Genomic DNA, 288,358 nt, shown 5'->3' on the forward strand with positions numbered 1-288,358 from the left:
AGATTGAGGAGCGTTTTAGTAAGATGATTATTTCTAGGGTTTCCCTTTAGTTCTTTGATATAAGGACATGATGCAACATTTGTGAGTGGTTAGTTGGCATGATGAAAAGGAGAGAAAGACACACAAACATATTTATGAGAAGAGGTCAAATGATGTGAACCTAATGGTAATTGAGGATAGGGCTGACTAGGGATGGTGGGTCACATATATTACAAGATAGCCAACATAATGCAAAATAGGATGAAAAGATTATTGTGAAGACCCCTACCTTGCTCATGAGATGAAAAGCAGTCGGCATAGAATGGGGATGGAGAGTAATATGTAGAAGATGATTTGAAAAATAAGGGTAAAAATAAAGTATACAAGGCTTTAAATAAAAGATATGAGTACTAAGTATGGGGTGGCTAAGCTTTTAATAGGGCTGCCAACATGTGTCTCACATTGTCAATGGTCAAATTTTCTCGCATGTGAAAAACGTTTTCACGATCATGAAAAGGCAAAACATATTCATTTTTTATTGATAGATACAAAGCTCTCTCATGTCCTCTGGAGTCCTTTTGTCACCTCATATCATCATTTTAATGTACTTTTTTTGGGTGTGAAAGACTCAAGAAACTCATGGTCGTCAGTATCTCCTAGTTTTTCACGTCAAAAAAATCTTTTGATTTTTATGAAGCATATGACTGCTCATATTACTCTAAGATTTTTGCGTGATTTTTGTTTCTTGTGAAGCAACATTAGTTGGTGTGAAAAACCAAAGAAACTCATGCTCGTGATGAGTATCTTCTAGTTTTTCACGTCAAAATACCTTTTGATTTTTGCTAGTTTGAGCTCAGATCCCGATTCCCTGTGTTATCATGAATTATGGTGTATGCTAACTATTGTCCTTGAGTTAATTTCTTTGAGCATGAAAAACTTGAGTTATTCACCCACGGTCATGAATATCTCCTAGTTTTTCTCGTCGAAAAATATTCATGGTCATGAATATCTCCTGGTTTTTCACATTAAAAAATATTCATGGTCATGAATATCTCCTGGTTTTTCACATTAAAAAATATTCATAGTTGGTAAATCTCTCTTAGTTTTTCACTAGGATTCCAAGACATAGAAAATCACCTTCAAACATGGAAAATATTTTGATTTTCCACATTTGAAGGTGATTTTCTATGTCTTGGAATCCTAGTAGTAGCCTGTTGGGTATGTGTTTCTTGCCTATGTGATGCGTTTTCTTAGGCATGAAAAACTCATGGTCATGAGTTTATCATGGTTTTTCATGCCGTGTGTTTGTTATGGTTTCATAGACCTGGCTTCTCAATTTGTTTTCCTTGACCCTTAACATGAGTTTACTTCACCTCCAATCTAGAATTTCTCTATGCTCTAAGTTTCTCCCCCTCCCCTCTGTGAAAGGCTTTCCTTATCTACTTGTGTGGAGGGATATTGTTACTAGAGATCTTTTAATTCCCTTCCTAAGCTGCATATTTCCTCTTCCAGCCCACCACTGGTAAAACAAATTGTTGGATTAATGACAAAGGCTAGGATAGTTCCCTCTTTAACCTTGCACTTTCCCTTGTTTTGTTTCCTTTGTCAACTCTAGTTCTACCACTTCCTTCTACTTCATAGCTTGCTCATTGATCGAATAAGGCCATTCATGTAGTTTTTTTGTTTCCTCGTCATTACTTGTTTAATGCTAGTGGCATCTCTCCCTTCATTGGCATATCAAATTGTGCACTTCAGTGTTGCTTGACCCCTGATGTTTCAGTGGTTGGTGCCTTAATCCTTTGTACCTAGTTTGGTGTCCAAATTTTAGTAGCACCTTGGTAATACCCTTACACTAATAGTATTTCTCTAGCGGCACCCAAAATCTTTGACTTCTATTAGTTGGCTTCAAAAGGTTTACCATAACCCATTTGCTTCCTTGTGCTCTCAAAAGGTTGACTGGAATCCATTGCTTCCTTGTTTGATAATATGAAACTTTGCTACTTCTTGGGACTGTCGGAGGCTTTGCCTTGTCTTGTCATGTCATGTCTTTTCCAAGTGTTGACATCTTGTCTTATTAGCTCATCCTTGGAGCTTGAATGCCCCAAAGTCATTATCATGGTTAGGTCGTCCTAGTCCAAACTTTGGGACCAACAAGGTACCTCCATGTGGCCATCATGGTCAAATCCTATTCTAGATTTCGGGACCAACTCTGTGGCCATCTTTCATTTGTATTTGGATGGTCCATTCCTTCCATTGTGGCTTATCTCAACCTCTTCCACCTCATCATGTTTTGATACATAGGGCTTGTGAGCAATGGATCCCATGTGCCTAGGATCCTCATGAGTCCAACCCATCACTACCCATGTACCTAGGATCCTCATGAGTCCAATACATCATGAGTCCAACCCATCACTACCCATGTACCTAGGATCCTCATGAGTCCAATACATCACTTGTAAGTTCATCACATGATTAATACAAGATAAATTTTTCTTTATCAATTGGTTTTGTGTTCTATTTTAGTTTTTCTTGGCAAGTTTGATGTTTTGATGTTTTTTTATGTTTTTGACAGCTCCATGTGATGCATTTGGAAGTTTGAGGCATAACACTTATCTTTAAGTAATTGCGAAGTGTGATTCCTCTAGAACTTGTGCAAACTCATTTTCACATGTGCACCTCCATAGAATATCATATTTACCTAGCTTGTACAGTTTTTTGGCTACTATCACTTAATATAGTGCAACTAGCTTAATAAGCCGCATCTTATCTCTATTCATCAATAGTCTCGCTCTTGCAAAAACCATAGGCAAGGTATTTCATCACTCCATGTCAATCTTAAATAGGCATATATCCAGGAGATCATCATCGATTCTTGTCGTAGGCTTGCTATTAGGAATTTTTAACAAATCATTAGCTAATATATGTTATGTTTCCTTTCGTCTTAAGTGCTAGAAAAAAGAACATTCCTTAGAAGCATTAAATTATAGCTTAGATTTTTGTTTTTAAAAAACAACTGTTATAATTTTGATTAGACTTGGAGTTAATGACTTAGATCTCGGCAATTTTAGTTATAATACTCGTTGATGTGTAGAGTTTTGAAAGAAATTTTGTTCCAAGTCATGTGATTGGTTGAAAAATAATGTTTTTTTAAAGCACGAATCATGAGTAGTACATCGCAATTCAGATTTCAAACTTTATGAGATGACCAATCCGATTACAACAATAGAAAACCAATTGATTACGACTATAGAAGCTTATCTAAAGTGAGTCTAAAGTCAAATACATCTCATGCAAGCTAGTACAATTTCACAATTTAGTCTCAATGTTCTCCCTTAGAGACAAGCAGGGCTTTAACACCTCTTCTTCCTCATGGATTTGCACTAAGCTAACCTTTATGATGGGACATATGATGAAGGGTACTCAGGACATTAGCCATATTAGTATATCAATATAATGCATTCACATGAATGCACATATGCATATCCTTTAGCAATGAATACACCGATGATATAAACAATGGTCTTTACTCCAATGAGACCAATGCACATGGCCATGAGACTTGATGACATGATTGCATTGCTTAGCACCCACCTACACACCCCCAAGAGTGCATGCTATGCCAATAGATGGGGAGGAAACTACCATGGGAATTCCCATGACAACGAACCAGTTAGAAGATCTACTCATGATGAAGAGCACCCAACCCATCCTACACCACTTGCAAGGATGGTATGGGTGGTTGCAAGATGAGGTTATCTAGTTTCATGTAGTGGGCACCCTTGGCTTTAGCCGGAAAACAGGCACATACCCAAGGGTAAAGTTTGATGCATCAACATGCACATGGAAGATTATGTCCCAATTATGGGTTCTCAAAATACGTGCACTTGCCAGGGCCTTCTTAAGTTCATTGTATGGTGACATTCCTTGGTCCATTTAAAGACTATAAGTAGTTAATATAACGGCCATGAAATCTCGACATTGAATATAATGAACCTTATGTAGTACATGACATGTTTAATCCTTGTAAGGAAATCATCCATTAAATCTCTCTCATTCATATGCTCAACTCTAACTACTTGTTCAACTAAGCTACTTGTCGTGGCTTGTTACGCACCTACTAAAGTGTAGCAAGCATATCTCAAGCATGCTTCACAGTTTTACATGAGGAATAATGCTCCTTTTCATTAAAAGTGCCACCAATATGATTAATATAAGGAATAATTATCCTTCTCATTAAAAGTTCGACCAATGTATATGCATTCTTGCCATCCCACCTGGCTTGTTTCAGTGTGAGAGGTGTGGAGTTGGATGCCACAATTACATTAGAACTTATATTACCATCTAAAGTATCTATACTACGTTACCACACTGGCAAGTCACAACATCCCTTGTTGAGATATCGAGCTCAACTAGTGCTGTGGACATTTGTGATAGCATCTCCACTTGTGTCACTAACATGGTTGGTGAGATTATGGTTGATATGTTGCTACCAGTATGGATGACAGGCTCTGTGATGACTGCCATATTTGGTGTACTAAAGTTATGGTATAGTTATAGCGCCATCTCTTATAGTCGGGTTCACACTTTGGACTTACCTTTGTAGCCTATAGTCTCCCTATAGTAGGAAAGTACTTTCCCTTATAGTATGTACTCTTACCTCTTTAGTTTGTCCTATCTCTTTAGTTGAGAGAGAGAGAGAGAGAGAAGATGGGGGGGGAGATTTGAGAGAAGGGGTCAAATCTATACTTGTGTGTGTGTGTGTGTGTGTGTGTGTGTGTGTGTGTGTGTGTGAGAGAGAGAGAGAGAGAGAGAGAGAGAGAGAGAGAGAGAAGGTCATGGGTTAAAGGAAGAACCCTTTTTAGAGAACTAGAAAAATAATGTATATCAATAAAAGGTGTGTGTGAGTTGGACATAAAAGGAGACGTTAAGTGTGGGTGGATAGGTAAGAATGTAACCAAGGGACCGTATAAGTGAGTTTAATTATATGTGATGTTGAGAATCAAGGACATTATGCGCATGAACAAGGTTATTAGTGCTAGCTCTCTAGCTTAGAGGTTACTTTTAGAGATGGTCAAGTGTGAGTTATAACAATCATTACCCCCACTGGGTGAGTTTAATTATATGTGATGTTGAGAATCAAGGACATTATGCGCATGAACAAGGTTATTAGTGCTAGCTCTCTAGCTTAGAGGTTACTTTTAGAGATGGTCAAGTGTGAGTTATAACAATCATTACCCCCACTGGGTGCTCAACTAGCTACTCTCAGGTGGTTAAGAAGATACACATAACAAACAAGATGAAATGATAAGATGGGTGTGTACTCATATGGTGACCCCTCTTTAGGGTAGTGGTGGTAGCTTCTTTGTTGCTCATGTTGATGTCGATGTCATGGTAGCCTATTGGTTGCTATGACCTTGACTCCACTTCTTATTCTTCTTGTCGCAACAATGATGTTTCCTTCTTCACTTTGTTGACTGCTTCTTGGCTCTTGGTCTTTGCTCTTTGGCTTGACTCTTGGCTCTTTGAGAGCTTCTTTGGTGTGAAGTCATTCTTCTTATTGCCACTTGAAGCTTGGTTCTTGATTTAATGCTTCCTTTGATGCATGTAGTGTGGATGTCATGATGTGTGTTGTGGTCATCTCATGCACTCGTGCTTTGATCATGTTTAGATTTGATGTAAATGCATCTTTTGTTTGCTTTTGATGTTTATGCACATGTATTTTTCCATGATGAATTTTCCAATGATTTAACCCTTCCCCAAATGATGCTTTAAAATGCAAAATGTTTACCATTTGAGAAGGTCTTACCAACAATGAGCTTGTGTTTTACTTTACTGGAAGTGTCTAATCTCGTACAAGGTTGGCAATGTGCTCTGGATTTTCTTGTAATGATGATTTCAAGCTAACAAAAATGATTACAATGCAAACTATGTGCTACAAATGTAGTACAAAATTACTCAAATTGAGCAATGCAAATAGGTGCAATGGATTTTTATGCAAGAGAGGACTTCCCACAGTATATTGATACTCCAATTATTCAATTTTAACATTAATTTGGCCCAATTTTTGCTAATACTACACTAATGATAGTGATTAGTGCTTAATCATAGTGATTAACACCAGATCATTACTGAAGGCTATTGAGCTTTAGGAAGTTGAATTTTATGGGGATTTTTGCTTTAGCTTCTTGCCCTTGATGAAGGAAAGTGGCACAAGCAAGGGTTTTAGCTCAAATGCACCCAAACTTCCCAGATTTGACCTAAAGTAGTTAACTGTGTTTTTGTTTGCTGTGACTCACACACTAGATGAAATGGCACCAAATTTGAACTTTGGGTAGCTCATACCATTTCTAAACTTCACCTATGATGAATTAGGTCAATTGCAAGCAGACATGGAGAAAGGATCAAAGACCTGCCACCATCATCGGTTTCAGGACGAATTTATGTTACAGCGTGGTGTGTTCGATGAATCCTCCTTGTCAGTAGGTCGCCTAGGGATAGCAGGCAATGTGTGGGTAGAAAGGTTTTTAAAATGGTCAAGAGAATAAGCACATGAAATTTTGGCCACAAAAGAGGTGATTGGATAAGGCTGAGGTTAGTGAGCTTAATAATGAAATTGGGCTTGATTAAGTTAAGGTTAGTGCAATGAGGGGTTAGAGAGGCTCATAAGGAGAAGGAAGGCTCTGATACCATGTTGATAATCATGGTGGCCATCATGATCATGAACAAGGTGATTAGTGCTAATCTTACAGTAATCTAATGTGATTAGATTAGTACTAATCTTACACTAATCTAATGTGATTAGATTGAATTAATCTAAGTGATTAGATTGAATTAATCTAAGTGGATGTAATCTAAGTTTATTCATGATGATGCGTATATGCAATAGACTCAAGCACAATTAGGTTACAAGATTAAGACTTGTACTCAAAAAGAGGCTTGAAATGTGTTCAAATGATATGATTTCATTGCTTGAAATGGCCCCCTTTTATATGAGAAGGTACACCCTTGGGCTTGTACATCAATGTGGGATAAATCCCTTTGCTCATGTGGCTGCTTGCTATGCTTTGCACTTTCTTGGCTACTCATTCTCACTCCCTACCTCTTCCTTGTGCTCTTTGGCACCACATTTCTCAACATGTGAGAAATGGAGTGCTCTTTGGCACCACATTTCTCAACATGTGAGAGTATTTAGGGGTGTTAAGGAACTATTATGTATGTGTGTGTGGGGGGGGGGTATTAGGAACCATTAAGTGTGTGTGAGTGGGTGAGAGTGTGAAAGTATGTGAGAGAATAAGGAAAGGTGTTGTGAGAGTAAGTGTTTTAGAGAATATTTTGAGTGTAAATATAAAGAGGTGTGTGAAAAGAGAGTATGTGGGGGGTGAGTATGAAAAGAGAATGTGTGAAAAGAGAGTATGTGGGATGGTGAGTATGAACAGAATGTGGGGTGTGTGTGTGTGTGTGTGTGTGTGTGTGTGTGTGTGAGAGAGAGAGAGAGAGAGAGAGAGAGAGAGAGTATAGGGTATATGAGAGTATCAAAATAAGTGAAGAGAGAGAGAGAGAGAGAGAGAGAGAGAGAGAGTAGGGTATATGAGACTGTATTGAAATAAGTTAGGAGAGAGAGAGAGAGAGAGAGAGAGAGAGAGAGAGAGAGAGAGAGAGAGAGTATAAGGTATATGGGAGTGTATCAAAATAGTGGAGGAGAGACATCATGATTGAGATCTATTGTTACACTACACCAATTGCTCATCCTCCTTGAGCATCCACACAAACATGAAAGGTTATTAATATCCCACCAATAACTATATCCCTTGCCTGAAAATAATATGGCCCAGTATTTCTCCCTTGTATACACAAAAAATACACATTTATATGGATTTAGGTAGATTCTTATATCCCTCCAGCTTTAAAAAATGACTCTTAGTGCCTTATCATGGCTAAAAATTCAAAAAAAATATCATAAATTTATGCACGTCAGCATTAGCAAAAGATTCCAGCATGCATCTCTCAAAATTTGACGGAGCATTGCACAGCCAAATAGCATCACATTGTACATTTATGTTCCAAGTGAAAATAGCCTTTTCTCCTCTTGTGATGAAATGCCTAGTGAATTATACCCACTAGAGCCATCCATGGAACTACATATTTCATATCCTATTACTTTGTCCAATATGATGTTTATAAAGGGTAGTAAAAAAGGATACTAGATGGTTTATGCATTCGGCTTTCTGTATTCCACATATCCGTAACTTTCCATTCTTCTTTTTGGTACCACCACTATTGGAAATTGCAAGTCTCTACTTGCGACTTGCATGAACCCTATTTTTAAAAATTTGTCAATCTCCTCCTTCACCTTCTTTGCATAATTAGGGTTCATGCAATATATGCATTCTGATGGGTCTTCCATCAAAGGACTAAAGGTGCTTTGTGCTAACAAACTACTAGGTCTAATCCCTTAAGATCATTATGTTCCCAAGCAAACAAATGCTTGAATTGCCAAAGTATTTCTTTTAGTTCTTTGACAAATTCTTCACATAGTTCTACATTTACCTTTATTAGCTTTTGGATCTTCAACAGTGCCTAGATTGATTTTTTGGATTTGTTGGTCCTCCATTTTTTGGCTGCTTTTCTATTTTTGGCCTTTCCTAGGTGACACCTTGCTGGTCTTCACAGTCTTCCTAAAAATTTGCTAGAAGTGCTCTTCTGAGAGTTTCTTTATAATGGGGCAATAGCCTACCTTGGCATGATAGGCAAAACATACTTTGAGTCTGCTTGTGCCTCCCATATAGGGTCTATTTTTGCAAGTTATAGCACCCTTCTCAAGGGCATTTGGCCTTCAAAATAATTGAAGAGAGATTTTGAACCCTCATTTTTTATATAGCCCTTATATAGTCATACTTGATTGATTGACAGACATCCTTCATACATGTTTCATACCCCATTTAGTTTCATACCCCATTAATGTTCTTTTTCTTGAAGTTGTCCTAATTTCTAAAGTATTATTTGGTTCTAAGTTACTTGGATTTTTTCCCTTTCCTACAAAGTTCACCTCTTCTTCACTTTCTCTACAGTCTGAGTAGCCTAGCCATAGCACGTTTCTATGTGCTTTTATGACCTCTTTGTTTTGTAACTATAGCTCCCTAACATGATTACCAAATTTGCAATGTATGGATTTTTCTTTTCTCGGAAAGCATTTCACTGATGAGTGCTTCCTAAAGTCGACTTTCACTTGTAATACTAGATTTCTGGTAACTACTATCTTTCCCAAGAATTATTCATGCAACAAGAATGCTAAGTGAAAAGCGTAATGTTTTGGGTCCAAGATCAAAAAACTATGAATGTTGTCAAAGAAATTAATTGCATTAGGAATTGGTTGCTAAATTTTGATCCTTACCTCTTACTCCTTGCTTAATGGATGATACCAAAGAGAAAGGTTACCTAGGTTCTTGCTTTCTATGAGCTTTCTACTACTAGTTAGTACAGAATAGGCTACACTTTGTAATTAAATTCATTAAAAGCAATTAAAGTTAGTTTAGAATAGACTACACTTTGTAGCTAAAAATTTAGAAATAAGACAAAGTATTTAGAAAGATAAATTGCAAACTATATTTAGAAACATAAAATACAAACTGTATTAATACTATGAAATTTACATCTCTGAAAAATATGAGATAAAACACTCAATCAAGCCTATTGAACTCCAAATGAGTCTCGCACACCCACACAATAATTACAAAATTTTGGTGTTATCGATAATAACTACAACCTACCAATGTGTTTAAAAAAAACCTTCTTTTAGTGTAATGTTCAGGGCTCAAATTGAGAAAAATCAATTGTAGTTTTGCCTGGCCATGGCACCTATTCATAAAAGGAGTAAAATTAAATAATCATGCCACAAAAATAATATGATAGGCAATTACTACATTAATACACAAAATTAATATTATTGGAAAAGACACTATGAAACTCATCATCAACACTTTTGCCAAAAATGAACACAACATAAATTTCTTGAGTAGCTACTGAGATGGACACAACATGGACTAAAGCATTGAAAGACATAGAGTTTATCTCCATTTCAAGGTAAATACTACAATGATCAAGTGGTTATCTTCTATAACTCATCTTTTACTATATTCATAGTAAAGATAACATGGTGTTGCTTGAACACTCAATTGAGAATTCTCCTTGTTCTCCGCATTAACCTTTATCCAAAAGTTGGCTTTGTATGCCAAAGCCTATACTATACTTATTCCAAAACCCCATGACACACAATCCAAAAACTTATGAAGCTACAATTGCTCTACATACATATCAAAATTTTGCTTTCTAAACAAGGAACCAAACAAAAAAAATCACTTCCAAATAGTGTCATAAACTGAGACACACATAATCGAAGACCTACTTAAAGCATAACTACATTTTCTTGCTGCTTCCAATTGCACATCATAAAGGCTAGGGGAGGTGTTGAGGTGCCAAGTTCCAACTACTCCAACCGAGCTGACCTTGCCCATCTGCAAACAAAGCTCATATGTGCTATAAAGTTGTATAAAAGTTGGACCATTGAAAACATTTTGACTCTAAAACTCCCCAATGCACCATATTATCAAACATATGGATCCTTTGATGTGAGAGCCCTTTTTTTAAATCTAAATGTGCTCTTCCTACTGTTGTTTGAGTGTAAATATAAAGAGGTGTGTGAAAAGAGAGTATGTGGGGCGTGAGTGTGAAAAGAGAATGTGTGTGTGTGTGTGTGTGTGTGTGTGTGTGTGTGTGTGTGTGTGTGTGTGTGTGAGAGAGAGAGAGAGAGAGAGAGAGAGAGAGAGAAAGAGAGAGTATAGGGTATATGAGAATGTATCCATATAAATGTATAGTAGTGAGCTTACAAGTGCGTGCATGTGTGCGTGCATGCGGGCGTGTATGTGTGCGTGCACACGTGTGTGTGTGTGTGTGTGTGTGTGTGTGTGTGTGTGTGTGTGTGTGTGTGTGTGTGTGTGTGTGTGTGTGTGAGAGAGAGAGAGAGAGAGAGAGCGCTTGTTCCAATAATCTATGTCCCTTGCCTAAAAATAGTATGGCTGAGTATTTCTCCCTTGTATACACAAAAATACACATTTATATGGATTCAGGTAGATTCTTGTATCCCTCCAGCTTTCAAAAATTACTCTTAGTGCCTTATCATGGCTAAAAATTGCAAAAAATCATTCAAAAATTTGTCATAAATTTATGCAAGTTGTGAGCAAAAGATTCCATCATTCATATCTTGAGATTTTTCAGGAGCATGGCACAGCCCAAATGGCATCGCATTGTACATTTATGCTCCAAATGAAAATAATATTTTTCTCCTCATCTAATTCAATGTCTAGTTAATTATACCCATTAGAGCCATCCATGTAACTAATAAAGGGTACTAAAAAAGGATACTATATGGTTTGTGCATTCATCTTTTTTGTATTCCACATGTCCACAACTTCCCATTCTTCTTTTTCATACCACTGCTTTTAAAAAATTGTCAATCTCCTCCACCATTGCATAGCTAGGATTCATGTGGTATCTCACCGAAGGTGTTTTGTGCTAACAAACTAGTAGGTCTAATCCCTTCAGATCAGTGTGTTCCCAAGCAAACATGCTTTTAGCTCCTTGAAAATTTCTTTGGGTAGTTCTACATTTACCTTTATTAGCTTTGGATCTTCAGTAGTGTACCTAGATTGCCTTTTTTAGATTTGTTGGTCCTCCATTTTTTTTTGTTGGCCGCTTTCCTATTCTGGCCTTTCCAAGAAGGTGACACCTCGTTGCCCTTCACAATCTTCCTCAAAATTTTCCAGAAGTGCTCTTTTGAGAGTTTCTTTATAATTGAGCAGTAGCCTACATTACATTGACATGATAGGCAAAACTTACTTTGAGTCTGCTTGTGCCTTCCATTTATGGTTTGTTTTTGCAAGCTGTGGCACCCTTCTAAGGGACATTTGGCTTTCAAGAGAATTAAAGAGAGATTTTGAACCCTCAATAGAGGGTTAAAGTGAAAAACTAACCCCTCCTAAAGAAAAGGCCAAAAAAATTAAAGAGAGATTTTGAACCCTCAATAGAGGGTTAAAGTAAAAAAACTACCCCCTCCTAAAGAAAAGGCCAAAAAACACTCAATAGAAGGTTAAAGTTAAAAAAAAATAACCCCTCTCAAAGAAAGGGAAAAAAATTTAAAAATAAAGGCCTTTCCCAGGAATTAGTCATGCAACAAGAATGCTAAGTGAAAAGGGCAATGTCTTGGGTCTGGGAGGAATGCTGATGAAGAACTTAATTGGTTGGGAAATGCTGATTCTTACTTCTTGCTTAATGGATGATACCAAAGAGAAAGGTTGCCCAGCCTCTTGCTTTCTACTTAGCACAATTGAAGTTAGTTCAAAATAGGCTATACTTAAATTCATTAAAAGCAATTAAAGCTAGTTCACAATAGACTACACATTGCAATTAAAAAATTAGAAAGAAGACAAAGTATTTGCAAACTATATTTAGAAACATAAACTACAAACTGTTTTATTACTGTGAAATTTATCTCTCTGTAGAATACGAAATAAAAAGCTCAATCAAGTCTATTAAAATTTGAAGTCCAAATGAGTCTCTCTCACACACACAATGATTACAAAATGTCGGCTTTATATAGCCAAGGGTAGCCTGCTCTTAGTAATTCCAATAACTACAACCTACCAGCATCAGAAAAAAACTGTCCTTTAGTGTAATTTTCACGGGTCAAACTGAGAAAAATCGATTGTAATTTTGCCTAGCCTTGCATTTAAAGATTGAAATTTTTTGAAACTTTAGTTTAAACTTACACAAACTTTCTTTCTTTTATCTTGACTTGAATTTGAAAGTACTACTCCACTCACACACACACACTAATGCCATTGCTCGCACAAGGGAGAATCGAACCCCGATCTCTAACAATAAAAACCAATTGAACTTCAAGGATCATCCTTTTTTGCATTATTGGTTAGAAAAAAAAAGTTTATTTCTGACACTGCAACCTACAATTGTCTACCTATTTTTGTTACTACAACTTCTAGTTTATTATATTGATCATCTCGCCCATTTGGGGATGTCTCAACTTTCACAATGTCATGGAAGCTATTTATAAAAAGAGGGAAATCAAATAATCATGCCTCAACAATAATATGATAGGCAATTACTACATTAATACACAAAATTAATATTATTGGAAAAGACACTATGAACACAACACTTTTGCCAAAAATGAGCACAACAGAAATCTCTTAAGTAGCCACTAAGATGGACACAACATGAACTTCATCATTGAAAGACACAGTTTAATTTTCATTTCAAGGCAAATACTACAATGATCAAGTTATTATCTTATATAACTCATCTTTTAACTTTCACAAAAAAGATAATGGTGTGTTGCTTGAACACCCAAAATCTTTGCCAACTAGTCTAAGATATCATCTCCAAGATGCCACTCAATTGAGAATTCTCCTTGTTCTCGGCATTAACCTTTTATCCATTACTTGGCTTTGTATGCCAAAGCCTACTCTACTTACACAATCCAAAAACTTACCAAGCTGCAGCAATTGCTCTGCATGCAGATCAGTAAATTGCTTTCTAAACAAGGAAGCAAACAAAACAAAAAATCACTTCCAAATGGTGTCATAAATCAAGACACATAATCACAGACCTACTTTAAAGCATAACCACATTTTCTTGTTGCTTCCAAGTGCACATTATAGAGGGTAGGGGAGGTGTTGATGTCCCAAGTTCCAACTACTCCACCTTGCCCATCTCCAACAAAGCTCATATGTGCTATGAAGTTATATATAAAAGTTGGACCAACTGAATAGATTTTGACTATAAAACTCCCCAATGCACCATATTATCAAACATATGGATCTTTTGATGTGGAAGCCCTTTTGTTCTATCCAAATGTGCCCTTCCTTCTGCTGTTTGAGTTGGTAGAAAGCCATGTGGAAGCCCTTTTATCCAAATGTGCCCTTCCTTCTGCTGTTTGAGTTGGTAGAAAGCCATGTAGAAAGCCATTTTATCTTCAAAGATCCATGTAAAGCTCACAAGTTTATGACAATTATCTTCCATAAAATGGCAAAGTATATGCATTTGAGCTTGCCATGTGTAAGAACTTCTACAGCTTGACCTACACGAGTGAGGATTGATTTTGAGCTCACAATGTGTAAGAACACAGTTTTGCAGGTCACACTACAAAAACAGGGTCGGATTTCAGGAATATGTACAACAACAAATTATTAACACTCCCTCCCATTCTTGACAAATAAATCAAATCACACAATGTGTAAGAACAGAGTTTTGTGGGTCACACTACACAAAACAGGACCGCATTTCAGGAATATAAACAAGACAGTAAACATATAACAATCCCTCCCATTCTTCTTCAAGAGTAAATCAAATCCCACATTCAGTTTTAAATCCTTCTGCTTTGAAGAATTTTGTAAGAGAAAAGTGGAAGTTCAGCCTATATACCCAAACCTAGTGTTTGCTTACATAGAAATTCCACATATGAAATAAGGAAAAGCTTATTCATCTCCTTGGGAGGACCCAAAAACTGCGCTCCTGACATAGCTTTTGGTCAGAAGGACATGGGTCCTAGTCTACCCGGACCTTTAAAATTTTTGATGGTAATCACAAAAAAGAGTCAAGATTTTATTTTTAAGTATATGCCAAGAAGTAAATTATGTAATCCTTGAAGTATAGAACTCGTTTAAGAGCAGGAACAACCTGCACCAGAAGAATACAAGGAATGATGTGGATGAGGAACAACTGCCTATTCTCACTGTGCCTACTACTCTCTACAATTTCAAAAACACCATGCACCCTTGAACCTTCTTGGGCGAATAATCCTTTGAAATTTGCCTCAAGTACATCAATGGAAGCACTTGAATTTAATGGATTTCTCTCTATACAGACACTTGCCACGCTTTTCCTCCATTCTCTGTGAAGGGGGAAAATATGGGCTGTGGTAAGAAGTCTCGGGAAATTACACTTGAATGATCTCACTGCCTCCAATAGTCATGGAGTGCAGACTATAACAACAATGAGCCGGTGATCCGTGTTCCATGAAGAAGCAATTGCCGAGTTCTGACAGCTCGATCAAGTCAGGGCTCTTCCTGCAGGATGTCTTTGAATGTTACAGCTCTTCCCAAAGATGAAGGGGCTGTAAGTCATGTCCAAAGATGACACGTCTCCCCAAGGGTGAAGCAAGCTGACCAAGAATAAGGCAAAGCATTCCCAAGTAAGCTCTCTTGATCCAAAGCTCTATTGTGAAGGCAGTCATCAAGGTAGCAGGAGTCCAAAGGTAGGCAAACAAAACCATGGTTTCTTCAGGAAGCACTAAACTTGGCTGGCTTCTTGTACACCTTTCAGTGACACGTTGACGTAGAAAAGGGACCTTTTCCCCATAGTAATCAAGTGGTTTCAAGGTTTCTTCCTCCCGTGATTTTGGCTACGACCTCCAGTAGTGCATCCATTGCCAATGGCTTGGTTAGGTAGAAATCCATCCCTGCCTCAATGCATTTCTTCTCGTCTTGGGCCATTGCATGAGCAGTTAGCGCAATGACAGGAGTCCTGATACCATACCTGCTTTCTTCACCCCTGATACGCTGTGTTGCTTCATACCCATTTAAAATGGGCATCTGCAGTCCCAAAATTCCACGATTAGTGGTGAGCATGGGCTGCAAGCAAACGGTTGCAATAGGAATAAACAACAACAAACTGCTATTAAGGTCGCAAATCAAAACATTTTCAAACAAGACTTTTCAAATTATAACAAATTTAAATACAAACTTGACTCTTTTGCATCTGCAAGAAGTATTAAGGATTCCAGGACATCTCTACATTACACGTGCAAGGCCTATGGTGGTTACCTGGTCCCTTGTGAGCCCTTGTCCAGGGACGAGTCAGCCAAGGATCCACTGTAGAGAGTCATGGGCAGGTGTGCAACTCCTATACATGGTCATGGTCAGGAGTGCATGTCCGGCACATGATTTCAGTGCATGTCCCACAAGTATGCATAACCCTCGGGAATGATGTAGAGGTGTTCCGGACACTTATTAGGGCTTGCAATCGAGGGTATGAGCACCAATCTAGGTCTTGAGTCAATGTCCCGGAGCGTGCATGCGTGAACCCATCCCGGGGATGGCAACTAGCAACATGTGGGAAGGGGAAGAGGGCATGCTGAGGGCCATTGTGTGGACAGCCTTTGGCCAAGCCCACTTGTGTGAATCGGACCCATAGGGGCTGCCCAGCCCTGGGTGCCCAGCCTCAGGGGCCCTCACGTGTGAAGAGTGCATCGTATATGATTTTCTTTGTCCTCTTTATGCTGTCAGCCAGATTATATGCAGGTCGGCCAGATATTCAGCATTCCCACCCCTATATAGGGGTCACTCCATGTCATATGCAAGACATGTGCAGGCTGATCCAAGGGCTGACCCTTGAGGGTCAATAGACAAAAGACAGGATTAGAACCAGATTTTGAAGCATATGTTTGGTATGTGCAGGGAAGGACTGGTGGAGGACAAGGGAGGGCTGTCGGCCAGCGCATAAAAGGTTTATGACCAATCGGCTGCAACAATTCGTGGATTATTTGTCTAAGACCTAGCCGACCTAATGTCACATGCAAAGGCTCTGGGAATCTTCTTTCAGCCCTAAACACCATCCTAGAACATGCTTGATGCAAAAGGCATACAGAAGATAGAGAAGATAGAGAGATAGCTGAGTATTCAATATATTTATAATTTACAAAAAGGTGTACAAGATCTTGCAGCCATAGGTTGCCTTTGGAAAAGGTAGAAACCCTAATCTAATTCCTAAATATGTGACCCAGCCTGTTGAAGGGCTGAATGATCAAAACGATGAGCAAACATGCCTTAAATAGGCCTTGGAGTTGCTTAGTGGACTGGTATCAGAGCATCAGGCTCAGCAAGGCTAAACACTGATTCAGTCCTAGATGAAGATGCACAAGTCCAAGGTACAGGAAAGTGCACATATACGAGGCCCAAGGAAAGGAACACAAGGCATGGAAGAAATTCCCAGGAGGTTAGTTGGTGGTGTTCCAAATTCCCAGGAGGTTGGGTGGTGGTGTTCCACAAGACTCAAGGGAATGGCAGTCCTCTGAGTCGGGTGCCACTCGGGGCATAACAGGAAAGGCTTTTAGACAACGGTTCTAAGAGAGGATGATCCCCCAAGGGCTGGAGTGAGAGTGCCAGATTCAATACTCAGGAAAAGAAGACCAGAGAAAGTGTTTAGGGACACGGCATGAAGGGATAGGGGACAAGATGGAACAGATGCATAGATTTTCATCAGAGTTGGAGTAGATTTGGAGACCGGGCCAAGTTTTCAGTGAAAAGCTTGCCAAGAAGGGAAGGATGACAAGTTTGGGACTCCGTGAATAGACAATGGGATGATGACAGTCATCCAAGAATAGAATTCGGAATCCCGTCATCAAGTTTAGCAAAGGGGGATGTCATGTGCAAGACATGTGCACGATGATCCCAAGGCTGACCCTTGAGAGGCAACAGATAAAAGACAGGATTAGAACCAGATTTTGGAGCATATGTTACTGGTATGGGTAGGGAAGGACTGGTGGAAGACAAGGGCAGGCTGTCGGCCAGCGCATAAAAGGTTTATGACCAGTCAACTAAGCAATTCATGGATTATTTGTCCAGGACCTAGCCGACTTGCTATCGGCTAGTCCACTAGGCAACTCCAAGGCCTATTAAGGCATGTTTGCTCATCGTTTTGATCATTCAACCCTTCAACAAGCTGGGTCACAAATTTAGGAATTAGATTAGGGTTTCTACCTTTTCCAAGGCAACCTATCTTGTACACCTTTTTGTACATTATACTGAATACTCAGCTCTCTCTCTCTCTTTCGTAATAGAAGATGTATTACCAAAATTACTTTATAAATGGCCACATGGCCGCCATGTGATGTACTAGCTTTCCCTCACTAATTACTCCGAACCACAAGTGTAGCTCAAAGTACATCACATGGCTGCCATGTGATGAACTAGCTTTCCCTCACTAATTACTCCAAACCACAGGTGTAGCTCAAAGTACCCTCATCCAATATGTAACCGTGTCATTCTCCACCAAATGAGCTCACTACAAGGAAGAGACTTGCCACAATAGTAGCCCTTTTATACGACCTATGTGAGCCGTAATACCAACTTTTGCATCAAATATGAAGGCATTCCTAGTTAACCAGATATGCCACAAACCTGTCCACCTCAAAAAATGAAAGAAAACTGAATGTTTTGGGTTATCTGGCCCATTAGAAATCTTGCCAAAAATCCACTCTTGAACCTTTATGGGCTTATCTGTCAACGGAGTCCATACGCGAGAAAGGAAATCCCACACCTTCTTTGCCACCGGACATGAAAGGAAAAGATGCGAGCATGTTTCCAAGCATGTAGTACAAAACACACAATTACCAAAAGCAATCCACCGCTTTCACAACTGGTCCCCCAATGGTAGGCCTCCAACTAGTATGCGCCATAGGAGGAACACCTCCCTTGATATGGAATCTTAGACCACAAGATTACTTCCTTCCACCAGGCCCTACTCTTCCTGATGTTCCATACTCTATTAGCTTTCTCAGTGATCCAATGCTTATCTTCTACCATTATATGGTACCCTTGATTTGTTGTACGCTGGACAATGTCCTGAGGCTTTCTAAATGCCCAATCTAACCAAGGTTGTTGATCCTCCAACTGAGGAATGTCACCAAACGGTGTAAGTGCTACCCTCACCTTCTCCCATAACTGTACATATCCACGTGGAACCCGAAAATATTGACGGATTTTCCGAAAAGACAATAAGCGATCTCTACGTGGCAACAAAGCATCCAAAATTCTCACTAGTCCCAATCGAGCCATTCTATTGAATTTTGGCCGCTCAACAAGTTTGTCAAGTCACTCCAAAAGTCGTGATGTAACCAACACCTCACTTGCCATAGAATTCAACTGCAACCGATGATCTGAAGGCTTCCATTTAGTGTGTGCCAACACCTCCTTCCATGAGATCATCAAATGAGAAAGGAGAGGTGAAGCCACCACTCCAACCATTCACTACATCCCACCATGTACCATCAATCCTGGTATTACCATGCCCAAGTGTGACCTCCTCTATGAGGGCCTTAGCCATTACCACCATGGCTTTTGAGATACACACATATCTTGCAATAAAGGCATCTCCTAGTGACTATATGTAATCTGACATCTATTAGGGCTGCCCCTCCACTCTTCGGAGTAGTAACATGTTTCCAAGAAATCCACCTCTACCTTGGCTTATTTCCTACTCTTTCCATAGCATAAATCGAATTGACTCTTGTATCTAATGCAAAGCTTTGCCCGTCCATGGCAATAAAGGCAAGAAAAAAGATATCATACTAATCATAATGGATTGTGTCACTTTGAGCCGAACATGCATAGGCCAATCTTGAGATTTCCAATACACAAACTTATCTTTTATCCTGGCAGAAATCCATGCCAACAAAGCCTGTGAATCAACATCAACTCCAATCGGATAACCCAAGTGGCGTGTTATACATCCCCTTTGTATGACGTGCCCATTCCATCCCAAACCAAGCAAATTGTTGTCGGTCTAGCTTATTAGAGCAGATTTCTGCATATTAATGCATAACCCTGAAGCAAGACCAAAAGTATCCCAAATAGCCATAGCCTTCTGAACATTATCTCTTTGAGGCTTAAGGAACATAAAAGAATCATCTGCCAATGCCTGGCCAACCATCTACTCTCTACTTGGAAGTGTAAGCCCTACAACTTCACCGTCCTCCACTAGCTTTTCCAGTCGAGATAAGATTGGATGCGTAACAATTGCAAACAAGAGAGGGCTAAGTGGACATCCCTACCTGACCGACCTCGTCAAATGAATGGGCTCAATCACCCCACCGCATGTTGGCTAATATTATAAATCAAAGCAGACATGCGAGGACCAAATCCCATAGCCTGCATCAGGGTTATTTCCGTACGGCATACGACAGCCTATTGTACGGAATACCAGACATTACGGTACAGTACGGACTCGTACGAATTTTTTCAAAAAAATTAATCTTTTTGAGAGATAATGGTCTTTTTTTTGCTTATCTATGGCTGTTTGAGCTTCCTCTGTACTATAATGCTTCCCTCCTTTTTAAAATACTCCATATCTGGAATTGAAAATACCTAAGTCTATAAGTTTTTTTTAAACATCGTATTTTATCGTATGATAAGAAAAAAATTTATATCGTACCGTATTTTCCCGTACGGTATCGTATCGTACAAACCGTACGGTATCGTACCTGACAACTATGGCCTCCATAAGCTGTGAAAGAAAAGACAAACTAACGTGATCATAAGCCTTTTCAATATCCAGTTGAACCATAACCACCTCTTGCCTCGAAGTCCTTGCATAATCAATTCCAATTTGTATATTCAGTATATTATGCAAAATATTCCGACCTTTATTAAATCCCAATTCATTTGCAGAAACATCTGATACCTGATGACGAACCAAGTGAAACAAAGACTCTCTAGCTGCAATGACATCAGGAGATATGACCTCCTGCAGATCCAACAAATGGCAATAAAAGTCCATACACATCTAGAACACAAGCACGATCAATAATCAATAATCCTTGCCTATCTTGCAACCTGACAATATTCTCACGTGCATGCTTTTGCTGCAAACGAGCAAAGAACATATGTGACTGACAATTTGAATCCATTAGGGCATCCATTCGAGCCATAAGCTTATATCTCACATATTGATTCTCATTCAATGCTGTGAAGGAACAACCAATCAATAGCTATCTCAATGTCAGGGCAAGAACCGTCCTCTTGAACCACCTTGTTCAAATCAACCAATAACGATTCTAGGTTCCACAACTTCTCCCTAAAATATGTGCATTATGAATCCCATACTGGCGAGCAAGCTGTTGAATATTGAACATACAACACTCCCAAGATAACACCCCAACAGAGATTCCATGGCCTCGAAAGTTTTGTAACACCTACAACATAAACTGATGGAAAACAGTATGCTCCAAGAAAGTCTAGTTAACCTTAAGAGGAGCCTTTCCCAATAATGGCCTATAAGCATCCATAGAATGGCTATGCATCTCCAATACCAAAGGGAAATGATCTGACAAAATATGATTATATTCTGCATGGACAATATATTTGGCAAAAACAAATCATGCTGGCAAATATACATTCAGCCCAGACGAGCTCTTATACCCACGTACTGTTGAGAGGCGCATATGTAAATCATCTCTCATGTGGGTGTAGCCATGACCACGTGTCTTGTTTCAAAACTTGATTTGCAAACACATTCCAGCTGAGCCTCTCCGGCCCATCCATAATAGAGTGAGGTGTAGAAGCATGCTCCGGCAATTCACATACATTAAAATCACCCAACACAAAGCCAGGCTTAGTGTTGCACACAAACACAATAAATCGTCCCATAACTGACGACAATGTGTAACACCATTAGGCGCATACAGCCCCACAAGTCATAATGTTTCATCCATAAACTCCACTTCCACAACAATGAACTGTCCCCTAGACATCCTGCATAACCAATGATGGCTTAAACTAAGATTTCACTGCAATCATGACCCCTGATTGTGTAGTGGAGTGCCCACTATAAAACACACGAAATTCCTTGTAATCATATACTTGTCTAGTCATGGAATGTTGTTTATGGTCCACAGCACAAAACATATCCCATTGACCTTGAAACAAAGTACGCCACATGCGATAATTCTTGGACGGTGAACACACACCTTTTACATTCCACAGAGCAATCTTCATAATCCATCAAAACACAAAGCCAATCAATGAGAGGTATCACCATCGGCCTCTCTTTCCTTAAAATATTGCACAAGGTCCTCAATGCCTTCTCTCTCCATCTATTCCCATACTCTTCGTAGCAAAACATCCACCCGTTCCTTCTCACCTAAAGTACAGGCATCACTAGATGATGTATCCTGTCTTCACTCGACATCCGGATACTTCTTGTCCCAGGCTAAGACCATAGCCCCTTTATATCAAATAGAAGAGGAAAATTTACCTGATTTTCTTTCGTAACTCAAGGTCTCAGATTATACAGAGAGTGTGATACTGTGCCTTAGTTATCTTTCTCTTGAGTCCATCTTGTGGCACCAAGGAAATGATAAAGAGGCACCATGACCAGCAACCACATTTTGATTACCACTAGAAGTAGTTGTCTGGCGAGCACCTCTCTTCACCACCACAAGCCAAGGTCTATCTTCTATATCTGCTAAAACTTGTTTACCTTTATCTACCACTTGCTCACTTTGTTTTGCTACTGTTTGCCCTTCTCTATATTCAAACCAGATGGCAAAACAAGCGCTAATGTATCCTTATGAGTCGGACCCTGGGACACATTCGAGCATTCACCTACTCTGGACACTCTGAAATGAAGTAACCCATCTTCCCACAACGGAAGCAATGGCCTGCAAACGATCCCCACTTTAATTCGAAATACAAAGGGTCAAATCCATCCACGCATAACCTCAATTGTCGAGGTCGGGGCTTCCTAGTATCCCACAACATGCAAACCCTGTTTTTATTCTTGGACGACATTCTGGGCTCCACCAACACCTCCCCAATAGTATAGAGCATGCCTAGCGCAACATATCTCTATACTCTGCCATAGGGCGCCAAGGTACAACATGCATTAACTGTCCATCTAGAAATAACGAAACTTTTTGCATAACCAAATCTCGAACTTCTTTGGATGAGAATAGGACCTCATAGAATCCTTTGGGACCATCAAAGATCTTCTCCACAAAATTACCATCTAATAAATCATGTTACTAATCTATAATCCTGTTAAAGAATGGAATTCGCCCAGTAAAAAAGAAAATTGCAACCTTGTTATGAAAGGATTCCACTCGTGCTACAAACCATCATGTTTCCACTCGGGAATCTACCACTTCCTCTATTGGAACCTTGGTAGCCCTAACATGATTTGTCATCACATATGGCTGCAAAATCTGATTAGCTTGTGCAACTCGAAAGTCAAAAGCCACCTCATGGTTCTCTTCTTGAGGTGCATCAAGAAGCAAGGTATCCTGAAGCATACAACTAGCCTTCTCCTCTCCATTATCACCATTGATCAATCTCTTCCTTTTAGCCTGATCTTTAGACTCTAGCTCTGGCTGTCCACCCTCAAATGTCTTTGCATCTTCTGTTGAGACATGTGCCTCTACAAAATCTATATCTATGGTTCTCTGACTCATTTCCACTGCTCAACACCGAAAATCAATGCTTCCACTAGAAGAAGGAGAAGAGTTACGTTTCAGCCTTGCAAACAAAGAGGAGAAGATCCACTGCCCGGATGGAAAATCTCTCTGCACGAGTGGCTCCAAAAGGAAGGTAAAACCCCAACACAGCTAATGGAACCGCTTTAGGCTCACCCACGGAGAAATTAGGACAAACACAAACATTGTGAAGGCTGAAAATCTGCACGTTGTTGCGATCGCAAATTCTCCGCTGCCAGGATGGAAAATCTGTCTGCACGAATGGTTCCGAAGGAGAGTAAAACCCCGAGCACGCCTGATGGAACCGCTTCAGGCTCACCCACAGAGAAATTAGGGAAAACACAAACACTGTGCAGACTGAAACTCTGCGCACAGCCACGGTCGCGAATTCTCCACTACCCAAATGGAAAATCTGTCTACGCGAACGCAGCACATCTGCTGTAACCGCTTCAAGCTCACCCACAGAGAAATTAGGGCAAACACAAACACTGTGCACGCTGAAAATCTGCACGTGGCCATGATCGCCTCTCTCTCTCTCTCTCTCTCTCTTCTCTATCTTCTGTATGCGTTTTGCATCAAGCATGTTCCAGGATGGTGTTTAGGGCTGAAAGAAAACTCCCATAGCTTCCGCATGTGACACTCCAGCCCTCATGCCAGCCATCTAAGATTTCTACAAGTTGGCGAGGCTTGTGCATAGACAAATGCAAGGTAGAGGTCTTGATCCAAGGTGGCCAACCGTCATCTAGACGCTGTTTAAGCCAAACACTCAGCCCTCTACACATTCAGCAATAAAGAAAATACATCATTTGTGGTGGGGTCCTTTAGTATTTGGGATCCAACACCGTGAATTCTCTCTCTCTCTCTCTCTCTCTCTCTCTCTCTCTCTCTCTCTCTCTCTCAAGAGACTTGGCTATCTCCCAGTCAGCCACTCCCGACGAAGATGCTCTACTTCTTCTCGCCACTATGTGGTACATCACCTCTTGCTAGGCCTTTTCTCAGGCTTGCATTGCAGATTCAACAGTTGATCCGCAACTTTCTTTGGGCTGGTAGCGATGGGAAACCTACACAGGCCAAGGTGGCCTAAAGAGTGACCATCTAGTCTCAACACCGCTCTTGAAGGACTTTCTGCTAGCCTACAACTCCCACCGCACCCCCGTTTTGGGAGGTCCCTAGCCCCAGAATACGAGATGGATTTTCACGAAGATGGAAGGCTCGTGTCTTTAGCCTTGCATTTGAGGACAGATTTGCAACCAGCCTCCTACAAGCTTGGGACAACCTCAGGCCAACCCTCCAGCAATGCACTCCAAATTCATCTTAGGAGTGCCTCTGTCAACCCTTGATATGGGACCCCCTGGTCTGTTTACCCAGCGGTCATATGTTGGCCGCCCATCCGCACGTATCGTGGGGAGCTTTGAGTATGGGCCCAACTCCATCACTCAAAGGTTGGCTTCTTTTCAGACTTCTTTCCCCCCATTTGAGGACAGATTTGCAGCCAGCCTCCTACAAGCTTGGGACAACCTCAGGCCAACCCTTCAGCAATGCACTCCAATTTCATCTTAGGAGTGCCTCTGTCAACCCTTGATATGGGACCCCCTTGTCTGTTTACCCAGCGGTCATATGTTGGCGGTCCATCCGCACGTATTGTGGGGAGCTTTGAGTATGGGCCCAACTCCATCACTCAAAGTTTGGCTTCGTTTCAAACTTCTTTCCTCGGAGGCCCAGGAGAGGAGCCTCACTACATGACTTACCTTTGGCCGTCCATGGCGCTGATGAGAGCGCCACCTTCCTCACCTTCTATATTGGGCTTGGGGGGGGGGGGGGGCGGGGGGGGGGGACCCGGCCGGTTGACGGACGTCGTCCGCATGTTGCACCTCCATTCGCTTGGTGCTCCGCGCTCTGCATTCTTTCATGGTATCAAAGCCTCATCGGCTCCTACTTGGCATCGGGCTTCGCATCTGAGCCTTGTCAACTCCTGCTTGGCATCGAGCTTCGCATCCAGGGGGTGTTGGAATGTGCCTCCTACTCCTCGCACTGCCATGTGGCAGTGTAATATCCCACATAGTGGTTTGGGGTCTAATTGACTCCTCTATATAGAGCTAAATAGCCCTTGGTCTCCCCTCATCCCCCACCTTTATTGGTGGTCTCATGGAATGTTCAGCTTGGGGGGAAGGGGGGGGGACCCGGCCGGTTGATGGCCGCCTTCCGGGTGCTGCGCCACCGTTCGCTTGGTGCTCCGCCGCCCCCCCCCCCCCCCCGCCCCCCCCCCCGCGGGCTGCCCCCGCATGTATATGAGGTAGCCTTCTCCCCCCGGAGCGGGCAGCCAGTGAAGAAGAGCACCCCTTCCCCCTTTGTTCTCAGCTTTCTTGATTGTCGCTCCCCTCTATGGAGCTGAGTCTGTACATAGCCAGCATGGCTTGGTAACTAATAGAAGGATCTCTTTCCTGGGGGAAAAAAAAAGTGTGAGACAAAACCCAGGGACCCATGACATAATCAGCTAAACCAGAGGCCCGACCATGTTGAAAGCAATCAAGGCCTCCTGAATTTGGCCACTGTAAATGATCAGTGCACAAGCCTGCATAGATTCCACCACAGTCTGTAATATGTAATATATTGTAGTATTAGAGATGAAGCCCGGGGACCCATGACATAGTCAGCTATACTTGAGCCCCGACCATAAGAGATAGTGCACTGCCACAGGCTGTAATATGTAATGCAATGTCGTATTAGAGATGCAGCCCAGAGACCCATGACATAGTCAGCTATACTAGAGCCCCTACAATGTGGATATCAAGTAAGGCCTCCTGAAGCTGGCCACTGTAAATGACCAATTGCACAAGCCTGCCTAGATTCAACCACAGGCTGTAATATGTAATACTCTTATCTGATGGCATTCTAGCAGTCTCTATTTCAGGATCAAGCTCTGAGTGACTAATATAAACAATGAATTTAACTTGTTGGCTGCAGTCCTAGCAATGAATCTCCTAGCGATATGACAGACCTTACCTCTGAGAAGTCAATAATATCCTGATAAAATGGGATTTAAAGACTATACATAGCAGCTTTTGCAAGGTCCTATGGCCTGACCTCCTCCCACAGCCCCAATACTCAAGGAATAAGGTTCATATTGAAGCACAATCCACAAGAGGAAAGAGAAAAGTGCAAAATGTGGCATGACACAGAAACTAAAGGCTACAACAATGTGCAAAGTTTCATCAGAGCTTTTGCGTTAAAATGCTCTCATACAAGAGCTTGCAAAAGGGTAAAAGCTTGTGTAATAACATCTGGCACACACTACTACAACAAGCATGATGCCCAAAAACAAAGGCCAAGGTGACTGCACCCAAAACAAAATTTACATAACCAAGAACTACAAGTACATGCATAGTTGGGCATGCATTGGTCAAGTGTCATATGCACCCGCCCCTACCGCTACTCAGATGCATGTGCCAAACCACAAACATAGTTAGGGTTCAGGATCCAGCCCATGTTGTAAGCCTTGAAGAACAGAGACTATGAGAGTGTGAATGCAAACACACATAGTACACAGAAGATGCACTGGACTGTAACAGTGTGGGGCAAGCAAAGACAAACGCAAGAAAAGGGGATCAAAAAACTGCAGCCACTAATGGTAGGCAGTTTGGACAGCCAAAGGCCAGGCTTGGGGCAGCCAAATAGGCCAAGACTGTTCGCCCTTCAGTGGTCCAGTGCTGGCAGCCAGGAATAGGTCATAAAGACACAGTCACATGGGGACGCGAAATGGGGACGGGGAACGGGGAACAGGGACGGAAAAGATTGAGAATAGCCATTCCATGTAGAGTGACATGGGACAGGAATGGGAACGGTAAGATGCTCCCATCCCCAGCATTCCCGAGTCTAAAAATGCCCATTCCCTGTGACTATGCATAAAGATCACAAAAAATGACAATTTTTGTCCTGCATTAGTCCCCACAAGTTGAAAACACACACACACATAATCACAACATCCATCCAAACCGTTGCCCCTTCTAAGAACCTAAAGTATATACCTCGCAGTCCATAAGTACCAAGTCAAAAGGTTGGTTCTTCTTCAACTTAATTGCTTCTTGTGGTGCACTTCCATAGACAGCCTCATTCTCCTGAAGTGAAGAAACTTTACTTTTGTACAAATTTTCCAGAACAAATCGGGCAGCTTCAGCACCATTATCCACACACTCAACAATGGCCCCATGACGAACTAACTGTGTTTTTGTCAGGCGCTGAAGAATCGGATTGTCTTCTGCCACAAGTATGTGCATGGCTGATAAAACATGCTGAGGATCTCTAGGCCCATCCTCTCTAGACCTTTTCCTTGAAAGTGACCGATTTTCTGGACTCCTACAGAACTGTGCTTGGTCTGGTGGTGTTGCCGAGGGCAGTTGCCACTCAACATCCACCCTTGCTGATGGCAAGTACCTACTCTCTCCTGCAGTGCAGGCACAATCCACCTCTTGGCCTGCTTGTGATTTTGAAGGTGCTGAGCTTCTGGTGCTAGTAGGCAAGCTGGATAGAGCCTTAAGCTTAGTTTGTGTCATTGGTTTGGACTGTAAAGTGGTCCTTTCCTGGAAAGTGCTCATGCAAGAGAGAGAGGTGTACAGAGAGTTTGCTGTAACGAAGTCCACTTTCTCACCATGTTGTCCAGGAGACAGGTGTAGAGCTTCACCATCACCTTCTTCCTTTACCTTATTGCCAACCAGCTCCTGTAACAACACCCAAATAGAGTGTAACCGAGAAGCATACAGAGGCTTGTGCAAGATGAGATTGCATACACTGGTTCGACTTCTCAAATACTGTATATCAGCACTGGGAGTGTTGGCATTCACCAGCCAGACAACTCTATATGATGCTGGCCGGTCAGCCTCCAGTAAAATGTCCTCCAAATCTGAACATAGAGTCTCCAACAGCACCGTAACCATGGTTATATCCACAATCACGAGAAGGTGATTTCGTGCTTCATGCACATTAAGTTTTTGGGCAGATTCAGAATGGACAGTTGAGCCACCATCAGACATGGGCAGCCCGTGCAAAGAGGCGTCAGTGCTGGTTCTTGTCCTCCCAAGAACGTTTGTATCGAGATCATCCACCCATGAGTCACAAATGTGACTCTCTGGTGATATGAGGTCTAACCTTTCTGAATTGCTGAATCGCACTGAAAAAATCTCTTCTTTGATTCTTTCCACTGTTGGTGCAAACTCTTGCCAGCTGCCAATCATCCAAACCTGCAAGCCTCTCCTCTCCATCCATTTTTTCACTACCTTTTTGCCTCCCTGACCCTGCATTGCAAGCAGAACATGCACACCTTCTATGATAGGAGGTGAGATGAACCCACTTTCTTCTAAACCCTGAGAGAGCACCGGAGTTGCAGTGGGATTCATCTGCCAGCCTGAAGAAGATGATGTACTGTTGACACCAAATGTAGCCTGTAAAGCAACCCTGTCCTGCAAAAGAATGTCTTGACTTTGACCTTTCTTAGGGTCGTACTTGCATTTTTGCTTGCTGCATTTGAAGACAAGATTGAAGCGAAAACGAGTCCCCGGCTCACCAGGTTCATCTTTGTCAATGATACTGATGTCACCTCCCATCAGACGCACCTATACCATAGAAACACAGGAACCCACTTGTAATAGATGCAATAGAAGTCAGCTCAAAACCGGCAACAACTTTATAAAGAAGCTTACCAGGGATCTAACTATGCCAAGGCCAAGGCCTGTTCCATCATAATTCCGAGGCCCAGATGACTCGATTTGGACAAAATTATCAAAGACAGACTTCCATCGCTCTTTCGGTATGCCCCTCCCAGTGTCATCGACCTCAAACTCTACCTGTATGTAGTTGTTATCATCATGATCCTGCTCAGAGAAACCATGAATCAGCTTGCATATCTCCTTGTCTCTTGATGGCGACCTCAAAAGCTGATTCCACGGCCAGCTCAGAAGCCTTCCTCTGTAATTAAACTGTGGTCTCGTGGTGGATATGCCAAGTGGCTTCACCCAAGCTCGCAAGACAATATGCCCCTCCGAGGTAAACTTCACCCCGTTACTGAGAAGGTTAGCCATTATCTGCTTTACACGTCCTACATCCCCTACAACACAAGATGCCTTTTCCACAGAGCCATCTGAAAGGTCCAGAGCAACTTCAACCCCTTTCTTTAGACCCACGACAGAGAAAGTGTCCACAAGTTCCTCCAAAGCACTGACCAAATCAAACTCTGACTCTTGCAGCAACAGCTTTCCTGCCTCTATCTTGCTCATGTCCAGGATTGAGTTCAGAATTCCTGATAAGAGATTCAAAATATCATATGTTTTAAGGAATGAAACATGCAAAGAGCAAGTACTTTGTTAAGGAACAAATTTTGACAAAATCACTCACCAAGCAGGTTGGTGGCACAAGATTTCATCTGTAGCAAGTTGGTTTCCAGTTCGGAACACTCAGAGGCATCAGAAAGGCAAAGGTCAATAAGGCCAAGAATAGCTGCTAGAGGAGTGCGCAGATCATGGCTCATGTTTGCGAATACAAGGCTTTTGTGGCTGCTCTTGGTCTCAGCACTCTTTGTCTCTTCTAGCTGCTGAATTAGTGCTGCTCTTAGCCGCATCTCATTGCTGACACCTTTTGTCAAAAGGATGACAAAGAAACACCCAACTAGCCCCATGCAAGTAGCCAAAGCAACAAGAACCGCTAAGGTCGTGTGACTCCACTTCTCTGTCAGACCCCAGATACTCTTGTAGGGAATGATTACAACACAAACCTGCATGTAAATCATTATCATAAGACCACCAATACAACCAAAAAAGAGTGTCGTAACTTCATTAGTGGAGTTCCAAAATTCAATTGGGCAGTGAGTTCCATCCCACAAACATACCAGTGTTGCTCCAGACAGATGAAGAGGTGCACTGTCAACCATGTAGCGTGTTCCCTGCAAGTGAACATTGCTTGTGAAGGACTGATTTCTTAATGCTAAGATATAAGGAAGATGAGGTGTCAGATAGTCTGCTGCAGCAGCTACAATTGAGTTGTTTGATTGTGTTGCAAAAGGTAGCACTTGAGTGGCATTGTCATTGTAGTATGGCCGGAAACTGGCCCCTGTTTGTGCCACTAACCAGCCATCTGCCATTGCAAGGTAAATTGCACCCCCTTGAAGATCAAACTGGTCAAAAAGACTCTCAAGGTTTGCAAAGGGCACTCCAATTGAGATGGCACCGAAGGGATCTGCAGAAGGGCTTTGCTGGACAGAGGAGAGGAACGAAAATAAGACCTCTCTAGAATCATCTAGAGAAGGACCCCAACTTGTAGCCCCATACTGACCACGCAATGAACTCTTCACAGGCTCAGTGTCCCAATAGGGGAAGGGAGTCAATGATGTGGCCTCTCCAACTGGAAAACCTGTGTTCTCATCGACATTTTGATGGTACCATTTATACCAAGGGCGGCTCACCATCAAATTCTCGCCCTTCTTCCAAGAAATCTCCAGCACATGTGAAATGTTGGCATCAGAAGACGCTGGAGAAAGGTATGATGAGTTTGCATATAAAAGAGAGATCCCTGATGGACCTGCTAGGTAAGAAAGGAATAAGCCACTTTTTCCAAAGAAAGTAACTTGTGCTTTCTTCCCAAGAACTGAAAAGACAAGAAAGAGGGCAGGCCTCACCTGCACGAAGACAAAGGAGCACCTTGTTAACACAACAGCTTTCGTAGACAAAAACACAGCATCGACTTGATAGTGTCCAACACTTCAAGGTAACAACAATCAGATGAGATAAGGGGGTACTCAAGGTGAAGGAAAAACCTGATCTTCTAGACCTTCAAAGGAAGACTGGTTGCCCTGGCCAAGTGAACTCAGAAACCTCGCCAAGGAAACAGCAGATGCATTATTCCCCTGCAGAGTGGTGTCTACTTTATCTTCAGTGCGAAGGAGCAACTCGTGACGAAATTCGGCAGCAACAGATCTCACAGAATGTTGCACATTTGCTGATGTGAAGACCCATGTGAGCACAGTCATCACAATCAATAGTACCGCCAGCAGTCCCTGTAACAATGAGATAAATTTTGATTTTTAAGATGGATGCATTCCTATGCTCAGCATGCTCTAAATGTTGCTGCAGTTATCATATTGAGTTGCCAGTATAGCCATAGTTTAGCACAAGATCAACAAGAAACAACTGTGTTTGGCCTTTGTCATTCGATGAAAGGTTACCATTCACAAAATGATCAAGATTAAAGAGGGCCTTACTGTCAAAGCGAGCCTAGAGGTGAGGAGAGGATTGCATGTGACCCCGCAGAAAGAGCAGGACGAGACACTGCTTTTCCAGTATTTCAAGCTTCCCCATGCATGGCAAAAATGCATGCCTCCTTCACCTTCTTCTTCTTCATCATCATCTGCAATCTTCGTCTCCGAATGGCGGTCTCTCTCCATAGCCTCCGACAAGCTCGGGGCCCCTGGTGTACCCAGCACAGCTTGCCCATGGCGTAGGAGCTTGGGATCATAGCTGAAGATAGAATCTGCAGTAGCAGGTGCTCTTCCAGGGGAGGGGGAGGTGATCAGAAAAGGTACTGGGCAGCATAAATTGGGCGATGCAGATTCGCCGTGTTCCAGAGACTCATCATCCATTATGATGAAATCTTCGATGTGGACAATGGTCACACATCATCCCAATCTCAATCCCTGTACATGGCTCTCAAAACCTGCTCTAATTCAGAGCAAAAGAATGCTCAAATTTGATACAGAAACCACAGCTCGCCTCTGCAACATTGCTATATGTTGCCATATCCCAGGAACCCACAAGCTAAATTACTGGCCTGCTCTGATGACGCATATAGCCTTGACGAATGCACTGCACAGCCATAAGCAAGCAAGCCAACCCTTCACTGCCTAATCTGGTGCAGCATATGGCCATAACCATTGCGATGTACGGCAACTTCCAAGAAACCTAAAAGCAAAATCTGCTGCGTAATGCAGCATATGGCCATATCCACAAAAAATTTTGCCTGTAGGGTCCTATCAGATTTTGAGCCTAATGTGTAACCCTAGCTGCACAGGTTTCTTGTATGGTTGTTTAATAGACTTAAAGCGCAGCCACAATCGTGTTAGGCTGGACCCATAGTGGAGCAATCTCCTCGGGAACTGGTGCTCTGAGATAATGGGAACCCATATCAGGCCATCTAGCCATCCAAATGCTAACTTGAAAGGCCAATGTTCTCGAAGAACACCCAGAATGATGAACAAAAAACTACACGCTTAAAAGGTTGAGCTCACGTCCCAAGAGAGAGGCATGAGTGGAAGGGAGGGGGAGGAGAAGACCTCGAGGTTCGGGACGCAGCGGTCTTCTCAAGAGGCGGCGGGCCACACGGAAGGTGAAAGAAAGGCAAAAGAATGAAAAAATCAATACAAAAAGGGGTTCCAGCTCTCTAGAGCATACAGTGATACTGTAGTTTGGCTGCAGATGATCATGCCCACAGAGAAGAGTCGAGAGGCAAAGAGGGTAACAACGGTGGGAAATTCTACATGCAGAGATGGCTGAGCCCAGAAGAGGGAAATGCTTATGATATTACATGGTGTTGGGTAGGACTGTAGAATGAGGGCCCAGTGGAAAGAAGAAGTGGGTTTTTCGTTGGGCAGTGAGAAAAGAGAGCTGCAAGATCGAGAGAGTTGGGAGTTATGGTGGCAAAAAGGAAGGGAAGGTGGGTGCTGTTTTCAAGAGCAATAGCTAGAAGGGAAAGGGGGGCTTATATTTGAACGCTTCCATGTAGGGCTAGGCGAGAGCTAAAAGGCTCAGTAGGGGAGGGGCAAAAAGGCAGCAGACAACCAGTATAGAGACACTCACTCTCTCTCAGTGCAGGGCCCGGGCAGTGCGCTGGCACGAGAGAGAGGATAGAGCAGGCCCAGCAGCTAGAACCAGCCCACCATTGTATTTTTTTAAAATTTTAATCCCCTTCTGGCAGATTGTGCCATAGTACCACTTGTGAGTTTTCTTGCCTTCTTTCAATGGATGTGTCGTTATGCATTGTTGTTTTTTGACTCGCGTCATGCCCGTTTTTTAACATTTGGTCGTGAAATACTTGTAAATTTTTTAATTTCTCGTAAAAAAATTACACTAAAATTCAAAAACACTTGCTATATTTTACCAAACCCGGCTTGGATGCATGCCTCTCCGTGTGTATGTGTTTGTGAGAGAGACACAGAGAGAGAGAGAGAGAGAGAGAGAGGGGGTTGTGTGTGTGTGTGTGTGTGTGTGTGTGTGTGTGTGTGTGTGTGAAAGAGAGAGAGAGAGTGAGAGAAAGAGAGAGAGAGAGAGTGAGAGTGAGAGAGAGAGAAAGAGAGAGAGAGAGTGAGAGAGAGGGGCGGGGGACCCATTGGCCATGGGCCCACTAGTGCATTTTTTTAAAATTTTAATCCCTTTCTAGCCCCACCATGAGGAGATTGTTACTTGTGCCATGAACTTTGAAGTACAGCAGATGCACAGCACGTAGGTGCTTTTTGATGGCATCACGCCCGTTTTTGAGCATTTTGGTCAGAGAATTTTCAAATGCCCATAGAAAATTACAGTAGTATATAAAAACACTTGCTATATTTTACCAAACCTGTCAAATTTTGAAGGGTAAGGGTGCTCCTCAAAAATCAAGCCTGGATGCGTGCCTCTGTGTGTGTGTGTGTGTGTGTGTGTGTGTGTGTGTGTGTGTGTGTGTGTTAAAGAGAGAGAGAGAGAGAGAGAGAGAGAGAGAAGGGCTTGACACAAAGCAAATGCTAGCATGCCTGTGGAATGAAGATGAAAGCATCCACAAGTTTATGGGGGTGAATTTTACAACACGGAGATGGTGAAAAAAATATTTTTTGTATAGGTAGGAAAATAATATAACCTAGATGTGGGAAAAAATAAGGTCATATTAGTTACAATACAAACATGTGGTAAAGGGATGAAAGGTCGAAGTTTTTCATGAATTTATTTTACATTCTTGTTTTACCTTTTAGAGAAGTTTTTCCCCACTTGAGTTAGACCTTGATTTTTAAATCCATGCCATTGAGGTCCTCCACCTTGAATTTTGAATCCATGCCATTCTTTATTTCTCCTCCTCCTCTTCCCGAACCTCCAAATTCTTGCCACGTGGTAGCTTTGTGAAACTCTTCCTTTATATAATATATATAGAGATAGAGAAGTGAGAAATATTTTCATCATATGGACTTATATTGTTTCAAGCCGAAGGATAGTAAGTAATTATCCACCTTCATGTAGATTGACTTTTAAGTGATACTTCATATTGATGGGTATGGCAAAACAAACTTCAATCTTCTCTTGTTTTTATGCAAACTGGTTAAGAAGAAGAGAGAGATTCACATACATATTGGTGAATATTATGATGTTAGATTTTATTAGTCCTAGAAATGAGTATCAAAAGATTCCTGATGACCCATAAAATTACATTTGTTAGCATGATCAAATCAACCCACCTGCTATGTCAACAATTATATTTGTGCTAACAGAGCAAATTTGTATGTCTAGGTAGTTGCATCCATCAAAATCCATGAAGAGCTATGGAGTCATTTGCTTTGAGATCTTGCTATTTAAATGAAGTATTTAAGTAGAGAATTATCTACAAGAACCTTATTTTTTCTATGGAATGAAAGGCCATTTTCTTGAAGATTTTCCCAAAAGGTAAGGTATCCAAAATGCTAGGGAAAAAAAAGAATCCCCCCTCTCTAGTTCTCCTACTCCAGTCCACAACCAAGAAGAGGGATTCATCATTTGTTACTAGATGTAAAAGAGAAAAGCCCCAAAAGCCTCTCTCTCTCTTGTTAAATAAATTCAATGTCTTGCAACCTTGACTTTTATACTCATGGTAAAGGTGGGGATTTAGACATGGTAGAGGGACAAAATGAAGCAAATGTGGTACCCTATGCCTTTACAAAAGAAAGCCCCTTGTCAATACTAGCACGAAATCCAAGCATTCTAAATCGGAAAAAGAATCTAACTCTCAAGCCCATAACTTTCAAGAACTACTAAAGATAATATTTTTTTGAGGGTTGGGACTGTCTCCCCAGCCACTAGCTCAGAGGTAAGAGAGAAAGCAGCCTCAAAATCTACCTTGACCTACAGCACCCAAGGATTGTCCAGCCCTAACAGAGCTGGTTTCATTTGTTCTTGGCTCAACCACACCAACATGGCCCCTCACTATAGCTCTTTAAGAGCTCAAAATAGATGGAAATAAGCTTCTTCAAAGACTGCAACCCGCCAGAAATAATTTAAACTTTGATCTACACTAACCATTCTAAAGGAAAGGATTCACTCAAGATGCAAAGATTGTATCCAACACTCCCAGATTGATCCTAAAACACATGGGTTTGTCCTGCCTATTGTTACTCCTAAAGGAGTGATTACTCCCATCTTTGTTTATGCATCCGCCTTCCAAGGTTCCAGAGTCCAAAGAGCCAAAGACTCTCTGGAAGCAAGCCCTAGAGGAGCTTTCCTCCCTCACTAATGGAGCAAGACTTGTGGGTCAACAAATGCAAAAGGAAGCAACCACTGCAACAACTTCAACGTCAACAACAAATGTGTGGGATGCCTTCTTCCTCATGTGAGTTGGGGTCCACATGTATATGAGCGGGCCTAAGAGGCTTTAGAGACATCTCCCGCACCCATCAAATGGACAGTTTGAACGAGAGAGTTCTCCCCACAAACCGTCTTTGAGTCTGGAGACGATGAGCTAATGACAAAAGCGTTTCTCTGTTCGAGTCTTAGAATGAGCTTATTGACCCCGGCTCGAAAAACGGAAAAAAATCCCCCCCACCCACGTAGGACGGGTGGGTAAGATTTTGGGATGTGTGTAAAGGCCCAAAGAGACACATGGTAAGCCACGCGTGTGATGTGTGCAACAAAGAGACACACGGTAAGCCACGCGTGTGAACTCAACACCATGTTCCCGTCGACGTACGGCATCAAAACGCGCGAAAACTCCAACTTCCGTCGATGCTATGGCGGGAAATTCCGTCGAAGTCTCTCCTCCAAAAACGGCCCATCAAAGCTCATCATCAATCAGAGTAAAGCCGTCGCATTTTCGCGTGACGAGCTCTGTCGACGGAGTTAATCCTAATCCAAAGTCCGACGTAAATCGCCCAAATTTCATTTATTTGCCGAATCGCCGACCGAATCCGGCGGTCATTTGCTTCCAACGAAACCGCCCACCAACGCAAAATTAACCGCCCATCAAAATCCGTCCTTCACCTTGTTGGGACGTCACCGAGACAGAGAGCCGACGGCTTGCTAACTTAGAGCAAAGATTCCGGCACATTAACGTCACCGTGTCGCCAATTTAAATTAATTTGTATAACCTTCATCTAAGTCAGTAAATATTTTCCTTTGAAAGTAAAGTAACCCATGTGTTTACACCGGTTGTTTTAATTCTCACATTAATCAACGTGTCCTTTTTTTAAAACCAATTTTCTCATTTTTTTTTAAAACACCTGTAGCTATAGATTGTTTTGCCCCCCTAAATTCTCGCATTAATCAACGTGTCATTAAAAAAACCAATTTTCTCTTTTCTTTTTAAAAAAAACACAAAAAACCTTTAAGAGCAAGACCAACAACATAAAATAATGTGTGATTGTTCAAAGTCTCTCAAAAGCGTCTCCTCGAGCTATCTGCTGCTGTGCTGCAAGGGCTAAAATGCATTGCCTTCAATGTTTGATGGTCTTGGATCACATAGAGAAGCCCAACTGCTCATCAAGGGTAGGGATGGGGAAGTTCGAGGCCGTTGCCATTGCTTGTAGGTGGGCCAAGGAGATGTCGAATGTGTTGACCTATGGGAAATTTGCTTAATTCAGTGCTAGTTTTATGTGATCACAAGTTACAGTGAGCACGCTTAGCCTACGCATGCACGCATTTGCAAATAGCAAAGATAAAAATAGTTGCTACGCATGTAATCATCTAATCTTAATCTAACCTTCCAAACCAGTTGCAAATATATTCTTTTGTGGAAAAAAAATAGCCTTCATAAAGCAACCAAGGTTTGATTACACATGGATTCTTTACCCTTTCCACCCATTTGATATTAAACAATATCTTTCACTTCTCAAGTCCTTGAGTTTGAGTGGCCTTTAAAAGCCCCTCTTTGAATTGCCTCTATGGTAAATTTTTTTAAACCCATAAAAGAGGTCAATCAGACCAGTGAGAGCTTGGGACCTTAAAGAAGTTTTAGTAAGGTGTTGGAATATGTGATGTTGTTTAAAGCATCATGAGCATGCATAGCGCCAAAATGAAACCATTCATGAAAAGATGGATTTTAGTGGGAGTTCGCACGAGCACGAGGTGGGCGTGAGGCTTGAGCTACAACAAAGAGGGTATTCCAAATACAATATTTTAGGTGGTGAGGTGAATAGCTTATCTCAAGAGCTATTTTTTCTTCTTATTGTTTTTTTCAAGGCTATGTTTAAAAGCTACCAGGGAAAAGAACTCAAAATATAATCATCCAAGGGGTTGGGGTTTGCTACCTTAGTGAATCTACCAAACTTTGGCAAAAAATGAGCTTATAACTAAGAATATCTTGTCTTCCAAATGCATACCTCTTTCCTCATAATCGTGATTTTTAAGGTATTCAAGCAAGAAATATACGTGTAAGTTTATCATAAATGGTCTACCAATTTCTTCAATTCATAACTTTGCCATTTTCTTTTTTGTATTTATAATGGAGTTCTAGAGTCTACTCTTAGAAAGTCTATTCTCAAAGTGAGATTCATTAGAAAGCCTACTAAAGGTAATGGCTCTAATTCTTTATTATTTCTTGATCTCATGTTGTGCTTGACCACCACTTATGTGTAGGAAGAAGTTCAAAATTTTCCAGTACTTTTAAATATGTTACTGAGGATTTGGATTTAAGGCAAATCGTTATCTAATAACTAAAGCTCATAATCTACTTAGGGATGTAATATTTCATTCTTCATCCACGGAGGTAGCCCAAGAAGAATCAATGTTACTATGCTTTACATCCTTGTTTATGTAACTTTTTACATAACCAAGTGCTTATTCACCTCTTATGTTGTAACAGAGCAGAAAAACAACATAGCACAATTGTAAGGCTAAAACCACCACATCAACATTGTTGTTTTCAAAGTTTGAAAGGCATCCAGGATGCATGGGTAGTGGAGATTGCAAGCTGGGGAAAGGGATGCCAAGTAATCCCACATGAAAAGATAGTGTGGAAGATGAAAGGCTATATATAGTCCATTATGCATGGGTAGCGGGGATTACAAGCTGAGAAAAGGGATGCCAAGTAATCACACATGCAAAAATAGTGTAGAAGATGAAATGTTATGTATAGTCTAAATGGACCCCTCCTATCTTCAACTCTCCTAGGCTTGTCTTTTGACTAGGGGGTTGGTTAGGTAGGGTGGGGACACTTGCCAAAGCCTCCACATACCCATGTGAATGTGTGTGCTCGAGGGGTGCTAGAAATCCTCTCGCGGAAGGGGCATGCTTGGCACATATGTTTTCTAGCCATCTATTTCATTCATGGTGTGGTATCATGACACATCATGGGCGGTGTGGTAACTCTTGGTTTATAAGAATATATATTATATTAGTGCTTGCTAAATACCAAAGTGACCTATGACACCAAAACACTACAACTCGTAAACAATATGTGATAGGAGATGCAAGGGCATCCCCTAAGACTAACAAAGAAAAATTAAAATTAAATTATGAGTTTTTAGTGCAAACATCACATGGCTTTTGAATATATATGTATATCCTACGAATATTATCTACCAAATGTCAAGTTGACAATGCTAAAGGGTGACGTGAGTATTGAAGTTAGCATTGCATCTATCAAGAGGCCATCAAATGCCATCCATCATGTTGCTTTGGCAACATCAATAACCGTCGTTTACCAACTCGGATGCTTACCCACTATGAGGCCAAGTGCATACATAAAATATGACTGCCCACGATATCATTGTTTTCCCTCTATTGTGTCCTTGTGATGTAATGAACTAATTGAGGCCTCTGCATGTTGCGAGAGAGTTGAAAATTCTACTAAAATGATGTGATGCCAAGCGGAGGGTCTGTTAACTGATGATACATGATACATACACGACCTCCAATCTTTCTATCGAGCTCTAGTCAAGAGATTTGAGATTGACTAATGGTGCCTCAAACATGGCTGTACCAATCTAACTAATGATTTTAGAGAAGAGACTTATTTTATACCAAATGGAAATTGAGAAAAGCACACGTAGGGGGGGTGGGGGAGGTTCAACATGGATCCGTAGAGTAGTATATGGTACATCCAATCTAAAAATTGAAGCAAGCTAACCCCAACTTGTCTCCAGGTGAAATATCTTTTCATGTTGCTTTAGCAAATGACTAACAATAGCAATTGTTATTAGGCATGGTGATGAAGCAACCAACCCCAACTTGTCTCCATGTAAAGCATCTTTTCATGTTACTTTAGCAAATGACTAACAATAGCAATCATTATTTATTAGGCAAGATGATTTGCATATACAATTAATCATATAAATTAATTTATAATATTACATTTACTAGTAAGAGGATGATTTACATACATAATTAATCATACAAATTAATTTGCATACATAATTAATCATATAAATTAATTTGCATTCACAATTAATCATATAAATTAATTTGTAATACATTTATCAGCAAGAGGATATGGGAAAGCCATGCTAGTGATTATCTAGACACATATCCTCTTTTGTAGTCGTCACCTAAGTTTATTTGAAAAACAAAGTTATAATCTTGACACATTCATATCTATGAGAATGTGGCGGTAAAAGTAGAAATTGTGTTGAACTAAGAAGACAATTTATTTCTTGATGTTGTTAAAGAACAATCCACATGTGGTTTTCATGATCAAATAGAGATTGTGTTGAACTAAGAAGACAATTTATTTCTTGATGTTGTTAAAGAACAATCCACATGTGGTTTTCATGATCAAATAGAGTTCTCAGCACATTTAATATAAATTTTCATTTTAAGTTTGGTTGTTATCTCTATGTGATTTTACTTAAGCATTATGGTAATTATAAGCTACCTACCTAGTGCCAATTTAATATGTTCTACTATAGAAAGGTGTCATCTTTTCCAATTTACTCCTTTCATAGACCATGCTTATAAGTAAACATGATTTGAGAGCTTTTTGTAGGAGGCATGCAATAACAATAATTGGCACCTCGGTTTTGATCTCTCATTAATAAATGTCCTTTTATTGTTAAAGATTTTGGGTTGTTTCCAAACTTGACTATTTGTATCATCAAAAAGATATATTCAAAGAAGCGATTCATGAGGTGCATAGTGAAGGACACCCACAACCTTATTTGGAAGTCTAGATGGATAGGCTAAATTGTGGAGCCTCCCAATGAAGAAGTGAACTCATTAGCAAACATAAGTGGGATGGGTCTTCTAAGAAGGGGGACTTACCCATGTTTTCCAGTCATCATGAATTCTATTGTGACATGGTTCATGTGGCATGGCATACCTTATGACCATGAACTCGAAACGATCATGAGCATTGGGGACTTACCCATGTTTTCCAACCATCATGTTACAACATGAGTTCTATTATGACATGGTTGATGTAGCATGTCATACCTTAGACTGATCTACGACCGCAAACTCTAGATGACAATGAGCATTGGTGTATGAAAGATTGGGCATTAGGAGGGGTCTTTCAATTAACCCTCTCCATCAAAAGTTAAATTAAAAATGCATTTTGAGTGTTGTAACAAGACTACTTTAATGTTAACAAATGCACAATGAATGATGCAAAGGGGGTTTAAGGACATTCAACGTAACTTTCAAGAGACATTGTAAGATTAGGCATCCAACCTCATGGATAGGTGATAAGGGTCAATTAGGAGGGGTCTCTCTCCTTCAAAACTCCAACTAACCACCTCATGAATAGGTGATAAGGGTCAATTAGGAGGGGTATGTCCCCATTAAAAGCTATATGGAGAAAAAAGCAAGGGTCAATTACGAGGGGTCTCTCTCCATGAAAAGCTATATATGGAGCAATCATCATGGGAGTCTTGTGTGCAATATAAAGCACATGAATTAAAAGTGGATTTGAGTATCGTAGAGCAAGACTATTGTAATGTCAAATGCATAATGTTGCAACATTGTAAATGGTGTAAGTACATTTGACATAACTTTCAAGATATTAGGCATCCAAACTCTTGCTCAGCACCTCATGGATAGGCAATAAGGATCAATTAGGAGGGGTATTTAAGCGAACCCACTCCATTAAAAGTTATATAGAGAAAAAATGAACAAATCATCATGAGAGTTGGGTGTTCAATATAAAACATATGATTTAAAAATGCATTTGAGTGTCATAGCAAGACTTTTATGCAATGCTACAACATGGCATTCAAGGACATCGGATGCAAATTTCAAGAGCCATTGCATGATAAGGCATCAAAATTGATGAAACTGGTGCTAACCACCACATGGACGCGCAATAAGGGTCATTAGGTGGGGTCTTTCATAATCACTTCCCATCTCCTCCAAGGCTCCTTCCCTTTTTCACACACACACACACACACACACTCTCTCTCTTTCATAATCACTTCCCATGTCCTCCAAGGCTCCTTCCCTTTTTCACACACACACATGGGCTAACCTTTCTATCACCCAAGTGTGGTAGATTGGTTAGCTCATTTCCCTCTTGAATCAAAGGTCTTGAGTTCAAATCTTGTCGGATAGATCAATTTGGTCTCTTGGGATAGTTTCCTACGACGTTAAAAAGTTCTCCTCTCTTCTCTTCTCTCTCTCTCTCTCACACACACACACACACTCACACTCTCTCTCTCTCTCACACACACACTCTCTCTCTCTCACTCACACACACACACTCTCACACACACGCGCACACACACACACACACTCTCTCTCTCTCTCTCACACACACACAAGGTGTTCAACTTGATCTATATGAGCGTACTATTAAGTCTCAACGACAGATCCCCCTCTCTCGTGCGGAGGAGATCCGTGTGTCATGTGGAGTTAGGTACCTTACTTCTTGCGCTCTCTCTCTCTCTCAACCGTCAACCGCTTGGATCCTCAACAGCGGATATACTCCTCTCGTCATTTAACCGCTCGATCGCGCAATCTTGGCTGCGTGCCAATACCCAAGATATCCACAACTTAAAAGCTCATGGATTTTGGTCAACCCCAATTCTGCCGTTTCATCAGTTGTGCCCAAATTTCCAATTCTTCGTTAGTGTGATTAAAGTGCGAGTTTCTCTCTCTCTCTCTCTCTCTTCGTTAGTGTGATTAAAGTGCGAGTTACTCTCTCTCTCTCTCTCTCTCTCTCTCTCTCTCTCTCTCTCTCGGGAAGAGCCCTTTTTTACCAAGCCCTTTTACACCCATCCTTTTTACCACCACAAGATTGTCATTTTGATGCTTCACCACACCTTAATTATCACTAAACCTTATCCTCCATACTCTAATTATCAATTAGAACATTGTTATTTTGATGCTTTGCCATACCGCCATACCTTAATTATAACTAAACACTGAACAAGTTCTAGGCTACGTTTAACCTATTCTTTTCCCAAACCATGCTCTCGCCACCCATGTTCAGAAAAGGCCGGCTAAGATACTGAGCCACTCCAACAATAGTGCACCTTTTTATTCAAAAAAGAATGTGGTTTTTTTCCTCTAAATTTTGGCTTTGTGAAAAATGAATAGGAAGCATTTATGTATTGAATTGATGTAGCTTTAACCTTACTTTGTGAGTATTGAATTAATGTACCTTTAACCTTACTTAGTGACTACCATTATCACTCACTCAGTAATGTTAAAAATATTGATTTGATCCAGGTTTAACCTTCCTTATTTAGTGGCTACCATTATAACTCACCTAATAACTTCAAAGTAGACTTGACCTTATTTAGTGGCTACGATTATCTCACTCAGTAATATCAAAGGTTTTGATTTGATGTAGGTTTGATCGTAGTGGCTACCATCATAGCACACCTATTAACTTCAAAGGTATTGAGTTAATGTAGGTTTGATCTTACTTAGTCGCTACCATCATAACTCACCTAGAAATGCCAAACATACTAATGCATGTTCAACCTCACTTATTGGTGCCATGATAACCCACCTAGCAATATCAAATGTATTTAATTAATGTAAATTTGACGAGTGTACGTGTTCCTCCAAGAAAATTATTATCTATGATCTTTGTCTTTTATGTCTTTAATCAAGAACAACCTCTATCAACCTCTTCAACTACTATGGCTGTGTGGAACCCTTCGTCACGTTGCGGTTAACTACTATGGCTATGTGTGGAACCCTTCATGATGTTGTGGTCAACTACTGACTGGGTCAACTTAACGTTCCCCTTTGCCATTCAAGTTTGGGACATTATTTACACACCTACCATAAAAGTTGTTATTACTAAAAGACCTTGGGTCATGATTACGGGGATGTGATAAAGACTGACAAGTCCTGTGAATGACAATATGAAAATAATTTGGATTACAGGGCTAATTAGATTTCGCTTGAGAAGTTGATTATGACTCGGCTTAGGTAACTTGCTAACATTAGCTTATCATATACAATGGTGAAGTAGTTGACTATGGCTTGGCTTAGGCAACTTGCTAATATTAGCTACCATATACAATGGTGAGCCCTTGATGTTCATTAATTTTTTGAGCACAAACTTTATATGCCAAATTGTGACACACCCACATCATGGGCCAAGTCACATTGACAACTCGACCTAGACTTACTTTTCTTTGTGTCCTCTGATACCTTTAAACCCTCACAACACTCAAACCACACAAAGATCCAACCCTATAAACACTCAGCTGGTTGCTACTAACTCGCAACTGACTCTGAATGACCAATCAGCCCACAAATTTGGTTGTTTGACTGCTGCCAGTTGGCCGCTAATTGTAGACTACTATCAGTCTTCTGACTGTTAGAATGGACTCAAAACTACTTCCCTTCTATCTTAAAAGGTCATATCTACCATTATACCTCTCCACCTGATTATCCTTGATGTACAACTGACTGAGCTGATACCTATTTGACTGTATCTGACTAAACCTAATTCAGCTCTATGAGTCAGACGTGATACCTTACTTCTCTCATATACCTAAGTACTCGCATTCCTTACTTTCAATGACTCTCTTGTGGCTTGTTGAAAAACCTGGTTAAAACACCAAAAGCATGCCTCAAACCCCATTCTAGCAAGCATACTCAGTGCAACTACCTAGTCTAACAAGAAATTGGGTTCTTTTTACAGTATGAATTGGTTTCAAGATCTTAATAATTATGATTCAAATTTTAACGTGAGAGGCATAATCAAGCCACAAGCTTGTTAAGGAAGACATAGCTAGCTCACATCTCATGGCTAGTTGGACTCATTAATTTTTTATGAAATAGGCTTACGAGTTTTATTCTTATGATATAAGCACACTTGGGCACAAATTCCAAGTGGTGTGCAGGGCCCCGGCGTGTGCCTGTGTTAAAATAGGTGCATAATTATTGGTAAGGTAAGACTCCTTTGAATCTACCTCAAGCAAGGAGCCGTGGGAAAAAATGAGCTAAATAAACACAAACATGGGTGGAGGAATGACGAAACCCCTAGAAATGAGAGGAGGCATCACGGTCCTCCAAGCCCAAGATTTGCCAATAGGCTCAGTGAATAGTATCATAACTTTTGTGAAAAGACTTGACATTTGCATCTCGAGTTGATTAGGGTGTGTATAAATATATAAGAATCAGCATCTTAGCATAATAGAAAGCAAGAAAGAGTATAATACTAATGACAAAAATGAAGCATAAGGACAAGGATAAAGGTTTAGCTCAAAAGCTTATATGTTTGATCCATTAGAGAGAGTGCCTTTTTATAGGGTTGAGTACATCTCCATTAAACATGGCCCATAAGGTTGATTAATCATCCCCTATTCTTTTATAGATTTGCTCAAGAACCATCTCCCTTGAAGTGAGCACCTATTTGGTATCTTTTCCCACTTCATTTAGGTGAATCCAAGCGAGTATTCATTGCCAAAGATCTCACCCCTAAGCAGAAAGGAGAGTTACTAGCCTTGCTTAAAGAATTTCAAGACGTTTTCTCCTAGAAGTACACATATATAAAGATAATTTCCAAAGGTGGTGAAACACACCATCTCTCTTATCGAAGATGCAAAACTATAAAATAGACAATCCCTTGTATTTAAGTTATTTTTGACACTATAAAATAAATATTCATTCCCTTATAATAGAATACTTGTGAGCTCTTCTCTTCTCTACTTTTGTGAGCTCTTCTCTTCTCTTCTCTTGTATGTGTGCTATTGAATCTTACTTGCTTGATGGATGCATGCTAGATAGGTTTGTTTATAGGTATCCCTGTTCCATTAATTTGTGATAGAGAATCATTGCGAAGGCTATCTCTGTTATAGAGAATCATTGCAAAGGCTATCTCTTTTTTTCTCCATCTAGGCATAGAGAGCTCTTCCTTCACCCCCTTAGCAAAGGGGCATTCTGGTGGTGGTGACAATAGAGTGAGAATGCGATGGGTGAGCTAGTGCACCCATATTGTGAGGAGTTGTATTATGGCTCAAAGGCAAGACTGAATGACACATGATTTGGCAAATGTTAAGATAAGCACTTGACATGAACCTATTTTAGCACCACCGATGGGGACTAGCCTAGGGCTTATAGCTTCGTTCTTTCATCCATTCCAAGCTATCGGGATCACCCAATATTTTCAGATGATTAGGAGGTCATACTCCAAAAAACATAAAATTTTAGAACTTTGGATATGTTTAGGTTGTTATATTCTATATCATATTGGAGCTTGTTGCATCATTAAGGCATTCTAGTTTCATATCTAGGGGAAAGGAAAAAACCTTGGTTTCCAAGTTATTTGCGTGAATTTGGAGACCACAAGGTGGCTTAGATTTCATTGTATTGAATCAAGAAATATCTTACCAATTGTGATTATTAAGGAGTGAAATCCACTCCTCAATAATCTTACAAATTATGATTATTGAGGAGTGAAATCCACTCCAATATAATCTTACCAATTATGATTATTAAGGAGTGGAATCCACTCCAAAAATATAAGCATGGAGCTCCATTTAGGTGTGGATTAGAGTGGGAAAGTCAATTTTTTTTCATGCACTTCACAATTTTTCTTACGTTGTTGGAATTGGTATCTTAGAAACATGCAACATCAGTAAAAATAAACAACACTTAATCACTTACATAACCACCAGTAAGGACCTTAATCACCCCCATCAAGTCTGCAAAACCTCAAAAAACTAAGCCAAACCATTTCTTAGGTTGGAAGACATGGTCCCATAGTCCTACGATAAAAAGGAGTGAGTCTAGCCAAACATAAGCTTAGAGACGTGAGCTATGAGCTTGAATATGAGAGTCGTGAATCTAGACACACGAGTCGTGAGTTTGGATGCGAGAGTCAATAGGGAGTCACCAGACGTGAGTCTAGAGTTAGGTATGCCTAATATAACTTCATCAAAGACTTGTAAGGACATACCCACTCATGTCCTTTAAGGATTTTCCCACCATACAATCTATACTAGCTATAATTTCAAAGGAAAATTCATGTCCTTTACAATTATTTGGACATTATTACCCAATCACCAACCCTGTCTCATAGGCCTATTTCATATAATCTCGTTCATAAAAACCAAATTCATAAGAGTAGTTCATACAAAAAAAGGTTAGAGATTATAAATTCGTGAGAGTAGTACATACAAAAAAGGGTCAAAGCCTACATATGCGAGTTTGTAAGTATAAGCCTATATTTATGAGCCGCCTAGAGACGTGAGTAGAGATATGAACCTAGAGACATGAGCGTATAGGCACGTACCCACCAGGTGTGATGTGAGCCTAGTTCACCAAATCTTCATTGACCTATATTATATAAAAAAGTTGTGAGTCTAGAGACATGAGTCCATAGATGTGAGCCTACATTTGTGTGTTTAGAAATGTGACTCTATAGGTATGAACCCAAAGTGAGCCTAGTAACCCCCCCTCCCCCAAAAGAAAAACTAAAAACTAAAAAAGCCTTATTTTTCATAACTTGAGCAAAATAATCATGTATGAAATTAGTTTTAGACTCACTTCAAGAAACACTGGAGACTATTTCTCACCAATGTGAAACATTTGATTATAAAATCGATCTAGACATAACATAACCTAGTACTAATGTCTACACACACTTGGCTAGTTAGGCACGACCGTTATTGTACACACATTGCTAGCTAACTACTGTCCACACATCTAATGCTATCCACCAACTTATATTCTCAATCGAAGAAACCTCTTCTCTCCATGGGGAGTATCTTCTCCATGGTGAGAAGATGCTCCTTAGGCTTTCTATGTGGTTTTTTCCTTCTAGAATAGGTTTAGGGATACACTCATGTAGGGTTAGCCATTTCTACTCGACCACACCACGTGCTCAAGAATAGGTTGTAATTTAGCCTATACCTTATAAGCTCTTGTGCCTGATTCATTCTCTCTTTCTCCAACACATGGTCAAGATACTCCTTACGCTTTTTGTAATCAATGGGCTTCCTTTCCTTGGGATGAACAGTAGATCGCTTGTTGTCTCTACAACGGAGGCAACTTTGGAGCTCTCATTATTCGAGAGTCACGATGTTGTCATGGACAAGTGATCATGTGTTATGTTTTCGCACAGTATTTGAAATCTTCTTCTTTTAGACCTATTGTAGCCTTTGGGGCTTATGCTCAGGCCCTTCAGTTGCTTACTTTCAAGTTGAAGTCTGAGCTTTTTGCTTATTGGCAGCCTTGGATGTTTCCTTGGCTACTACCCTCATCTTTGCTTGGAGCCTTGTGATCACATTAAGGAGAGCTGTAAGAATAAGTTCGTGTACACCCAACAAGTTAAGGCTCATTGATGAGGTAATTGATTCTTTGCCCCACTAGGACAATTATCACTATGTTGGAGACAATCCTTGTAATAAGCATGGTATGTTGGTGTTTAACACAAGATTTGGTGTTCTTGGAGCTCTTAAGGGATTTGGTGGCCTTTGCATTAAAAGCATTGTATCGGTGACCTATGTACCATATTGTTAAGGTCTCTCGCTCTTTGTTGCATTGTGGCTTTCAACAGAGAGGCATAGTCTATGGTTGAAGCCTATTCAAGATACCCATAGTGATCATATTGATGCTGCCTATAAGGGTGTCTTGCTATTCAGAAGACTCATAGATCTCTTGTTCTTGGGTTTTTGTGTATGCAAGTAGTCATTAAGTGGTATTGTACTAGTATAGTTCTTGGTGGAGAAATCGACTAAGGTGGTAGGTACTGGAGATGGATATGGTAATTAGAAGAGTCTATACATACCTCTCAATAAAGGGTTTTGCGAGGTATGTCAATTAAGGAGCGACTCGTGCACTTGTTATGCCAGCCACAATCCACCCTATCAAGTTTCTTGTCCATAACTCTTAGTAAGGAATTTTGGAAGGCAAAGCATTGGAGCTTATGTCAATTGAGGAGTGACTCATGGAGTTACTGGCAAAGCTAATGGTTGCCTTGGCATGGGTTTATCTATGGTGGTGCTAGAGTCCACCCTATCAAGTTTCCTTGGTACTAACACAATGAGCTATTCCATGGTTCTTGAGTCTAAAATTGTTATTGTCTAAATGGTCTACCAACTTATCTATGCTCATGTTCTTGACTAGGACTCTAGTTGGCGTACTAGATTTTCTACCAACTCATCCATGCTCATGTCCTTGACTAGGTCCTAGTTAGTTACTGTGATTGGATTTCAATTTTTTTGCTAACTCGTCCATACTTATATCCTTGACTAGAAATCTAGCTGGTTGCTCGTTGGAAACCCTTAGTCATCAAAACATCCTTATCTTAGAGATTGTCTACTAGGTCTATTACCTCTTAAAAACATTCATCAAGGATATAGTGTCTAGACATGTTGAGATGGTCATGAAGCCCCTTGCTCTTGAGGCTAATTATAAATCAATTAATGAGTGATAGTCTCTCGCGGATTGCTCTCATATGTAGAGATGGTCATGAAGAATTTTGCTCGAGGTTTTACCTCACAAAAACATTCATCAAAGATAGTGTCTAGACGTGTTGAGATGGTCACGAAGCCCCTTACTCTTGAGGCTAATTATAAATCAATCAATGAGCGATAGTCTCTCACGGATTGCTCTCATATATAGAGATGGTCCATGAAGCCTTTTTCTCTTGAGGTTGATCATAAACTAACTGTGAGCAATAAGTCTAGTCTCTCAACATACGTGCATCTCATATAGAGATACTCAGTTCTAGCAATAGAGTCCCACATTCTCTCTTTTTCCTCATGCTTAAGATTACAAATTTGTGCAATGGGACTCCATTTGACTCCACTTGGGCAAGAATCCCACAATGAATGTGTATGTCTTAGGACCTTACAGCTAGTCTTTTCAAGTGGGTTTAGAGAGACCAAAACTCCTTACAACTAGTCTTTTCATGTGGGTTTAGAGAGACCAAAACTACTGGCTTGCTTTACCTTCAAGGCAAAGTCTAAATAAACAAACTTGGTGGAATCATCGATCCTTCCCATGGCCTCGCAACCATGATTGAACTTCTCTAGGTACCATCATCTTGTACAAGAAGATCAACACAATAATCCCAATAAAATTTCCACTTTCATGACAGATGCCAATGCAAAGCTTAGCATGGCATGAAAGCTTAGTCACTTCTCTTACGAAAATGCATCAAGGTCTTTGTGCTCATTCTACCATAAGTACAAGATTTTTCTAAAGCCGATTAAGCTTCTAGAAAAACCCATAAGCGTTCCCACATATGGTAGTTTCTAGAGCGAGTGTCCATCTTTAGTTTGTTCAATTGAATGCGATGAGAAATTAGAAACACGAGTTCTAGGAGGATTTTTTTGTCTTTGACATGATTATAGTAGAAAATTGGGTATAAACCCTCAAGGAGAAGTCTTAACTTTTTGAGAAGTTTAAAGCATGATTGGTGAAAAGTTCAATATGAGATGGGCACATTGGATCTTAACTTTCAAACGTGACAATTTCACATTCTCAGAGAATTTTTGGTGAATACTAAGCTGATGAAATGTACACACATTTGTTGCCCATCAAGTTTAGAGTAAACCTTTCCTAGTTTAGGATTTGAAAGGTGTGAGCGTTTGGGTTTTCCTCTTTTTTTATTTTTTCTTTTTTAGGGGAGGGAGGGGCGTGTGCATGTGTGCGCGTGCGTGCGTACAATCATTCTTTAGAATCTTTGTAGTGCTTATAAGGTTGCAAAAGAGCAAAATAAACATATGACATCTTAAAGCGCTTACAAAGCATCCCGTCAAGGCCATGCACTAGATTTATCACGTACTATGTAAAGAATGCCCTGAAAGCCACCTGCAAATTGTTACAAAGCTTCAAAAAGAATTACTGAACACATTCTGGTGAATAAGTGATGCCTATGATGAGGACTTAGGCAGCTTGTACTGTTTCTTGAGATAACTGGATGCGTCACTGTCCATCCTGTGGCAGAGGATACGAAGAAGTGTGTCCGCATCATTGGCGGTCTTTGTGTCTTTTTGTGGGCTAGCTCCCGTTACCATCTGCTCACTTGCCCGCTTCAAGCTTTCCACAACAAGACGTGTCTGCAAAAGGAGATTTTCATCACTTTTGTGTTGAAGACAGTGAAACAGGATAATATTTGCCATATTGCCATATGGACATATACATAGGTATGCATGCGCACACACACACACACATGCATGCATGCATATGCGTGCGCATGTGTGCAACTTCCTCCAAGAAAACAAAAGTGACACTTACATCCAGTCTATAAAGATCTACAATCTGCTTCACACGTGCTGACATGTTCTCCACAACTCCTCTTGGAAGGCCATCCCCATCCGCCATAAAGAACTCCTTCACGATTATGCAATAATTAAATTTATTCGTAAAGTTACCATTTCACACCAAACCTTGGCATAGACTTTTCAATACTGAATTTTATCCTCCTCTATAATCTACATAGCTGTTCGTAGCTTTGCACATACCTTCAAAATTCTCAGGTCATCCTCCAGCACATTTGCATCAGCTTGTGAATAAAATCGAGTGGGACCTCCATCCAGCAAAACCCGTACCATGCCATCCTACAGGAAAGCGATTTCTTGGTGTGGGTCCAACACTTTCAGAGTGGTAGATTTCAAGAAAAGAAGTAACTAAATCTTGTATTTGATCTGGTCATAAGGAGAACGACTTACAAGAGAAGCTTGAAGCAGCCCCAACACAACCCGATCCCTCAGTGATTCCACAATAACCTCACATATTTGTCCCAAAACCTGCAGTCGTCATTATATGTGCCGATCTAGAGTAGGCTTTTAGGCAACAATGAACTCTTAAGATACTGACCTAGGCCATAATGGCAAAGAAAAGATAGGCTTGGGGAGGGAGAAGAGGAAGGGAATGGGGGTTGGGACACCCATTTGCACCCATGGCCGACCGACGTAAACAGGGATGCCAGCAGGAATGGGGGGGACCGGTGCACACATTCACTGATGTCGAGGGGGCCAGGAGTCCCCCATGTCAGAAGGACTGGAATAGCCCGGTCCCATCCCATTGATGGTGGTGCTTCTCCATCAACATGTCAGCACAACTGAGAATGTATGGCAGGTCACTGATGGCTTTTGACCTGTAGGCCAAAAATGTAGTAGTTGACCAGCAACCATGGTGTTTCTGGGAGGGGATTACCGTTTCACAACACAGAATGATCCTTTCTATGGTGATTGCTATCATAAAAAGAGCACACTTACCAAATCGAGGCTCCCGACTACTTGATCAATCCGTGCCTCTGCTACTCCACCCTTATACAATCCATCTATGAAAGGCTCTCTCAAATCCCAAAATACAACTTTCATCCCTGTAATAGTGAAAGAAATGAGTTATGTTGACACTCCGGAATATGCTGTATTACACTTGCATAAATTGGTTGATACAAAAAAAAAAAATTACACATAATCAAACCTCTCCCATTTCATTTCCTCCATCGCTACACCTCTCTCCTCCCCTCCCCCTTGCTTGCATCTCCCTCACTGATGTGATGCTTACCTGTCTTGACCACCTTGAAAATGCCATTTTGATTCCCCTTTCCTGTAACTATGATTAGAATTGCCCCTAAAATTTTACCACATAAACTGTGTAGTCACTTACTCTATCCTTACAATGGGTTTTGTTTTCTATATCTTTCCGTGTGTGAACACCTCTTTTTGCAAGTTGTGGGCAGGCCCGACGGCAGTTGAGGAGCCAACCAGCTCCAAGCATGAATGGGGTATTCGGTCAGATATCTCACTTTTTAGAAGCCTTTGAACCAAGGAGTGATTCTCTTCATGGCTGGACTCTAAAAAACAATGTGAACTCATCTCCATAAAAAAAATTCTCTGGCCATTTAACCAAACCAAACAGATTTTACCATACAAATGCATATCAGACTAGAGCACGTAAGCAAACTTCAACTGGCTAGCACACCATTCAGATGGGTATTTTCAATTGTGTAGGTTTGTCCATCTCCATTCAATGTTGCTGCCAAAGAGTGACCGTTTGTGTTTTGTGCACTTTCAGACAAAAAGGGTCTTTTCTGCTTCTAGGAGGGTTTGTGATTTAAAAATGGTAAGAAGCTACAACTCAAGTGTATTCAAGACGCTTGTAAAAAGCAAGATAACTCCCAGCACAAAACATAAACTCAAATTGCACAATAACAAAGATCGAGAACAATTTTGTGATTCTGAGGTTTTGTGAAAACAGATGGCTGTAAGCTCCACTCCCCGTGTGATTCCGTGGAGAGCTTTGCTGGCTGAACTCAAACTGTTGAGACTCAGGCTATATGCTAAAAAGAAGCTAGAGTGACATTCATTATAATGGTAGATAAGCGGTTTATGGATGAGCTAGCCCCATGCTCTACAAGAAGCATCTACAGGAATCGACAACCAGAATTGTGGTGGAAACCTGTCCCCTCAGTTTCGAAGAGCAGAAGGAGCCTTGCTGATTAGAGCAACCCACCCACCCCAAACCCTCCCCCCCGCTCTCTTTGGCAGGATCAGGGTTAGGGTTACATGTTAGCTGATGCTCAGCGATGAAGATGGAGAAAGAAAGTGTGCAAGAGAGAAAGAGAGAGAGATTGAGAGAAAGGGAGATTGCACGACAGATTTGGCACAAACTCACATGCTCTTGATTGAATGAAAGATATATGTACAATGTCTTTTTGTAGGTTCATAATTGAACCTTACCTTTTGACTCATTAGTATCTAGGATGATGTCATAGGTGACATCATAGACTGATGTCATCATGGATGACAACATCATGAATGACACCATTGCTGACATCATCATGGATGGTCATCACACATATATAGCTAAAAGGCTGTACACACACGTGCACACACACACAGATGAGATTACCACATAAATACACAAGCTGGAGGCGGCTCACACGTGAAGCTCCGATCCCAACAAACCTCCCTTTGGAGCAAAGGTGGAGATGTCCCAAGATGGACCTTCAATACGCATGGCACCTTGGGCCCTAGACTGTGTCATGTGATGCAAAAGAACACAATGACACCAACACCTGTACTCGAATGACACGCTTGATATAAGGGCTTGACCACTCATGCATGTGCCTTCATCAATCTACTCCAGATGTGAGTAGAAGATGAAGTTTATGATGACGAGTTGGAAATTCTATTGCCCAATCTGGAGTAGAGACAACCCTCGAAAAGATCGTACAGAGACGAATGAACCAGGACAAGTCTACGAGGACAAGTCTACGAGGCAGTATGGCAGCCATCAGTTGGTATAGAACTGTATTATGGCGTAGTTTCAACAGCCGGCACTCAACTCCGTACAGTCTTAGTCAGCGTAGGTGTACGACAGGTGATCATCTGGTGGCACGCTATTTAGCAGGTAATGCACATCAGACAGTCTGCAATTGGTACACCAGGTAGCGACGGCTCTAGGTTCACGGAACTTTGCACAGTACACACACACTGAACGGGGAACAGGCCCCGCCCCCTTTCAAGAATTTATTCAAGAACAATCCACGGGCTCGCAAGCCACGATCAATACATCAATGAATACAACAGCAAACAAATATGCTGATGTAGAAACCCAAGTCGAGTCGATGTCGAGCCACGAGATTTCTAATGCTGAGGACACCACAAGGATGGCCCACAAGAATCTCTCACCGGGATAGTACCAGATCCAAAACCAAATCCAAATCCAAGTCCAAGGAACCCTGGCTTGTAGATGAAGTACACAAGAGATGAGTAGAAGATAAAGCTTATGATGACCAGCTAAAAATTCTATTGCCCAATCTGGTGTAGAGACAACCCTCAAAAGGGTCGTACAGAGACGAATGAACCAAGACAAGTCTACGAGGCAATATGTCAGCCACCAGTTGGTATAGAACTGTAGTATGGCGTAGTTTCAGCGGCAGGCGCTCAGCTCCATACAGTCTTAGTCAACGTAGGCGTACAGCAGGTGATCAGTTGGTGGTGCCATTTAGCAGGTAATGCATAGCAAACAGTTGGTGGCTAGTACAGCAGGTGGCGACGGCTCTAGGTACTATAGATGGCGCACAAGGGAGAGCACACGGCCACAGTACAGGCTGCAGGCAGTTCAAGCAGTGGCAGCCGGGTGACAAGTGGCGCACAAGTAGGCGGAGGCATTGGCAGCAACTGGCACTGGCAGATGGTAGCAGCAACAGAGCCGGGCGGTGGCAACGTTAGCTCCAGTTGATGGTGGGGGCGTTGAAATAAGCTCCAAGCTTCCACAATGGTCTCCACGCCTTGTTGATGGCGATGAAAATCTCCACACCTTGATCAATGATGATGATGGGCTTTACTCTTCCACGATGATGGCCACATGGTTGTTGGTCATGTCCACTCCCAGCTAGTTCAGGTGTGAACCCAGCTTACTCACATGCATTTTTTCCCTGTGACTGGACACAGGTTTTTTCCCCGTGTGAACACACTTATGTGTGTTGGGCACTTTGCCCTAGGCTACTTTATGTACTCATATATTATTATTGACTACCTCTTTTCCAGCACTCACGTTTCACTATGCTTGAGGTTGTGTGTGTGCGCGCGTGTGTGTGTGTGCAGGCTAGCTGCCCTCCTACCCAACATTGGTATCAAAGCTTGGTTAGGGTTAGGGTTAGGGTTAGGGTTAGGGTTACACATCAGAGTTAGGGTTTGCCCTTATTGCTCAGCTTTGGTCTATGGCACACAAACGAGCAAGACACCTGCTGTGCAGCTGCCGACTTGTTCTGCACGTCGCCTGCCTTTGAAGCTTGTCGATTGAACCTGAGTCGACTCTACCTGCTGCCCAAACTGCTGTGCGCCACCTCTTTAAAGCCCGTTAACTGTACCTGCTGCCCATTGACTGTACCTGCTACCGGTCCACTTACCAACGCTGCCCGACTGTACTAGCACCGCCAAATTGTACCAGGACCGCCTTCCAACCCGCCGCCAATGCTGTGCGCAACGTCAACGCTCTGCAGCCGCCGCCCTGCCTTGTGCGCCCGACTATACCAGCACCGCCTTCCAAGCAACCGCCGCCCTGCCTTGTGCGCCTGTCTGTACCAGCACCTTTTGCCCAATCCGTACTACCTGACTGTACCTGCCAAGCACTGACAGCGTATAGATCTCCGTCCGCCTGCGCACAAAAAAATTTGGGGCATTTGATTTTCTCCGAAAATTTCAGCTCCCACAAATTTACAGATTTACAGGTTTGTGGGATTTGGGAGTTTTTTGACCTGAAATTGCACATTTTGTCTGTTGAAATTTGGGGCTTTTCACCATTGAGCCTGCAATTGAAACATTGGCACACATTGGCATTGATTTCAGCAGATTTGGTGCGTAATTGCACTAGGAATTTGGAGATTTTGCAGAAATTGGCACTATTTGCAAGTCTATAAGAGACATTTGCAAGCATTTTGGTTGTTACAGGGACATTTACGTGGCATTGGGGCATTTCCCAAATTTTTTTTGGGCATTATAGCATTTGGTATAGGTGACAATTGCTTTAGCAGATTTACAAGTGCAAATCCGGTTCAGATTTGGTCTAATTGGCTGCCTAAAAATTGGGGCTTTTCTACATTGAGCCCATTTTTGCAACATTCGACCAATTTACCTTTGATTTTGCTAGGATTTGAGCACTTGCAGCTCTTACAGGTGTCAGCTGATCTTGTTTTTCACGGCACATGTATACATTTGTGGTTTGATGCAGTATATGTACGCCATTGTGGACACTTTGACAGATTTGCATCATTGTGCAGTACACTTGCAGACTTGGGACATGCATATGTATTTCTTGTGGTGAAGGAATTCCCTTCCAGTCCATTGATTTTCCTGCTATTTCTCTCCTGCATTCTTAAGGTTTTGCTGGGCATTGCCTACTCGTGGTGACTTGTGACAGATTTGCCGTGTTGTCATGGCCAACAGTAATAATGGCCTCTTTGGTATGTTATCTCAAGAGGACAAGCTCAATGGGGATAACTACCCTATGTGGGCTTATATGATGCATCATGTATTGGTTGCCAAGAACGTATGGCTATATGTCGATGGCACTAAGGAGCGTCCTCTAGCACCTGCTCTAGCGGAAGGTGAAGTTATTCCCGCTCACCCTCCTCCGGGCCCACCTCCTCGTTCTCCTCCTATGGAGCAGTAGCGTACTTGGGATGCTCAGGCCCATGCGTTGATTGCTCTCTCGTGCTGTAGGCGTATCATTCCGCACATTCGTTCCTGCACCACTGCACAGGGTGCTTGGGATACCTTAGCGGCGTTGTATTCAGGTCACAATGAGGCTCGTGTAGCTTACCTTCGGGGCAAGCTTGAGATTGACCGCATGCTTGAAGGTGACTCTATTGATCAGTACCTTACGCATGTGAAAGACCTACGAGAGCAGCTCATTAACATTGATGAGGTCTTGACAGATGGTTGTCTTGTTCAGACAGTTTTGTGTAATTTGCCCGACTCTTATCAGACATTTGACACCACTCTACGGTTGTTGGCTCGCAATGCACCTAATGCGGTCACTTTTGACAACCTTGTGACTCTCTTGCTTAGTGAAGAGAAATCCTGTTCCAACAAGAACAACATGATGTTTGCTGAGTCAGCAATGGCTGCTCCCTTTCGTGGGAATCGATCTGGGCCTAAACCTAGCCCATCGGATCCTCCCAAGACATACGACAAGCCTGAAAAGAAAAAGCGCTGTAATTATTGCAGGAAAATAGGGCACACTTGCAGGAAAACAGGGCACACTATAGAGCAATGCAGGAAGCGTATTGAGAGTGAAAAAAAGAAGAAGTTGGCATCTTCTTCCATAGGTGCAGATCAGGCCAATTTGGATACACATGTATCTGCCTTGACCATTACATCTTCATCACCTGTAGAGATGTCTTCTGATGCCGTTGCTTTTGATGACTATGCTCTATAGTCCGTACTTTTTGGAATGCATTGTCTAGCAGACGCATTTCAGGGGGGATTTTACTTGCCCACATGCAGTTGGTGATGCCTCATGGTCACTTATGCTTGTTGACCCTTATGCTTGACTATACTAGACGCTTTCTCTTATGTGATGTCTATTGGAGATGTCTTTTATGCTGCTTTCCCTTGCAACGGGGTTGTTTCTACATTGTTGACATTGTCACTTTCTCACATGTGATGTTTACTTGGAGTGCCTTATCACACTTGGCCAGTGTTGGCTTGCCCTCATGGTTTTGACATGTCACATGTATGAGCATTATGAGGATGTAACACAGCCAGAAGATGTACTTGGTAAAGAGGATGATGATGCTCGGTTTAAAGATCGTTTGGCTAGTGTTATGGATGTGTTTATGCATATTATTCATTGTGGGATTATGCATCTTTACACTTGCCATACATGCCACCGATCATGGCATTGCTGAGAATCTACCCATCCTCTCACAGCATTAGCTGATGCCCGCCTCGTGCCCCCACTTTTTCTCCCGATTTTCAGCTTTTCCCATTCCTGAATTTTTACTTTTATTAGCCCTACCATTGCTGATTTTCCTCATCGGATCCTCCATTGATGAGTTTCTATCTTGCAGCTTACATTGCATGTCTCACAGGCATGACTTCTGGATCCTGTTACGTTTACACATGCATATATCTGCTACCTCTTCTTATGCTTACCACTGGTGCAGTTATACAGAGCTATGCTTTGCTCTCTTGTTGTCATTGATGTGGATTACATGCAGTTCAACTTGGCATTTGGATGCTTGCCTTCAGGGGGGTATTATGAGATGTCTCTTGATTTGATGCAGTTGATGTCCACATGATCTTTGACATGCATTTCAGGTGATGCGTTTATGTACTATTGTGCTCTAGCATTAGCACTATGACATTGGGGATTCTCCTTTTCCTCGTCATATAGTGCTCGCTTTTCCCATTGGCACTGCAGTTCATCTTTGCCAACGTGATCTCTCTTGATCACTCTTACTGTGGAGCATAGTGCAGGGCAGCATTCACAGCTTCACACTCCATTGCATCAGGAGCAACCTTATCTTTGTCTGCTAAGTGGTAAAGTTATTGCCTGAAAACCTTTCGAGGGTGATACCCAATCTTTAGGAGTCCATGGTGGTTCAAAGGAGGCCTTTAGCAAGAATATATAGTAGCATAAGAAGCAAGATGTGAGCCATTCTTAATGACTATTGATCGAGACAATGAGGTACGAACCATAGTCGAGGTTTTGGCTACGAGACAGAAAGAAGTGGCTATAATTGTAGAGATTTGGCTACATTAGGGACTAGAATTAATTGCACTTAAGAAAAAATGCTTTAATTAGCATTTGGTGGCTAAACAATGGTAAAAAATCATGAAAACACCGTCTAGAATTACTCCAAACATAAATAAATACTAATACAAGACACACTTGCATTAATTATATGTGAATAACCCGCATCTATCTAATGTCAGCACGTGAAAACATACTTCAACACTAAATAACTCCCGAAAATATTAAATTCTCGAGAAAAAAGTATTATCATGATTTTTTTCCTAATTTTCTCTATTTTTCTAGGACCTCAAAATTTACTAATTTTAAACTCCACCAAATCCTATCTTATGGCACTCCAAATCTAAAATTTCTAGAAAATTTTAGTGATAAAATTCACCAAAATACAATTGGTATACAAAAAATACCAATCTCTAGGATTTCTAAAATATTTTTTAGAAATTTTCCTAAGTTTGGTAATTATGCCTCCCACGACTCCGTGGCTAGCGAATGTTCTTTATGTGGTAGTTGCCAGTGCCACTCTGGTCTTTCCCTCTTTGGAGGACTCCCATGGCATTCCCCAACCGAGGCCGCTCTCAACTGATTTTTTTATAATGTGGACCTCGAGCTTGTCCATGTCCGTAGCCTCTCTGGAATTTTACTAGATCTCTACATAAAACTCAACTTCTGTCTGAATGGAGCAAGAAAGCCTTCTCACAATCTAAAGAATTGTAAGCCTTTGGACTGATTTGCAATAACTGCTAATGTTTAAGCTAAATCTACTATTCTTCACAACTTGATCATTTCTCTCTCCAAGACATTATTCAAGCATCTTTATGAGCCGGGTCTACACCATGGACAGTGGCACATACTATGACCGCGGATGTACGTGGTCATGTTATGGCCACCCTCCGTATACAGGCCTATAAAGATACATGACCAGCCCTTGCTTCATTAGTCATCACCGCCGTGAGTTTACTCCATAGCTTCTACTAGCATACAACTTCCATCTTTGCAGTTCCAGATCACCCATTGAAGCTCCCTTCACAAGAGCACACGGGTGTGGGGCTTCGCCATCTATCGTTTCACACTTCAACAATACAATATTCTTCTCTCTATCTGTTCTTGTCCAATTTGAGTTTTTAAAGTTTTGTTCTGTGAAATATCCTACTTCTTGTGAGTGTTCTCTTGTATACACCACACGTTGTATCCTCTTATACCTCCCACCAAGTGTCGTCTTCTTGACAATTTGGTGCATCCTGCAGCCATGTACTTCATTGATGCACTTTTTTAGCTATTACCTCATGTGTACACATTGGATGCAAATCACCTTCTGCGTTTGGCCCTTGAGTCCTCCATGCAGCTTACCCGGGAGGGACAAAGCAGCTCTTGGTACTCATGGGTGGTCAGCTAGTTTGATCGACGTGGCTTTCCAATGGACACCCTCCCCCCCTTCCAGTACAGCCTTCACTCCTCTTTCTTGGAACTCTACCCGCAAGAGATCAACTGCCTTATGAGTTTTGACCTGACAAGGCTTCACATGAGCCGCACATGGATGTCCCCACTAGAGCTTACTATGAAACTCCAGTTCTAAAAAGAGCACTTACTGTGAGTTTTCAAGTATGGATTCATTTTGAGCCCTAGATACCTTCACACGCCATGTAGATCACCATTGGCCAGTTGAGAGTACCCACAGTCTACGGATTGAGTCTATCTGTCTTCTGAGCAAGAGGGCAATCCTTGAGAGGCATGGGTATGCATGATATGCTCAATGGGGAGGTGGGAACTCAACAACATGATATGTTCATATGCCCACCCAGTTATGAGATTCATAAGAGATTCCATTGTCTTTCAAGATGGATTCGACTCTCCCTGACAGATTATGCATAATGAAGAACAAGGATGCTTGGGTCTGTACTTACTGAGCTTCGCCACCATTGAGAGTTCATGAGGAGACAATACCCAGGGAGTCACAGCCAACGAGATGCTTCTCAGACTTGCACCTGCCAATGCCGAACGATGTCACCTAGGCTCACAAGGATAGACGGATCACATAGGTCACCAACTACATACCCACTCGTGGAAACCTTTGGCCCAATGCACACACAGTCACTAGAGAGAGTGTGATCACTTTTGAGAGCCAGATTCCCCTGCCCCAAGGATCCCAACTTTCCACTCGTCACCTAAAGATCCAAGACTACTTCAACACCATTGAGAGGTCTTACCGCATGAGGGGAACATCATCACAGCTCTGCACTTTGTTATGGAAGGACGAGAATGATACAATTATTGGCAATTATTAGATGGAGAAGGAATGCTATCACAGCCATATACTCCATCCAAGACACATGAGAGTTCATCCAAGACACATGAGAGTTTTGTTTTGACTTACTACATTGTAGGGACCTACGTAGTACGTAGACCCTGGTCTTTTTCTTTCATCTTGTCTTCAGTTTACACATGGATTACATGTAACATCTTTTTGGTCTCATAGACCCTTTGGATCTCTAATAGATGTTAACATTCTCTCGGGTCTAAGGACAGACTTGGAGCAGCTAAAGGTTGTGAGTGATAAGTTCCCAAAATATCTAAAAGTCTTTCTTTTAGACATGAGAGAAACTATACATGTCCCTTTTATAGGGCATTTTGCAACATTTTCTCCAACTGCCACAATGATGTCATCTCCCACGGGCTTTAGAGAAAGAAAGAAAGAAAGAAAGTTGTATTGACGTCTACTAGAGGCCGAACTCGACCTATGAGACAAATCAATGTACAACTAGCAATGTCTTCTGGATGTCCAGAAAAAAAAAAGGACAAAATGAACATGAAATAAACTATGAAAGTACTGAGCTAGTGGGGGGGGGGTGATGGATGGAGCACTACTGCTAGAGGCTCAATATGCAACCTATATGCGCAGGGTATACAAGAATGCAATGCAGATCTGTCTAGCTCCAACCAGTACCATAATGGGGTGTAATATGTGATACAAAGAGAGAGAGAGAAAGCGAGAAAGAAAGAACGATATATTAAGCATCTACTAAAGACCCAATGGCCTATGAGACCAAAGTGATACAATAATGTCCATGGCATATCTCATCATGGAATGGAAAATAAAGCAAAAAGAAAACATAAACATAGCTATCTCACTGCGGTGATACAAAAACTGTCCATGGAAACTCATCGTGGAATACTAAGAACATAGAAACATGAGAGCAACATCAGCTCCGAGTAGATGGTATACCACTCTCCAAAATATCAAGCATGGGAGAGAGAAAAGATATATTAACGTCTGATTGACCTATGAGACAAATCTGTATACAACAAGTCCATGTCCTAAGTATCATGGAAAGAAAAACTGAAATGAAAAACTAATCCTAGTCATATGCAGCTCGCTATGCAGTCACTGTCTAGCATGCTATAGATGTACAATCATGATAGGTGGTATACTGCTAATTCCACCCAAGAGATGGTGGGGTGTAGTATATCAATCCTTGTGACAAGTTCATGTGCCTCGACGCTTCACTATGTATCCACTTGTGATCTGTTATGTGGGACCTGTTCACTGCAGACCTCAAGGACAACTAGGTCAATGGCCATAGCATACTGGACTATTCTTTTGTCATCACAATGCCAGTTCTTCATGCCCTCTTTAGTGATACGCCACATTTTGTTCCAATAGAAATTTAACCCTCTTGACATTAGGAGTTACTTAAATTCTTCCCCTTTGTTGTTGGCACAAAGTTTTTGGTCAAGAAGATTGCAGGCCTTTACCCGTGTCTCCTCCTTCGAAAGCAAAGAGCTAAACTTCTTAAAGGTGAGGAGTTGCCCTAACATGATTGGTCCCCATTGTGACAAGACTATTCAACAATATCTTGAGAAACGGATGAATCGACTCCTCAGAGGTCAAGCTCAACCATGTAGTCATGCATATTATTTATTATGGTAAGAAATTGCTTTGCATGTAACCCATCCCAGGATTTTTGAACACTCTCATGCAATGAGATTAAAAACAAAAAGGCTACAGTCACAACACCAAAATACACAAACATAATATGGTGACATTACAGCTAGAATGCAACCCCCCCCCCCCCCCCCCCCCCCCTTCCGTTGCCCTAACAAGATTGGTCCCCATTGCGACAAGACTATTCAGGAATATCTTGACAAATGGATGAGTTGATTCCTTGGAGGTCAAGCTCACCCATGTACTCATGCATATTATTAATTATGGTAAGAAATTGCTTTGCTTGTAACTGATCCCACGATTTTGGACACTCTCATACGCTATTAATGAGATTAAAAAGCATAAGTCACAACACCAAAATACACAAACATAATATGGTGCCACCATAGACAGAATGCTGCCCCCCAAATAGAAAATCATGCCTAGTCACGGGGGGGGGGGTCGGGATAGGTGTCAGCCACTCTTGAGGAATAGCAGAGTTGATGTTGAGGGTGAGCCTGTCTCTATGCCGTATCCCTGTAGGCCTCGCATCTGAACCTTCGGGGGCAGCTTCCTGTGTGCAAGCCAATCTCCAAGGGACTTGGTAGGTCCTATGCTCAACGCGCTCCATGATACATGAGGTCACCTCGCATTTGAACTTCGGGGGCAGCTTCCTGTTTGCAAGCCAATCTCCAAGGGACTTGGCAGGTCCTATGCTCAACGCGCTCCATGATACATGAGGTCGGGCCCCCAACATATGGCCATTGGGTAAATGGATTAGGGGGTTCCAAATCAGTGGCAGCCGCATATGCTTCTTTGAGGCTACCAGAGCTAGCTGCCTAAGGGCCGGCTTGAGGTGATCCCAAGCTTGGAGTAAGCTGGCTGCAAATCTGTCCTCAAAAGCTGGGGCCCGGGAATGACTCCTCTAACAATCAGCTTGCCTGGCAAGACGCGGCTCTGAATAGTGGGGTCAATAATGCCTATGCCCCCTCTCCATCGGCTGAATGATCACTCTCCATGCCACCTTGGCCCGGGCAGGCCTCCTGTCATTCCACAATAAGTTCTGGATCAACCGCTGTACTGACCAATGCATGCTCGGGAGAAGGCCCAACAAGAAGTAATGTGCCACATGGTGGCAAGAAGGAATTGATTCGCCACCACCACTCGACCAGCTAAGGAGAGTCTCGCAAAACTCCAATACAAAGGCTTCTTCTGAATGCTCAGACAAAGAGAGGCGAGTTGCTGCTCTGGACACATGTCGATGCCAACCTGACATCCAAGATAGCGGATAGGACTGCCCCTCAAGATCCACTGCAAAGCCTCAACTAGGCACGAAGTCTGGGTGGGTGCAGAGCCTACCCAAAAAGCACTTGACTTGTGCTAGTTGATCTGCGCTCCTGATGCACGACAAAAGATCTCGATCACCTCAACGAATCTCTCTAGATTCCCAACATCTCCTGCAAGGTAAGTTGCTATGTCATCTGCAAACTCTTATAGTCTAGCAGCTCCTCTTGAGTACGGAGGGGGAGACGCAATCCTTGGAGACCCCTCTCCTAAGCTGAGAGAAAACTACTCATGGCCTCAGCAACGAATAGGAAAAGGTAAGGTGCCAGAGGACAGCCTTGCCGGACTGAGAAGGAAAGGGGAATCTGTCGTCTCTCGAGCTCCTTGAATGAGTACGTGATTGTGAGAGGCTGAGTACAAAGTCCTGAAACACCACGGATCTACTCTATTGGGAACCCCATCCGTCTCATCATGCCCTCCAAAAAGCTCCAATCAACCCTATCATAAGCTTTGTTAGGAGCACTATGAGGTCGTGTTGTTGCATCCTCGCCGAAGTTGTCGCCTCCCAAAAGGTGAAGATGTTGTCCAGAATGCTCCGATCCTGAACAAAACCTATCTGAGTGTCATGGATCAAATCACGCAGGAAAGGCTAAAGTCTCCGATGACTGACGGCCTTGGCCACGATCTTGTAGGCAGTCAGTCCCAAGAGGAGTGATGGGTCTCCACTGCCGGATCTCCAATATGTCACCACCCTCTTTAGGAACCAAGTGTATCAAACCCTCTGAAAGCCCTCTTGGCATGGCACTTTGGTCATAATCTCATTGAAGGTTGCTTGAAGGCCACCTTCCATGAGGTCCCAATGGCAAAGAAAGAAAGAAACTCGAAACCCGTCTGCCCTCAGGCATTTTCCCTTAGGAAGAGCCGTCAATGCCTCTGCCAGCTCCTCTGCAGTGAAGGGAGTCAATAAGAAGGACCGAAGAGTGGGGGAACCACCTCTCTCGTGTGCCGCCAGACCCTCTCGTGTGTGTCATTACTTGTGGGGATAATGGGCACCCACGAGGAGAGATCGAAAAAAATCTGTGGCAATGTCTCTTAAGAAGGGGGGGGGGGGGAGGGGGGGGGGGGTGTTTTCAGAAACAATAGTTCCATCCTGGCCAGGCAACCTACGAATACCATCTCTCTGCCTATGGGGACCTGCTATCTCAAAGAAGTCCTTGGTGACTCTATTCCCAGCTTGGGTCCAAAAGGAAGCTTTGGCATGGCACCTGTACTCCACCCTCCTCTCCTCGATAGATTTGATCTCCATATGGGTAGCAACAAGCTAACTCTCAATCCACGGGCTGTCGGGAGAACTCTCTTGAGCTGCTTGAGATAAGCAAGACACCTTCTTAGTCTCCTCTCCTGCTCACGCAATCCCTCCAATCTGCTATGCGCTGCCTCCTGCAAAAATATACTAATCTCACCAAGGCCTGCATCCAAGGTGCACGCGGCAGAGCCTGAAATAAAATCCAATCCCACCCATATCTGCTCTATCCTACTGTAGATCTCAGGATCCTGTATAAGGCTGATCGGAATCCTAGTGCTCGTGTGCCTGTCTTGCCTCCAGGAGTCCTCTAAGGAAGAATAACCGGAGAGTGATCAAAAAAAGTAGCGCCCGCCAAGATGCCAATCATGCCCCCACGGCCGCAAGCCCACGCATCCACATAAAACCTGTCAAGTTGAGAGAGGTTGGGGCCAATTCTCCTCTGCGCTCAAACTCTGGGAGATGCCAAGGGTCCTGTCCTCTGAGTGCTAGGATCAACTCCTCCCATGCAGAGTACTTTGCACCTGAGATTGTAGTCGTGCCTCCTCCGAGTGTGTCCTCTGCTACCTCAATCATGTTAAAGTCTCCACCAATGCACCAAAAGTCAGCCTAAGAAAGGGCTTGTCGGACTGTGCTCCAAAAAATGACTCTACCTACTGCGGTGTTCGGGGCATAAACATTGAGGAAGCCCACGCAAAGCAGTCCTCTCCAACCACTGTACTCGCCCAACGACTATGACACCTGAGCCTATCACACTGCCGGCAAGAACAGCTCAGTGACAAAAATATAAACTCGTCCCTCTGTCCCCGATGGGCCGAAAGAGGGAGACCAAAAAGTGTGGCTCCTACCTAGTAAAATCTTCCCGCAACGGTGGGTACGCCCCTCAAAAAGGTGGTGCTGCTCGAGGAAAAGAATGACGATGGGTCCCCCAACTGTAGCTCTGTGAAGATCTCCTCTGAGGACACCTCGCCTCTCTGAAGTCTACACCGCAGACGCACGCGGTCATGTCATGGCCAACCTGTGTATACAGGTCCATAAAGATACATGACCAGTCCTTGTTTCATCAGTCATCACTATAAGTTTACTAGCATACAACCTTCCTCTTTGCAGTTCCAGATCAGCCATTGAAGCTCCCTTCATAGGAGCACATGCGTGTGGGGCTCTCCCATATATCATATCACACTTCAATAATACAATATTCTTATCTCTATCTATTATTGTGCAATTTTAGTTTTTTAAGTTTTGTGCTGTGAAATATCCTACTTGTGAGTGTTTGCTTGTATACACCACACGTTGTATCCTCTTACACCTCGCACCAAGTGTTGTTTTCTTGACAATTTGGTGCACCCCGCAGCCATGTACCTCATTGATGCACTTTTTTAAACTATTACCTCATCTGTATACATTGGATGCAAATCGTCTCCTGTGTTTGGCCCTTGAGTCCTCCATGCAGCTTACCCGGGGGGGACAAAGCACCTCTTGGTACTCATGGGTGGTCAGCTCGTTTGATCGACATGGCTTTCCAATGGACACCCTCCCCCCTTCCAGTGCAGCCTGCACTCCTCTTTTTTGCATCTCTTCTGGCAAGAGATCAACCGCCTTATGAGTTTTGACCTGACAAGGCTTCACATGAGCCGCACATGGATGTCCCCACTAGAGCTTACTACGAAACTCCAGTTCTACAAAGAGCACTTACTGCGAGTTTTCAAGAATGGATTCATTTTGAGCCCTAGATACCCACACGCCATGTCGAACATCATTGGCCAGTTGAGAGTATCAACCCACCGTCTACAGACTGAGTCTGTCTGTCTTAGCGAGAGTGCAATCCTTGAGAGGCATGTGTATGCACGGTATGCTCAATGGGGGAGGTGGAGACTCACGAGCATTATATGTTCATATGCTTATCCAATTATGAGATTCATAAGAGTTTCCATTGTCTTTCAAGATCGATTTGTCTCTCCCTCACAGATTATGCATAATGAAGACCAAGGAAGCTTGGGTCTGTACTTACTGAGCTTCGCCGCCATTGAGAGGTCATGACGAGCCAATACCCAGGGAGTCACAGCCAACAAGATAACTCTCAGACCTGCATTACAAACTTCTTTAGGTTGCACCTGCCAATGTCGAAGGATGTCACCTAGGCTCACAAGGATAGATGGATGACATAGGTCACCAACTACATACCCACTCCTGGGACCCTTTGGCCCAACGCACACACATAGTCACTAGAGAGAGTGTGATCCCTTTTGAGAGCCAGATTCCCCTGCCCCAAGGATCCCAAGCTTCCACTCGTCACCTAAAGATCCAAGACATATTTCGGCACTATAGAGACTCGAGAGGTCTTACCACAAGAGGGGAACATCATCATAGCTCTGAACTCTGTTACGGACGAGAATGATACAATTATTGTATGAAGGAGGAACACTAGCACAGCCATATACTCCATCCAAGACACATGAGAGTTTTGTTTTGACTTACTACATTGCAGGCACCTATGTAGCATGTAGACCTTGGTCTTTTTCTTTCATGTTGTCTTCAGTTTACACATGGATTACAAGTAACATCTTTTTGGTCTCACAGACCCTTTGGATCTAATAGACGTTAACATTCTCTCGGGTCTAAGGATGGACTTGGAGCAGCTAAAGGCTGTGAGTGATAAGTTCCCAAAAATATCTAAAGGTCTTGAGAGAAATTATACATGTCCCTTTTATAAGGCATTTTGCAACATTATCTCCAACTGCCACAATGATGTCATCTCCCACGGGGTTTAGAGAGAGAGGGAGAGATATCAATCCTTGTTATGTGGGACCCGTTCACTGCAGACCTCAAGGACAACTAGGTCAATGGCCATAACATACTGGACTATTCTTTTGTCATCACAATGCCATTTCTTCATGTCCTCTTTAGTGATACGCCACATTTTGTTCTAATAGAAATTAAACCCTCTTGACATTAGGAGTTACTTAAATTCTTCCCCTTTGTTGTTGGCACAAAGTTTTTGGTCAAGAAGATTGCAAGCCTTTAGCCGTGTCTCCTCTTCGAAAGCAAAGAGCTAAACTCCTCAAAGGTCTGAGGAGTTGCCCTAACATGATTGGTCCCCATTTTGACAAGACTATTCAACAATATCTTGAGAAACGGATGAATCGACTCCTCAGAGGTCAAGCTCAACCATGTAGTCATGCATATTATTTATTATGGTAAGAAATTGCTCTGCATGTAACCCATCCCAGGATTTTTGAACACTCTCATGCGGTATTAATGAGATTAAAAACACAAAGGCTACAGTCACAACACCAAAATACATAAACATAATATGGTGACATTATAGCTAGAATGCACCCCCCCCCCCCTCTTGGCCCCTTTTGGGAGTTGCCCTAACAAGATTGGTCCCCATTGCGACAAGACTATTCAAGAAATGGATCAGTTGACTCCTCGAAGGTCAAGCTCAACCATGTATGTACTCATGCATACTTTTTATTATGGCAAGAAATTGCTCTGCCTGTAATAACAGATCCCACGATTTTTACCATAGATAGAGTGCTGCCCACCACCCCCCCTCCCCCCCCTGCGTGGCGGGAAGTAACTGTTCAACTAAGGAGTATTTAAACAATACAAGTAAGCCTGAGGGCCTCTCCTTAGCCAGATTATCCAGATACAAACATATGTTTCATGGTACAAGATGTAGAAATCCATGGGGCTAGGATGATACATGTGCAAGGATAGAGACAGAGGTGCAAGTCAAAGAAATGGTGCAGGATAGTAAGAGGGAGAGAAAGAAAGAAAGAAAGAAAGTTTGTATTAACGTCTATAAAAGGTGTCACCACTTCTCTGGCAGACATCTGGAATGATGTCATGATTGAATGATTGGAACATGTGGAAGGGCTCCATGGAAGGATTGGTATCTTGGTGTGAGTTCCTAGCATTATCTATGAACTCATGGAAGGGTGGTAACCCTGGTGAGTGACTCTGGACTCATGGAAGGGTGGTTACCCTGGTGAGTACGTTTTGGTCCTGTGTGGACGGCGCCTGTGAACGGGCTAGTTGGATGTACAAGATGTAAGTTGGGAGATTTCATCCACTATGTTTGTGCACCAGCATATGTATGTGAGGCATGGATGACTTGTTTTTGATGCCTGGACATTGCTTGGTATTTTGCCTGTGAATGTCCACGGGCACCGGGGACGCTTGGACAACCTGTGGATACGCGTGTGCACACTTGTTTGGGACTCATACGGTTTCCTTATGTGTTTTGCAGGTGGTAAGTGTGCACACTTAACCCAATTTATTCATTATTTCATGTTACTAAGGTTTATTGGGTGTAGGGTTCACATTCACTTAAAGTGTGGGCGGACACACTTATAATTTTATAAGTGAGTTCACATCAAAGTGGACCATTTTTCATGAACCAAGGCCAATTATGAGAGATGGGCACCCGGGCAATCCCAAAAAGCTCCAGGAGTTGCTATTCTGGGAGTGGGAGGGCCAAAGTGGGCAAGCCCTGACTTGTAGAGCACTTATCTGGAAGTCGAGGGCTGCTAGGAGATGTTTTGGACAGGAAAAACAGCAAGTTTACGCATACGCATGAGCTACAGGTGGAATACATGCGAAGCACAAGGGTCCCAGGGCTGGCCGGCTGCCATTTCTCTCTCTACAGGGCAGGCTGACTGCATCTACAGGGCTTCAAGCTGATAGATTTGGTTCCAGAAGCTTGCGCATGGCTGTTGGGACTGTTTTTGGGCTCCTTTGCTGAGAATAGGGCTTGGACGGAGTGGGCAGAGTCTCTACGGGAGCTGACCGACTGTTGTAAGGGCCATTATTGGCTGTTTTTACAGGTTTGCAGGAGGTTTCTCGCGACGAAACTTGAGCAAACATGTCCCTAGACAAGTACCAGGCCTGGGGATGTAATCTAGTGGAACCTGTGGGTGGCCAGTGAGCCAAAACCATGGCTGGTTAATGTTTTGTAGGTTTGGGACAGCACTTTGTTAGAGGGTTGGTGACCACTCTATCAAAGTACAGGAGTGGTTGGTGATCACTCTACCTTGGTTGGTGACCGAGGGTGTTCTGCAGGAGCAGTGATCGCTCAACCTTGGTTGGTGACCGAGGGTGTTGCAACAGGAGTGGTTGGTGACTGCTCGACCTTGGTCGGTGACTGAGGAGTTGCAGGTAATGTGTTTACCTATGTTTTCACAGTTGGATAAATCTGGTGTCGGCTGGATGAGTGTTGTGCTCTCCGGCCACCCGCATCTTGTACGTATAAATACTTCTATTGGTAATAAAGATACCTCGGGGGGGGGGGAGGGGGGGGGGGGGTGGCAACTTCAGCCCCTAGTGCTGTGTCATGTGCAAGTTGGTTTATGTTTGCAAGATGTATATGCTCATGTAATGTTTCACAATGATGGTAATCATGTATATGCTAGGAATGGTTGTTATGTACGCTGTTTTGGTAGTGAATTGGTTCCGTATACACGTGCCCGTTTGTGACAAAAGGCCAAAATGACCTATGAGACCAAAAGGTTACATCATGTCCATGAAATACATCATCATGGGTACTAAAAATAAAAATCAAAGAAAGTAGAGAGCTGAAATGTGAGATCTGATCCCAAAACAGAAAGTGACCAGCTCTCATATCACCTTAAAATATCCCGCATAGTATGCTGCAACATGGCACCCAATGTAGTAAAGCTGGGCCGGCGGGAGAAAGTCTTGTGGTGGTGGGAGATATATACCTAGATGAATCCTAGAACATGCCCAAATTCACCTTATAAGAAAGTGCAATTTATAACCTCATGGTAGTCATCCACAAGACAATAAACCATCAACTCCATCATGCATAGTATGGACAAGTCTTGTGGTGCTGGGAGACGATGGCTTTGATCCTCGTGTAGTGACACGGGCATGGGCAGGGACCACAAGGTGGAGGGCGCCGGGCTCTGCATAGCTCAATGGCTATGTCTAGTGTCACTCCTCTCGGCCGAGCTCCTACATCAGCCTGAAGGTCAAGTGTAGAGGGAGAATATGCCCTCATCGCTCTCGTCTGGAAGAAGTCGGTGAGAGAGCTTTGTACCGGTCCTCTAACGGGTACCGTTCGTCTGGCCCCCAAAAGGGACTCTCTATGTCTGCGAAGATCCAGGAGGAAAAGCCCCAAGCATCTTTGGTATGGGAAATCCATGATCCTAGAAGGTGGTCCAAATCCGTCTCGGAAGAGGCAGTGAAACCTCCCCCTAATCTCATAGTATACTGGGCATCTGCATACATAGCGAGCCTTTGTGTGACAAAGCTGACATATCCTGTCCTCTGGTGCAGCTACCCCTGGACCATATCTGGCTGTCTCATAGGATTTGTCCAATCGCACATCATACCTCAAATGACAAATGTGTGTCCATGTGGCACGTGCGTGTGATGAAGCCATCCTCTGTCAAGCAAAGAAAATGGTCCTTGCAAAAGGCCATCTATGTCCCAAGGGGCTGGACAGGTGGGCGCCATGTCCTTTGAGTATCCAGTCTCACGATGTCCTTCCCGAGGACCTTGTTCAGCTCTGTGCAACTGAGAGCAAAGGAGGACGCCTCTATGTTGTATTGGAATGGAGGGATGTGATAGCAAGCACAAGAAAAATATGTTACACAACTCAAATGATACTCTTATGATTAGACTTTAATAAGGGCTGTCCAAACCCATAGAGGATGTTCACACCTATCACTGAAGCATCAAAATATAGGTTGTTGACATGTAAAAATCAACGCAACAAATAAATATTTAAAAAAGAAATCGTGGCAGTACTGACGTGGCGTTGAAGACATGGCATTGCCACGTGGCAAGATACCAACGCAGGGCAACCTAACAAACTTGGAATGATGCAACCAACTTTTGGAAAGCAAAAGATTAAAATCTTTTTAAATACTAAAAAGAGGAACTTTTATTATTAAAAAGATGCCTTTCGGGCTATAAGTGAGCTTTAAAGTGCTTTTCTCAAGTGTTCTTGGGCAAGAACTATATATTCAGCTATTCTCTCATTGTTGAGACATGTAAAAAGACCAGAGATCTCTCTAGCTCTAAGAACTTGTACTCATTTCTCCAAGAGGTTTTATCAAATATAACTTGGAGGGTGGGAGGAGGGGAGGGCCTAAGGCTATTGCGACCCCTAGTGTGGTGTCTTCTCTCTCTACTCTCTCTTTTTTGTTTATTTTCAGATTTTCTCAAGGTTTTACGCGTGAATTTGTAGTTTTCTTGAAGATACGCTAGGTACCTATGCCACTTATGAGGGCCTGTTACAGTGGTATTAGAGCAAAGGTTATTTCTCTCTCCTACAAGAGATAACGATCTTTACACGTGGTGCTTTTTTGCTTTTTCTTCAAGCAAAGGAAAACACTCACCACCAAGAAGAGGACCAAGCCACCAAAAGTGGAAAGCGAACCCAAGAAGACCCAAGAACCACATGGTCAAAGAAACTATGACTAATTTGGACACTATTCTCCAAGATTCCATCTTGATGAGAATCTTTGAGCAACTATCTAAGAAGATCAAGCAAATGAAGAAAAGAGGATGAGCAACCAACAAAGGAGGATGCGACCCCTAGTGGAGAAGCAATGGGAAGCACTCACCACCAAGAAGAGGAACAAGCCACCAAAAGTGGAAAGCAAACCCAAGAAGACCAAAGAACCCACATGGTCAAAGAAAGTATGACCAATTTGGACACTATTCACCAAGATCCCGGCTTGATGAGAATCTTTAAACAATTATCTAAGAGGATCAAGCAAATGAAGAAAGGGGATGAGCAACCAACAAAGGGGGGAAGGGCCTAAGGCTATTCCAGTGTGGTGTCTTCTCTCTCTACTCTCTCTCTTTTGTTTATTTTCAGATTTTCTCAAGGTTTTACGCGTGAATTTGTTGTTTTCTTGAAGATAAGCTAGGTACCTATGCCACAACCCTTACGAGAGCATGTTACAGTGGTATTAGAGCAAAGGTTATATGTCTCTCCTACAAGGGATAACAATCTTTATACACGGTGGTTTTTTGCTTTTTGTTCAAGCAATGGGAAGCACTCATCACCAAGAAGAGGACCAAGCTGCCAAAAGTGGAAAGCAAACCTAAGAACCCACATGGTCAAAGAAACTATTACCAGTTTGGACACTATTCTCCAAGATCCCGGCTTGATGAGAATCTTTGAGCAACTATCTAAGAAAAAAAAAGAAAATGAAGAAAGGGGATGAGCAACCAACAAAGGAGGATGCGATTGAAAAGCAAAAGTCTTCATCAAAAAGATCTCCCTCAAAGAGATCACCTAGTCCTCCACCTTCTTGTGGAAGCAAGAGGAGCCATTCCAAATCAGCCCACTCTCATCGTTGGAAAAGACGACATCGTCAAAAAAGGGTCCAGGAGCTCAACTTCTTCATCAAGCCTTTCATCTTCCTCATCATCATCTTCTTCTTCTTTTTCTTCTTCTTCTTCCCCTTCTAGGTCACCCTCTCAACGGGCATGGAAAGAAAGGGAAGAAAGGTAAGCGCAAAGCTAAGGAGTTCAAAGGAGGAGGAAGGACAATGCGGTTTACACCATATGATGGAGCTTATGGTTACACGAACAAAGCCCTCACTTTTATCCGCCAATTTGATATTGCTTTTGGTTCTGAAAACTATTCGGAACCATCCAGACTTCAAGAAGTAGTTTTATGATCAATTTTGTATCAATCTCTAAAAATGCTAAAATCTTTTAAGATTCTCTTTTATAAATTGCAATAAAAAAAACAACAAGAAACAATTTCGTAAGCTCACCTCTCTTCTATTGAAATACAGTACCTACAAAATATTATCAGTCTGGTGGAGCTGTGGTGCTCTACACTTGTGTAAGAAAGTTTATATTGTGTCTTGCCCTACAAGGCCCCAGTCCTCATTGTCATTAAACAGCCAAGAACCCGAATACTACTTTGCATGGAATTATCAATGGCAGATTACTCTGAGCGGCTCAATAAGCAAAGCACGGTTCTGCACCACTAAGGCAATGCAGCTGAATGTGTAACAGCCTTGGGCCTTGAGAGAAACATCTGATTAAGTTTGGTGATCCCTCTTGTATGAAATAAGCTGATGTACCTAGAAACTCGCAAATTTTATCAACAGCACCATTGATTACTTTTCGTGTAGTATCAAAAGCAACAGAGATTCCACTGGCAGCTCTATCAACTTTGGCACCCCTTGCGGTGTCAATTAAGGTCCCTACAGTATAACCAGCACACAACAATCAGACAAATTTGTTTCACAAAGCACTTCCATTCAATTCCCAAACTTTCAGGTGAGACCTGCTTTACATGAACAGAAAAGGTAACCTGACCTGGTGAACTTCCAGTTCCGTTACCAAGGTTATCATGGGGTCTCTTCACTGCCCAACGCCTCTTGATGTTGTCTTCCAAAACATTCACTTGATTCAATATGTACTGCGAAGAGTAAAGAGCAGCTTAACTTGGCATACACTCATACAAACTCACCATTTCATTATTCCAAACACCATAAGATGACACGTTTTTACCAGTATAATGTCCTTACATGGAAAGTATTCAAGCGGACACACAGCTTTGAAACTGTCAGCATGTTTAATTGACTACCCCTCTTTTCATCTGGAAGCCTAGGATCAGCAAGCCTTTTCTTAGTAAAGGTTTTGATTGAAGTTTCTTTCCCATAGCGGGTTAACCCTGGTGGTGGAGGCACCAAATCCTCTTTGACTCCTGAAATAACAAACATCAGCTTCAAAAGGACCAGAAAAGGAAAACCCGACTGCATGGTTGTTTCACACACACTTGATGAAATAGAATATAAATGCCTGTGCATGTGTGTCTGAATATAAATGTCTGTGCATGTATGTCTGTTCTGTGTTTCATACATGTGTGCAAGTGTGCACGTGAGCATGCCTGAGTGTGTGTATTCTCCGTGCTTGTGCATGCTGTGTTGTATTGCATACATACATGCCTGTGTACATATGCTTATGCATGTGTGTGTGTACACTTAAGTATGAATTAGCCACTCTGTTGTATTCCACAATTCAAATGATGATAAAGAAAGCCTGATTGCATTTGTCATTCCATGGTATAAACAGTACCTAATGTGGAAAAAGGATTGCGCTTACCAAGTTGGTTGACAGCTTTGTTTGAATAGAGCTGTAGAGCATTGTCCAAGCCACTCATCAAGCTTTTCAGTAATGGAAACCGCATGGGTAATTTTAGGTTGAAAAACTGCTCTATTGTCTGCATAACAACAAGATCTATGTGGTGAAAACACCCATACACATGCACCCACAAATGATTTGAACGTTCGCAAAGGTTGAAAAACTGCTCTATTCTCTGCATAACAACAAGATCTATGTGGTGAAAACACCCGTACACATGCACGCACAAAAAGTCTACCTGGCTGATAAAACCCAAACAGTGCAATGTATAGTATCACATATCCCAAAAGGAATCCCAATGCTATTCTTAGGTATGAGGGTCTTTAGAGACATCGCCCCTGCCCATTGCCATGGGCACAGGTTGGATGAGGAAATCCCCCACCCATGAGGGACGGGCGGGTAAAATCTCCCCTTTTCATCACCAGGGACTGTGTCTGTAGAGATATCAAGTTCAAAAATACCAAAGGAAGTGAAATGCTAACAATTCAAAAAATCAATAATAGACACATTTGCATTTATGCCATGTTGAACTGCTTTAAAGATGAGAGTTAGAATGCCCGTAACTATCCTCCTGTGTTGCGTTTTTGAAGACATTGGTGGCCCCCTTCTGCTTCTTTTGCTACAATACCCTGCCACTAAACCTTGGCACTAGCCTACATGATGCTGTGAAGTCAGTACCTACGGGTAGGTTGATCTGTCTAGCTCATCGTCAACCCTCTATCTGACATCCTGCATGCTACATAGTGTACGTAAGCAAAGAGCTCTCTTTTTATGCAAATCATGACATGTCGTATGAGTATTGTACTTTTGAGTCACTTGTTACATTTTGGGTACATGTGGTAATCTCCTAGTTGTAAGCCCCATCGAGGGACACTTTTTTTGGGACAATGTACCACAGCATCGTAGGAATAGGGTCTAGGAGTGCATAGGATCAAGATTTTGAGTAGAATTCATTGGATGTATATATGTAACTTCAATCAGGTGTAAAAAGGCTTCAAAATTGAGGCAAAAGAATAAGGCATAGGAACACCTCTTACACATGGCATATTAACCTTACCATTCAGGTTATCAAAGGTTAAATATTAAACTTAGCATTCAGGTTATCAAAGGATAAAATATTAATGTAGTGAGATGTGAGCTCCGTAGTGGATTACCTCCCCCCCGCCTTCAGCGCCGTCTCCTCCCCCCCCCCCCCCCCCCCCCCCCCTCCCCCATCATTAGATTCCCTGATGCCACCAGCAGCCAGGCCTTCTAAGACAGGCGGGCTGCCCTAAAGGGCACACAGGTGTACACGGGAGATGATCTCACTCCAGCACAGGTGGCACACCAGTGTGAGGCGATGGTGACTGTTCATGAGGCCTGCAGAGCAAGCAAGTCGGCTATCTACAGAGATGGTAGAGTCATTATCACAGAGCGCCGTCCCAAATAGGGACGTGGGGTCTATGAGACCAAACACCTGGGGTTGGCAGTATGGAACTCCAATGGCATGCTGTGGTCGAATCCAGGAGGCTTGAGCAAGATTCTAACAGGCAGGGATGTCATTTTTTATACAGAGACTCATCAGAGCCCTAAGAGGGGCTTACCATACATAGCCGGGTATGAGTGGCAGTCAGCTTTTCGAGGCAAAACCCGCACATCAGGAGGAGTACGTGGCTCGGGGGGGCGGGGGGGGGGGGGGGGGGGGGGCGTAGCTGTCTTTTTTAGATCCCATCTCCGACAGATTCTCAGCATCGTCCTGAAGGACGAGGATGCACAATATCTTTGGGTGCGGCTACAGCTTAGCAGTGACAGAGTCATCCACATTACTGTGTGTTGTTTTGCACCACGCCACTCCCCTTACGCCGCACAGCATGGCCAGTCACTGTACTTACCATTATATAAGGATATCATGGAGTTCTCACATTTGGGGGAACTCCTCCTCCTTGGGGATTTCAAAGCCAGGACGGGAAGTCAGCAGGTCCCATTACTCGATGTAGACGACCCTATCAGACTACAGGAGCTGGACATCACTCACACAGGGCTACAGCGATCATCACAGGACCGTGAGGAGGTCACAGTGTCCGGGAGATATTTCTTAGAGCTGGGAGCTACACATGGTCTCGTTATCTATAACGGGATATCCCGATGGCCCTCCTCCGACGCCCTCACCTCCTTCCCTCGCTCAGGAGGTACTAGCATTGTAGACTACCTTATGGGATCTCCGGCTTTGGCACACCTTATCCCCAACTTCTCCATTCTGCCACCCCCTTTTGAAGCTGACCATGCCTACCTCTCTTTCACTCTTACCTGCACACACCCCCCCCCCCCCCCCCGGGTCTCACATTACACTCAGGTCCTCTTTGATCACGAGCTTGACCTTGTTTACTCCAACCACATCTACCGCCAACTCTAGGATGTGGAACCTACTGTCCCCCTATCCACCCTCACAACACAACTCACTTCCATACTCCACACATCCGCCACAGCTTCTTTCATCTCCACGCGGCAGTCTACCGCCAAGCCACCTGCGGTTCCATGGCCCAGAACTGTTGGTATGATGACGAATGTCGGGCCACACGCTCCCGTCTTAAGCATGAGGTACGGATTGGGGAAATCACGAAGCGCCAAGCGCAACGGATTTCTCAACGGCTCACCCGACGCAACAAACGTGAGTTCTATGCTCGAAAAGAGGATGAGTTATACCGACTTTTCTTAGGGCCAAACTGCAAAGAGGCATGCAGGAAACTCCGAGAACATCGCCCTCCTACACCTATCACCTGCCCAGACACATGGCACTCCTATGCATCCTCCCTCATATCGCCCATCAGCCACCCCTACCCCCACCACCAAACCCCCGCCCCACTGCCTCCACCTTCTTCACAAAGGGCATGGTCCTCAAGGCCATTCGTAGACTACGCTATGGGCGAGCCCAAGATCATGAGGGACTCACTACCGAGTACATCTCGCATGCCCATGATACCGTAGCGCCCCTACTAGCCTACATGTTCAATAGAGCCCTTTGTGAAGGATCTCCACCCTCTTGGTTCACCAACACCATCACCCCCATCCTCAAAGCCGGAGATCCACTTGATCCTAATAACTACAGGACGATCATGATTCGCCACACATTGGCCAAACTCTATGGATCAGTGCTAGAGGCGGAGCTCAGTTTATTTGCAGAGAGCCAGGGATGCAGAGCCTCAGGATAGGCTGGCTTTCGGAGGAGTTACTCTACCCTTGACCACATCTTCACCCTTCGTGCCATCATGGAGGAGGGTAGAGTACGACACCAGAGGATTTACTGCTGCTTTGTGGATTTCCGCAAAGCTTTTGATATTGTACCCCGAGCCCGCCTCTTACATCGTCAACAGGAGATCGGAGTCCCATCTGACATGGTTTGGAGCATCATCGCCCTCTATGAGTCCATCATCGGATGAGTGACAGCCCCAAGAGGTGCATCACATGAGATTTCCAACACTATTGGGGTGAAACAGGGCTCTGCCCTCTATCACCCGCTCTTTTCGGCCTGTACATTGATGAGATCTCGAGCTTCATTGATGGATTAGGCGGGGCTGATCCCACACTGGCAGGCATATTGATCCCCATACTACTTTATGCAGATGACATCGTCCTCCTCTCAGACTCAGCCGAAGGGCTTCAGTGACAGTTGGATGCCTTACATGACTTTTGCACTCAGCGGGACCTCTGTGTTAACCTTGGTAAAACCAAGGTAATGGTCTTCAATACCTCTCGCCCCGTCACATCTAGATTGAGCTTCACATATAGAGGGGATCCTGTGGAAATTGCCTTATCCTATGTCTACCTTGGTGTCACTTTCACTGGCCCATGCTTTCCGCAGCACATGCCAAAGTGACGCGGGGATATGCAGCCTTGAGCTTACTTGAGCGGCAGGGCTTCCAGGCACATTTCCAGGAGACCAGGACGAAGAGCTAGCTTTTTGAATAGTCGTCACACCAGCCTTGATGTATGGAGCAGCTTTCTGGGAGCCAGATTTATCCGATGAGGATTGGAAGCGAGTTGAGAGGCCCCAGGTCATGATGTTCTCCCGTATGATCTGCAGCAAAGGCAGAGTTTGCTGCAGCCCCGATGGTAGTGGAGGCACTCTTCTAGATTGTCACATACCTCCATCACATCAGTCACATGGATCCATACAAGTACCCGAGGCTTGCCCTGGAGTCTTCTAGACAGCTAGCACTTGAGGGGCATTCTGGAGTATGGTATGCACTAGTTTCCACTTGGTTCTCAGTATATGGGCTCTGCATGGCCCCCCCTTCAGTACAATTTGGACTCCCCTTTTTTCCGACTGTCTCACGAGGATACCATCCAGATTATCCGGTCAGATCTTCTTAGCCTCTACTCACATTGCACATGGATCACACCCCCGGAGCTCCCCACGAAGATGCACTTTTACAGAGACCACTTCCTCTTAGGGTGGCCAAGGTTAGTCATTAGTCATAGCTCTAGTAGGAAGAGGCCCACGCACCGCTGATCTGGGTAATCCATGATCCTGGATAAGGGTCCAAATCCCTCTCTGAAAAGACAGTGGAACCCCCCTCAAATCTCATAATATACAGTGCACCTGCATATGAAGCGCTCCTCTGACTCGACCTCCTACTGGCACATAGTGCATATCCTCTTCTCACAAGGTATCTCCATGGCTCTCCCTGTGTCTATCGCACACGGTTCAATGATACCCGCAACTAGCCCACTACAATCCGCGTTCATGTCACATTGTATATGTCAAGATATCTAGCCCTCAATATGAAACCATCCTCTATAAGCCTCATGAAAGTATCCATGTAGTATTGGAAGTATCGGGATGTGTGCTGCTCATAGGGTGAGAGACTATGGGTAGTTGTGGTAGTCCTGATCGTGGGAGAAAGCTTCTATATGCACGACTCAATGTGTGAGTCTTTTGATTTGGACAATTGCTGGAACTATTTTGTGGATGCCGAGGGAACATGAGGCCATGGTACAGGAACTGGATGTAGGTGAAACTCAATCGGGAAGTGAAAAGAGGAGATGTGTTGAAGACAATAACCCTGGTTTTCCCAAGGTAACTCTGACCTCCTTTTGTGCACAAAAGTTCTATAATGTGTCAAGATGCCTCTCGAGAGTCCTTGGAGAGAGAGAGAGAAAGAAAGAAAGAAAGAAAGATTTTATTAACGTCTTCCAAAAGACCGAACTCGGCCTATGAGACAAATCGGAGTACATGTATGGGGTATCCTCTGTCATCCCAACAAAATGAAAAAGTACTGAATAAAAAAGCTGAATCTGGGTGTGTAGGGGATGGAGCTCTATTACTAGGAGAATGCAAAGCTATATGCATGGAGTATACAATCATGATATGCAACCTAGCTAGCTCCATCCTGTACCATACTGGGGGTATAAAATGGTATACATCAGTGAAGGGGGTGTCCACAGCTCCCTGAAGAACATGCCTGGGTGTGCTCTGAAGCGAGCCAGTCGCTCCGCACCCTCTCTGTGAAACTGAGCTCTGATCTCTGTCATCTCTCTCTGGTATAGGCGTGGTGTCCGAAAGCCAGGTGTCCTCTGTCTCCTGCGGGCTCTAAGTGTCTCTGCTCTCTGGAGAGTAATTCCCTGCCGTATAGGGGCTGGGAGGGGTATGGATCTCTGAAAAAATGTAGTAATCTGTGTCTGTCGCCCCCCCTCTGGAGCTGTCTGAGCCTGTAATAATGTCTCTCTGTGGCGCTGTATGTCTAGAATGTATCTCCCCAGTATGCGCTGGTCTGCTGCCTCAAAGATCTGGCGTAGGGAATGTGGCTCTCTGAATAAAATGGGATATCTCTCTCTGATGGCTGTATATGCTCTGCATCTGCATACATAATGCTCCTCACTCTCCACCTCCTCTCTGCACAATCTGCATACCCTCTCCTCTCGGGGGATCCGTGCTGCTCTGCCAGTCTCAATCTCCAATCGGTGTGATGAAACTCTGAGCTGACCAATAGCCACTCGGGAGCCGTGTGGTAAAAAGCCCTCCATGTATCTAGGCCTCTCTATAAATCCATCATCAGTGATACTCATGAAGTGATCTCTGTAGTATAGCATCTTCGGTGGAAGAGGCTGTGTAGGCGAAATCCATGTCTCTCGTGTATAGAGCTGCCATAGATCCTGTCTCAATACTCTGTTCCTCTCACTATGAGAGAGACGGATATGTGGTGCATCCCTGTCATACTGGAATGGTGGTAGATGATCCATGTCTAGGCCATGCTGTGAGAACCAATGTGTGACCTGTGCATACCATGATCCTCTGTCTCCTGCCTCAGCCAACTGTCTAGATGCCTGAAAAGCTCTGTATGATAATCTGTCCTGTGGCATCTCTCTGAATCTGTCTAGCAGGCATATAGTCTGAAATATGGCCTCTACCATCATAGGAGGCGCAGCAAACTCTGCTCGGATAATGTCATGAGGTACTGACGGTTTGCTGCGTATCATGCGTGCCATCATGAGGGCCTGTGGTCTCTCTATCTGTGTCCACCAATGGGTAGCAAGGCCTGGCGCCCATACTGCTGCTCCATACATCAATGCCGGTGTGACTAATGTGTCAAATAGCCACCCCTTCGTCCGGGGCTCCTGAAAATGCGCCTGGTGGCACTGTCTCTCTAGCATAGCCAATGCTGCATATCCCCGTGTCAATCTAGCTCTGGCTGCTGAACCCATGGTAAAGCGTGTGGCTGCTGCAGAGAAGGTAACCCCTAGGTACACGTATGATGTCACCACCTCCACCTGGCATCCTGCGAGAGTGAATGTCAGATGACTCCTGCCCTGTCTCGATGTATGAAAGACCATAACCTTGGTTTTCCCAAGGTTCACAGTAAGACCCCTCTGTGTGCAGAAATCATGGAGTGCATGTAGATGCTGCTGTAGACCCCCTGGGGACTCAGACACTAATACAATATCATCAGCATAGAGCATAATATGTACTGAGGTACCTGCTAAATCAACTCCATCTCCGCCTCCCTGTGTAATGAAGTCAGCCACCTCATCAATGTATAACCCAAATAGCGTGGGGGAAAGTGGGCATCCTTGCTTCACACCAATGGTGCTAGCAATAGTCTCGGACATACCTCCTGGACATCTGACTCGCCCAAAAACCTGCTCATATAATGCATAGATGCCCCATGTCATATCTGCTGGTATGCCAAGAGACTGCAGGCGCTGAAAGAGCCTCTCTCGTGGTACTGTGTCAAATGCCTTGCGGAAATCCACAAAGCAGCAATAGAGCTTTCTCTTCCTCACTCTGGCCTGATCAATCATACATCTCAAAGTGAATACATGGTCAGTGGTAGAGAAAGCTCTCCTGAAGCCTGCCTGCCCTGAAGAGCGTAAACCTGCTCGCTCAGCATATAAGCTAAGCTCCTGCTCCAGCACTGCACCATAGAGTTTGGCCAGCACGTGGCCAACCATAACCGTCCTGTAGTTGCTCGGATCGAGCATATCCCCTGTTTTGTGAATCGGCACAATGGTGTGCATCGTCCACTCCGCAGGCAAACCCTCTGCTAGTGCCCTGTTAAACAGGTGTGCAAGAAAAGGAGCTAAAGAATCTACTGCATATATGAGATGCTCACCCTGCAGGCCCATATGGTCGGCGGCCCGTCCATGCTGTAGGCGGCGGATAGCTTCCTGTACCATCGAGTGGGTAAAGAAGCTAGCTGTGGTAGGTCGAGGCTCCTGTGGCTGAGGTATAGGTGGCTGCTGTGGGGCATGGTATAGACCCTCTGCATATGTGTGCCATGTCTGTGGGTCTGCAATAGGTGTCGGGGTCCGGGGCTCTCTGAAGTGCCGCCATGAGACAGGGCTATCTCTACTCATGAAGAAATGAAAGATCTCTAGCTCCTGCATCTCTGCGAAGGCCCGCCTTTTGCGGCGAGTAAGTCTCCTCATCTCTCTCCTCGACTCCTGCTCTGTGATGGCTCCCAAGGCTCTCTGTATGCGGAGTCGTGAGTATAGGGCTCTGCACTCGTCATCATACCATCTGTTCTGGGGCATAGTCCCAGGTCTCGCAGGCTCTCCTGAGTGTACACGATGTGGGAAGCTCTGTAATGCAGCCGTGTGTAGGAGTGATGCGAGCTGGGCTGTAATGGTATCCATAGATGCCAGGGGATCCATGAGTAGGAGCCCATCCTCTACTCTGCCAGTGTATATGTCTGCCATGTCATGTGTGAAGTAGATGGTAGTGTGTGGCGTCGGTATGTGGGGGGCTGGTGATACTGGTGATCCGGCTAGTGAAAATGCCAAGTATGTATGATCTGCCCCAATAGGACGAGGTGGAATGGAGAATGAGGTGACAAGCTGTGATGCCTCCAAAGACCCCATAATGTAGTCTACCACCGTGCCTCCGGTCCGTGTATGACCCCCATGTGGGAAGCATGTCAGTCCTCCTGATCCCGGCCACTGTAGCATCCCGTTATAAATAACGAGACGATGCCTGGCTCCCAACTCTAGTAAGTGGTCTCCATAATGTCCTCTGTCTGGTCCAGTGTCCTCTGATGCCCGACTAGCCCCTATCTCCTCTGGATCCACAGGGTGGAGGATCTCCATGTCATCATAGTCATACACCTCACACTGTCTGCTCTGTGTGTGGGCATTGAAGTCGCCCGTAAGAAATACTTCCCCTAGTGTAGAATAATGCATAATCTCCTCTGACAGACAAGTGTATGGCGAGGCTCCTATCTCCTCCTCCTGTGGCATGTCCTCTGTAATGACATAGGAGGATCCTGATGGAGAAAAGTAACATAGAGCTATGTATATAACCCTGTCCTGTGAGAGCTGTAAGCTGATCCACATGTATCTGGCCTCTGGATCCTGTGCTACCACTCTCAGTCTCCCCTGTAGCTCTCGTCTGAATAGGACTGCTACTCCCCCCGACCCTCTCGAGGTACCCTGGCGTGTGGTCCTCCTGTATGCTGACTCCCACTGGAATCCCTCTACTCGAGGTAGCCCTCTCTCTGGGCTCTGATGTGTCTCTGTCAGAAGTATGATGTCTCTCCCCACCATAACATGCTCCAGTCGTCCAGGCTGCACCCATAGTGAACCATTACAGTTCCATACTGCTATGTGTATCTCTGTCAGTGGCCTGGTCTGTGTCCCATAGGCCCCAAACCGCTAATCCATGGGCCGGCCATCAATGATGACCCGACCATCTCGATAGAAGGCCTTCTTGCCTTCTCTCCTCGCGTGTAAGACTCGTGGCATGCAAGTTCTCCTATGCTCAAGCTGAGAGAGAGAGAGAGAGAGAGAGAGAGAGAGAGAGAGAGAGAGAGAGAAAAGAAAGAAAGAAAGAAAGATATATTAAGCGTCTACTAAAGACCCAATGGGCCTATGAGACCAAAGTGGTACAATAATGTCCATGGCATATCTCATCATGGAATGGAAAATAAAACAGAATGAAAACATAAATATAGCTATCTCACTGGGGTGATACAAAACTGTCCATGGAAACTCATGATGGAAAACTAAGAAAGCAAGAAGAGGCCCAAGCAATGCTGGTCCTGGAAGTCAATCATCCTGGAGAGTGGACCGCATCCCTCATGAAATAGACAGTGAAATCTCCCGCAAATCTCATAGTATACTGGGCAGCGGCATATGTAATTCTCCTCCGTCTCAACCTCTGTGTGGCATAGTCGGCAGATCCTCTCCTCTCTAGGTGTCCGTACGAGCTTCCCGGCTCTGAAGATGCGCTCAGATCTACCTGTCTCCACTCTGAGGCGATGGGAAGAAACCCGTATCTAACCAATCGCAATCCGCATCGCATGGGACATGTGAACACTCAAGTAGCCCGGCTGCTGGATGAATCCATCCTCAGTGAGTGTGAGGAAGTGGTCTCAGTAAAAGTGCATCTTCGTGGGGAGCTCCGGGGGTGTCATCCATGTGCAATGTGTGTAGAGGCTAAGAAGATCTGACCGGATAACCCGGTTGGTATCCTTGTGAGACAGCCGACAAAAAGGGGAGTCCAAATTGTACTGAAGGGGGGGTAGGCGGTCCAAGCAGAGCCCATATACTGAGAACCAAGTGGAAACTAGTGCATACCATACTCCAGAGTGCCCCTCAACCCTGTAGACGATGTAAGAGGCGGGCTCGGGATACAGTATCAAAAGCTTTGTGGAAATCCACAAAGCAGCAGTAAACCCTCTGGTGTCGTGCTCTACCCTCCTCGATGATGGCACCGAGGGTGAAGATGTGGTCAAGGGTAGAGTAGCTCCTCCGAAAGCCAGCCTGTCCTGAGGCTCTACATCCCTGGCTCTCTGCAAATGAACTGAGCACCGCCTCTAGCACTGATCCATAGAGCTTGGCCAATGTGTGGCCAATCATGATCGTCCTGTAGTTATTAGGATCAAGTGGATCTCCGGCTTTGAGGATGGGGGTGATGGTGTTGGTGGACCAAGAGGGTGGAAATCCTTCACAAAGGGCTCTATTGAACATGTAGGCTAGTAGGGGCGCTACGGTATCATGGGCATGCGAGATGTACTCAGCAGTGAGTCCCTCATGATCTTGGGCTTGCCCATTGCGTAGTCTACGAATGGCCTTGAGGACCATGCCCTTTGTGAAGAGGGTGGAGGTAGTGGGGCGGGGGTCTGGTGGTGGGGGTAGGGGTGGCTGATGGGGGATATGAGGGAGGGTGCATAGGAGTGCCATGTGTCTGGGCATGTGATAGGTGTGGGAGGGCGATGTTCTCGCAGTTTCCTACATGCCTCTTTGCAGTTTGGCCCTAAGAAAAGTCGATATAACTCATCCTCTTTTCGAGCACAGAACTCCCATTTGTTGCGTCGGGTGAGCCGTTGAGAAATCCGTTGTGCTTGGCGCTTCGTGATTTGCCCAATCCGTACCTCATGCTTAAGATAGGAGCGTGTGGCCCGACATTCATCATCATACCAATAGTTCTGGGGCATGGAACCGCAAGGTGGCTTGGCGGTAGACTGCCGCATGCAGATGAAAGAAGTTGTGGCGGATGTGTGGAGTATGGAAGTGAGTTGTGTTGTGAGGGTGGATAGGGGGACAGCTGGTTCCACATTCTGGAGTTGGCGGTAGATGTGGTTGGAGTAGCTCGTGATCAAAGAGGACCTGAGTGTAATGTGAGATGGGGGGGGCGGGGAGGGGGGGGGGTGGTGTGCAGGTAAGAGTGAAAGAGAGGTAGGCATGGCGGAATGGAGAAGTCGGGGATAAGGTGTGCCAAAGCCGGAGATCCCATAAGGTAGTCCACAATGCTAGTATCTCCTGAGCGAGGGAAGGAGGTGAGGGCGTCGGAGGAGGGCCATCGGGACATCCCGTTATAGATAACGAGACCATATATTCACACAATAATATGATAAGTGACAAGTATATGATAATAATAAACCTAGTCTAGGTGTCCTTTCATGCCAAATGTCTAGGGGGAAAAACTGGTAGGACAAAAGTGCCCCTAGAGTTAGTGTCTATTCACATGTATCACTTTCATATAAGCATATGACCTCAAATCTCCCCTATAGTGGTAATGTGAACATGTACAAGGATGCAGACCACGATCTGTAAGAGAGTAAGGATATTAAAGATCAACTTGCAACTGTGGACAAGACTATTGACGCTCCATCAATTGCCTTGCAGTTGAATACCTTCTCCAACCTTTCGCTTCCCCCTTCCTTCCACTCCTCCCAATCCTCTTCTTCGTCTCCCTCGTCAAGCACTGTCAGCTTTCGGATAGTTCTCTTTTAGGCAAGATTCGGCAACTGCTGGTCTTCAAACCTCTAGGAGGACTCCATGGCAGCCACTCCGTCTCATCCTTCACCGAGGCCGTCGTCCCTTGCCTTTCTTTCTCAGAAAACGGACCTCCAGCTCCTCACTTTATCCCGTCTATGGAGGCCTCCACCTTGGTCTGCAAGATTGTGGGTAGCCGCCCGACGCATGGACAGCTTAGAGAACTGTTATAGGCGAGCTTGAAAAGATCATTGATATTCACCCTTGGAGCGTGGTTACTACTAGGTTGAGTTTGCTTCGCCTGCAGCATCGAATAGAGTCATGCAGCTAAGCCCCATCGCACTGCTGCTACAGCCCAAGCCTTCTTTGTGAGGTGGCAACACGGCTTCGACCTAGCGTTTGACCCTTTGGCTGGAATCTCAGGCTTTCCCTCAGACTTTCCCATGACACTTTAGTCTTAGGAAGGAATACCTTCCTCTCCTCCCAGTGATAGGTGGTGTTATTGGGAGAGATTGAATCACTCCTTCCATTTGCTCCAACGCACTCTCCCATAACTCAAATTTGAGTCGGAGATACACTCTAAAGGAATCCCCACGCTGGCAAGAGGTTACTTTTATTTACCCCTATACGCTATAGGATGATTTTGATTATTTAGATAGATAGATAGATAGATAGATAGATATTACTTCTCCCATTATGCTATAGCCTTATATCTAAAATAAGTGCAAGATCCATACAAAGCATAGATGATATAGTTTATAAAACGCACCTATATAGATTTACTAACTATATATGATACATAGTTTTGCATCCTGATATTATATAGTTTTAAAGTTAGTTGAAGATGGGACCAAAAAGAGTGAAGAGAGTTATAACTGACGGTAAGATTTTAGTAATTTCTTTTAATGTTATGTTTGTTTCCGAAAACCCATTTTCCTTATGCCTCTATGCTTCCAGGGTCGAAGACAACCACTGAACTCCGGCCCTTGATGATTTTGAAGCGCTTAAGGACCTCTTTCATGGAGAACCTCCTTACCACCTATACCCAGTATTCTTCTTTTTGTCTTTTCCCTCTGTACCAAGGCCACCCCTCGGGTTCTGCTGATAATTGGTTCAGAGATCTGATGGCTTAATCTTACTCAACATCAAATACAATAATGTTTGCCATCTTTGAATTTCACTTCATGGCAGCTCCACTCTCTTTAAGCGAAATGGCACTTCTGGCTTATCCTGCCTCTAGCATATGCCATAGAGATCATGTCTGGCAATCTATGATCGGACCTACTTACACATCAAGATAAATTTACCTACTCATCCCTGGTGCATGGCATCAACTCATATACTGTGTCTCCCTAACATGCTCGTTGTAGCAAAATAAACTGACTAGATTATTGAAACTCAAAGGAAAAAGAAAAAAGAAACTTTGACAATGTTTTGGGGTCTTTAGAAAGGATCAACTCACCTCCTCCATGATTCGAAAGACCTCAACAATAGACCCACAATGACGTTGCTGGTTTGATAATGGTTCCCACTTCTGCGTTAAAAAAACAAAAGAGAATTTTCACAAACTACACAAACGGACTTGCCTTACAGAGTAATCCTGGTGATTTACCTCTAAATTTTGCTCAAATGAACAAAAATACTGCAGCATTCCTGAAAACTTGAATGCTGAAAACTTAACTCATTAAGCACAACTTAGTTTATAATAACAGGTCTGAAACTTGCTTGAACTTTCAAGAGAAGAATTTATGTTTAAAGAAACATAAGAGCAAGATGCCCATAGTCATCCATGAGGTAAAAGATGGAAGTAGATTGCAGCCTCCTTTCTCCAAAATTCAGAACAGACTTATCTACCACATTCTCACACCAAACAAAGATGAAAGAAAGAAAGGAAAAAAGAAAGATTTATTTAACATCCCACAGAGAGACAAGATTAGTTCTTCTTTCTGCCTTCGAAACATAATTGTTTTCTTTGTGAGTCAAAAAAAATGGTTCCCAGATTCTGAAGAGGGGGTCTCAAGCTTCACACCAGATTGGATCTTGACTTAACCTCCACGATGATATTTTTAAAGAGATTCTGATTCAAGAGAAGAGGGGAGGTGTTGCTGGAGTGGTGTACCACTGCACTCCATAAATGATCCAACACTTGCAATACAAAGGGTGGTGATGAACACTTTTGGAGTGTAATTGTAAGGCATCCAATGTTAAATGGCTAAATTGCAAGGTAATGAATTAATCACCAAGACCTAGCACACACAACAGTGTATCTAGTGCACACAACAGTGTATCTAGCGCACACAACAATGTAAGCGTATTTTTGCTAGACAGAGAAGTTGTAAAAGGTCTAAGAATTAAAACTTGCCCTATATGAAACTAGCCAAGTGACTGCAGCCCCTCTTACAAGATACCCTTTTGATCAGTCAATGGTCATCCACATGGCTAAGCCAAACATAGCCCAATAAGGTGCAACATTCTCCTCAAAAATATCGTAGACGTGTGCTGACTAGGCATGTGCACTGAATGTAGTCCCATCCCTCTATTAATTGACGCATTTTAGTGATTAATCTAATGGCAAAATGCCATTTGGAGAAAGAAAGTGTTACTCTAAGAGCTGGTCCTCCCCCTAGTTAAAACTCGATCGATTTGGTTATTATGCATGGCTCAATTGCCTTTTATACATGTTCACAAAAAGTAAATTGTTTTTTTTTAATCTAAAGCATGCTTTCCTATTTTAAAATTGCTATCAAAAATAACTAGCTAAGGGCTTGTAGCCTTGTTGTCATGAAATTCATGTCTTCAACTCCGAGTAGTCTTTGAAATTTTTCGAACTTCTCTCTTGCCAATGCTTTGGTGAAGATATCTACAATTTGGCCTTCAGTCTTTACAAATCTTAGATCCACTTGACCTTGTAGTACTTTTTCTCTCACAAAGTGATAATGTACCTCAATGTGTTTCGTACGAACATGGACATTGGATTCTTCGCCAACTGAATGGAACTTATGTTGTCACTATATATAGGCATTGGCTCTGTCAAGGTTATTTCTAAGTTTGCTAAGAGTTGTTGCATCCATGCAACTTCACATGCTACTTGTGCTGAAGCAATAGTCTTCTTCGGTAGTGCTTAAGGCTATTGTAGATTGTTTCTTTGATGTCCGAGAAACAAAACCATTTCCAATTGAGCAACACATGCTTGTGGTGCTTCTCCTTGTTGATAGATCACCTGCCCAATATGCATCACAAAATGTATAAAGTTTAAACTCATCTTTACACCGATAGTGAAGTCAATGATTCATTGTGCCTTCGGCATATCTCAAGATTCTTCTCACTGCATCCTGGGCCTTGCATAAAATGGCTTACCACTCCAACTACATGAGCAATATTTGGCAGCTCTACCTATCTACACTCTGAGGCAATGGGATGAAACCCGTATTTGGCCAATCACAATCCACATGGCATGGGACATGTGAACACTCAAGTAGCCCGGCTGCTGGAAGAATCCATCCTCAGTGAGCATGAGGAAGTGCATCTTCGTTGGGAGCTCTGTCCTTTCACATACACATCCATATCCATTCTTCCACATACACATCCACATCCATTCTTCCACATACACATCCGCATTCATTCTTCCACATTCATTCTCATTACATCACATCTTATCACATCCTATTTTCATCTTATCACATCCTATCACATCCCATACACATCCATTCACATTCTGAGAGAGCCGGAGAAAAGGGGAGTCCAAACTGTCCTAAAGGGGTGGTACGCTGTGTAACTTGGTTGAACACAATGCTAATCAATACACTTAAATACACCAAGATTTAATGGACAACATGCTAAATACAAGAAGTAATTTGCTGAATTTTACAAGAGACACACAATGAGCCGGAACGGCCGGCCCCTCCCTCAAATAAAGTGTATTGATCTTGGGAGAATCAAGTAAATAGTGTCATGGGCACTTGAGAGGGTAGTGTGGGTTGCAAGCCTACGCTGACAACCAGATTGCACACCCAGATTCAACTTTTTAGTTTAGTACTTTTTCATTTTGTTGGGATGACAGAGGATACCCCACATAGGTACACTGATTTGTCTCATAGGCCGAGTTCGGTCTTTTGGAAGACGTTAATAAAATCTTTCTTTCTTTCTTTCTTTCCATTGTTTCACACACACATGGTAACAACAATCTACCAAAGAGCACGTAGGACAAGAGAATACTACACAGGGTATGTGAACATGAAGTCCCTACTCCTCCCTACTGCTACTTGCTTCCATATTTCAGCATCAAAGCTTACCAATTGCAAGTATAGTCGATGATAGCGAAAGTCTTCGCAATGCAAGCATTTGGGCTGTGGAAATCTTCGGTCTGTCGCAATCCTTCGCAAACAAAAGTCTTCAAAAGGATGAAGGGAACCCTGGGAAAGCTTCCCGTATGGTTCAACTTGAGGAAGGAAGGTTGAAATTAGGGTTTTCAGCAAAAAGACCAAAAATCATAGCAAATATAAGAGCTGTTTTGCTGAATTTCAGTCATTGGGAGTGTGTGGGAGAGTGAACACCACCTGGAAACACTCTTGGAAGCTTGGAAAATACACTAGCAAGCTTGGATATGGAGTTGAGAAGGAGAAAGTGCAAAAAATACAGCCAAAATGCCTCGTGAAGGAGACGCCAACTTCTAGAGAGAGAGGGAAGAGAGATATGATGAGATGTCCACCCTAGGTGTTAGGTAGAGTGGACAAGTGACTTGTGGTGCAAGCTGGAATGGACACATGGCAGGTTGCTCCCTTTGTACAAAGGGAATAAGGTCTGGGCAGTGGACTTTGAGTTTTATCCACCTCGGGACATCAATGTGTGCAAACACAAGACTGGTCATAATTTATAAGTGAGTTTTGGTCGCCCAAAACTTAATGAAGTATATACATACTCACTTATAAATTAATGCTAGGTTTATAACCAATACTTACCACCTTTCACATGCCACATAACCATATCAACAAACAATTTTACACGCACGGTTCACGGGCGGATGTCCCCTTACTCGGAACTACACATTGGTCAGGTAATCTCAAACGGAGCCTTTCTCGTAGATACATACACCGTGTTGTTGTATGCAAATTCCACAAGTAGTAAGTACTTCTTCCAAGAAGGCTTCTGATCCGCCATATAACATTTCAAGAGCTCCAACACGGTTGAATTTGCAGCCTCACTTTGCCCATCCATTTGAGGGTGATAAGCTGATGAAAAGTCCAATTTAGTGACCATATTATTAAATAAGGCCCGCCAAAACAGACTTTAGTCCTAGGATCTCTATCCCACTTCGGCATTCCATGATGCTTGAACACTTGTGTAAGATATATTTTAACCATATGCTTAGCTTTGATGGTCTTTTTGACCAACAAGAAGTGAGCTTGCTTGCTAATCCTGTCCACAATTGTCCAAATAGCATCATTACCTTGTTAGGTCCGTAGCAAGTCCATAATGAAATCCATTGTCATACTTTCCCATTTTTACGTGGGAATAAGCAATGGCTAAAGCAAACCTGGTGCCATTTGCCTATCAAATTTCACCTATTGACAGGTGATACATGCACGTATATGTGTCTCTATGTCCTTCCGCATACCTGGCCAGAAGAAATACCGCTCAATCATGTGCATAGTAGACATTATGCCTCTATGACCAGCATATGGAGGAGCATGGCACTCATCCAAAACCTTTTGCCTCATGTCAAACACCACACATGGCAATTATCTTTCATGAGATAACTCTCTTTGATCACATATGAGGCATGTGCATGACCAACCATCAAATCAGCCCAAACAGTAGCAAAATCAGCATCCATATAATACAAATCATACATGGTAGACAAGTCTCCATGAGAGGCAACCGAGATAGCTATTGAATGTAGCCGGGGCATTCCTAAGACCAAAAGGCATAACAAGATACTCATAAAGCCCAAATGTTGTCCTGAAAGCAATTTTATGTACATCCTCAGACACCAAACGCACTTGATGATACCCACTCTTAAGATCAATTCGGCTAAAGCGTGCCGATCCATGCAACTTGTCAAGGATGTCGTCTATGGGTGGAATCAGAAACCGATTCTTGATGGTAAGCTTATTCAAGGTCTTCATCTCCCCATCAGATCTCAAAGGAGCTTCTAGACTCAGAGCTTGTGGATGATACAGCCATTTATCTCTCAGAAGAGGAGGGGAATCTTGCACACACAATCGAGGACTCTTGTTTGGCCTCGGGCGCTCAAATCATTTGGCACAAGTCCTAAGAGGTTCTTGGGGTAAGGAGGTCAGGACGTAAACGTTTCTTGCGGTAAGGAGATGTGACATATCCTGTATTGGTGGGATTTCCCTAGGGACGGGGACATAATTGGGAATTTAGAGGGCTTAACCAACATTTGAGGTGGCCAATGCGACGATGAGAGGTTTAGAGAATGCTCAAAGGCATCAATTGAACATTTAATTATGAAAGGCCAAGAGAGGGGTTTTAGCCTTAGTGTAATATATGGCCTTACTCTTATGGCCACATAGCAAGTGCTAAGCAAGGGGGTGTGTCACCAAGCATGTGAAGGAAGGCATGACTGGGGCTTCAAGAAAGTGTTGTGAAACCAAGAGCTACACTATGCTTCAGTGGATAGATTGAAGAAAGCTCTGTGAATTTAGGGATTTTCCCCATAGTCACAGGGAATGGGAATTTTTAGACTCAGGAACGTTGGGGATGGCAGCATCTTCCCGTTCCCATTCCCGTCCCATGTCACTCTATAGTCACAAGGAATGGCCATTCTCAATCTTTTCCGTCCCCGTTCCCCGTCCCCATTCCGCATCCCATGTGACTATGATTTTCCCCCTTTCTGTGATTCTGTTAAGTTTTGAAAATTAGAGTTTTGAGACATCATACCTAGCAGAGATGACAGGCAATTTTTTAGCACCATGCTACAGATGGGTCTCTCAGCCTCTAGATCAGGGGGGACTCAGCCCTCTACTCATCGGCATACAATCAAATCCTCATACAAAGAGCACACATGGATCTTTTTCCTATTTCCTACTCGATGCTCCAGGGCTGCCCCCGGCTCCTTTCCTCTTCCTCTTTGTCATAGAGGTCAAGAGTAGTTTCCTCAATGCGCAAGACATGGGTCTTTAGGGCCACAACCTGCTCATCAACATCCTGGAGGGGCTTTTAGATGCAATGTTCACGGATGACACTACAGCTTACGTTTCCAGCTCCAAAGGGGATCTCCAAAGGTTTGCCGATGCCTTTTGCCTCACCTCCAACGATTGGATCAACTGGCACGAATCATGTGGTTTTCGGCGGTCCCCCTTCGTCTCTTACTTGAGACCAGTTGATGATTTTCAGCCGATACATAGAGGTGCCACAACACAATATCTTAGATGCCAGATGGGCATTGACATTACTCCTGAGCAGCAGACTGCTCCCCTCCTCCTGACCATTCGGAGGAAGCTGCTTTATAGCAGTTCTGCTCAGTTTTCCCTGGTGAGCTGTGTTGTGGGCAACCAGGTTTTGTTGGCCACCATAGGGTGAGAGCCATAGACTCTCCCAATGAGAGTAGTCTTTCATTCTCAATGTCACTTTGAAGATCTTGTAGATAATGAAGCCCTTTTTGAGTTTCAGAACCACCTAGTATTCCACATGAGCCTGAAAAAAATCCTGATATAAGAACCAGACGTACTCAACATAGAGTGTAAAGAATATTTAGTTAAGTGGAAGCATAGGCTAAAAGAAAGCTCAACTTGGAGGCCTTGTATGAGAAAGAACATTGAGTTATAGCTGCTCTCCCCCTCCTGTTCGTCGGTCCCCCCCTCCTCCCCCTTCGCCACCCTGTTAGCACCTGCACCCCCTCCGTTTGCCTTGCATCCCCCACACCGACACCCCCGCCCCCAAAGTCCTGCGCGGCTGACCCGCCCTCGCCTCCCTGCTCTCCCCTAACTCCCGCTTGTCAAATCCCTATAGGATCACCTCGTAGAACATTTCTGGTACAAGACTCGAAACCTGCAAAACAACCAAGCAAAGTGAAGGGAGTGCAGCCCTGACTCACCTCCCAACCTTGACAGCCGTGGGCAAGCTCACAAGTCTTGGCTGTCCCCACCGAGCCACGAGCTGAGCTAACTAGTTGGATGTGCCGACCAATCTCTACCTCGTGACGTCCCATACCGCCACGAAGCTACCCTCGCGGGCCTCGAGACTGCCGCCTTCACCATCTCTCCCTTCGCCTTGACCCCCATGCCCGTCTAAGCATCTGCGCCCTGCTCCCCCCTACCCCCGCCTTTGCCCTCCTCTGCCCCCCTTGCCGCCATCTTTGCACCCCCTTCTCTCATCACCACCATGTTAGTTAGGGGGTTGTTTGAAACGGGTTTCCTAAAAGTTTCAAACGGGTTTCATAAAATCAGCCCAAAGTTTCCTACCTACACGTTTTTGCATGTACAAAGTTTCAAATATATACTGTATAAAATATGTAAAAATAACATTAAATGCATAGAATACATGGAAACATCAATTTGAAGCCTACAGTCTTTGAATCACAAATAACAAAAACCATATAATCATGCATCATCAATGTCAAATGATCATGATTCAAAGACCATGGTCCGCTATTCATGATCCATGATCCAATCATCCATCATTCCATGCCACACAAATAAAAAAACCATACATGACACTACATAGGTTATAACTTATGTGTGTGTGTGTGTGTGTGTGTGTGTGTGTGTGTGTGTGAGAGAGAGCGTATCTTGATACAGAGTTCGACACCCACTATTGGGCACTGATGCCGTTAGTGGGGATGTCGTAGTATCTAGTCCATACTATGCATAATGCAGTTGATAATTATATAGTCTTGTGGGTTCACTACCATGAGTATATAACATGCACGTTCCTAAAAGGTGAATTTGGGCATGTTCCTAGATTCATCTAGGTATATAATTCAGCCGTATCAGCGGACATGCAGATTTCACATTGTGGAGTTTTTGTCCGAGTTGCGGCCAGTTGATATTGTGCTAATTCTTTCTATCTTTAGCAATGCATTTGTTCTATCAACTACTTATTTGTTGTACTAATTCTTTCTATTTTCTACTTCCCTTAGTGCTAGGCTTCAGTATGGCTGAGTCTACCCTATATCTCCAGAGGTTTGACAGAAACTCAGTTCGAAGGGCTTTGTGTGAATATATGCTCTTATGTGTGTGTGTGTGTATGTGTGTGTGTGTGGAGTGCGTGTGTGAGAGCATATCTTGATACGGAGTTCTACACCCACTATTGGGCACTGATGACGTTAGTGGGGATGTCATAGTGTCTAGTCCATACTATGCATAATGTAGTTGATAGTTATATAGTCTTGTGGGTTGACTACGATGAGTATATAACAAGCACGTTCCTAAAAGGTGAATTTGGGCTTGTTCATGGATTCATCTAGGTATATAAAACTTTTAAGTTTGAAGTGTTCATGTCACATGAATCATGATGAATCAACAGTCATGGCCCAATGCCCATAAACAATACAAAATAAATCAGCGAGGGAAAGCGGCACATGGAAACTAGAAAAAACTTTATCAAAAAGAGTCGCACAAATTTCAACGTTAGATTTGGGCCCAAAAAAAAAAATTGCTTGAAAAAAATGCATTTCCTACAAGGAAACTTTTCCTCATTTCCTTCCCTCCTGTAGGAAACGCGTTTCCTAACTACTATGGTCAACACCACCCCCCCCCCCCCCCCGGTTGTTCTTTCGCTCCCCTTTCTTGCTTTGCCGTCGACAGCACCCTCAACTTGTGGGCTTTTCCTAACTACTATGGTCAACACCCCCCCCCCCCCGGTTGTTCTTTCGCTCCCCTTTCTTGCTTTGCCGTCGACAGCACCCTCAACTTGTGGGCTTTTCCTCTAATTTCGGCAAGTTTCGGCCTATTCTGGTCTTCACCCCCAGGAGGACTCCATGGCAACCGCTCCGTCTCCCCCGATCGAGCCTATCGTTACCTACCTTCGTTTTCTAAAGCGGACCTATAGCTTCTTGCTACAATTGTCGCATCCCTAGAGGCCTCCACTCTGGTTTGCAAGATTGTCAGTAGCTGTCCCGTGCATGGCCAACTCAAGGATCTTCTTCAGGCTAGCCTCCTAGGTGCGCCTACAAAAATCGAAGACATTCATCCTTTGGGGTGTGTTGAGTTAAACTCGCCAATGGCATCTGATCTTGCCATGCAGTTGAGCCCCGTTGCATTGCGTACGGCGCAGGCCTTCTTTGCAAGGTGGCAACACGGCTTCGACCCGGCATCCGGCCCTCTCGCTTGAGTTTCAGGCTTTCCCGTGACTGTTTGCTTTCTAGGCCTCAAGAAGGAATACCTTCCTCTTCTCCCAGTGATAGGTGGTGCCATCCGGAGAGTGATGGACCCCCCCCCCCCCAACCGCTACCTCGGCCTTGACACGAGCAGCCATGATTCCATCTCTCCGCATCTCTGTTACCTCACCAGATTCTGTGCCTCACACTATATCGATTCCCAGCCTTCGGGGCAACCCCATTTTACACAGAGTGGAGTATTCCGGCCTTCCAGGCCAATGTTGCATTTGCAGGCTCAAGGGGCGGGGGGGGGAGGGACAACCCTCTCCATGAGACTGGAGGAGGCCCGCCGTCTGCGGGCGGGTGCTGTGATAAGTGCTCGAAACGGTTCTTTGACAGAACCGAATCCTCCTACATGCTGCCAGCATGGCACGCACTGCAACGTTGCTTAGCTTTGGTGCTCGGCCGGCGACTGGGGCGGGGCCAACCATTCGCCACTCTCCGGCCGACGGGTCATCCATGGTCAGAACCTAGTGCTCCGCAACCTGGGAACCTCCTCCTCCCTGGCCCCGTGGTGAGGATCTGAGTGGGAAGTAGGAGGGGGAAGCATCGGGGGCGATCTCCTAGTCTGACGTCGAGGGCAAGTTAAGCCTTCCTCCTTGATGGATACCTCTGAGCAGCGTCCCTCTCCGCCTTCCCGCTCCTCCTCCCCTCCTCCCCCCCTGCCCCACCCTCGCCTCCGACTCTACCCGCAGTCGCTCCATTTGCCCCTTCCTCTTCCTCCGTGCCTACCACCCCCCCCCCCATCCCCCCCCCGCGCGCGCCTCTCCAAAGCATTCCCGTCGGCCCCTAAAGCCCCTGATTCGGAGAGGAGACAACCGACGAATTCCATTCGTCGTCTGAATCATCGTTTCTCAGAGCCGGTGGAGATGACCATTGCGGCCTCACCAGTGAGGGCTCTCCCACCTGAGTCTCTAGGCGAGGCCCCCAAGATCTTGGGGCAGCCTGTGGATTATAGGTGTTTTTAGGAGCACTCACATCTATGTTTACTTTTGAATCATATAAACTTTTGTCCAACCTACGAGAATGAATCTTTGAACTTGGAAAATTAAAACCGCATCATATAATGCACATTAAAATGCAGCTGGGCATTCAATGTGACGAAAACAACCCAAAGCAATACAAGAAGCTTCGACAGAAATCGTAACAATGAGCACTACATAAAAACCTCTTGGTGAAGCGTACGGTCAACCCACTCCGAGACCCTGTTGAGCTGCATATTGACCCATCGCATGATCAACGTGCCTGAAATCTCCTCAACCTACAAAATTCCAGTTACATGTGTTATATGCCAATGGAAACTTCAGATTTCCCGACCTCAACACAAAGCAAAGTGTGATCTTAACTCGGTGAGAGTCTACAAACCGTCAACTTTATTACACATAGCATAGAGACTACATTCTATGGCATCCCTACTCATGTCATCAGCACTGCAGGTTCAAAATAAGAAAGGTCCACATTGGTGACAAATCTTTGTAGATAAACTACTATAGTGAGTTTCTATCATTTATTTAGGATGAAGGGCAGACTCATCCATGATGAAGGCTAGCTCTATACAGAAAACACACACCTGCACACACTCACAATATGTGTAGCTGGCCAGGGAAATGCAGTCATAAGGGTTGCCTAAATGTCACATAATCAAATGGAAGAGAACAAGAAACAAAGTTGCTTTCAAAAAATCCCTCACCCTTTCCCTTCCAAACAAACAGTATCTCAAGCTTCCTTCAGACGTATCATACCTGAAAAGGTTTCATCTGCTCCTTGTAATAGTTAATCTCACTCTCCGTGCTGGCAGACATGATAAGTCCCATGAGGTATTGTTCTAGGCTATCAGCTGCCGGAAGCACTGATGCCACATCATCCGTAAGAACAGAAACTCCGTCAAGAAAGGGTTTCTAGCTAGCGCACACACACACATTAGAATCAGAATATAGTTTTGGCAAGTTGAAAGAAGCATGCATCATCAAAGTGCTACTAATTGTGTACAAAACCCACCAGCTCCTTTTGGTAAAGATTGTGAAAGAGAGAGGCAGAGAAAGGAACTGCATGAGGGTGCCATCGAGAGAGAATAGGAGCAAACACAGAAGCATCCTTTCTGGCAAGACCTTGAACATCCTCTGCAAGCAGTGCCAAGGGGTGTTCATGCTCAGCTTCACATTTCATGTCCACTGCCTTCAATGCCTGATACCACAAGATGTGCTCCTTTCAGAGCTTCTATAGCATCACGATACAAATGCAAAGCACGCACACCGAGTAGAAACATGCACTAACTCTTTCAAACGCAGCCTTTGCAGACGACATGATATAATCTTCTGCTTGTTTTGCAACTGCAGCCATCTCTGCCGCTGATGTCATCCTGGTGATCTGCATACAAGAAATTAGCTGTTGAGCCAAACTTTTTGCAAGCAAAAGATCCCCACTACAAACAACATGCCACTGAGCACATATAGAAACCAAAACTGGATTTAGAAATTTAGTAACTCCAAGCTGACGGCACTCACCCCAGTTTGGTCCTTTTCATCGGCCAAAAGCCTACCAGCCACCATTGCCAATGTCATGAGAGCTTCCATCTTCAAGGCCTGCCAGAGAGAGCAGCAGCAACCAGATCAGATTCATCAACATTTGAATTCGCACTTATATGCAGCACCATGCAAAATGAGGTCAATCTCCGTCTCTAGTGGCAGCCTTTCATGTGACAGGGGCTTCTGATTTCAAACATATCAAAGTCAGGTATGATATACATTACATCAGCAAAGTGCAAGTGATAATCTTCCATGCGCTTGTCCACCCACTGTCTGATAGGACCAAGGACCGACTCTACAAATGTCAGCTCTTGAGCACCATCCATGCCCTCTCTATAGGACCGCAAGCTTTTCATGTAAAACCTTTCCTGAGGACTTCGTTGCCCATCAGCAGCTATTCTCTTCATTTGTAGTGCTGCATGTTGCAAAAGTCCCTCTTCTCCTGTAAGTACAAACTGCAAATCAAGGCATTCACCTGTCAGGACAAACTTCAAATCAAGGCAATTTTACCTATTGCATTGTCATAAGAGGACACCTAACAGCCTACAAAAACATTAATGCAGTACATTGAATAAGAGGCATATGTAGCACGTTCATGAAAGCTTGTAGAAGCTTCCATGATTATGTTTACTTGCCAATATGTGCATTTCTACTTTACAAAACAAAAGTATGCCTTTTTGAGCCTGACTGTATCTGGCGATCCTGGTAGGAGCGCCTCTACAAGAAGACGAACCCAATTATTTCCGGTTGTCGATGAAGAGTTGCAGCTAATTATACAATCAATTGGACCAAGATCTCCTACACTTGACGATCATGCATGCCATAAGTTCATGCCCTTTTGTTGAAGCAAAATGAAAGTTAGTTGTCAGTGGAAACCAGTCAATGTCTACGCTTGTACACTGGCTTCAATCCCAACATTTGAAGGCGTTCTCTATAATGGTTGCCTACTCCAGAATCCTAGATGACTTGAGATGTCAGCTGACTAAAGCTAGACTTTTTCTTCTTTTTGTCCTTGCCATTGGAGGCCAAGCCTCCTCACTGGACCACTTAGAGGCTTGCATGCTTCTTTTGCTGAAACCAAGCTTATGGCGTATCTATGTAGATGAAGAGCACACTCACTAAGAAAAATTTCCTTCTTGAATCACACTCTTAATGTGCTTTTCCTCAAATTTCGTCTTCCCGAAGAGTCCAACCAGCCTCACTTCTCAACAAAGCGCTTATCCTCTTTCTCGCTTTGGCTGCCATAGAGAATTCACGTCGTCGTTCTCCCCACTTTATGAAGACTAAAAACTGATACACACCAAAAGGCCATTAAACCCACATTCCAATTTCATAATCTTTATGAACATAACCATCCACAGAAAAGAACGAGAGATGGAGCAACCGCTTGGTGGTTCAATTTGCCACAAAGAGAGGCCATGCTGTTGACAATGTTCATGCTGAGGTAACACTAAAATCTGGAATTAGATGAACACTTCATCACCAAGGGCATTATATCAGCTCGATAGATGGCTCACTTGCTTCCTTTCTTTGTCACTCCAATCCCTTCATTCGATGAAAAGCACTTTGATGATTACCTTTACACGTGACCTAAAGGCATTAGAGAGTGAGATGCACCACTATGATAACTATGCTCACTAGGGAGCTTTCTTTGCATTCACTTAGGCCAGTGGTAAACACAAATGATGAAGCCAAGCTGAAATTCACCTCCTAAGTCAGTGAATGGCCGGATCTGGGCACCAGGGTGCTTATCCAGAGAGAGTGTGGCACGATTGCGGTTGAAAATGGGTGCTGAGATTTCAAATTTCATTTATAGGATGAGAGGCATGGGCTCACGGCTAGCCCATACAATAGTGGCCATTCTCTTGTATGTGGATGGCATAGTTCTATAAAACTGACACCTAAGTAATGTGCGAAGTGATGATATCACAACAAGCTCACTTCTGTATGTAGATGCTGCTTCCTGATGTGTAACATTGAAGATCATCACCTTGGTAAAACCAAGGTTCACAGTGAGGTCCCTCTGGTCACAAAAGGTTTGAAGTTACTAGAAATGTTCTACAATTCCTCTGCTGAATTGGAGATGACGACCGATCTTCCACGTGACACCAGCAGCATAAGGGGGTGGACCGCTCTTGCATGCGTTGAGATAGAATGTTCTCAGGTGCATTTTCAACACACAGAAACTGGGAACCAAGAACCAAAAACCAGCAAGGCCTGCAACGATGTATGGAGCTTCATTCTGAGACCTGACTTAGGTGAGGAGGATTGTCGCGTGCATCCCACACTTGGATGCCATGGAGAGATGACTGTACAGGACAAGTGCATACCTGCATCGTGCATGTCCCACACCATCTTGTCATGCCCTTCCAGCACCGTCTTTGTAACCCACTGGCAGTATGAAATGATGTACGAGTTACCCGAACGTTTATTAGACGCATGTTGGTTGTCCTGGGCAATTCAAGCCTCCTCTAGGTGTGCAAGCTCCTGGTCCAAGGTACTAGCAGCAATCGGGAAGACATACGAGAAGCATAGACCTTTGTAAAGGCTATGTAAAGCCATATGGGAAAAGCTTGGATGGACCAAATCCATGGGCAAAAACAGGACTGTTGACATCCCACACTTGCCCAAGACCAACGCCCAAGGGCATGGAGGCCCATGAATCCCAGTCAACCAGCCCAGAGGGGCAAAATCCCACAACTCTTAAAGTCAGCCAGCTCTATACCAATCCACCAGCACAACTGTAAACCCAGTCAAAATATATGGCACAATCAAATCCTTGTTCCCTCATTTTCAAGTCTAGCAAGTGCTCATCTCTCGCAGCCCACAAGGAGATTCACACAACATAGAAAGTCATCAAAACCGCAACCCTCATGCATATGCTCTCTGGCCAGCGCCCTGCGGCCTGTAAGGAGAAAAAAGCAGCTCTTTTGGGTAACACAGTTTAATCCAGTTTTAGAGCAGATTCAGACTATTTTTGTACTCATTCTTCACTTCAGCAATCAATGCAAATACTCCTTCGAGAGGGAGCCCTTCAATGGGTATTTTAAGACCCCATCCAATGTACAGAGTTTTTCCCATTCCAGACTTTTTTCAGTTTTTTTTTCATGGATTAGCATTATCCTGGGACTAATGTATCACTTTTTGGTCTCATAAACCCTTTGGGTGTTTTGAGGATGTTGAAGGCAAGGCCCAAGCTCCAAGTGTGGAACAGTCGTGCCTATGTGCTAGGATTTAGAGAGAGAAATAGCAATGGAATAAATACACACGGCACACAAAAGAGTCCTAAACTACTGTCTGTATTATGAGAAGTGTACAACTGTACTTCAAGCACAGGTGACGGCTGTGAATGAACATCAATACAAAGCCAAACTCTGCTCTAGAACCTCCTTGGCCAGCCCTTACGCCAAAGAAACTCTCTGTAGGCCCCAATCACTGGATCTCGCAGAAATTATCATGGGCAGCATCTTTGTTACAAAAAATCTTTCATACAAAATAATTGGGCTAAATTAGGTACTCAAATTTAATTCAAGAATTCACAAATTTCTGAATTTTTAACTAATTTTCTCAAATAAATACAACATAGTGCAAGATTTAGAGTAGTCAAAGACTTCAAATTTGAGGGTTATGAATGACACTATGGTGGATTTGGTGTAGTCATCCATGAATTCTAAAAAATGTTTCCCTTGCAGATGATTTTGACGATTTAACAAGGCATGTATATTTATGCATCTTTAATGCTGGTCGGTCAGCTTCATTACCATCACCCTGTTATAAATGCCCATGACCAGCCATAAAAGTTTGGAGATAGGAGTGGCCGAGAAGATCCATCTGGTGCCGAAGGGCCACAAGTCACTGTGGGAAGGGATGTCGGCCAAAATGCAGGCAAGCTGAAAATCCTTCCATGGGTCTCTCCCTGGCTGGAGGCCGCAGACAATAAGCTTGCCCAACAAGGCTCAATTCTGAATCAACGGAGTGATGATGCCCAGTCCCCCCTTTTGTGAAGAGGGTGGACAATAACTCTCAAGGCCACCTTGGCCCAGGCTGCTCGTCATTGCTGCAGGCCCACAAGAAGTTGTGGATGAGGCACTAAACCTGACCAATGCACGATCAGGAGAATGCCCAGCAAGGGGATGTACCAAATGGTGGCCAATAGGCATGCATTCTCTACTCCTCTTGCTTAGTTTTCTCTTTTGGTGGCCTTGCCGCTGCTCAAATCGAGATGCTCATTAATTCTCTATAATTGCTCGCCACTGCACTCTAACTGGAAGCTTAAGTTAAGCATAGAACACCTAGCTTATCATTCTCCCATCATCAGCATTGCCCTTGGTCTCTGCGTTAGCTTAGACATTTGAAGTGCTTGGCTTGATAGGTGCTGATTTAGTTCTTGATTTGTCTCAATGAGTGGCTCCTCGATGATGCGGCTAAGATCCCAGCATTTTGAACACTTATCTTTTGGCAATGGGTCTTTTTTACATATATATCAGCATCCTGTGCATCCTTATCCAACACCACTGGTATCCCCATTACAGCCCATAGTAGCTCTTTCATCCTTCCCTTACCTGTCTTTTCTTGTCCTTCTTTTTCACCGTGCTACAACTTCTAGTCCTAAGTAGGGAAATCAGGCTTTCACTTTGTGCACAAACACTTGAATCAGTAGAAAGGATCCCCAAAAGCCAATTTCTACTCCAATGGAAAAAGGGATGAAGTTGAAACTTCTCAAACGTGAGCCAGGCATGGACAAGACTTTGTATTGCATTTCAGTTGGGAAATAGATCCACACATTTATCATATGTTATAGGTGCAATGAGTAAGTCCACGGCTCACCCTAAGGTAGTCCATTGGTGGGCAGCAAAGAGGATTATGAGATGCGTCAAATCAACTCATCATTTGAGATGTTTCATTAGCATGCCTCTTAGCTTCAGTTATAGGGATTTTGTGACAGTGGTTAAGCAGGTAGCCATGATAAACACGGCACTACAGGATGTTGCTTTTCACTTGTAATTGGGACTACTACTTGGAAAAGTAGCCTGCTGTGGCTACCACTGCAGTAGAATATGGCTGCAGTGCATGTGCTTTGGCTTTAGCAGTTGCTTGATAATCTTGGCCTTTCCTTTCAATCACTTCCAAAGATTGGTTGTGATAAAAACCAATCATGCATTGCATAGGCCATGAATTGAGTTGATTGCCTGAGTTAAATGCATAATAATACCAAGTTTCAATTCATTCAAGAGGGAAATGAAGCACCTGAAGTGAAGGTGATATATTTTACAGAAGGCAATTTAAGAAACCTCTTTTACGAAGGCACTTTCATATGATAAATTCAGCTAAGTGCAGACATCACACGGGGATTAAATAAATCGAGAGAAAATATCATCATAATATGAAAATAGAACTATCTAAAAAGAAACTAACACGTGCACATGCACATGCACAGAAGCCACAAGGCATTCATTGAGTTCCTATTGGCAAGTGTTTAAAGAAAAACTCATTATTTATCTCGCATAAGAAATACCTCACAAAAACCCCAAAAGGCTATGAAATTCAAAAACTGGACTCGTGCTTAAATTGGATTGAGTGCATGTATAGAGTAACATTTTCCTATGAATCGTCCAAATAAAGGAATAAAGTTTACACTTGAACAGTTCCTACCTGACGAAATAACACCCAAGTATAGCATAAATCATGGATCGTTTGAGTGATCCCCAGGATCCGCCAAGTAGATTTCAACAGCTCCATTATCTCATCAACTTCCTACAAGTTTTGACGTCTATTACTACTAAGTACTTAAAAACATAATACATGAATTTAATTGCTGAGATAAGCTTGAAGTTTTCCAAAAGAGCTTCAAAATTTAGTATTACCTCAACAAGCTTGCCCTCGTCCAATATGTCAAAGACACTACACAACAATCTCTCATAGAGACGAACATTCAGATGATATCCATCCGCCCAATGGCAAACCTCCCCAGTCTGGTCTCCTCTGGAAGCCCTTTCAGCAAGACCAAGAGTCGCACCTCTCATAGCCTTTAAAGCCTCCGCATGTTGAGCTGGGCCTGCTGGAGAAGGAAGACCCTTCAAATCCAAATCGAATCAGGTATTGGTTGTTACCAATCAGAAGGTAATGGAACATAAAGTCCTCTCACAGGCAACATGGCTACTTCTTTACCTCAGCTTCCTCAAGTTTCGCAATCAATGTCCTCAGTTCTGACACTTTATGATCTGTGGGTTCCAGGTGTATGGATGGATAATTAAGGAGGCCTTCCTCCAGCATGTTCACCTGGAAAATAAGACCTTTATGAGACTGAAGGCTCTTGACAAAACAAATATTGCCGCCTTGATTATATGCACATCGAGACACCCATAAAAAGTAACTACTCTTTGAATCAGCATCCTCATAACCACCTGGCGCTTTTCCCATCTCAAGTAAGCTTTTCGATCCGGAAAATCCACCCGTGAAACTGTGCACAGCAACTCTAAAGGTACTAGTAGTGCATCCATTCTTTTGCCCACTCTTCCAGCAGAAGCATTGAGGAGACCACCTCTGGTGAGTCGATCCATACCTTCAGAAATCTGTTGCGACCCAAATCAAATCAATCTTGTGAAGGAAAAAAAAACAGTAACAATTTCAGGAATGCAATAACCTCTTCATTTTCTTCTTTAGCAGAATCTACTTCATAAGAAATGCTATAAATCTGAAGAAGCTCTTTACCTATTGAAAACAAGGTAGTTGACGTTCTTGGAAACAACCGTTCTTTAGACTTGTCCTAGTGTGTGTGTGTGTGTGTGTGTGTGTGTTTTGTTGGACCAGCAGCAACCCTGGACTCTCATGGTGTCCCATTTGTGTCGGCATATTGTCACGCCATTCTATGGTCATTGGCAACCCACATACTGGGATCTTATATGTGGAAAACTTGAAGGACACATTCCGGGATGTCCTTTCACCTCTTCTCTCATTATTGATTGGAAGGAAGTTACTTCACATATGATATGGCATGGTTCCCGATCTTTGATGGGCAATTCCCTACGGCTAGAGAGTTTGCATTGGAGTCGTGTATTTTCTTCCACTTTGGTTGACCGTTCACCTCGTCAGGCATATTTTCTATCTCAAAAAGGAATATGTCAGATACATCAGGTGGTGGATGACACTGGTCAGGTTCTTTCCTTCTCTGTTGCGGCGAATCGTTTTCAATTGGGATCCCATTATTCTCATCTTTGGACAGAAATTCAGCGGATGATTGCTGATATTTCTCCTTTACCTCGCTTGAATGTGGATTCCCGTCTATCTGATTGGAATCTTGGAACCACTGCTATGAAATGTATTTCAGCTGGGACAGTTTATGCCCTCTTGCAATCGGATGCATGGATAGTCAGACATGGTAATCAGCTATGGTCTCTCTCCAAATCTTCAATGTGGTGGAAACGTACATTGTTTCGCATTTGGAAAAGTCATCTGCCTCTCAAAGAACGCCTGTTCTTGTGGCGCTGTTTGGTTGGTGCTCTTCCTGTTGGTAGCTTGTTACATGCACGTCATATTGCGCCTTCACATTGTGTCCGATGTAAAGCCACTGAGGAGACTGTCCCACATTTACTATGGGGTTGCGTATGCTCCAGATCGTTCATTCGCCGGGTCTCGACTGCTCTTCGCCTTCGTTTCCCTTCGGACATTTTTCATAGACGGTTTTGGCTTTTTGGGGTGTTACAAGCATCACAGTCTCAGTTTGCTGTATTTTTCAGCTGGGTCCGATTCTGGGTCTTTTGGACCATATGGCATGTTCGGAACAACCTCATGTTCCAAGCCAATGACATTGATCCCCTCCATTACTTCAAGTTCTCGCTTGGTCACGCGCTTCATTTTGCTTATGATGCTGGGGACATCACTCTTGATGCTTATAGGATTTACTTTGATTGCTTCTAGGTAGTGAAGCCTATAGTTACTCTTCTTTTTCTGGGTTTTCCTCGCTTAGAGGTTTCCCACTTGTAAATAAATCAAGGATTTACAAAAAAAAGTGTGTGTGTGTGTGTGTGTGTGTGTGTGTGTGTGAGTTGAAAACCATAATGACATGAGTGACCAGAATTCAGGCTTTCAAGCTTCTCACATTGTGTTTGAACACTGTTTTTCATGATCCTTATCATTTCCAACCCAAACATTTCAAAAAGAACAAGGACAATTATTCAGCACTAAACTAACCTTTTTAAAATCTTCTTACAATTGCAACCAGTATGAGGAAGTTAAATAACTATACAATTAAAAAGGTATTTTCATTCACAAAAATACTTGAAATTGAGAAGTTAGTACTCCATACTTCAAATGTTGAGGCAAAGGGAGCCATCTTTGTTATGTACATGGATACATTAATTATGGGTGTCTCTAGCCCTTATTGAGGCTTGAGAAGAAAGAAGAATCTCCACTTGAGGTGAGAATGAGCTGACAAAATTCACAAAAACAAATCCCTCACGCTAACAATGTAAAATCTTCATATATGAACCCAAAAAAATCTTGAATTACGCACACAAAGTAAGTCATCTATACACCTCTCACTTATGAAGAAAAATCCAGACGAGTGCTTAACATACACTCAAATATAATCAAAGACCTCGAAACACACTCGAGACTTACTCATGCCTGTTACCTCACTATCACGGCAAGAGATTCTGGATTTAAAAGCTTTTTCAGTTCAGCCATTTTAATCGCTCTAAATTGTCAAGACTAACCTCCATTTGTGTGCGAATGTTTTCCAATAGACCAGCAAGGCCTGGTTCACGACTAGGTTGAGGCTTGTACTTCTCGCTTTTGCGTCCTGTCAACTTTCTCACAATTTTGGACTTCTTTTCTTCTTTCTTTTCTTTCACTGCTGGCAATAGGAGTCCACTACACAAGGCAGAACAGAACACTTCAATAGGCTTGTGCTTGAAGTTATTCTTTCTCTATATAAGAAGTTAATCAAAAAGCATCTTTCAGTCGATATCTGTGGCTTGCGCATACAACTAGAGGTAAGTACATTAACACTAGAATTGGAACACTCGATAAAATAAGCAATAAGGACAATTACCCAGCAGCACCAACAGAAGCAAGCAAGATTTCATATGCAGTCTCACGGAGATCATCCTCTGATATTCCTGTCATAAGCATCATAGAATACAGCCAAAGCAATCAGACCAATGGTCATAAATCTCTGCTAGATATAATCTTCTTTGACTACACAACTTCACTAGTGTTACACATCAACATGCAGTGCCTCGGTATATACCAATAGAAAGTCCAGCTTATTTCCCAAACTTAACAAAAACCATAGTGCAATCTTAACTACATGAGGCTCTACTCTCACGAAGCTTCAAACCGTTAACTCCATCATACATTTATGGCAACCAACAACATTTGGCAGCCATGGGCACATCCTTTGCACAAGTGCTTGACCACCAAGACCAAGTGCTTAACCACAATCCCAACAATCATACATTGGGCTAGCCATTTTGTTTTGTTTTGATACACACGCACGCGTGCGAGCGTGCGCACACGCACACACATCTATATCTTGAGCACACTGCAAGTCGTTTGTTGCACATATCCCACAGACCACATTTTGGTCAAGACTAAGAAACACGCCATCCTTTGATGCCCAGCATACTATGAGATTAGACACCACTTTCATTGCCTATCAGAGAAAAATTTGGTCCCCTTCCATGAGTCATAGTAAGGAAGAAAGGTGTGTATCTAAACTTAAGTATCTGCCTTATCTGATATTAATTAAAGGCTGGACATTTAAATAAAATATTTCCAGACACAAGGTAGTCTCAGCTGATTGGGAATGCACCTGTTTTAAAAGAGGGAAGATCTAAGACCAAATCACTCGCATCATTAAGCTGACGGCGTACTAAATTAGGGGCTGCATCACCGTCTTCTTCATCTTCAAAATCGTCTATCAAGTCATCAACAGATAACTGTCTTGATGGTGTAGAAATTGTTGAGAGAGATTTTTGGAGTCGTCCCGCTGGAGGAGTTACAACTGACAAGGGAGGTGGTATGCGGGAAGGAGGCGGCCCAGACGAATCCAAATTTGTGATAAGAAAAAATGTTTGCGCTAACCCTGACCCAGCCTGTTTCCAAAAGAGTGATCATTAGCAGGAACCAAATTAATGAGGGCTTCACCTCAGAATTCAAACGGAGACCAAATAAACACCACTCATTCCAATGGTTGCATTATCAATCTAAGAATTAGATTATAATTATAATGCACTTGAGTACCTTAGAACATGTATTTATTCAAAGAACACCTGCATTAGCTTTCTAATGATATTGTGAGGGTGATAAGGTCTCAAAAAATATCAACAAACTACTACAGCTTATGCGTTTAACCTCACTCAATCATGCATTCAGATCCACACACATATCAGAGTCCAGCAAGACCAGTCTCAAAATAATGGGCATGAATAGCTTTTCCTTGGAATGTCCAATGGTGATTGTGTGAGTGGGTGCATGCGCGTGCACTTGTTTTATTTTTCGTTGACAGGGTTTGTGTGTGGGAAATAGCACATTCCACAAGTTTCATCTGCTTCCCCTTTACCATTTTGACCAATGAAAAAAGCCTGGCTCTACAAACCCCCCCTTTTCAAGTTCAGTGTTTCTCTCTTCTCACCTCTCCTCCTCCTTTGGCTTGCTTCTCTTCCATTTCCTTCAACTCCCTTCTACCTTCGGCCTCCATCCATCTTCTCTTTTCTTCTCCTTGGCTTCCTGGTGCTGTGTTTCCCATTTTTAGTCCCCTCAAGATTGACATTTGTGTTTCCCTGTGATCCATCACCATCGAGGCTCATCAGATGCTTCTGTCAAGGAGTCCTGGCTCCAAATGCAAAGGAAGGCTGCCTTGTGCTCTTGAATAGAACCAAGAATTACCTTGAATGTGCTCCTAACGACCTTCAAGTATGACACACTAAGGCTCATATACAGTTGAGTCTCCGCTGGGGCTCCCTCCAATATGCTCGCCAAATGTCTAAGTTGTGAGGCTACTGATATCTTTCCCCTGAAGTCTCATCGTGTAGAGAGATCGCATGGTATCAATGGACCCTGGGGAGCCTCTGCTAAAGTAAACCCTACTGGTCCACGCACAACACCACACGCTTTACATCCTCGTAGTACGAAGGGAAAAACTCTGTCCATGGCCCAAGTGATTGAGCCCCAAACAATGAAGCTGATGCCAAGGCCAGTCTCAGCTATCAAGCATGCATTCCTAGACAGGTAGTCCCACAAACAAAGTCACTAGGACTCACTCAATGCCTCACAGCGTCAACATGGCTAGTCAACCTATAATACCTATCCATCATTCCACTGCAAGGATCTCTCTGTCAAACCAACTCCCTTATTCCAGAGGAACCATTGCTTTTCAAAAGCATATGCTGTGTGTCTGATGGGTCCCATAGGGCACATTTCCCTATGCCGGAGAGGACCAATTGAAGGCCCCCGTTTTAGTTTTCATGTGTATACTCCCCACAACTTCCTCCATTCAGCTTGTGGGAAAGTGGGAAGGCCTTCTCAAATGTTTGATTGGGTATTCACTTTTTCTCTTCCTGCCTAGCAGAGCTCTTCAGGGTGAATTGACAATCAGCATGAGAGTGACTGGTCGAATTTTCCCATCAGTTAAGGGTCGAGCAACCTTCCATGCATGCTCAAACACCAACCCTGCTAAATACAACTCCTCCCAAAGCATTTCTTTATGTTTTGGGAGAATGTTGCAGCTTCATTTGCCACTTCTAGCAGCACTTGTGATACCATCCTTTCTTGCAAAAGTGTGCAATGGTTTTGTGGGTTGAGGTTCCTAGAGTTCAGACCACAGATTGTCCAGCTATGTCCAGACTCTGAGTTGCCATCCAGCTCACTTGTTTCATTTTATTGCAGTAATTTTGTGTTTCCGTTTAGAGCTGTTTTAGGCATACCAAGTTCCCCTTTGCATTTCAAGTACTGTCTACACAGCTGACAAATTCCATCAGATCAGGGATCTCACAATTTGTTACACCTTCCCTTCTTGCACCATGGCTATCATGTTGTCACTTATACCAAAAATCCTCTCCTATACGGCTATAAGTATCATGTGCAGATCCCCATTATGTTCCGATGCTGCAAAATTCATGATGACAAATGTGTTTGTATCATGCAGCGCCACGGACAAACTCAGGAGAGCAGAAACTCCTGCAAGGGGAGACAAGCCTGATGCTACCCAGTGTTGTCATTGACTTCTAGAGTCTTATGGCTTTCACTTGCCAATAGAAACATAGTTATACAAAGCACAACCATGCGCTAGTGGCGATGCATGACAAGACCAAAATACACAAATAAGGAACAAGAGTCCAAAAAGTGTCCTTACCATTGGGGGCAAGTTCATCTCATCATGGTATTTTTTAATTGCCTCAGACAACTCTAACACTCCATCTGACCTCGCACATACAAATAAGACCCAATGTATTAGATTTTGCAAATGTTTCCAGCAGTTACGAAACTTGAGAACTATCCACAGACTAGTTCTAATAAATGGCTTACTTTTCCGGGCACAGTCCAGAACATAGTCCACGCTAACTTGGTCTAGGTCAACATCCTCAAGAGAGACTGCACCAGGAGGCATCACCACCTTTCTCAAAATACTGGCAGAAAGAAGGAAGTTCAAAAGCTGGCCTCTATCTCGACGATAACGCTGAAGCATCTCCAGCTCTGTAGTTCTGCAAAAGAAAGAGGGCAAACAACTTGACTAACATATCATGATGCCAATCAAAAGCAGATAAAGAATACCAATCAGATTTGAACCAACCACAACCATGACACTAATAAAGATGTGTTCAGAGCAGACACAATGTGTACGCATGTGGTCACAGGAAAAAACAGTATCAGGTTCCTCTGCTGGTTTTGGTAGTGAGGCATCAAAGGTGTGTAAAGGACCAAAGCAGACATCAGATATCAAAGAAAGCACAGTAATCCAGATTAACCTGGTTAAAATGAGAAGATCCCCGACATCATTCCATTGGAGGAAAGCTGGTACATTGGTCAAATGAAGAGCATAAACACGTGTCACAAATTCACACCTCTAAAAAAACTCTTCAAAATACCAGCTTTTACCATCTGCATGTGATTGTACCCACTCTTTGTTTTGAAGATATTTGCATGCCATACTAGTTAGACACTTCAAAATAAGTTTGATACTAGGCATTAGAAAATTTGCTCTTCACACTGACTTTGATCTGCACAAAGTTGAGTGGTCCCTCCTTGGGAAAACGTATAGGGACTGCTAAGGACGATTAACTTGAACAAATGAAGCTCACTCACACTCCTCCAGTATTTCACTTAACTCGCCTTCTGCCTACTTCCTAATAAGGCAGGCAGAAAACTTCTCAGAGCATCCAACCCCAGCACAAGCTCATCACAATTATTCTATGGCTTGGATGGGGATAAACTATAGGCAAACTAGACGGTAGGAATATCCCACCAGTCGCCAAAGTGTTGCAAAAATGGAGAGCTACTTACTAGGGGCTTAAGCACCATCTTCTTCTGTTGAGATAAATGAACAAACATTCAGTGCAATTGAGCACCTACTCAGTCTCGCTTCAGCTGAATGAAGGAGACCAACAAAGTGTTGGGAGCCTGAGTGTGGCTACCAACTACCATACTAGTGAACCCTGCAGAAACTAAGTAACAATAACTGTCCCAAGTCAATTACACCCATGAAATTCCATTTCTATAGTGATTATGGTCCCATGAAATGTCTCCACCCAAAAAAAATCCTGAACTCCTAATTTTGCCTCTCACTTCATAGTGATTATGGTGATTATAGTCCCATGAAATGTCTCCACTCCCAAAAAAAAAAATCCTAAACTCCTAATTTTTCCCCTCACACATCATATATCACCTAGACTTGTGTGCTTTGAAATGTTCCCCCGAGACCAGTTTACATAGTTAAAGAGAATGCGGGGAAGAGGGAGAGCTTGAGTTCCTTGCAAGCAAACACACACACACAAGAGACCAAGACACAAGAAAGAGATGAATGGCTGAATTTTCTTCTATCTTCTTCTCTTCTCTACCAGCATATAACTAAAAGATAAGAGTACATACTCTAAGGGAAAGTACTTTCCTACAATAACATACAATAACATACAATAACATATAACTACAATAACTCTTCTCTACCACCATATAACTAGAAGATAAGAGTACATACTATAAAGGAAAGTACTCTCCTACAATAACATACAATGGTCGGTCCATAGTGTGAACTTGACTATATGAGCTGGCGCTATAACTATGCCATAGGTCTAATACTCCAAAGTGGCTGGTTGTCATCCCCACTGGCGGCATATCAATCATAATCTCACCAACCATGCCAATGACATAAGTGTGGAAGCTATCACCCAAGTGGGTCATCATATGTCCGTAGCACTAGTTGAGCTCAATATCTCCATACTCCCCCTCGAGCTCAACTCCACACACTGCACTCTAAGTAAGCTCCTAAACCTGTGGAGCTTCTCTGTGCCCAATGCCTTCGTGAAGATGTCAGCCACCTGATCCTCTGTGCTAACATATCCAGATCTACATCACCTACTAGAACCTTCTCCCTCACAAAGTGATAATGCCCCTCAATGTGCTTCCTTCTAGCATGGTATACTAGGTTACTGGCCAACTATATGCTACTCATATTGTCACAATAAATGACAACTGCCCTATCCACGATGTCACCCAGATCACCACTAAGTAGCTTCTAAAACCAAGCTACCTCACAAGTTGCCATAGCAGCACCCCTGTACTCTGTCTTTGTACTCGACAAAGCAATTATTGACTGTTTCTTCCTGCTCCAACTCAAAACAACACTCCCAAACAAAAACATAAAACCACTGGTAGATTTCCTGTCTGCGACACTACCAGCCTAATTAGCATCTGTGTACACATGTAGCTATATCTCTGATACCAGCCTCATAGAAAAGTTCATAATCAAGTGTGGACTTTGTGTACCTAAGTATCTGTCTAGCCATATCCAAGTGTGGCTTCCTAGGGACTTGCATGTAGGGTTTGAGCTGTTAGGGTTAGGGTTTGGAAGGCACTTCAACAGGAGGCGTGAGAGTCAGAGAGAGGAACACGACTGCTCATGTATATGATTGTGATAAAATGAAGTACAATAGCCACATAAAAGGATGTGACCTAATAGTGCGCTCACATGGTCTGGCCATAAATAGTGCCAGGTGAACCAAATCACTTATAAACCTTTATAAGTGAAACTAAGCTAAAACTGGGGAAAAAAACCTCCACTAACTGAAGTAAAAAGTGCCCCAGTAACCTACTGATGATCACTAGCACTCCCCTAGGTGCATACACAGCATAAAACCCAACAAACCCCCCTGGAGTGATATGTAATCACTGTGCATCATCCACCAAAAGGAAACAAATTCAAAGCAGTGCGGAATGCTTCGAATTTCGGACGTGGTAGTGCCTTGGTGAAGATGTCTGCCACATTCTGATTTGTAGGGCAGTAAATCAGACTGATATCACCTGCCTGGAGTCTCTCCTGAACAAAGTGATAGTGAATCTCAATGTGTTTCGTGCGAGCATGAAACACAGGATTCCTGGCCACGGCAATGGTACTCTGACTATCAGTATAGATAGGTGTAGGCTCCTCCACTGAAATATCCATATCAGTCATAAGATGACGCAGCCAGACACACTCAACGGTAGTAGTGTAGACTGCTCTGTACTCTACCTCACAAGACGAAGTGGCCATTGTGGTCTGTTTCTTGCTTAGCCAAGAAATACATGAAGAGCCAAGAAAGAAACAATTTCCACTAGTGGAATGTCTGGTATCAAAATCACCAGCCCAATCTGAATCGCTGTAAGCATATAGCTGCATGTCACCCCCCTCAGGATAAAGCAATCCAAGAGACAAGGTACCCTGCAAATACCGAAATACACGCTTCACAGCTTGCCAATGTGACAATCGCGAGCTGTGCATGAATCTGCTCAACTGAGATATGGCATACTGAATATCTGGCCGTGTAGTACACAAGTAAATAAGGCACCCAACAGCCTGAGCATATGTAGTGGCATCAAATAAAATACTATCATCTTGTAGTGACAGTTTCATCCCAGGCTCCATAGGAGTGCTAATAGGCTTGCAATCCTGAAATTTAAACTTCTCCAGAAGTTTAGCAACATACCGAGATTGCAACAACCCAATGCCTCTGTTATCCTGCACAAACTGTATGCCCAAATAGTAGTGTACGAGCCCCAAATCAGACATGTCAAATGTCTGTTGCAGTATCTCTTTAAAAGCTGCAATTTTGTCATCATTTGATCCCATGAGCAAAAGATCATCTACATAAAGACTGATGATCAACAGATCTTTCTCTTCTTTCTTTACATACAAAGTGGCTTCTGATGGACTGTTCACAAAGCTTTGAGTGAGCAGGAAAGCATCTATCTTTGCATACCAAGCTCGTGGAGCTTATGAGGCAATGTGCATTGGAACAAAGCCATGCAGGATGAACTTGATTCTATTAAAAAGAATCAAACATGGGATTCGGTTGATCTGCCCAAAGGCAAGAAAGCCATTGGTACTAAGTAGGTCTATAAGTTGAAAAGACATGCAGATGGATCCATTGACAGGTACAAAGCCCGTCTAGTTGCAAAGGGCTATGCACAGAAGAAGGGCATTGATTATGAGGAGACATTTGCTCCTACATCCCGTATGTCGACACTTACGAGTGTCATTGCATTGGCTTTACATCGTGGTTGGGTTGTTCATCAGTTGGACATCAAGACTGCTTTCCTACATGGGGACCTCGAGGAGGAAGTTTATGTACATCTGTGCAGAGAATCCATCTCTGACTTCATAGCACGCTCCCAAAGAGCCTTGTCTGCCCTCTGTAAAGCCTCCTTATAACATGAGGGCTCCCCACAGTCAATAAGCATCAAGTAGTCAACCCCTGGAACAAACCTGTCAGGGGCTCTGGAGGGTCTTGTGGACCTCCGTACCCAATGACCATCATTTGCAGGTTGCTGTCCAGCCTGCATATCACCTATTGGTGGCTCCTGTTCCATGGCATAAGGTTGAAAAATCATGCCCGGTATCTCCTCTAACTATGGGATATCCATAGGGATATCTTCTGCCATCTCTGGCTGTCCATTTGGACCATTTTCAGCACCATTTAAGGGCTGGTTTTGATGCTGTAATGGCTGATTTACAGCCCTTGGTTGTTGTCCATGATGTCCATCATCATCAAAGATGACTCTGCCAGGCTCCTGTTGCCTTGCAGGCTCCTTATACATGCATGTTTCATCAAAAATGACATCATTGCTGCGTATAATCTTTCTATTCACTGGATCCCAAAGTCTATACCCCATTTCACCTCTGTCACCATATCCTAGGAATATGCATTTGTGAGACTTAGGATCAAGTTTGGTGCGCATTTCCCTGCGTATGTGCACGTACGCAACGCAACCAAACACTCTCAAGTGCTTGTAGGACGGAGGCTTTCCTGTCCATACTTCCTCTGGCACTTTCCCACCAAGCCTCGTGTTAGGTGACCTGTTTATAAGATGAACGGCTGTCATAACAGCTTCAGCCCAAAAACCATGAGGTAACGCAGCATGTGACAACATAGAACGGACCTTCTCCTGAATGGTCCTGTTCGTCCTCTCTGCTGTCCCGTTTTGTGGAGGATCATAAGGAGTAGAGAGCTCCCTCTTGATGCCTTTAGCATCACAAAAGTCCTGAAACTGTTTGGACATATACTCTCCACCATTGTCGGAACGCAAAGCCTTCAGTGTTTTGCCAGTTTGATTTTCAACACGAGCAACAAACTTCTGAAACACTGAGAATGTATCACTCTTCAAACGAAGAGGATAAACCCACACCTTGCGTGTGGCATCATCAATAAAAGACACAAAATATTTTGCCCCTCCCAAAGAAAGCTGAGGCATCTCACATACATCTGTATGCACAAGCTCTAACTGAGCATCTTTCTGTCCAAGAGCTTTCTTGTGGGGGCACTGGAGTTGCCTGCCATATATACAATGCTCACAAAACTGAAAACTTGAGAACTTTAGAGAAGGCAAGTAACCAAAACGAGACAATTGCTCCATTCCTTTGACACTCATGTGTCCCAACCGGCTATGCCACATAGAGATTTCCGGCAGCTCGGTTGCATTTACATTAACATGGTGACAAACACCAGCATGCATGAAGTAAAGAGTGTCCACCTTAGAGCCTCTGGCAACAACCAGTGAGCCCTTACTAATCTTCCACTTTCCACGACCAAATGTGGTAACATAATCAGCATCATCAAGCTGTCCAGTAGAAAGCAGGTTCTTCTTGATCTCAGGCACATGCCTGACATCATGGAGCATAAGCTGTGAGCCATCTGAAAACACAAGCCTCACATCACCTCTGCCAAGAATCTTGCATGCATGGTTGTCACCCAAATAAACTACTCCTTCATTGCCAGCAGTATACCTGACAAACAAGTCTCTGCAACCTGTGACATGAAAGGAGGCACCTGAATCAATGATCCATGAGTGCATACCATGACCATCTCCTGCAAGAAGTGAATGGGCATCAAGTGAAATCGTGAATAGGACTTCACCCTCACTGTCACCTGCATGTGACACATTGACTTCTTCAATCTTGACTCCACTTTTGCCCTTTGGCTTTGCATCTTTGGCTTCATCTTTGTCTTTGTCTTTGCCTTTTCCCTTTTCCTTTTGATCATTTTTCCATTTGTAGCATTGCGTTTTGATATGTCCCTTCTTGCCACAATAATGGCATTTCAAATCCTTTTTGGAGCGGGACTTGCTCCTTCCCCGTTCTTGGCTTTTACCCCTTTGCTGGGATCTCCCACGTGCATTCATTGCATTGGACTTTCCAACAGAGTTGTTCTTCCTGTTCATCTCCTCTTGAAGGAGAGCACCCTCAACATTTGCATATGACAGCATAGCATGTGAATTGCTAGTGGCTATCCTGAATGTGTCCCAACTCTCTGGCAAAGTGCATAAGAGAAAGGTGGCTTTGAACTCATCGTCCATTGCCAACTTTTGATTGATTACCTGGCTGACAACACCATTAAACTCATTTAGATGGGCTGTCATAGACGCCCCTTCCTTCATTTGAAGACCTATGAGTTTCTTCAACCAATACACTTTGCTTGAGGCACTTTGCTGGGCATACAAGTCCTGTAATCTTTGCCACATTCCCCAAGCTGTCTTCTCTTCACGAATGCTGAAAAGTAAAGAGTCTGACACAGACAACATGATAGTAGGCAACCTTTGACACAGTCAATGCCTGACTCCCTGCAAGATGTGCAAACACTGCACCAAAGCACACAAAGTGCTCACAGTTGTTCTCCCAAAGTTTATCTCCCACTGCGGAAGCACGAATGCAACTCTACTCCCACTGTATGTGATAAAATCACCAAAATCTGGTTGCTGCAGATTTAGGACAGCACCTTAAATGTGCTCTGTTCCCCTTCCAAAGTACTGTACAACAGTACCAAGTGCTCACCAATGATGTACCAAATCTGTACCGGCAAGTACAGCAGCTGAAATTGAGCCTTTTCCTCACTCAAATCAATGTGCAGCCATGCCAAAACTTGTAGAAGGTTGTACCAAATCTGTACCAGTAGGTACAGTAACAATAAATGCTCTCCTGGCTGTCCAAATGAGTGAAAATCAGACTTTTACAGTCCTCACCACTGCATACAACAATCCCGGACAGAAATTAAGCAAAAGCCCCTTGATTCAAGATCAATTTCTGATCATACATGGTACATTAACGCACATGAAGGCATCCAGAGTCTTCACAATGCTTCCCCCTGGCCACATATACATCCAATACATAAAAGCCCCTTGATTTACAGGCACATTGAGTGCTTGACAGGCATCAACACATTGCCCAAAGCATCAAATGCCAGTGCCTGCATGCAAATCAACCCAATCGGCACAAAAGCCCTTTGATCTGCACTCCAATTTCTTGCAATTTTGCCCCAAATGTGAGATTGCTCACATCATACAACATGTATGAATGCCCAATGGCACAATTACATCAAAAGCCCCAAATTTTGACATCCAATTTCCTGCAAATTGACTCTGAATGTGACCAATGTCACCCAATTTTGCCAATTTTGCTCAAAATTTGAGCAATTTGGCACCTGTACCTGCTCAATTGATGATTGTACATGCTCAATTGCAAATCCCAAAAAAAATTTGAAGCATGTACCTCTGAAATTTCTGATTTTTTTTTTTTGTTTCAGAAAAGGGGCATTGAATTTGCTGCTGCTATATTGATGCTGCTGCTGAAAAACTGTGCAGATGGAGGGCTCTTCAGGCGTGCTGCAGAAGTCTGACTCGACTCAGGTCAGCAACAAAGGGTTGCAGGAAGGTGCGCATGCCTATAGGCGAGAGCTTATCTCTCAAGCGCAGGTTGAGGCAGAGATGGAGGCGTTGTGTGAGTTTTTGCTGATGACGACAATATGCGTAGATGTAGGCGAGGTCATTGTACTTCGCGTGCCAGGAGCCCGCGTAAGGCGAGTTGCACTATCGAGTCGGCGACGATGGAAACGAAGCCTCTCCCGCACGTCGCCCACGTTTACGCTCGCAAACAGTCTACGCTAACAACTCCGCTCGTCGTCGCCCACGTTTGCCTCCTGGCAGGGCGACGCTAGTGCTGAGAGAACTGCCGCAGTTTTGCTCCCAGTTCTATTGGCTGGCGCCTTCTCGCTTTCTCTTCCAGCGGCTGCAGATCTCATCCGACAGCTCCTCGTGCTCAGGGCATATCCACCTGCCTGCATGCACGTATCCGCCCAACAGCTGATGGGCACTGCGTAGTCTGCTGCTGACGTAGGGGCTGCAGGAGGCGTTAGATGGCTTGCTGGTCGGGCTTCTACAGTCAATTTCCAGCTTTACACCCTTGAGAACAAAACCCTAAAACCAGGGCTCTGATACCAGTTGAAGGGGAATTAGAGTTAGGGTTTCAGTTTCATGTGTGGGAGACATACACAGAGAAGAAGGGAGAGAGAGAGAGAGAGAGAGAGAGAGTGTTGTGGGGATAAGTCAACTCAAGAGTATGAGTGTGTGACTCCCCTATCACACATGTATATTTGCACTAGTACACATAGTGCACGTAGTACATTAAAAGTACTAAGTGTACTATGTACTATAAAACTTATGGGCTAGTACACACTATAAGGGTGGGCATAATGCCTTCACCCCAACAGACAACAGATTCTTCTTTATCCCTGGTACATATAAGGCATCTGTAAGGCGAAGAATAGAGCCATCAATGACTGTGAGCTGAATCTCCCCAATGCCACGAACTGGATATGAAGCATTATTGGCACACTAAACGGTCTTGCCAACACGGGCAGGGCATACATTACAAAACAAATCCCTGCGAGATGTAATATGCTTTGAAGCACCACTATCAAAATACCAAGCACATGCTCAGTCACACTGAGTGCCTGTGAAGACCAAGAGGCATCATAACTGCATGTGTAGAAACAGTAATCCCTGTCTTCAACAAAAGAAGCAATCTCCGGAGGAGCTTTAGAGGCATCGTTTACAGACATCCCAGATTCCTTTGCCTTCTCTTTGGCAATCCTCTTCCTACACTCTGTGATGTAGTGACCTGGCTTCTTACAGTAATGGCATTTGCCCTTCTTCTTGGGCTGTCCATCACCTTTCTTGGTATCCTGAGATGAACCACCATCACCTAAATTCTGATTTGAACTCTTTGGCTGAACTTTGCCTTTCCCTTGTTGACTTGTCGTAAATGCTTGTTCAGCACTTGTGTTCATGTTCATGTTCTTCCTGATTTGCTCTTCCGGTAACAAGAGAGCAACAAGTTCCTGATACTTTAGAGGCTCAATAGCATTCCTCATGCTGAGGTTCAAAGAGGTATGAAAAGCCAAGCAGGATCTTGGCAAAGAGTTTAAGATGGTGGACACAAGCTGTGTCTCAGGAATAATCTCATCCACATTGATGAATTGCTCTCTCAAATCCTGCAGCTTGTTCAAGTGGCTAGACATATCATCTCCTTCATGCATTTCTGATTTTCCAGCTCTCTTTTCAAAAATGAGATCCGTGCCTCATTACGAGCAGCATACATCTGCTCCAAAGTCACCCATGCATTCCGTGAAGAGCCAGCTGAACGAATACGAGGTATAATAGACCTTTGTACTGACAATGCAATAAGTGATAAGGCTTGTGCATCTTTGGCATCCCATGTCTTCTGAGCATTTGTTCTTTGAACAGGCAGTGGCTGACCTGGTGCCTGTGCCTCTTGTCCTCTTCCACGAGCACTGCCTGCGCATCAGTCTAGCTCTAGGCACTGTGTCAAAGGCCTTGCGGAAATCCACAAAGCCACAGTAGATCCTCCTCCCATGTGCTCTGCCCTCCTCAATGATAGCCCTGAGGGTAAAGATATGATCCAAAGTAGAGAATCTCCTCCTGAAACTGGCCTGTCCCTGAGCTCGGACCCCTTGTCTCTCTGCCCATCTGCTCTCAACTCCTGCTCAAGAATAGAGGCATATAGCTTGGCCAGCGAGTGACCAATCATAATGGTGCGGTAGTTAGTCGGCACGCTCGGATCTCCAGACTTGAGTACCAGAACAATCGTGGAAGTACTCAAAGTCCCAGGAAACCCCTCACACATGGCTCTATTAAACATGAGAGCTAGCAAGTCTACAATCATATCTCCAGCATGTATGAAATGCTCGGCTACAATGCCCTCATGATCCTGTGCCCTCCCTGTATGCAATCTGTTGATGGCCCTCCTCACCATCTCTACTGTGAAGAAGGTAGAAGTGGGTGGACAAGGCTCTGGAGGGTTCGGTAGTGGTGGCTGCTCTGGTACTATGTAGAGGGAGGCTGCATACTCGCCCCATGTATTTGGAGAGAGAGAGAAAGAAAGAAAGAAAGAAAGAAAGATTTTATTAATGTCTTCCAAAAGACCGAACTCGCCCCATGTATCTGGAGAGAGAGAGAGGCCTAGAGGCTTGGAAGTTGGATGACTCAAGAGGCTTGGGGGAGAGGTGAGAGAAAGAACGAAAGAAAGAAAGAAAGATTTATTAATGTCTTCCAAAAGACCGAACTCGACCTATGAGACAAATCAGTGTACCTATGTAAGGTATCCTCTGTCATCCCAACAAAATGAAAAAGTACTGAACTAATAAAGAAGCTGAATCTGGGTGTGCAATAAGTACAATGAGTGGGGGGGAGGGGATGGAGCTCTACTACTAGGAGAATGCAAAGCTATATGCATGCAGTATACAATCATGATATGCAACCTAGCTACCTCCATCCTATACCATACTGGGGGTATAAAATGGTATACATCAATGAAGGGGGTGTCCACAGCTCCTTGAAGAACATGCCTAGGTCTGCTCTGAAGCGAGCCAATCGCTCCGCACCCTCTCTGTGACACTGAGCTCTGATCTCTGTCATCTCTCTCTGGTATAGGCGTGGTGTCCGAAAGCCAGGTGTCCTCTGTCTCCTGTGGGCTCTAAGTGTCTCTGCTCTCTGGAGAGTAATTCCCTGCTGTGTAGGGGCTGGGAGTGGGATGGATCTCTGAAAAAATGTAGTAATCTGTGTCTGTCGTCCCCCCTCTGGAGCTGTCTGAGACTATAATGATGTCTCTCTGTGACGCTGTATGTCTAGAATGAATCTCCCCAGTATGCGCTGGTCTGCTGCCTCAAAGATCTGGCGTAGGAAATGTGGCTCTCTAAATAAAATGGGATATCTCTCTCTGATGGCTGTATATGCTCTGCATCTGCATACATAATGCTCCTCACTCTCCACCTCCTCTCTACACAATTTGCATACCCTCTCCTCTCGGGGGATCCGTGCTGCTCTGCCAATCTCGATCTCCAATCGATGTGATGAAACTCTAAGCTAACCGATAGCCACTCTAGAGCCGTGTGGTAAAAAGCCCTCCATGTATCTAGGCCTCTCTATAAATCCATCATCAGTGATACTCATGAAGTGATCTCTGCAGTATAGCATCTTTGGTGGAAGAGGCTGTGTAGGCGATATCCATGTCTCTCGTGTATAGAGCTGCCATAGGTCCTGTCTCAATACTTTGTTCCTCTCACTATAAGAGAGACGGATATGTGGTGCATCCCTGTCATACTCGAATGGTGGTAGATGATCTATGTCTAGGCCATGCTGTGAGAACCAATGTGTGACCTGTGCATACCATGATCCTCTGTCTCCTGTGGTCTCTCTATCTGTGTCCACCAATGGGTAGCAAGGCCTGGCGCCCATACCGCTGCTCCATACATCAGTGCCGGTGTGACTAATGTGTCAAATAGCCACCCCTTCGTCCGGGGCTCCTGAAAATGCGCCTGGTGGCACTGTCTCTCTAGGATAGCCAATGCTGCATATCCCCGTGTCAATCTAGCTCTGGCTGCTGAACCCATGGTGAAGCGCGTGGCTGCTGCAGAGAAGGTAACCCCTAGGTACACGTATGATGTCACCACCTCCACCTGGCATCCTGCGAGAGTGAATGTCAGCTGACTCCTGCCCTGTCTCGATGTATGAAAGACCATAACCTTGGTTTTCCCAAGGTTCACAGTAAGACCCCTCTGTGTGCAGAAATCATCGAGTGCATGTAGATGCTGCTGTAGACCACCTGGGGACTCAGACACTAATACAATATCATCAGCATAGAGCATAATATGTACTGAGGTACCTGCTAAATCAACTCCATCTCCGCCTCCCCGTGTAATGAAGTCAGCCACCTCATCAATGTATAACCCAAATAGCGTGGGGGAAAGTGGGCATCCTTGCTTCACACCAATGGTGCTAGCAATAGTCTCGGACATACCTCCTGGACATCTGACTCGCCCAAAAACCTGCTCATATAATGCATAGATGCCCCATGTCATATCTGCTGGTATGCCAAGAGACTGCAGGCGCTGAAAGAGCCTCTCTCGTGGTACTGTGTCAAATGCCTTGCGGAAATCCACAAAGCAGCAATAGAGCTTTCTCTTCCTCACTCTGGCCTGATCAATCATACATCTCAAAGTGAATACATGGTCAGTGGTAGAGAAAGCTCTCCTAAAGCCTGCCTGCCCTGATGAGCGTAAACCTGCTCGCTCAGCATATAAGCTAAGCTCTTGCTCCAGCACTGCACCAGAGTTTGGCCAGCACGTGGCCAACCATAACCGTCCTATAGTTGCTCGGATCGAGCATATCCCCTGTTTTGTGAATCGGCACAATGGTGTGCATCGTCCACTCCGCAGGCAAACCCTCTGCTAGTGCCCTATTAAACAGGTGTGCAAGAAAAGGAGCTAAAGAATCTACTGCATATATGAGATGCTCACCCTGCAGGCCCATATGGTCAGCGGCCCGTCCATGCTGTAGGCGGCGGATAGCTTCCTGTACCATCGAGTGGGTTAAAGAAGCTAGCTGTGGTAGGTCGAGGGTCCTGTGGCTGAGGTATAGGTGGCTGCTGTGGGGCATGGTATAGACCCTCTGCATATGTGTGCCATGTCTATGGGTCTGCAATAGGTGTCGGGGTCCGGGGCTCTCTGAAGTGCTGCCATGAGACAGGGCTATCTCTACTCATGAAGAAATGAAAGATCTCTAGCTCCTGTGTCTCTGCGAAGGCCCGCCTTTTGCGGCGAGTAAGTCTCCTCATCTCTCTCCTCGACTCCTGCTCTGTGATGGCTCCCAAGGCTCTCTGTATGCGGAGCCGTGAGTATAGGGCTCTGCACTCGTCATCATACCATCTGTTCTGGGGCATAGTCCCAGGTCTCGCAGGCTCTCCTGAGTGTACACGATGTGTGAAGCTCTGTAATGCAGCCGTGTGTAGGAGTGATGCGAGCTGGGCTGTAATGGTATCCATAGATGCTAGGGGATCCATGAGTAGGAGCCCATCCTCTACTCTGCCAGTGTATATGTCTGCCATGTCATGTGTGAAGTAGATGGTAGTGTGTGGCGTCGGTATGTGGGGGGCTGGTGATACTGGTGATCCGGCTAGTGAAAATGCCAAGTATGTATGATCTGCCCCAATAGGACGAGGTGGGATGGAGAATGAGGTGACAAGCTGTGATGCCTCCAAAGACCCCATAATGTAATCTACCACTATGCCTCCGGTCTGTGTATGACCCCCATGTGGAAAGCATGTCAGCCCTCCTGATCCCGGCCACTGTAGCACCCCGTTATAAATAACGAGACCATGCCTGGCTCCCAACTCTAGTAAGTGGTCCCCATAATGTCCTCTGTCTGGTCTAGTGTCCTCTGATGCCCGACTAGCCCCTATCTCCTCTGGATCCACAGGGTGGAGGATCTCCATGTCATCATAGTCATACACCTCACACTGTCTGCTCTGTGTGTGGGCATTGAAGTCACCTGTAAGAAATACTTCCCCTAGTGTAGAATAATGCATAATCTCCTGACAGACAAGTCTATGGCGAGGCTCCTGTCTCCTCCTCCTGTGGCATGTCCTCTGTAATGACATATGAGGATCCTGATGGAGAAAAGTAACATAGGGCTATGTATATAACCCTGTCCTGTGAGAGCTGTAAGCTAATCCACATGTATTTGACCTCTGGATCCTTTGCTACCACTCTCAGTCTCCCCTGTAGCTCCCGTCTGAATAGAACTGCTACCCCCCCCGCCGACCCTCTCGAGATACCCTAGCGTGTGGTCCTTCTGTATGCTGACTCCCACTGGAATCCCTCTACTCGAGGTAGCCCTCTCTCTGGGCTCTGATGTGTCTCTGTCAGAAGTATGATGTCTCTCCCCACCATAACATGCTCCAGTCGTCTAGGCTGCACCCATAGTGAACCATTACAGCTCCATACTGCCATGTGTATCTCTGTCAGTGGCTAGGTCTGTCCCATAGGCCCCAAACCGCTAATCCATGGGCCGGCCATCAATGATGACCCGACCATCTCGATAGAAGGCCTTCTTGCCTTCTCTCCTCGCGTGTAAGACTCGTGGCATGCAAGATCTCCTATGCTCTAGCTGCATCCTCATGAGATCATCATCCAAGAAAATAGGAGCTCCCTCTAAGCCTCGTAGTATGACCCTCTTCCTCATGAAGGTGACCCTCTCCGTCTCTCCTGCAAACTGTAGGATGAGGGCTCGCTTGCATGTTGAGTCTTTCCCGGCTCTCCATGCTTTGGTGAAGGGGAGAGGGTCCTCTTCCCTATAGCCTAGCTTCATGCATAGAAGCTGTCCATCTTTCTTGGGAGTGGAGTTGGGTGTCTCGGCTATACCTGTGACTCGAATGTTGAGGCGGCGGGCATGCCTCATCTTCTCCTCCTCAATGGTGGTGTGAATGATTTGATGTTCTTCCCTTTGAGTCTCCTCCCTCACTTCTTTGCGAATGTTCTTCTTCACCACCTCAACCCATCCTGACTGCTTGGCTTCGAGTTTTCCCTCCATGTCCTTTGTGATCTCCTTGGAGATCTCTTCTTTGATGGCCGTGAGAGTGTTCTCATTGATCTCCCCTTCTTCCTTCTCGGTGTTCTTCACGGCTACCAGTTCCACTTTCAATGCACTCACCTCCTCCTTGAGTGCTGTGTTCTCTTGTTCAAGGCCTGTGACCCGTGCTTCGAGGGCCATGATGTGCCGATGTAGTTTGTTCTCCACCTCATTGAGGTTGGAATCGGATGTCTTCTTGTTCTCCTTGATTAGTGCTTCATTGCCGTCTCGAGGGCCTCGAGTTTCTCTTGGAGACTCGGGGCCATTCCTCGAGATTACTCTGCAGCCCTTCCCACAAGCAAGGAGGAGAGAGAGAGAGAGAGAGAGAGAGAGAGAGAGAGAGTTATGTTGCTGCCTTGGGGGCCTCAGCAAGGGTGGGTGGGAAAAGGGCGCCACACGGCATACCGGACAAGCAGGCGGGCCAGCATAGCGCCAGCGAGGCAGAAGGGCTACTAGGCGGCAGTAGCGAACAGGGAACAGAAGCGGCGAAGCGGGCGGCAGTGGGCGGCTACGCACAAAGGCGCGAAGCGAACAGGGAGCAGGGAAGAGAAGCGGCAAAGCGGGGGCGAAACAGCGAACAGGGAGAGGGCGGCGAAGCGAACAGGGAGCAGGGAACAAAAGCGGCGAAGCGGGGGCGAAAGAGAGAGAGAGTCTAGATAGTACAGAGTAGGGCCTTGTGTGAGAGGCTTGGAACTTGGAAGTTGGAAGCTAGAAGAAGTTTGAAAGTTGAGGGACAGAGACTAGAGCGAGTAGATACACTCAAGTCTCATAAGAGTGTGGCTTGAGGCTTGAAAGTTGAGAGAGAGAGTTGCTTGAACTTTGAAGCCTTGAAGCCTTGAAAGTTGAAGGGGTGTGTGTGTGCTTGTAGCCTTGTAGAGGCTTGTTCTTATATAGATATTAGATAGGCAAGAGAGAGAGAGAGAGAGAGAGAGGCACCAAATGGCTAGAAACGGGCAAAAAAAGTGGCAGACTGCGCGCAACGGCTCCCTGCTGTCCCCCACAGCCGTCCCCGTTCCTGAAGGCGTACCCGTCCCCGTCCCTTGTGAGTAACGCTTCCAGGGGGACGTCCGTCCGTCCCCTGCCGTCCCCGTCGATGGTCCGTCCCGTTTCAGCGTCCCTCGGTTCCAAGCCCTCGTCCCTTCCGTCCCCTGTGACTATGCACAACACTCTACAGGAGCTCATATACTCGGCCACTATTTCTGAGGAGTTGCATATTAAGGGGCGTCAAAAAGACAAAAATTCAGCTCATACAAGGGAAAATTCAGAGCTGGAAATGAGTAGAAAAAGGGTGGACAGCCACCTAAGTTTATGCCTAATGAGTCCAAGGATGCAAAAGGGAGCTCGGAAAAGAAGCTAGGGGATAAAAAGGATGACCCTAAGCTGTCCAAACAGCATATTTTTGATTGCATGAGAGGGGAAAAGTGCTGATCGTGAAAACTTTCGGCACCACTTACGGGATGTGATGTGATTCTTGGGATGCCTTGGCATTATCATTTGGATCCCAAGATTTTGCACAAGGAAAAGAAATCAAGTGCATGCAATGACTACTGCTTATCGTCAAGACTTGTCAGCGATGCGGAATATGTATGGTTTGGATATAGATTTTCACTTTATATGGGCTGATTTGAATGATGGTACTCCTATCCCATCTTATTCGATTCGAGATGGGTTTCTGATGATGCGAAACCGTATTTGTGTAGTGCATGAATTGCACCAAAAGGTTATGGAAGAGTGTCATGCTCCTCCATATGCAGGTCATCGTGGTATTCTGGCGACTACACAAGCTTTGGAAAGATATTTCTTTTGGCCAGCTGTACGCAGGGATATTGACGCTTCTATTCGCGAGTGCCTAGTGTGTCAGAAAGTCAAGTTTAACAGGCACAAGACACCTGGTTTGCTTCAGCCCTTACCCATTCCGCAGGAACCATGGGAAAGCATTGCCATGGATTTCATTATGGATCTGCCGAGATCGGCACATGGTCATGATGCTATATGGACCATCATAGATCGCTTTAGTAAACAAGCACATTTTATTGCTCTGCGAAAAACAATCAAGCCAGAGCACATGGCAAAGTTGTTCTTGGCAAACATCATGGCATGCCCAAGTCTATTGTGGGGGATAGAGATCCTCGGACAACCAGTTTATTCTGGAGGGCATTGTTTGATAACATGGGCACAAAGCTGAGTTTTTCATCATCTTATCATCCTCAAATGGATGGTCAGAGTGAAATTGCAAATTCAACTGTACTTGATTTGCTCAAGTGTTATGTATCTGAGTAGAAGTCAGATTGGGAAAAGTATTTGCCATTGATTGAGTTTGCATACAATAACACAGTGCATTCTTCAACTAATAAGGCTCCGTTTGAGATAGTCTATGGCAAGGTGGTGCTTCCATCCATCTTACGAACAAAAGATGAAATCTTTGCAGCAAATGAGTATGTCCGGGATTTGGATACTGTGTTTGCACAGGTTCGAACAGCCATAGAAAGATCTCAAGCTAAGCAGAAAAAGGCAGCTAACAAGCACAGGCGAGAGGTTATTTTCAAGAAAGGTGATTGGGTATTACTTAAGTTTGAGAAAGCACGTCTTCACAAGCGGCCAGGCAAAGAAGGCAGGTTTCCTAAGCTTTCAAACAGGTATTATGGACCATTCCAGATCTTGCAGAAGATAAACAAAGTGGCTTATAGATTGGTATTGTCCGATCACTGGAAAATACATAATGCGTTTCATGTCAGCTTGTTGAGGCCCTATGTGGGACCACCTCCTATGGAACCAGTTTTGGAAGATCCACCAAGAGTGGATGAACTTGAGGTATTGCAACCTGAGCAGATAGTTTTTCGTAAAGAGTGCAAGACAGGTAGCAATCTAGGGCGCAGGTATCTTGTGAAGTTTAAAAACTATTCAGCTATGGATGCAAAATGGATGGACGAGGATTATTTTGTGGATTATCCGGAGCTGCTGAAGACCTGCTTGGAAGCTTTTTAGTTGCGGTCAACTGCTTAGAAGCCAGGAGGAATGTCACAAAATTCCTCACAGCTTCTGTTTTTATACTATTCATGTGTGGCATGTGGAGCCTGGCATGACATACATGTATGGCTGGTGGAGCCTGACATGGTGTGTCTGTGTGGCATATGGAACCTGACATGACAGTACATGTGTGGCTCATGGAGCCTGACATGATGGATCATGGAACATATGTGGCTTGTGGGGCCTGAAATGGTATACATCTATGGCTCATGGAGCATAACATGATGTGATTCCCTAGGACTAGCTATCCTGGAGATTTTCACTATTTATGTTCTGGGAAGGTTCCAAAAGGATCATGAATCTTGGACAGTATAGCTGATACAACTCAGCAGATGGGTGTTTCTTCCAATCTAGCTGCACTCATGTGTTTGCATGACTTTGATTTTACCTTTGGATGACTTGTCTTGTTTGCCTGGACAATGCTTGAGATTTCTGCCTGCGTTGTCCATGGGGCCGGGGATGCCTAGGCACCCTATGGACGTGTATGTGCACACCTGTTTGGGACTAACAGGTGGTCTACATGTGTTTTGCAGCCTACAGGTGATAAGTGTCCCCAAAAACCCAATTTACAGCTTTATGGTTTCAAATACTAATAATTATGGGTGCAGGTTCACACACTTATAAGTGACCGGACAACTTATAAGTTGTACAGACTGGAAAGGACTTATTTAATACATGTGGCAGCCATAAGGCGGGCACCAGACCAGATTTGTACCAACCACATGTAGGCTCCCCCTTCTAGACCAATAAAACACACAATTCAGCTATTTCTGGCAAGGAAATTCTATTATTGAGGAAAAAAACTCCAGTTTTGGGGATGCGCATGATTTTCAATGTGCATGAGGGCTGGTAATGGGTTTTCAGCCTCTTGACAGCCAACCACAGCCATCTACTGTCATCTACCACGACTAAAGTGATCCAAGTGTGTGGCCAAGGCTGGTCGACTGCCTCTGGTTGCTGTTTTGAAGCTGGCCGACTGCTTTACAGCTAAAGAAAAGCTGCTGGTCAGAGGCAAGGGAGACACAAAGGCTGGCCAATTTGAGGGAGAGTCATCCGGTGCAAGCTAGTGGAGAATCCCTGGGCACCCATGAAGTTGTATTTGGACGCAAACTCCTTTTTGGTAATCTAACCATAAAAGGGGGGGGGAGGGGGGGTCAGCCCATCTTCTGGCCCCTAGTGTGGTGCCCCGTGCAGAGTTATCTTATTTTATCTGGCATACTTATGTGTATTTTCAGTTTTCATGATTGATTAGATTTCCATGTTACAGTTGCCCTTCCGTTTACACCTAGAGCTCTCATACCAATGTAACATGCAAAAGCTCTGGGTAGTCTTCTTTCAGCCCTTCGTACTGCATAGCAACTCTTGATGCAAGAACAATGAACATAGACAGAGAATAGAGAGAGAGATGGCTATATATTTAGTATATTCATGTAGTACAAAAAGTGTAGCATGCAATAGGTTGATTGTCGTAACGCAAACAAAGCCTTCTTTAAATCTAGGAGTTTATGCAATCCACTTTACTTTGAGAAGAGAGAGAGAGAGAGAGAGAGAGAGAGAGAGAGAGAAATAAAGATATATTAAGCGTCTACTAAAGACCCAATGGGCCTATGAGACCAAAGTGGTACAATAATGTCCATGGATCTCATCATGGAATGGAAAATAAAACAGAATGAAAACAAAAATATAGCTCTCACTGGGGTGATACAAAACTGTCCATGGAAACTCGTCATGGAATACTAAAAACATAAAACATGGGAGCAACATCAGCTCTGAGTAGATGGTATACCACTATCCAAAATGTCAAGCATGGGGTTGACCAGTATGGCCGAGAGGTCTCCCTTAGCTATGTCACGTGGAAAGGTAGCTCGATGGCGGTGGAGCATGTCCTGGATCTAGAGCTGATGAGGTGATCGTGGCCGACAGGGGGGGGAGGCTCGGTCCGAGGTAACTCCTCTCTGGCGAGGTAGGTCCAAAGCAGCTCGTGGAGGGTCCACAAGATCCACTATGTCGGTGTCCTCCACCTCCTGGGTCCGGAAGAAACTAGTGATGGTTGGCTGCCGAGGGAGGGGGCAGGGTGGTTGGGGCCTGTCTCAAGAAGGTGTCCCTGTGTCTGCAGAGCTCAAGCAGGAAGAGGCCTAGGCAACGCTGGTCCTAGAAGTCAATGATCCTGGAGAGTGGACCGAATCCCTCACGAAATAGACAGTGAAACCTCCCGCGGATCTCATAGTATATTGGCAACGGCATATGTAATGCTCCTCCGTCTCAACCTCTGTGTGGCATAGTCGGCAAGTCCTCTCTTCTTTGGGTGTCCGTACGAGCTTCCCGGCTCTAAAGATGTGCTCAGCTCTACCTGTCTCCACTCTGAGAGGCAGTGGGAAGAAACCCGTATCTAACCAATCGCAATCCGCATGGCATGGGACATGTGAACACTCAAGTAGCCCGACTGCAGGATGAATTCATCCTCAGTGAGTGTGAGGAACTGGTCTTTGTAAAAGTGCATCTTCGTGGGGAGCTCCGAGGGTGTCATCCATGTGCAATGTGTGTAGAGGCTAAGAAGATCTGACCGGATAACCCGATTGGTATCCTCGTGAGACAGAAGAAAAAAAGGGGAGTCCAAACTGTACTAAAGGGTGGGTAGGCGGTCCATGCATAGCTCATATACTAAGAACCAAGTGGAAACTAGTGCATACCATACTCCAGAGTGCCCCTCAAGTGCTAGCTGTCTGGAGGACTCCAGCGCAAGCCTCGGGTACCTGTGGGGATCCATGTTGTTGGAGGAGAATGACTCAAACACAAGAGCTTTAGCCAAGGAAGTGCAGAGGAGATAGAGAAGAGTGAGAGTGAGAGAGAGAGAGAGAGAACTCACACAATGCTCAAGAATATCTTGAATGTCTTATTGAGGCTCAAGGGAGACCTCGTATTTATAGTGATACAAGGGTATGGGCGGGCGCCCAACTTATGGGGCGCCCGACGGACCAAATACAAAGAATGCCGTTACAAGGCCCAAATGGGGGCCAAATGTACAAGTAAATATATGGCCGCGAAGCTCTCGAAAAGAGCTACGCGATGATCAAGGTCCGGAGGCGAAACTGGGACTTTATACCCAACAACCTCCCACTTAAAGGGCCAGTGAAGCTCCTCTAAGCTATGTAACTCCCACCTGCTGTAGACACATATCAAGCTGTGCTTTTGGCAAACTTTTGGTGAGAGCATCTGCAGGGTTCTCATGAGTGCCAATCTTGACCAAACTGACCAAACCATCATCTAGCACCTGTCTGATGAAGTGGTACCGTACATCAATGTGTTTGGTACGAGCATGAAACATGGCATTCTTAGCCAGGTATATGGCACTCTGGTTATCACAACCAAGGACCGGAGCCCTCTCTGGCAATCCAAACTCCGTGACAAGGCGTGCTAACCAAATGGCCTCCTTAGAAGCCTCTGTGACGGAGATGTACTCGGCCTCAGTAGTAGAAAGTGCTACTATCCTCTGGAGTCTAGAGCACCAAGAAACAGCACCACCTGCAAGAGTATAGATGTACCCACTAGTAGACTTGCGGGTATCAGAATCACCTGCCATGTCTGAATCACAATAACCCTGCACCTCAAGTGGACCTTTACCATACATAAGGCATTTCTTCTGTGTCCCCTTCAAGTACCTCAAAATAGACTTTATAGCATCCCAATGTGCTTTGCCAGGGTTGGACATAAAACGACTGACTACTCCCACTGAATGAGCAATGTCTGGCCGTGTAGCAACCATAGCATACATAAGAGATCCACAAGCAAAAGCATAAGGGATCCCACGCATAGTACTGGCTGCATCATCATCTTTTGGGCAATCATCCTTGGATAGTTTAACATAGGGCTGCAATGGAGCACCCAAAGGCTTAGAATCAGCCATGTTAAATCTATCAAGGACTTTCTGGATATACTTCTCCTGTGAGAGGAAAAGCAACTTCTGTGCTCTGTCCCGTCTAATCCGAAGACCCAAAATATGTTCAGCTGAACCCAAGTCCTTCATAGCAAAAGCTGACTTCAGCTGGTCCTTAAGAGCTTCCAAAATGCTCTTATTCTTCCCTGCAAGAAGCATGTCATCAACATACAGCACAAGTATCACTGGGCTGCCATCTGCATCAGTTTTAGTATACAAGCAATGATCTGCATGGCTACGATTAAACTTTTGGTTAAGCATGAAAGCATCAAACTTTTTGTACCACTGCCTCGGGGCTTGTTTCAGCCCATAGAGACTACGCTTCAGCTTACAAACCAGATTTTCTTTGCCCGGAATGACAAAGCCTTCAGGCTGCTTCATATACAGCTCTTCATCTAAATCACCATGTAAGAAAGCTGTCTTTACATCCATCTGATACAGTTCTAAATCCAAAACAGCAGTGAGAGCAAACAAAACACGAAGGGTGGTCATTTTGACCACAGGAGAGAAGACCTCCTGAAAATCAATCCCTTCCTTCTGAGCATAGCCCTTAGCAACAAGGCGGGCTTTATACTTAGGCTGGCCGTCAACTGTCTTGACTTTGTACACCCACTTGTTAGGAATAGACTTCCTTCCTTTGGGCAACTCAACCAAGTCCCAAGTGTCATTTGCATGTAGAGACTTAATCTCCTCCTGCATAGCATGCTCCCACTTGTTTCGGAGTTCACAAGACTTAGCCTCTTTGAAAGTAAGAGGCTCACCCTCATCTGTAAGCAAAACATGTTGCAAAGAGGGATCAAAACGCTGAGGTTCCCTCCGAAAGCGAGTAGACCTCCGTACCCAATGATCATTGGCTGGTTGGGGGTCAATATCGGGAGGAATCATAATTTCAGCATCAAAAGGCTGCGGGTTTTCACGAACAGCCTGATTTTCAGCATATAGGGGTTGCTGCCCTACACCTCCAGGAGCATGAAGCGGCTGTCCAACCTCTTCTGGCTCAAATATCACGGACTCATTATCTTCAGCCCTTTGTGAAGCATCCTGGGGCTCATTTTCAGCATCAATGGGTGGCTGCCCTTGCTGAAATTTGACCTTTTTCTGATCACCATGAGAGGCACAAACATTACGGAGCAGCTTTGCCTCATAAAATACAACATCCCGGCTGCGAACCACTTTGTTGGTTGATGGCAACCACACACGGTAGCCCATCTCACCTTCATCACCGTAGCCAACGAAGGTGCCCTTCTCGGACTTAGCATCAAGCTTGTTCCGGTCTTCCTTGCGGATATGCACATATGCATCACAACCAAAGATGCGTAAGTGGGCATATGAGGACGGTTTGCCAGACCAAACCTCCTCAGGGATTCCACCTTTCAAAGCTGTGTGTGGAGATCGATTGCAAACATGAACTGCAGTTTTCAAGGCTTCTCCCCAAAAATCCTGAGAGAGATTAGCTGTGGACAGCATGCATCGAATTCTTTCACACAGTGTACGATTATACCTTTCAGCCACACCATTTGAAGAGGGGCTATAGGGGGGTGTAAGTTCCCTCTTAATGCCATTATCATCACAAAATTTCTGAAATTTAGTACTAACAAACTCACCCCCATGGTCAGTGCCATTTAATCTTCACTCCTGTTTGAGTATGAACAAATGCATAAAACTTTTGAAATGCAGCAAAAGCATCATCCTTAGATTTCAACAAAGTGATCCATACTTTTCGTGAGTGATCATCCACAAAAGACACAAAGTACTTTGAACCACCTTTAGATTTAATGGGCATGCTGCACACATCAGAGTGGACCAAGTCCAACTTTTCAGCCTTGCGAGAGGCACGAGAGGAGTAAGAACTCCTATTCTGTTTCCCATACAAGCAATCATTACAAAAATCAAGCTTGCTTCCTTTTGCATCAAATTTGTTCAAAGAGGACAAAATGGAGAGACCCTTTTGGCTCATGTGGCCAAGTCTCTTATGCCAAAGCTCCATGTGGGAGCGTACCTCTGCAAAAGCAATAAACTTACCAGACAAAGCCTGACCATGAAGGCTATATAATGTTCCTTTCTTGCATCCTTTTGAAATCAGCCTTGTGCCTTTGGTCAATTTCTATGTGCCATTTCCAAATATGGCCGTGTATCCCAAGGCATCAAGCTGGCCCACAGACAGGAGACTGGTTTTCAAACCAGGCACATACCTCACATTTGGCAGCACAAACTCACTACCATCCTGCAAAGTCAAATTCACGGTGCCCATACCTTCAATATTGCAAGCATGATCATTCCCCAAGAACACCTTTCCTCGGGAGCCTGCAGTGAAAGTTGCAAAACACTCCTTGATAGGAGTTACATGAAAAGAGGCACCCGTGTCAATAATCCAAGTCTGTGAAAGCACATCAGATTCATACATCAAGGCATGAATAACATCTGGTTCTGTGACATGCAAGTTATGAACATCAAGTGCATTAGCAGAAAAAACACATAGCACATCATCTGAGTCAGACAGTTCCTCTATGACAACACCAGAGGCCACATTGGCCTTGCTCTTGTCCTTTTCGAACTCTTCTGCTTTGCTGGAATTACTCTCTTTTTCCTTCTTTTTGTCATTTGAATGACTGGATTTCTTCTTCCGGTCTTGCTCCATCTTGTAAAACTTGCAATCTGGCTTCTTGTGGCCTTTACGACCACACTGGTAGCATGTAACATCAGATTGCTGGCCCTTGCTCTTGCTTCTACCCTTTGAATTGGTAGTAGTATTTCCCCGCTTGGTCGTCCTCCCTCGTGAGACATTTGCAGAACCGCTAGTCTCTGAGGTCTTCCTCCGGATATCTTCATTGAGAATAGCACCCCTGACTCCATCAAAAGTTAGGTTGGGATTTGTCCCAAGTGACACCACAAGTGTTTCCCAAGAGTCAGGCAAAGTAGTGAGCAAAAAGATAGCTTTCAACTTATCATCAAAAGCAGGCAATCCAGAATCCTGCATCTGATTAAGCACCCCTGTGAAAGTAGTAATATGCTCTACTGCATTCTTAGAATCATCAAGTTGCATATTCATGAGTTTCCTGATGAGATGTACCTGGTTCACTGGCGTGGTGATCTCATAGGTGCTTCTCAGCTTCTCCCAAACGGCATAGGCTGTTGTCAGCCCTTTGAGGTCTACAAGAACCTCATCAGCAACAGCCATCTGGAGATAGGCAACGGCCTTTCTGTTCAGGATTCCCCATTCATCATCTGTCATAGCAGCGGGTTTGAGCTGCTCAAGTGCAGTATCACATTCCCGCAGATAGAGGATATTCTGAATCCTCACCTTCCAAAGATCAAACCCAGTGCCTGCAAACTTCTTAATCTCTAGTAGACCCTTAAGATCACTTGTAGACGCCATGACTTATCAAACTGACACTTCAGAAAGTAAGCAATAGCAAGATGTTATGTACCAAATATGGGTTGAATGTAGGATGCTCGTAGATTGATGAAACAACTTCAAGTGAAGGAGACGGCGGAAGAGTATCACCGAATGTCGATGTAAACCCGAGGGGCAGTATGTTGCTGTCTTTTGAGGGTTGCTCGAAGATCCTGGCTGCTGGAGGCGACGACGGCTGCTGCTAGTGGCCGTGGGGCTGCTGGCTGCAGCCCGGACTGCTTGTTGGTGGCCTTGGGGCTGCTGGCTGCAGCGTTGGCTGCTGCTGGTGGTCGTGGGGCTGCTGGCTGCAGCCCTAGCTGCTGCTGGTGGTCGTGGGGCTGCTGGCAGCAGTGTTGGCTGCTGCTGATGGCAGCCGTACAGCAAGGAGAGGATAGAACAGCAAACGCAGCAAAGAGGGGCAGCAGAAACGCAGCAAAGGGGGGAAGCAAGGGAGAGGAAAAACGCAGCAGAAGGGCAGCAGGGGTGGAGCAGAAAACGCAGGAGAGGGAAGAGCAAGAAAAAACAGCAAAAACAGTCTCCTGCGTTAAAAAAAAGAAGAGCAGCACTCTAAAAAAAAACGCACCATCTTGATGATAGAAGGGAGGTGTTTGACGATCCCGTAGTCAAGTGGTGGAAGACACCTCTAACTCCATAGCTTCTGCATACAGCTTCCCTCCATAGCTCTGATACCAGTTGTTGGAGGAGAATGACTCAAACACAAGAGCTTTAGCCAAGGAAGTGCAGAGGAGATAGAGAAGAGTGAGAGTGAGAGAGAGAGAGAGAGAACTCACACAATGCTCAAGAATATCTTGAATGTCTTATTGAGGCTCAAGGAAGACCTCGTATTTATAGTGATACAAGGGTATGGGCGGGCGCCCAACTTATGGGGCGCCCGGCGGACCAAATACAAAGAATGCCGTTACAAGGCCCAAATGGGGGCCAAATGTACAAGTAAATATATGGCCGCGAAGCTCTCGAAAAGAGCTACGCGATGATCAAGGTCCGGAGGCGAAACTGGGACTTTATACCCAACATCCATGTGACTGATGCCATAAAGGTATGTGACTGTCTGGAAGAGTGCCTCCACTACCATCGGGGCTGCAGCAAACTCTACCTGGATAATCTGGTGTGGGACTGATGGTTTGCTGCGGATCATACAAGAGAACATCATGACCTGGGGCCTCTCAACTCGCTGCCAATCCTCATCGGATAAATTTGGCCCCCAGAAAGCTACTCCATACATCAAGGCTGGTGTGACGAGGGTGTCAAAAAGCCAGCCCTTCGTCCTGGGCTCTTGGAAATGTGCCTGAAAGCACTGCCGCTCAAGTAAGCTCAAGGCTGTATATCCCTGCGTCACTCTGGCATGTGCTGCGGGAAGCATGGTAAAGCGTGGGCCACTGAAAGTGACACCAAGGTAGACATAGGATGAGACAATCTCCACAGGATCCCCTCTATATGTGAAGCTCAATCTGGATGTGATGGGGCGAGAGGTATTGAAGACCATTACCTTGGTTTTACCAAGGTTAACAGAGAGGTTCCGGTGAGTAAAGTCATGTAAGGCATCCAACTGTCTCTACCCTCCTCGATGATGGCACGGAGGGTGAAGATGTGGTCAAGGGTAGAGTATCTCCTCCAAAAGGCTCTGCATCCCTGGCTCTCTGCAAATGAACTGAGCACCGCCTCTAGCACTGATCCATAGAGTTTGGCCAATGTGTGGCCAAGCATGATCGTCCTGTAGCTATTAGGATCAAGTGGATCTCCGGCTTTGAGGATGGGGGTGATGGTGTTGGTGTTCGTGGACCAAGAGGGTGGAAATCCTTCACAAAGGGCTCTATTGAACATGTAGGCTAGTAGGGGCGCTAGGGTATCATAAGCATGCGAGATGTACTCGGCAGTGAGTCCCTCATGATCTTGGGCTCGCCCATTGCGTAGCCTACGATTGGCCTTGAGGACCATGCCCTTTGTAAAGAAGGTGGAGGTGGTGGAGCGGGGGTAGGGGCGGCTGATGGGGGATATGATAAGAGCATGCATAGGAGTGCCATGTGTCTGGGCAGGTGATAGGTGTGGGAGGGCGATGTTCTCGGAGTTTCCTCCACGTCTCTTTGCAGTTGAGAAATCCGTTGCGCTTGGCGCTTCGTGATTTGCCCAATCCGTACCTCATGCTTAAGACGGGATTGTGTGGCCCGACATTCGTCATCATACCAACAATTCTGGGACATGGAACCGGAAGGTGGCTTGGCAGTAGACCGCCGCGTGCAGATGAAAGAAGCTGTGGCGGATGTGTGGAGTATGGAAGTGAGTTGTGTTGTGAGGGTGGACAGGGGGACAGTAGGTTCCACATCCTGGAGTTGGCGGTAGATGTGGTTGGAGTAAACAGGTCAAGCTCGATCAAAGAGGACCTGAGTGTAATGTGGGATGGGGGCGGGGGGCGGGGGGGGGGGGGGGGTTGGGGGGTGCAGGTAAGAGTGAAAGAGAGGTAGGCATGGTCAGCTTCAAAAGGGGGTGGCGGAATGGAGCAGTCAGGGATAAGGTGTGCCAAAGCCGGAGATCCCATAAGGTAGTCCACAGTGCTAGTACCTCCTGAGCGAGGGAAGAAAGTGAGGGCGCCAGAGGAGGGCCATCAGTACATCCCGTTATAGATAACGAGACCATGTGCAGCTCCCAGCTCTAAGAAATATCTCCCGGACACTGTGACCTCCTCACGGTCCTGTTATGATCGCTGTAGCCCTGTGTCAGTGATGTCCAGCTCCTGTAGTCTAATAGGGTAGTCTAGATCGAGTAGTGGGCCCTGCTGACGTCCCGTCCTGGCGTTGAAATCCCCGAGCAGGAGGACTTCCCCCAGCTCTGAGAACTCCATGATATGCTCATATAATGGTAAGTACGGTGACTGGCCATGCTGTGCAGCGTAAGGGGAGTGGCGTGGTGCAAAATAACACACAACAATGTGGATGACTCTGTCACTCCTAAGCTGTAGCCGCACCCAAAGATATCGTGCATCCTCGTCCTTCCGGACGATGCTCAGAATCTGTTGGAGATGGGATCTACAAAGGACAGCTACCCCCCCCAGAGCCACCTACTCCTCCTGATGTGCGGGTCTCGCCTCGAAAAGCTGACTCCCACTCATACCCGGCTATGTATGGTAAGCCCCTCTCAGGACTCTGATGAGTGTCTGTATAAAAAATGACATCCCTGCCTGTGAGAATCTCGCTCAAGCCTCCTGGTTTCGACCACAGCATGCCATTGCAATTCCATACTGCCAACCCCAGGTGTTTGGTCTCATAGACCCCGCGTCCCTATTTGGGACGGCCCACTTGCCTGCTCTGCAAGCCTCATGAACAGTCATCATCGCCTCACGCCGGTGCGCCGCCGGTGCTCGAGTGAGATCATCTCCCATGTACACCTGTGTCCCTTGAGGGCAGCCCGCCTGTCTAAGAAGGCTTGTCTGTTGGTGGCATCAGGGAATCTAATGATGAGGGGTCGCTCTAATGTCATATCCTTTCCTGCCCTCCATATGTCTGCAAAGGGGGGGGGGCGATCCCGTCCACTACTAGCATCTAGCAAAGTGTCATGGCATCCTTCTTTGGGGAAGCCCCTGCCTGTAGCCCCCGTACTCGCACATGGAGGGCCCTATCCTTCTGCGTTTCTCCTCCTCGAGAGTCTCATGTATGATGCTCTGCGGGGGTTTGTGCTTCTTCACCACCTCCACCCAATCTTTCTTAGTGGTCTGCAGTTCTTCCCGCAGCTTATCTGAAACCGGCCTCTGATAGAAACCAGAGTGCAGTAGACTAGCAGTCACCCGTCCACTTGTAGTCTAGATGTGAAAACAAAACAGATTGGAGCTAGAGTGCCCAAATCTGAAAACAAAGCGACACCTGTTGGCCCCAAAGCTTGGCGCCCCTTGCGGTATTTCTTTATTCAATTCCAAAAATATGAATGGCTGAGTACAACCAAAAATCAGCCAAGAGATTACACCTGTATGTCCAATCTGACGGCCCACAATACCTCTTAGCACAGAGGATCTATGCACACAGATCTGTGTCTCAAAATAACACACTGTGTCTCCCTCTGATCAGCCAAGAGCACTAAGCAGGGCAGCCATGAGCATACATCTGGCATAACTCAAGTACATGATTCAACATCTCAGCTCATACATACATGTACTGTCCAAACTCTGTCTCAACCCTTGTCAATCTGCCATACCCCTCCTCTCACAAGGGGCCAGATAACTCATATCTGCAACAGACATCAAGCAGTAGAAAGAGAGATAGATGAACAGATGAGGAGCTTACCAAAATCAGCTCGTGAATCAGCACTGGAGGAAACAACGGTACCAATCTGTACTTGCAAGCACTTGTTTCCACAACCCTGCTTCACACGCATGCACGTACTTGTCTGTACCCTCCTCCTTGTGTTCACTTCTGTCACCAATTGGCCGACCATTTGGTCCATTCCTAGTTTTTGCGTCTCGTTCACTTGAGGCCAGGCCAGTGTCTCGTGTGAAGAGGCCAGTATTTTGCTGACATGGACGGGAGCCAGACTGGTGCCACCCGTGTGTTAGCAGGATGGTGTCGTATGGACGGGAGCCAGATCAGTGCCACCCGTGTATGACCTGGACTGTGTTCGATCCATGGGACTGTCACGCCATGGAAGAGCCAGTATTCGTGCCGTGTTTTACCTATGGGACTGTCACACCTAGGGAAACTCGTGCCTGGAACTGTGTCTTACCTATGGGACTGTCACTCCATAGGAAGACCAGGTTTTTATGTTTTATGTCGTGCCAGTTCTGTGCCGACAGATATTTTGTACATGTTCCATGAACGGGAGATATGTCCATGTTACTATTTGCACATGCACACATGATTTGCTTGTTTGAAACTGTTTTCGCATGACATGTATTCGTGTGTTTGCCTGCCTGACGTGTTACTTACTGAGCGGGGACGCCTGCCAGTGAGTCGTGAAGTCTGCTCTGTATTCTGACGAGTTTCAGTGCATGTGAACAGGTGGTAAGTATATGGTACATGTTGTTTTAAATGTTTTAAATACTAACCCTTTGATTTATAAGGTGAAGTGTTCACATTCATTTAAATGTGGGCACCACTTTGGGCACCCACTTTGGGGCCAAGGTGGGGAGCCCCATTTAAGTGAGTGTGGGGGTGGGCAAAGGCACCTACCCAAACTCCCCCACCCTCATGCAAGCGTGGAGTTAAACTCCACATTAATTTTATTAAAAAAGTTTACCCCTTCAAGCGTAGCATACATCGCTTCTTCCTGGCGTTGCTGGATCACCTTTCGTAAGCTTCCTGGCGGCTGGAGTTGGCTGACTTCCTGCACATCGACTGCTCCTGTGTGCTGCGCCTGCCCCTCTATAGGCGACTGAATCTACAGCAGGCGGCTGCCAACTTTTCCCTGTACTGCTGCGCCTACTGCTCCTCTCCCAGGCGGCTGCCCCCACTTCAGGCGCATCTCTGTTTTTCCTCTGCTGGCGACTGCACCTCTACGCTGCTGCTCTTCACAGGCGGCTGAGTGCATCTCTGCTGGCGACCACCTCCTACTCGGCTGCTCCTACAGTAACCAGGCGGCTGCACCTCTACGCTGCTGCTCTTCACAGGCGGCTGACCATCTCTGCTGGCGACTGCACAATAGGCTGACGGCTGCCTACCCTACAGGCGGTTGTGCGCCTACCCCCCTTCCCAAGCAGGCGATCCCTTCTCCATACAGGAGGCTGTGCATTCTATAAGGTGGCTGTGGTTTTCTTTTACGGAGGTATCTGCCTTGGTGGTTCACCACGAGGCAACTGCTTCTTCAACAAGGGTGGTTTCATCCTCAGCAAACCACAAGCTTTGGTCTTTTATCAACCAATTACAAGTAAGTGATTTTCAGATTTGAGTAAAGCATTTAATGTTTAAATCTGGTAAAAGATTCGTCCTGCTCGGCCTACACCCGTTCGGTGCCGGGTTGTCCAAGCTATATGGGCGAACCTCGGTCCAAAGGTGCTGAGATCGGGAGAGCCAGGCGTTAGTACGAGAGCGCCTGTCTGTGCGTGGTCTCGGAACACCAGTGTGGTGCTCTCCGCGGAGTCCAGTGAAAGCACAGGACCGTAGCGATTGGACCACACCAGTGGTCGATCTGATTCGAGTTTTCTACATCGAAATTCGAGCTATTTGTTTAAGTACTGTTTTCATATGTACATGGACATTATCTGGTTCTCAGAACCCATGGAGCATTGTATTCATTAAATACTCCCAATAAATATATCATATATTGAGGGGGGGGTCGGCCCGTTCCGGCCCCAGTGCTGGTGTCCATCTTTCCATTTCTGTTCATTTAAATTTCAAGTTGTTTTAAGTTGTCCATTTCATATTTGTGGTTTTAAAGTTGTGCTATTAATCGTGTAGGTGTCCAATTGAGTCTTTCCCACTTGACGTGATCGGTTTCAACTTCTATGCTGTCTTTGATTGTACAGTCCTGAAAAACAGCCCCGTACCCGTCTGTACTACCTCGGGATACGTGCCAGAAGCTATCCTTGCCTGCAGCCAGCACTTGTACACACCTGTACCTGCGCAGCCAGTAGTAGCCGCCTGCTGATTTGCTGCTGGTCGCCTGCACCGCCTGCAACAGTGCTGCCCAGCACCTGTACTTGCACCAGATCTGGCCGTACAGTGTACCTACATAAGTACAGAACTGTACTTGCAATCATACAGCCTGTACAGCCTGAATTCAGCAGCTGCAGCCGCCTGTCTCTGTCCCACAGCTCTGCGCCGTCTCTGTCCACAGCAGTACCTGCTGTCGTGCAGCACTGTACGGCTGCTGTACGGCCTGCTCCAGCACACAGAAGTCAGCAACAGCCGCCCTTAATCAACAGTCGACCAGAGTTTCTCCTCAGCTTTTCCACGCATAAGCACAAGCTTTTGCTCAACGACTCCTTTTTCCCAAAAAGATGAGAGAGAGGGAGGAGAGAGAAGCACACACTCCAAAAGTGGAGTGGCCTCCTCCCCATAAAAATCCTAGGGCCCCAAACTTTAAAAGTCCCTAGGGGCCACTAAGGCCTAGGGGCAACTTTAATAAACATTAAAAGTTTAATGTTCTAGTTCCCCCCTTCACACCTAGGGATGTCCACACATCTTTAACTGTGTCTGGGCACCCCCCATGTGAATCATTCAATATTCTGACTCAGCAACCACCATGCCCACACTTGTGCTGTTCCATTTTCACAGGGCCATGACAAACCCCCCTCTTGAAAAATGGCAAGCGTCCTCGATTGCATTCTGGTGATACAGCAAAATATCCAAAGTGAAATATACAATATGGCAAGATCAGCGTCCCAATCTCTCTAAGCCATACACATGTATCAACATTCACTGCAAAACAATGGCATAGTAATAGTCCAAGTTGTATACCACTGTGAACCATACATATCCACAAAATTCCATGTGACTAGTACACATATATCATAGAAGTCCCATAAACAGATGTACTGTCAGCCTCAGTACCTTCGGGTGAGATAAAAACTGCACCAAGCGACCTCTAGATGTCATCTGAGCCTGTCTGTATCAAGGGAGTGGAGGTGCTACCCCCCTCTTGAGCATCAGGTAATGCTCCAGACCCATGCTCTGCTGAACCTGAATGAGCCACAACAAGAGTCGGCTCTAACTCAAAGGCATCGAGATAAAGCTGCAAAACCTGAGGTGAATCTGTTAAGTCACCTTCCTCCATCCACTTCGCATCCATCGGTGAATAGTTCTTGAACTTCACAAGATAGCGACGGGAAACTTTACCTCGTACCTTCCTGTCTTTATGTGCCAGTATCTGCTCTGGAATCAGAACCTCATCAAGTTCGTCAACTTCCGACTGAGCCTCATCTGATACATCCTCAAGCACACCCCCACGGAAAGGTCTAAGAAGACTCACGTGAAAAGCATTGTGAATCCTCCAGTGATCTGGTAACTTCAAACGATAGGTTACCTCACCAATCTTTTTCAAAACCTGAAAAGGCCCATAATATGCATGCTCAACTTAGGGAATAAGCGCTCTTTACCCTTCATCTTCTTGAGTCTAGCCTTTTCAAAACGCAAAAGAACCCAATCACCCAATGCAAACTGTAAATCACGTCTGTGACGGTCTGCGGCTTTCTTTCAAAGATCTTATCCTTTGTATGCAAAATGGATGGTACCTTCTTCCCTCCTACAATCTCAAAAGGCGCCTTGCCTGTCGAGGTATGTACAATGTTGTTATATGCAAACTCCACCAAAGGAAGATACTTTTCCCATTGTTGCTTGTGCTCTGACACATAACACTTGAGAAGATCCAACACTGTAAAGTTAGCCTCTTCTGACTGACCATCTGTCTGTGGATGAAATGACGATGAAAACTTGAGAGTTGTACCCATGTTGTCAAACAACCCTCTCCAGAACAAACTCGTCATCCATGGATCACGGTCACTAATGATAGACGTAGGCAATCCATGATACTTGAAGATGTTCGCCATGAACAACTTCACCATATGATCCACTTTGATCGTCTTACGCACGGGAATGAAATGAGCCTGCTTACTGAACCTGCATATGATAGTCCAGATGCCATCATTTCCCGTTTGTGTCCGTGGAAGATCAAATACAAAATCCATGGCAATGCTCTCCCAAGGTCTATCAGGAATAGGTAAAGGCTGTAATAACCCTGGTGTCTTCTGACGGTCAAACTTTACCTTCTGACACACGATGCATTGCCTCACAAAGGCATCAACATCTCTTCTCAAGGTTGGCCAATAAAAGAAAGTCTCCACTGCTTTGACCGTTGCGTCAATACCTCTATGACCTGCATACGGTGGAGCATGACTTTCAATCATAACCTTGAGTCGCAATGGCTTGGTAACACACAGTCTGCCATGCATCAATAAAAACCCATCTCTGAGAGTATAGTGCTCATGCCGCTGACCCTCAGACATCTGATCATACAACCTTTCAAAGTCCTCATCATGGGCATACTGCTCTTTCATTTCATCAAGCTCATGATGATAAGCAAGTGAAACTGCAGAGACCTGTGGCTTGCGTGACAAAGCATCTGCCACTACATTCTTTTTGCCTTCCACATGCACAATCTGGAAGTAAAACATTGACAAAAAGTTTGCCCAACGCATATGCTTCTCTAAAAGCTTAGTCTGCGTGAGGAAATAACGCAAGGTCTGATAATCTGTCTGCACAGTGAAATCAGTCCCAAGCAAGTAATGTTTCCATGTAGAAAGAGCGTGAATTACAGCCAACATCTCTTTCTCATAAACCTGTAAATGCTTCTCAGCATCTTGCAATATTCTACTCTCATAGGCTATCACATGTCTCTCTTGCATGAGAACTGCACCAATGCTACTTCCACATGCATCACACTGGACAACAAAAGCCTTTCGAAGATCCGGTAACACCAATACTGGGTCCGAAGTAAGCTTTTCTTTGAGCTTTTTGAATGCTGTAATTTCCCGATCAGCCCATCTAAACGGAGTTGCCTTCTTCGTCAAAGCATGAAGAGGCGAAGCAATTTCAGCAAAGTGCCGTATGTAACGCCTGTAATAGGAACACAATCCTAGAAAACTGCGTACATCATGCACGGTCTTCAAAGCTGGCCAATTAAGTATTGCTTCCACTTTTGCTGGATCCATACGGACTCCATGCGCAGACACAATATGCCCCAAGAAATGTATCTCTTGCAAAAAGAACTCACTCTTCTTGCCATTAACCACCAACCTATGGTTTCTGAGTTCTGCAAACACAATGGCCAAATGCCTTCTATGCTCTTCCTCAGTCTGTGAATGCACAATCATATCATCAAAGAATGTGCCCACAAACTCTCTATGAGGCCTGAAAATCCTGTCCATCATTCTGTTAAATGTGGCAGGCGCATTTGTCAAACCAAAGGGCATAACCAAGAACTCATACAACCCAAACGTGGTTCGGAATGCCGTCTTATGCACATCCTCGGGTCTAATGCGTATCTGATGATACCCGCTTTTCAAGTCAATACGACTAAAGACTGTGGAGCCCTGTAAGCGGTCCAAGATGTCATCGATCCTCGGTATGGGGAATCGATTCTTGATGGTATTCTTGTTCAGCGCCCTGTAATCAATACACATGCGCCAAGAACCATCCTTCTTCTTCACTAAGAGCACAGGTGAGCAAAAGGGTGATGAGCTAGGCTGTATCAACCCTTTATTCAATAGCTCCTGTACTTGACTCATAATCTCTTCCTATTGGGCTGCACTAACACGGTACGGCGGTCTATTCAGTGGAGTACTACCAGGAATCAGATCAATGGCATGATCTTCTGGCCTCTCAGGAGGAAGTTCTCCTGGCAATGACTCGGAAAAACAGTCTTGAAACCCACATAAGAAATCAGTCCTGTCCTTATCTAACATAGACAAATTAGACTTAGACTCATCATCGTGTGCATCCTTTACATAAATCAAGTACGCGGAAAGATGCTTTTTCATTACTGATGAAATCGCCGAAGCGGATACAATAGAAACAGATTCCCCTTTGAGTTTTACATCCAATACATGTTCTTTCCCTCTATGAGTCAGAGTGATTTTCCTATTGTAAGTATCCACCACCGCATGTACCCTGTGGCACCATGGCATCCCCAACAAAACATCACAGCCATCCAAAGGCATGATGAAGAACTCTTCGCTGTCCACATAACCCTGCAAATGAAGCGGAAGCTTCCCAATGATAGGAGTAACGGGTTCTGCATACCCTGGACAAGCCATATTAGCCTCATGTAACGGCCCCATCTCCTCTGCGCGAATCCCCAATCGGCCAGCCAAATCTGGTGAAATGAAGTTGGCTCTAGCACCTGTGTCAAAGAAGATCAAGGCATTCTGATCTCTCACTTTGCCCCATGCCCTGCACAACTCTGTGGCTTCACCACCTGGCTGTTCCCCCACAAGATCAGGAACTAAGCCTGCAGAAGGTTTTTGTTTCTTTGGCTTGGGCTCTCCTTTATTGTCAGAGTCTTTTTGGGACTTTCTTTTGGGACAATTGAATGACATATGCCCCTCTTCAGTACAGTAAAAACACTTATGAGCATCTCTCAAAACCTATCTTTCCTCAGAAGTCCTCTTGGGCATTGGCAACTTCTCATACTTCGTCTCTGAAGACCCTTTAGCATCACGAGAAGCATGCCCAAATTTTTCAGCTTTCTTGCCCAATTTCTTACTGCCTTTAAACCCAAATGATCCACCAGTGAGTAACGCATTAGCTGTCATAGCATTTTCAATCATCTGTGACATGTTCGTTACTCTTGTCTTTATACAATAATCTCGTACCTCTTTGGGCAGCCCACAACAATACTTCTCTACCTGCTCAGATAATGGCACCACACGATAAGAAGTCACTGGGAGTAATGCTTCCCAAAACTTCTTGTTATAATCCTCCAAACTATCACACTTTGAAGCATCCAATTTGTGCCATGCGGTCATAACATCCACCTCGAATGTAGATGTGAGCCATACGGAAGAGAAAACCTGTTTAAATTGGACCCATGTAGTAGGTGCTATGCCCTGCAAAAGAAGAGTAGACCACCACTGCAAAGCATTGCCCTTGAGAAAAGTGGCAGCTTTCCTCACCTTAGAGGACTCTGTGTAATTCCCACCAGAAAAAGCAACATCAAACTGCTGTAAAAAGGTAAGTGCTTTCAATTTATCCTTGGCCCCACTGAATGTATCAAACTTCACTGCAGCTCCCCCTTCCTTGTAATCCTTCGCCTTTCCCATAGGCGTTAGATTATCATATGGAAGTGGTTTCGCAAGATTGCTGCCCCCAACATTCATGCCCATCATTGGGTCAACATTTCCCATTCCCACACCAAGCATACCATACATTCCAGCCATGTTTCCAAACATTCCATTATACATGCCTGGCTGCATACCACCAAACATATTGCCTGCGCCCCTTGCGGTATTTCTTTATTCAATTCCAAAAATATGAATGGCTAAGTACAACCAAAAATCAGCCAAGAGATTACACCTGTATGTCCAATCTGACGGCCCACAATACCTCTTAGCACAGAGGATCTATGCACACAGATCTGTGTCTCAAAATAACACACTGTGCCTCCCTCTGATCAGCCAAGACCACTAAGCAGGGCAGCCATGAGCATACATTTGGCATAACTCAAGTACATGATTCAACATCTCAGCTCATACATACATGTACTGTCCAAACTCTGTCTCAACCCTTGTCAATCTGCCATACCCCTCCTCTCACAAGGGGCTAGATAACTCATATCTGCAACAGACATCAAGCAGTAGAAAGAGAGATAGATGAACAGATGAGGAGCTTACCAAAATCAGCTTGTGAATCAGCACTGGAGGAAACAACGGTACCAATCTGTACTTGCAGGCACTTGTTTCCACAACCCTGCTTCACACGCATGCACGTACTTGTCTGTACCCTCCTCCTTGTGTTCACTTCTATGCTGTCTTTGATTGTACAGTCTTGAAAAACAGCCCCGTACCCGTCTGTACTACCTCGGGATACGTGCCAGAAGCTATCCTTGCCTGCAGCCAGCACTTGTACACACCTGTACCTGCGCAGCCAGTAGTAGCCGCCTGCTGATTTGCTGCTGGTCGCCTGCGCCGCCTGCAACAATGCTGCCCAGCACCTGTACTTGCACCAGATCTGGCCGTACAGTGTACCTGCAGAAGTACATAACTGTACTTGCAGTCGTACAGCCTGTACAGCCTGAATTCAGCAGCTGCAGCCGCCTGTCTCTGTCCCACAGCTCTGCGCCGTCTCTGTCCACAGCAGTACCTGCTGTCGTACAGCACTGTACGGCTGCTGTACGGCCTGCTCCAGCACACAGAAGTCAGCAGCAGCCGCCCTTAATCAGCAGTCGACCAGAGTTTCTCCTCAGCTTTTTCACGCATAAGCACAAGCTTTTGCTCCACGACTCCTTTTTCCCAAAAAGATGAGAGAGAGGGAGGAGAGAGAAGCACACACTCCAAAAGTGGAGTGGCCTCCTCCCCATAAAAACTGCATGCTCAAGCAATTGCACCTCTTAGTTGACCTCAACCTGCGGATCCGCCACGGTTTCTCAGCATAGACATCATAATCAACATGTCGGCCAGCATATAAACAACATGGACAGCATATAACATCAGTTAACCAGCATAAATAGGCACCCCACAATAGAATTATAGCATTTAATGCTATTTTCAGCAAGTCGTGGAACATTTAGACCTGGTCGACTATAGCATAAATGGACCGACTTGCAACAAAGTTGCATATAAAATCAGCATAAATCAATTCATTTATCAGAATTTCAGCACAGCAGTTCAAGAGAGCATGTGTGCTTGAGATCCCCCCGGGTTCTTGGAGCGTACAAACAGCTTCAAGCACTCCGTGCTTCAGTCCAAGGTAGCATAGAAGATCCTTTCATCTTCAGCCAGCATATGTGCATATCCTCATCAATTCTAGATTTGCATAAGTGGCTTCATAGAGTCTACAACATATGGTTCAGCCTGCCTTCGGTCTTCCTTGTCTTGCATTGGGCAGCCCTCAGTCATTATTCATTATCATTGTACAAAGTTCTCCACAGAAATACAAGCAAATACTCTTGGTTGCGAGGGCGCTGGACACCCCGCGGGGGGCCGCGGGGGGGGGGGGGGGGGGGGGGGCTGCTTGAACCCAATCTAGTGTCAACTCTCATCTTCTCTCTTAAAGTTAAGTGGATTGCATAAACTCACAAGTTTAAAGAAGGCTTTGTTGTGCATTACAACGGTCAACCTATTGCATGCTACAACATGTCAACCAGTGTGCCACCACCAGAATGTTAGGGTCGTGTTTACAAGTCCCACACAAGTCAAGTCGTACATGTTCCGCACATCGATGTAACCCTCTTGAATGATGTATTGATGTTCTGAGCACTTGTTAGGCTTGTGGGCACGTCCAGGAAGCACCATTATGGCTACCAAAACAAACCCAAACAAACCATATCCTACCACTTATCTTGCCAACACACTACCTGCAATTGCAACAAGACACCGTGTGGCACTCACTCATATGATTCACATGACATCTCCCCTCTTGCTAAACTTGACTCCATACACCTTTAATCCGATTCCGCTCCGGTCCATCCGTAGGCTTCGCTCCATGTCCCAGCTAATCTGTTGAATCACATGTAGCCTCATCCTTCTCCTCATCGGATTTCAGAGAGACTCTCTTGCAGCTCCTCGAAAACTATTAAACTGACCTCATCCTCCTCCAAACAGGATTTGGAGAGATCATCTCCTCGAGAACTGTCGGACAGCAATAATCCAAGCAGTTTCCAATAGCAACCTCACAATTATGTGACCCATTCTTGCTTTTTCTTTGACCTTCAAGTTTCAACCGAGCTAAGGAAGGTGATCAACAAGTTTGGCTTTCACGGTTCACTTGGCTATTAAGCCCGGGCCGAAAGACCAACAGGCAATGCACCTGCCCATGCCACAAACTCACCTGCAAAATTCCACTCAGCACACGGATCTACCCAAATGCAACTGAATTATACACTACTTTGAGAAAAGAAAGACTTGAGGGATAAATTTGTGGCACCTGCACAACTGCTGATCACCTTGCGCAACTAGGATAGAAATCTTGGCATGTGACACTCTTCAAAAGCCTACGCAAACCGTAGTCAAACCCCTTAAAATGTATTCCCAGCTTCGCTTTTTTCCCCAGAAAACTCAGGTTCGCTTTTAAGCAATGAAGTCGGGGGCATAGATTAAGGGCAAATAGCCATTTGATAATACATAAGAACCTCGTAAAGGAAGGCCCATTGTCAAGCCTAACAGTAGGTGACTGCCATGTCTAATTCTATGGCACAGAGACGCCCTCAAAAGTCTGTATCGGTAAAGGTCACCACTCCAAGCATTCCCTATGTTGAATCTAGCGCGAGAAACGCATGAGCAAGGGCAAATCAAACCACCAAAGATGGTTAACTCTCTTTAGTTAATTACACTCCCAAGTTCTTACCGTGTTGATTCTAGCTAGGAAGGCGAGAATTTGGTATCCAAAAGAATGCACTAGAAACCATCTTCGCTTCCGTGTATGCTTAAGAGAGTTCATGAGTAGTTTGCGCTTACCGATCCGCCATGGTTCTGTGAGGGGCAGAGAGATGGGTTTCCACAGAGACAAGCAAGGTAACTGTGCAGAGATCTCCACTTAGGATTTCCTGATGATCTCCGCTTAGGGTTTCGTTCCAAGCTAACCTGTGCAGTGATGATCTGCGATTCTAAGGTACTGCATTGGAGCTTATACACAGAGCTGAAAAATTAGGGTTTTCTTCCTGTTTTAGAGCGGGTTTTCTGCACGAAAGGGGGGGGGCAGGTGAAGCCGGAATGAGACGGTTTGTTGGGAGAGCTTTACGCGATGCCAGTCGCCTTTCTAGACATTTGCACGTGGGGACCTCAGCATGTGGGCCCGCGGGCCTCTCTGTTCTCCCCTTCTGTTGAAACGCAGCTCTCTCTCTGTCTCGCATCTCCCTCTACGGATAGAAGACTTATTAAATTTTGTATGCACTTCACAAAAATGACACATGCAAATTGCAATCTTTCTTGTATAAAAATGTGGGTGTGTCTCTCCCTATATCCTTCACATACTTGACATAGTCAAAGTATGTGGGTGTGTCTCTCCCTATATCCTTCACATACTTGACATAGTCAAAGCCCAAGGAAATTTATACACATTTTTCAAAATTTTCTAGAACATTTCTTAAAATTGCACGTGGGCGGGACAACTGAGGGGTGGTGACAACTGGTCCCCAAGCCTGGGCAAGGGAGATCTCCTTCAAAAAGTGGGATTTTTGCACTTTTTCCAGGGCGTAAGCTTGCTCAATAATATTTTTGTATACTGTGTGTGTGTTCTCCTTCTGTGTGTGTATGTCTGTGTGTTCTCCTTCAATAATATTTCAGTATACTCTGTGCGAGTGTGTGTGCACGTGTTCTCCTTTTGTGGATTCTTAACATAGTTAACATAGTCGAGCCTCAATATGATGAAGGGAATTGATCCATTAAGAAAGTATTGATCCCCTTGTATGTTTCCACACCTTTTCTCCATTTGTCATGTTCATCGATTGGTGGAGCATCTATTGCAACCATTGTGGATCTAACAAAAAATGCCCCATACCTCAACTCTCAATCCATTCGCTTGCAGCTTATGTGTCAACACCTCTTGGCTTTCACTATGTGGAATCCTTGTGGTGTTGTGATTTCTAATAGAGATTGGCAAAACCCTCCGCTTTCAACAAACCATCATGACCAAGAATGAATATGAGTATGTAATTCCTACCTCTGAAATGGGCCAGTGCCAGAATGAATATGAGTATGCAATTCCTACCTCTAAAATGGGTCCAATGCTAATGAAAACTCCCTGTTTTTTTGGGAGAGGTCCCTTCCTCATATACATTCCCTACTCCATCTATGTAGTTCCCAACATTGGATTCCCTCCAAAGTCTCCGTCCTTCCACGAGATTAGTTTTTACATGCCAAGCAAGCACCCTTGATAATTGGGAAGAGTGGGCCAGTCACACAAGGGGATTATGCCCATCATCTACTAGCTATCACTCCTCTGCAAATAATAATAATCTTCCTTTTGTCCCTACTGGGAAGACTTGAAATATGTTTGCATTTCCCCTAATCTTTCCTACCCAACACTTTAAGCAAGGGGTGGTGGGGTAGGGAAAAGATGTGTGAAATACATGAGGGACCCCTTGCCTGTAAAAATCATTTGCCTATCCCTCATGGGTGACTTATATCACCCATCCAACCCCCTTCCATCTAATGGATAGGTATCTCTCTCTCTGAGACCGTAAGCCACCTTCTCGATAAAATTAAGACTTTTTCTCCAGGTCCTTGACATGATTACCAATAACATTAACAATTTTTGCATGACAGAACTAAACTACTCGCACCAATTAGTCTTTGGAAAAAAAAGTTGATTTTTTTCAAGAGCATTCAGATTGCACTTTTTTTCTTGAGTGCTGTAATGTTTTGAAATTGAAAATTTCCTACTTGTTGTAAGATAAGTTTCTCCTCCTTTTTGTTTTTTAAGCATTAACACCGCTCTTGCTTAGAGACTCTCTTTTTTTAAAGGCAATTTGGAACATGTGAGCCTAGAATGGAACCCTTACCCTTCAAGATTAATTGAAGTACAAATCTCTTTTGTTTGAATTTTAAAGATAATTCTTGGGGTTAATTTTGAGTGACACCGTCTCTCATTAACAGAGAAGAAGAAGCCCCTCGCAAAGGCCCTAGCAATTGACCAAGAGATTCTATCCCCTCCTACTATTCTCTCACAAACAAAGTTATTTATCCAATTAGAGTCTGGTACTACTAAGGAAACAAAGAGACTCCAAATGGCATTGTGTGGCTTGTCTCCACCTCATTCTTTGGTCAAAGGGTGACAAAGGTGCCATTGTGGGGTTTTTATTAATGTGTAAATTGTTTTCTTTTATGTGTATATGAGTGAGCAAAGGATTAGAATATATTGTCTTAAATGAAGTATGCACTTTAGATTAAAGGTTGATTTTTATTTTTATGGTATAAGTGAGAGATAAGCTAGGTAGCTATGCAACTTCTTTTAGATATATTTTTTGCTTTGTATTTATATTAAAGGATGTGGCTAGATGCCCTTGCCACATGGGGTAAGGATTACATGTATGGGCCATGTGTGTGCACCTTTGGTTTAAGGTAATTACACATGGCATTTCTAACATGTGTACCAACTCAACCCCATGTGGACTTCTCTTCTTCTTCTTCTAACTCCTAAGTCGTGTCCTTCTTCATCCACCACCACCACTACCTTATATCTTTTACCCTCCTCACATAAGACCACTCAACTTCTCCTTGTCTTACACCCCCTCCCCAACATCAACCGTCATGTTACCTCCAAAATATCATTTTCCCTTGGAAAGAGAAATATTATGTCACCCTAATAACTCTAGAGTGTCGAGCTCCTCTCTCTCTCTCTCTCTCTCTCTCTCTCTCTCTCTCTCTCTCTCTCTCTCTCTCTCTCTCTCAATCGAGGAGCTTCAGAGACATTTGGATGCCTTACAAGACTTTTGCACCTAGTGGGACCTCACTGTTAACCTCAGTAAAACCAAGGAAATGGTCTTCAATACCTCCCGCCCCTTCACATCATCTAGATTGAGCTTCACATACAAAGGGATTCTTTGTGGATATTGTCTCATCCTATGTCTACCTTGGTGTCACTTTCGGTGGCCCATGCTTCTAGCACCACATGCTAGAGTGACACGGGGATATGTAGTGCTTCTAAGCACATTTCCAAGAGCCCGTGATGAAGGATTAGCTTTTTTATTATTTCATTTATAACATTTCCCCATGCTTCTCGCACCGCATGCTAGATTGACACGGGGATATGTACTGCGTACTTCCATGCATTTCCAGGAGCCCATGATAAAGGGTTGACTTTTGACACCCTCGTTACACCATCCCTGATGTATGGAGCAGCCTTCTCGGGGCCAGATTTATCCCTACCGTAGGTCATGATGTTCTCTCGTATGATCCGCAAAATAAACCATTAGTCGCACACCAGATTATCTAGGTAGAGTTTGTTGCAACCCTAATGGTAGTGGATGCACTCTTCAATCACATACCTCCATCGCATCAGTAACACAGATCTCCATAGGTACCCGAGTCTTACCATGTAGTCCTCGAGACAACTAGCACTCGAGGGCCACCTTGGAGTATGGTATGCCTGAGTTTCCACTTGGTTCTTAGGATATAAGCTCCACATGGACTACCTCCCACCCCTTCAGTACAATTTGGACTTCCCTTTTCTCTAGCTCTCTCATGAGGACACCAACCTGATTATCCAGTTAGATCTTCTCAATCTCCACACTACACATGGATCACACCTTCGGAGCTTCCAGAAGATACACTTCTACAGAGATCACTTCCTCATGCTCATTGAGGATGGATTCATCCAGCAGAGCAGCTACCTAAGTGTTCACAGCTTCTACACCCATTGCACATGGATCACACCTTCGGAGCTCCCACCAAAGGTGCACTTCTACAGAGAACACTTCCTCATGCTCTTTGAGGATGGATTCATCATGCAACCAAGCCACCTGAGTGTTACATGACCCATGCCATGCAGATTGTGATTGGCTAGATACGGGTTTCATCCCACTGCCTTAGAGTGGATATAGGAAGTCAAGGAGCTCATATAGGAGACCTAGGGGGGAGAGGATCTACCAATTATGCCACATAGAGGTTGAGATAGAGGAGAGGATATGCCAATTATGCCACATAGAGGTTGAGATAGACGAGCATTACATATGCCACTGTGCCTAGTATACTATGAGATCTGCGAGAGGTTTCACTATTTGTTTCATAAGGGATTTGGCCCACTCTCCACAATCATTGACTTCCTGGGACTAATGTTACATAGGGCTCTTCCTACTCGAGCTCTGCAGAGACACAATGGAACTTTCTTGAGAGAGCTCGGCCCTAGCCACCGCAACCCCAACCAACCATTACTAGATCCTTCCGAAATCCAGGAGGAGGACACCCATACAATGGATCCCATGGACGCACCTGGCCACAAGCTACCTTTCCATGTGTTGTAGCTCAGCAACAAGGAGACCTAAGCCTTTCGGAGGCTGTTGAGATGTCAAGCTTAAAACTAGCTGACACTTATGATATGCCTGAATGACCGTTTTTGCCACTTACATCACTGGCATGTTTGGTAGGATGCTAACATGATTAATTTTTGCCAGTGATTCTACAACTGGACTACACGATCTACTGTTATATTTCTCTTAGTTGAACCTTTTTATTTGTGAAGTAAGCAAAGATGTTGTGTTTGATGAAATGAATAGCTGGTATGCTGCTAAAGAAAGATGCCATTTGGGGTTGATGTAACTAGAAATGTGATTGCACAGAATGCAAGTCAGCAATCACAGTCATTGAGTGGACCTGGAGAGTTCTCTTGTGTTGGATCTGTGTTGATAGAGCAGGGAGTGGCAGGCTGCGTCAAAATACTAGTCCTGAAAATGTAGTTGGTACATCACGTAAAGCCAAAGAGAAGGTTGGTGAGTCTCTTGGTATGCCCGACATTTTTGCAGGGCATTCTTTTGTTGATGAAGAGTCTAGTGGCTTGGAGCAGAGCCTTGATGATGAGCTTGGGATTCCAGCTATTAGAACACTTGGTGTAAGAAAGGCAAGAGATGTTGTAAAATGCTAGGTAGTGATCATGGACAATGTAGGTAGTGAAATTTAGAAAACTTGTTGATATTCTAGCTATCAGAACACTTGGTGTAAGAAAGGCAAGAGACATTGTAAAAATTATAGGTAGTGATCTCATGGACAATGTAGGTTGGGGAGATTTAGAAAACCTGTTGATAGGTTGACATATGATGGTTATGTGGCTCATCATTATACATATATGGCTAAAGTTGTGCAAGATGTTGAACCCACATGCCTTGAAGAAGCTGTTGGGAATGTAGATTGGGAGAAAGCCATGGATGAGGACATTGAATGAGACTCGAGACACTGGTGCCATTGCTTGAGGATAAGAAGGCTATTGGATGTAAGTGGGTGTACAAAATAAAGCACAACTAGATGGAAGAATTAGCGGGTATAAAGCAAGTTTGGTTGCCAAAGGTTATGCTCAAGCTTATGGCATTGATTATGAGGAGACGTTCAGCCCCATTGCCAAGATGGCAACTGTGAGAGCTATTATTGTGGTTTGCTGCATCAAAAGGATGGGTTTTACATCATCAAATGGATGTTAAGAATACGTTCTTGCATGGTGAATTGCAAGAAGAAGTGTATATCGATCAGCCAACTAAGTTATAAAGATGTGGGTCCCCCTGATTTTGTATGCAAGTTGCGTAAAGCCTTATATGGCTTGAAACTAGCACTGAGAGCATGGCATGATAAGATAGCACAATATCTTATCACCAATTGGCTTTCATGTGGCAGATACTGATCACTCACTTTGTGTGTAGAGGAGTGATAAGGGCCTAGTGGTCATATCACAATCTATGTGGATGACTTGATTATTGGGGGTGATAGTAGTGAAGAGAAAGTTGAGAGTGTGAAATGTCTTCTCAAGCAAAAAATTGACATGAGGGATTTGGGTGAGCTGAGATACTTTCTTGGCATTTAGGTTATTAGGATGGCCAAGGCCATATGGCTATCACAGAGGTAGTATGCATTGGACATATTGTCGAAATATGGTATGGCTAGTTGTAAGCCAATTTCTATGCCATTAGATTCAATGGCAAGTTGAGTGCAGTTGCGGGTGAGATTTTGGAGAAACCCACTATGTACAGGAAGATAGTGGGTAGCTTAATCTATATGACGATCTCTAGGCCAGATTTGAACTATATAGTTGGATTGGAGAGTCAGTTTATGCAAGTTCCTTGTTAGAAGCCACACTTGGATGGTGTGAGGCACATATTGTACTATGTGAAGTCTACATTAGACTATGGTCTCTTTTATGAGGCTGGTATGGAGTTGCAAGTGTGTGGATAAACCGATACAGATTGGGTTGGTAGTATCACACACATAGGAGATCTACTAGTGGATTTATGTTCTCCTTTGGGAGTGGTGCTATGACATAGAGTAGCAAGAAGCAGCCAATAGTTGCATTATCGAGTACAGAGGCAAAGTATAGGGGTCCTGCAATGGCAGCATGTGAGGTAGCTTGGTTGTGTAAGCTACTTGATGATTTGGGGTTGTAGGTTGACAGGCAAGTTGTCATCTATTGTGATAACCTTAGCAGTATACAATTGGCGAGGAACCCAATTTTTCATGCAGGGACCAAACACATAAAGGTCCACTATCACTTCATCAAAGAGATGGTCTTAGCAGGAGACATTGATCTCGTATATGTTAGCACAAACATGTTGTCATCACAACCTTAGCAATATACAGTTGGTAAGGAAGCCAATTTTTCATGTGTGGACCAAACACATAGAGGTCCACTATCACTTCATCAGAGAGAGAGTCTTAGCAGGAGACATTGATCTCGTGTATGTTAGCATAGAGGAGCAAGTAGCTGACATCTTCACAAAAGCATTGGGAGCAGAGAAGCTTCACAGATTTTGGACTATGCTTGGAGTCCTAGAGATGGGGTTGAGCTTGAGGGGGGGAGTGTTGAGATGTTAAGCTCAACGAGCTAACACTTATGATGTGCTTGGGTGATTGTTTTTGCCACTTACATCACTGCATTTTTGGTAGGATGCTGACGTGATAGACCTTTGCCAGTGATTCTATAGCTGAACTACACTAGCTACTAGTCCACCACCGAGTTATGGCATACTTATCTTGCCAGCTCACTCACTTATCGTGTTCACATTATGGATCACATGTACATAGTACTTTAGTACTATGTTGTATTTCTCTTATCTCTTTGGTATAACCTTTTTGTTGTGAAGAAGAAGAACAACATAATTTGAGCCTTTCTTGTGTTATCTTCTAGGGTTTGTGTGAGAGTGTGTGCTTGCAAGAGCTTAATCTCTCTTCCTCCTTGCATCTTTTCAAAAGCTTCCAATATCCAAGGTGCCGTCTAGTTTATCTCTTTAGCTCGTATTGATGCTTAAACCACAATGAAAATTCTATTTTTTGATGCCTAGTGCTTTGCAATGAAAGCACTAGAAAACAAAACATTCTCCCTTCTACCTTTGGGAAGTAGTACTTTGATCATTCCAACTTAATTAATAGAACAACACTTAATTATGACCTATATACATTATTATGTTTTATTTTTAACATATAAACATATTCATCCTTTGAATGATTTTGTGGTTGCCATGCAAACAACACATTGCTTGACCCTTCTTTGTATGCTTGATTACAAAGTGATATTTGTTAGAGCTGAACCACTCTTGAACTTGCTCCTCAAGCCCATTGAAAATTAGATGGTGGTTTGGGGATATTATGCCCACATGTCACAACATGATGCTTAGAGATTGGGCTTCTTTGTGGCTGATACACCAGCTCTGGGTGAGGTGTTGTTGTGTTAAATTGGAGGAAAAGTAGAGGTTATTGCATGTATTGAAGCTCCTTGGAGGTACCTACAAGGTCAATGGTCATCTATTCGATGGGTCATATAACATATAATTGGTAGTCTTGGCACCCATTTCACCAATCAGAGGGTGCGACTTCTACCCGCCCGCCGCCATTAATATGAATGTAGATAGTCCAAAGCATTTAAGCATATTCCACTACCAACTTTGACTTATTTTGTGGACTTGTTTGAAACTTGTGTAACAATTAAAACTAAAGTTATAAATTATTCCAAAAAGGCATTTCTCAAAACATTATAAGTTTAAAAAAATGAGCTCTCCCAAATTGCACAAACCATTCCACATCTATTCCTTTCAAACTACAAGGAAATATATTTATTACTTCTCTATTAGTAAAAATGCCAAACAAACTCTCAAATTGTATCATATGAGTGTATGGATCCTCCTTCCTCTTCTCCTTAAAATGAGGCAAGGGGACCTTCAAAGACTCCTTAAGGGGACCTTCAAAGACTCCGTAAGTCATTCTTATACCTAGTGGGACAATGTGTGCAAATCCAGGCAAGTATCACTAGGCTTATACCTAATAGGACAATGTGTGTACATCCAGGTAAGTATCACCAATTGGCTTATCAAAGTTTATGAAGAGGTTAATGGCCAAACCCTAAAATGCTACTTGTTATAATTCTACCACTCAAAGATCAAAGGGGATATTTGAGGAGACATAATCCATGAGCTATTTTCCTTCCCTCTACATGATGGCAATGTCATTTTGAAATGAAATCATGACAAGAATGTACATCTTCCGCCTTTAAAGATGTGGGGGCTCCCTACCCAAATGTAACACTTTAAAGCCTTACTCATGCATACTATAAAACCATGTTACCAGAGGTGGCCTCTTTCATCATTCCAAATCTTCCTATTGGTGTTTGATTTGGGGAAAGACAAAAGCTCAACGCACTAGCAAAGCCAGCGGTAGTGATGTAAAGGCTTTCATTATAGATGGGTAAGAAACTCTTCACCTTTACTTCGTGAGGTCACACAGTAAGCTAAAACTTTCAAAACCTGTTGTACATATGTAATATTAATTGTATATACACATATACCTGGGAATTGTTAAAAACTTGAAACCTAAAATAAAATAAAAAATGACTAAAAATTAAAAACACGTACATGCACCTACATGCGTATAACACATATGCACACCCATGTCCTCAAGTGTACACTCTCTTCTTATGGTAACGCACATGCAACACTTACACGCATCCATGCCCTCACGTGTGCACTCTCTTCTTATGGTAATATAAAATACTATTTTTTTTATTTAAAAAGATCATTAAAAAAAGAAATGAGAAAAAAAGTGCCATGTGTTGGGGTGACATAGGCTCATGTGTGCCACATGGTAACATAGGTAGGCTTACATGTGTCATGTGGCAACGTAGGCTCATGGGTGCCACATCATTTAAAAAACATATAAAGTTTTTTCTTTAAAAAAAGTGCCACGTGGCAACATAGGCTCACATGTGCCATGTGGTAGTGTAGGCTCACGGTGCCACATCATCACCCCAAAAAACTTTGCAACTTGGCAACATAAGGTCACGTGTGGCATGTGGCAATGTAGGCTTAAGGGTGCCACATCATCATTAAAAAAACTTACGAACATTTTTTCAGAAAAAAAAGTACGTGGCGACGTAGGTTCACGTGTGCCACATGCCAATGTAGGCTCACATGTGCCATATGGTAGTAAGGCTCACAGTGCTATGTCATCACCCAAAAAAAAGTGCCACGTGGTGACATGGACTGACATGTGCCACATGCCAACATAGGCTCACATGTGACGTATGGTGTAGTAAGGCTCACGGTGCTATATTATCACCAAAAAAAAAGTGCCATGTGGTGATGTAGACTGACATGTGCCATGTGGTAGTGTAGGCTCACGTGTGCCATGTGTCAAATACACACACACGCATGAGAGAAAGAGAGAGAGAGAGAGAGAGAGAGAGAGAGAGAGAGAGAGAGAGAGAGGAAGAAGAAGAAGATAAGAAAAGAGAAAGAGAAAGAGAGAATGAGAAAAGAAGAGAAATAACAAGAAAGATAAACACACACACAGAGAGAGAGAGAGAGAGAGAGAGAGAGAGAGAGAGAGAGAGAGAGAGAGAGAGAGAGAAAGAAAGAAAGATTTTATTAACGTCTTCCAAAAGACCGAACTCGGCCTATGAGACAAATCGGAGTACCTGTATGGGGTATCCTCTGTCATCCCAACAAAATGAAAAAGTACTGAATAAAAAAGCTGAATCTAGGTGTGCAGGGGATGGAGCTCTACTACTAGGAGAATGCAAAGCTATATGCATGGAGTATACAATCATGATATGCAACCTAGCTAGCTCCATCCTGTACCATACTGGGGGTATAAAATGGTATACATCAGTGAAGGGGGTGTCCACAGCTCCCTAAAGAACATGCCTGGGTGTGCTCTGAAGCGAGCCAGTCGCTCCGCACCCTCTCTGTGAAACTGAGCTCTGATCTCTGTCATCTCTCTCTGGTATAGGCGTGGTGTCCGAAAGCCAGGTGTCCTCTGTCTCCTGCGGGCTCTAAGTGTCTCTGCTCTCTGGAGAGTAATTCCCTGCCGTGTAGGGGCTGGGAGGGGTATGGATCTCTGAAAAAATGTAGTAATCTGTGTCTGTCGCCCCCCCTCTGGAGTTGTCTGAGCCTGTAATAATGTCTCGCTGTGGCGCTGTATGTCTAGAATGTATCTCCCCAGTATGCACTGGTCTGCTGCCTACATAATGTGGCTCTCTGAATAAAATGGGATATCTCTCTCTGATGGCTGTATATGCTCTGCATCTGCATACATAATGCTCCTCACTCTCCACCTCCTCTCTGCACAATCTGCATACCCTCTCCTCTCGGCGGGGGATCCGTGCTGCTCTGCCAGTCTCAATCTCCAATCGGTGTGATGAAACTTTGAGCTGACCAATAGCCACTCGGGAGCCGTGTGGTAAAAAGCCCTCCATGTATCTAGGCCTCTCTATAAATCCATCATCAGTGATACTCATGAAGTGATCTCTGTAGTATAGCATCTTCGGTGGAAGAGGCTGTGTAGGCGATATCCATGTCTCTCGTGTATAGAGCTGCCATAGATCCTGTCTCAATACTATGTTCCTCTCACTATGAGAGAGACGGATATGTGGTGCATCCCTGTCATACTGGAACGGTGGTAGATGATCCATGTCTAGGCCATGCTGTGAGAACCAATGTGTGACCTGTGCATACCATGATCCTCTGTCTCCTGCCTCAGCCAACTGTCTAGATGCTTGAAAAGCTCTGTATGATAATCTGTCCTGTGGCATCTCTCTGAATCTGTCTAGCAGGCATATAGTCTGAAATATGGCCTCTACCATCATAGGAGGCGCAGTAAACTCTGCTCGGATAATGTCATGAGGTACTGACGGTTTGCTGCGTATCATGCATGCCATCATGAGGGCCTGTGGTCTCTCTATCTATGTCCACCAATGGGTAGCAAGGCCTGGCGCCCATACTGCTGCTCCATACATCAATGCCAGTGTGACTAATGTGTCAAATAGCCACCCCTTCGTCCGGGGCTCTTGAAAATGCGCCTGGTGGCACTGTCTCTCTAGCATAGCCAATGCTGCTGCATATCCCCGTGTCAATCTAGCTCTGAACCCATGGTAAAGCGTGTGGCTGCTGCAGAGAAGGTAACCCCTAGGTACACGTATGATGTCACCACCTCCACCTGGCATCCTACGAGAGTGAATGTCAGCTGACTCCTGCACTGTCTCGATGTATGAAAGACCATAACCTTGGTTTTCCCAAGGTTCACAGTAAGACCCCTCTGTGTGCAGAAATCATCGAGTGCATGTAGATGCTACTGTAGACCACCTGGGGACTCAGACACTAATACAATATCATCAGCATAGAGCATAATATGTACTGAGGTACCTACTAAATCAACTCCATCTCCGCCTCCCCGTGTAATGAAGTCAGCCACCTCATCAATGTATAACCCAAATAGCGTGGGGGAAAGTGGGCATCCTTGCTTCACACCAATGGTGCTAGCAATAGTCTCGGACAACCCTCCTGGACATCTGACTCGCCCAAAAACCTGCTCATATAATGCATAGATGCCCCATGTCATATCTGCTGGTATGCTAAGAGACTGCAGGCGCTGAAAGAGCCTCTCTCGTGGTACTGTGTCAAATGCCTTGCGGAAATCCACAAAGCAGCAATAGAGCTTTCTCTTCCTCACTCTGGCCTGATCAATCATACATCTCAAAGTGAATACATGGTCAGTGGTAGAGAAAGCTCTCCTGAAGCCTGCCTGCCCTGATGAGCGTAAACCTGCTCGCTCAGCATATAAGCTAAGCTCTTGCTCCAGCACTGCACCATAGAGTTTGGCCAGCACGTGGCCAACCATAACCGTCCTGTAGTTGCTCGGATCGAGCATATCCCCTGTTTTGTGAATCGGCACAATAGTGTGCATCGTCCACTCCGCAGGCAAACCCTCTGCTAGTGCCCTATTAAACAGGTGTGCAAGAAAAGGAGCTAAAGAATCTACTGCATATATGAGATGCTCACCCTGCAGGCCCATATGGTCAGCGGCCCGTCCATGCTGTAGGCGGCAGATAGCTTCCTGTACCATCGAGTGGGTTAAAGAAGCTAGCTGTGGTAGGTCGAGGCTCCTGTGGTGGCTGAGGTATAGGTGGCTGCTGTGGGGCATGGTATAGACCCTCTGCATATGTGTGCCATGTCTGTGGGTCTGCAATAGGTGTCGGGGTCCGGGGCTCTCTGAAGTGCCGCCATGAGACAGGGCTATCTCTACTCATGAAGAAATGAAAGATATCTAGCTCCTGTGTCTCTGCGAAGGCCCGCCTTTTGCGGCGAGTAAGTCTCCTCATCTCTCTCCTCGACTCCTGCTCTGTGATGGCTCCCAAGGCTCTCTGTATGCAGAGCCGTGAGTATAGGGCTCTGCACTCGTCATCATACCATCTGTTCTGGGGCATAGTCCCAGGTCTCGCAGGCTCTCCTGAGTGTACACGATGTGTGAAGCTCTGTAATGCAGCCGTGTGTAGGAGTGATGCGAGCTGGGCTGTAATGGTATCCATAGATGCTAGGGGATCCATGAGTAGGAGCCCATCCTCTACTCTGCCAATATGTCTGCCATGTCATGTGTGAAGTAGATGGTAGTGTGTGACGTCGGTATGTGGGGGGCTAGTGATACTGGTGATCCGGCTAGTGAAAATGCCAAGTATGTATGATCTGCCCCAATAGGACGAGGTGGAATGGAGAATGAGGTGACAAGCTGTGATGCCTCCAAAGACCCCATAATGTAGTCTACCACCGTGCCTCTGGTCCGTGTATGACCCCCATGTGGGAAGCATGTCAGCCCTCCTGATCCCGGCCACTGTAGCATCCCATTATAAATAACGAGACGATGCCTGGTTACCAACTCTAGTAAGTGGTCCCCATAATGTCCTCTGTCTGGTCCAGTGTCCTCTAATGTCCGACTAGCCCCTATCTCCTCTGGATCCACAGGGTGGAGGATCTCCATGTCATCATAGTCATACACCTCACACTGTCTGCTCTGTGTGTGGGCATTGAAGTCGCCCGTAAGAAATACTTCCCCTAGTGTAGAATAATGCATAATCTCCTCTGACAGACAAGTGTATGGCGAGGCTCCTGTCTCCTCCTCCTGTGGCATATCCTCTGTAATGACATAGGAGGATCCTGATGGAGAAAAGTAACATAGAGCTATGTATATAACCCTGTCCTGTGAGAGCTGTAAGCTGATCCACATGTATCTGGCCTCTGGATCCTGTGCTACCACTCTCAGTCTCCCCTGTAGCTCCCGTCTGAATAGGACTGCTACTCCGCCCGACCCTCTCGAGGTACCCTGGCGTGTGGTCCTCCTGTATGCTGACTCCCACTGGAATCCCTCTACTCGAGGTAGCCCTCTCTCTGGGCTCTGATGTGTCTCTGTCAGAAGTATGATGTCTCTCCCCACCATAACATGCTCCAGTCGTCCAGGCTGCACCCATAGTGAACCATTACAGTTCCATACTGCTATGTGTATCGCTGTCAATGGCCTGGTCTGTGTCCCATAGGCCCCAAACCGCTAATCCATGGGCCGGCCATCAATGATGACCCGACCATCTCGATAGAAGGCCTTCTTGCCTTCTCTCCTCGCGTGTAAGACTCGTGGCATGCAAGTTCTCCTATGCTCAAGCTGCATCCTCGTGAGATCATCATCCAAGAAAATGGGAGCTCCCTCTAAACCCCGTAGTATGACCCTCTTCCTCATGAAGGTGACCCTCTCCGTCTCTCCTGCAAACTGTAGGATGAGGGCTCGCTTGCGTGTTGAGTCTTTCCCGGCTCTCCATGCTTTGGTGAAGGGGAGAGGGTGCTCTTCCTTGTAGCAAAGCTTCATGCATAGAAGCTGTCCATCTTTCTCGGGAGTGGAGTCAGGTGTCTCGGCTATACCTGTGACCCGAATGTTGAGGCGGCGAGCATGCCTCATCTTCTCCTCCTCAATGGTGGTGTGAATGATTTGGTTTTCTTCCCTTTGAGTCTCCTCCCTCACTTCTTTACGGATGTTCTTCTTCACCACCACGACCCATCCTGACTGCTTGGCTTCGAGCTTTCCCTCCATGTCCTTTGTGATCTCCTTGGAGATCTCTTCTTTGATGGCCGTGAGAGTGTTGTCGTTGATCTCCCCTTCTTCCTTCTCAACACTCTTGATGGCTACCATTTCCACTTTCAATGCACTCACCTCCTCCTTGAGTGCCGTGTTCTCTTGTTTGAGGTTCGTGACATGAAAATTTCCCCCAAGAAGAGAACCTAAATGGGAAGAAGAACTAGAAACGCAACCAAAGCTAACAAAATTCCAAGACTCAATTGAGCTCCACCTCTCCCTCTACAAGGTGCAAAACATGTCCATCCACAACCATGCTCATTAAATGAGGTAGAGATGCCTAGGTCATTGCAAAGCCATATCTCACACGGTCGGCATTATCTGGCTGTGGGTGGCTTATCAACATTATCTGATAAGGTTTCCACCTCGACATCAACCTCACCACATTAGGTGACACAAGGATATGATCACCATTAGCACTTCACCATGTGACCCACTCGAACGGGCACTTATCTTTTGTAACACGAAACTGGAACATATAAAGTGGCCTTACCTTGTGCTTTATGTCGGATAGGAAAAGTTTAAGAAATTCATGTATATACTTGCTTAAGACTAGTAATAGATGCTAGGTCATTTTTAAGTTTTGTCAACCTAGTGTGAAAACTAGTCACTTGTATATAAGTCATTTTTTATAATAAGAAATACACAATCATTCTCTTGCAAATAGAATACTTGTTAGCTCTTAACTTCCCTCTTTTTGCTTGCATGTATGCTATTGAATCTTGCTTGCTTATTACTACTCTTGTATTAGCTTCCTCTTCTTCCCTCGCCTTTTGTGAGGGAGAACCGCCATGAAGGACCATCTCTATTTGCCTCCATCTAGACAAAGAGAGCTTTTACTCCATTGGCAAGGTGTATTCTATTGGTAATGGAGTGAGGATGTGATGGCAGACGAGCTAGCACACCGACATTAGGATGTTGCATTTGTGGCTCGAAGGTAAGGCCCAATGTCACACGCTTTGGCAAAGCTAAAGTAAGCTCTTAACTTGAGCACATGCCTAGTAAATAAGGAAAAATGCATTGATAGAAACATGCCTGCTCATAATGGGGAGGATCTTCCTAACAATGATATCTTGCTTCTTATAAAAAAGAGAGATTTTTGAGATTCAATAAATGACAATAATTCAATAAAATATCTAACATGATTAACAAAATACACAAAGACAAAGATTACGTAGCATTAATAGAAAAGACTTTTAAAGAGAGAACAATGATTAGTGTATTACATACTATTGCTACACATTTACAAAATTGCTCAAGATATGTAATTGCCATTGTAGTGAGTATCTTAGTATATTCTCTAACTGTTTTTTCTCTAACACTAATTTAACAAGAGTTAGCCTAAGCACATCCTTGTATATTCTCTAACTATTTATTCTATAACACTAATTTAACAAGAATTAGCCTAGACACATCATTGGATGTTAACCCATTTTGGGATTAACATATGCTACCACTAATATTCTATATCGAAGAACACACCAAAAGGATGCATGATTAAGCTATGAAACCACGGTGTCCATATCTACAACTTGGACATGTGTCCATAATGGTCCGACGGAATACTTATAGCGTGGGGTGGCAAGCTAGAATGAATTCCCTAACGATGTAATTCATGGATGTATTATGAGATTAAGCATTGCATAAGAAATAGGCCACTTAGAAGCCATGGGCGCTTAGTCAATTGCTCTTTATATGTACCTCTTTGACCATCCACACCTTTGTGGAATCGACATCTTTACTACTCTAGCTTAGTGATGCTAGGCAGTCACATTTAGAAATGGGAGTCAACTTTTGAAAGCGGGTATGTTATTGCTAACCACTTTGTTAACATGGTCTCGCCTGCTCGTCGTGTAATGTGTTTCATTGTTTTACTTTTCCATAGCAGAAGCTTATCTTTTGTAAGATGATGCTAGATATTATATTATGAAGGAACCTTGCTATGTGTTTAACACTAAATGAGAAAGGCTAGACTTCATGTATATACTTTATTAAGGCTAGGCAAAGTGAGGGCATAGTGGCCATGGATTATTTTTAGGTTATGGCCAACCAAGTGTGAACAATAGCTATTCATATATAACGTAATTTTGACATTAAGCAATATACAAGAATTCCCCTTGTACTAGAATTCTTTGAGCTCTCTGCCCTCTTACCTTTACTCTCTTTCTTGTGATCTTTGAATCCTTGCATATCTAGATGGATGCATGCTTAGGTAGGAATGTTTGTAGGATCTCCCTCTCATGAGCCTCTCTCCTTTATCCACCTCTTGCAAGATTGATCCATAGCGTAGGAATCTTATTCTTTTACCCCCATGTAGGCGGATAAAGCATTTCCTCTATAGAAGTTACATATTCATGGTTCCAAGGCAAAGATCCCACAACAACACATGTTTCGTCCAACTCTAGGTAAGCTTTTTGCTTGAACAAGGACATGACGATCTCACTGAGTAATTGCTTACATAGTCTTATTAAGGAGGTCTTATACTGAGCAATTACTCGATCTAATCAAAGATTTTGACAAGGCAATAACAAGTATTATAGTGAACAAATTAGGAGAGTATTATGAGAGTGATGATACTAATGCCACCCTACTAGTTATGGACCTTAGTAGAATAGTAGAAGATATCCCACTCAAGCCAGTTCTTAACAAGGGGAAGGAACCCATTCAATATTCCAACCTTCCCAAAGAAACTAAGAGAGTAACCCAACCTTGCATTGGACAAGGAAAGAGTGAAACAAGCTCAACAACAATAGGTATGGAAGGTATCAGTGAGCAAGTGGTCTATCATGGACCACTGACCTTGCTTGAGCATATTTCAAACACCATATTCCTAAAAAATGCATGAGAAAGATCCAACTTTGAAGTACCATAGCTCTAGAATCAAACCAACCACAATCCGAACACTACTATAAGCACTCAGAGTAGCCTACCTAAAATTTTATATCCAATGGGTCAACCTACCATATTCTTTGAGGACTTTATATCATCTCCTTTAGAGGCACTGCAATCTTCTAGATAAATCTTAGTGCTTATCACAGGTCCTAGCCCACCTCTGAGTGTGAGGTCAAATACCACCTATGTTGGGACATAGCAAGCCTTATAACCTTCTTATCCTTGGAAGTTTGAGTCTTGATATGTTGTTTTTTACAAGGAAATTCTCAATCTTGGGAGAGACTTATTTGACTAGATGAATGAGAACTAAAGGAGCTAGAGGAGGAAGAGCACATAGAGAGGAGTTGGAGGAGGAAGAGCAATGCCCAATTCTCTACTTTCCTTTAGAGCACACAACAAAGCAAGGATTGTCAAAAGTGCAGCAAGGACACTATAGTGATAAAATGAATGTCACCGTATTATCATTTACAAAGAAAAGCATTATTGCAACCTTGTATAGTGGTTTTGGTGTTATCATAATCACTAAGAGTTACCCTAGGGAAGCCCATCGCTTATAGAGTCTCATGGCAAATCTTGCCAAGACAAACATAACCAAACAATTGGGTACCTTTAAGATGTAAAAATCAAGAACTTTGGATTGAGTTACCACCACTTATTCTTGGCGATTGGGAAACCAATCATACCCACATTAGTCTCGTGGGGGGTGGTAAATCTTGCCAACATAAACATAGCTAAACCAATGGACATCCTTCAAGATGTAAAAATCAAGAACTTCGGATTGAGTTACCACCACTCATTCATGGTCACAGACTTCCAACAAAGAGGATTGTACATTACACTATGATCCTTAGAATTCCTTACATGAGAGACGCAATGCTAGTTCATGATTGGGAAACCGATCATATATACATATGCAAGGGTGACAAGACCTTGAAAGTAAACTTAAAATACGAGAATGGGTCGAGATCAAACTATGTCGGTGGTCAACTCTATAGGTTGGTTGGTGAAGATGATGATCCCAGACTACGAGCCGCTCCTACCAAAGGATTGGATTCACATTTTAGTAGCCACCATGGACACTCTCCACTAAAGCTTTTGGGACAAGATTTGCTAGATTGCATGGGAACATCCCTATACATGACAACATCTCTTATGAGAGCTCATAGGGACCTAGAACTAGGGAATGCTAGTGATGACTTGACAATCCTTGTACAAAAGCATTAACTTCCATAATTGGCTCAGAAAGAGGAAACCATGCAAAAAGTCTGCATTGGCTCCGCTACTACATCAATGACGTAGATGCACATGGGACATACACCAAATAGTGGGAAATTGACATGAATAAAATTACCCTTTTAGCCAAGATAATAGGCATAAAAGGTGACAAGGAGCCAAGTAGCTCTAAAGCAAGCCAATCTCTAGAGATAAGCTAAATGTAAGGCATGCGTTGATGTGTGACCACCCAACAAAAAGGAACCAACAAGTTTGTATGGTCGAGAGTTTAAGATGTATATATAAAGCTGACTTTCAAGGTGCATACATAAAGCCGACTTTCAAGGTGCATACACAAAGCCAACCTTCAAGGTGTAGAAAAAATAAATACCATACTAAAACCATCTAGTTCTGCATGGGGAGAAACATATATAATAATGAAGCTATCTTACCTCAAGATAGTTGTCTGGTCATGGTTGATATTGAAGCTAATAATTATCTTAGGAGATGTGGATCTCACTATGCCACACCCACCCTAACTCCTTCAAATATCTACCATTACTATAATAACAATTATCAACCCATAATTGTTGATTATTTTGAAATGGAGTTTTGCATTTTTTATTGCAAGTTTTATGTGACCAACTAGCACAATGGAAAAAATCATCATCCTTGGAAGGGGATAGATTATGTCCACCACTGATTGTATCATCTAGTTAGACAAATGAGATCCACAATGCTTAGAAGGGGATAGATTATGGCCATAATATATCCTTGGAAGGGGATAAATTGTGGCCACTGATTGTATCATCTAGGTAAATGAAAAAGATCCACAATGATTGATCTCTATAGATAAGACCATTATTGTGTCCTTGGTGAAGTATATCCCAAACCACTTAACATCCCAAGACTTATCTTTCAAATCCATTCCGACAACTTAGGTCACTCCTAAAACTCAATAATCTTCTCTCGCCTCACCGTGTCAACTACCCCCTCAAGCCAGTTTTGTGATACAAAACGTTAATAGGAAAGATGAAGGTCACCTCCCACCTGCCAAGCTTCACAACCCCCAAGAGAGGCCAACCATATAAGAGTGCTCAAGAGCACCTTAATCTAGGCAAGTAAACTATGATGGTGGCTAATGATGCCAAAATCTAGCGACCACCAACTACCATGTACCCTATCCACAAGCAAAGGCATGACAAGAAGTCCCCCACACACCAAAGCTTCACCTATAAGTTGAACTCCATTGGATCCCAACAAAGCTATTAGTAGCCATGTTAGTAGCCCAAGACTATTATGAAGGGATCCCTACATGTTAGTAGCCATGGCTACTATGAAGGGAGCCCCCACATTTGCATCTCAAAATAGAAGTCACCCTTACCACAAGCCTCCTCTTATTTGAATGCTTTTAAATCATCTTAAAGAGACCTATTTAAAGAGCATAAAGCGACATTATATATTAAGGGTTACATGTTCCCACATTACCCATTTATCATTGTATGAGAATTTTTTTCTCTAATTGCTCTAGGGTCTCTCAACTTAACCGTAAAGTTTCAAGAATGTATACTTTTATGAGGAGAATAACCTACCATAAGACCTCTTTCTCACATCTCTAACCATAAAGTTTAAAGAATGCATGCTTTTATGAGGAGAATAACCTACCATCAAAATTCTTGCTTACACCTCCAAATTAGCTTGCAAGCATTGCTTTATGGAGGAAAAGTACACTTCTAAAGATAAGAGGGATCCCTAATCTTCCACTTCTAAAGATAAGAGGGATCCCTAACCTTCCATTCACACAAGTTAGAGAAATTGATAAACATTAATCCAACCCAACAAGTAAGAGCCCACTTCTTAAAGAAAGGAGTTTTAACTACACTATCTTCTTAAGTGTATTCAATGTAAGACATTCTTTTTGTCAACACATTGTAATCAATGGATGAGCTATGTCATCACACACCAATGACTCTCAACTCATTCTAACCAATATGCAAGCCATGCCATCATACTAATGTCTTTCTCATATTGTAACCAATTGGTAAGCCATATCATCACACCAATGTCTCACAACACATTGCATCCAATGGATAAACCATGTCATCAAACCAATGACTCGCAACACATTGCATTCAATCGATAAGCCATGTCATCACACCAATGACTCGACACATTACATCTAATGTATAATCCATGTCATCACCATAGCCCTCAACCCATCATGATGATCCATCTCATCACCATAACTCTCAACACATCATAACCACACCATTGGATATTAACACATCGTTTCCAATAGGAAAAACCATGCTAACACATCGTACCCAATGAGTAAGCCATGTTGTTACACCAATTGTTCTTAATGCATTGTAACCAAATAGATAAACCTCATCATCACAATAATGAATCGCTTTGAGCAATTTCATCTATATGAGATAACCTCATCTTGGTTGAGCTTTGTAAACCCTAAAATTCAACACTCCTCTTACCCCTGCCGCATTAACCTCCCCTCAAACCATTATGGTGGAGATCCAAAATCACATCGCAGCAGAGACAAAAGCCACCCCCTAAATGTCACCCTCAATAGCCCTTCAGGGGAGTAATAAGGTGAGAGTAGATACCCAAGAACATATGATGCCCTAGAAAGCTTTCATGGATGGGAAAGAGGTTTTCCGCCTTCACTCACTCGACTCACAAGAAGGTAAGCCGGAAACCTTAAACCCTATATGTATATATGTAACAAAATGCCTCCTATCAATTGTACTACAGACACATTATCTTGGGAATGATTAAAAACTTAAATTATAAAATAACAAACCCTCCCTCCCCTTTTTATTCCCACACACATGAAACACCCGCCTTATGCATACTCTATCCACACACAAAGCACTCACACACGTACACTTTATATCTATACACACAAAATACACCTACACATACAACCTTAAAAACCCCCCCCTCTCACTCTGATTTTTTATTCCCCCTAACTTTTACCCTCGTCACGCTCCCCTATTTTCCATTACCCGCCCCCCCTTCTAATTTGTTAAAAACCCCCTCTTACGTGATGTTTCCAAGCACTAGCCCTAATCCCCACCATTTTCCAACCCCTCTTCTTTTTAAAGCCTCACTCTCTACATTAACCACACCCTCCCCCACCTCCTTGCCCTTTTTCTCTATTAATCACCCTTGCCTTTTTCTTTATCAACCCATCCTATATCTATTTTTAGACTGTTCAAATAACCCCACCCCATCTAGTTCGCTTCAAGCTCCCTTTTACAACACCTGAGCAACACCTCCAATGTAAAAAACATCCACCATCACTACCCCCCTCCCCCCCCCTACAACCCTAGCTTGTTTTCTAACCCCCTCAAGGCCCTTCATTTTACCCCTCCACCCTTTTAAAAAAATATTTTTACCTTACAAAAATAAGCACCCCTCTGTTTAGAAAAAAAACCTCTGTCTTTGTTTTTCCAACAAAACTCCCCCCCTTAAAAAGTAACCCCCCTCTCTATTTTTCCCCAAAAAAGCAATAAAATATTAATAAATTAGGAATAAAATAATAAAATAGTGTAACAAATTTTATAAAGAAAGACCACATGAGCTTGGAGCAGCTCGACCCATAGGTAAGCATATTCACATGGCCCATGCAAGCTAGGGTGGACCCATCATGACATGGAAGAGGTGGGGATCCATGAGCCATGCAAGCTTAGGTGTAGGCATGGCTCCATGGTTCCCCCGATCCTGGCTCCTCACAGAGGCGAGCAGTGCACGTGTAGGTGGGGCTCCATGATAGGCACAACTTTGTTCCAGCGGCCCTTTTTTAAGTTTTGTTTGGCCCAATGTGAAGGTTTATAAGTCATTTTTAACATTAAGCAATACACATTGATTCCTTGCAATAGAATACAAGTGATCTCTCCCTCTTCTCTTCTCTATCTTTCTTGCTTGCATTTGGTTGAATCTTTGAATAGCTTGATTATTTACTTCTTAGATAGGATTGAGTGTAGGTGTCTCCCTTGCTTGATCTTCATCTTTACCCTCTCGTGAGAGAGAACCAATGTGACACAAAGGCTATCCTCTTTATGTCTCCATCTCTCTCTTTCTTTCTCTCTCTCTCTCTCTCTCCACATCCCAAGAGGGGGCTGTTGTTATCATAGGCTTGCTAACATGGTGGAAAACACATGCTTCGACATGTAAAACTTCTCAAGAGCTATTTCACATCTAAAATTGTAAATTCACATTTAATTTTTAGCTTTAATTCATTGGTGGCTTTGACACAATACTGATGCAAAATGAGGATAGCTCACATGAGACAAATCACATGTTATGAGAATGTATTTAAGCTCTTTTAAAAATATTATTCTACACTCTTAGGCAATTTGGGGATGCCTGGATTGTGTTTGTATCATGTCAAATTATGTTAATATCGTGGGTGATGCCATGTCAAATATTAATACATTTGGTGCACATTGACATATGCTTGTGGCTTCCTATGTTTGTTACAGTTGGTTTGTACGGCATGGTGAGTAATTACGCTTGATGAATATGTGTGTGTTGATGGTTTTTATGCTTATAGATATTCTATAGGTGAAGAGGACTCAATACATTGAGGCGAAAGCACACAAATTATTATTTTTTGAAGGTATTCATAATTTTGGACAAGCTTTGTACATACGTGCTAGCTTCTGCACATCCATTTTTTTATTTTCACAAGCTTAGACTTGAAGCATAGACTTATAAATATTTATTTTGTAAAGCTTAAAAGCTTTCCCCTAGCCCCAAGTAATTTAATAATTAAGAGCTTTCTATTTTGGGTAAAGAGAGTGTTGTACAAGAAAAATCACAACTTACATATTTTTGGAGGCTATGGTCTATTATTGGCAATTGAATGCTCAAAATCCTCATGTATGGGGAATAGGCCACACATGTGAGGGGGGAAGATTACACCTAATGTTTGTGTCATGCAAGAGCTAAGTATTTTCATGTGTTAATTTTTAAAGCTTGATTTATGTTGAATTTGTTGTAATAGCTTGAGTTAAATGGTTGAATAATTACTTTTCTTGAGAAATTATTTTTGTAAATTCCTAGATGGGGATCCTTGTGTCAGTGGTATCAGAGCACGGGCTAGGTCAATTTATGGAAGAGATTGAAAAAGATGGAAGCAATTAAAGGCTTGAGGCAATTGAAAAAGATGGAAGCAATTGAAGGCTTAAGGCAAAGGTTGAAGGCTATAGATGCTTGTGACCATTGGGCAAAAACCAAAGGGAAAAAGGAAGGTGGAAAACCACTTTTGTGTTTTCAAAACCACTTCAAAAGATAAAACCATTTTTCTTCCCTCTTTCCCTCTTCTTAATTGGGTAACATAGATGTGTTTAGCAAGTAAATGAGGCATCAATACTATTCTTATCATCATCCACAATGATTCAAGGGTGGGAGTCGACTTTCAATAAGCTCTCCTTCTTCAAGAATGCCCCTACTTTTAGCCTAGATGGTTTTTGATTAATTGGGATTAAGCCTAATAAGCTTTTAAGCTTGAAAAAGGGCTACAAATGCACATATTTCAAGCTTTTCAGGAGTTTTTGGTTTACTATAATTTTTTTGAGGTTATACACAGGTTTCAAAACACTTTCTATATTTTTTTAAAAGAAAATTATAGATTTTTCAGTAAATGTTTGAGCCCCAGATAGGTATTTTGGCCTACTTTGAGCATAAAAATAGCAAAAAAAAAGAGTTAAAATTTTGGGACCAGAATTGACCTTCTCAAGCAATGAGTAAAGTGTAAAAAATAATTTTGACCATATTTTGACCTACACTCAAGCTCGTATACCCATACAAACTGTAAGAATTATTGCATGTGAAGCAAAACTTGAGCTCGACATTCAACAAAAAGTTTTTATTCAGCTTTTCAACACAAATTCAAGCCATCTCGGGAGTATTGAGAGCTAAGTCATTTGTGTGGTTTATTTAATTATCTATAAATTATTTACTACACTTGTCAATGGGACCCTTTTTGTACTTCTTGAAGGAATAATTAAAAACTCATAAAATATATCAAAAATTAAAACAAAGACTTGAATTAAATCGAAATCAAATCACATAGCATAACATAAGGCAAGAGAGAAAGAATAACATCACCATGACAAGATTGGGAGCAAACTCCCCCCCCATGCCATGTAGCTCCACTTCCATGACATGAGTATTTAGAGAATTTTATTTCATAAAAAATAGCCCAAGGAGCTAAGAATAGATGAGCATACAAATTGGGCTTCCTTTTCTCACTTTTGGGGTATTGCTTTTCACATTTTTAACCATATGAAGTCTCATAAGGTTTATACATATAAAAACCTTTGCCCAAATAAACTTGCTAGTGGGCCTTGTTACATAAAATGACTTTGTGCACATTTACACCTATACATTAATCTTGTGCCCACTTGCACATTCCATTAAGCTGAATCTTGCACAAATTAAATTAAACATATTTTTATATGATTATTAATTCATAAAAAATATGATAAAATGTATACCTGTTGCTATCCCGGGCAGGAGGGATGTCACGGTTTGTTTGTCCATCTTTCTGTGGTTAATTAGGGACACCTAATTACCACTATGTTCATAGCATGGCACTTGGGTGATTCTGAATATTCCATGTAGGACATTTGAAATTAGGGATAATTGGAACTAAGTATCGGATTTATTACTTATGTGTTATCGTGGACTTTTAGCATGTGTTGCTAACTTATAGTGTGTTTGAATGGACAACCTTGTGTAGGTTGGTGCGATTGACGGGCTTTGTGCTCGTAAGTTGGAATGGCTGGGATGTGATGGTGGTGATATGGTGTGAGTAATTACCGAGAAGGGTTTTATCAGCCACATGACGACAGTTGTTTTCTCAGGAAAGAGGCACTGATCTGAAGTGTTTGATCACCCTCTGGGGTCATTGGGGATACCTATGGCTTAGAGAAAACTGGACTTGAGTACGAGTTAGTACTTGTGATTGCTATCGGTGTTAGTAGTTGTGAGCTGCTGACATTGTTGTGTGATGATGGACAACTAGTATGGTTGGAGAGAGTGTGAGCATGTGTTGCTCATTAGCCATGGTGAATATGGCATGAATATAAGAGAATGGATCGATATGGTTGATATCTTAATAACAATATCGAGCTTTTGGTATGACGGGTATGCTTCTTATTAACTGTTATTATTTTTTTGAAGAAAAAAAGAAATATATTTAACAACATGCATACTTTGTTATTGATGGTTTTGGTAGGACTTGCCAAACACATTTTATTGGTAATGTATGATCTAATGTACCATGTGTACTACCCTGTTGGTTTGTTTTACTTTTCTTTTATCAAATTTCTAGGCCAGGTTTTGCAAGCTATGCAACTGAGGACAATTGCTTTCTTAACCGGGAGGACTGTTATGTGAGTGAACTTTCTTGAGAATTTAATTATATTTATTCAATAAATATTATAGTTAGAGATGAGAGTATATGAGAAAATAGATTTATGATAAAAATAGTATATTTATGATAAAGATCCCCAAAAGTAGATTGGCTTTTGCATACAATTGAATTTAGCGAAACGGCCCATGTGAAGTTGTAGACTAGGCCTATTCCTATAATTTTAAGTATAGTGGCTGCAAGCTGCAGGCCTGTACTTGTATACATGGAGTCAAGACAGGTTGAGACAAGCAAACGTCTACAAGGAGTATTAATTTTCTTATTGTTTTCCTTATATGGTTTAATTATTTCATGAGTGAGAGAGAGAGAGAGAGAGAGAGAGAGAGAGAGAGAGAGAGAGAGATTAAACATGGTTTGTAAGAATTGCAAGTTCATTGGATGAAGCTCTCTTTTCTTTGGATGAAGCTCTCTTTTCTTTCTATGTTCTCTTTTCTCCTCTGATGAGAAGATATATGATTGTATCAAATTACTTCATACCTTAATAAATCATTGAAATACTCATATGTGAGACCACGAATCTTACATATTGGGACAAATTAGACCCAATGCTTTTGTCTTGTGTTCATAAATATTTTTTTCGTTTAAGTTTTCCATTTAATTCTTCTTCTAAGGTTGATGTATTAACTTAATTAAAGTAATTTGTAAAATTTGTTGAAATCTTGTACTTGGAGAAAAGGTCATGTAATAACACTTGCTTGCTTTATTTATCTATTTGCATAAAATGGTCAATTTACTTGCACAACCCACAATGCAAGAGCAAATTGTTGCACTTCAAGAGCAAATAGCAAATGAGTGTGATCATAGGCATGAGTTAGAGCTCCATTTTATAAGTGTTCTAAGCGCAAACATGATTTTTTTTTTTATTTTGATGAAGAGAAAAGTAATCATGTTAGATGCACTGTTAAGGCTATATTGCATGCCCATAGTTCTCAGAAAGACTCATGGATTAGTTGAAAGGCTTCACTTTCCTGAATTATGATGGAAAGAAAGACAATGGTATGCTTATTACATGGCAAAATCAGTTAGATGATTACTTTTCAAGCGAAAAATTCTCAAAAAAAAGACAAGATTAAATGTGCCTACAACCATTTGATTGAAAGTGTCACCTTATGGTAGAATGTGATTAAGCAGGGCAAGCATTGACCTAGTACATGGAAAGAATACCAGAAGCTTTTGAAGAAACATTTCCTTCCTTCATAATAGATGGTCAAATATTGTCAATGATGGGATACTTTATGCCAAGTAGAGAAAGGGAATGTTGGCAAATTTCAGGATATTCTATTCTAGTGATTGAGAAGGTTAAAGAAAGAGAGCAAAGAAGGAAATTTATTATCAGTCTCAAGCCAACCGTTAGGGTAGATGTTAATATGTTTCATCCTCGTGATCTTAGTTTTGCTGTGGATCTTGCTCTCAATTTTGAACGTAAAATTTTTATTTCTAGAGATTCTTAAATGCAGGATAATTCTTATGCAAAGTATTCTAAACCTTATTTTCCTTTGAGAAATCTTAATAAATCCAAGATGTACAAGGGTAAAGATTGGCCAAAGGAGATATTGGGAAAGAACTCAACAAAAAACCCTAAAATAACAAGTCGAAGAATCATATCGTTAAGTGTTTCAAATGGTCACAAGAAGGGATACATTGCACCAGACTATCCAGAAAAGAAAAATAACTCCGCACCTTTGGTTCCTCATGTTAACATGGTTGAAGATGACGATGACAATTCACTCAAGCAAGAGGGTAATTCTGATCTTGATTATTACAAATGAAGGTAAGGTTCCTATTTATGTTTTTATTGAGAATTAAAGGAAAAATAAAAGGAAAGCAAATCTCCATTTTGTATGATGTAGGTAGTTTTCATGAGATGATGGCAATTTTGATGCAAATTTCTATTTTGAATGATGTTGGCAGTTTTCACGATTTCAATTCCAAAAAGGCATTAAAAGAACTTAGCGTAGATGTTGGCAGTTTTCACGATCTCAATTCCAAAAGGCATTAAAAGAACTTAACCTAGATGTATCACAATCTAGTGAAAGAGATTAATCTAGATGCATTGCACTCTAATTATAAAGTGAAAGTAGTATTTCAAGATACTAAGTACAATCGCATTAAACAGTTAAGGATCTAGAATTAGAAAATAGTTGCTCTGTTTACAAGGTGTTGATGTCATATTAGGAATACCATGGAGACATAACTCTCAAGTTGATTATGACACTCGTACAATGGGGTTAATGAAATATGATAAAGAAATTTGTCCCCGGTGTTAGACTAAGGGTGATCTAGGTCATTTTATAACTCATACTCGAGCTAAAAGAGCTATAAGAAAGAAGAAGAAGATATTTTTTATTCTTGTCAACCTGTTTTTAGTGCTTAGGCTAAAAGAACTATAAGAAGGCATTTTTTATTCTTGTCAAACTAGCTTAGTGCTCATGCTGACTCTTAACCAAACGTGTCTCATGATCCTTTTACCCAAACGTGTCTCGTGATCCTTTTATTTCTAAGCTCTCTAATTATTTTATGGGTGACCTACCTTCTCGTTTACCTAAATCCCGTCCAAAAGATCATAAAATTGAGATAATCCCTCAAAGCTCTCCACCATGCAAAGCTCCTTATGGAGTTAATTTATGCTCGAGAAAAAAGATATTTGGAAACAAGTAGAAGAATTGTTAGAGAAAGGACTAATTAGACCTAGTAGTTCTCCATGTGGTGCTCCAGTTCTTCTCGTCAAAACGGGACATATCAAATGTGTAACGATTATCGTGCTTTAAACAAGATTACTATGAAGAACCGATATGTGATAGCACGAGTGGACGACTTGCTAGACAAGCTAAAGAAAGTACAAGTCTTTATCAAAATTGACCTCAAGTCCAATTATACCATGAGATTCGTATGGATGAACGAAACATTTTCAAGATTGCTTTTAGAACCCAAACTAACCACTATGAGTTTTTAGTAATGCCCTTTGGTTTGACTAATGCTTCGACTACTTTTAATAGAACGATGAATCGAATATTCTTAAAACATCAAAAATTTACTAGAGTGTTTTTTAATGATATTTTAGTTTTTTCATAAGAATCGTCAAGAGTACAAACATCATTTAGTAAAAGCGTTCTCACTTCTTTGAGAGAATCAGCTCTATGTCAATCCGAATAAAATATTCTGAGAGAATCAGCTCTATGTCAATCAGAAGAAAATATTCTTACTTCGTCAAGAGCATGTAGTAAAAGTGTTCTCACTTCTTCGAGAGAATAAGCTCTATGTTAATCTGAATAGAATAATCTTAAAACAAGAGCATGAACATCATTTAGTAAAAGTGTTCTCACTTATTCGAGAGAATCAGCTCTATGTTAATCCATATAAGAGTAGACCCTTCAAAACTCTCACATATTGTATTTGCTGTGTTGATATGGTATTCAAGTAGACCTAAAAAGATCGAAAGCATGGTTAATTGGGCCAAACCGCGTGATATTTACAAACTTGGATCTTTTCTTGGCTTATATAGCTACTATAGGGAGTTCGTTATAAATTTTGCATATATTGCACATTCTTTAACTTAACATCTTAAGAAAGCTAAACACTTTGACTGGACTAGTAGATTGGATAATTCCTTTTCTAATTTGTTTCATGTACTTGTTCTTACATTATCGGACTTTTAACGATTGTTCTTTGTAGTAGTTACTAATGTAAGTGGTAAAGGTTTTGGTGTTGTTCTGCAGGATGGACATCTCCCTGTATACGAGAGTTGTAAGCTTAAAGTAGCATAAAGAAATTATAGTACATATGACAAGGAATTAGCTGTTGTTGTTCATGCTTTAAGACTTTGGAAACATTCTTTAATAGGATATGGATTTTTAATCAAAACTGACCAACTAAGCATTCATCGTTTACTAACCCAATCCTTGATTTTTTATCAGTATATCAAATAAACTTCGTGTATCTAGAGTCTCCAACCCATGATCTAATATTAACTAGGGAGACATTGTGGCACATGTTTTATGTAGACATCCTAGTGTTCACATCTATGTGATTAAGAGTAAACACTTGAGTCTTATGTGCATGACTCTAATTTCTCTGAAGTTTGGATCAAGCTTAGAGACAATAATTGGAACCCTATTGGTGATTACTCATTTCATGATGGTTACCTCTTTTTTCAAAAGAGATTGTGTGTTAAGAAAGTTTGTATTAGAGGAAATGCATCAACCACCATATATGGGTCATAGAGGTGTTTCTACTCTTTGAGATTAGTGTCTAGAGAATTCTTATGGTTTTATCTTAAAACAAGATATAGCAAAATTTGTGGCTAAAAGTTCTATTATTAGAAAATTAAAAGCTATAAAGGTAATAGCCAAGGACTTCTCACACCACTCCTAATCCCTAATGATACTTGGGAACATATATCAATGGGCTTTATTACTGGTCTACTTACTACATCGAGTGATAATGACATGATTTGGATTATAGTGGACCGTCTAAGTAAACAAGCCTATTTCTTACGTTATAAGAAAACATAGACTTCTCAACTAGCAACATAAGCTATATGTTTTGAAATTGGAGATTATACTTATGAGAATTGAGAAACACAAGAGTGTTGAGAAATTCCCAAGCTCATCCTAAGATTTTATGGACCTTTTTAGGTGATTCACAAAATTAATGACGTTGCTTATAGATTAGAATTACCTTCTCATTGGTAGATTCATAATTCGTTTCATGTTAGTTTGTTTGAACCTTTCAGGGGATCCACCTCTTATTGAGAGTGAGGAAGAGTTTTTGATTCTAGATACTATCATTGACCCATACTGGTAATCAATATGTCAAATATTTGTTGACTTTCAAAAATCATTCTGGTGAAGATGCGAGGGTGCTTGAGAAATATTTCCATACCTTCTGCAAGATCCTCCGTTCTTATCAACAAACCCATAATTGAGGGCAATTGCAAACTCAAGCAAGAGGGAATGTTATGAGAATGTATTTTAAGCTCTCTTAAAAATATTCCACCCTCTTAAATAATTCAGGGATACCTGGATTGTCTTTGCGTCATGCCAAATTATGTTAAATCATGGGTGATGCCATTTTAAATATTAGTACATTTGGTTTACATTGGATGTATGCTTGCGGCTTCCTATGTTTATTGTGTGTGTGGTGATGGTTTGTATGCCTTGTTTACCAATTTATGATTGGATTTTCTTCTTCTATATCTTATTTGGGAGATGCCACGTGGTGGCTCCTAGCTGCCCAAGTGGCCGCTTCTCCTTTCTTCTCTTCTTTACACTATACTACTACATATATATCTCTTATTTGATATACGTATATACATATATATCTCTTATGTGAGAGAGAGAGAGAGAGAGAGAGAGAGAGAGAGAGAGAGAGAGAGAGAGAGAGAGAGAGAGAGCATTAGAGAGTTACAGAAAGGTAAAGAGAGTGAGTTAGAGAGAAACAATGAGTGTTGAAGAGAGAGAGAGAGAGAGAGAGAGAGAGAGAGAGAGAGAGAGGGTTAGAGAGAGAAAGTGATAGTTAGAGAGAGTTAGAGAAAGGTAGAGAGTCTATTAGAGAGAGTGTGTGTTAGAGAAAGTTAGCCAAAGAGAGAGAGAGAGAGAGTTTAAGAGTTTGAGAAGGTTAGATATATATATATATATATATATATATATATAGAGAGAGAGAGAGAGAGAGAGAGAGAGAGAGAGAGAGAGAGAGAGAGAGAGTTTAAGAGTTTGAGAAGGTTAGAGAGATATAGAGAGAGAGAGAATTAGAGGGTTAGAGGAGAGAGTTAAAGAAAGGTAAAGAGAGTGAGTTAGAGAGAGAGAGAGAGAGAGAGAGAGAGAGAGAGAGAGAGAGAGAGTAAGAGAGAGGTAAAGAGACTTAGAGAGAAAGTGTTAAAGAGTGAGTTAGAGAGAGAGAGAGAGAGTGTTAGAGAAAGGTAAAGAGAATTAGAGAGAGAGAGTTAGAGGGTAAGAGAGTTAGAGAGAGAAAGAGAGTTACACGATTAGAGAGAGAGAGTTACACGGTTAGAGAGTTAAAGAGAGAGAGAGAATTACACGATTAGAGAGTTAGAGAGAGAGGGTTAGAAAGAGAGAGAGAGACATAGATAGGTAAAGAAAGAGAGAGTGTTAGAGAGAAACAAAGAGAGAGAGAGAGAGATAGATAGGGAGGGAGAGAGAGAGAGAGAGAGAGAGAGAGAGAGAGAGAGAGGTATTAACGTCGGTAGAATGCAACGCGAGGGCATATACGACCAACGGTGGGAGAGTGAGTGAGTGAGTGTGCGAGAGAAAAAGTGAGAGTGAGTGAGTGTGTGAGAGAAAGAGTGAGAGTTAGAGGGTTAGAGAGAGAGAGGGATTTAGAAAGAGAAAGAAAGAGAGTTAGAGAGAGAGTGGATTAGAGAGAGAAAAAGAGAGTGTTAGAGATAGAGAGAGAGAGAGAGTTAGAGAGAGGGGAGATTGGAAAGAGAGATAAAGTTAGGGTTAGAGAGAGTGAGGGGGCTAGAAAGAGAAAGAAAGAAAGTTATAGAGAGTGACATAGAGAGGGTTAGAGAAAGATAAAGAGAGTTAGAGAGAGACAAAAAGGGGGGGAGAGAGAGAGAGAGAGAGAGAGAGAGAGAGAGAGAGAGAGAGAGAGAGAGTTGGCCAGGTCGACAGTGTTAGAGAAAGGTAAAGAAAGTGAGTTAGAAAGAGAGAGTACATATTAGAGAGAGAGAGAGAGAGAGAGAGAGAGAGAGAGAGAGAGAGAGAGAGAGTTGGCCAGGTCGACAGTGTTAGAGAAAGGTAAAGAAAGCGAGTTAGAAAGAGAGAGTGCATATTAGAGAGAGAGAGAGAGAGAGAGAGAGAGAGAGAGAGAGAGAGAGAAAGTGAGTTAGAAAGAGAGAGTACATATTAGAGAGAGAGAGAGAGAGAGAGAGAGAGAGAGAGAGTTGGCCAGGTCAACGGTGTTAGAGAAAGGTAAAGAAAGTGAGTTAGAAAGAGAGAGTGCATATGAGAGAGAGAGAGAGAGAGAGAGAGAGAGAGAGAGAGAGAGAGAGAGAGAGTTTAAGAGTTTGAGAAGGTTAGAGAGATATATAGAGAGAGAATTAGAGGGTTAGAGAGAGTTAAAGAAAGGTAAAGAGAGTGAGTTAGAGAGAGAGAGGGAGAGAGAGAGAGAGAGAGAGAGAGAAAGGGGGAGAGAGAGAGAGAGAGAGAGAGAGAGAGTTTAAGAGTTTGTGAAAGGTTAGAGAGATATAGAGAGAGAGAATTAGAGGGTTAGAGAGAGTTAAAGAAAGGTAAAGAGAGTGAGTTAGAGAGAGAGAGAGAGAGAGAGAGAGAGAGAGAGAGAGAGGTAAAGAGACTTAGAGAGAAAGTGTTAAAGAGTGAGCTAGAGAGAGAGTGTGTTAGAGAAAGGTAAAGAGAATTAGAGAGAGAGAGAGTTAGAGGGTAAGAGAGTTAGAGAGAGAGAGTTACACGGTTAGAGAGTTAGAGAGAGAGAGAGAGTTACACAGTTAGAGAGTTAGAGAGAGAGGAGGGTTAGAAAGAGAGAGAGAGACATAGATAGGTAAAGATAGAGAAAGAGTGAGTGTTAGAGAGAAACAAAGAGAGAGAGAGAGAGAGAGAGAGAGAGAGAGAGAGGTATTAATGTCGGTAGAATGCAACACGAGGGCATATACGACCAACGGTGGGAGAGTGAGTGAGTGAGTGTGTGAGAGAAAGAGTGAGAGTGAGTGAGTGTGTCAGAGAAAGAGTGAGAGTTAGAGGGTTAGAGAGAGAGAGAGGGATTTAGAAAGAGAGTTAGAGAGAGAGAGAGAGAGAGAGGGGTTAGAGAGAGAAAAAGAGAGAGTGTTAGAGAGAGATAGTAAGAGATAGAGAGAGAGAGAGTTAGAGAGAGGGGAGATTGGGAAGGGAGATAAAGTTAGGGTTAGAGAGAGTGAGGGGGTTAGAAAGAGAAAGAAAGAAAGTTATAGAGAGTGACATAGAGAGGGTTAGAGAAAGATAAAGAGAGTTAGAGAGAGACAGAGAGAGAGAGAGAGAGAGAGAGAGAGAGAGATGGCTAGGTCGAGAGTGTTAGAGAAAGGTAAAGAAAGTGAGTTAGAAAGAGCGAGTGCATATTAGAGAGAGAGAGAGAGAGAGAGAGAGAGAGAGAGAGAGAGAGTTGGCCAACTTGAGAGAATTAGAGAGAGTAAGAGAGTTTTAGTAGAGAGCTAAAGAGAGAATTAGAGAGAGAGAGAGAGAGAGAGAGAGAGAGAGAGAGAGCTAATTCAAGAGAAATAGAGAGAGTTAGAGAGAGAGAGAGTTAGAGACAATTAGAGAGAGAGAGAGAGAGAGAGAGAGAGAGAGAGAGAGTTGGTCAATTCGAGAGAAATAGATAGAGTTAGAGAAAGTAAGAGAGATTGAGATAGTTAAAGAGAGTTAAAAAGAGAGGATGAGAGAGAGAGAGAGAGAGAGAGAGAGAGAGAGAGAGAGAGTTGAAGAGAGTATGTGAGAGTGAGGTAGAGAGACTATGAGTGAGGTAGAGAGAGTTATAGAGAGAGAGATTTAGAGAGAAATCGAGAGAGAGAGAAAGAGTTAGAGAGGTGGAGAGAGTTTTAGAGAGAGAGAGAGAGAGAGAGAGAGAGAGAGAGAGAGAGAGAGTTTTTTTTAAAAGTTGTATTGTTTTATTAATGAGCCTTTTTAAAGGGGCAAAAAGAGAGGAGAATGACTTACTTGACAAGGTTGACTCTCACTCTCTCTAAAGATAATAATAGAGCTATAAAGGCCTAAAAAGCAAAAGTGCAACATCCTTCAATGTCCCTCTGAGAAAACCATGAAATTGTATTAAATGGAAAATCTAGGAGTAGGGTTTCAACATCAGCATAATTACCTTGATTTTTGAAGGTATTCATTGAAAATTAACTTAATGTGGCATCGATGAAGACCTTGGATGACCTATTGAATTAGCCATAAAATCATCAAAAACTCAACATTGCCATTTGCAAAGAACCTACATGACCATGGACGAGAACATGACGCGGTGCATGTGCATTCAAGATCACGTGTCGAGTACCCATAACAACATGCCACGTTGGAATGCTCTTACCATGAGGGAATATGACTTCAATTGGCCACTTTGTTGGGTGGCCAAGACCCGAAGTCCTTGATTTACTTGGCCAAAATGCGTTGGCCACTATGATACAGTGTGAACAGGCCAACTCTGAAGTTCAAGGGGCGATTCATATGGCCTTTGGATGTAGCTGTGTACGCGCATTTTCCTTTATTGTTGGTACTCAAGTGTATGCAGCTTTGTCTTCGTCTGTTGAGACACAGAGAGAGAGAGAGAGAGAGAGAGAGACAGAAAGGCCCATGGCCGCCCCATCTCCGGGCTCACCCTCGACAACAACGGCCGGATCAAGCCCTTCTTGGGATCGCCGCGAAAACAAGCTCTTCGAGACTGTGCTGGCCGCCCACGATTTGGGCGCCCCCGATTGCTGGGACCAAATTGCTGCCGCGGTGCTGCTGCCCGGGAGAGACGCAGCCTCCCTCCAACGCCACTTCCAAACCCTTTTGGAGGACATTCAATCCATCGACGCAGACCTCATACCGCTACCCGCTTACAGCAACCCTCCGGAAGAAGAAAATGAAGTCTTTGTGCGGCCTCCTTTGCCTCCGCCCAGCGAGAGTCTTCGGTCGAAGAAAGACGGCCGCTCAGGCAAGGCATTGGAAATAGAGCGGCGGAAAGGGATTCCCTGGACTGAAGAGGAGCACAAGTAAGAAATCTTTTCAACTTCTCTGTGTCTTTTTTTAAATTCTTGCATTAATTAACATTATCTATTGTTTTTTTTTCTTAGTTTTTTGTATTAAGCTATATATTTTTCATAACTCTCTCTCTCTCTCTCTCACACACACACACACACACACACACACACACACACATTTATACATTTTTTTGTGAAACAAATAGTTTATCTTATATTGGAGAACCCTCAAAATGAGAGGCTGTTTTTATAGTACATCTAAAAACAGTGGAAAAACACTTCGTAGTTTTGTTGATCAATCTACTGCAGCTCAAAACTATCATGCAATGATTGACGGAAGTAAATATACTTGTCGATTGGAGGTTGTGCAAACACCTCATAATTAAGATCGAGCCATATTGTCCATATAGTCCAATATCTCGTCCAGCCAAAGAAAAGAGTGTATTCCTGTAATCTGGAAGGATATCTTCCAAACATGCAATCCCACATGTCACTCTAGGGAATCTTATTCTCATATCCGAAGATAGACGATTCAAAAACTCCCTTGTGTCAATGCAAGCCCATAGCAAATGAAAAGTACTCTCCATTTGATGATGGCACTGCAAACAACTTGGAGCCGCAATTTTCTGCGTTGCCATACATTCTCCTACTAGGAGACTTCCTGAGAGGCATCTCCACAGAAAAACCTTTTGTTTTGAAGGCAATTTGCTTTGCCATATCTCTCCCAAATTACCTTTCCACAGCTTAAGGACTTATTCATATGCCACACATAATCCACATGTCTCTTTATCCATGGCTGTAAAAGCAATACTCTATATGCCCTTGTCGCTGTTAGTTCATAAAGAGGAAACTGTGTGATATAATGTCAAATCCCCACGGATCCGTGATCGATCTTGGTTCGAAACTCGAATCCTGCAAACAAACGAACAAACAACAAGCAAGGGGGTGCAGGCCTGACTCACCTCCCAACCATGACAGCCGTGGGCGAGCCCACAGTCTTGGCTGTCCCCACCGAGCCACGAGCTGAGCTAACTAGGATGACGTACCGACCAATCTCCTCCTCGCGACGTCCCATACCGCCACGAAGTTGCCCTCGCGGGCCTCGAGATTGCTGCCGGCCTCGGCTGCATAAAGCAGGTGCACGTCTGCACTAGATCCAGGCTCCAAGACCATAGAGCTCTCACAAACTCGCGAGACTCTCTATATCCAATAACTAACCTTGGCCACCCTTTTATAGGCTCTTGGCCGGTCATCGGGCGTCCACACTTGGCCGCCCGCCCGTCCATACTTGGGTGCCGGCCCGTTAGTATATCCCTAACTCAGTTCGTCAATCAGCTTGCCTAGTTCCAAGCTTCCCCAAGCCTCGAAACTAGTCTTGCATGCGTATAGCACACGGTAGATACCCACTGTGCACATGACATACTCCCCTTCCTCTAAGAGCTCACTTCTGAGCTCACTAAAAAGCCAGGGTAATCTCTCTGAAGAGAAGTCAATGTCTCCCATGTAGCGTCCTCCTCAACACGATCCTTCCACTTGATCTTGTATTCCGTGATAAGCGTATGACGCAATCTTCGTTCACGAAAGCCAAGAATCTTTTCAGGTTCGTGCGGAATAAATGTCATGTCCTGGACATCTATGATTTCTTGAGGAGTAACTAACTGATCTGCTCCACCCAGTACTTCCTTAAGTCTACTGACATGAAATACAGGATGAACTTTCACATGAGAAGGCAAATCCAATTCATATGCAACTGAACCAATCCGTCGTGAAACACGAAATGGTCCACAGTATCTAGGGGATAATTTCGGAGATCTACCTGTCCGTAAAGTCTCGGAATCTTTCGGAACTCGCAAATACACCATCGTTCCTTCAGAGAACTCTCTGGGTGAACGATGTCTATTAGAATAAAACCTATCGCGGTCTTGAGCACTTCTAATAGATTCCTTCGCAACTTGTAACATTTCCTGCATATCTTGCAAAAAATTACGTGCTGCATCATGCTGAAGTCCTGAGAATCCTACTGTAACAGGTGATCTTGGTTGAAAACCGTACATAAGCATGAAAGGACTAAACCCTGTACTCGTATGCTTAGTACTGTTATATGCAAATTCTAACATAGGAAGATAATCCTCCCATGAACTTTGTCTTTTGGATACATATGCTCGAAGCATATCCTCCAAAATCTGATTCACTCTTTCAGTCTGGCCATTAGATTGAGGATGATCAGAGGAACTCAAATTTAAAGTTGTTTCCAACTTCTCAAAAACAAGTTTCCAAAAATCACTCGTAAACTTAGAGTCCCTGTCACTGACTATGTCCTGCGGTAACCCGTACAGTCTAAACAATTGCTCGATAAACTGCCGAGCTAATTGCGTAGCTGTAATAGTCTTCCGGGTCGGTAAAAATCTAGCCATCTTTGTCAAGCGATCTACCACAACCCAAATAGAATCGTGGCCTTGATGTGTTCTTGGCAATCCGGTAATAAAATCCATGGAAATACTTTTCCACTTATTACCTGGGATTTGCAAAGGATGCAACAACCCAGCCTGTCTAAAGCGTTCAGCTTTATTTGCTTGACAAATCTGACACTTGAGAATATAATCTTCTACATACCCTTTTATCTTCGGCCAATAAAAAGTGTGTTTCGCTAATGATAGTGTCCTGTGTATGAAACCGATCCCGTCAAGTGGGAAAGACTCCGTTGGACACCCACACGCTTAATAGCACAACTTTAAAACCACAAATTTGAAATGGACAACTTTAAAACAACTTGAATTTAAATGAAATGAAATGGAAAGATGGACACCAGCACTGGGGCCGGAACGGGCCGACCCCCCCCTCAATATATGATATATTTATTGGGAGTATTTAATGAATACAATGCTCCATGGGTTCCAAGAACCAGATAATGTCCATGTACATATGAAAACAGTACCAAACAAGTAGGCTCGGATTTCGATGAAGAAAACTCGAAGCAGAACGACCACTAGTGTGGTCCAATCTCTACGGTCCTGTGCTTTCACTGGACTCCGCGGAGAGCGCCTCACTGGTGTTCCGAGACCACGCACAAACAGGCGCTCTCGTACTAACGCCTGGCTCTCCCGATCTCAGCACCTTTGGACCGAGGTTCGCCAATACAGCTTGGACAACCCGGCACCGAACGGGTGTGGCCGTAGAAGGATGAATCCCTTCTCAGATTTAAACATAAAATGCTTTACTCAAATCTGAAAATCACTTACTTGTAGTTGGTTGATAGAAAACCCATACTCGTAGTATGATGAAATCACCCAGGTGATGCGAAGTCTCCTTGTAAAACACCAGTGGAGAGGATGTACCACCATTTTCAAGGTAGAAAAACCAAGAGATAGCTGTAGGAAGCCGCCTGCTGGAGCACAGCCTGATGGTGATGGATACACAGCCGCCTGGGGAAGCAATTTGGAAGTCGCCTCAGTGTGTAGTCCAATAACGCTTGGCTGCAGTGCACAGCCGTCTGGCTGTAGCCTGAAGAGGAGATGGCCTGGAGGAGCAGCCGGCTGGAGCAGAGCTGAGGCGTAGCCTTCAGGTGGTGGCAGCCGCCTCTATGTAGGCAGAGCAGCCTGCTGGAAAACAGGCGCAGCCACCAGTATGGAGGAAAAAGCAGCCGCTGTGCTGGGGAGGCAGCCGCCTGTTGGAGGAAACAGTCACCTGCAGGAGGGGTAGGAACATGCGCCTGGTTATTCAGAGAGACAGCCAGCAGCCTGAGATGCAGTCGCCAGCAGTAGAGGTAAAAGCATGCGCCTGGTTGCTGTAGGAGCAGAAGCGTAGGTGACGATTTCTTGGTCTTCACGTGGAAGGAGAATCGGGTGATGAACAAACGCCAGATAGAAGCGATGGCCTTATGCTTGAAGAAGGGAGTCTCTTTTAATAAAATTAAAGTGAAGATACAACTAGAGATTTCCCACGCATGCATGAAGGGGGACTAGTGGGGGTAGGTGACCATGCCCACCCCCACACTCACTTAAAAGTGGGGCTCCCCACCTTGGCCCCAAAGTGGGTGCCCACTTTTAAATAAGTGTGAACACCTAACCTTATAAAATAAAGGGTTAGAATAAAAAAACATTAAAACAACATGTGTAACATACTTACCACCTGTTCACATGCACTAAAACTCGTCAGAATACAGGGCAGACTTCACGACTCACTGGCAGGCGTCCCCGCTCAGTAAGTAACACGTCAAGCAGGCAAACACACAAATACATATCATGCGAAAACAGTTTCAAGCATGCAAATCATGTGTGCATGTGCAAATAGTAACATGGACATATCTCCCGTTCATGGAACAAGTACAAAATATCTGTCGGCACAAAACTGGCACGACATAAATGTTAGAAGTCATCTCCTGTCTAGATTTATACACCAGGGCCTTTGTTGTGGGTGTGCCCGCCCTTATGAGGTGTTTTCCCATTTTTCCCCACTCTCCGTATTTTTCCCCTATTTTTTCCCATTTTTCTGAGGCTTGGGAGGGCTGCCAGAGGGTGCCAAGAGCAGTACAGTGCTGGCCGACTGGATGTTTATCAGTCGTGGGCACTCTTGCTGCTGGCCGACTGGTTTTGATCAGGTTTTGGCACCAGATAGCTGGCCGACTGCATTTATGCAGTCGTGGACTTCTTTTATCAGTCGTGGGCTTCTCTTATGCTGGCCGACTGCCCTCTAGGGGAGTATATATAGGTCCTCAGCCCCCATACCTCATTTGTATCATTCCCCGGGATCTTCTTGTGTATATAGAGCAGAGTTACACGCCTACATCTGTCTCTCTCTTGTGCTGTTTTTCTGCCTGCGTTTTTTGCTCGTGTGTTCCCAGATTTGGTCATCATCTCCGCTGCATATTCTGACATGGTATCAGAGCCCTAGGCTCTAGATAGTTCTTGGGATTTGTGTGAGCAAGAGGGGGACTGTTTTGTGGCTGATTGGTGGACTGTTTTGGGCTGATCGGGAAGAGGAGAAGCAAGAGGAAGGCGGGCTGATTTGCTGGACAGCCACTTGCAGGTATCAGTTCTTCTTTGTTCCCACCCACCCACCCTTTTCAGAGTACATCCCCACGATGGCAGATCTGTATGAGATGGCCGAGAGACATGTGAAGATCCCGACACTCCCCACGTTCCCGGTGGACCGTCAGTTGGACGGGAGCAACTACGGCATATGGAAGGTGATGATGGAATCCGTTCTGGAGTCCTACGATCTCGCCGATTTCGTCGTTGTTGGTGTTCCACGGCCGGAAGTAGAGGAAGGGGAGTTACCGTCGATCCGGAAGGACCGGGAGGCCCAGACACAGATGTGGGATCGTGTCAACGCCAGGGTCCGTTCGTTTATTTTCCTCAACTGCACACCGCAAGTAATCAATCATGTAAAGCATATGACGCTGGCCAGAGGTATATGGCAGCATTTGGCCTCACTTTACAACAGGGTATCGCCCATGAAGAGGATTTCCTTGGAAGTACAGATGCGGGTTATGAGCCCTGCAAAGTCGGCGACGATGCGGGAGCATATTAACAAGCTGCAGGCTCTTCAGCAGGAAGTTCTCCAGGCTGGGAAGGAGATATCGTCAGAGGACATGGCCATAACGTTGCTGTCACATTTGCCCTCTTCGTACTCAGCATTCTACTCGTCGTTGATTACCAGTGGCAGGCTCAGCACCATCACGTGGGAGGAGCTTGTGCCCATGGTCCTGGACCAGGAGGAACGATTCACGAACCCTCCTCAGGGTGGAGGTTCGGAGGCCTTTACTGGCCAACGGTCGAAAGGCCGTAACACGGGCAAGGGGAAGGCTTCGTCGGAGAAGTCTTCTGAGAAGATGTCCGTTAGTGACCGCGAGAAACTGAAGGCAGAGAGGACCTGTAATGATTGTGGCAAGAAAGGCCACTACTGGAGGCAGTGTCCCAAGCGGAAGACCGAGAAGGGTGAAGACTCCTCAGCAGCAATCATGAAGACTCCGGCTTTTGTGCACCTGGAGGTGATGGACACCGATGTTCCATTTTCTTCAGCCAGGGAGGAGATTGGAGGACTCTCCTGTCAGATTGGTGCATGCGGAAGCCACACTCATACACACGTAGAGAGAGAAGTTGGCGCAGAGAGAAAGAGAGCGAGAGAGAGAAAAGTTGACGAACAACGCTTGACCTTGATTAGCAATGAATAGATTGATTAATACAATGGGTGGGCATGGGTATATATACCCTCACAAGTGAAAATGGCCGACTACCACCCCACTTTGAGATACGACTTTTAACACCCTCTCTGTAGCTCATAGTGGACATAGATGAAGAAACCAAGTTGATGTAGATGCAACCATGGACACCTCAGTACCGGCCGGATACCGAATACACCTCGGAAAATGCACCAAAAAACCTGTCTCCTCAAAGAATGCCATCTTGAGCTTCAGCTGCCACATAGAATAATGAATTGCAGACAACTCCACATTCATGATCCCCCATTCGTTGAACTGAGAACACACACGTCCAAAAGATCTCCTGAACATTGAACTATCGACACATGACGTCCAAAATTCTCTGACAATGAACTAGGAACTCATCCCGTCCATAATGTTACCACAATGAACTGCGAACACATCACGTCCATAGATTTGTCAAGCTGTTCCATGCCAGATGCATGTGCCTTGAACTCCGACACACGGGTCCAAATCACCAAAAACGGGAGCACAGACTGCCCCTCTCTGCCACTCACATGCCTCTCTCTGGCTGAAGCACGTGGTAGCATCCATCCACCAAGCTAGAATGCTGGAGTATGTGCCAGTGAAGTCCTCGCCACACCGGCAGACGCCGTAGCATCCCTCTTAGAATCACTGTCACTGTCATCCTCGTCAGCTTTGCCTTTGCCTTTGTCATTTGTCGAGCCTTGAGCTTTAGCTTTGGATTTGCAATCCCGAGCCAAATGCCCTCGCTTTCCGCACTTATAACAACGGCTCCTGGACTTCTTATTAGATTCCGATGCAGCATGTGCCGATTCTACATCCTTCGGAACCCGAATCTTGCCTTGGGAAATGAGCACAGCTTCCTCCTCAATGAGAAAAGAGCTGAGATCATCAAATTCCAGCTTTTCCTTCGTGACTTGTAAGCGTAATGCCCTCGAGACCATCTCGTACTCCTCAGGCAACTTCGTAAGAACCAAGGCAGCTAACTGGGTACTAGTTAATGCACTATTCATAGCCGATAACTGATCATGGATAACCTTTGCCTTCATTAGAAGTGACTGCATAGAGGTCCCGGTTTCAAACTTGATGGAAAACAACTGGCCGAGAAGGGTTACTGCTCGCATTGTTGAGTCTCGATCAAACATTCCTGCAGGCTTTGACCACATTTCCTTGGCAGTCTTTAAAGTCTGAATGGCAGGGGAAATTTCCTTGGTGAGAGATTCTGCAATCGCCGACATCGCCTTCGCATTGTGAGCATCCCAATCCACAAGAGATTTGAGAAACTCCTCCTCCTGAAGACGTGTGAACCGATTGCTATCCCTTCGGGGACGTTCCTCCGAGCCATCAACAATGTCCCATAAGCCTTTTCTGCTAAACCATAGCCTCATGATCAAATTCCAATGCGCATAGTTGTCGCCATTCAGTTTGTCGTCCTTGCTTGAACACGGGAGACCCATCTCATAAACTCCGTCCAAGATCTCAGTCGAACCAAACCTCCTCTCCGTAGCCGACACACTTCTCGTTCCTCCTCTTGTAACAGTCAAAATTTTAACGCTACACTTGATCGCTTGCTCCTACAAATTCCCTTTGTGCCTTGTTAAATAGAAGTGTGCCAGGCTGCAAGGCCGCATTGGACCAGCAGAGGCATGACAATGATCAGCTGCACTTGTAGTGGGGGATTAGTGAGACACGTAGTGCTCCTCGCCCCTCGCCACATATGCTCGCACGGCCGCTTTGCTCCTCACAGTGCTGCCCCAGCCCCTCCTCGCCTTGTCTGCAGCAAAGCCGAAGCACAGCACACACGAGCGGCTGTCTCGCCTCGTTGCTCCACTTGGTGCAGTCGGGGTCCGCGCCAAGGCTGGTGGCGTTAGTCCAGCTGGTGGGCGTCAAAAAGGTAAAGCCGCAGGCGCTCGGGGGTCGGCAACAAACGGACTGGATGGAGGACAGATCGGCACCATAGAAATCTTTCAACTACGGCCACGCGACACCAGTCGTGCTTCACGTTCTGCAGCACCCCGGCCTTGCAAGAGTCGCAATCGTAGCAGACAAGCCAACGCAACTCTTGTTCTCAACTGCTCCTACCTGCGCTTGAGGATCATTGAGCCAGAAGCTCTGATACCATGTCAGATTGGTGCATGCGGAAGCCACACTCATACACACGTAGAGAGAGAAGTTGGCGCAGAGAGAAAGAGAGCGAGAGAGAGAAAAGTTGACGAACAACGCTTGACCTTGATTAGCAATGAATAGATTGATTAATACAATGGGTGGGCATGGGTATATATACCCTCACAAGTGAAAATGGCCGACTACCACCCCACTTTGAGATACGACTTTTAACATCTCCGCAACGGATACTCGGGAGTGGATTCTCGATAGTGGTGCTTCCAGGCACATGACTCCTTCCCGTTCTGGTTTACAGGATCTCTGCAGGCTTTCTGGTCATATTTTTACTGGGGATATGTCCACTATCCCAGTTCACAATGAGGGCAGGATGGAGATAATTCCCGATGGCAGAGGGGGGAAGCATTCCTCCCAGGTGTTGTATGTTCCGGCACTTGGTTTTCATCTGTTGTCAGTGCATCAGGTTTGCAAGACTGGCGTACGGGTGGAGTTTGATGAGCATTTTGTTGCTCTCCGGGACAAAGCAACAGGCCAAGTGGTTTGGGAAGGTGGAGTGGAGAATGGAGTCTACAGGCTTTCAGCACTCTCTCTCCCAGGTCCTCAAGATTGTGATGAGTGGCAGTGTGGTAATAGCTACTCAGGTGTGGATACGCTGCAGGTGCGGGCTTTCCGGGACCAGATGGTGGATAGCTTGCCGGTAGATGGCAGCAGTTGGCAGGAACTTTCCAGTACTGAGGTTGGTAGTTCTTGTGTTCGTGAGTCAGAGGAAGCTGAACAGGTCACTTATGCTCTGATGTCTCATAGTGTTCGGGACATAGAACTTCCAGTAGTTGAGGATGTTCTTTCCACGGGGACCTTTCGGAAAGCCAGGCAGGTGACAGGTGATTACTTGCAGAAGGAGGTGGTTTCTCCAGGCTTTGTGGTTCCGGATTCAGAGGGGGTGGTTGACAGGTTTCAGAAGGCCTTGCGTGGTCTTCAGAAGGTTTCCAGGACTTGTTTGTGCACCGTAACAGGTGTTGATCCTTGTGAGCAGTGTGATGTCTCTGTGACTCAGAAGCTGGATGGTTCATTGATCTGGTTGATGGACACCGGATTGGACGGGAGCTTCCTGATGAGGCAGTTGAGCTCTTGGTTGCAGATGTCTCCTCGGGAGGCAGGATTGCGTTTCCTGTGGTTTCTGCGACATGCGAAGGATCATGGACTCTTGTACACAGGAGGGGGATTGTTGGATGGAGTTCGACTCCGCGGTTGGAGTGACTCGGTTTGGGGAGGAGATCCGGACACGAGGAGATCTACTTATGGCCCAGGAGCAGTTTTACGGAGCAGGAGGAGGTTGCATGGCAGGTTTGGGCTTCCACTGGAGGAACCCATGGTCATCCAGAGGCACTTTGTTCGTGAACAGATTGTTGCTGATGACATCTTGCTGGAGTTCTGTTCGACGGAGGACAGTACGGTGGACCTCTTCACGAAGTCGCTCTCAGGATTTGCTCAGGCGGCACCCCAGCTCCCAGTGGTTGGTCACACAGCCAGGAGCTGAGAGGGGGTGTTAGAAGTCATCTCCTGTCTAGATTTATACACCAGGGCCTTTGTTGTGGGTGTGCCCGCCCTTATGAGGTGTTTTCCCATTTTTCCCCACTCTCCGTATTTTTCCCCTATTTTTTCCCATTTTTCTGAGGCTTGGGAGGGCTGCCAGAGGGTGCCAAGAGCAGTACAGTGCTGGCCGACTGGATGTTTATCAGTCGTGGGCACTCTTGCTGCTGGCCGACTGGTTTTGATCAGGTTTTGGCACCAGATAGCTGGCCGACTGCATTTATGCAGTCGTGGACTTCTTTTATCAGTCGTGGGCTTCTCTTATGCTGGCCGACTGCCCTCTAGGGGAGTATATATAGGTCCTCAGCCCCCATACCTCATTGGTATCATTCCCCGGGATCTTCTTGTGTATATAGAGCAGAGTTACACGCCTACATCTGTCTCTCTCTTGTGCTGTTTTTCTGCCTGCGTTTTTTGCTCTTGTGTTCCCAGATTTGGTCATCATCTCCGCTGCATATTCTGACAATAAAAACATAAAAACCTGGTCTTCCTATGGAGTGACAGTCCCATAGGTAAGACGCAGTTCCAGGCACGAGTTTCCCTATGGTGTGACAGTCCCATAGGTAAAACACGGCACGAATACTGGCTCTTCCATGGCGTGACAGTCCCATGGATCGAACACAGTCCAGGTCATACACGGGTGGCACTGGTCTGGCTCCCGTCCATACGACACCATCCTGCTAACACACGGGTGGCACCAGTCTGGCTCCCGTCCATGTCAGCAAAATACTGGCCTCTTCACATGAGACACCGGCCTGGCCTCAAGTGAACGAGACGCAAAAACTAGGAATGGACCAAATGGTCGGCCAATTGGTGACAGTGTACCCCAGGGTGTCCAGCAGAAGGGGCGTCGTGACACTCCTTAAGAATCTTGGACCTAATGTCCGGGATCTGTGGTACACAAATTTTGTCATTACGGAACAGTAAACCATTCCGAATCATCCACTGACCTCCTGCAGCCTGAATGGTAGACTGCGCAGTCACCGAGTCTTGGTCAATCAATGGGCTCCCGTCCTGGATCTTCTGCCAAAATGGACCAAAATAACTATCAGTCCTGCAAAGCCCTCTTAATGACTGAAATAAGTCAGTAGAAATCTCGGTAAACGACAAAGTATTCACCTCTCTAATCCGACTAAGCGGATCTGCAATATTATTCATGGACCCTTTCCGATAACGGATCTCAAAATCAAAATCTTGCATTAACTCTGCCCAACGAGCTTTCCTGCCTCTCAAATCATCCGCATCACACACATACTTGATTGACTGATGATCAGTCAATACCACAAACTTGGAGCCATATAAATAATGTCTCCAAACCTTGAGAGCATGAATCACAGCATAAAGCTCCTTCTCAAGGGTTGGCCAACGAGATTGAGTGTCGTCTAGCTTTTTACTTTCAAAAGCAACCGGTCTACCATCTTGAAATAAAGCAGCCCCGATAGCATAGTCACTGGCATCAGTTTCAAGAACATAAGGCCGACTAGGATCAGGCAATGCTAAGATAGGTGCTTCCTTGACTTTATCTTTCAAAAGTCTGAAGGCCATATCCAAATCGTTATTCCAAGTGATAGGCTGATTGGACTTACGTCCACGACCTTTCAATAAGTCGGTCATCGGTAGTGTGAGCTGAGAGTACTCCCGTACAGATTTCCGAAGAAAGACAACAAAACTGAGAAAAGAACGAAGTTGTTTCACTGTTCGCGGTATAGGCCAGTCCAAAACCTTCTGAACTCGGTCATAGTCAATGCTCAATCCATCTCTAGTGATCTTGTGTCCCAAGTAAATGATGTCGGTCATAAAGAACTCACATTTACTCAATTTAGCATATAGTCGATTCTGTCTTAAAATAGATAAGACAATCGTGAGGTGTCTGACATGATCCTCAATTGTACGGCTATATATCAAAATATCATCCAGGAACACCACCACAAATTTCCCCAAATGTTCACGAAAAAGATCGTTCATCATTTGCTGGAAAGTGGCTGGAGCATTGGTTAACCCAAAAGGTAATACGAGAAACTCGTAATGGCCATACCTAGTCCGAAAGGCGGTTCTTTCGACATGCCTTTCATGAATACGTATCTGGTGATAGCCAGTACGTAAATCTATCTTCGTGAAATATTTCGCTCTTGCTAACCGGTCAATTAGGTCATCTGATCTAGGGAGAGGATAACGGTTCTTAATAGTCAGCTTGTTCAATCTTTTGTAATCTATACACATTTTCTAAGTATTGTCCTTCTTTCTCCTAAGCAACACAGGTGCACCCCAAGGTGATTTACTTGGACGGATCTGGCCCATCCTCAAATAATCTTCGAGTTGTTTAGCCAACTCATCTTCCTCAGCTTGGCTCATCCTATAAGGTGGAATACTCACAGGATGAGCACCAGGGATCAAGTCAATATGATGATCTACTGCCCGTTCAGGTGGTAAACCTGATGGCAATTCCTTAGGAAATACATCTTGAAACGAATCAAGTATCTTCTGTAATTCTTTGCTTTCAAACACACTTAATTCATTCACATCCAACGAAGGAATGAGAAAAGAAGAAAGTGGAATCAAGACACAATGGAAAGCGGTGTACAAAGAAGAATTCATTATATTTCCAAAATCAATTGTATTTACAAGAGGTCCCTGAGAGGGATGAATACAATCACTTAAAATACTATACTTGGTGTCCCTATGCTGAAAAGAAAAAATATGACTAGACCAATCTATCTGGACATCAAGAGTCTTAAACCACTCAATCCCTAATAACAAGTCTACATTTTCCAGATGCATAACATAGCATTCCAGAGTATCTTTGTAGTCCTGAATCTAGATTGGAAGCATCTCCACCTTGCGATCCCAAACTTGTCTGCCCGCAGGTAGACGTACCTCATAGGTATGGTCGCTGAGTGTCGTATCAAGACTCAATTTCTGCACAAGTTTGTAGTTAACAAAGTTATGCGAACTGCCAGGGTCTAAAAGAATGTGAATTTTATGGCCATTCACTTCTCCATAAACTCGGAGAAGATCATGCATGCCAAATACCTTAGAATTGAACAGACAATCAGAACAAGTACTAGGGCGAGAAAGTACAGTAATTGACGTACCTGTCAAAGACAACTGGTTAGCTGCCTTTGGCTTGGGTCCTGCGTTTGACTTGGTACCCTTTTTCTTCGGGCACTCATTACGCATGTGTCCTTTTTCTTCGCAGATAAAACAACGTCCTTCCTTCTTAAGCTTCAAAGCCCGAAGGAGTCGTTTCTTCTTCGCTGGTGTCGAACTTGTATTCTTCGAAGGTTGGTCCGAAGACTTGCCTTCAGTCGTGTTAGCCATAGGTGCGGAGAACTTTCTTTTATGCTTGTTCCCTTGCTCGGTAACGGGTTTCGACTTGGAAGAGACCATCGTATCATCATAGATACGAGCTGAATGAATGGCCTCGTCAAAGTTTTACATTTGTTATTTTTAACCTGTAATCGGTACGAGTCGGGTAAACCAGCTACGAAAAACCCCAAAAGAGTAGTGGGATCCATCTTTGTAGCTTTCATCTGCAAGTCACGGAACTTCTGGAGGTAGACCTCATAAGTGAGGTGCTGCGAGGTCATGGTCAAAGTTGAAAACCGGGCAACAATATCATAATCATCCTCTTTCTTGAGGAATTCTTTCTTGAAGATATCTTCGAATTGTGCCCAAGTCGTTGGCTTTGGGTTCAGTTCCTTCCACCAAAGCAAAGCTTTGCCGGCGGACAGGAAACCTGCTGCTAACTGTATCTTCTTTCCATCATCATATGGATGAAACTGAAAGTGAACTTGCCACTTGTGTAGCCAAGTGTCCACGATCTCCTTGGTTCTCTGCTTTTGCTCGCCCCTGAACAGTTCCGGAGTAATATTGGGGCCTAAAGCAGAAGCCAAGGTATCCATTCCCGAGAAAGTAGAGAGGGTAGTGGTCAATAGAGCGATGGAGTTCTGCAAAGCCTGCATCTGGGCTACGATTTGTGCCTGACGTTCCGTCGAAGAAGCTTCGAGAGCTACTTTGAACTCTTGGGAATCTGATTTTGACACAAACTTGTCAAAAAGATCGGCATCAGTGCCTTCCGTAGCTGGCAAGCCTTCACGTTCCACGAGGGGCTCCAACTCTGATTCTTGGGTCGACATCGTGAAGAGGGTACGTGGAGAGAAAATTTGGTCTTTGCACAACAAAAGTGCGTGCGAACTTGAGAGCTTGAGAGCTTGAAAACTTGAGAACTTGAGAACTCGAGAACTTGAGAGATGTGTGGCAAGAAGCCCACTAGAGGGGTTTATAAAGGTTTCCCAAAAGCCAAAAAAAATCTCGAAAAGCTAGGCTTAGCTTTTGCTTTAGCTTTTGTGTTTTTTTTTGGTGAATAAATAAATAAATAAATAAATATATATATATATATTTTAATATATATATATATATATGGATATATATATGGATATATATATTCTAAAGTCTTAAAAAAAATAAAAACCTTGGAAACCTTAAAGAGGAGAGAACTTTTAAACTTAAAAAAAAAAAAAACTAAAAAAAACCGAAAGCTAAAAAAAAACGTAGCTTTTCTTGTTTTTTTTTTTCCCTCAACCTCCTGGATTAGCCTAACGATGAGCTGCCGGCGCATGCTTTTCTGTCGGCTGATGCTGACGTCTAGCTGATGGGCTGCCGGTGCCTTCACGGCAGGATGCGCCTACGCCAGCCGCTACCTGCACTGGGCCGCCTACGGCCGCCTGCCTGGTTGGAACTCTTGCGTAGACCTGGGCTGGCCTGGGTTGGTTGCGCAGGCCTGGCCTGGGCACTGCCTGGCTGGCTGCGCTGCCTGGCTGGAGCGCCTGCGAAGGCCTGGGCCTGGGCGCCGGCCCGCCTGGCCTAGGCGCCTACATGGGCCTAGCCGCCTGGCCACGTAGGCCTATGCGCCCGCCTGCATACGCACCTGCTCGCCTGCCACGTCAACAGAACTCGCCAGCAAACCCACTCGCCAACGATTAAGTGATCCAGCAGTTCTCTTGCTCTCTCTCTCTCGTTCAATCAACGAAAAGCAAACTTGCTTTTTCGTTTTTCAGTTTCTCTCACTGCAGGTTATGCGACTGCACACAAGGCCTCTTCTAAAACATTCAACCCTACCAAAACTACCATCTCCCATCAACATGGGGTTCTTTGATGAAGAAAAAACACATACAAAATCTGAAAACTGCAGTATGCACAGAAAAAACAGCAAGCTTTTTTAACACATACCGAACTTCGACCTCTTCTTCTCTACCTACCGACTCGCTCGTTCACGAGGTATGCTCTGATACCACTGTCAAATCCCCACGGATCCCCTCGTGATCAATCTTGGTTCGAAACTCGAATCCTGCAAACAAACGAACAAACAACAAGCAAGGGGGTGCAGGCTTGACTCACCTCCCAACCATGACAGCCGTGGGCGAGCCCACAGTTCCCCACCGAGCCACGAGTTGAGCTAACTAGGATGACGTACCGACCAATCTCCTCCTCGCGACGTCCCATACCGCCACGAAGCTGCCCTCGGGGGCCTCGAGATTGCTGCCGGCCTCGGCTGCATAAAGCAGGTGCACGTCTGCACTAGATCCAGGCTCCAAGACCATAGAGCTCTCACAAACTCGCGAGACTCTCTATATCCAATAACTAACCTTGGCCACTGTAATAAAGTAGGAACTTTATTCAATAGGGTTAATAATGGGACAAGTCCATGTATAAAAGAGGGGACTTGGACCATGGTTGTAACTTTTGATGATCATTTTTAGAAATGGAAACTTATGTTTCTTGGAGCTCATGGCTTCTCTCTTGGCTTGTGGAAGGCTATTTCCATTCTCTTGGTGAGAGACTAAACACACTTAGGCATCATGTTTACATGGTGATTACTCATATTTTTCATGCATTACATCCCTTTATTCCAATTGGTATCAGAGCTCTTGATTTTGATCATGGGCATGCATGGGTTGTTGGGAAAATTTGCTTGAAAATTTGAGTTTCTTTCATTTTTTTTCTCATTTTCTTGTAATCCTTGAGTGATTCTTGACAAATCTTCTCTAATCTTGCTTAATCTCATGGAGATGGTGAGCATTTCATGGAAATTGCTTGAATTTTGAGTGATTTTGGCCAATTTTGCCATTTTTGGACCAAATTTTGGGCCTCTGGACCAAGAATTTGGGGCAGTCGGGCCAAAACTTAGGGCAAGTGACTAATTGCAATTAACTTTTTTGCTAATCACGTTTAGTAATCATCTTCTTCTTCCTCAAGCTTTCCATAGCCATGGGATGCTCTTCCTTTACCCGTTTTGATGCCAAACCTTAGGGTTTTTGTAGAGCTTCTTGAGATCTTTCATTTGAGCCTCTTTCTTGCAAATTTTTTCTCAAGATTTGGGAGCTTGTGAACCTTTCTCCATGGCTGATTTTGAGCTTTCATTGCCAAGTTCTACTCAACATAGATGGCTGCAAGCATCATATTATGGTGATTTCTTCTCTCAATGAGCATGGAGACTAGCAATGGGGCTGAATTTTCACTTCCACGTTGAATTTTGGGGCTGATTTTCGTTGATTTTCATCGTCTCTTCCATGCCTCCTCCAAGCTATGAAGCTTAGCCACAAGCTTCATGAAGGATTGCTAAGTGTTTTAGCCCTTTTTGGTGAGATTTTGGGGAGCATTTCATGGCCAATGGAGAGGGAGAAATGGTGTTCTTTGGCTGCAAATCAGGGAGCAAAAAGAGGCTACGTTTTTCTTCAACAAGAGGCTTCTTCAACATTTTCTACCATTGAAGCTTTCCGGATGACATTGGTGAGTGGTTTGATCAATTTCTTGCAAGTTTGAAGCATTTGGTGGAGCTTGGGAATGGATTAGGGTTGGACACATTCAAACTTCCCTAATTTTCAGAAATTAACCATTAAAGCTTGACCATTCACATGCCAATATTGCTTTTCCATGCATTATTGATGGCAATGGTGAAAGGAATTGATTCCACATGAGCTTGGCCAATTCATAGATCACATTTTGGGGGATTTTCTTCATTATGTCTCATTTGGCATGCCATTGATGGAATAGCAAGCTTATGCAATGTTTTTGGAGTCCCTCATGCTCATCTTGATGCCATATGGACACTATGGATGCTATACATAGCCATGCCAATGCTATGTTTTACACATGGGCATAAGAGAGCATAAGTTTTGGAAGCATGCATTTGTCAATATGATGTGAAAGGGATTGTTGGAATGCAATTGCAAATGCCTTGATTGTGGTTAACAAATGCTTATGCAAATGCCATGGTGAGGGCATTGTGAATTGTTGGTTTGTGTTGGAGCTTTTGGATGATGGATTGAGGCATGAGTCCATGCTTTATTGATGAGTTCTAAATTGTAAAAGGGCATGAGTCATGCTCAATACTTGTAAGCCAACAAACTTGTTCTATCATTTGATATTATCCACATCATTTTGTACCTACACTCACCATTGCTACCACTTCAAGTTTCTATAGAATCTAGCAATGTGTGAGGGTACCTTGGCATTGGTTGGAGAGGCCAAGGGGAGAATGGCTTGAACTCTTTGTGCCGTGATTGCTTGGTAAAGCGGTACAAAGGGGGATTAGGTACACCGGTGTGAAGAAATGGCCTCAACCTTCACCTTGGAGGAAAACTCGGTGAAGGGGTGAGAAGAGCTTGGCCGAGAGATCGGCAAGCTTCAACGCGCGTCCTCAATAATCCTCACCATCGACTTTGTGGATGCATTTGGGCAATGGGGTCCCTTTTCCGTCATATTGTGTGGATATTGCAAATGCTTTGATGGACAAAGAGTGCATATGATCTTTCATGACATTGTGGGATACAAAGAGTATTGCATTGTGATTTGAGAAGTTGCATTTTCATTTGAGATTTGGTTCCAATTACAAAGGAGACTCTGGCGGAATTTTTCCAACAAGGGAGCCAAACAAGCTTATTGATTGGAGATTTACCCCATGGATACACTTGAAGAGTTATTCACAACTACCAAGGGGAGAAACACCAATCATTTGTAGCCGGATTGAGCTTTGGGACCGAATTTTGAGAATTTCTGGGATTTTACAAAACCCTAATTCAGTCCTAGGGTTTTTGGGATTAGGTCCGAGTGATTACACGACTCTATTCTACTCCTTGAGAGTTTTCAAATGAGCCATAGAACCCCTTAATCGGATATCACAATCTCGGTCAAAGTAGTCATGTTGACTTTCTGGTCAAAGTCAAACAGAATATACTTCCACTTTGACTGAATCAAAATGCTTTTAGGGGTAGGTTCTATCTTCCGTTAGCTTTCTATAGAGCTGTCAAAATCCTAATTCCGACATATATTTTGCGTTTTAGAGCCAAATTACTACTTTCAGCTGTTCCGCACAAACCCTAAAACAGAGAGTACTTGCCCACACCTAATTCTTACTGTGTTCATTTGGGAGGATAGTAGACACCATTACCTACCCATAGAACCTTCTTTTGTCCAATTCCGACATCATTTGGGCATTCTACCAACATCTTGCATTTCTTCACTATGCCGAAGGGAAGACCACGCAAGGGTGGGGATGTTGTGCAAGAAATGATCATTGGTGATGAGGACATGGAAGGTAATATGGATGCAAGGGATGCATTCATCAATGAAGACAATGGGGGCAATGTACATAATCAAGTTTCTCAAGGGACACAAGCGGCGGTTAACCATGACACCCTCATGCAAATGCTTGTACAACGGTTGGAGACCTTAGACTCCAAGCTTGATTCTGATTTTGAAACATTATCCTCACGGATTGGTGTGATGGAGGACAAGTTTGGGAAGTCTCAAGCACAAGAAAAGCATGGGAATTATGGTGACTATGAGCAAAGAAAAGGCAAGGGCATCTTGAATGAGGATTCCATGAAGGCCGTACAAGAGGATCCATTGGGAGCATCCACTCGGGGATTCATGGCGGATGCACGGAGACCTCTTGTCAAGGACATGTTTCCTCCTTCTTTTCATTTGGGTTTGTCTCACCTCAATGCATCAAAGGGTCCTACCTTTTCTAGGGCAATGCATTCAAGGGAAGAGGATGAGGTGTTTGTGAATGATGAGGAGATTGCACTCGATTGGAATCAAATGTCCTTTGCCCAAAGACAAAGGGATGCTCACGAGAAGTGGATGGAATTGTCGAATATCATCAAGAGGGATTACAAAGACTTTGCACAATTTATGGAGTCATACTCGAAGATGCAAAGATTCAAGCCCTCTACCCAACATGATAACCCATCCCACATATCTTCCAAGGATGTCAAAGACAAAATCTCACTATCAAAGTTCAAAGGTGACGGGTCATCTCCGCAAGAGTTGGAGGAGTGGGCTACCAAGCTTGACATCTATTTCCAACTTTACCCAAAAAGTGAGCGTGATATGGTACAATTTTCCTCCTTACATCTTGAAGATTATGCTCATCAATGGTGGAGGCACTTGGTCAAACAAGGGAACACGCCATCAACTTGGGAAGGATTGAAGCGGGAGATGAACTTGGCCTTCATTTCACCCTTAGTGCTCGACCGATACCATGAAGAATGGTATGAGCTTTCTCAAAAGGGGATGATGGTGAGAGGTTACATCAAGAGATTTTTGAAGCTTTCAATGTACGTGGAAGGCTTGAGTGAAGACATGAAGATGAAAAAGTTTGTGCATGGGCTTGAACACTTCATCAAGGCGGATGTGTCGGCTCAAAGGCCTAGCTCTCTCAAAGAAGCTATGAGGTTAGCCGAACTCTATGAGCCAAAGTACAAGAGGTCTCAGCCCATGACCTTCACCAAAGACACACTTAAACCAACCACTACTTCTTACAATTTTGGGAAAGGTCCTACCTCTACATTACCATCCTCTAATCCAAGAACTCCTACATCATTTGGGGGTGGACAGCCAAAGAATGAGATACATCAATTTGATGCCAAAAAGGGTAGTGACTTCATGAAGAAGAAGCCCTTTCAACCCTTCAAGAAGACTCAAAGAATGGATGATCCAAAGATTGAGGAGTTGAGAAGCAAAGGGCTATGTTTCAAGTGCAAAGAGAGGTGGTCACCCGGGCATGTGTGCAAATCAAAGAAGATTGTGGCCACTATGATCCTCATGGATGAGGAAGAGAACAAGGATGACTCTCATGACATTGAGGAATGGGAGGATTGCAATGAAAGCACATGAGGAGTCACTTGAAGACCATTCTTTCATCACGGAGGATGGTGAGTTTCCGTTTGATCCGGGAGGTGGAGTTAAGGAAAGCCTTGTGGACGGAGACATGCCTACAAATGCAGAAATTTCAGCTTGCATATGCTCTATCTCACAAGAGTTGTTGGCGGGTTGCAAGAACCCAAGCACACTAAGGTTGGTGGGGACCATCAATGGGAGGGTTGCACATATTCTTGTGGATTCCGGGAGCACTCATAGCTTCATCAACTCTAAATCCATCAACTCTCTCAAACTCAACACAAAGAAGACACCTACAACGTTCCAAGTGCAAGTGGCAAATGGGGAAAGTGAGAAGACTAGCTTGGTTTGCCCTTCTACAAAAGTGGTTTTATCCTCTTCATACACTTGGGAAGGTGATTTGGTGGTTTTGGATATGGGTCCCATCGACATTATCATGGGGTGTGATTGGTTGGCTTCACTTGGTGACATTCACATGAACCTTCAACAAGGTTTCATGAGCTTTCTACATCATGGGCAACAAGTGGTACTTGCTGCAAATGCACCTAAGAAGCTCTCTTTGATCACTCCAAGGCGACTAAAGAAAGAGATTAAGGCTTTTGGCACTATCTATGTGTTACATGTTACCCAAGAGGGGATGGAAGGCAGTGGACAGCACATAGATGAGGAAATGGCAACTCTTCTTAAGAAGTATACATGCTGTAATTTCTGGACAGCTTTGGGAAGGTCTACTATTGGGCCTATTTTTCTACTCCAACAAGCTTCATGGCGTATCCTAATGAAAGATTATGATGTGGGCTACATATGGCTGAGTGTACATATCATTTTCAGCCCAATATATGGAGTCTAAATGAAGGATTTTCAAGGGTCTTCATCGACTAGAAGGGCTGTCATAACAGTCCCACTCATACACTTTGGGCTTGAAGCTTTGTGGACTTGTATACATCCGGATTTTCATTGTATATGTGCTTTGGATGTACTTGAGAACTCTTAACCACTTCCCATTGATTACATTAGAGTCTCATACTTTGAGATTGTACATGTTATTGATTTTGAGGACAAAATCTTTGGGAAGGGATGGTTTGTAATAAAGTAGGAACTTTATTCAATAGGGTTAATAATGGGACAAGTCCATGTATAAAAGAGGGGACTTGGACCATGGTTGTAACTTTTGATGATCATTTTTAGAAATGGAAACTTATGTTTCTTGGAGCTCATGGCTTCTCTCTTGGCTTGTGGAAGGCTATTTCCATTCTCTTGGTGAGAGACTAAACACACTTAGGCATCATGTTTACATGGTGATTACTCATATTTTTCATGCATTACATCCCTTCATTCCAGCCACCCTTTTATAGGCTCTTGGCCGGTCATCGGGCGTCCACACTTGGCCGCCCGCCCGTCCATACTTGGGTGCCCACCCGTTAGTATATCCCTAACTCAGCTCGTCAATCAGCCTGCCTAGTTCCAAGCTTCCCCAAGCCTCGAAACTAGTCTTGCATGCGTATAGCACACGGTAGATACCCACTGTGCACATGACATATAACCTGATCGATAGTTTTTAGTAGATATGTGGCAACATTCAGGGCATGTTTCGAGGGGCCAAAAAGGCACTAGTTTCAGCTGGCAAATTATATTTGGAATGCCCATCATATGAACCTCGGTAGAGTTCGCCGACTAGACCAGCAGCTTGAAGCCATATAAAAGCAGTCGCATCATTCTCCATTAAGCCAATTTAGTAAGCATTCATTGTGGTGCTCTCTCCTCAGCTTGAAGTGTTCTAGCCCACAGAGTCCATGGAGCATGTGCGTTTCAACACCAAATGCAACATCAACCAAAGGGGCTCGGCTGTGTGTTTCTATCATTGGAGGTTCTGCAGTAGTAGATCTTCATCATCTGCATCAAGGCAGTGTTTACAGCACCTAGGCATGGCCTTCAGTTAGCAGCATCAACATTCATCATCATAACGCATCTCCATCACATGGCAGATAGTCTACATTAGCCGCATCATCATAATCAACAGGCATATTAGATTTGTGCATAGATCTCATTGAGATCTCAGTTGTACTTCCGCATTCATTTAATTTAGCTGGATTGCATTGCATTTATATCTCTCTAAGTCAGATCCACTTCTCTCATCTCTCTACTCCCTACTCTCTTGTCATCTACCTTGTGAGTAATTGAGTACTAAGTGCAGTCATTCAGTAGGCTAATTTGTGGTTACAATGATCAACAATCTTAACATGTAACAGAAGATATGACTTATACTTCGCCTCGGTAGATGATGTAGCAAGAAGTCTTTGTTTCTTAGACTTCCAAGAAACCATTCCAGATCCAAGCAGAAAACAATATCCAGAAGTAGATCGCTGAGAATCAACACAACCAGTCCAATCAGCAGCCGTGAATCCCACCAAATGGAATAAATGATACCATAATTGGATGTGCGACGAAGATATCAAAGAACCCGCAAAGTAGCTTGCTAGTGAGATCATCGAGCCGCAGAGGAGAACTGACTAAGAATACTCAATGCATAAGAGATATTTGGACGAGTGTTGTTGAGGTAGAGGAGTACAATTAGTCAAACCATAAGGAGAAAGCAATTTGCGCACATACTTCTCCTGAGAAATAAAAATGCAATCATCGCACAACCATACTTCAAGACCAAGAAAGTAATGAAGTAATCCAAGATCAGTCATCTCAAATTGCTGTGTGAGCTGAGACTGAACATGAGTGACCAATTGAGAAGCAGATCCTAAAAGGATGAGATCATCCACATATAGCACAATGATACAAATATCACCATTACAGAGAAAGACAAAGGTTTGAATCTGGATAAGCTCTCTCAAAGCCAAGTGAAATCAAGAAGGCATCAATCTTTTGATACCAAGCATAGGGTGTCTGTTTGAAACCATATAGAGCCTTCCGCAATAAATAAACATGATCTGTGTGTCCCTGAATCTCAAATCTTGGAGGTTGCTCAACATATACCTCCTCTAAATCTCCGTTCAGAAAAGCAGATTTAACATCCGTCTGAAAGACAGGCCATCCAAAATGAGCAGCCAAGGCTAAAACAATTTGAATGGTGGTATACAAGGTTGTCTGTGCAAATGTCTCATCAAAGTCCTCGTTGGCTTTTTGAGCATAACCACGAGTAACAAGGCAAGCTTTGTACTTATCCAAAGTACCATCAGAATGAAACTCGACTTTAAAAATCCATTCGACACTAATGACCTTCCGATGTAATGGGCATGGAACTAACTCCCAAGTTTTGTTCTGCTTGTAGAAGACATCTCTGTGTCCATAGCTTGTCGCCACTGTGGCAAAGCAAGGGCCTCCTTAGGAGTCTTGGGCTCATCAATATCGTGTAAGGTACTCATAAGAGCATAATTCATGGTATGATCGGAAGAAGCAAGCCGAGAAGATCTCCGAGGTCCAGAAGACGAAGCAGATGTTTGAGAATGAAATTGGCTATCAGAAAGGCCAGACTCCTATAATAATTTCTTGGACCCACAGGGGTGGACCGGACCTCCTTTCAAATATGAAAGAAGAAGAAGGTAATGCTTCAGAAGTGGATGCATCCGGGACAGCAGTGGATGGAGAAGAAGCAGCCAAATGTGGAGAAGATAATGGAGAGACTGCAGATATTGGCGGAGAAGATACAAGAGGCAATCCAGTTCTATGTAAGGGGCTGGACACATAAGATACAAGGGTTGAAACTGAGGGTACAACGGGCTGAATTGGTGCTAAAGACACCGGAGTCACTCCTCTTCAGGCCAGGAAGGAGATATCTTCAGAGGACATGGCCATCACGTTGTTGTCTCATTTTCACTCTCAGTACTCAGCATTTTACTCCTCTTTGATCACCAGTGGCAGGCTCAGCACCATCACATGGGAGGAGCTTGTGCCTATGGTCTTGGTCCAGGAAGAGCGTTTTATGAACCCTCCACAGGGCAGAGGTTCTGAGGCCTTGACTGGCCAGCAGTCGAGAGGCCGTAACAACAACAATAAGGGCAAAGGGAAGTCTTCATCGGAGAAGTCTTATGAGAAGAAGCTTGATTCAGACCGTGGGAAATTGAAGGCCGAGTGGACCTGTAATGATTGTGTCGAGAAAGGCCAATATGGGAGAAAGTGTCCTAAGCAGAATACCGGGAAGAGTGCTGATTCTTTAGCTTCAGCTTCAGCTGCTGCAAAGACTCCAGCCTTAGTGCACTTGGAGATTTTGGACACAGATGCTTCATCTTCTTCGAGCGAGGAGGCAGTTGGCTTCACCACCAGGGATACTCGGGAGTGGATTCTTGATAGTGGTGCTTCCAGGCACATGACTCCTTCTTGTGAGTTCTTATAGGATCTTAAACGGCAGTCAGGTCGCATTTTCATTGGGGACAATTCCACTATACTGATTCATAGTGAGGGCAGGATAGAGATTATTCCCGATGGTAAAGGGGGAAGCATTCCTCCTGTTTTTTACGTCCCAGCACTTGGTTTTCATCTACTGTCAGCGCATGAGGTTTGCAAGAATGGCTTCCGGGTGGAGTTTGAGGAGCATTCTGTTGCTCTACTACGGGACATAGAAACAGGCCAGGTTGTATGGGAAGGCGGAGTGGAGAACGGTATCTACAAACTATCAGCACTCTCTTCTCTGATAGGCACTTAGATTGGTGACTTGTGGCACTTCCGTTTTGGCCACTTGAATGTGGATGCACTGTGTAGATGCTGGCGCTTGCCAGATGTTGGCAGTAGGCAGGGACGCTGTAGTTCTTGTATTTGTGGTAAGTAGCACAGGGAATCTTTTCTGAAGCAGGCTTCTAGGTGGGCTTCGAAACCTTTGGAGTTGGCACACACTGACTTGTGTGGACCTATGCAGACCCCATCCTTGGGTGGTTCTTTGTATTTTATGTTGCTTGTTGACGATTGTAGCAGATTCACATGGGTTTATTTCCTTTCCTAGAAGGACCAAGCTTTTGCTCAGTTCAAGGAGTGGAATGTTATGGTGAAAAAGGAGTTTGGACTGCAGCTAAAGACTCTTCGGGCTGACAAAGGAGGAGAGTTCCCTTCTAATGCATTTGTGCAGTATTGTGCGGAACATGGCATCAAGCGGGAGCTGGCCAATATAGGTTCGCCTTCAGAGAATGGGGTGGTTGAGCGAAAGAATCGGACTGTGGTGGAGATGGCGAGGGTGACGCTGGAGCATCGTGATCTTCCTCGTCCACTTTGGGGGGAGGTTGTGGCTACGACTGCCCATATCCTCAAGGGATCTCCGATGACTTCAGTCCCAAAGATGACTCCATTTGTGGCTTATTTTGGTAGGAAACCGGATGTCTCCCATTTCCGCGTGTTTGGGAGTGATGCCTATGTGCACATTCCAAAGAAGCAGATGGGGAAGCTTGACTCCAAGTCCTAGAAGCTTGTATTTGTGGGATATAACTCTCTTTGCAAAGGATACATGTTGTATGACTCGGAGCGGAAGGAGGTTGTTGTTAGCAGAGATGTTGTCTTTGATGAGCATTTTCTAGCTTCCACTATTGATGATCCGCCACTTCTTGGAGACCCAGATGAGTCTGAGGATGATTCCCAGTCTATTGTTCCAGCTGGCTAGCCTCAGTCAATTGTAGAGGTTGAGTCCCCGCAACAGTAGGAGGCTTCGCGTTTTGTTGGAGTACCCAAGTGGTTGACAAGTTAGACACCCTTTGGGAGTCGGGTGTTACGGACATAGTCACATGGGTCGGGGGACGGGGAAGGGTTTGGGGATGGGGAACGTCTGGAGGCAGGGAACGGGGACGGGGGGTGGGATGATAAAACTGCATCAATATATCCATCAAATGTTAAGTATTTATATTACATTTGAGTACTCTGAAAGAAAGCACACAAAATGACACAATTCATGATTCATATTACAAAAATAGTGTACTGCTAACTGTGTACACAAAACACAATACAACTATCGAGACTCACGGCTGAAGCATAGTGCCATAGTCTATTGTCTCTAGAATACAGATACTAGAAAATAAAGCTGTCATGTGCATGAAAGATGCCATGGACATTCTCAGATGCTGGTCCAGAAGAGGCAGCGAGATAAAGAGTATGAGAACCAGACAGAACCAGGATGATGGAGCACAGAGCACTATTGGCAGTATGGACTTGGAGATGGATGGAAGGAAGTCCTGTTAGCTGCGTTAGATACAAGGAGGACAGTCGGCTGCAGAAGGGCTGTTGGTTGTACCTGATCAGAGGCGGCGACTGCACTACAGGAGCAGATGCATAGATCTTATTCTGAGACAGAGTGGTTTTGGAGACCGGGCCGGGCTGTCAGAGAAAAGGGTTTGCCAGGGATGGAAGGATGACAGAGGGACTTCGGGAAAAGATTGGGATGATGATAGTCATCCAAGAAAAGGTTGGAATCCCGTCATCAAGTTTAGCAGAGGGGGATGCCATGTGCATGAAAGATGCCATGGACATTCTCAGATGCTGGTCCAGAAGAGGCAGCCAGATAAAGAGTATGAGAACCAGACAGAACCAGGATGATGGAGCTGTTAGCACATTCATCCCTAGATTTTGCTCTTTTATGGTGCCCATTTGGTCCCTTTTGCATGGCCCTTGCTTGTGGGCTGGCCACCCCTTTTTCTAGTATTTTTCTGGGATTTTTCCCAGCTTTTCTGGCATTTTCCAGTCGGCCTGTCCAGTACCTCCAGTCAGCCTGTTTTGCAGCTCCAGTCGGCCAGGTTACCCCTACTATAAATAGTGGGTGCTGGCCTCTCATTGTTCATTCAGTCTTGTACATATTTTGCTCCCTCACTTATGAGACTTGTAGTGTCTCTTGCTTGGGACTGTTTTGCTTCAGTATATTCAGCATAGTTTTCTCCATATCCCTCTCTCTCTTGCACTCTCTGTTCAGCACATTCTAGTGCCACTTTGCTTCCGCTCTGTGCACTCTGTCGTGGTGTCAGAGCTCCCGGTTCAGCAACCTCTTTGCTGTCCCAGATTCAGCACTGTTTTCAGCACCCTCTCCTCTGCGTTTTATCTCAGATTTGCAGGCCTTTTCTGCTGCGTTTTCTGGACAGCACCTGCTGGTCTTTTCGCCTACAGTTTGGCTTCACCAACACAGCCATCAGGTACTTGTTGACCAGCGTTTTCTTTTCCACGTGGAGATCGGACATAGGCGGCCTGTTTTTTCAGGACAGCAGCCTTCTGTGTGCTGCGTTTTCCTCTCCAGTGGGCTTTCCCCTTTGCAGAGGGGGTTGTAAGAATGCGCAGCGGAAGACTAACGCACGTAGGAGACGCATCACCATCGAGCTCCACGAACACCCCCAACGGGCACTGCAACGTCCCTCCACCGGGCTCCCATCTCCCGGTGAGCTGCCTCCCAAAACACCGGCCAGAGGAGATGATTATGACAAGGTGCCACTCTAGCCTATATATGGCTCTTCAACTTCCCATGCTTCCACTTATGGAATAATCCAAGGCACGCTCTAGCCATAGATCACAAGCTCGAAATCGCCAACCTTCCAACACCCTCCCTTGATTTCGAGCTCCGCAAGCCACCGAGGCGCGAGGGGGTCGCCCAGGACCACACACACTTGAGCCGGCCAGGACCACACGCGCCCGGGCTCTGATACCATGTCAGAATGCGCAGCGGAAGACTAACGCACGTAGGAGACACATCACCATCGAGCTCCACGAACACCCCCAACGGGCACTACAGCATCCCTCCACCGGGCTCCCATCTCCCGGTAATCTGCCTCCCAAAACACCGGCCGGAGGAGATGATTATGACAAGGTGCCACTCTAGCCTATATATGGCTCTTCAACTTCCCATGCTTCCACTTATGGGATAATCCAAGGCACGCTCTAGCCATAGATCACAAGCTCGAAATCGCCAACCTTCCAACAAGGGTCTGTGGTGTTTCAGGCTTGCTTCCAGTGGTGTGACTCAGGCACAGCTTAATATTTGGTAGTCGAATGATCGACGCGTTTTCTCCTTTCTGATGTTGAACTGTCAGGATTCTGTTCTCTCTCATGTGCGTACAGCAGATGCTGCACATGAAGTTTGGAAGGGTTTTGTAGATCTCTATGAGATTAAGTCTCCGGGTCGGATTTTGGTGTTGAAAAAGCAACTTATGAACTTATCAGTTTCTGCCTTTCCGTCTTTATCTGCTTTCATCTCGAAGATGAAAGACCTCCGGGATGAGCTTGCTGTTTGTGGCAAGGACATCTCCACAGAGGACATGGCTATTCGGCTGCTCTCCAAACTTCCAGAGAGGTTTGATGCATACTTTCAGTCTCTTGTTTCTTCTCCTCGTCCTGTTCCAGTTACTTGGAAGGAAGTTCTTCCCTCCGTTATGCAAATTGAGTCTCGCTTTGAGGAGCGGACTGGCACCTCTGGTGGCCCTGATGGAGCTTTGGCAGCACGAGATAAAGGGAAGAATCAACAAAAGAAAGGAAAAGGGGGTTCTGACAAGAACTCCAAGGATTCTGACAAGGATAAAGACAACAAATCTTCAAAGAATAAGGACATTGAATGTCATTATTGTGGCAAGAAGGGTCACAAGTCACCCCAATGTCACAAGAAGAAGCGTGATGAAGCAGCAAAGAACTCTTCCTCAACGGCAGTGTCTCAACCCAAGAAGGATGATGGCATTCTTCTCGTAGCAGGTACTTGGCATATACTTGCTCTTGTGACTTCTCAGTCACGGTGTTGGATTGTTGATAGCGGTGCTACTGCTCATATGACACCCCATCGAGATTGGTTCGAGGACTTCATTGCCAGATTAGGCAAGATCACTCTGGGTGATTCTTCTTCTGTGCCAGTGCATGGACATGGCACTATCTCCATCTTCCGTTCTGACGAGGACAAGAGGTACTTCTCTGACGTTCAGTATATTCTAGACTTGGCTTTTAACCTTTTGTCAGTGAGTGCTCTTACAGCTCAGGGTGCGGAGGTGATCTTTTCTCGTTATGAGATTACCATTCGTGATAAGGTGATTGGTAGCATCTTGGCTGAGGGAGTCCAAGATAGTGGTCTCTACAAGTTGACCGCTCTGGAGATAGATGGAAGGAAGTCCTGTCAGCTACGTTAGATACAAAGGAGGACAATCGGTTGCAGATGGGCTGTCGGCTGTACCTGATCAGAGGCGGCGGCTGCACTACAGGAGGCTATCGGCTGCTGCAGGCGCTACATATATTATGAGCTAGACCAGTCGGACAAGCATTAATGGGAATTCATGAACTGTGGATTGGCCGACCAGCAGTCGGCCGCCCGGTTGGCCAAGTCTTTACAAAGGCCTATAAATAGGGATGAAGGCTTCTCATCGTAACTCATTCATTCCTTTATGGAGTGGATCCTTAGGGTCCAAGTAGGGACTAGACTTTTGGGTGTTTATCACCTTTTTACAAGGCAGCCCCAGGGCTGTGGACTGAGTACCTTTTTGTACCATATTAATATACTGAATTTTCCATCTCTCTCTCTCTCTCTCTCTCTCTCTCTCTCTCTCTCTCTCTCTATATTGTTGCTTTGTAGATTTCCGCAAGAAGGCATTTGATACTGTGCCCAGAGAGCGCCTCTTTTGGCGACTACAGACACTAGGCATACCTTCAGACATGATGTGGGGCATATACAGGCTATATGAGCAGGTCTTTGGGAGAGTCCGATGCCTAGGAGGCTTGTCCGACACAATTGCTAGCACCATTGGTGTGAAGCAGGGGTGCCCGCTCTCCCCCACGCACTTTGGGCTCTATATTGATGAGGTGGTTGATTACATCACACAGGGAGGAGGCTCTGGGGTTGAGCTATCAGGTATTACTGTCCATGCTATGCTTTATGCTGATGACATCGTCATGGTATCCGACACGCAGGTTGGGCTTCAGAGACACCTTGTGGCTCTTGATGACTTCTGCGCACAGCAGGGTCTCACAGTGAACCTTGGGAAAACCAAGGTTATGATCTTCCACACCTCACCCACAGTCAGGAGCCACACTACTCTCACATTAGCAGGAGGGCGGGTCGAGGTGGTGAGCTCTTATGTTTACCTTGGCATCACATTTACTAGCTCAGCTGGACGCTTCTCCATGGCTCAGGCAGTCCGAGACAGAGTGACCCGGGGGTATGCAGCTCTTGCTGGCCTTGAGCGTCAGTGTCATCAGGCACATTTTTAGGAACCCCGCACAAAGGGGTGGCTCTTTGATACATTAGTGACACCAGCCTTGATGTATGCAGCAGCGGTTTGGGCACCAGTGCTTGCAACCTCCACATGGGTACAGCTGGAGAGACCACAGATCTTGATGCTCTCGAGGATGATACGCAACAGACCATCCGTCCCGCACGACATTGTTCGAGCTGAGTTTGCTGCACCACCTATGGTAGTGGAGGCATTGTTCCAGACGATCTCCTTTATATACAGGATGAGGGAGATGCTCACGGAGAGATTATCCCGCCGAGCTTTTGAGGCATCCAGACAGCTGGCTGAGGCTGGACACACTGGATCTTGGTATGCACAGATGCTACAGTGGTTCTCACATCATGGGATAGACATTGAGCGGTTGCCACCTTTTCAGTATGATCAGTCTGCTCCACGGGGTTACCTCTCTCTCAATGAGAGGAACAGAGTGATGAGACAGGACATATGGCAACGCTACATACAGGAGACATGGACAGCACCAGAGAGCCCACTACCACCGAAGATGCTGTATTACAGAGACCACTTTATGAGCATCTCAGGGGATGGGGTTTATACAGTGACCACGGTATATGGATGTATACATGCCACACAGCTCTCGCGTTGCTATTGGACAGCTACGAGTCTCATCACATCAGCTAGAGATAGAGGCTGGGAGAGCAGCACGGGTTCCCAGAGCTGAGCGGATATGCAGATTGTGCCACGAGGAGGTGCAGACCGAGGATCACTTTGTATGTAGATGTAGAGCCCACCAGGGGGTCAGAGATAGATATGCAGGATTGTTTGAGGAGCACTCTTTACTACATCAGTTGATGGAGGCCTCGGACCAGCGATAGCTTGGCAGACTACTATTAGAGCTTCATAGTTCTCGAGAGAGAGACTCCTCCAGACACCCGCTCCCACTAGACAGTCCCAGCTCACAGATTTCTTCCAGAAAGCTATGCCAGTGCCAGCTGATGTACCACGTGGGGTGACCGCACAGAGAGCAGAGGAATTGAGAGCCAGGAGGAGACCTAGACAGACTGGACACGGAGCACCCCGACTCCGTCACCGAGAGATAGTAGCTATCCAAATGAGACACCAGATGGAGACACAGGAGAGGCTAGCTCGCTTTCATTCAGACTCAGGGTACATGTTCACGCCATTCACAGCCTCAGCATCGGCGATGTATGATATCTTATATCCCTCTTATGGCATTGGATGGAGTTAGACATAGATCTGCATAGCATGCTTGTACTACCCCTTCAGCATATAGAGATGCATCTTGCCTTAGCACTCCATCCACATCCCCACCCCCCTTTATATTGTTTGTATATGGGCTCCACCGATCCATGAAGATTCACAGTTGTATCCAGACACAGGCACACTTTTTCTTTTCTTTCTTTTCTTCCGATGACCAAAGGAACACAATTGTATTATTTTTTGTCTCATAGGTCGACTTTGGCCTCTCGTAGACGTTAATATATCTTTCTTTCTTCTTCTTCTCTCTCTCTCTCTCTCTCTCTCTCTCTCTCTCTCTCTCTCTCACTGCGCCCCCACAAGCTCTTCGCTTCTCTATGTTCGCCCGCTTCTCCCCCCACAAGCTCTTCGCTTCTCTCTGTTCGCCCGCTTCTCTTTGTTCGCTTTGCTTCTCTCTGTTCGCTTCGCTTCTCTCACTGTGCCCCCACAAGCTCTTCGCTTCTCTTTGCTCGCCCCAATAGGACTCGGCCATTTCTCTCTCCTCGTAGCCGCCGCCTTCACCCCTACTCGCCGCCCTTTGTCCCGCCTGGGCTGGCTCGCTATGCTGGGCCGTCTGCCTTTTCGCTAGCCCCTCCGCCACCCTTTTCCCACCCACGCTTCCTTAGGCCCCCAAGGCAGCAACATAACTCTCTCTCTCTCTCTCTCTCGTCCTTGCCTGTGGGAAGCGCTGCAGAGTAAGCTCGAGGAATGGCTCCGAGTCTCCGAGAGAAGCTCGAGGCCCTCGAGACGGCAATGAAGGCACTAATCAAGGAGAACAAGAAGACATCCGATTCCAACCTCAATGAGGTGGAGAACAAACTACACCGGCACATCATCATGGCCCTCGAAGCACGGGTCACGGACCTTGAACAAGAGAACACAGCACTCAAGGAGGAGGTGAGTGCATTGAAAGTGGAACTAGTAGCCGTCAAGAACACCGGGAAGGAAGAAGGGGAGATCAATGACAACACTCTCACGGCCATCAAAGAAGAGATCTCCAAGGAGATGACAAAGGACATGGAGGGAAAACTCGAAGCCAAGCAGTTAACTGTGGATGGCATGCTAAAGGACGCATGTGGTGTGGAGGATGTATGGCTAGCTGATGTTGATGCAGAAGCTCTAGAGGCTCTACTACATGCCTCTGATACAGGTGCCCTGACAAATGCTGTGGGGTCAATTGCCACAGGACGTGCCGCCCTCCTTGCTGTAAAGAGAGACGCTTGTGCACTTTGATCCACTTTCTAACAAGTGTGAGGCCACTTGTCTCACTTTGGTCCACTTTCTTGCCACATGTCTCAATCTAAGAGATGGGTCCTTCCATAAACTTTATCTCTAAAAATATCCCAACTGGTAGACATTCTGTCATAGGCACTTTGCCAACTCTTGGTATCTGCTCAATTCCAGATGTAATGACGCGAACAGAATTTCCATCAGAGTCGGGCCCAACTCTTCTAAATTTTAGGAGTGTGGTCCGTTGTATTCTAGGATAATCCCCCATTCCCAAAGCTTGTACTTTCCAAATATTTAGACATCCTGGAGTCCACCAGACCCCTTTCATACTGGGAAATGTCCAGGCTGGTGACATCCTCCCCAGCTTCTTAAAAGTTGTCTGCAACTTTAATCTTCAAGCCATATATTCAAGATATAATCATGTCCCATTAAGTGGGCGAGACGAGACAGTCTCAAAAATCCAATATAACTGAAGAATCCATGTCCCAAAGAAATGGGCGAGACTAAATAAGTCTCTATAATAGCAATATTAAAATCATGTCCCAAAATAAATAGGCGAGAATTCCGTGAAAGATATGCTAGACACAGGCACAAGAGCCAATTGTGTCTCAATCACCAATATCAATGAGATAATCATATGCCAATGAAAATCACCAACCAGGTGCTAAGACACTTAAATAAGTGCCATGCACAAGAAATTAGTGCCTCGCACAGAAACATGTGCTATGCACACAAACTGGTGCCATTCAAGAGCACAAACCATGGTGACGGAAAAGCTGGTTCTCCATAGTTCTAGCAATCCTTTCTCCCAATCCCAACAGTTTCCATGTTCTCCCATACAATCCCAACTCTGATCAACAAGCATGGTGTGGAAACAATGAAACACTCACTCCACAATCGCAACACGAATCCATGTGTATGGTGGAGTGTTCATTGAATTGCCTTTCACAATCCCAACATGAATCCACATGCATGGTGGGATGGACAATGAACCTCCTGGCCTCTGTATGGGGAGATGGTGATTCTAATATGGCATAAAGATAAATAAATCCATGTCTCAAATAAATGGGCGAGACAAAACAATCCCATAAGTCGAGATATCATAATCCATGTCCCAAGTAAATGGGCGAGACAAAATAAGTCTCCTGCCAATAAGGCATCGGTCCACATGACCCTTGGCATAGATATAAGTTCCGTGCCAACCAGGCGTCATGTCCACTTTACCACTTGCACTCCGTGTTGGTACTCTGACCACACACCTTGGATGAGAGGTGGGTTCAAGTAACAAGATAAAACAATCACTCGTAGGCATAGATAACTTGGTGTTCCATAAGCATTTCTGCTACACATAGTTTATAGGCATTTCGGCCACCAATTCACACTACCCTCTCAAGTGCCCATGTTCCCTTCCATCTGCTCTCTATTGTTCCACCCACACATGGTAGAAACAATCTTCAAGAGAGCACGTAGGACAAGAGAACACTACACAGGGTATGTTGTGCTTGTCACTACCCTTTGAAGTGCCCATGTTCCCTTCCATCTGCTCTCTATTGTTCCACCCACACATGGTAGAAACAATCTTCAAGAGAGCATCCAAAGATTTCTTCTCTAAAAACTCGGACAGATTCGTCCATAGAAATTGCTTGTGAAGCCCAATATCTATATAAATCTCGTCCAAGAAAGAAATCTCCATAGATATAATCCATCCCAATAAAGAGAGCCATGAATAGAATTCATCCCATTAAAGGGAGCCATAAACAATGTTTCCCTGAAACCATCTCAAGGCAAACAACAACACCTTTCTCCTTGCATAGCTATACAAGGGTTAGTGAACATCAAAAACGCTTCATAGTAAATAGCAAAAGCACCAACTTTGCAAACTCAAAGTATACTTAGCTTTTCTTTGCCAGGTTGGTCATGAAGCCAAAAGAAATATCTCGTCACCATATCCTTAAGATATCCTGAGATATATCTCCATATAGCTTGCCTGTAAGCTTGATAATATAATCCACAATATCCATATGGAAAGAGTGCTAAACGTGTGCACATAAAGCCAACTCCACACTTCCAAGATAAAATTTTGTGAATTCATAAATCCTTAGATCAACAAGCTGTCTACTGCTCATGCTCTTGCTTTATAGGCTCTGAAGTGGATGGCCATGCTTAATAGCAATGATGGTAAGTGTGGTCCCCACTTGAGATCTTTTCTCTTCCTTATTGATAGAAGGAAGCCTCCGCTTCCAAGAAGAAAGCCTATGCTCTGATACCAATGTAACTCGCGGCGGTGCCATCAATACATATTAAAACATTTAAACATAAAAGCTAGACAAAAACATCCACAAATGCTGAAAATGAAGCTTGCCCGTGTGACACCGCATAGAGGCTGGAATGGGCCGACCCCCCCCCTTGGAGTATTTTATTTCCCAAGGAGAATAATATCATGTACAAGCTTTGAGGGCCTTACTCTCCCCACGGGAGATGCCGGATTATCCATATACAAATGCCATAACACAGCCCAACACGAGGCTACCAAGCCGGAACATAGGCTGTAGAAATGCCGAGCCAACAACATAATCCATATACCTCCGTGTGGGTACTGATTCTTCCCCAAAAACCACGGGTCTTCATGCAATAGAGTTGGTACAGCAAGTACAACTCTCCATTCAGCCGGTACAGCAAGTACAATGGTTGGTATAGTAGGTACAATGGTTGGTACAATCGGTACGGTGGTTGGTATAGTAGGTACATCAAGTACAAATGTTGGTATAGCATGTATAGTGACTAGTACAGTAGGTACAGTGGTTGGTACGGCAAATACAGAAGTGGGTACAGTCGGTACAATGGGTGGTACAGCAAGTACAACAAGTACAAGGACTGGTACAGCCAGTACAATGGCTGGTACAACAGGTACAAAGGCTGGTACAACAAGTACAATGGCTAGAAATCATAATAAATGATTAAATACCCTTGCCTTCAGTATTTCTTCGCGATGGAAGCCTCCAAAAGAGTCCCCAACAGCCGGTATTCTTCATGGGCAGCCTTCAACAAGAGTGAGAGAAAGAGAGAAGCCATCATTAGGGCAGCCTGTAACGGTGGTAGAGGCTAGTGTGCAGCAAGAGAGCCTCTATTAATGAATATAGAGGGCTCCAATTTATAGATTTGGGCCTCCCATGAGCTAAAATGGCAAGAGAAGGCTACAATGACAAGTGGAGGGCCACACAATAGCTGAAGTGACAAGTGTGGGGCCACTTGTCTCACTTTGATCCACTTTCTAATAAGTGTGAGGCCACTTGTCTCACTTTGGTCCACCTTCTTGCCATATGTCAAAATCTAAGAGATGGGTCCTTCCATAAACTTTATCTCTAAAAATATCCCAACTGGTAGACATTGTGTCATAGGCACTTTGCCAACTCTTGGTATCTGCTCAATTCCAGATGTAATAACGCGAACAGAATTTCCATCGGAGTCGGGCCAAAAATAGCCACTCTCCTAAATTTTAGGAGTGTGGTCCTTTGTATTCTAGGATAATCCCCCATTCCCAAAGCTTGTACTTTCCAAATATTTAGACATCCTGGAGTCCACCAGACCCCTTTCATACTGGGAAATGTCCAGGCTGGTGACATAACCCAAGGTCATGGGTTTGATCCACGGCTGCCTACATTGCATGGTGTTACCTTGTACCTCCTAAACCCGTAGGGGTGTGTGTGTTTGTAAGAAGGGTATGCGGAACCCTCGTGTAATAAAAATCGTCCAACTTTTGAAAAAAAAAAGAAGAGATATTAGTTGCCTTGTAATTCTTAGAGACATGGGTTTCAAAATTCATTTTGAGAGGATGCTTCTGTTTTATTTAATCATTGTAGATGTGATACTTATATATATGGAAATAAGATATAAATGTGCTATTGTAAAAAACTTCACTTGTAAAATTGCGATATGGAAGGTTAGATTGTGATACCAAATGTAAGACTGCTGGGGTGCAATGCAACTGTGAATAGAGGTAGAAAGGAGAGCGGAAGACTTCAACACACAAGCATCACAAGTAACTTCACTCCTTATATCTGAATGTTTTCTGTGCATAAGGTAACGGAAAGGTAGATCTCCCGGATCTCAGCCCAATGTTGCTGTAGACAGAAGTTCTCAGGCCAATGATGACAGCAGATCAATTTCTAGCTTCTCCTCAGTTGCCTTGGCCTTGTGCTTTCCGATGGGTAAGCACCAGAAAATATGAGAAATTCAGCAAGTAATCCAAACGTCATTAAAGTGGGGTATGAGGGGCTGGTGAGCCTGGCCAGCTTCTTGACTAGATTATTTCCATGGTTTCACACCTGTGGCTGCTTTCCTGACACGTGGCCTGTCTGGCTAACCATCCACACCTGGGCACCCTGATCTGGTCATTCTGGCCGCCTATAGAACACTGCCAAACTGGTTGACCATATCTGTAGCGGTGGTAGGTGTGCTGCACTTTAAGACATGTAGCTACAAATGCGCTGACATATTCAACGATGGAGTCTATATGTCACTTGGTGGCATGGACCAGTGTAGAAAGACGAATGGGTGTGCTTGCTCATAATCAGGGATTTCCACGGGAGGAACAGCGACCAAGCGTGGCCCGTGGGCTTTGCTGATATGGGACACTAGGATTTGGGTGAATGACATGGTCTAGCCTCAGGCGCAGTGTTGCCTTGGACAGAGCTATGGTTTAGTGGTGAGCTTGCCAGCCCCAACTATGATGGTCTTTATTCTTAGTGTGTGTTTGGGTGAACGGTGTTGGACTAGCCTTAGGGTGGCTCTGGACAGGTCACAGAGCTGTGGTTGGGTGGTCAGCATGTCAGCCCCAACTTGGTCTTTGTACTGTGTTTGCAGGTGCTGGATGGGAGTAGGGGTCTGTTTCATTCTTGATGCATGCGTTATGGTTAGCTGGAATCTTTATAATGGAGATGGCATGTAAAAGCAATTTTCATTGCTCACAGAGAGTACCCAAGAAAGCTTCAAAATATAAGAGTCTCAAGGCTCACTAGGCCTTATGATCACTTCACTTTCTATTTTTAAGAGAATTGCTCATTGCCTATTGGGGTTGTTTTTGTGGCACCTTATCAGAAATGTTCTTTGCATCTAGGTTTCAGTTTTTTGCTTTTCTTGTGAGACGTCTTGTTTCTTGGAAGAGATTAGGGGCTAAGATTGAGTCACATGCTTATCTTTGTATGTTCTTAGTGCCATTTTTTGCCTTATCTTAGCGGTAACGCTGACTTTCTTCTGTCTTGGAGCTTGTGCAGGTCATTTTTACTGGGGTTAGCCAAGTTTGGGAAGGGTGACTGGAGAAGTATATCTAGGAATTTTGTGAGGACAAGAACACCTACACAGGTGGCTAGCCATGCACAAAAGTACTTCATCCGTCTGAACTCAATGAAAAAGGACAGGAGGAGGTCCAGCATTCATGATATCACGAGTGTTAATGGAGACACAGCTCAGTCCGAGAGCCCTATTTCAGGTGGGATACAAGGTTATATGTCTTCTACTTCAACAGCAGGTGCTATTGAAGGTCCTGCATATAGTGCAGCTGTTGGGCAGCCGATCGTGGGTCCTACAGTTGGTACTCCAGTGATGATTCCATTAGAAGGGTTTGATGGCCCTTTTGTTGCACGGGATCCCATGACTAGGCCTATGATGCCTGGTGCTCCAGTGGGTGTTATGCCAGTCTCGTATCCATTAGCAAAGCCAGTTTCTCATTCCCCTTCGCAACAGGTTGGGCATTCGTAGGGTAGGTGCAGCCTCTCCCTGGTGAGGTTGTGGACCAGATAATTTTGGAGGGTTTGCAGACCAGGAGCGATCTCTAATAGGTGGTTTGTCTGTGAAAGTGCCTGAGGGATTGGCTGCCAAATTGCTGTGTACATTAGTTGAGATGGAAGTGTGCATATATTCTTTCTCCTTTTTATGTAAGGGAAGGGGGCTGTATCAAGGAATAAGATTTATTGGAGTGTATGCTGTACATAAAATGATCAGATTTTGGACTCCTTGTATTGTTGGGGGCAAGACTTGTATTACATATTTTTCTTTTTTGGAGACTTGTAAAGGTTCGCATTTTGTGAGGTGTATTTACTTTGACAAAAACAGGGATTTTCAAGTATGAGGGTGGTGTTGGTTCACTCATTGTATCTACTTGTGTCATTTGGCATCCATGTAAGTATATTACATATTTTTCTTTTTTTAGAGACTTGTAAAAGGTTGGCATTTTGTGAGGTGTATTTACTTTGGAAAAAACAGGGAGTTTCAAGTAAGGGTGGTGTCGGTTCACTCATTGTAGCTTCATTGTATCTGCATGTGTCCTTTGGCATCCATGTTAAGTATAAGGTACTAGGTCTTATGTGTGGATTGGTTACTAGGCCTCGTCCTTTCTATCCCTATACCTTTTCTTCAAAGGTTTTCATGTGTAGCTACCCCTTCCATTCCAGTTCCTTTATTTAGCATTAAACTGGGTGGTACTCATACATTGTCGTCATGTACATGATTATAGCTGCACACCCTTTCACAGCTGCCAACAAATGGAATCCACCCGTGCCAATCATAATTTTCTTTTTGTACGTCACAATCTGAGCAATTATGTGAATGCCTTGGCCACGTTCAATAGGATGATGCATAGCATTGTCTGTGAACATCGGGAAGTGTGTTTTTTGGTGATATCGTGGTATTTTCCAAAAATGAGCAGGAACACCACTAGCATTTGGCCAACATTTGGCCATTGTTTCGGAAGAACTTCGTAACCACAAGCAGTTCTAATGTGAAAAAGAGTGAATTTTTCCTTTCCAAGATCCACTATTTTGGGCATATTGTATCAAAGAACGGCATCAGGATGGATCTTGCAAAGATTGAAGCCATCGGAATCGGCAGAGTAATCTTCCGTTCATGAAGTACGAAGCTTTTTGGGTCTATGCTCATATAACAGGCGTTTTATCAGACACTTTGCATGGATTGCTTCATGATTGCATGAGCTCACTAAGAAGAAGGGAGTCTTCAAATGGACAATTGATGAGAAAGAGGCTTTCATTCGCCTCAAGGATACTGTTATGATTGGGCCTGTGCTAGTCATTCTTGACTTGCAGAAACCTTTTTGTATGCATCCAGAAGTTGCATTGGGACTGTCATAAATAAAAAGGGCATGCCATAGCTTATGAAAGCCGTCCTTTGCATGATGCAGAACTTTTTTTGGGCATTTATGAGGAGGAGTTGTTGGTTGTGATTCATGCCTTGACTATTTGAAAACACTACCTTCTTGGGACTGATTTTATGGTAAAGACACATCATCAAAGCCTAGGGTACTTCTTGATGCAAACAAAGCTTTCGGAGAAGCATATGAGCATGGCAAACTTCTTATCTATGTTTCAATTTCAGGTTATGTACACTCCAGTAAAGAAAAATGTGGTGGCAAATGCATTGTCTAGAAAACCAAGTGGTTGCAATGTCAATTGCTTGGACCTGTCTGCCATGCGTGAATTGTACCATACAGATGTTGATTTTGGGCATGTATGGATTGATTTAGTGGCTGGACGTGCACACGTCTCTTATGTGATCAAAGAGGGGTAGGATAACTACCTATGTGTTGTGTCAAACATGAGGCAAAAGGTCATTGATGAGTGCCATGCTCTTCAGGAAACAGAGGTATAATGTCTACTACATGCATGATTGAGCGTTACTTGTTTTGGCTAGTAATGCACAAAAATATAGAGGCGTACGTACGTGCATGTATCACTTGCCAGAAAGTCAAGTTTGCCTCGTACTCAGCAAGGCAATGATGCTATTTGGACCATTGTTGAGAAGTTTAGCAAGTAAGCACACTTTTACCGGTTAGGAAGACCATTAAGCTTGAGCATATAGTCAAAATATTTGTGGCACAAGTGTTCAAACACCATGGTATGCCTAAATCCATTGTGGGGGACAGAGATCATAGGACTACAAGCCTCTTTTGGAGAGCTATGTTTGACAATATGGGCACTAAGTTGAACTTCTTGCGGCTTTTCACCCCCGGCAAAGTGAGGTTGCAAATTCAGGTGTGTTGGATCTTCTCAAATACTATGTTGCAAACTTGAAAACAGCTTGGGAAAAGTATCTATCATTGGTAGAGTTTGTATACAATACCACAATGCAGGAAAGGTCCCGTTTGAAATTGTTTATGGCAAAGTGATATTGTCGCCCATCCTATGCACTAAGGATGAGATCTTTGTAGTTGATGAGTATGTTAGAGATCTTGATGTTGCCTTTGCAGAAGTGCGGATAGTCATTGCTCGTTCACAAGATAAGCATAAGAGGGTTGCCGACAAGCATAGAAGAGAGGTAGACAACAAGGAAAATGATTGGATATTGTTGAAATTTGAGAAAGCAAGACTCCGTAAGAGGGCAAGAAAGGAGGGAGCATGTCCTAAGCTCTCTACTAGGTATTACGAACCTTTTAAGGTGATCAAGTAGATCAATGAGGTTGCTTTTCGGCTTGCATTTCCTAATCATTGGAAGATTCACAATGCCTTTCATGTGAGTCTATTGGGCAAGTGTGTGGGGACAGAGCCAGAAGAGATTGTCACACAAGAGCCGCCAGAGGGTTGATGAGCTAGAGGAAGTTCTTCAACTGAACAGATTGTGTTTCACAAGGAGAGAAAGCTACCTGCCAGTAATCTTTCGAGGAGATACCTTGTGAAGTTCAAGGACTATTTGCCTATCAATGCAAAATGGGTTGATAAAGACTACTTCAAAGATTACCCACAACTTCTTCAGGTATATTTGGAGGCTTTTTAGCTGAGGTGAACTGTTTAGAAGCTGAGGGCGATGTCACCATTTGGCTGCCCAAGTGGTCGTTCTTTATTTTCGTGCCAAGGTACGGGAGGCCATGGAGCTTCATGTTGTCCGTACTGAGGCCAGGACTCGTGTCACCTGTAGTGTGGCCAAGACTTGCACCCACTGTCAGGGATCCCAGTTTAGGCTTCCCATTGAGCCAGTTCCCTGCTTGGAAAGACTTGCTATTTATAGGTTCTAGGAACGGGAGATATTTCCTTTGCATAATGCATATGCATGCATCTTTGTCTATTTGAAATTGTTTTCACGTGACTTGTTTTCGTGTGAATGCTTGCTATGATGTGTATAGTTCACGAGCATGGGATACCCATCGGGGAGCCGTGTGAATGCCCTGTATTCTGACATGGTTTGTGGCATGGTAAGTATTCATTTAACCCTTGTTAATTATTGTAAGTGTTTCTTGGCATGAGAACTACACCCATGCTTAGATTTATGTGGTTTATGTGAAGTGTTATGTAATTTGGCTTAGAAAATCTCCATGCTTCAATATTTCTATACAAATACCATCTTTGTCAGTTTTTACTATGCACTTTATCCACCCATTATGGGATCTTTGAAGCATAAGATGAATAACCTTGTGTAGGAGTTAAAATCTTAATATTCAAAGAAATTGATTGATACTCGGAGGTATGATCATAAATTTCAAACTAGCAAGGATCGAGACAAAGAAAATGTGTTGTACTGAGATTTCACATGTTAAAGCTCATCTTTGAGAGAGGCCTGCAGTTCCTCCTTAATTCATGTCTACCCACGACTGCTCCACGACCTTCCAATATATTCTCTGGTCCATTGTTATAGACTGTCCTTACTTCCCTCCAGTTGGCTCTAGCCTCATTGTCGGCCATGAAGCCAAAAAAATTTGGTTTGGGAAAGCCTTTGTGTACCACAACATTGTTAATCATCTCCTAGAATAGAACTTGTGCCATTGTGTCTTCCTCTTGCATTTCGCAAGAAGAAATTGTCATAAGCTCTTGCAAGCTGCATGCCATCATATAATAGTTGTAAAACAACTGAAAAGAAGTTTAATTTTTAATCATCTCCTAGAATAGAACTTGTGCCATTGTGTCTTCCTCTTGCATTTCGCAAGAAGAAATTGTCATAAGCTCTTGCAAGCTGCATGCCATCATATAATAGTTGTAAAACAACTGAAAAGAAGTTTAATTTTTTTTAAGAATTATACAAGACCAAACTGTACCTTGGATCATATACATATGCAGCCATTGTTGTCCATCCCTGCACATGCCTAACGTGATCAAAACATAAATCATTATCTCTTGTTTGACGTCGGTTCACTAGGTCTAAACCCGATGCGAGCCTTGTGGTTGACATTTTAAACACATAACACCGCGCTGAGTCGTTCAAAGCTTACCCAGGAAAATGACTACCATAGAAGATCTCAAAAGCGCATTGTCTCTTCAAATCTAGAATACTGGACTTTGCACCTTGCACTGTACCATTGATTCTAAAAGCACGTACCATCCTCTTGAATCCACAAGAGAATTGGACAACTTAACAATCTATGTACAAATAATTTGATAAGAACAATAAAAAAAATTAAAACCAATATGGAGTTAAATTACCTTTGACATTGAATTAGGGAAAAAGTGCCATGAACAAGTTGGGACACTATTTTGAGAGCAACAAAATGAATGTTGTGCTGCATATCATGTTTATAAAGGAATGATAGACTATCTTGGATGGTGGTGCTGTTGGGGTCGATATAATCACCAAGGGCTTCTTGGAGTGGCCTAGGGAGGTCCACCGCCACCTATAGGCACAAGCCTCATGGGCAAGCTTTCCCACGGGAAAGCTAAACCATTGGATGTCCTTTAGGATGTAAATAATCAGACCTTCGATCTTGAAGCTTTTACCACACATTCGTAGAGAAGCTAAACCATTGGGTGTAAATATTCAGACCTTCGAGCTAAGCTTCGAGCTTAAGCTTCCACCACACATTCGTGGTGATAAATTTCTAGAGAAGAGGTTCATACAACAACATTATCCTCGAAAGGCCTTACATGTGAGAAGGTTGGTTCATGATTAGAAAACTAATCACATTTATATATGCAAAGGAAACCGGTCCAAAAAAAAACCTAAAAACAAGGAGGACTCATCCTATGCGTCGAGGAATTCTCGTTAATGAGTATGAAACAACCATTTAGATTGGTTCAAGATCTACAGAGCATGCAACCCAATAGCTAAACCACATCAATAGATACTTATAGACCAATTAGTTTAATCAGCACAACAACTTCAATGCACACAACCTCCCATTCTCACCACAAACACCACCTCCCCTTGGCCGACGTTTTAGCCTCAAAGATGCCCAATCTCTAAGTATCATGCTATGAGGTCTAGGCATAATATCATGGATTCTGTGGGGGTGTCATGTTGTAAGGGAAGTGTCTTTAGGAACTTGGGTTGCCCTATTGGTGTGGATGTTATAGATAAGAAACTTGTTGATTGACTTATTAATTGGGTCATTAGAAGGGTGGAAGGTAAAGGGTGCAAGGTAAAATGAATAATGGGTTGACTCTCTTCTTCCATTTCATGTGAGGCTTGTAGTGGTCAAGATAATCATGAAATATCAAGATAATCATGAAAGCCCACATACTGGATGTGAAGGGGTGGGAAGTATTGAACACCATTACCTTGGTTTTACCAATGTTAACAGAGAGATCCCACTAAGTGCAAAAGTCTTTTAAGGCATCTATCCGTTGCGCTTGGCGCTTCGTGACTTGCCCAATCCATACCTCATGCTTAAGAGAGGAGCATGTGGCTTGGCATTCATCTCATCATACCATTAGTTTTGGGGCATGGAATCGCAAGGTGGCTTGGCGCTATACCACTACGTGCAGATGAAAGAAATGGGCGGATGTCTGGAGTATGGTGGTGAGTTGTGATGTGAGGGTGGGTAGGGGGACAATAGGTTCCATATCCTGGATTTGGTGGTAGATGTGGTTGGAGTAAACAAGGTCAAGCTCATGATCAAAATGGTTCTAGGTGTGATGTGAGATGGGGGGTGGCGGAGGGACAGGTGGTGTGCAGGTAAGAGTGAAAGAGAGGTAGGTGGGAAGACTAACCACTCTCATAAAGCACCTCTTGGGAAGACTAAATGCTCTCACAAAGCACCTCTCTTAGGCAATGATGATCTATCAAAAGAAAACTCAATGAAAACTTACACCAAGGTAGACGTGGATACAATGTTGAGAACCCCAGAGTTCCAAGAGTATATGAGACACAAGTTGTTATAGGAAGGGAGCCTGGGAGAAGTAGTTTTGAATGAGAATTTTAACAAAAATGTGCGGGCTATTCCAATACCACCTAACCCAAGGATACATGTAAACCAATATGTTGGAGCCACGAGAGGGTGAGGTAGGGATGGTACATCCATATAGGAAGGATGGCACACGAGGCCCCACCAACAAGGGAGCCAATCAAGGTGAGTAAAATGAGAGAAGATTCTACATGGCCCACCTTACCTTTTATCCAATATGCCCCCATGCATGACACCTACGACATATACACCAGCTCACGAGACATATCCAAATCTGACGAGGAATCAGCAAGATGGAAGTTGACGTAAAATTAGCAAGTCTGATGCTAAAGTAGAGACAATAGATCCGAAGCTGACATGACATCAGCAGATTCGAAGCTAACATGGCATCAACTGATCCAAAGCTAACGTGGAGTCAACAAGTCTAATGCTAATGTGAAGATAGCAGTTCCAAGGTTGATGTTGGCGTGATCGGATTTCGAAGCTGACATGGAGTCAACAGGAGTGATGCTGATGTGGCATCAGCAGATCTGAAGCTGACATGGAATCAGCAGATCTGATGCTGACATGGTGATAGCAGATCCGAGTCGGTAGGCATGTAATCTGATGATGACGTGGTGATAGCAGATCAGAGTCGGTAGGCATGTAATCTGACTGCGTGCTGAAAGTAAACCCAGCCAGAAAAGTAAACCTAGCAAAGAAAGTAAACCCAATCAACTGCTGAATCCGAAATTCGAAGCGCTAAATGCTGAAGATAGAAAGCCGAAGATTAACAAAAATGGGATTCTTAAGGTAGAGCAAAGTGGTGAATGCTGAAAGCCGAGAGCCACACGCTTAAGGAGGAGAGCAAAGCATTGAATGTTGAAGACTAAAAGCCAGACACTAAATGCAAAAAGCAAAGGGTTGAAGACTAAAAGCCAAACACTAAATGCAAAAAGCAAAGGGTTAAGCTACACACAAGGCAATATTGACTGACGCAGTTAAAGAAGCTGACCAAGAAAATCATCTGATGCAAAAGTCAAATGCTCAAGAGGAATGCTGAGAAGCTAACAAGTCAAAGCTGATGGATGCATAAGTCCAATGTTAAAAGAAAGCTGAATGACTAAACAACAGCAACAAGAGTAGTACTAGCTGAAAAACTCTGATAAAAGCTGAGTAAAGAGCTAGTATGGGGGTGAGCCTTGAATGTATGGCCGTATTAACAAAAATAACACCTATGTATAAAAGAAGGCAAAACCCTAGATCTGAGTGAAAGTGCGTAGAACAAGACCTTACCTAGAATGTGTGGCGGCGCTAATGAGATGAAGACCAGTAGGAGCACCAAGAGAATGAGAGCTCTAAAATGCTCACTCTGAAACTTGCATTGTGACAATGTTGGTAACGAAGAGCTATTATCTAAGAAGACAAACTTTAAACCTGCCCCTGAATCATATCAGGGATTTGCCATCACACTCCAAGAGGAATTCAGAGTTGTATACCTTTGATGAGTTGGTGGCTCTCCTACTTTAGGAAGAGAAATCTCGTTCCAATAGGAAACATTTGCTTGCTTCCGATCAAGCATTTGATGCCTCCCATCATGGCAAAGGCAAATATGGGGCTCCATCTCGTGCTAAGTGTAAGGAAAAAGCACCAGCCTAGTTAGATAACCCTAAAACCAAAGAGCAGACAGCTGAGAAGAAGAAGAGATGCAACTACCGTCCAAAACCAGGTCATATTTTAGAGGACTATCGGAAGCGGAAGGAGAGTGAGAAGAAGAAGAAGCAACAAGGACTTGCTCTGCCACTACAAGTGACAATGCAGAGAAATAAAATTTTGCATAGGATGGCTATGCACTGATAGTAACATGCAGTGATCTACCTGGCTCTTGCCTGTCCTTGTCAGATTTTGACTGGTACTTTGATTCAAGTGCCACTATAAGCACATTACTTCATGTAAGCAGCTATTTAATACCTTGAGAGATGCTCTGTCAAGTGGAAAAATTTTGTGTGCTAACAATGCATCCTATGCCATCAAAGGCACTGGCAATGTGGAGTTGACTTCATGCTCTGGGAATCCTTATACTCTTGCTGACACCTTGTATGTAGCTGGAATCTACAAGAATCTCATTTCTGTTGGCTTGAAGATCTAGTTTTTTGATCAATGTTGTTCCATTGATGATAGATTTGATTCTGATGCGCTTCTCTTGTCTAGTACATTGCGTAATGGCCTGTACAGGCTTGACATGTATGACGAGAGTACCGGTCCTCATGCAGATGCCTTGATTGTTTCCATGCCACAGATTCAGTGTGACATTGAGCTTTGGCATGCTTAGTTTGGGCACGTGAATTTTCCATCTCTTCTGCGGTTACAACATCACGGTATGGTTCATGAGTTGTCACCTATGTAGCAGCCCCACAAGCATCTATGTGAGGGATGCTGGGAAAGATGCATCATCATTCCTTTCTGAAAAATGGCACTGCCCGTGCTACTCACCCATTGCAACTAGTGCACAGTGATCTCTATGGTCCTATGTGGGCTCCCTCTTTCGGTGGACATCTATACAAGTCATGAATTTCATTGATGACTACACACGCTTCTGTTGGGTGTATGGCTTGAAGGTCAAGTCGATTGCCTTTTCAACTTTCTGTTAGTTTCTTCCTCTTGCTGAAAACGCTTGCAATCATAAGATGTTGACATTGCGTACTGATAGAGGGGAGGAATATTTGTCAAATGAGTTTACTGCTTTCATGTTGTCCAATGGGATTTCTCATTAGTGTAATACTCCTTATACACCATAGCAAAATGGTGTGGCCAAAAGTCGAAATTGGACACTCATGGGAAATGGCTAGATATATGCTCAAAAGCAAGGATCTGCCTTCTAGATTTTGGCTTGAAGTGGTCATGTGTGCCAATTATATACTGAACCGTAGTCCAATTAAGGCTTTGAAATCTATGACAGCTTATTATGCTTGGAATGGCAAAATTCCAATCATTACTCACACGCGTGCATTTGGTTGTCTAGCTTATGTGCATGTACCAACACAACATAGACATAAGCTTGAAGCAAAGGCTTTGAAATGTATCTTTGTGGGGTATAGTAGTAAAAGCAAAGGACATTGATTAAGCCGATTGTATCCAGAGACGTTGTCTTTGATGAATATGCATTTCAACCCATGCTTTCCTGTCGGGTACAACCATCCATTGATGCTCCGGATGTATTTGATACATTGTTGCCTTTGTTTGGTATTGGTGTTGACTCCTTTGAGCCCGGCCTTGGCTTCGACTTAGCCTTCTGCTGCAACCCATCAACAAATTCAGTAGTTCAACAATATCCCTATTGCTCTGAATGAGCAACCCTTTCATTTGGATGCCTTGGGTGATGCATTAATTGAAGAGGATGTAATTATTTGTGATTCTCAGCGGATTCTGCACTGGCTCCGAGCTACCTTGCGTAATAGCAAGCTGTCTAAACCTCTGCCAGAATGGCCACGAGCTAACTCTAGACACACATCTCATTTTGTAGACACAACCCTTGTCGCTACCGCACTGAATGAGGAACCGCTTTCTCACTTTGATGCCTTGGGTTTCAACCATGCGTTCGGAGTTGGAATCCATTGCTAGAAATGATACATGGGAGTTATGTGATCTACTTGTTGCCACCAGTCAAGCGTGCTATAGGCACTAAGTAGGTGTTTAAGCTGAAATGGAAGCATGACGGCTCTGTTGATTGGTATAATTCTCGATTAGTCGGCCAAGGGCTATGACCAGAGGGAAGGCATTGACTATGATGAGACTTTTGCACCCACATCATGTATGACGACCATTCGGATCAAGTTGCATTGGCTACACATAAAAGTTGGAACGTGCATCAGTTGGATGTCAAAACTGCATTTTTGAATGGTGATTTGCAGGAAGAGGTTTATGTCACACAACCTCCACGATTTGTTCAGCAGGGTTGAAAGCATCAAGTATGTAGATTACACAAAGCACTATATGGCCTTAAATAGGCTCCTTATGCTTGGTATCAGAAGATACATGCATACCTGATCTCTTGCCTATTTCAGAATAGCCCCATTGAAAGAACTCTTTATGTCCATAAACAAGGGGATAATCTTCTTATCCTCAACCTTTATGTGGATGATCATGAGACAGCCCTTGATGAGAGCCGCACATTGTAGATTTCATCGTCTTGCTAACTTGCACAATACATTTGATGTTTCCGACATGTGTCTTCTACATTATTATTTCGGTATCTACTTTGTTCCAACTTATAGGGGCATCATGTTATCTAAAAGAATATATATTCAATAGCTCTTGGAACAATTTCAAATAACAGATTGCAAACCTATTTCTATTCCTGTGGAACCCAGTCTCCGTCGACGTTCAATTAAGGACTCTCCTGAGCCCTTTGATGTAGCCACTAATCAACAAGTTTTTAGATGCCTTATATATCTGTGCAATACCCATCTGGATGTTCAATATGTAGTGTCACAATTGAGTAGGTTTATGCATTGTCCCGGCACTCGGCATTGGCAAGCAGTGAAGCGTGTCTTTTGCTACCTTCAAGGCACTCAGCACTATGCATTGTTTTATAGGAGTGTGTCTTCTATAATGCTAAGCAGTCTCGATAGTAGCCACGTCTAGTTGTGAAGCTAAATACAGGGAAGCCTCACAGCTACTGTGGAGTGTGTCTGGCTCTGTCATCTTTTGGGGCTGATCTTTGTATCGGTACATCAATCTGCTATCACTAGTCAGAGTGCATTAGCAGCTGTGCGGAATCTAGTTTTCCATGCGTGAACGAAGCACATTGAGGTGTATTATAATTATGTCAGGGAATGGCTCCATGATGGAGAGATAGCCTTGACCTATGTGTCGATGTATGCAGAGGCCAATGTGGCAGATAGATTTACCAATCCCCTTTCCAAGCAGAAGTTTGAAGCTTTTCGACAAGCTCTGAACTTATTACCTCTACTAGGGTAGTCTGCTACACCTTGTATCTGTTAATGCCATTCACTTTAGTGGGGTTTGTTAGCCTTCTGCCTCTGGGATGTTCAGGTGTGAACAACGCTGATCACTCTCACGAACACTTTTTAACCTGTGCTGGTAGGGTTTTCCCCCTGAGAACACACCCTTAGTGTGTCAACCATGTTAGCCCTAGTGCTAAGGCTACTAGAGCTGTACACCACTCGCTCATTACCTCAATTGAGTACATTCTAGCTATCGCTATCATCTCTGTCGCTCTTTGAGCTTGTGTACGTGTTTTGTCTGTGAGTCTGTGCAGAGTATTTCCAACAATATTTAGTTCCCCTTCCTTGACTATATGGTTCTTGACCGTAGCCTTTAGGCCTTTCATGTTTTCTTGGAGTTCCCCTATCATTGGGGCAATATTTAGCATTTCCTGTTTTTGCATCTGGGTCTCTTTCAACATTTGAATCTCCTCCTGTCATGGTGGTTCACCTTTATTTCCAATTCTTCAATCTTGTTATTCTTGCCCTGTATCTCCTTGGTGGGGGCCTTCCAACTTTTTTTCATGTTGGTTCAGGACCCTTTTCAACACCTTCTTCTGTTCACCTACCAGTGCCGTCTTGGTGGTTGTTAACCCATTCTTAGGGTTAACAAGAGCTACTACCATTATCTTATATCAAGGAGTCAAGGAAGATACACAAAAAGGTCATACATTTAAGATATGAAGCAATGGTGTCCAAATCTACAACTTGGATAGGCGCCCGTAATGGTCCTATGTAATACTTATGTGGCGATTTTTGCTTCAAGAGCGTGTGGTAGTAGGTTAGGATGAAGTCCCAAGTGATATACTTCATGGATATATTATGAGAGTAGTCATTGTAATAGAATTAGGCCACTTATGAGCCTAAAGTTCCCGACCGGCCACTATTTAAGTGATTGTGAACACTTATGGCCATGTATAGAAGTGAATATCTCTCATAATACAGAGAACTCTCCCATTGTGCAATAGAGTTTGTCTCTTGCTAATCCTCTTGCCAATCTCTCTTTGTAATGCATGCTAGTGAGTGTGTGTGAGTGAAGTGAGGTGAGAGGAGAGACGAGTACATGTAGTGTAACGCGATGGTGTGACCGCTTGCAGCAGGTGGCGCACTGGAATTGCTTCTTAAGGAGTTGTAGGGCTTGGAGACTTCAAGCGTTTGGAAAGATCCTCACGATAGTTATGGTTCACCAGGTAATCTCTTGCTAGATGTGTTTCAAGGGGGGGTGGGGTGAGCCATAGCATTTTTGGCATGCGAGGAAATCATCCCTTGGCTTTTTCCATCATTTTCCTCTAATCCACGCATTACCCATTGCCCATTATCTTGATTAATGGTTTCCCATAAAAAAGATGTCGTTTTGATGGTGATTTGTGTGATTTGGTGTAGAATAGCTCTCTTTTTTGTTTTATAAAGAATGTTTTTAAATTTAATTTTTAGGTTAAATAATTGTTTTTATTGTTGTTAATTTGGTTTTTAATGTTTCTAGGGCTTGCACATAGAGTGTAATAGGCTTTGTTTGCTTCCATTGCATCAAAAAATGCAATAGAATGTAAACAAAAAATAAATAAATTTTAGCTTTCTTTAGAGTTAAACATAGAGCTAGAATCATTAATTTTTGTTTGATTTGTATGCATTAGAGTGTTAGCAAGCATTAGGAGTCACTTAATCATTTAAAACATTTCTCAAAAACTCTTGAAATCGACTAATCTTTCTTAATTGACTGGTTTTTATCATTAAAGGTGATTAATCCAGTTCCAGAGGAAAAAATTTGAGAAAATGTATTTTTTGGGTCAAATTTGATCCTGTAAGAAGTCAAAATTAGTGTTTTCAAGTGTTTTTAGAGAATTTAGATGCATCAAAACACCTAATTACATCAATTGGATGAATTTTCCTCTCTTTTGCTTAATTTTACATAAAGAGAAGCGACTAAAATTAAGAGTTTAATTAATCTCCAATTATAGATTAATTTACACATTAGTTGATGCACATAGCTGAGCAATTTCATGCTCTATTCAATGATGTACTCAATGGTGTGAATTAATTTATGATTAGTGGGTAATTGGAGTCTTTGATTAGTTTAAAAGGGAGAAAGATTAGTGAAAGGATTAATCTTTGATTAATTTCTAAGCACTTTTTTACATAACTCATTAAGGCTAATGAGCATTGAATGAAAAGATGCCAATGAGTTGTCAACTTGTCCATTTTGGGACTCATTTATGAAGGGTGTAAGGGGGTGTCATAAAAGTGTTGAATTTTTTGATTCCCACTTGCCTTTTTAGGAAAATGTCCATATCTCCCTAATTTAAAATTCAGAAAATATTCTCCCTAAGCAAGGAAATTGGAATTTCCCTCTAGACGCCGAAAACAAATTCAAAAAAATTCGTGAGACATGTGTCTCATGTCGTGAACCGTACCTGCTGTTTCACGCCGATAAATACCCCCCCGCCAAAAAAATAATTTAAAAAATCAAACATTTCACGTGTTAAGGTCTCACACCTTAAGCGGTTCACACCTTAAGCAGTTCATGTCCAATTTATATATATATATATATATATATATATATATATATATATATATATATAAAATTAAAAAAATCAGACGTTTCACGCGTTAAGGTTTCACATAACGGTTCATGTCTTAAGGTCTCATGCCAATAATAATCATAATAATAAATAAAAATCGTATGTTTCATGCATTAAGGCTCACACCTTAAGTGGTTCACGCCTCAAGGCCTCACGCCCAAAAAATAAAAAAAAAAAAAAAATCAAACATTTCACGCCTTAAGGTCACGCCTTAAGCGGTTCACGTCTTAAGCGGTTCAGGCCTTAAGGTCTCACGCCAAATAAATAAATAAATATAAATATAAAAGATAAAAGTTGGACGTTTCACCCGTTAAGGTCTCACACCTTAAGTGGTCTCACGCCTTTAGGTCTCACACCTTAAGTCCTCACGTCCAAATAAATAAATTGGACGTTTCACGCGTTGAGGTCTCATGGCAAAAAAAATAAAAATAAAAATCAAACGTTTCACGTGTTAAGGTCTTACGTCTTAAACGATTCACGCCTTAAGCAGTTCATACCTTAAGGTCTCACGCCAAAAAAATAAAAAAAAATCCGTGGGACACATGTCTCATGTTGTAAACTGCACCTACTGTTTTATCTCATGAAACAGCCCCCGAAAAAAAAAAATTTCGTGAGACACGTGTCTCACGTCGTGAAACAGCTCCCGCAAAAAAATAATTTCAGATGTTTCACGTGTTAAGGGTCTCATGCCTTAAGCGGTTAACACCTTAAGACCTCACGTCTTAAAAAAATCAAATTTAATAAACTCTGTGAAGTCCATTTCACGTCATGAACCACACCCTACTAGTTCACGTCGAAAGGGGATCCGTCGAAAAAAAAAAGTCTCGAAAGCAGCCTTGTTTGGAGACTCATATCTCGTAAACTGTGAATTTGATGAACGCGCTCTAGTGCTCATCGAAAAGTTGACATTGAGCTCTTCGAAATTGGTCTTGAGAGTACGAGGGCAAAATCCATTATTTTGGCCTTCGACCAACAGCCTCAAAATTTGACTCGGAAATTGAGGCAAAAAATGGCCCTTAAAGCACTAAAAATCGCCCAAAACAGCTTGAAAACGATTGCGAACCATATTTGGGCTACTTTTTAAGTGTCTAAACGATAAAATCATGAACAAGTCAGAGAGACAAAGTTGTAGTACTCCAAACATACTACAACTCTCTCATACAGAGTTTTTCCAAATTCCATTTAGAACACATTAAAAAATGGGCTGCGAAACAGGAAAAATCTTTATGGAAAAAAAATCATCTTGAGAGTGATGGAAAATAGGTTTTGAGACCTCCTCTTCATTTGGGATGCTACTGGTATGTACTTTTTTCGAAAAAATATCTGTAAGGTCGTTCACGTGCGTGTAGCGCCTAAGCTAATTAGGGAAAACAGAAACTTGTTTGACCCAACAAAGGGAACTCTAGGCCTCCTGAGGCTATAAAACAGGCTATGAGAAAACCTAAAAATTAAAAAAAAAAACACCTATGCTTGCTTAATAAGGAGCTATTGAACAACGTCAAAGATATGGCAACAATAGAGGGATTACGTGGGCTCACACCTAAACTGAACCCAATGGCTGATATCTTAAGCCACTGAGGTCCATGCCCCAAATGCATCTTCCCATTCCTTTTGTCATGCCTACAACAAGTGTGTCATCGGGTTTTACACCCCCTGTCACATCAATCCCTCCATGATTTGGTCCCTTGCCTAGCATTATCACAAGTTCTAAGCCTATAAACATGCTTGGCACCAACCCTTTGGCAACCCCTAGATACCCACACCTTGGACGTATTGACTAATCTAGGAAGGGGGATTGCCCAAGGTCTAAGTGAGTACCTACCCACATTAGCACTCCCAGGCGACCTCAGTGACATACAAAAACACGGCCGTACAGATTTCCAAAGTCATGGGCAAATATGATGCAACGGCTGATCATGTTCAATTTATACAAATGCTTGAACAACGATGTGAAGCCTTTGGAAATCCAAACTGCTCCACCAAGGTACATACGTTGAACCTATACTTAGTAGGAAAGGCTAGTCGATGGCTCATCACATTAATGCTAGCGATTAAAACGAATTTTAGGACCTTGAGAACAACCTTTATCCAGGGCTCTTCAAGACAAGGTGATCGGTGAAGTACAGCGAAAGAACTCTATTCAATTGAGCGTAAACAAAAAGAAACCATTAGAGACTTTATTATTTAGATAAAACTCTTGGACTCACGATGTGAGCCATGGGAGAAACTAAATGATGCTCAATTGAAGAGATGTTTCATGACGGGCATAAAGAATAACAGCTTACACAACTTGATCATTGTATCCAATCTAGAAACATTTGATTAATGTTGTAAAGAAGCAATACATTTAGATGACAACATGATGGAGGATGATCACGATACGAGATGTTCTTCATCTAAACTAAACCAAGTGAAGAAATGGCTAAAGAAAAATTGATCTCGAAATTATCATTCCTTGAATTCTACGTAGCCTTGCTTAAACGTTTTGAACCACAATTTCCAAGAGAGGATGAGCTCCCTTGAAACCAACCATCCTTAATGCCTCTCCAAGTGATGGGCAAGATGCCTTGTGTTTAGTGCAATCACTACATCCATCCCAATCCCCATTGTGCGCACAAGGCACTTATCTTTCTGTACTGCATATATTGCAAAACCTTTGGTCATGACACACCACAGTGTCCCAATTCACCTACAATTAACTCAAAACCTCCATCTCCTGTGTCCCAACCAAACACAATTCAAAGGGTCAAAACTGCTCAAGAAGCAGTTAAGCAAACACTTCAGTGTTTCTATTGTCATGGACCACACAAGGTGGCAGAATGCATAGTTTGGAATACTTCCATGCCCACAGTCATCACTGACACTTTGCAACCCATATGTGAATGATGTGGAATCGATCACATATTCCCAGATTGCCTAAGGCGAGTTGCTTCCCTCCAACCTATCTCTCACAAAATATAACTCTTAACATCTTGAGTGTATAAAACAAGCAATTGTCCACGGTACCCTTGAATGTGATTACACGCTTACAAGCCAAGGCACAGTATACAATTAAAAAGAATGCAAAAGAAAATACTTTAAAATGGGTAGAAGAGAATGTTTTAAAACAGAAACCAAAAGAGGTAACAAACCCTTCTAAACCCAAGAAAAACAAGGGCAACCAAACTGTCAAAACCAAGGTTAAAATTAAGGACAAGGAAAAGGAGCATGTAGAGGACCTACCCCAATAGAGCAAAAAGCTACACATGATGCAGAAGCATCCACCTTAAAGGCTACCACTCAAACCACAAAACCCACGGGTGTGACAGAAAACAAAAAAACAAATAAGAAATTTTGTTCTTATTGCATGGGCAAACATAATGAAAACCTGGCGATCCAAAGAAATTCAAAAGATGATACAAGTTCTAGTACGTCACTTAGAAAGTCAGAAGATGAACCAAGTTCTGATCCGTCATCTAGGTGCACCTCCTCATAGACCAATCAAGAAACTAGAACCCGCCCAACCACCCCAAACTGAAAATCTTGATCACATGACATATGCGGAATGCAAAAAGCAAGCTCAGGAGAGCATGCTTAGCATTGTTGAGTGTCATACAGGATCACTGGTTGTGATTGAACACCTCATAATACCAATCTTAAAAAAGCAACCAAAATACAAAAATGGTAGGAGTATCGCTTTCCCTTTCAAAGGAAGACGTACTCTCTACAGAAGAGTCATTAGAGACAGATTGCACGAATTATGTGGTTGAAAAAGCACGTGAGGAATTCGTTGAATCCCTTACGAAATTAAAGCAATCTCTCAAATCCTCATTTGGAGGAGTGCTCTTCTCTCTTGGTGAAGCCAGCATAGCATCAACACTCGCACCATTAAAGGCTAAACATGAGTTATACCAAGGCATAAAGAGCTACATAGAATAGGATTGTAAGGATGCGCAAGTTTCCAAACAGGGCTCAGTTAAAGTTGTCAGAGGACTGAGTGTGCCATTGTACACATTGGGTACTATTGAAAAAGCTAAAAGCCAAGAAGAGATGAAAGTGAATGGGAATATGAAACTGAAATGGGATTTGAAGTTGAAACAGAAACTAAAATATCCATGGTTCCTCTTGAAGATTCTATCATGGCATGCTCAAAAGCTTTAACATTGCAAGCCCCTCCACATGAGACTCAAGCCTCATCAACAACAACAACGCCCATGAGCCTCAAAACCACAACCTCAATGCCACCGAATGTGAAGGAGGGCCCCAAACCTTCCACTGTAACAAAAAAGAAAACTCCACCACGACAGACGAAATCAAGGTATCTTAATGGTGTCAAAATGTGGGTGGAAAAGCAGTTACTTGTAGCTCAAGGCTACTATGTGGGTGGAAAAGCAGTTACTTGTAGCTCAAGGCTACTATGAAGGTGCCAATCCAATTTGGGTGCCTTGATCATCAAAGCCTTTTCCTCAACACATTACTTAGAGGCTAAGAAAGAATAAAAGTACTACAGAACACCTTCCACAAAAGCCTATGCGAGTTCCTAAAAAAACTCCAACATCTCAACAAGTGTGGATACCAAAAAGATTACTGCAAGCACAAGGGTACTACCAAGGAAATACCAAAGTTTGGATTCCCAAGCACATCAAGAAGTCACCCGAGCCTGCACAAAGAAAGAAACCTCAACACCAAAGGCATCAACCATTAACTCCTAATGTTCATCAAAGATGGGTGCCTATGAACATGCTTCAACAATAAGGGTATTATGATGGTAATACCTTCATATGGTTGCCAAAATTGAACAAAGTGAAGAAAGCCTCACCACCGACTTCAACCCCAACAGCTTCACCTAAAGTTCGAGAAGAATAGGGACCTAATCAACACCAAGAAAGCCACTTAACCTCTCTCGTATATATAACACATACACAAGAGCTTGTGTGTTTAGTCAACCCCAATGATGGTAACCAACCAAAAGCTGTACCTACTGCCTTGACAACAATTGAGCCACAAATTCAAGAATCAATTCCCATGTCTGTCAGCAAAGACTTATGAGCGTATCAAGGACAAACTAACAATGCACTTTTCACCCCTCTAGGATGAGAAGCATGAGTGTAGAAGCTACGTGGTAGACATAAGAACCTATTCTCTAAAATAGGGAGTAGATACAAGAACGTGTTGCTCGCTAGGTGGTAACAAAAAAAAAAAGGAGAGACACACACACACAAGGGAGTCACATATATGGCCTACCTAAAAATAGTAGAATCTCATAAGCCATTGCCAATGATCTTCATTAGCCATTTCATTTTTGTTAAGCTTATAACTTACTATTCTTTTGGCTAAGTTAATGTAGCAGCTACTCCATGAGTACATATCCATACTCATGCACTGGAGGACATTTGCACCAAGGCCTTATCATCGACAACCTTCCAGGTACATCTCTGGATGGGGGGGGACATGGTGGGCGAAAGCCTGGTCAATGGTACAACCCATCACCTAGAACTTTCCTTCAAATTGCAAACATCTCCAAACGAAGCTAAAATCTTCACAACATAGTGATATCTAATCCTTTGAGAAGATATCTATCTAGGCCTCACAAGTAGATGTAATTCTTTCAAGCCTCACCAACAAGTGGCTACTTCAACAAGAGCAGCTCAATAAGAGTCTATGTGACTCAATTATTGTACTCATGTAAATTTACTTCATAAGAGCACTTAAATATACATAAAAGCATAAAAAGAACATGGGAAGAAGCATATGGGAACATGTTCTACTCAACAACATTTGACAAGAATCTTGCCACAAAAAGAGACATTATCGAAGGCCAAATTCTTCAAATGATGAATGTCGCTTCAATGAATCAGATGAGAAACTGAGCATCACAATCTTGTTATGATGATTTTGTCTATGTTCCTTCAGATCCTTCCTTCCCTCCTCCCCCATTATTAACATCTCTTAGTTTCCCCACTAACACATGTAACTTTGTTTATGAATGCCAAAAAACAAAGTGAGCAAAAAATATTAACAAAAAAAGACTCACAAAAATATAAAAATGCAAACCCTCACCCCCCACCCCATTAGGAATTTTCGCTAATTTCTAACCTTTTCATTAACTAACTGGCCTTTGTTATTCCTTGTGGAGGAACAAGTACCATTGAACGTCACTTAACATCAAAAGCCATCACCAAAGCTTATCAATTCTCCCCACACAAAGGTCAATGCAACTATGAGGATGTGATTGGCATCAGGAAAGGGGGAATGTTAACCCATTCTTAGGGTTAACAAGAGCTACTACCATTATCTTATATCAAGGAGTCAAGGAAGATACGCTAAAAGGTCATACATTCAAGATATAAAGCAATGGTGTCCAAATCTATAACTTGGACGGGCGCTCGTAATGGTCCTATGTAATACTTATGGCAATTTCCACTTCAAGAGCGTGTGGTAGTAGGTTAGGATGAAATCCCAAGTGATGTACTTCATGGATATATTATGAGAGTAGTCATTGTACTTTATGGATATATTATGAGAGTAGTCATTGTGATAGCAGTAGGCCTCTTAGGAGCCTAGAGTGCCCGACCGACCACTGTTTAAGTGAGTGTGAACACTTATGGTCATGTATATCTCTCATAATACATAGAACTCTCCCATTGTGCAATAGAGTCTGGCTCTTTCTAATCTATCTATGTAATGCATGCTAGTGAGTGTGTGTGAGTGAAGTGAGGCGAGAGGAAGGACGAGTACATGTAGTGTAATACGGCGGTGTGACAACGCTCGCAGGAGGCATGGTGGGATTGCTTCTCAACAAGGAGTTGTAGGGCTTAGAGACCTCAAGGGTTACGAGCTCGGCCATTGGAAAGATCCTGATGACAGTTGCAGTTCACCAGGTAATCTCTTGTTGGTGTTTCAAGGGAGGTTGGGATGAGCCATAACATTGGTGTTGTCCTCCACTATCTTGATGTATGCCTCGAGCTCCTGTAGATTCATTTTTGCTATTCTCCCCTAGTTGTTGCCTTGGGGACTTGAGTAAGGGTGGGTGGGATAAGGGAGGTGGAGGGGCAAAGAACAGCACAGCTGGGATAGGGCACGCGCGTAGCGCAGACAATAAAGCGGACATCTAAGACTAGCGTAACAGGTGGCACAGGGAGGGCATAACAGGGCGGGGCCTGTGTGCACAACAAGTGAGCAGGCCAAGCTAGGGTGGCATGGGCAGAGTGGGGCAAGGCAGAACAGGGAGGGGCCTGTACACACAACAAGTAGGCACAAGCCAGGGTAGGGCGGCGCGAGTAGAGCATGCGGGTAGGCCAAGGTGGCAGGGCGCGGTGCATGGGGCTAGGGCTAGGAGCGGAGGCTCAGGCCATGAGAGAGAGAGAGAGAGAGAGAGAGAGAGAGAGAGAGAAATTTCATGTGTTATGTTAAGAGAGATAGAGATTTATATCTCCTCTATATTTGTTGAAGCTTCTTTCAAAAGATTTATATCTTCCTAATCTATTTAAAACCATATGATTTTTTCTCTTCCCATTCAGAATGGTTTGATTGAAATCATAGCTTCCTTGGATGCCCCATCTATGTGGACATCCCCAATAAAAAGAGATTTGAATGGTCCCATGAGAAACTACAAAAGAAGTTAACCTATTGGAATACAACTCACTCTAGTAGGGAGAGCCACAGTCAGTAAAGATGTGTTGACTACCTCAATTGTTTTTGTAGCATCAAGAGAATCATGCTTTTGGCTCTAGCGGTAGACTAAAACTACTTTTATCTGATGTGACTGTAAATATATACTTTTATTTTTGTTTCACTCAATATAACAATTAAGTTTCTAGTGATAAATAAATAAACCGCAACAGCTTCCTTTGAGTGCTAGTTATTATGTCGCAAAGGGAGCCATTAGGGGTAGTCTAGGGACGAATAGCTCCCTTGACTACCCCTAGGTACTATATTATTTGTTGTTTTTTAAGGGTTTCCTCCCTCCCTCCCTCCCTCCCCCCCCCCCCCCCCCTCTCTCTCTCTCTCTCTCTCTCTCTCTCTCTCTCTCGTGTCAATCTCACCTCAACCAGCGGCTATGGTTCGGTCTACATGGGATCTTGATGGATAGATTGCCACCGTTTTAGCACTCTTTAGACGCCCCTTCTCTGCCTTTGCACCACTTAGAGGTGAACACAATCATCAAGCATGATATTATCAGATTAGACACTGAGAGGACATGGGTATCACCAACGGGCCCTTTAGGGACAAAGATGAGTTTTTACAGAGATCACCTGCTTCGCCTCACAGAGGATGGTTTTATCACTTGTCCGAGATACATGAACATACATTTGTCACATGGCATCAGATGCACTATTGGCCAGATCTTCACTTCCTCTCATCAGCTGAGGATTGAGACATGTAGATATGGACCACAGAGAGTATTGGCAGAGTAGCGTATATGTCAGCTAGAGCCAAAGACGGAGGAGCACTACATCTGTCGATGTGCCATGTACTATGAGATTAGAGAGAGGTTCCATTGCCTTTTCAGAGAGGGGTTCGACCCCCTTGCTAGAGTGATGCACTACAGATGCCTATGACTTTTTCTACCAGAGATACACCGGCATAGAGAGACTCTCATATGTGGAGGAGTAGCACACACACGTCCACACAGGTCCTGTGTAGAGACAGCTTACTGATTTCTTTGGGAGCACCACTTCAACACAGCAGAGGCAGGGTCAAGACGCAACTGCATCCACATCCAGAGGGGTCACTCTTTAGCGTTCCTCTCAGCTATGTCGGGACAGACGCCCTAGACCTCGGGGTATCCGTATAGCAGATCCAAATGGCATGGGAGGATTAGAGAGATCATCGGAAATCACTAGCAGATACCCTCCATGTAGTTCACTCCGAAGGAGCTTGTCTTCATGCTTTAGCAACCTATGAGGGATTTCATCCACTGAGGGCCCGTCTATACCCTCACACATTCATGAGCCTCACGTGCCCAGAGCTGTCTCTATGTGGACACTTTCGTCCCCTCTTAGTAGCTTCCCAGGTTTCCCATGCTACTCTTGATCTCTAGATCTATAGATCTTTTTTTACTTTTTTCTGTTACACACCATTGACATTTGTAATTCATCTGACCAAATTATTGTAACTTTTGGTCTCATAGGTCATTTTGGCCTTTCAAAGACGTTAATACAGATTTCATTTTCATTTCGGTAGTGCATGATTAATGGTTCCCTGGACTACTCCTACGTAATGCATACGTAATGCATTATATGTTAAGGGTTTCTCTTCTTTCTCTCTCCCTCTGTCTGTCTGTCTTCTGGAACACGCGGAAGATCGGCAAGGGTTTGATTAGAAGGAAGAACTAAGTGGTGGTTTGTGGGCTGTGTCTGGTGGATGGTGGGTATTTCTGCCCTTAGGCCCTCGATGCCTCTGCGACGGAAGAAGTGGACAGAAGAGGAGGAGGAAACCCTAATCTCCAAGTATGGGGAGCTGCTGCAGTCAGGATTTCTGTCCAAGATGAAGTCCAGGGAGCGCAAGTTCGAGCCCATCGCCGCCCACGTGAATGCCCTCTTCCACGCCCAGAACCCTGTGGCCTACCCTTGGCAGTGGACCTGGAAGGACGCCTCCACCAAGGTCCAGAACATGCGTCACCAGTACCTCGGCGTCAAACAGAAAATCAGAAAAATGGTGGTCGCCTCCATCGACTCAGGTGAGCATGAAGATTTTGAATGGGAAGATGGTCTCTCCCACTGGTCTAATTTTCTCAAATACAAAGAAGTTTTTGGTGATCAGGAGCTTGATGTCAACGATTTCTTCACACATCCTCCCCCTAACCCTAGGGTTATACCCCACCGACATCATCGCCCACACCCGCTCCCACAACAGCAGCATCATCCGACTCATTCTCCACTGCCACCATTTCGCCCCACAGGTAGCAATGGCGTCCACTCGCTTTCAAAGGATTTTATTGATAATGCTGTGGGCATGGTGAATCAAAATGGGGGTTTGCTGCTAGCATCTGTGAAAGACCCAGCTGCCACGGCAGTGGATCATGTTGTCCTGGATGGGGACCCTGGTGATCTCTCTACTGGATTAGGCTTTGAGTATGATGGTGATGAGCATGGCATGAAGGATGGGGACGAGGAATATGAAGATGATGACAACACCATGGAGTACAGTAGGCGGAAACGGAGAAGGCAATGGGGTAAGCCAGGCACAGGACTGGAGAACAATTTGAGCGAGTCCCGGATTCTAGCATTCATTGCAGGCCAGTTTGCGGAGCTTCGTGAGAGGGAAGCCAGAAGGGAGGAGAGAGACCTGGAAAGGGAGAAAGAAAGGGAAAAGAGGCAGGCCTTTGCTGAAGCAGATAGGATAAAGGAGAAGGAAGAGTGGGAAAGAGAGAGAAGGGAGATGGAAGAGATGTGGCAGAGGGAGTCTGAGAGGCGGGATGCGAAGCGACAGGAACACGAGCTAAAACACGATTTGATGAAACAGCAAAGGTGGGAGATCGAAAGAGAAAGGGACAGGGCAAGGGATGAGAAGATGGAGCGTGACAAGATGGAGTGGAGGGAAAAAATGGAAACCCAAACCATGCAGCACCAAGCCGCCATGATGCAGATCCAGCTACAGATTGCTCAGAGCCAGCAGAATTCAATAGCTATGTTGAGTGGGGCTCTGTTGCAGATGGCTGGTCAAGGGAATGATCTTCCAGGACAAGGTAGCTCCGTCAGCGCGTTTGTCTCTCAACTTCTGCAAAACTTGCAGACGCATGGTAACGGGATGGTCCAATGTGGCATCAGAAGAGGTGCTGGTGAAAGTAGTGACAGTCAGTTTGATGTTGATGGATAGTTCAGGCATTCTTCCTCGTGGTTGAGAAGCATTGGCATCAGCTGTATCACATTCTTCAGAAGATGTTCAGGCATTCTACAGCAATTTGAAGAGGAGGAATTCTGTATGTAAGGGATTTGTTATTGCCTGATTGATAGGCTTTTTTGCTGTGCATATGGTAACAACATTCAAGGCCTTGTATGTGTCTTGTGCAAGTGCCAAGAAAAGCATGCCTGCTGTTATTTTACTTTTGATGCTCTTTTGAAGACAAAATTGGCCCATGTTTGGTTTGGGAATCAAGCTGAACTTCCCACATTGATTTATATGTATTTCTATGACATATGCCTCTACTTGCATTCATTTCATGACTTGGCTGGGTTTTTTCTGTTGTTTTCTGTCTTTTTTAGTTGGTTGTGCTGGGGGGTTTGGGGCTGTGGTTATTGACTTGTGTGTGGGAACTGGCTTACGAACACCTTCCTGCCCAAACAGTAGCTGAAGGAAATAGAGACCTGCACGTGGAGGACTTCCCAGTGCTTACACGTGTGAGTACTCAATCTTCACAAGCTGCCAGGACTCTCTGTTAGTGGCACTTGCTTAGCAAATTAAAAACTATAGCATCAGTTACTGTCAGGGGTTTGTCACGATCAAACCCTCTCCAACATCCTAAACACAAAAGTTAAAACACATGTTAATGCAAATTAGACTCAGCAGGCTCTAGCTCACCACCCAATCATAGATCCAGTAAACCCGGATCACCCCCGAGCGTAGGAGTCGAGGCTCCCATCCATCCATACAGACCATACCAATAAGCTTTGGTGTCCCATACCACCAGGACCTGCTTGTGGCCATTGGGAGATTGCTTGCATCACTATGGGCTGGTGGTAGAAGTGGGTTAGAGCTCTCATGGCCCTAGTACTGACCATCATAGCACAAGGCTACAATAATACAATAACCCATTCCAGTCATAACCCTCACTAAATAGCTTTTTTCCAATAAAAGCCATCTATACTTGTGGGATTATTTGCTTTTAACTTGCTTATGAGTTATTTAATCAGCTTGCTTTGTTAATTTCTGGGCCCACATTTCTGAGGACATATGTCTGAGGAAAGGAAGTATTTCATGTACTTGATGGTAACCATAGGGTTAGCTGACCTAATATGGGGGCTAGGGAGCCCGGGGATTAGGAAAGCAGGCTAATTATAAGGATCAAGGCTTATAAATAACTCATAAGTGAGTTATAAGTATTAATCCCATAAGTATAGCTTTTATTGGAAAAAGCTATATTAATCTCTTTAGTATAGCTTTCATGGGAAAAAGCTGCGAGGGTTATGAGTGCAGTGGGTTATCGAATTGTTGTAGCCTTGTGCTATAATGGTCAGTACTTGGGCCATGAGAGTGCAATAGCTTTGGGAGGGAAAGTGCGATTTTTCCACCCCTTTCCTAGTTGCAGTGCAACATTGCTGCGCATCTTGGGCAGACCCTCTCTGCCATGTTGGTTGTTAGTTTTGATGCTACAGGTGAGCCTTCCATTGCATATAGTTCCACCAGTTTTTTCATAAGCGCCCATGTCTTACTGAATTGCCACTTCTTCACAGTCGAGCAGTGTAAGTAGATCCCTTGTTATATACTGCTTAAGGCAATTACAAGGTACATCGACTCCTAGCCACCCTTGCTGGGCTAACCCCAGGGTCTCCTTTCAAGGACCTCCTTTAATTTGTAAATAATGGGCAAATTTTATGCAGTGAGGGGTAAATGTTGTACCTTGAAGCCTTCAACCAATAGTATAAGCATCTAAGAGTATCATGTGGACTTGGACCTTCTTTTTCTTTGTCCATGTCTGCTGTTACCTGATGGTGTTATGGTGTCGGGTTTGTGCCCTCCACAAGAGTGTGGATGTTGGTTCTTGTGATGAAGTGTGCAATGTCGTGTACTGCAGTATGGGAGTAGTGATGTCATGGACTGTACATCATATTACTAGTTGATCTGTTTCATGATGAGTTGCGTTGGGCTTACCATCTAGTTGGATGTGTTTCATCCAACGTTTTGTGGGATGTGGGTATGGGTGTCGGGTTTGTGTCCTGTGGATGTTGTTTCTTGTGATGTCGTGTACAGCAGTATGGAAGTAGTGATGTCATGGACTGTACATCATAGCACTAGTTTGATCTGTTTCATGATGAGTTGCGTTGGGCTTACCACATCTAAGATGTATAGATCAGAAGCTTGATCTTTTGCTTGCTAGTCAACCAATTTTTAGGCAAGGTGGCCAAGCTGTTGCAAGAGTATGTTGACTTATGATGCACTCTAGAGAGTGCTTATCCGCTTGAGAGGGGAGAGGATAGTATTTTGCAAAGAGAAACAAGCTATAGCTGCCATTATCATGAGATGAGGAGGCGGCCGCCACTGCTGGGATTCAGAGTTGGATATAGGCGCCAAGTGTTAAAATAGGTTTCTGCACTGCTTAAACTATCAAATCTTGAGAGAGTTAAGAGTTGGATATTGGTACCAATGCATTTTTTGCACTACTCAAACCATCAAACCTTGACAGAGATGATGCCAGTAATGAAGATAGTGGTGTGGTGGCTTTTTTTTTTCTTTGACAAGATACTGTAGAACAGTAGCTTTTGAAAACACAAACACTAGGAAATATTACACAGAAGAGAAGGATTTTTAAATTCATGGAGTAATAAAACCAAATTATTGATAGATTATGCAAGCATCTAAGTGAAATCATGTATATGCTTGGTTCTAAGAAAGCTGAGGCATATCTCTAAACTAGATATGGGAGGTTGTCATTTGTTAGTCCACATACTGAAGTAGTGGATGCATTGCTTCTTTAATGTATTCTTGCAAGGAGCCAGAGAAGTGGCAAGGTGGCAAGAGATTATGTTTTGAATTTGACTTCAAAATTAAGTAAATACCTAGATCTATGAGATGGGTCAATGTGGTGCCATTCAGCAATACAGTAAAATATCAATATGGATTTTTATCTCCAAGGGCTTTACATGCCCAATAACTATTCTGGTCAGATTTGGCAAAAACTCCACACACGAATCTCCACACTTACTACAGCTCATGCATAGGGTTAGATTTAATAGAGGAGAAAGAACATGATTTTATCACCATTCAATTTCATTAATTTGTAATGGTTGAAGCTGAGAATATTGCAGAAGTTCACAAGGATCCTTACATACGGCCACCTTTGCTTTTGTGTAGGTTTCTCTGAGGGTGAGCGCTCACGTGGAGGCTTATGTTGAGCACCATTATTAATGCCTAGACAACAAGGCTAGGTACTTTGGATTTTTGCATTCATTGGAGATGCCTAACAAGAAGCAAGAAAGTGTCACAATGGGTTTGAAACTAGGGAACAATTGACACAGGAATCATGATTCCACTTGAACTATTGTAGATGAACTCAACTTTTCTACATCTAAAAGTTGCAACACCTAAGATTTGGTTGAGGTCTTTGTTGAACAATTGTTTTAGCAATTTATAGTTAGTGGTCATGATCGAAGGTTTGCAGAGATTTGTAGTGAGTACTTGCTTCAAAGAACGAAGAGAATAAACTAACCAAACAATAGAAATGTTACTCAGAGGCTAGACTAACTAAACCATGGAGACAATGTTTGGATACATGATTTAGTATCTACCTTTTATTGAGCTGGCTCGTAATAGTGAGACACAACTACTTTTGTTACATGCAAGTTATGTTTATGTGTGGTTTTGAATTTGGTGACCTCTCATGGTTGTGAGGAAAAGTCATAGAAGGTTGTTACTTTTCTCAATAGTCATACTAAATTCTGTTAGAGAGAATGTCAAAAAAGGGGAAAGATTGTATGTGTACGAGAAGCTTAGGCCTTGGAACTTTCAAGGCAGGTCAACGAGTTGATGTTGCAAGGAAGGTATAATGGAGCTTTTTCAAACCATTGAGGTGATCCATGATGCAGCTTTTAGCTAAGAGCTCTAAGGATGATGTAGCTTATACCTAAGAGCTCTAAGATGGAGTTGAAGTCAAGTCATTCTTTCATGTAATAAGCTAATTGAAAGCTACTTTGCATGAAGGAGATACTTGTGTTTCACTATTTTGGTGGAGTAATGGTTTGAATGGAGGATTTCATCAGAAAGACCCCTCTCAACAACTTCATACAATTCTAGATCCACACAAGAGTCAATTGCAAAACAAGATTTTCTACGACTCTTTGGTTTGCTAGAAATATGAGTGTGAGGATTGTTCAAGTCAAGAGCTTATCTTAGCCTTGCCAAAGCATGTGTTGTTGGGCCTTGCCTTTGAGCCGCAAATGCAACTTCCCGACGTGGGTGTGCTAGCTCGTTTGACGTGTCCTCACTATATTGTCACACCGGAATGCTCCTTGTTGATGAGGTGAAGGAAGAACTCTCTTCACCTAGATGGTGGCAAATACACATGGTCCTTCACGATGGTTCTCTTTCACAAAAGGTGGGGAAAGAAAAAGCTAATGGAAGAGGGAAACCTACAAGCAAACCTATTCAAGCAGGCATCCATCTAGCATGCATGCATCCAATAGCATACAAGCAAGCAAGAGTAGAGTAAAGAAGAGCTCAGAAGTATTCTATTGCAAGGAAGTAGCATACAAGCAAGCAAGAGTAGAGTGCTATTGGTATAATTAACATTTACATGCTCCCCTCCCATGCTTAGCTAGAGGTTACATGCCTCTTACATGTTCAAGCAAGGAAGTGCATATACATAATGATTTCTTAATCTAAGACAAAAGACACTAATAAATTATCCTAATTAATCCATTATGATAACAAAGGTAGAATCATTATTCAAGCTATTAATCACCTCCTTGACTCCTCGAGTCTTCCTAGTTTTCCTTAGCTCTTAGATTTTAATTGTAATTTTTAATTTTTTGTTGAATCCCCTCTTGCATGTATTGTGGTATGTAAGTCCCCCAATCCCTCCATGCACTGAGGTGTTTTATGTATAAACTCCCCCCCTCCCCCTCTTGCATGTATGCAGTATGTAAGTTCCCCAAACCCTCCATGCACTTAGGTGCTATATGTAATTTTTAAACTTTTGTTGAATCCCCTCTTGCATGTATGCGGTAGGTAAGTCCCCTAATCCCTCCATGTACTTGGGTGCTATATTTTTAAACTCACCCCCCCCCCCCCCCCCCCCGGCGCCCCCGCCCCCAAAACCTTGGCTCCACCTCAGCTCCACCCCCACCCGAGGTGCTAAAGCTCCTGTTGAGAGCCTTGAGCTATGAATATCATTCTATTCATGTAAGATGGTTGTTGGTTTAAGCTCTCTCCTCTCCTCTAAATGTAGACTATTTGTTAAAAAATATATGCTTTAAAATCTTGACGATGCTTATTGGGATTTCTATGCCACACATTGAGGTCTCACACTCCTTATGGACTTCACACCTACATTGGACAAATAATGTACACATGAGTGCTCCATTGGGTTTCACCAAACATATAATAACCCTAATTTTACCAATCTCAATTCCTTTGCATAACACTAATTCCAATCCAATCACTTGTCAACCCCCTAATTTTGCCAATCTCAAGTCCTTTACATAACACTAATTCCAATCCAATCACTTCTCAACCCCCTTTATCCTTTAGTGAACAAACTCTTTCCATGTTAAACATTTTAAGAAAAGGATCGCACATGGGTTAAAAGATGTCCTAATATACAAAGGATCTTTCTGCACATAGCTCAAGGGATGTCCTTAAACCTATTGCCTAGGAAATATCCAAATATATGAATAAATTCGATGTCTCCATGGACCCATGTGAGTTCATGCAAGTGTTTGAACAATGCTGTAATGCTTTTGGAGCTATTGATTAACCGTCTAAGGTCCAAGCTTTCACATTATTCTTAACAAGAAAGGCCAGTTGATGGTTTACCACACTACAACCCAAAATCAAAGTGAACTTCAAAACTTTGAAGGCCACTTTCATCTATGGGTTCTCAAGGTAGGGTCACTACTGGTGGTGTGCATCACGTGAAATTTACTCAATTGAATGAAAAATTGATGAAACCATACAAGATTTTGTCCTTCGGATGAAAACTATGGATTCATGGTGTGAACCATGGGAAGAGTTAAGTAACATTCAATTGAAACGATGTTTTATGATGGCGCTTAAAAAAAAGGCTTTCATGATTTGATCCTTGTATCAAATCCTAATACCTTTGACCAATGTTACAAAGAAGCTATCCGATTGGATGAAAACATGTTGGATGATGACCTAGAAGTGGGGAATCCCTCAACCAAACAAGGGGTTGTAAAACAAATTGATTTCGGAGCCCACCACTCAACAAATTTTCACCACTTTTATGGTGGGGAGAGAAATCCGAGATGAAAAAGGAGCTAAATATCAATAAAATCTAAAACCTCTTCCACCTGAGGCCATAAAGCTAATGATTTTATATTGTAATCATTGTGCAAACAAGTCCATGAAACCACACTTTGTCCTAAAGTTTGCACAACCGAACCAAATCAATCACAAACCCAAGTCATGTACTAGCCTTGTTTGATTGGTACACCATCTTTAACTCAACAAAATATTATACAAATGAATCAGCACAAGACATAAAACCCTCAAAACTTGCAAATCCAATAACTCATATTAGAGTCTGGTGCCATCCACCCAAAATGAGACCAAACAAAGAGGAGAGGTTGTTAAGGATGTGACAAGACTATCACTCTAGTGTTTTTACTATCGTGGACTACACAAGATTGTAGATTACCCTATCTAGAACACCTTGTCTGGTGCCCTCCACCCAGAATGAGACCAAACAAAGGGGAGAGGTTGTCAAGGATGTGACAAGACCATCACTCTAGTGCTTTTACTATCGTGGACTACAAAAGATTGTAGATTACCCTATCTGGAACACCTCGTCTCTAGTAGCTACCAATACTTTGAAACCCCTATATGTGAGCAATGTGTGTTACACCACTTGTTCAAAGATTGTCCGAAACTAAACACAACAATACTAAACATGATAGAAATTGCACCATTCAACATTGTTAGTGTGCATAATGGATGGTCACCGTACCATTAAATGTGTTAACATGGCTGCAAGCCAAGGTGCACCCCAAAACAAAATTTGCCACGCCGAAACTTCAAAATGGTTTGTAACAAATTAGATCAGCAAGGATCTAAAGATGAAGAATGAATCCCAAAAATCAAAACAAAGACCCAATGAATACAAACAAGCCTTGAACCAAACAAAAGCTCAACCACAAAAAAAGGATCTCGAACCTATGAGACCAAACAAAACCAAGGACAAGAAATAGGTAGAGGTCAAAACAAGCTCAAATGAGGATAGGAAAATGAAAACAGACTCACCAAAGGAACTCAAGTTTAGCTCTTGATGCGGGGACATCTTCTCCAAACATCAAAACTTGCATGTGAAACTATCGATGTTGATAGCAAAAAACACGTTTTTTTTAAAACTAGCAGACAAAGATAGTAGGATGCAAGTACTACATGGAGGGACAAAATAGAAACCTAAAACAAAACCTTGTCTAGTGCCACACCACATGGGAAAACAAGGGATTAGAAGAAGGATTGACGCTAACGTGGGGGGAGAGCATGGTGGACCGAGTCACCTGCCCCATTGACTCCTCCCCATCAACTTCCCAAGTATTCACGCAAGAGAAACAAGACCAAACGGAGGATTATCAATTTCCCTTTCAAAATGGGCCAAATTTGCCAAATGAAACTCAACCTCTAAGACAAGCTAATTGATGTGAACAACACTTAATGTATACAAAGATGCATTAAGTTGTTTATCCCTTCCCATTGGTTGTGTTGACATTTGTGTCTCATTTGCATGGACACTTCCGGTTTCATTTGCTTCTAGCCTATTATTGCAACAATAATAAGCTAATAACATCATTCTGCCTCCATATAACACATTGAGTTCACATCAATTAGCTTGTCTTAGAGGTTGAGTTTGATTTGGTAAATCTGTCCCATTTTGAAAGGGAATTTGATAATCCTCCATTTGGTCTTGTTTCTCTTGCGTGAGGCAGAATGATGTTATTAGCTTATTGATGTTGCAATAATAAGCTAGAAGCAAATGAAACCAAAAGTGTCCATGCAAATGAGACACAAATGTCAACACAACCAATGGGAAGGGGGATTCAACTGAATGTGTCTTTGTACACATTAAGTGTTGTGGACCATGGAAATGACCTTCAAACTCTTTGATCCACCTTCCATGAATAATTGTAGACTTGAAAGTGCTCTATGAGAATATGAACTAGGGAAAATGTAACTACACTTCCTTAAACGCACCAAGACTTTAACCCCAACAAATCATCTCAAGTGAGGATCTTTGGAAAGAAATGAGCTAACAAAATGCATACATGAGTGGACGACAATGAAACACATAGAAATAGGTGCCGTTAGTCCTCTAAGCTCTAGATTCACCAACTCGGTTTGAAAATAACACCATAAAGTTCATGAAAAGTGAATTAAACCACCCTATATTTGGACAATGCTTTAGGAAATGAGAGATAGTAGGACCAAGAATCTTAAGGTTCACTCCCACAAGAATCGGTCAAACATTTGGACAAAGCTCTAGGAAATGAGAGATAGTAGGACCAATAATCTTAAGGTTCACTCCCACAAGAATCGGTCAAACATTTGGACAAAGCTCTAGGAAATGAGAGATAGTAGGACCAAGAATCTTAAGGTTCAATCCCACAGGAATGGATCAAACCATGCTCGATGCCATAAAATTTTTTCAAATGTTTGGTGTCAATCTTGAGCTATCCCAAGTGGACCACAACCAACAAGTGGCCTAAACAACCATAATTAATGACAACCATGTCTCTTGTTTTGTACCATTAGGGGTGAGCATTCCCTGCAATACACCGATGATTATAATATAGGGAGCTTTTTATTTATAGCTTTTTGAACAAACACCCCAAAAAATAGAGCTTTTTGCACACATGATGTTATTGCAAAACAAAGCTCCCTCCTTTCATTAGTGGTAGTGATAAACATATAGAAAGAGAATGTGTACCAAGTAGAGAGATAACTAGAAAGGCATATAGAGAGAGAATGTGTACCTAGGAGAATAAGAGTAGAGAGAGAACAAAATAACAGGCATATTAGTGGAGAGAGAAAAATTGTCTCATGAATATTCTCAAAGACTCAGAAAAATATTAAACTTAAAGATAACTTTTATTCACAAAAATAATCACCCTCTCTACATCAAAAATTAGCAACCAGGCATGACAGAATGCCCTTCAGTAAATGAAAGCTGTGCTAAAATGCCATTCTCTAGATTTAGAAGTAGCAACTGAACTACAGAGAGATACATTTCATCAAATCCCAATGTAGGCTTACATTGAATTCCCTTTAGAAAAAAAACATTGATATCATCTCCAATTAAGGCTCTACATTAAAAAGTAGCAACTAGAACAAAAAGAGATACATATCATCAAATTACAAATGAGAATCAAAATACTGAATGTCCTTCAATTATCAAAAAGCTACTCAAAATGTTGAGGTTGTAGGCATCCTACGATTCACCTGGCTTCATTAGATGATGTTGTCCGAGAATAAAACAAATATCCCATTCTTGTAGTGTTGATTGATGTATACTCATGTGTTGGTGTTGATGTAGTCCAAGAACACGCAAATAGATGAAATACATATGTTTACATGCTAGAAAAGGTTTCTTATTCTATTCTCTCTTTTGGAAATCAGGGCAAGTGCAGTAAGGCTCTGCTTTGATATGAACTTCATAGTGCCCTTCTGTGAGAAGACAAAATTTGACATGCTCATTTGGTGTAACACATGTCTCTTCTATTAGTACCGCATTCAAGTCAAGGGCTCTGGTTATGTTTTTCTTTGTCTCTTTTGATATTCCATGTCGCCACTTTTTTCTCCTGTTACTAGATGGAGGGGTAATTCCATCCATGCCCAAAACTCCATGATTTGGATCAAATATTTAAAACAATGGTGACTGAAGAGCCATACACAAAGTAAAACCAGCTTCCTAAAGTAATTTCACTTCAACAAACTGACATGTTTGTTCCCTTGAAAATTGGCCATATCCTAGGTAATTGAGGTACAATCTTCACTTGCTTATCCACATTCCACGTGTGCTGAACATCACGATTGCAAAACCATATCCACCACTGAGATATTTGTTTTCCGTTGTATTCCCTTGCTGACCAAAAATAGGGTGCAACTTCTCTTGGAGACCTGCTCTCTATGTAGGAAGGACACTTCAGCCTATTTATCACCCCAAAACATTTACGCTTGTAATGAATAGGCATTCTTCTTATTGCCCACATAGTTTTGTGCACATTCTCCTCAATTATATTTTGCTCATCCATATTTTTTGTTTTGTTTCTTTCTGAAGATTGGTCATGATGTTTATGTTGTTCATCCATTTTCTGCACGTTTTCATGTTCCATGTTTACATGTCTGTCTTCAAAACTAATATGTCTTGGTATTCCTCTAAACTTGCGCTGTTTTGACTCCATCACATACCCTGGCTTGTGTGAGCTAGTTGCAATACTCCGTTTTTTCTTTCTCTGCATTGTCTCCTTGTCTCCATGAAGGATACGCTGCTCAAACAATACTGTACCTGCTACTACCGTTTTCATTACATTGGCAACCATAGTAGGGGTCAGAGTCCTTCCCATTGAAACTCTATGTTATAATGTTTCCATATCAGGTCCTGTTCCCATATAGTTGCGACCAGTCTCAAAACCTAGGTTCTTTGCACATTGCATGTAGGAATTAATCACATCTGTAACACAGGCATCAAAGAGATATTTTTCTTGCACCTCCTCCTCCTGCTAACCAACTAGCATGTACACTCTCTGAGAGATGTGTTGGGTATTTTTTCTCTTTCCCATGGGCTATAAGAGGCCTGACCATACATCACAAAGCACACAATTATGAAAAAACAACTTGTATTTAAAGGCTATAAACTGAATTAAATAAAGCCATTGTCCCTCATGTTGACTTCCCCAATGGAGAATTCTTTCCTTCCACCAATTAAACCAACCATTGTCTTAGAGCTTTTATATTCTCTTTCAAAACATTGTTCTTTCCCCACTAATCCTTGACAGAGGTGGCTTGTTTTGTTGCACACTTTGGTGTCTGAGCAAGCCTCCATGCTTCGCACATGTCGAGATGTGTCTGCATATGGTGAGGTAGCACCAATTTTTTGGTGTGCTTCTGTAGACTTTGTTCCCAATGAAAGAGACAAGAATGCTCTCAACCATCTAACACATTGTCACGGCCTCCATTGTACACAGTTCGTATTACAATCCAATTGGCCCCAGTCTCGTCAGCCATAAATCCTGCAAAGTCAGTTGCTGGGAATCCTTCTTCTTGCATTGTTAAGATTTCCCCCCCAAAATAGAATTTGTGCGTCTGCATCCTCCTACTTTATTTCACATATAGCGATTACCATCTAGCTTTTTAGACTACCAATTTAAATTAATTATTTTCATACATCGAACATGACATGGTGGCTCAGCCATCAATTCTATGAGTGTGATCAAAGTGCACCCAAGAATCATGCAAGTCTCCAGAGTCAGTTTAACGTATCCTATTTACTAGATCAACCCTTGAACCTCTTCCTTTTGTCGACATCGTGAAGAGGAAGCACTTGTCTCGCAGGCTTTTCCTTGACCGGGGAATTGACTACCATGGAAAAAATGAAACATACATCTTTTCTTGAGTTGCAAAATGTTGTCAAAACCATCCCCAATGACCAAAGTGTTCTTCTTCTTCTCATAGACAACAATGCTCCTAAACCTACATAGAAAATTAAAGTGTTAAATTTTATTATGGATTATATAATTTACTCTAGACAATGGACTGTAAAAAGCAAAACTTTGATTTTGAACAAGAGGTATCAAATCTTCTACAAAGTTATTAAGCTCTGATTCCCCCATTGATTCGTTATGATCAAATGTTAAAGAGTCCATAAGCAGTTGTTGAGCCACAATCATCTGTATTTTTCTAGGACCACTACCTGTATTGTAATTCAAATTGTAATTCAAAAATGTACCCACACGAGCCTCCTTAGTCTCTCAATAGCATCCCTCGAGGTTCTCGGCTCAACTAGATGACCATGCTCACCTTGGTGTATCGTTAGTCGTGTCATACAGTTAACTTCAGGAATGATATAATAAACTAAACAGAGACATGTATGCATACAATGAACAACATTTTTGCAATATTGACATGTGATCTATGCCCTTTCTTCTTCTTTAGCTAATAGTCCTTTGGATATTCTGTTCTCCAAAAAACCATGGAATAACCTATCGTTAAATCGTTGATTATTCTTATAATAGATGCAAGATTATCTTTGACATTGTAGAGAACAAGGACAATAACTAAGCTTAACATTGCATGACATTGACATATTAGATTTCCTTGGCCTTGACCACATTTGACCATCATATTTCTATTGCATCCCATCCATACTGGATCCCTTTCCAAATGTTGGTGGAAGCTCAAAAACAACATTACCGTCATATGCTCTTGGTATCTCTGTTACAGCCACTGGTTGTCCTGATGATTTTGCTAAGAGCTTTTTAATTTGATTACCTCTGGAATTCCGAAGTAGCCAAGGAATTATATGATTATCAGAGCCAATAGCATTGTCCTCCTCACTATTAACATCAATCTAAATAGTGTTTTCCATGCCTCTTGATTCATTTTCTGAGATTTCAATCTCATCCAAATTTTTTCCCAAAGGTTCTTCATCTTTTGCACCTAATGGAGTACTCTCCAAGTCTATAAACTTACTAGAATCCCTACCCTTACTTTTAGAGCAATTTCTATTGCTATTTTGAACACTTTCATCCTCATTATCTGCTACATAATAAGCTTCTTGACAATGGACAATACGATACTCCATTGACAAAGATGAATCAACCACCGAGAAGTGTAGATGACCATCAACATCTCTGTGTGATGGTATTTCTACCTCTGATTTCACTTCAACATATTGAGCATGCAAAGTAATAAGCTTACAATTTTGTGGTAAAAGGCTATGCAAAAAATGTTGCACTCAACAACAAATTTCCTTCTTGTAGATGCACATAACGAGATATGGTGTCAACTCCTACAATCCATGAGATATAAGCTTTGTGTGCCATTCTACAAACAATGCTCCTTTCTACTCTATGAGCAAGAAGCAATATGCACTAGCTTCCATTTTTTTGAGCAAAACAACACATTTTTTCACATTGTAGTATCATTACCTTTTTAGCTTCCACATAAATTTATAAAAGCCTAAGTTTAATTTAACTTAATGAGTTTAAATGAGAACTACATTTATATATGTTGTTTATTTAGATTATAATTTGATGAAAGTATATAAACAAAAAAGAATATTTTGTATTAAGAACTGATATGATTCTCATCATTAAAGATGAGGAAAACACTTGTTTCAAAAATTATTCTCCAGCCGTCATCATTTAAAGTTCACAGCCATCCCTCACTTACACTTCCACTCCCACTCTCCCATGAAATTAATATCATTTAAAGCTTGAGGACTTTTTCAGCTTCTAATTTTTATTTTTTAAGCTTCTAATTTAAAATTATATTCATTTTATGGAGCTCCTAATTTTATTTTTTGTAGTTGTATATATACTTTACCATATATAAGATCCTATAAGTAAATATATGTGTTATATATATACACTTAGATCTATAGTATGTGTTATATATAAATATATTTAAGTGTTATTTATATTCAATGTTCTATATAATATAATATAATATAATATATATATATATATATATATATATATATATATTACAACTAAGTGTGTAAATAAATTATATATATACACACTTAGATCTATAGTATATATAGATATATAATAGATTTAATATATATTTTATATATACTTTCACTTTAACTACTTTAGATATTATAGATATATAATAGATTTAATATATATTTTATATATACTTTCACTTTAACTACTTTAGATATTATAGATATACAAGTGAAAATGAAAGTGAGAGTGAAAGTATTAGTGTGAGGTTTAGTGTGTGTGTGCATGTGTGTGTGTGTGTTAATGTGTTAGATTTCTTATGTTAGTTTGTGTGAGAGCCTTTAAGTGTGAACCCTTTTCCCTCCCTTGCCACTGTGCACCCTCCTACGCCTCCCTCCTACCAGGTATGCCCCCCCTCCTCCTCTCCTCCCTTGCCCCTCCTCCTTGCCCCTTTGCCCTCCCTTTCTGGACGACCGCAGAGTTGCTCTGTAGTAGCCGGTCGGCAAGGGAGGGAAAGGGGGGAAGCTTTTCCCTCCCTTGCAACTGGGCCAGCAAGGGGGGAAGATTTGGCCCCTTTGCTAGCTGGCCGCAACTTTTCCCCCCTTGCTGGTGTCGGCCATAGCTCTGCGACTGGGCAACAAGGGGGGCAAAGCTCCCCCCCCCACACGCTGTGGCCGGCCCTAGCAAGGGAGGGCACCTGGGGGGGACCTTTCCCCCTTTTCCCTCCCTTATTGACCGGCTGGGTGGCAAAAGGGAGGGAAAGGGGGGAAAAGTCTTCCCCCTTGCCGGGTGGCCGCAACGCTGCGGCGGCCGGTTAGCAAGGGAGGGCATGGGAGGGGGGGATTTCCCCCCTTTCCCCTCCTTTTCGGGTGGCCACCGCCGACAAGGGAAAGCAAGGGGGGAAACTTTTCCCCCCTTGCCCTCCCTTGCTGGCTGGGCTTGCGGGCCAGCTGCCTGGCGGCAAAAGGGGGGCTGCCCGGGGGGGAGGGGTAGAGTAGCACACGTGCTACTCTTTGGCTTGGCCTGCAAAGAAGGGCAAGTGTTAAGACTCACCCTAACCCTCCTTGAAACACATTTAAAAAGAGCTTACCTAGTGAACCGCAACTGTCGTGATGAGGATCTTTCCAATGGCCGAGCTTGTAACCCTAGAGGTCTCCAAGCTCTACAACTCCTTGAGAAGCAATTCCACCGCATCTCCCATGAGCGTTGTCACACCACCACGTTGCACTATGGGTCCTCGTCCCTCCTCTTGCCTCACTTCACTCATACACACTCACTAGCATGCATTAGGGAGAGATTAGCAAGAGGATTAGCAAGAGCAAGCCTCAATTGTACAATGGGAGAGTATCTTGTATTATGAGGGAAATTCACTTATATACATGGCCATAAGTGTTCACACACTTAAACTGTGGCCGACCGGGCACTTTAGGCTCGTACGAGGCCTAATGCTATTACAATGACTACTCTCATAATATATCCATGAAGTACATCACTTAGGACTTCATCCTATCTTGCTACCACATGCTCTTAAAGCGCGAATCGCCATAAATACTCCGTCACACTATTGCTTTATATCATGAATGTATGACCCTTTGGTGTATCTACCATGACTCCTTGATGTAAGATAATGGCAGTAGCTCTTGTTAATCCTAGACTTGGATTAACATTCCCCCCTTCCTGTGATGACGATCGCGTCCGCGTGATCGTGTTGAAGACCTTTGTGTGTGGCGAATGAACAAGCTTTGTCGATGGCTTTGATGTTGAATGACGTTCAATGGTCTTTGTTCCTCCGGAGGAAATAAGAAAATCTAGTTAATGAATGAAAATGTTAGTTGTGTATTGGGAATTCCTAATGGGGTGGGGGATTTTGTGAATGATTGCATTTTTATATTTGTGTGAGCCCTTTTTTTTTGGCCCACTTTGTTTTTGGCAATCATCGGCAAAGTTACATGTGATTTTTGTTAGTGGGGACACTAAGAGATGTTAATAATGGGAGAGAAGAGAGAAGGATCCGGAGGAATGTAGACTTAATCATCAGAACGAGATGGTGATTCTCAGTTCCTCATTTGATTCATTGAAGTGACATTCATCATTTGAAGTAATTGGCTTGTGATGATGTCCCTTTGTGTGGCAGGATTCTTGTCAATTGTTGTTGAGTAGGACCTGATCCTGTCTTCTTCTGTCCATGTGCTTTTTATGTTTTTATGTATATTTAAGTGCTCTTATGAAGCAGATCTACATGAAGTATAAAAATTGAGTCATATAGACTCTTATTGAACTGCTCTATGTTGGAAGTAGCCACTTGTCGGCGGTGAGGATTGAAAGAATTATGTTACTTTACGAGGCTAATATAGAGATCTTTACTAGGGATTGAAAATCATTGAGTTGTGAATATTGTGGCGTCGTTTTGAAGAGGTTTGTAATTTGAAGGAAAATTCCAGGCGATAGGTTGTACCATTGACCAGGCTTTCGCCCACCATGGCTCCCCCATCCAGAGATGTACCTGGAAGTTATCGATGGTGAGACTTTAGTGCAAATGTTCTCCAGTGCATGAGTATGGATATTTACTCATGGAGTAGCTACTACATTAATTTAGCCAAAAGAATAGTAAGCCATAAGCTTAACAAATATATAGTGGCTATTGTGTGATATGGCTTAATCCATGATGAGACTTGAATCATGAAAGTGCAGGTTCTTAAGCCTTGAGATAGAACTCCTTGAATTTGTAAATTTTGACCTCGATTTTTTTTTCTTCACGTGAACTGCTAAGACGTGAAACACTAAGGCGTGAAAGACCATACGTGAATGGTCAAGACGTGAGCCATCATGACGTGAATGAGCAGATGTGAGACACCAAGACATGAAAGACTGTGACGTGAACTATATGACGTGAATATGCAGATGTGAAAGTGCAAACGTGAAAGTCATGACGTGAAGATCCAAGACATGAAAGCCATGACGTGAATCTGCAGACGTGAAAGAGCAGATGTGAAAGTCATGACATGAATCTACAGACATGAGTCTTGACGTGAAGATCCAAGACGTGAAAGTCATGACGTTGATGGCACGAAAGCGGTAAAGCTGTCTACGCCCTTATAGCATGCCACACTTCCACACACGCATGCAAACACACCAGAACACCAGACCAAAGAGCATGAACAAGACTCATATTTCAGAAAGGACCTTGACCTTTACAGAGGTGGATATCCCAAAATATCCCAGACACCAGCTACACCAAGCACCCGCTCGCAAACAGCCCTCTCCAGCTCCTGGTCGCTCCAAATCCCTTCGCTCTTGCTTCTCTGCAGCAGCCCTTCTCGCTCTCTGCTTTGCACCTCACCTGAAGATCTCTCTCTCCTACCAGCACTCTGTCTGTCTCCCAAAGCAAGACCACTGCAACCTCCCTCTTTATCACCAACCTGACAACCGGCCCATTATCCAGACCAAGCAAAAGAACATGCTTCAAACCATTTCACTTCACAAGGACGATCCTCCTTTCACGCTGTCCACCAGCCACTCTGTTGCAGCCTGTCAGCCCGTTTACTAACTTTGGCGCCTCATGCGCTGCCTACTGCAGCTGCGCTCCACACTTCCACAGCGTTGCTCACACCAGCCCGTCACCAAGGCGTCCACACCTAACAGTTGCGCCAGTCGCCAACCAGCCCATCCAACTCTTCCTTCTCTCCTCGGTGCCCACGGCGGTCTCCAGTTGCCACCAACCCACGCTTCTTTCCAGTACCTGTGCTGCAGCTAGCAACCCAATCAAAACACCTGCGGGGCTCTTCCGTCCTCGCACTCCAACCCCCTACACGGCGAACTCTTTCGCCCACGCTTCTCTCCTGCGCACCCTCCTCTGCGCTTCTCTGCAGCGCCTCACACCAAAACACACCCGGGGGGCCTCTCTTCCCCGTCAGCTCCCCGCCGTCTTCACTTGCGGCTGCTCTTCTCTGCCACCCAAACGCACACAAGGGCTCCTCTGTCCTCCGCTCCCACGAGACCCCAGAGAGTCCCCCCTCTCTGCACTCCACACGGTGGCTCCTTCTGGCGACTTCTCTCTTCGGCTTCTCTCCCTGGCGACTCACAACCGAATCCACGTAGGCGGCTCCCAGCTGCCACCCAAACGCATATACAGGGCTCCTTGTCCTTGCGCTCCAACGAGACCCCCCACGCTGCTATCCTCTCTCGCCTTCCAGCTGCGCTCCCCAGCTCTTGGCTCCACAGGCCACGCAAAAACACATGCGTCTCCTCTCCTGTTTTCCGCTCACACCAGAGAGCCCACACGTCGGCCCTGCTGCAGTCACAACTGCACGCTCCTCAGGCCCAGAGAGTTCCAGCCGCATCCCCCCGTCTGCACACGGCGATCTTCTCTTCGCCCACGCTGCACCCACTGCTGCAGCCCACACACTAAACACACCAGAGAGCTCTCTTCCCGTCGGCTCCCCGTTTGCACGCCATCAGTCCTCTCCAGAAGCACCTAGCTGGCGGGCATTCCAACCGCCACGCCACTTTCCAAAAAGTCATTTTAATATTCATTTTTTATTTTCATTTTGCTCCTCTCCTAATGGCCACCCTTCCTTTCATTTCACACCAACTAAAGGCTGCCTTGGCCCTCTTTATCATTTTCCTCCCATGCTCCACATACCTCAAATGCGACCTTGAGTGCTCGCTTCTCTTGGAGACGCATACACATATCCAAACATCCGAGCAGTGGATATTATCTCCATCATCTGACCTCTCACCCGACAGGCCTGCAACAAGCTCAAAGCCAATACCGTCCACCCTATACACCTGGCAACGCCCTCAAAAGTAAAACCTTCACACACGCCTTGCACACGTATGTACACATTATCAGCCTCTATTTTTAGCCACACATATTTAGCAACCCCCTTTTTTCTGCTGAGACATTTATGTCCAGCAGCTGCACAATTAGAAACCACTTATCCCCCTGGATCAAACAAAAACCTCGGTGCATCTACCTTCCAATTCTTCAAACATCCTCCTCCATCAAACAACCATTGATACACCCTGTCATCGCCTTCCATTTTCAGCAACCCCCTCGGCTCACCATATATGGCCTCATCACCATCCACTGTCACACTTCCTCCTCCAGACCAGCTCACATAACCTTGTGATGGTAACATCCATTCCTCACCTTTACTCCCCTCTAACACATCTGAACCCCACTCATAATCATATACCGAGATAACACTCATCTCATCATCAACTCCCATCTCATGGTCACCCCAATTTGCCACCCACATCACTGGCTTCCAACCCTTCCTCTGGGCTAACTGCCCGACTCGAACTATAACCAAAACACTCATCCATATGCTGAGCATCCACAGGTGGTGTGTTCACCATACACTCACTTCCCTTCAGCCCATCAACATCACACACAGCAACCTCGTGCACTGCAGACTCATCGTTGTCGCTTTCCTGCAGTTTCTCCAGCTTCAAGACCATTGGCGATCCTGCAAGATTCTCCACATCTTGCACAGGCATCCCTACCAAGTCCAAGCTCCCCAAACTCCCACACGACAAAGCATCTTGGTCCCCCTGACCAACAACAATAGTCTCACATGCATCCTCACCACTCACAACCACCAACTCATTCTCCTGGGCATGACAAGGAACACACACCTTTTGATCAGCATCCACACCTGCGAAATCTATCGCACCATCAACCAAAGGAGCATCCAGCTCACCATCACTCACACCATCACTCTCTTCCTGCTGCTCAACTGGCATGCAAGCACTCTTCTCCAAGGAAGCCATCTTCAACAGATCATCCTACCAGTGCACTATCAAGTACACTGTCCAGCTCATCATCCACACTCTCACCACAAGCTGCAATATCCAACTCATTACCCGAATCATCCATATGGACTCCATCCATAGCACCTTCATTAGTGACACCTTGATCATCACATTCCACCTTGACTGGCTGAAGTACTGGCACCTGCTCACAATCCACAACATCATCAATAACCTCATCCTTCTCCTCCTCACCTTCTGAAGGCTCTTTAGGGCTGATTCCAGAAACCTCACCCTTCTCCATTCCCAACAGGCTAACCTGTCCCATACCCTGCTCTGCAAATGTGACCTCATGGACCTCACAAACACTAGGTTGAATTGCATCCTTCACCTGCATACTAGGGCCCATCACCCTATTACTCATTCCCCAAGACAATTGATATATTCCACCATTAGCTTTGGCTGGTCTCTGACATTGTGGACTCGTATGACCCCACTCACCACAATTCTGGCATTGCACATCACTCAGATACCCTCTCCCTCTTCCAATATCTGCTGAATTCCTTTCAAAACCAGATGATGCATCAGTCTTCCTTCCCATAACACCTATGCCTCTTCCTCTTCCTGCAGACTCTATCCAATTCACACTTAAAGACTTCATGAGCTCCACTGCATCATGAACCTCCCTCTTCAAAGAATCCTCCTGTTTAGGAACAACAGCAGCTTTTCTTCCAGGATGCATACTCTCAATCCCTGGTATCTTCACAAACTTCTTCGGCTCTTCCTGCATTCCCATCTGCCTCAGACGCTTCACCTTCCACTCCTTCTCACGAGCAACTCTGACAGCCTCCTCAAAGCTATCCAGGTTCTTCAGCTCCACCTTCAGACGGATTGTTGGCTCCAGACCAGCCACAAATCGCTCCCTCTTTATCATCTGCGGGGGTACTTCAGGAATCAGAGCCTCATACCATAAACTCCACAGTCTACCAAACTCTATCAGATACTGATCCACATCCTGACCGTCCTTCTGCTGAATGTTACACAACTCCTTCCACACTTCATTCGGACTCTTCACATGGACAAACCGTGCCAAAAATGCAGCTCTGACTACACGATACTCAGGATCCTGTCGATGAATGTTCCTGTGTGCAGTCATAAACATCTGCAGCCATACTTTTGCATCACCCTGCAAGCAATAAGCCAAAATCTGAGAAAGGATCTCCGGGGTTGCCCTGTCCTTCATCAAAGCTGTAAACTCCATCTTCTCCAGAAACCTGGTTGCATTTTCCTGTGGCAATCCCCAATACTCCGGAAAATCCTGAGCCATTCCAAAACTTTCTTCACACAGCCCCTATCTTCTTTCACAAACCAGAGGAAATCTGTTCCTCTGTGGAGGCACCAAAAAGTGATGGCACGGAAGCGGTAAAGCTGTCTACGCCCTTATAGCATGCCACACTTCCACACACGCATGCAAACACACCAGAACACCAGACCAAAGAGCATGAACAAGACTCATATTTCAGAAAGGACCTTGACCTTTACAGAGGTGGATATCCCAAAATATCCCAGACACCAGCTACACCAAGCACCCGCTCGCAAACAGCCCTCTCCAGCTCCTGGTCGCTCCAAATCCCTTCGCTCTTGCTTCTCTGCAGCAGCCCTTCTCGCTCTCTGCTTTGCACCTCACCTGAAGATCTCTCTCTCCTACCAGCACTCTGTCTGTCTCCCAAAGCAAGACCACTGCAACCTCCCTCTTTATCACCAACCTGACAACCGGCCCATTATCCAGACCAAGCAAAAGAACATGCTTCAAACCATTTCACTTCACAAGGACGATCCTCCTTTCACGCTGTCCACCAGCCACTCTGTTGCAGCCTGTCAGCTCGTTTACTAACTTTGGCGCCTCATGCGCTGCCTACTGCAGCTGCGCTCCACACTTCCACAGCGTTGCTCACACCAGCCTGTCACCAAGGCGTCCACACCTAACAGTTGCGCCAGTCGCCAACCAGCCCATCCAACTCTTCCTTCTCTCCTCGGTGCCCACGGCGGTCTCCAGTTGCCACCAACCCACGCTTCTTTCCAGTACCTGTGCTGCAGCTAGCAACCCAATCAAAACACCTGCGGGGCTCTTCCGTCCTCGCACTCCAACCCCCTACACGGCGAACTCTTTCGCCCACGCTTCTCTCCTGCGCACCCTCCTCTGCGCTTCTCTGCAGCGCCTCACACCAAAACACACCCGGGGGGCCTCTTCCCCGTCAGCTCCCCGCCGTCTTCACTTGCGGCTGCTCTTCTCTGCCACCCAAACGCACACAAGGGCTCCTCTGTCCTCCGCTCCCACGAGACCCCAGAGAGTCCCCCCTCTCTGCACTCCACACGGCGGCTCCTTCTGGCGACTTCTCTCTTCGGCTTCTCTCCCTGGCGACTCACAACCGAATCCACGTAGGCGGCTCCCAGCTGCCACCCAAACGCATATACAGGGCTCCTTGTCCTTGCGCTCCAACGAGACCCCCCACGCTGCTATCCTCTCTCGCCTTCCAGCTGCGCTCCCCAGCTCCTGGCTCCACAGGCCACGCAAAAACACATGCGTCTCCTCTCCTGTTTTCCGCTCACACCAGAGAGCCCACACGTCGGCCCTGCTGCAGTCACAACTGCACGCTCCTCAGGCCCAGAGAGTTCCAGCCGCATCCCCCCGTCTGCACACGGCGATCTTCTCTTCGCCCACGCTGCACCCACTGCTGCAGCCCACACACTAAACACACCAGAGAGCTCTCTTCCCGTCGGCTCCCCGTTTGCACGCCATCAGTCCTCTCCAGAAGCACCTAGCTGGCGGGCATTCCAACCGCCACGCCACTTTCCAAAAAGTCATTTTAATATTCATTTTTTATTTTCATTTTGCTCCTCTCCTAATGGCCACCCTTCCTTTCATTTCACACCAACTAAAGGCTGCCTTGGCCCTCTTTATCATTTTCCTCCCATGCTCCACATACCTCAAATGCGACCTTGAGTGCTCGCTTCTCTTGGAGACGCATACACATATCCAAACATCCGAGCAGCGGATATTATCTCCATCATCTGACCTCTCACCCGACAGGCCTGCAACAAGCTCAAAGCCAATACCGTCCACCCTATACACCTGGCAACGCCCTCAAAAGTAAAACCTTCACACACGCCTTGCACACGTATGTACACATTATTAGCCTCTATTTTTAGCCACACAACGTGAAACATATGACGTGAATGAGTAGACGTGAAAGTCATGACGTGAATCTGCAGACGTGAAAGTGTAAACGTGAAACTGTAGGGACTAACATGGGCCATGAATTTACAACTGTGTTTGCACATGCTTAGGATGGATCATTTGTCATTTCCAGAGGGGTGGCAAGAGCATTGTTATTTTGTTCTTGATGTGCTCTTAAGTCTTTGTATTTGATCTTGAATTTGTTGCTGAAATGATGTTGAGAAAGTACGAAAGACTGCTGATTATTTGCTTGAACAGACAAGCTCTTGTGTTGGTGTTGAATGCACGAGAGTGGTTTTGTTTGCTTGTTGTTGCTTGCGCCTCCATTCTTATCGAACTTTAGGTGAAGTTGTTGGGGTTGAAGTCGGTGTTGAGGTTTTCTTCACGTTGTTCAATTTTGGCAACCATATGATGATATGACCATCATAGTACCCTTCTTGTTGAAGCACATGCACAGGCACCCATCTTTGATGAACACTATAATTTGGTGGCCGATGTGCTTGGTGTTGAGGCTTCCTTCTTTGTGCAAGCTTAGGGGACTTTGTGATATGCTTGGGGACCCAAGCTTTTGTATTTCTTTGGTAGTGAAAGAACCCTGCTCCCTCCACGCAACGAATTCGGGGGTGCTAGAAGCAAAAGTAGCACTTCTTGCACAGGGCGCAGAGCCTCTCACTCGTGGCCTCACCCAAGGATATCCGGACAAGAGACTAATCCCTCAGTTCTTCCAAAACTGAACTCTAAAAAACTTCCCTTGCCCAGAAAGCACAGGCGATTCCTCTAGGCGATTCCTCCAGGAAAATTTATTCTAACGTAGTCATGAGCCTTAACTAACCAAACTGATCCGACAGAACCCATAAGTCACATGGTTAGATCAAGGAAGAGACTTGTACTTAGATCATAGAGACCAACGCTTTTTTCCTCATTAAGAGGCATAGCCGTTGATTCGTTTCCATACAATAAGAACTATTTGGGATTCACTTCAACTATCATAACTTAACAGAATTGAGTCTTATTTTAGGGATCCATCAGTCCAGCCTAACCCCATCCAATCCCATGGGTTAGCCAACCGCCCAACTACTATAGTGATAGGATCCATTTAGGATTTTGGTTATGTTTTGTCTCGGGTACAAGGGAAAAGAGTTCCTAGGCCCCCTAGCCGGCGTTTCAAGCAAACTTCAAGATAGTCACACCACTTACACAACCAATATGAAATTGCATGTTTCACAGTTTAGCTGTCTTTAAAACAATCTTTTAATGAAACTATAGTATCACTAATCACTTATATAAACTAAGAATCCTATTGAGATAGGATTTGACACGGTGATAGTCTATACATTAAAGTCGATCCTATCAACTCCCTTTGGTGATCTTTTGAGAACTCGACAAAGTGGTTGACAAGTGGGGTCAGTTTACGTAAACTGGATCTTGGGAACTCCTCAAGAATACTTTTTGTAAATTGAACTTAGGGCTTTAGTCCTAACATTGAGGATCATCCACCCACCTAGTTTGAGCCTATTCTGACAACCTTGGTATACTAGTTATTTTTAGCCTATTTTTCTTTGATTTGGCTTAAATTAGTGTATTGGTAACTAAATTAATTTGGGAGAGAGCCGATAAGTTAATCTCATTGTGAAAAAGACTCCCATAGATTTAGATTACAAAAAAAACATATATTTCTAGTGCTCTGTGAAGGTAGATGCCCTAGTTAGTTTTTGAACAAGTGCTTAGAAAAGTTCTTGTTCTTTTATGATAAAAACAAGTTTTCTAGGTAGAAAAAGTCTAGGGATCTTGTATTTTATTTATCCCTAGTCACAAGGATATTCCCTGGGTGAAGTCCTCTGAGATTACTATTTTTAATAGGTAGGTAGTGGCTTTTAATCTATCCCTAGTCATACACATCAAGAGGATATTCTCTAGGTGGTCCTCTGAGATTGCTATTTTTAGTAGATAGGTAGTGGCTTTTTTCTGAAATAGAAGAATTTTTATATTTCCAACATGGGGTGGCCTTAACATGACAACATAGGTCCACGGTCATAATCGGTGCCACCTTCCATGTTGGATGCCATAATGAGAATGAGGGATGGTCTTACCTCATTGGTTTGTATAACCTAGGGCAATGTCTAATCCCTAGTATAATGAGAATTAAGGATGATCTTACCTCATTGGTTTGTATAACCAAGGGCATTGTCTAATCCCTAGTATAATGATGCTTTAGCCCTTTGTTTTATAACTAAGGATGGTGTCTAATCCCTAGTATAATGACCAAGGGTAGTGTCTAATCCCTAGTATAATGACGCTTTAGATGGTGTCAGATTCATCCCATGTGGACTCAAGTTCACTATAACCAATCCCCTCGACATTAGAAGGCAGAGCATGAATCATTCATAATGGCACAACCTTGGGGGGCTTCTCCATCAGTTGTTGTAAGCCATGTAGATCCTCTAGCTCCCGAGCTATTGATTGTATCCATCATATGTATCTAGTTTAGATCATTTTTAGGCTCAATAGCTTGTCTTTTAGCATCCTTGTAGGATGGGTCCTTTCCTCTTCTCTACAAGAATAGCATTATTGTAATGAGGTTGAATGAGTGGTGGTATCCAAACGATTTTCAAAAAGTCATTCGCTACCTATAGGATGTATGCGGCCAGTCATCACAAGATCAATTCTGATGATAGAATCATTGAATTGGAGGTAGACATGGTTCCTGGAGTAGTCATGTACCATCTTTGCATCTCTCATGGAGATACATCCTAAGATAATTTCATACAATTCAGGTTGTTTGGAAAAGCCCATAATAATGAAGGTATGTTTAACCGATGTTTAAGAACCTCAATCTTTAAATCTTGTAACATCCCAATAGGTTTGCGAGACAGCCTCGTCAGCCATCTTTTCAATGATAGTCGAGACTTCAGACATGACTTGGCTATCTTCTCCAATTATTTCTTATTATTCTCACTCCAATGCCACCATCTAGGACTCCCATTACTGTGATGCCCTTGGCGGTGGCTATTAGTAAAATGCATTAAATTTACACCTTCAAGGTATTGACCCAGTTTATTAAGTGGAATTTTAACCACAGATTTAGTATTTTCTTCTTCCACTGGGTTTGTTGATTTGGGCACAACTCAAGGTGGCTCCATTATATAGTTGGGTTGCACCTTATACATGTCAACAAATGATGGTAATCCTACATAGTTTTCTCCATTATATAGGGGGATGCACCTTATGCATGTCAGCAAATGGTGATAATCATACATTGTTTTCTCCATTAAGGAGAGATCTCATCGCTTCAAACAATTTAGGATCTCCACTCAATTAGGCGGTTATCATTGTGCTTATTTGTGAGGCCATAAAATCCAACGATTTTGGGGATGTTCAGTGGTGAACTTATGACCCCCTTTCCATAAAAAGGTGTCGATGAGACAGGGAAATCCATCTCCAAGATGGGCTTAGGGTTTCCATACGGTAATTGTCCATTGAACCAATCAGGGATCATGCTATGAGTGGTGGAGGCCTCAATCTCCTCCATGATGACATTGGGCACATCTAATCGTTTCTGAATCTGAGTAGTGGTTGTTAAGGTACTACTAGGGTGTATAGTATCTAAGACTCAATTTCTTAGGCTTTGATTCTAGCTCCTCTTGTGTTTTTGTACTAAATCACTAATATCTTGGACTTGCTCAATCTCCTTCTTCTGAGGGTCAAGATAAGAGCCAAGTTTATCATGTGTGATTTAATTTCAAGAATTATAGGTTCTCGTGGGGTGTCCTTTTTCGGCCTCTTGGTTTTGGGTGGTACCTCCATGCCAAGTTTAGAATCGGCCCTTGTGTCCAAGGAGTCCGAGTGTTCATCCAAGTCTCTAATAAAGATTAGATCTTGAGGCGATCCTAGATTTGTCTTTTTGGTCTCTTTCATTTTCCCATTCTTAATTGACTTTTTTCTCCTATGGCCCTTTTTCTTCTTAGACTCTGCTATCGAGGACATAGATTGTTGCTCTCTAGAACATGTTAGTTCTAGGCTTGTAGCCAGGTGATAGCATTCAAAGGTGTGGGATCTAAATTCTTCAAGATCTACCTTTAGGTTTGATTCCTTATCCCAATCATGTTTAGGGGTGTGATGATGGGTCCCATCTATGGACTTGTCAAAACAACCTTGTTGGGGTAGTCCTTAATCCAATGATCTATGCCACAATAGTTACAAGTAGCTGGTGGCATGTTTGAGGGCATAGCTTGGTTGAGATGAGGAAACTTTAAAGGATGTTATGAAACTTGATCAGGACCTTAACGATGGCAACATTGAAGAGGCATTCTCCTTCCACTGCATTAATGTCCCGACCCCTTCTCAATGTGGCAAGTTGGTAAATTGGATTGAATCCCCCTCCCCCATCCATTATATAGTCAGGATGAAGCTCCGTGGGGTCCTCAAAGAGGTGTGGGGTGGGTTTGACATCCACGTCATATTCTTGGTAATCAGTAGGCTCCTTGAATTACTTGATTAAGAGGTATCACCCTTGGTGGAGGTGGTCTGCGGTCCTAAGATTGGTAGACGTAATGGCATATTGGGTGCATTGTGCATGCCCTTTCATAGGAGTTAATATGTGGGATGCTCAACCATGTCTTGATTTGTTACAGGACCTAGGGCTAGAGTTTGGGCGATGCCGGCAAGGCTAGCTAAGGTCTCATTGTGTTGGCAATAGCCTGTTAGGCATGTTTGGTGATATCAGGCTTCATGATCATAGCACCACAAAACCTATAGTTACCATTGTAATGAGCTCTTAAAATTGGACATTCACTACACTAGTGAAGCTCTCTCCTTGGCTACATATGCACATTGTCATCTGAAGCTTTGCTAGCCTTGATTTCCTCTTGGAGGGATTTTGTGAAAAGTCAGTCCAAGTCATTTTTGCTAAGGTATTATCTTTAGCTATAGGCGTTATAGTGGTGGTGCTATGACTACTAGTCGCTGATGTAACAAACTTAGAATTTGAAGCTCTAACTCCCTTTATTATCAGTTTATCCTCAAGCTGGATGGCATTAGCTGTGAAGTCCTCCTAGGTGGTGATACCTATAATGACAAGACCATTATGGGATATTTTCATGTTTAAGCCCGTGGATAAATCGATTAAGCAGTTGATTGTTGGAGAAGCGCTCATGTAAAGCAGTTGATTAAGCAGTTGATTGTTGGAGAAGCGCTCATGTAAAGCATAATGAGAGGTTAATGTTAGAAGTCATCTCCTGTCTAGTTTTATACACCAGGGCCTTTGTTGTGGGTGTGCCTGCCCTTATGAGGTGTTTTATCATTTTTCCCCACTCTCTGCATTTTTCCCCTATTTTTCCCTTTTTTTGTGGCTTGGGAGGCAGCCCTGAGTTGGCAGGAGGATCCATTTGCTGGCCGACTTACTGGAGCTGGCCGACTGTACTTGACCAGTCTCGTGGACCCTCAGTGCTAGCCGACTGGCTGCATGTTGCTGGCCGACTTGATGCAATCGTGGAGTGCCCTTTTTAGCAGGCCGACTACTCATATGGGGGCATATAAATAGGCCCCCAGCCCCCATACCACTTGTGTATCATACCCGGGATTTTCTTATGTATCATACCCGAGATTTTCTTGTGTATATATAGCAGAGTTACACACCTATTTCTCTCTCTCTCTCTTGTGCTGTATTTTTCTGCATGCATTTTTGCTCTTGTGTTCCCAGATTTGGTCATCATCTCCCGCTGCATATTCTGACATGGTATCAGAGCCTAGGCTCTAGATATTTCTTGGGATTTGTGTGAGCAAGAGGGGGACTGTTGTGTTGATGATTGGTGGACTATTTTGGACTGTTCGGGAAGAGGAGAAGCAAGAGGACGGTGGGCTGATTTGCTGGTCAGCCACTTGTTGCAGGTATTAGTTCTTCTTTGTTCCCACCCACCGACCCTTTTCAGAGTACATTCCCGCAATGGCAGATCTATTTGAGATGGCCGAGAGGCATGTGAAGATATCGACACTCCCCACGCTCCCGGTGGACCGTCAGTTGGACGGGAGCAACTACGGCATATGGAAGGTTATGATGGAATCTGTTCTGGAGTCTTACGACCTCGCCGATTTCGTCGTTGTTGGGGTTCCACGGCCGGAAGTAGAGGAAGGGGAGTTACCGTCGATCCGAAAGGACCGGGAGTCTCAAACACAGATGTGGGATCGTGTCAACGCCAAGGTCCTCTCATTTATCTTTCTCAACTGCACACCACAGGTAATCAATCATGTAAAGCATATGACGCTGGCCAGAGGTATATGGCAGCATTTGGCTTCTCTTTACAATAGGGTATCACCCATGAAGAGGATTTCTTTGGAAGTACAGATGTGGGTTATGAGCCCTGCAAAGTCGTCGACGATACGAGAGCATATTAACAAGCTGCAGGCTCTTCAACAGGAAGTTCTTCAAGCTGGGAAGGAGATATCGTCAGAGGACATGGCCATAATGTTGCTGTCGCACTTGCCCTCTTCATACTTCAGCATTTTACTCATCTTTGATTACCAGTCTTAACACCATCACGTGGGAGGTGCTTGTGCCCATGGTCTTGGACCAGGAGGAACGATTCACGAACCCTCCTCAGGGTGGAGGTTCGGAGGCCTTAACTGGCCAACGGTCGAAAGGCTATAACACGGGCAAAGGGAAGGCTTCGTCGGAGAAGTCTTCTAAGAAGAAGTCCGTTACTAACCGCGAGAAACTAAAGGCAGAGAGGACCTATAATGATTGTGGCGAGAAAGGCCACTACTAGAGGCAGTGTCCCAAGCGGAAGACTGAGAAGGGTGAAGATTCCTCAGCAGAGCAATCATGAAGACTCCGGCTTTTGTGCACCTGGAGGTGGTGGACACTGATGTTTCATTTTCTTCAGGCAGGGAGGAGATTGGAGGACTCTCCGCAATGGATACTCAGGAGTGGATTCTAGATAGTGGTGCTTCCAAGCACATGACTCCTTCCCGTTCCGGTTTACAGGATCTTTGCAGGCTTTTTGGTCACATTCAAGATTACTGGGGATACATCCACTATCCCAGTTCACAGTGAGGGTAGGATGGAGATAGTTCCCGATGGTGGCAGAGGGGGGAAGCATTCCTCCCAGGTGTTGTATGTTCCGGCACTTGGTTTTCATATGTTGTCAGTGTATCAAGTTTGCACGACTGGCGTACGGGTGGAATTTGATGAGCATTTTGTTGCTCTCCGGGACAAAGCAACATGCTAAGTGGTTTGGGAAGGCGGAGTGGAGAATGGAGTTTACAAGCTTTCAGCACTCTCTCTCCCAGGTCCTTAGGTTTGTGATGAGTGGCAGTCTGGTAATGGCCACTTGTGTGTGGATACGCTGCAGCAGCAGGTGCAAGCTTTTCGGGACCAGATGGTGGATAGCTTGCCAGTATATGGCAGCAGTTGGCAGGAACTTTCCACCAGTAACCGATGTTGGAAGTTATTGTGTTCGTTAGTCAGAGGAAACTGAACAGGTAACTTATGCTCTGATGTCTCGTAGTATTTGGGACAAAGAACCTCCAGTAGATGAGGATGTTCTTTCCACGGGGACCTTTCGGAAAGCTAGGTAGGTGGCAGTTGATTACTTGGAGAAGGAGGTGGTTTCTCCAGGCTTTGTGGTTCCGGATTCAGAGGGGGTGGTTGACAGGTTTCAGAAGGCCTTGCGTGGTCTTGTGTGTGCACCGTAAACAGGTGTTGATCCTTGTGAGAGCAGTGTGATGCCTCTTTGACTCAGAAGCTGTATGGTTCATTGATCTGGTTGATGGACACCAGATTGGACGGGAGCTTCCTGATGAGGCAGTTGAGCTCATGGTTGCGGATGACTCTTTGGGAGGCAGGATTGCATTTCTTGTGGTTTCTGCGCGGCATGCGAAGGATCATGGACTCTTGTACACAGGAGGGGGATTGTTGGATGGAGTCTGACTCCACGGTTGGAGTGACTCGGTTTGGGGAGGAGATCAACTTCAGGCCCAGGAGCAATTTTACGGAGCAGTAAGAGGCAGTCATCTTTTGCCCTATCGCGGACAGAGGCAGAGTACCGAGCTGCTTGTGATGTTGCTTGTGAGGTGGTGAGGCTGCAGAGGTTGCATTGCAGGTTTGGGCTTCCACTAGAGGAACCCATGGTCATCCAGAGGCACTTTGTTCATGAACAGATCGTTGCTGATGACATCTTGCTAGAGTTCTGTTCGACGGAGGACAGTACGGTGGACCTTTTCACGAAGTTGCTCTCTCAGGATTTGCTCAGGCGGCACCCCAGATCCCTGTGGTTGGTTTCATAGCCAAGAGTTGAGAGGGGGTGTTAGAAGTCATCTCCTCTCTAGTTTTATACACCAGGGCCTTTGTTGTGGGTGTGCCCGCCCTTATGAGGTGTTTTATCATTTTTCCCCACTCTCCGCATTTTTCCCCTATTTTTTCCATTTTTTTTGTGGCTTGGGAGGAAGCCCTGAGTTGGCAGGAGGATCCATTTTCTGGCCGACTACATCTGGATGTGTGTACTGGAGCTGGCCGACTGTACTTGACCAGTCGTGGACCCTCAGTGCGCTAGCCGACTAGCTGCATGTTGCTGGCCAACTTGATGAAGTCGTGGAGTGCCTTTTTCAGCAGAGGCCGACTGCTCATATGGGGGCATATAAATAGGCCCCCATACCACTTGTGTACCTAAGGTCTCACAAACTTGATCAAAGGCCTCGAGATGTCTTCTAGGATCACCCTCTTCATTGAGCTTGTGCATAAGCTTTGCAATTTGTGCAACCTTTCTAGAGCTACTCCGTCTGTTATCTCTCATGATTGGTCCTATACATTTGGCCACTGCTCTCCCCAATGCTTGCACAAAGGCTATTGGATTAGTTGGAGGAGGGCTGCTTCTGAAAGAATTGGTAAATTAGGGACAACATGTGGTACAAAAGGTGCTACACGTGGGCGTAATGGCATGAATCTCGGAGGAGTAACATGATTTTGATAGGTGGGGGGTTGTACAGAAATTCCCATAAGTACCAATGACATATGAGCCAATGGTGCCAATTTGTGTAGCCCATGCTAGTAGATTCTTGGAGTCATGTGTAGCGTTGAGGAACAATAGTAGCTCGGGACTTGGTCCATCGTGTATTCAAGCATGACCACATATGTGGGATCAGTAGGGCTTATTGATGTTATCTCACTCAAGGTAGGGCTGTTGAAAGAACGGTAGAGGAGGAGGAGACACACACACAGGAGCAAACCCTAATGTATATTCCAAACCCTAACCATAGAGGGAAGCCATGTCCACTCTCACACAAAGCATAATGCACTAATCCATAATCCACACAACACACAATGAGTTGTGTCCACACTCTACTAACCCTAGCTAATGTCCACACACTATGACCAGCTGGACACGCGGTCATTTATGTCTCACACATGTTCCTACCTAATCTGCCAGCACATAGCATAGCTGGCTCACACTGACATCGAGCTTGAATCTCAACAGCCCCTCTCAAGCTCATGATGTACTGCTGATGAAGATGTAGATGAGCTTGGGATATCAAGACTCTCAACACTCCCCCTCAAGCTCATCCCATGTACTCCCAACATAGTCCGGAAGTACTCAAACTTCTCCCTGCTAAGTGGCTTCGTGAAGATATCAGCCACCTGCTCATCAGTCTTCACATAATGAAGATCAACTGTACCATCCAGCACCTTCTCTCTGACAAAGTGATAATGGACCTCTATGTGTTTGGTCCTCGCATGAAATACTGGATTCTTTGCCAACTGCATACTGCTCATGTTGTCACAATGTATGACAACTTTGCCATCAAGAGGCTCACATAAATCTGCCAAGAGACTCTTTAACCATATAGCCTCACAAGTAGCAATGGCTGCTCCTCTGTACTCAGCCTCTGTACTGGATAAAGCAACTGTAGGTTGCTTTTTGCTACTCCAACTCACCACTGCACTTCCAAGTGTAAAAGCATATCCACTAGTAGACCTCCTGTCATATGCGCTACCTGCCCAATCAGCATCTGTGTAGCCATGTATGTCCAAGCTTTTACCACTCTCATAGAATAAACCATAATGTGCTGTGGTTTTCACATATCTCATGATGCGTCTCACTGCATCCAAATGTGGTTTCCTGGGGCTCTGCATAAACTGGCTCACTAGCCCCACTGCATAACTCGAATCTGGGCGTGTGATAGTCATGTATATGAGACTACCAACCATCTTCCTGTACATAGAAGGATCACCCAATTCCTCGCCATAATCAGCCCGCAACTTTACATTTTGCTCCAATGGTGTACTCATAGGCTTACACCCTGTCATGCCATACTTTGCCAACATATCCAAGGCATATTGGCGCTGTACTAACCAAGTACCTACATGATCTTTCACCACTTCAATGCCAAGGAAGTATCTCAGCTCACCAAGATCTTTCATGTCAAATTGCCCACTCAAAGCTTTCTTGACATGCATCACATCTGCACCATGATCACCTGTGATAATCAAGTCATCCACATAGATGACTAGTAAAACAATCCCATGCTGTGTCTTCTTCACATACAGTGAAGAATCTGCTGTAGAAATCTGAAAACCAAGTGAGATAAGATATCTGCTCATCTTATCACTCCAAGCACGTGGTGCTTGCTTCAGACCATACAATGCCTTTTTCAACCTGCATACGTGAGTGGGATATCTAGGATGTACATACCCTTCTGGCTGTACCATGTATACTTCCTCTTGTAGATCTCCATTCAGAAATGCATTCTTAACATCCATCTGATGCATTTCCCAGCCATTAGCTGCAGCCATAGCAATGACTGCTCTCACTATGCCCATCTTAGCCACTGGACTAAATGTCTCATCATAATCCAATCCTTGGGTCTGTGCATAACCCTTTGCTACCAATCTTGCCTTATGTCTTTCAATAGAACCATCAGATTTGCACTTCACTTTGTAAACCCATTTACATCCAATAACATTCTTATCCTTTGGTAGTGCAACCAAGTCCCATGTATCATTATGGACCAATGCGTCCATCTCCACATCCATTGCTTTTTCCCATACATGCTCTCCAATAGCCTCTGTATAGCATGTAGGTTCCACATGCTTCACCATAGATGTCATGTATGCATAGTGCATAGCAAAATCTCTGTATGTCAACCTGTCAACAGGATATCTGACTCTCTGGGATCTCCCAATGCATGCGGGTCACTCTGTACACCTGTGACTCTAGCATGTGGTGGCACATATCTGTCCTGTCTAGCACCAGGTGTGCGTAATACAAGTATGCCAAGCTCCTCATCCAAACTTTCAGAACTGAATGACTCATATCCTGTGATTCCAATTCCTTTAACTTTCTTTTTGCCTTTGTCCATAGCACTACTCCCAGTGCTTACACTTTCATGCCTCAAACGTCCTGACCATGGACGTACACTACTACTCTCAGCTTCTGCTGCTGGCCCAGACATAGTAGTAGAACTAGAACTTGCTTGTGATGGCAAGTTCACAGGCACATCAGCCTCAAGTGACTCAATAACACCTTCATCTTTTGCCTTGTACCAACTAGCAAGCTCATCAAACACCACATCACGTGAGATGACCACTTGTCTAGTTTGTGGATTATAACACTTGTAGGCTTTTCGATCCTGTGCATATCCAACAAATATACATTTCTCTGCCTTAGGATCCAACTTCCTTCTTCTTTCATCAGGCACATGCACATAAGCTATGCATCCAAAAACTTTAAGATGTCCAATGTCTGGCCTGTAACCTGTGAGCCGCATCTCTGGCGTGCTTCCATGAATGGCTGCTGTAGGTGTTTTGTTCAATATGTATACTGCAGTAACACATGCTTCTGCCCAATAGTAATCTGGCATGCTCTTTTCATTAAGCATTGCCCTTGCCACTTCACATATAACTCTATTCTTTCTCTCAGCCACACCATTCTGCTGAGGTGTATACCTGCATGTCAACTGTCTCCTTATTCCATGCTTCCTCAAGAAATGCTCAAAAGCTTTTGAGGTGTATTCACCACCTCCATCTGTCCTCAGACATTTAATCCAACAGCCATACTGCTTTTCTGCAAAAGCTTTGAAATCCATGAATTTTTCCAATACTTCACTCTTCTCCCTGAGAAAGTATATCCATGTCATCCTGCTAAAGTCATCAATGAATGTAACATAGTATAAGCTGCCTTTGATAGATGGGTTTTGTGCAGGACCCCATACATCACTGTGTACGATCTCAAGTGGCCTGTTACTCATATTTCCTTCTCTAGGAAATCTCAATCTTGCCTGCTTCCCAAACTGACAGGCTTCACAAACATGCATATGTCCATCATATTTGAACCTAGGCAATCCATTGACAATGCCTCTTGTTTGCATGTTCTTTAATCTCTGTATATTTACATGGCCAATCCTCTTGTGCCACATATCAATGTCCTGTACCACATTCCTGCTCTTTGAGAACATGGCTGATTTTAGCCCAGCATCCAGCTTAAACAGTCTTCCTTCTTTCTTGCCTTTAGCAATCACTCTACATCCATGTTTGAAGTCTTCAACGAAGCATCCATGCTCATTGAATCTAACCTGTAATCCCTGTTCTACCATTTGACCAACTGAGGCCAAGCTTTTAGTGATCGAAGGCACATATAGCACATCTGACATAGACTTTGTCTGACCATTATGCATGACCAATGGTACACTTCCAACATGTGTAATGACATGCTGGGTATCATCACCTGTTTCCACATAGCCCTTCACATCCATGGGCTTCATATGCTCAAACCATTCTCCATGGCATGTCATATGGTTTGATGCTCCTGAGTCCATATACCATGTATCATCATTCTCAGCATTTGTTGTCATAGAACCCACAACATGCTTCATGGCAAACAAATGATTTGCAGTTCCATCATTGCTGCTTGATGCATAGTTGCCACCATGTTGTGCATAGTTTCCACCATAATGACCACCACGTTGTGCTCTTCCCCCTCTCAAATCATTCTGTTTGCGAAAGCAATCTCTCGCCATATGACCATATTTGCCACAATAATGGCATTCCACATCTTGCATAGAATTTTGTTGGCCTTGCCAACGTCCTCGACCACGGGGGTTACCTCTGCCTCGCTGAGGTGCATAACCACGACCACCTCGAGCACCATAAGAAGGCTGAAAATTCTGTTGTGGAGGTCTATCCTGCCATCCACGACCATTACCACCACGTCCACGTGATGCGAATCTCCCCCTGCCTCTAAAACCTCTCTGCGAGTAAAATGCCTGATTTCTGCCATCATCATGACTAGAAGATGCATCCAGAAATGAATCACTGAGCTTGATTTCCTCAACCAACAAGAGTGAAACCAACTCATCGAAGTCGGGTAGA

General features: G+C 43.7%; 4 protein-coding genes across 9 annotated transcripts; 2 read left to right on the top strand and 2 right to left on the bottom strand.

Moving 5' to 3' along the window:
- Positions 1 to 13,446: 13,446 nt before the first annotated feature.
- Positions 13,447 to 33,067, bottom strand: LOC147620438 (histidine kinase CKI1-like). 4 transcript variants are annotated; one of them, XM_086824655.1, is made up of 7 exons: positions 31,539 to 33,067; positions 31,095 to 31,334; positions 30,171 to 30,956; positions 29,681 to 30,056; positions 28,990 to 29,585; positions 27,322 to 28,902; positions 13,447 to 14,190 (listed from the first exon to the last, which is right to left on the bottom strand). In XM_086824655.1, exons 1-7 carry the CDS (start codon positions 31,914 to 31,916, stop codon positions 13,828 to 13,830), a joined length of 4,320 nt encoding a protein of 1,439 aa, XP_086680781.1. In that variant the 5' UTR covers positions 31,917 to 33,067; the 3' UTR covers positions 13,447 to 13,827. The 4 variants fall into 4 exon arrangements, with proteins under 4 accessions (XP_086680781.1, XP_086680783.1, XP_086680782.1 ...); XM_086824657.1 differs by having other exon boundaries at positions 30,171 to 30,859; positions 31,539 to 33,065; XM_086824656.1 differs by lacking the exon at positions 13,447 to 14,190 and adding an exon at positions 14,651 to 15,641.
- Positions 33,068 to 50,559: 17,492 nt separating this feature from the next.
- LOC147620439 (plant/protein (DUF810)) lies at positions 50,560 to 153,676 on the bottom strand. Of its 2 annotated transcripts, none has more exons than XR_015269929.1 (26): positions 153,222 to 153,676; positions 112,842 to 113,017; positions 112,669 to 112,733; positions 110,128 to 110,410; positions 109,366 to 109,432; positions 109,028 to 109,184; positions 106,718 to 106,885; positions 106,482 to 106,592; positions 106,178 to 106,387; positions 105,966 to 106,067; positions 100,538 to 100,768; positions 100,293 to 100,370; positions 100,063 to 100,155; positions 99,787 to 99,972; positions 99,531 to 99,686; positions 98,957 to 99,049; positions 88,909 to 88,980; positions 75,717 to 75,834; positions 75,140 to 75,318; positions 74,928 to 75,030; positions 74,690 to 74,812; positions 52,107 to 52,213; positions 51,558 to 51,985; positions 51,351 to 51,446; positions 51,124 to 51,219; positions 50,560 to 50,945 (listed from the first exon to the last, which is right to left on the bottom strand). XR_015269929.1 is itself a non-coding variant. In XM_086824659.1 (26 exons), the coding sequence occupies exons 1-26, from the start codon at positions 153,230 to 153,232 to the stop codon at positions 50,760 to 50,762; spliced, it is 3,345 nt and encodes a 1,114-aa protein (XP_086680785.1). In that variant the 5' UTR covers positions 153,233 to 153,676; the 3' UTR covers positions 50,560 to 50,759. The 2 variants fall into 2 exon arrangements, 1 of the variants encoding a protein (XP_086680785.1); XM_086824659.1 differs by having other exon boundaries at positions 51,558 to 51,635.
- Positions 153,677 to 188,622: 34,946 nt separating this feature from the next.
- LOC147620440 (transcription factor SRM1-like) lies at positions 188,623 to 227,906 on the top strand. Its single transcript, XM_086824662.1, has 2 exons — positions 188,623 to 189,106; positions 227,059 to 227,906. The coding sequence occupies exons 1-2, from the start codon at positions 188,703 to 188,705 to the stop codon at positions 227,540 to 227,542; spliced, it is 888 nt and encodes a 295-aa protein (XP_086680788.1). The 5' UTR covers positions 188,623 to 188,702; the 3' UTR covers positions 227,543 to 227,906.
- A 22,781-nt stretch (positions 227,907 to 250,687) lies between these two features.
- Positions 250,688 to 252,581, top strand: LOC147620441 (uncharacterized). 2 transcript variants are annotated; one of them, XM_086824661.1, is made up of 2 exons: positions 250,688 to 251,125; positions 251,209 to 252,581. In XM_086824661.1, the coding sequence occupies exons 1-2, from the start codon at positions 250,979 to 250,981 to the stop codon at positions 252,262 to 252,264; spliced, it is 1,203 nt and encodes a 400-aa protein (XP_086680787.1). In that variant the 5' UTR covers positions 250,688 to 250,978; the 3' UTR covers positions 252,265 to 252,581. The 2 variants fall into 2 exon arrangements, with proteins under 2 accessions (XP_086680787.1, XP_086680786.1); XM_086824660.1 differs by having other exon boundaries at positions 250,688 to 252,581.
- The last annotated feature ends 35,777 nt before the right edge of the window (positions 252,582 to 288,358 follow it).

Source organism: Cibotium barometz, chromosome 31 (genome assembly GCF_041138505.1).
Source record: "Cibotium barometz isolate CiBa-2024 chromosome 31, ASM4113850v1, whole genome shotgun sequence".
Classification (NCBI taxonomy): domain Eukaryota; kingdom Viridiplantae; phylum Streptophyta; class Polypodiopsida; order Cyatheales; family Cibotiaceae; genus Cibotium; species Cibotium barometz.

Bases quoted from the DNA above. Each gene is read 5' to 3' on its own strand.
- LOC147620440 (XM_086824662.1), top strand. From the start codon at position 188,703: ATGGCCGCCCCATCTCCGGGCTCACCCTCGACAACAACGGCCGGATCA. The intron at 189,107-227,058 runs GTAAGAAATCTT...GAGCTTGTGCAG, and splicing joins TGGACTGAAGAGGAGCACAA to GTCATTTTTACTGGGGTTAG.
- LOC147620439 (XM_086824659.1), bottom strand. The intron at 99,973-100,062 runs GTTAGTGCATGT...TTGTGGTATCAG, and splicing joins CAAAGGCTGCGTTTGAAAGA to GCATTGAAGGCAGTGGACAT. The intron at 99,050-99,530 runs GTATGATACGTC...GGAATTTTGTAG, and splicing joins AGCAGATGAAACCTTTTCAG to GTTGAGGAGATTTCAGGCAC.
- LOC147620441 (XM_086824660.1), top strand. From the start codon at position 250,810: ATGGTGGGTATTTCTGCCCTTAGGCCCTCGATGCCTCTGCGACGGAAG.
- LOC147620438 (XM_086824655.1), bottom strand. From the start codon at position 31,916: ATGGATGATGAGTCTCTGGAACACGGCGAATCTGCATCGCCCAATTTA. The intron at 31,335-31,538 runs GTAAGGCCCTCT...TCATTGTTACAG, and splicing joins CCTCTAGGCTCGCTTTGACA to GGACTGCTGGCGGTACTATT. The intron at 28,903-28,989 runs GTAAGCTTCTTT...TCTATGGTATAG, and splicing joins TTGGCATAGTTAGATCCCTG to GTGCGTCTGATGGGAGGTGA.